General features: G+C 40.8%; 2 protein-coding genes and 1 pseudogene across 7 annotated transcripts; 2 read left to right on the top strand and 1 right to left on the bottom strand.

Moving 5' to 3' along the window:
• Positions 1-4065: 4065 nt before the first annotated feature.
• LOC116592517 lies at positions 4066-4515 on the bottom strand (annotated as a pseudogene).
• A 31839-nt stretch (positions 4516-36354) lies between these two features.
• Positions 36355-188695, top strand: LOC116593624. Its single transcript, XM_032347893.1, has 3 exons — positions 36355-36948; positions 132004-132069; positions 188303-188695. Exons 1-3 carry the CDS (start codon positions 36535-36537, stop codon positions 188693-188695), a joined length of 873 nt encoding a protein of 290 aa, XP_032203784.1. The 5' UTR covers positions 36355-36534.
• Positions 188606-262078, top strand: FAM107B (family with sequence similarity 107 member B). Of its 6 annotated transcripts, none has more exons than XM_032349467.1 (5): positions 188606-188691; positions 222665-222720; positions 250121-250304; positions 257916-258066; positions 259311-262078. In XM_032349467.1, exons 3-5 carry the CDS (start codon positions 250177-250179, stop codon positions 259425-259427), a joined length of 396 nt encoding a protein of 131 aa, XP_032205358.1. In that variant the 5' UTR covers positions 188606-188691; positions 222665-222720; positions 250121-250176; the 3' UTR covers positions 259428-262078. The 6 variants fall into 6 exon arrangements, with proteins under 6 accessions (XP_032205358.1, XP_032205355.1, XP_032205359.1 ...); XM_032349464.1 differs by having other exon boundaries at positions 222665-222808; XM_032349469.1 differs by lacking the exon at positions 188606-188691 and adding an exon at positions 203058-203075.
• Positions 262079-276177: the final 14099 nt, after the last annotated feature.

The following is a 276177-nucleotide window of genomic DNA, read 5'->3' as shown; positions in this document are numbered from 1 at the left end:
GGACCCTGGGATCATGACCTGAGCCAAAGGCAGATGCTTAACAACTGAGCCACCCACATGCCCCTTATTTAATTTTCGTCTTAAATGCTTCCTCTCTCATTGTGTGTGTGTGTGCACGCACGAACGTATGTTATTTTTGTTGTATTTTTACCCAAAATCCATACGCACACAAAATTTACAATTCAGGCATTCTGACAGACATGAGAGAACTCTGGGCCAAACACCTTCATTTAAACAGCAGCAGCTAGGGAAGACATTATTCCCGATCTATTTTATATTTCAAAAAGTCAAAGCGTAGAGGGCATGGATTGCATGGAGCACTGGGTGTGGTGAAAAAATAATGAATACTGTTTTTCTGAAAATTAATTAATTAATAAAAAAAAAGTCAAAGCGATGCTTTAATCTGGTGCCCAAATACATATGGGAGACCAGATAGAACATACTAGCCTTGAGTATGGCTATTTGTCATCCACATTCCACTAAAGAGTGTTACATTTGGAACAAATGAGCTTGGCATATAGGACAAGAAAATATTTGAATCCTTAAATAACAAGCAGAGCATTTTGTGATCCCAGAGGCTCCACCTGTGGGCTTGAGCTCTTAATAAGTGTTTTTTCTAAGCAGATAGCTGAGTTCCTACCTTCCAGACTCATCCAGAAGAAATGATTGCCGAGTGCCTATTCTTTCACTGTGTGTTTGAAATAGAATGATTCCACCAAATATAAAGTGGAAAGGGGGATGAGCAGTATATATTAAGGTTTTTGTTTGTTTGGGGGTTTCTTTTCACTGATAAAAATTTTCAGAATTTGGGATTGTGCAGGTATACCTGGTGCCGAGATTCTAAAACTCACCCGGATTTAAATGAAAATGATAATGTGTGAGACTGATAAATTAAAACTTTAAACGCGAGAGTTCATAGAGGTAAGGTTGTTAGTCGTCACTGAAGTGGATCCATTTTAGGGTAGTATTTTTTAAAGTTTCTCAGGTGATTTCTTTGTGTGTGAGGCTGTCATAGTTTACATATAATCCTGGCAGTTCCTTCCCAGCTGTGGTAGTTTCCTGGTGCGGAAAGCTCACCTTGTGCTCTTCCAAAGTCTGGTGGCTGACCTTGCAAGCTAACATACATGGTCTGGCAAACTGTGCATTTTCTGGGTATGTGTAGCTGCTTATTAAAATACTGTGGACTAGTTGCTTATACTGTGTGAGAGATGACTTAACCTGCATTTAGAAGAAAAGGACAAAAGAACACATAAAAATACATAACACAGGTCCACAATCCACTACCAAAACTCCTGGAGGTAGGTATTCTTGGAATTCACAATGTTTCAGATTTTGGAAAGACAGTATGGTGCATACACTAAATATTTCATAATCACCTAAGGGCTTGGGGCAGCACCTTCTAACACTCTCTCTTAAGTCCAGGTCAGGTTTGGTCATCAGGAGAAGCTGGATCAGGTTTTGCTTATCAGATGAATTACAAAAAAAAACCCTTTTATTTTCACAGCACTTTGCATTTCTGAATCTTGGATGAGAGACTGTGGTACTGTAATTCTGTGGTGACTCCAATCTAGGCATTATCAATCATTAATTAAGACTCTGGGTCTTCTTTGATAAAACCTCTAGCTCCCATAGACTAGTCTCTCATAGACAGAACTTGTTCTCCTAGAAAGGAGTTGAGAAGCACCTGAGTGTCTCAGAAAATTAGGACTCCGAGCCCCTCACTTCTTTCTTTTGGCCACACGCCTTTCCGAAGCATGGCACAGGGTCTGCATTAGATACCCATCGAGGAAATTTGCTCACCGTGTTGTCTTCCTTCTAAACAGGTGAGTCAGCTGTGGTTTCTCCTCCTCAGGTCATGAGAGCCAAGAAGCCAAAAGGAGGAGCTGCTCTTCTTTCGGCAGCCCCCGCCCTCAAGCCTTCTCTCTCATCAGACTGAAGGTCTGTTCAGACTTCAGAAACAACTGTCTGCTGTTCTCTCTGGTGGCAGTGTTGTGTTTACAAACGGCTGCAAAGACGTTGTTTACAGGGCTCTTGCCTTTTTCCTTTTGAATTTTTTAAAACCTATTTTGGAAAGAACAGATCAAATGTTGGAGCCTTAGTGACGGAGCAGCTATAAATACATTCCAAGGGATCTTGGGCTGTGCAGTTTCTAGCAAGCAGCAAACTTGCTCACCTGCTGGGTACTATCTAAAAATGACTATCCCAGGAATTCAGGTGCCCCCCTCATTTCTGAGTCTTCCATTGCTAGTCAAATATTTACTTCTCACATACTTCTATTCTTCCTCAATCCTAAATTGATAATTCCTTGTTTCTTTCCTAAAAAAGTCTGGAGTTTTCTCCTTTCCAGATTATATTTATATGTGTGTGTGTGTGTGTGTGTGTGTGTGTGTATGTATATGTGTGTGTGTATATATATATAAACTTTCCCCAGAAAGTTCAGTGTCATAGCTCCTTGACCTCGGGAAGAATGTTTTCAAGAGTCTGACCTAAACTTTACAAATGATCTTTGGAGTCTTCTTTGCTTTCTCTAGTAGTTTATTGGTGGTTCCTAAAAACTTCATTCTACTGGAAAATCGTATTACTGCAATAGCATCTTGACTATACAATGATAGAAGTAGAAATAAGAAGAGGGAAAGAACATTAGATTGAAATTTAAATCCTGTGTCTACCTATGGCTAGTTGTGCTGAGAAAATTAATTCACCTTTTCTGGCCCTCACTTTTTTGTCTTAGGTCGTAGTTAGTAACGTCTACCTAATTGGACTATTTCATTAAATGGAAGAATAGAAGTAAAATACCTAACAGAGTGCCCAGCTCAGGGTGGACACCTCAATAGATAAAAATCGAATCTGAATGGCATTTTTCTTCTCAAGAGTTCATTTACTGTCACAGTGTTCTACATGAAGGTATGATGATCACTGGCCCATTTTATTGATGAGGAAGTAAGGCAAAGGAAACGTTTAGTGACTTGCCCACTGAGGTCAGGAAATGTATTTAGGTCACTTGACTTCTGGAAGTAAATTTTAGGCTGAGAAATTCAGGGGTGAGTTTTATGATTTGGAGACTATGACTTTAAAATGATCTTTAGGAAGTAGGCACATTCACATGACATAGTTTGGGGTTTTAAAGACATTGCAATAAATAGTCAAATAGCAGTAACCTGAAGTGATTAGAACTTGGTAAATCATGACCATAATGTGTTCTAGAAGGTCACATGTGCTCGGTAATGGGCTTTTTTATGTGGGGTGACTTGATATTTCTGGAGCATCCTGTAATTTTACACATCTCCATAATGCTATTGCTTCATGTGAAATGCAGAATTTAGGTCAACTGTCTTGTCCAATGACAAAAAGCATGATGAGTATGTTCCTGCATCTTTTTATTGCAACCTCATATACCAGTTGTCTGGAAATGCTTGAGACATGTACTCATCAGCATGTCTCTGGAATGCCTTTAAAACTCTTGAAACTCCACAGTCTCAGACGAAGCACTTTTGAATTGTGCTTTATTTGTACTAGTTTGACTATTAGTAATTTTCCTGTCTTCCCTTTTCTATCAGACAAAAAACACAATATACTTTATTGTTCTGTTTTGAAAAGTTCCTTCTCACTTGTATCAATTGTTAGAAAATATAAGGTTGATTTCCTTTTTCTGTCTTCATAGTAGTATCAATTATTTTCATCTAACCTATGCTTATCATAAAACACTCTAATTCATGTAACTCTCTTCTGGGGGTGGGGGAAATAGGTAATATAGTGCTTGGGGAAATCAATGAATATCTATGAATGTGCTTTGGTTAAAAACCTACTTGTGCCTTAATTTTAAACCTAGACCTTCATGAGTAAATACATATTTAAAAAGACAAAGGACACTTAAATGCTTTTATTAATCATTGTAGTTTACTCAAATGGATTCCTCCCCCTGCCGGGGCTGTAAAAATGATGATGAATTGAAAATTTAATATTTTTAAAGTGACTATTATGTGTGGTTTATGTGGAAGGGTGATTGTGGCCGTGGCTTTTCATAAACTTTTCACTCCTAACATCTTGAGTCCTTTTTTTTTTTTAAACAATTGATAATTTATTAAAAAGATTGATTAAGCATCTGCAATGGTGACTTCAGCCTCAACTCCTGGCACAATACTGATGGAAGTAATCTACTTAGGAATCTCACAAGAACAGTGCCAGTTGATGAAATGCTTTTGGAGCCTCATCCAAAAATGATCCCAAGTCTTAGAACCTTCACCTCAAAGGAGTTTTTCTTGTAGTGATTTTCAGAGTCTTGGTAGGCATCCGAACTGGTCCTTTCACTTTGAGATTCTTTTCCTTTGTGCCTCTGATCAAGTCAACACGTACCTTCTTTAAAGATTTTACACTGCAGCTGGTGAGAATATTTCTAGTTCTGTGAAACACCGCCTCTGGTCCCACGGTGTCTCCTCAGTGTCTTTAAAAGCCATGGCTGTGGCAAGGCTTCCTGACCGACTTGTTCTTGGGTGAGAGCAAACAGTGATGAGTCAGGATCAGCACTCTATACAGAACCTCTGTAGCTGTGACTGCATCTTCCTCAAAGAGGCAGATCTTGAGTCTTTGGTGACCACGTCACTTCTTAGGAAATGGAAGAAAGCAGGAAGGACTCCTAGGATACCCTTTCTTTTAGCTTCACTGTCCCCACTGAACAAAATCTAAAGCCTCACAAAAATAACTACACACAAACTTATTTTCTGTTTCTGCACAGAAATTGTACCTTGTATTTCTAGCAATTCCTCAGTGTTTTGGGGGTCAGCTTTACAAGAGAATTGTCCAAGTCTTCAAATGTTTGTTCGAGGCCAACCTCTGCTTCTACTGTACTTAAGGTCCCCCCGGGATGTTGCCAGGGTGGTGGTGCTGTAGATACCTCTGATCCAGCCTCATCTTGCTTTGGGAAGTTTACATTCTTTCATGGATGCCCCTTCCACTTCCCTATTCTCATTACAGAATAATGATGTGTGCCCAGAAACTCTGTCACCCCAATGAGTACATCAAGGGAGAAGGGTTCTTTAGCAACAAACACAGAGGACAAAATGGTTTCCTCTGATTCTGTTTTTGCTGATTATCAATGTGCCTGAATAATTTCACATGTGCAGGCATTCTGGAAAATGCTTATAGCTGTAGGATAAGGGTAGAAATTGCAATGTCATTCCTAAGTAGACTGACAAAGAGGCCTCCTAAATCAAAATAAAATAGAGTTCTAAAAGCAAGTAGACTAATAGAAAAAAAGATGAAGAGACCCTTGAAAATTTGCCAGTTGCACTACTAGACAGTGGGCATGTGAGAAATTTAGGCCCGGCTGAAGAATCTTATTAATTTTACCATTGACACTAACCTTACCTTGAACTTATCATTATTTTTGGATATTTGTGTGACCCAAGTCTGAGAATTTTTCCCCCCTCTGTGACATGCAGCAGTTCACATGCTGACTTTAACCATATGATTTGGTAGTAAAACTATAAATTGAAAATAAATGTTTTAGAGGATATTAGGTAGCAACTTAAATATCTTCTGATGGGGAATTGGTTACGGGGCACCTGGGTGGCTCAGTGGGTTAAAGCCTCTGCCTTTGGCTCAGGTCATGATCTCAGGATCCTGGGATCAAGCCCCACATCGGGCTCTCTGCTCAGCGGGGAGCCTGCTTCCCCTACTCTCTCTGCCTGCCTCTCTGCCTACTTGTGATCCATCTCGCTCTCTGTTAAAAAAAAAAAAAATGATGGACTAGCAATGTAAGTCAATTCTATGCAGTAATTAAAAAGATTGAGGTAGATTTAGCTTACTGATCTGTAAAGATTTCTAAGTTATATTTTTAAGTGAAAAAAGCAAGTTGTATTTGTATAGTATGATCCTATTTTTAAAAACAGCAACAAAGCCCCTATCTATGTATAAATATTGAAAACTGTCTCAGATAATGGCTTTTTCTCCCTTCCCCCATCTCTCTGAGTCTGTCTCTCAGCATGCCTTGTTCTGTCTCTCTCTCTAGATGTGTATTATTTGTTTATTTTGCTAACCTAAAAGTTGGTATTGAGTTTTATCATATACTTTTTGGGGGAACTTTTACTTTGAAATAAATTTAAACCTACAGAAAATTTTCAATTTCAAGAGCAGAACTCAGAAGTCTTATATATCCTTCCCCAGATTCGCCAATTATTTATATTCCACTATATTTTTCATCTCTCTCTCTATACACATATTTTTTCTCAACCATTTGAAATTATGTTGCAAATGGTGCAATGTTCCATTACCTCTAAATGCTTTAGTGTGCATTTCCTTAAAACAAGAACATTCCCTACATAGTCCCAGGAGGCCCATCAAAATCAGGAAATTGACACAGATATTGTACTATCTTCTACTCTACAGATACCTGCTCAAATTTCCCTGATTATCCCAGTGTTTATACTTCCAGAATCTCACACTGCACATAGTTAGCATGTCTCATCAGTTGTCTCCAATCTGGAACAAACTAGTCTTTATCTTTCATGACCTTCATGTTTTTGAAGTGTCTAAGTCAGTTACTTTGAAGAATGTCCCTCATTTGGATTTGTCTCATGTTTTGTCATAATTAGATTCAAGTGAATCTTGAGAAATAACCACATGCTCTTCTCAGTGTATATTATCTTCTCAGTGTATATACACTGAGAAGATATATGATGTTGATTTAACCTATTACTGGTGAGACTGACTTTTTTCATTTGGTTAAAATGCTGTCTGTCAGGTTTCTCCACAGTACTGTTAATTAATGAGTACTTTGTGATGGGATATTAATAAGTATTGATAAATATTCATTGAGATGTTAATAAGTTTTTTGTGGGGAGATACTTCAAAACTATATTAGTACCTGATTCCTTATTAAAACTTTACCCATTATTTATGGCATCCACAGAAGCTATTCCTGACCCAGTTACTATTAACAAGGTGGGTAAGTAATTACATAATGTTACCATTTCTTCTACACATGTTTGCTGGCATAAGGTAGAGTTTCCTCTTCCTATTTATTTATATCAGTCTGGATCCACGGACTCCTGTTTTATTGAATGAGTTATAATCCATTACTAGCATTATTTACTACGATGCTCAAGCTGGCACAGATTTAGCCCGTGAGGGCCTTTTCAAGGTCCTGTGACTTTTGACAGTTACCATGATTCTTAGAGAACTTCCTTTTTTCTGACGTAAGAGATTCAGGCTGATCTGATACTTTCCCTGCCCTAGCCCTGGAGTCAGCTATGTCTACTAGGAGCCTTTAGATCCTTTTAGTTGAGAATGTTGTCTAGAAATTGAGGTTTAAGCATTAAAGGTGCTCAGTGCTACCAGAGTGGCATCAATTCTGGCTGGGTCCTCTCAGTGGGTAGTTATATGCTGTCTACATTGGTAGCCATAGCTCTCTATAGTTTAGATGGCCTGTGTTCAAGCCAATGCCCCTGATTACAATCCAATATCACATGAGTCTTGCCTTTTCCATGTTTGCGCCTCCCTTCTTCAACAGTGAGAAGACTGGCTTCCATTATCTTTAATGTGTGTGATTAATTCATTTGCATGTGACCAATCTCCCATTCATGCTGACTGTCTTCTTATCTCAAGTTCTTCCAACTCACAAGAGCAAAGAGATTACCCCCAGCTCTGGTGGTATGCCCATGGAGAGTTCCACATCTATATTGTTTTGAATGAATCTTGACTATTTTATTGAGGGGCTATAATCAAGTGATTAAGTGTGAGGTCTCCATAGTCAGAATGTCAGGTCTACATCATAGCTATGTCATTTGCTAGCTGTGTGATCTTGGGCAAACTAGTTAACCTCTTCTAGTCTCTAAGATTCCGGTCTTCAAAGCGAGGTCATAAACAGGAGAAAACAAGCCACCCTTCTACTTCTTGGTCACTGGGTATAGATCCTGAGTCTCAGAATAAAAGGTGCCCCCTTCTCTGGTCAAGTAGCCAGTGATCGTAGAATGAGCAGCAACCTTCAGCAGGCCACAGGGGATGGGGTGGAGAGAGTTAGAGGGCTGCAGGAGAGTGGGTGGTTCTATCAGCCATCAAAAAAGGACTTGCCTATGACATCAGCTCACTTGGGATCAGTATAGCCCAGTAAAGAATGATGAAGTTCAGGCTTCAGTTTATTTGCGAACTTAAGATGGTGATGTGTGCTAACCTACTTTAGAGTATTGTTGTGTAAAGGTCAGCTGAGCTAATATTCTCCAGTGTGTGAAGTGGGAGACATTTAGAGAACATTTTCTACCTCCTGCCCTCTTCTAAAAATAATACATACAGTGTAGAAAATTTTTTAAAATTCATGTAAGCAAAAATAAAGTACTGCTATCACTGACAATTCCATCAGGCAAAGATTAACAACTGTTTACATTTGAGGATGGGTCCCCCCAGTCTTACTTCTAGGCACCTCATGTCTAAGTCACTAACATGGAGTTTTCCTTCCCCTTCCCTTTCCCCTTCCATTTTCCCTTCACTTTTCTTTTCCCTTCCCTTCCTTTCTCCCTACATGAGATGAGGACCAGATTCTCTCCAGGTACCAATTCCTAATTCCCCTGAGCCTCTTGCTGACTGGACCCAGCAGTACAGTACTCCATAAAGCAGAGGGCAAGCAGGCCTGGGTCCGTGCGTGCCCCTGTGGACAGTGCACTACGCACTCCTCCTGGTGGGCACTTCTATCTGTGACAGCATCCTCAGATGAGGTTCTTCTTCCTTCCCAGGTGCAGAAGGCCAAGGAACAGGTTCCCTCACTCTTTCATCATAATGACTTCTCTACTGCGGATGCTGGCTGCAGTCCAGATTCTGGGGGAAACAGCAGGGCAAGCATTTTCTATTCAAGTGCTACTCCCTTGCAGGTTCTCTGGGCTGAGGTGTTTGGAGAACAAATGTGGCCCTAGAATAGATTCAGAGGACGTGGGAGATCATCTCGCCGGGAGATGTGCACACACTGACTCATAACCTTCCCACCCCTCCTGCCCTTCCTTTGATGTTGGTGTCAGCTTATCTGGCTGATCCTCTGACCATATGCTTGGCCATTTTATAAACATTTCCTCAGACATTACATAACACTATGTTTGTGCCTAGGGATAAATGGGAGGAAGAAGAATATGTAAAAGTTAGCTTTTTCCCCCCACCCCCTCAGAAATTTTATCACGTAACCAATGAAAGGATACTAGCCCGAGTTCAAGATGGCTCTATGGAACTTTTGAGTACTTCCGCTAACGACTCACTGGTGCTGTTGTGACACCGCCATCTTAATATTTTTCTGTCATTTAATACACATACTCATATATGCTAGGTATTCCACCCAAACTTTGTTCCTCGCTTCCTGCAGTGGTTTGTAATTTCACCCTTAGAGATCTGAGCCCTTTTTGTCTGGAAGATTTTATTCACTAGAAAGGAAGTGTCTGATTAAAACATAAATAACATTTCCCCTCTCAAGCTTGCTCTCTCTCTCTCTCAAATAAATAAAATCTTAAAAAAATAATAAAACATAAATACCCCTGAGCTGTTTCAGTGATGCGCTGCCGTGTGTTAGTTGATACAAGTTCTGTGAGGGAAGAGGGAGAGGAACATACCACGGGAGATGGTAACAATGGACCTAGGAGATCCTAGAGCCAAGTATCATGTCAGTATGTTTGAGGAGTTTGCTGGTTTCATCATTTAGCGAGCATCTGGATATAGCTCGTTTCTTTTCCTTTTTATTTTCTTTTTTTGACTCTCAGAGGAATGGGCTCAATCATGACATTTCGTATTAACAGCATTCACGGTATCTGTTGAAGGAGTAGTTCTGGGAGGAATGGCACATTTTGGGAATCCTGTAACAGTTGATGGTAATTTCTGAGGAAATGGATAGGTCTCTGATCCAGAGAATGAATGTGAAAAAGGCTCTCATGGTTCTTTGGCTTTTACGCTGCGTAAGCAAACTCTAAAACACGAATTCTTGGATCTACCTTCACACCCTCACAGGAGCCAGCCCCCAGCGCCATGGCAAACCCTGAGAAGACAGTAGCAGGAACTATTCCTGATAGAGTGAAATTTTATGAAACCATCTACAGAAGAACTAAGTTCAAGAAATTGTGTGTTTGATACTTTTTGATAGCAAGCAAAATTAGTTCTTGTTAAGAGGTTACAAGTGGAACCAAAACAATTAGTATGGAACTGAAAAAGAAGACAGATACTGTTCCTAAAAAAATCATTCACATTGAGTAGATAATAATTCACTTTTCTTAGTGATGATATAAATATATGCTAGTGGTACTTATTGTATATGTAAATTAGACTGGTGATACATACTGTATTTTTAAATACGCAATAATTGCAAAACACACTTTAGAAGCAACGAGTCATTGAAGAAATACAAAAGGAAAAGGAAAATGTACATTGGAGAGTTATACAAGTGAAGATTGTGCATAGGCTTATATTTTGATAAAAATTAATTCACAAAAACACTACATTTTAAAATATGTCTTTTCTACATCTGTTTGTTCTTTATTCTGTAAGTCTTAACATTATGTTGGAATTTGCTTTCTGGTCTCCACTTCTCATAACCTACATTTCACACTGTATTTCTTTGTATTTCTCTGTAGTGAGTTTTGGATAATTTCCCAAAGCTCTGTCTTTCAGTACATTCTTTCTTTCCTCAACTATATCTAACCTACCTGTTAAGTTGTTTGATCTATCAATTATGTTTTCAAATTGTAAAAACTATATATGTATTTAAATAATGACCTTACTGAGATATAACTCATCTCACAAAATATAACCTGTTAAATTATACAATTTGGTGCCTTTAGTGTATCATGGAATTAGATAATCATCACCACCACCTCATCTTTTTTTTTTTTTTAAGATTTATTTATTTATTTATTTATTTGAGAAAGAGACAGTGAGAGAGAACATGAGCGAGGAGAAGGTCAGAGGGAGAAGCAGACTCCCCGTGGAGCCGGGAGCCCTATGCGGGACTCGATCCTCGGACTCCGGGATCACAACCCGAGCGGAAGGCAGTCGTCCAACCAACTGAGCCACCCAGGCGTCCCACCACCACCTCATCGTAAAACATTTTCTCCCCCACAAAAGAAACCCTGTACCCATTAGTAGTCGTTTTCCTTCCCCTTGACTACCAACCCTAGCAAACACTAGTTTCATCTCTGTCTCTACGGATTGTCTATTCTGGAAATTTCCCTCAAATGGATTCACACCATACATGGCCTTTGGTATGACTTCTGTCATTTGACATACTGTTTTCAATGTATATTTATGTTGTAACATGAATAAGTACTTAATTCCTTTTGTAATATTCCACTCTATAGACATACCACTTTTAATCCATTCGTGAGCTGAGTACATTTGTGTTGTTACAATCTTTAGTCTCTCATGAAGAATGCTACTATGAACATCTGTGTACAGGATTTTAAAAAATCTTTTATTTAAATTCAATTTAGTTAACATAACGTGTATTAGTTTCAGGGATAGAATTTAGTGATTCATCAGTTGCATATAACACCTAGACCTCATTACATCAAGTGCCTTCCTTAATGCCCATCACCCAAGTACTCCATCTCCCCACGCACCTCCCCTCCAGCAACCCTCAGTTTATTTCCTATAGTAAAGAGTCTCTTATGGTTTGCTTCCCTCTCTGTTTCATCTTATTTTATTTTTCCTTCCCTTAGTACAGGATTTTTTGTGCATTTACTAATAATAAATATACAACGTTTGTATATAAAATTTAGGTTTGTATCCAAACTTAAATGTGGTACAGGATTGGATTTTATCCTCACCCAGAATTCTTGGCAGTGATGATTCTCTTTTGAGTTTGTAGGCCTGTGAGAGGAGTTATTCTGGGTCTCATAGAGGACACTCTTTTCAAGCTAGTCTCAGGGCTAGTCTCCTGCCTCATATGGACCAGGATACCATTCTATGCCCATGGGGTTTTAATCACGGACTCCTAGTTGCTAAAATCTTTTTAAGTCCATAGCTGTGTAAATCATTATTTACCAACACTAGATTTTATTGGACTTGAATATTTTTTTCAGTATGATTGAATGTGTTATGGACTATTATTATTAATTTGTATTTTCTACTAGGCTAAATATCTTACTGTTATGTGTCCTATTCTGTGAGTTTCTTGATTTTACCTTTTGTCTCTTTTCCTGTTTTTTCATTTCCTTAGTGATTTGGAGAGTTCTTTATTTATTTGTTAGTTGTATGCATCGCAGGTAATTTTTTCCCAGATCTGTAGCATTGCTTTTGTCTTTGTGCAGCCTTTTGCTATATAGAAAATTTTTCCTTTCAATGTAATCACATTTAGCAATGTTTTCCTTAAAGATTTATGCATTTCCTATCATGTTAAAAAAATTCTTTCCTGATCTAATATCATACAAATATTCTCCTATTATTCTTAAAGAATTAAAGTTTTCTTTTTACTTAAAATTACTTAATAAGCCAAAATTTTTGATGATGTGAGGTAGGGATTTAATTTTTATATTTTTCTCCATTATTTTCTGGACAGTTTTTTCTTTCTCTACTAATTTATAATGCTCCTTTATGATATACAACTGTCTGGGTCAATTTTTAGGCTTCTATTTTCTTCCATGGGTGAAATCCTACTATTTTATAATTGCTATTGTCCAATCACAACATCTGATATGAAAATAAACTTAGTGTTATCACTGTTACTTTAAAAAATATTTAAATGGCTTTTCTTTGTACTTTTCCATTCTATATGAATTTAAGGATCACCTCATTAAGTTTCATGGAAAAAAGCAATTGGAAGTTCTACTTGAATTGCAGTGAATTTATAGATTATATGGGAAGAATTAGCATATTGCTGTTGACTTTTCTATAGTAACATTACATTTCTCCATTTGTTTAGGTTTTCTTTTATGTCACTTAATATTTTGTTAATATTCTGCCTAAATGTTTTGCACAGCTTCTTTTAAAAAAGGTTTTATTTATTTATTTGAGAGAGAGAGAGCGAGAGCGTGAAAGAGCACAAGCAGAGGGAGCAGGAGAGGGAGAGGGAGAAGCAGGCTCCCCGCTAAGCAGGGAGCCCAAAGTGGGACTCAATCCCAGGACCCTGGGATCATGACCTGAGCCGAAGGCAGATGCTTAACCATCAGAGCCACCCAGGCACCCTAGCACAGCTTTTTTAAAATTTAATTTTATTATTTTTTGCATAGCTTTTGCTGGATTAATTCCTAGGGCTTTATCCCTTGTAATTTTTAGTCCATCTTATTTTATTATTTATTTGTTTATTTTGGTGGGTTTTGCCTGTTAATATCCTGCATTATTTTGCCCACCCCCTCAACCTTTTCCTCTGACAGGCACCAGTTTTTTCTCTTGTATTTATGAGTCTGTTTCTGTTTTGTTTTAAGAGTCCACACATAAGTGAAATCATATGAATTCTTTATATATTTGGGATATAAGTATGTTATCAGATACATGGTTTGCAAAATATTCTCTAAATCAGTAGACTGCCTTTTCATTTTGTTGGTAGTTTCCTCTGCTGTGAAGAAGCTTTTTAGTATGATGTAGTTCATTTATTTGTTTTTGCTTTTGTTGCTTTTCCTTTTGGTGTCAGAATAAAAGAATAATCGCCAAGACCTACGCCAAAGAGCTTACTGCCTATGCGTTCTCTTAGGAGTTTCAGGTCTTACTTTCAAGTATTTAATCCATTTTTAATTAATTTTTGTGTATGGTATAAAACATAAGTCAAGTTTCATTCTTTTGCATGTGGCTGTTCAGTTTTTTCAACACTATTTATTGAAGAGACTAGCCTTTCCCCACTACATATTCCTGGCTCCTTTGTTGTATGTTAATTGACCATAGATGTGTGGGTTTATTTCTAGTCTCTCTATTCTTTCTACTGATCTATATGTCTTTTAATGCCAATGTTATAGTGTTTTAATTACTATAGCTTGTAATATTGTTTGAAATCAGGGAGTATTATGTCTCCAGCTTTGTTCTTTCTCAAAATTACTTCGGTGTTTGGATTGTGTGTATGTGTGTGTGTCTGTGTGTGTATCCATACAAATTTTAGAATTATTTGCTCTATTTCTTTGAAAAATGCCACTGGAATTTAGATAGGGATTGCACTGACCCTGTAGATTGATTTGGGTAGTATGACATTTTAACAATATTATTTTTCCAATATATGAGCATAGAATGTCTTCTTATTTATTTGTGTCTTCTTTAATTTTTTTTATTACTATGTTGAAAAAAGGTGGTAAGAGTAGGTATCCTTGTCTAATTCCTGTCTTTAAAGGAAATACTTCCAGCTTCCACCATTGAGTATGATTTTGGCTCTGGGCTTGTCATATATGGCCTTTATTATGATGAGGTATATTCCCTCTACACTCAATTTGTCTAGTTTTTATTATAAATGGATGTTGAATTTTGTTAAATGCTTTTCCTGCATCTATTGAGATGTACATATGATTTTTATCCTTCATTTGGTTAGTATGATAGATCACACTGGGTGATTTGCAGATCTTTGAACCATCCTTGCATCCCTGGGATAAATCCCACTTGATCATAGTGTGTGATCCTTTTAATATATTGTTGAATTCAGTTTCTTAACATTTTGTCAATGATTTTTGCATTTATGTTCATCAAGGGTATTGGCCTATAATTTATTTCTTCTGGCATTCTTGTCTGGTTTTGGTATCCGGGTAATGCTAATCTCATAAAATAATTTTGGAAGAGTTCCTTCTTCTTCTTCCTCTTCTTTTTCCTCCTCCTCCTCCTCCTCCTCCTCCTTCTCTTCTTCTTCTTCTTCTTCTTCTTCTTCTTCTTCTTCTTCTTCTTCTTCTTCTTCTTCCTTCGCCTTCTCCTTCTCCTTCTTTTGGAAGTGATTGAGAAGGATTGGTATTAATTTTTCTTTGAATGTTTGGTAAAATTCACCAGTGAAGCTGTCTGGTCTTGGACTTTTGTTTGTTGGGAGGTTTTTTTTTTTTAAGATTTTATTTATTTATTTGACAGAGATCACAAGTAGGCAGAGAGGCAGGAGGAAGCAGGCTCCCCGCTGAGCAGAGAGTCTGTTGCGGGGCTTGATCCCAGGACCCTGAGATCATGACCTGAGCTGAAGGCAGAGGCTTAACCCACTGAGCCACCCAGGCGCCCCTGGAAGTTTTTGATTATAGATTCAATCTCCTTACTAGTATTGATATGTTCAGGTTTTCTCTTTCATCATAATTCATTCTATGTAGGTTGTATGTCTTTAGGAATTTATCATTTCTTCTACATTGTCTATTTTATTGGCATATAATTATTTCTATTTGTCTTTTATAATATTTTGTATTTTTATGGTATCAGTTAACATTGCATTTTTTATTTCTGATTTTATTTCTATGAGTCTTATTTTTTCTTAGTGAGTCTAACTAAAGGCTTACCAATTTCATTTATTTTTCCAATGAACCAGCTCTTAGTTTCATTGATCTTCTGTATCATCCTTTTAGTCTCTTATTTCATTTATTTCTACTCTGATTTTATTTCCTTCCTTCTACTAACTTTGGACTTTGCTGTCTCTTCATTTTCTATCCCTTTAACATTAGGTTGTTTATTTGAGACTTTTCTTGTTTTCTGAGGTAGGCATTTATCCCTATGAACTTCCATCCTAGAACTACTTTTGCTGCATCCCACAAATTGTGGTATGTTACATATGTATTTCCGTTTTTCTCAAGGTATTTTTAAATTTTCTCTTTTTGATTTCTTCTTTAATCCATTGGTTGGTCAGCAACCCATTGTTTAATCTCCACATATTTGTTAACTTTCCAGTTTGCTTCAAATAATTAGCTTCTACTTCCATAAATTTATGCTGGAAAAGATGCTTAATATAATTTCAATCCTTTTAAATGTATAAAGACTTAGCCTAACACATGACCTATCCTGGAAAATATTCCATGTTCATTTGAGAAGTATGTGTATTCTGTTGCTTTTGGATGGAATGTTTTGTATATTCCTGTTAAGTCCATCTGATCTAATGTGTCATGTAAGGCCAATATTTCCTTATTATTTTCTGTCTGGATGATCTATCAATTGATATAAAAGGGATATTAAAGTCTCCTACTATTATTGTAGTGCTGTTTATTTCTCCCTTTAGGTCTGTTAATATTCTTTTTATATGTATGCATGCAACCTTCTGTCTTAGCTAGGGAGTAATGTGACTACTATTAAGAAGAAATAAAATTCATCTTTCAGGAGAAGATTTAACAATTTCAAGAACCATGAAAATATTTATATTATTTGTGCTCTTCTTTTAGTAGGAAAATCTAAAACATAGAGAAAAGGCTGTATTCATGAAAATTCTCCTAGTATGTTTATTTTAGTGAAAAACAGAAAGTAGTCATTCAACATAGAAGAGATAGCTACTGGAAATAAGACATGAAGACTTCTTGGCAGTATGAAATACATATGCTATAAATAAGTGAAGAAAATAGGATTATTAAATGATATAGAGTCTATGATATAGGAAAACATATTCAAATAAAAAGACTAGACATTATATTAGTCTTAGGGTGGTCAGATCTAAAAGCTTTCAATATCTATTTTCCGAGACTGTATAACATTAAATACATAATCAGTAACTTAAAAATTTATTAGAAATAACTAATTCTTCCCACTGAGCAGGAAGTCTGCTTCTCCCTCTGCCCTCCCTCTTGTCATGCTCTCTCTTGCCTGCTCAAGCACTCACTCTTCATCTCTCTCTCAAATAAATAAATAAAATATTTTAAAAAATAGTTTAGTGTTTCAGGATCAGAGAACACAGTGCTGCTTCTTCACATTAACCTCTAAAGAGTTTAAGATTTTTTTGTGTTTTTAGTACAGTTTCTTATCATGGTTGAAAATTAAACTGGGAGTTGCCAGCCTTCCTTTGACTTGATTATTCTTTCCCTTCTCTTGGTCACAATAGGTAACATCCGAAATTAGGTCTGTTAATGTGTGAGCACAGATAAATTACTCTAACCTAGATGTAAGATGTAAGATGATGACCAAGATCTAAAAAGACTAAACTAATGGAACACTCTATGAGTGAGTTTTAGACACAAAAATTGTATATTTAAATCCTGGGTTCCCACTAGATATTTAGGCCCTTTTAGGCTAAGATTTTGAGTTCATTCACTTTGGGAATATCTTGAGAACTTTTCTTTTCTTTTCTTGTCTTCTCTTCTCTTTTCTTTTCTTTAAGCAGGCTTCATGCCAAGCATGCAGCCCAGTGCAGGGCCTGAACTCACAACCCTGAGATTAGGACCTGAGTTGATACAAAGAGTCAGATTCTTCATTGACTGAGCCACCCAAGAGCCCCAACTTGAGAGCTTTTAAATGGTGGTAGGAAATGGCCAGTGGAGGGTGAGAGGAGAGGACAGTGGAAGGGTGAAGGGAACATGGATGGAGTGATAAGTTTGAGGAGACAGAGCAGCACAGGTAGAAGCGTTTAGTGGGAGGCATCATTATATTATTAAAGAGGTAGTAAAGAAACAATGGGTAGCATTTTGATTTACTTAGTATTTAAAGGAAGTTGGTTAATTTCTGTTTCATTTTAAAGATTTTATTTATTTATTTATTTATTTTTAAATTAATTTTTTATTTTTTATAAACATATATTTTTATCCCCAGGGGTACAGGTCTGTGAATCACCAGGTTTACACACTTCACAGCACTCACCAAAGCACATACCCTCCCCAATGTCCATAATCCCACCCCCTTCTCCCAAACCCCCTCCCCCCAGCAACCCTCAGTTTGTTTTGTGTAGTTGTTTTAAATTTTTAACTTTAACATTCATGCTCATTTTTTTTTTACATTAGTGACAATTTATAACATAATGCAATGTTTGGCTATGCCCAGCAGAAATGTCTACATGAATTAGAATGTTCATAGCACAACTATTTGTAAAAACCCAAACTGGGAGCTACCCAGATTCCCAGTAGAACAGATATTTTATCGTATTGACACCATGGGGTACTCATTACATGTTAGTGAAAATGATCAACCTATAGTTACACACAACAAGATGGATGAATCCAACAGCATAATGTTGAGTGAAATAAACCAGACTATTCACTTACACTTAGCATTAAGTTTAAAAAAATAGCACTCTTATGCTGTTGGAAGTCAAACAGTGTTTATCTTTGAGGAGGTATTAAAAAGAAGGGACACAAAGAGATCTTCTGGGACATTAGTAATATTTTTTTGTTTTGTTTTGTTTTGTTTTCCTAAAGATTTTATTTATTTATTTGACAGACAGAGATCACAAGCAGGCAGAGAAACAGGTAGAGAGAGAGAGGAGGAAACAGGCTCTCTGCTGAGCAGAAAGCCCAATTCGGGGCTCAATCCCAGGACCCTGGGATCATTACCGGAGCTGAAGGCAGAGGCTTTAACCCACTGAGCCACCCAGGTGCCCCCAGTAATATTTTTTTAATCTGGATGCTAGTTACAAGGGTCCAATTTAAAAAAATAGATTAAACTGTACATTTAAGATATATACATTTTCTGTATGTATATGATGCTCCATAAAATTTTTAAAAACATTTAATTAAATAAAAAGTATTTAATTTAAAAATACTTAATTCTTATTAAAAATATTTAATTCAAGTATTGGCCAAGAGACAAAAATCTTGTCTTTATAAAATCTTTATAAAAATCTTAAGTCTTCTTGTAAAGCCTGATAAACGTTACAAGAAAAAGAGATCATAGGCCTATAGCCTTCATAAACAGAGACAAAAAACCCTGACAAAATTTTAGCGTGTCAGATTTAACAGATTATAAAATGGATAATACATCTTAACCACTTGGGATTTATTCCAGGAATGCAGGGTTAATTTTCCATTCAAAAATCAACATTATCCACCATATTAATAGAGTAGAAAAGGATGATTAGATCATTTCAATACATGCAGGAAAAAAAAAAGATTTGACAAAATTCAACACAGACAACAAAAACTCTGAGAAAACTATGAATAGAAGGGAACTTTCTCATCCTAATAGAAGCATCAATAGAAAGCTTGCAGCTAACATGATATAATATAGTACAGGTCTGGATGCACATTCCCCTGAGATCAGTAACAGGACAAGAATATCCATTTTGACACTTCCATTTAATGTTATACTATATTATACTACAGTTCCTGGCCAAATCAATAAGGAGTGAGGGGAAGGAAAAGGGATAGCAATTGGATACAAAGAAATAAAATTTTTTAATTCACAGATGACATGCTTATTTAAGTATAAAACTCTAAGGAATCAGCAAAAAAAAAAAACTATCAGAACTAATACATATGTTTATCAAGGTCACAAGGTACAAGGTTAATAGGCAAAAATGATATTGCTATGGGCTGGAAATAAACACTTGCAAGTTGTTTTTTAAAAAATATTTACAGTAGCCTAAAAAAACATGGAAATATTGGGATAAATTTAACAGAATATGTGCAAGATTGGTGCATGTAAAACTATTTTAATTTTTTTTTTGAAAATTTAAATTGAAAGAAATGAAAGAAGTTGAAAGAAATGAAAGAAGACTTACATAAAGAAGACTTAAATATTTCACCCTCATGGATCGGAAAGCTCAATTTTATTGAGACGTTGTTTTTCCCCCAGGGTCCTTGGGTGGCTCAGTGGGTTAAGCCTCTGCCTTCAGCTTAGGTCATGATCTCAGGGTCCTGGAATTGAGGCCCGCATTGGGCCCTCTGCTCAGCGGGGAGCCTTCTTCCCCCTCTCTCTCTGCCTGCCTCTCTGCCTATTTGTGATCTCTCTCTCTGTCAAATAAATAAAGAAAATCTTTAAAAAAAGATGTTAATTTTCCTTGTATTAGTTTTCTATAGCTGCTATAACAACTTGGTGGCATAAAACAAGAGAAGTTTATTCTCTCACAGTTCTGGAGGCCGTAAGCCTGAAATCCATTTCCTGGGGATGAAAGCAAGGTGTTGTCAGGGTCACACTTCTTCCAGAAGCTCCAGGGAAGATCATTATTTGCTCCTTACAGGTTCTGGTTGCTGCTGTTATCTCTGGGTTTGTGGTTCCATCACTCTAATCTCTGCCTCTCTGGTCACATAGCCTTTCTTTTCTTCTGTCTACAGTCTCCCCTTGTGTCCCTCTTATAAAGATACACCTGATCACTTTTAGGGCCCACTAAGATAATGCAGGATAATCTCTCCATCTCAAGATCCTTAATCACATGCAGTCTTTGCCATGAAAGCCAACATTCACAGGTTCCAGAGATCAGGACATGACATTTTTGGGTCATTGCCCATTGCCATTATTTAGTCTACTATATTTCCCAAGTCTATCTATGGGATTCAGTGCAATTCCAATCAGTAGAATTTTTTGGTAGAAATGGAAAAACTGATTATAAATTTATATGTAATTGTGAAGGAGCTAAAATAGACAAAACAATTTTGAAAATAAAGAACAAAGTTGGACAAGTCACTGATTCACTTAGAATCACCTTTTTCTAAGACTTACTAGAAAGTTGTAAACAGAAGAGTGTGGTATTGGCATAAATTTAGAGATATAGATCCATGGAACAGAACTGGGTCCAGAAATAGACCCAACCATGCCTAATTAACAGATTTTCCACAAAAGGACTGAAATAATTCAACGGAGAAAAAGCAGTCTTTATGAAAAACCATGATAGCACAATTAGTTATCCATGTGGAAAAAATAAACATTAACTGGTGGTATTTCCAAACAATGAAATATTACTCACCAATTAAAAGAAATTACAGAAATTAACAATATTGATGAATCTTAAAAGCTAAGCAAAAGAGGCCAAACACAAAAGACTATATTTAGATGATTCTGTTTATATGAAATTCTAGAAAAGTCCAGATTATTGTGATAGAGAGAAGATCTAGGGTTGTCGGTCTTGAAGGACAGGATGAGGACATTCACTGAAAAGGGGCATAGGGAAGTTTTAGGGACACTGGTAAAAGTTTATGTCTTGACTATGGTGCCATTTATCATCACTCAACAAAATGAATATTTGAAGTTAGCAAATTTTATGGTATATAATTTGTAACTCAAGAAATCTGATTTTTAAAAAGCTGTCACTGTTTGGATGATACATTGAATAATGTGTGTGTGTGTGTGTGTGTGTGTGTGAGAAAATGAAATCAGATGATTGATTCCTCCTTGTCACATGGGGATCCTTATTTGGAACAGATCAAAGTCTTCTGTTTATTACTATTACTCCTATTACAGCAATTTTTTAAATTTTTATTTTTTTTCAACATTCTATAATTAATTGTTTATGCACCACACCCAGTGCTCCATGCAATACCCACCACCAGGCTCTCCCAACCCCTCAACCCCCTCTCCTCCAAAACCCTCAGTTTGTTTCCCAGAGTCCACAGTCTCTCGTGGTTTACTTGAAATGGATAAGAGACCTCATTGTGAGGCAGGAATCTATCAAAGTCCTAGAGGCAGTAATGTCTTCGACATCAGCCACACAAGATATGTCTCCAAAGGCAAAGGAAACAAAAGCGAAAATGAACTTCTGGGACTTCATCCAGATCAAATCTTCTGCGCAGCAAAGGAAACAGTCAACAAAACAAAAAGGCAACCCACGGAATGGGAGAAGACATTAGAAAATGATAGTGTAGACAAAGGGCTGATATACAAGATCTATAAAGAACTCCTCAAACTCAACACACACAAAACAGATAGTCATGTCAAAAAATGGGCAGAAGACAGAAACAGACACTTCTCCAAAGAAGACATACACATGGCTAACAGACACATGAAAAAATGTTCATCTTCATTAGCCATCAGGGAGATTCAAATCAAAACCACATTGAGATACCACCTTACACCAGTTAGAATGGCCAAAATTAATAAGGCAGTAAGCAAGTGTTGGAGAAGATGTGGAGAAAGGGGAACCCTCTTACACTGTTGATCAGGACTGGAAGAGATTATGCTGAGTGAAGTAAGTCAAGCAGAGAGTCAATTATCCTATTACAGCAATTTAAAAATATTCAAGTAGTAGTCTAGGATTTGGTGACCCTTATAGAAGTAGTTAACTGGAAAGTGACTGGGGAAAACAGTTCTCAGGACTAGGCACTTACATGTCCACTTTAACCTTAAACCATCACAACCATTAGACTAGATGATAGGGCTGCCTGTTCTTCATTTCACATTTCTCTGGGCTCAGTTTTCTGACACTATGTTTGAAGCTGTCCTTATTTATTCAGTGCTTCCCTAGAGCCTTCAGGATAAGGCTCATATTTTCAGTGTGACAAAAGACCAACTTCATCTGTACACCATTTATTATTACAAAACTATTTCTCATCTCTCTCACCTTTCAGCCATTTGTAGGGCTGGCCATACCCTAAGGGAACTTTGCTTTCTCTTGCTTCCAGACCTCACCTTGTGCTTCTACTTCTACCTGGAATTTCCTTTTTTCCTTCCCCCAATTTCCCTCTTTTCCTGTATAATTCATCCTATTCATTCTTTAGGATTTAGTATAGATGTCACTTGCTCCAGGAAGCTTGACCTCTCAGGGTTTTATTAGATGCTTCTGTGACACTCTTTGTGCTCTCAAGATCTGAAAATTCTATTTTACCTCTAGGTATAGCCTTGACCAAAGCCAGTTCTACACTCCCTTAAGCGAGACAACAAAGTCTTCATTTGCTAAAACCATTTTATCTTGAGTTGTCTTTCTCTTGCTACCAAACTATGGTTATAAGAACTGATACCATGAATTTTCAATATGCAGAGGAAACACATTTACAGAGACAGTGGAGAAGGGAACTTTGAAATACAGTAATGTGAACAGGGAGGAAATTTAATAGATGCTGGTTGCATCCACTTACAGTCTCTGTTAGCTAGCCTCAGGCTAGCCTAAGAGGCTTGAAGCCTCCTGAATATGCCTCTGGTTAGGACAGTTAATTCAGGTGAAAGAAAAAAAAAAGCCAAGGATAGAAAGACTCAGACAAAGCAAAAGGGCTTTTATTACTGTGTTCTGAGTTCAACTAGTAAATGTGATATGATCTTAGAAAAGCAGATTTATCAGTTGACAGCCAGTTCCTAAAGGAACTGGCTGGGAGTGGGGGCAGGAACTGGGAACCTCCAAGGTAAAGCTTCACAAAGAAAGAGCTCCTGGACAAACTCACAACTGCCCCGACAAGATACTCTCAGTGACCCTACATCCAGAGCAAGTCTGTTGGTCCTTCCTTCTAAATCATTTCTTAAGCATCTGAATCCACACACACCGTAATTCCTTGAACTCCTCATGTGTTACAACAAATGAGGGGTGGTGTGTTTACAGATCAGAGAGTTACATATCACTTACTAATTAAAATGACCTTGCCACATTGATCTCTGACAGAGAAACCCTTCCAGAATGGTCCCATAGTAGAAGTAACTAACTCTAAATCTTAATTTTCCACCGGAAGAGAAACACTATGATTTGTTCATGGTCGCATAGCTGTGTAGTGACAGAGTTGGGATTAGAACATGAGACCTCTGACTTATAGCCCACCACCGTCTGACATGTGTCCAATCACACCTGTTTTATCCTTCACTGGAATAGTAAGAGAAAACATGTTCATACACAGATATAATCTTCCAACAGGCAGATGACAATCTGTTGAGAAATCTTAAAAACTTGGTCTCGCTCTTGATTTGCAGTTTGCTGTTCCTCAGTGCTGTTCCTCAGCCTGTTGTCTCAGTGCTCCCTCAACAGATTACTGTCTTTCAGTTATGCTTTCAGATATCATTATGATGTGTGGAATAGTAAGGTAACATCTCATCAAGTAAAGGGTGAGGATAGTCGTGATATAATAAAAATTATTAACTTCTGCTTGCAAAATTGTTTTAAAATTTTTAATTTACTGGTTGTGAGTAAATGTAAAAAGTCATTCTATTATGATCTTAGTTGTTGAAATTTTTAATGTTATCAGTCCATTTTCTATAAATGAAGAACATGAAACATAGCTTCCTTTTTGAAGCAAAGGATTTTTTAACAGTCTGTGTCAATATCAATTCTTGTCATATAGCACTGAGGAGGTACATGCAAGACTTAAGAGATAATATGGCTTAACAAGAAATTATTGAAATCATTTGTTTTTTTCAGTGTTGCAATCCAAAAGTAAAATACAAAGACTGTCAGGAAAGCTGTGAGTTTCACTAGATTGAAACTTTCCTATATGACAGAAATTAAAATTCATGATTTTCCTTCCAATTCATGTAAATATATTATATTTATTTCCTAGGGCTGATATCGCAAAGTAATACAAGCTGGTAGTTTAAATACAAACAGAAATGTGTTGTCTCACTTCTGGAGGCTGAAGTCCAAAATCAAGGTGTTGGTAGGGCCATGTTCCCTCTGAAACCTTGTGCAGAGAATCCTTTCCTTGCCTCTCCTAGCTTCTGGTATTTGCTGACAATCCTCGATGTACCTTGGTTTGAAGACAACATCACTCAATCTCTGTGGTCACATGAGTTTCCCTGTCTGTTTCTGTGTCTCTTCTCTTTTTCCCTTTTAAGGATTTTATTTATTTATTTGACAGAGAGAGACACAGCGAGAGAAGGAACACAAGCAGGGGGAGTGAGAGAGGGAAAAGCAAGCTTCCTGCCGAGCAGGGAGCCTGATGTGGGGCTCAAGCCTAGGACCTTGGGATCATGACCTGAGCTGAAGGCAGACACTTAATGACTGAGCCACTCAGGTGCCCCACTTTTTCCTTTTTAGAGACACCAGTCATATTGGATTAAGAGACAATCGTGCTCCAGTATGACCTCATCATAACTAATTACGTCTGCAGCAGCTTCATTTCCAAATCAGGTTGCATTCTGAAGTACTGGGGGTTAGGACTTCAACATATTTTTTGGGGGGACATAATTCAACCTATAAAACATATTAAGGAAATTAAAATTCATGATTTTCCCCCTGATCTCTGTAAACATACTTTCTGCTTGTCCTCCAAGAATAATTCTCTGTGCTTCTTGCTCTATCATGGGATACAGGAGGCTGAACTCTGTAAGCTGCCTGCATTTTGGCTTCTTTTGGGTTTGGTCAGTGGGAAGCACTGGAGGAGATCAGAGGGCAGAAGAGGGAGAGGCTGGGTATTAGTTTTTCCCACCTCCTGCTTGTATCACTGCAGTTTTGGCAGTGGGTTAATTTTCCCAGAACTATAAATACTGTTAGGCAACCTTGCTTCCAGGGCCTCCACTGTGGGTCTATGGGACCTTCTGCTTGACCTTCCAGATCCATGGCTTGGGATACTTTTTGCCTTTCCTTATGGGTTCCCTTAGACCAGCTCACATATCTTTACATAGTCTCTCATTTAAGCTCCCTTAAAATAAGACTTTAAGTGTTCCATCTGTTGCCTACTAATACCCTGAATGATATAATCACCAAAATATATAGCCTTAGGGAAATGCAAATGTTGTCATGGACAATCTTTTCCTTTGGCGAATTACGATCCTTGACTGGCTAGTAAATCTCAATCCAGGTGTATTTCAATAATGATTTTCTATTGCCCTCAATTCTATCTTTATTAATTTGTGTTTTTCTGAGAGTAAGAGTTGTCCCTTCTCCCTAACTTTTTCTTTTTTTTTTTTTTTCTCCCTAACTTTTTCATTCAATTGCTTATTTATATCGTATGGTCTCATGGATATTAATTTTGTTTTTGGCTTACAATCCAATACTACTGTTTTTTATTTTGCTGCTTACTTTGTTCCAGCTTTAGACACTGGAAGCTCTTTCAGGTTAGATTTTGTGTCCTTTTAAGATGCCATCATTCTTCTTAGTACATCTGTATTTTCATAAGATGCTCCAAACTAATCAGATGTTTTGTTAGTCCTAATAACTCTAAGAGCCCAGTTTCCTTTAATTGGACAATTTATTTATTTAGTATTTAGAAACCAGTATTTAGTATTTATTTAGTGTTATTATTATTTAGTGTTATTATTATTTAGTGCTTAGAAACGAGGATGTTGGAACTAGGTGTGTTTATTGCCACCAGGTGTCACTACTTCTAGGTCCTCTCTATGGAAGAGCTAAGAAATGTGTGTATTCATACTCATGTATACTATATATACATAGGGTTAATATAAACACACATATAAATTTATTTTTCTATTTGTCTGTATATTCAATACATATATGGAAAACTATGAGTTTGAATTGGAAGGAAGGGGGGTAAAGAATTAGATATTATCCTCAAATTTATTCTAGTGAAGGTAGACAAAGACATCATATGTTTAACATGGGAAGCAATTTTAATATCCAGTAAGAAAGTACTATAAGCAAGAAATATATTAAGGAACAAAGGGGGGAATGTTATATCCTGAGAAAAGGAATAAGTAGAGCAAGAAGATATAATTGTCATGAATATATATGCACCTAAAAAAATACCCTAAAAGTATAAAAAACAACTGACAGTACAGAAGGGAGAAATTTATATAAGTCAACACATGTAATTGAAGGTTTTAATATAATTATCTTAGAAACTGACAAAACAAGCAGTCTAAAAGTAAGGAAAGATATGAATGAGAATAATGCAATTAAGAAACTTAAGCTATTAAGTAGTGTTAAAATTACTACAAACCTTGAGGTATAAAACAACACAGACTCATTCTCTTACAGTTCTAGAGGCCCTAAGTTCAAGTTGAAAATGAGTTTAGGAAGTTGAAGCCAAGATGTCTTTAGTCCTCTTCCTTCTAGATTCTTGAGAGGGAGAATTGTTCCTTTGTGTCCTCCAGCCCCTGCTTCCATCATCACATGCCCTCACCCTTCTCTGGACTCAAATCTCCCGGGCATCCCTCTCAGGAAGACATTTGTGATTGGATGTAGGGCCCACCCAAACAATCAAGGATAACCTCCCCATCTCAACAAGGTCCTTAATTACACCTGCAAAGTCCCTCTTGTCATATAAGGAAATATTCACAGCTTCTGGGGATAGAATCTTTGTGTGCTGTTATTCAAACTAACATACACACAGAATTAAAACTTGACACCAAGCAGAGAATACAAAGCACACAAAGTATATACAAAATTGAACACAAACCAGGACTAAAAAGAAACCTCAATAGATTTTGAAGAACCAGTATCATATAAACCTTGTGCTCTGATTATTATGAAAAATGGTTGGAAATTAATAACAAAAAGATATTTAAGACAAGCATTCCATGTCTGGGAAATTATGAAATACTTAGGACTGAAAAAAAAACAATGGCAATACCATAAGTCAAAAAGTGTTAGGGCCACATATAAAACAATAGTTAGAATAGTGCTATCTGATAGAATTTTTGTGATGATGGAAAGATATGTAATTTGTTCAATATGGCAGCCACATACCCCATGTCACTCTCTAGTATTTGAAATGCAGTTATTGTGACAAAGAAACTGAAATTTTAAACTAAATTTAATTTTTTTTTTTTTTTTAAGAGAGGGAGAAAGCACGTGAATGAATGGAGGGGGCCTGGCAGAGGGAGAGACAGAATTTTTTTTCTTTTTAAAGATTTCATGTATTTATTTATTTGACAAAGAAAGAGCGCACAATCAGGGGGAGCAGCAGGCAGAGGGAGGGGGAGAAGCAGACTCCCTGCTGAGCCAAGAGCCCCACATCCCAGGGCCCAGGGATCATGACTTGACCTGAAATCATGAGTTGGATGCTTAACTGACTGAGCCACCCAGGTGTCCCTAAACTTAATTTTAATTAACTTCAAGTTAAGTTAAATAGTTACTTGTGGCAACTGGCTACCGTATTGCACAGCACAAAGAGTCAGAAGGAAATTTGTGTCTTTAAATTTTCTTATAAGAAAATTAAAAAGGCTGAAAGAATTGGGCTAAAGTAGAGTTGGAAGAAACACATCCCTTATCTCATAGAGGTAATGGCAAAATCAACAATAATGAGACCATTGTCAAGGTGCAGCTACTGCAAAAGGACGCAACACATGTGGTTTAGGTGAGATGCCTTTTTATTCTGAAACTTCTGGAGCAAAGCCTTATAGATATCTAGATGCTATCTATGGGTAAGACGTTCTAATGACTAGCCACTGTCATAAGAATATAATTCTATCTGCCTTTATTCAGTCACCAGCACTGTCCTCAATACCCACTGCTTGTTCTTATGGTAGCCCCCGGAGGTGGCGGGAGGAAACACCCCTGAGTGGCAGGCTGCAGAGCAGAAAGAATGAACTGGGCTGGGAAATGGGCCCACGTGGGGAATCTCTGAACCCAACCAAAGATTAGGGGCCCATTGAAGAAAGCTAATTAAGAACCTGATAAATAAGTATTACCTCAGAAGTACTGGTGGAGGCTATCAAGGTATACACAGAATCCTAAAGCTTAGAGATTTGCCAGGCAGTGAACAAAGATTGTCCGTTTTTTTGTCTACCTGACACACAGCCCTTTGAATTTCAGCTGCGCTTTTAAAAAATATATTTATTTATTAGAGAGAAAGAGAGAGAAATAGTGAGAGATAGAACGTGAGCAGCTGGGAGAGGGAGAAGCAGGCTCTCGGCTGAGCAGAGCCCGATGCCAGGCTCAATCCCAGGACCCTGAGATCATGACCAGAGCCAAAGGAAGGCTGACGCTTCACGGGCTAAGCCACCCAGGCACCCCAACAGCTGTGCTTTATTTTATTTTGTTTTATTTTTTTCAGTGTTCCAAGATTCATTGTTTATGCACCACACCCAGTGCTCCATGCAATACAGTGCGCTCTTTAATACCCACCCCCAGGATCACCCAACCCCCTCAGTTTGTTTCTCAGAGTCCACAGTCTCTCATGCTTCATCTCCCCCTCCGACATCCCCCAATTCACTTTTCCTTCTGTGCTTTGGAGTGGGAAGCAGAAATGCTTTTGCTTATGCTAAGGAAGACCACATTTAATTTGGTAATTAGGTAAGAGTTCTGTGTGAGGGTTAGAAAGAGGGGCAAAGGGAATTTTAGAAAAGTGAGGATAGGACAATCAGTTTGAGGCACATCCTCTGACAGTCAAATCTAGTTTCGTGACATTTAGAGCTGATTTTCAACCGTCTCAGAAGTGTTTGAGAAAAAAATTTTTTTTTTTTTTAAAGATTTTATTTATTTATTTGACAGAGAGAAACCACAAGCAGATGGAGAGGCAGGCAGAGAGAGAGGGAAGCAGGCTCCCTGCTGAGCAGAGAGCCCGATGCGGGACTCGATCCCAGGACCCTGAGATCATGACCTGAGCTGAAGGCAGCGGCCCAACCCACTGAGCCACCCAGGCGCCCTGTTTGAGAAAATTTTTAACAATAACTACAAGAACAACAAGGAAGTATAACCCCATTTTAATTCATTTTGAGTTTTAAAAAAAATATGAGGAAATGGGGAAATCAGACAATTACACTGTTATTAGCCTGATCCAGAACCACGGCTGTGTGAGTGGGTCTTAATACCTGCATCTTCTTGCCATTCCTCTCTTTTCCTCTTGGTTAGCTCACCTTTCTTTCTCAACACTTATAAGGAGGCTGGCCCCTGCTGCTACTTTCAAGGACTGATATTGGACCCCTGAATTCTGTTGTGATTGTTTGTGTTGCTGGGGTGTGGGTTACCGCCTAGGGGCAAGGGAAGTCTTCCCTCAGGGCAGGGGATATCCCAGTGTCAATCACGCTGGGACAGAAGTGTCTAGACTGACCCCTCTCAGGAAGGAGAGAGAGCTCCCTTCTTTCTTTTAGGATCTTGCCTTTTGAGCCTGGTCTCTAAGGTGTCTAGATGAGCATGAGGGGGTAAAATGGTCATTACTAGACAGACAGATAGACATAAGGGGAGACTTACTGTAGGAATTGGCTCACACAGTTAAGGAGGCTAATAATCTGTTATCTGCAAGGTAGGGAACTGGGAAAGCTGGTATCATATAATTCAGTCTTAGTCCCACAGTTTGAGAATCTGGGAGCTGATGTGTAAATCCCTAACTAAATCTCAAAATCAAGAGGCGGGAGCACTAGGGTAGGTGAAGATGGATGTCTCACCTCAAGCAGAGAGAGCAAATTTGCCCTTCCTCTGCCGGTTTATACTATTTTGGCTCTTAGGGGATTGGCTGATATCCACCCATTTTGGGAAAGGTCTTTACTCAGTCCTCCACTTCAAATGCTAATCTGTTCAGAGACATCCTCATAGCCACATCCAAAAATACTACATTCTAGCTACCTGGGCATCCCTTCACCCAGTCAACCTGATACATAAAGTCAACCATCACAACCACATAATAGTATCAGCTGAACAGTGGAGAAGGGACAGGTGTGGCTTCTCTTGGGCTGGATGTGTAAAGCGGAGGGCAGTGCCTTCCAAGGCTGTTGTGGCAGGACGGTGATGAGTGGAATCCCTAAGGAGAAAGTAAATGTCGGCAGATGAGGACACGGGCTGTGACCGCAGCCATCCTTCCCCCACACATTATGATTTCATTTCTGGAGGCCCGTAGGTTGCCCTTATCCTATTTAGCATACTTGCTCATACACCCCACTGGCCTCTGAGCTCTAAGAAAGCAAGAATCATGTCTTGTTTGCTCATATCCCCATAGTATCCCCTAACTCAGAATCTGCTATGTCATAGTTCTCAATTAATAGAATCTGAAAAAATGAGTTCCACTGTTAGTGTTTCATCTATGAATTTTATATGGAAATTACTAATATTCTTTTTTTAAAGTATTTTTTTTCTTTAAAAGATCTTATTTATTTATTTGACAGAGATCACAAGTAGGCAGAGAGGCAGGCAGAGAGAGGGGGCGGGAAGCAGGCTCCCTGCTGAGCTGGGAGTCCGATGTGGGGCTTGATCCCAAGACCCTGAGATCATGACTTGAGTCAAAGGCAGAGGCTTTAACCCACTGAGCCACCCAGGTGCCCCAACTACATTCACTCTTAGGTCTTAGATTGGCCTTGTTAGTCTTTGGAGAGATCATTTGAGCCAAAATTTTGACTTTTATTTGTGACCCTGCTTAGAAATAGTTATGTTGGTGCCATGTTACTTTGGAATGTTTCTATGGTAGCTTTTTTAAATTGAAAAATTAATATTTATTTATGGTTAAAAAAAAGTCACACAACAGGATGCACCATGAAAAGTGTCCCAGTCCAGATGTTTAGTGCCCCTCTCCAGAGGCAGATACTGCTTAGGCATATTTTCATAAATTTTCTATATAAGGATAAACACATACATGTATATATTTATGTAGGCATATTTATAGATGTGTACACATATTTAATACAATTTAAAGCATACCATATAACTTGTTTTCAATTTGCTTTTGCCATTTAAAACATATCTTGGAGATTTTCCATGTTAAATTATTTGCCATGTTAAATTAACCACATTCTTTCTTTTAAAAATCATATTAGAATAATATTCACATATGATTTAAGTTTAAACCGTATATAAAGATTTATAGTGGAAGAGAATCGTCTGCCTCACATCCTCACCTTGATCCCTCTTACCTTAAAGGCAACCTCTTTTACCTGTTTCAGTCTTCAGTATTCTATAGGTAGCACCGTATTATTATAAATAACATGTTTATGCTTCTGTTTCTTAATTTATTGATTTGAAATATTATCTATTGACATTCAGCTATGATTGATAATCATCTATCCTAGTAACATCATTTTGTCTGTATCAATTCTAGACATTACCATGAATTTTCTAATAAGACAGGTGAGCATTTAGCTACTTACTCTGTCCTGTATCTTCCCAGTATGGCTCCATCTCTATTTCAATTCCCCATCTGGTCACCTCTGTAGCCTCAGACACCACATATAACCATTTCTCTTTGCATCTACCATAAGGGGTCCTTCTAACTTTGAAATGTAAGAATATTAGCAAACCTATGCTTCTCTTCATGTATATCACCGCCTCACAACTTGTTCGTTTTTCAGAATCTCTCAGCTCTCCCTTCACTTTGCCATTGTCAAATTGATAATGTTTTCATCCTATTCTATAACCATAATGAAGTCATCTGTGATTTCCTGGTACCTGTGAGTCACATATTGATTGGAACTCTTTTAGTAGCAAGTGACACAAAAACTCAATTCACATAAATGAAACAGGAAAGGATATCCAGGGGAAAACACAATTTTTATGCAAAGCTTAGTATTTTCAAGACCTGGTTTCTTTCTCTCCACCTCTTAAATCCTGTCTTGTGCTAGTTCCATCCTGGGAAAGCTCTCTCCTCAAGGATACTTGTTGGCAGCTGCTCTAGCCTTATACTTTCTCAAGTTAGAATTGAGTTTCTCCAGTGGAAAGAAGAGAAAATTTCTTCCAAGCTAAATTTGGGATTTATTCTGATTGGAACAATGTGTTCTCAGGTACATCCTTGAACCCATCACTGTGATCAGGGGTTCTGGGGATGTTGATTACCTAATACCCACCTTTGGAGCAGACCAAAAGTTCTACCCAAAAGACAGAAGGAGTGCTCCAAAAGGAAATCAGGGAGCTGTTACTGAAAGAAAGGAGGAAAGGATGCTGGGCATCAACAATCACAAACACCCACCCTAAACCACAAACTCTAATGTCTGTAGTGTTCTCTTTACATACACTTATGAACTGATTCAGTGAAAGATACAGAAAGTGGTGGTTTCTGTGATCTAACAGTGATGCATTAAATTTTTTAGAATGTCATTAGCCAAACAAAACATCTTTAGGCCTAATTTTGCTTCAGAGTCACCAGTAGGCAACTCTTGTTCTATATATTAATTCTGAAAACTGAAAAAATGGGAATAGTATTTATAGTATTATAGCTATGTAAACAATCTTTATAGTAAAGCAAATTAACATTTTCAAATTATCTAGGACCCTTGTCATGACTCGTGTGGCACCCAAAGAGAATGTTCTTGGTATCAAGTTGCAAAGATTCTCCCCCCTTACTCTCCTCCCATCACTCAGAATCCATCTGTGCTGTAGTTCACTACATACTCTACCATATTTTGAATGGCAGATATAGCTGCCTATCCCATTGTTATTTCCTCATTCTTCCATTCTTCCTTGCTAGGATCTTTCCTCTTCCTTTGCTTATTGTCATTGATTTTGGCAGTTCTCAAATGTCTAGTGATGTCTTACAATCTATTTGTATTTTCACATGAGGGAAGAATTTGAAGATTTGGAGCTCTGTAAATGTTGCTGGGACTCAGTAAATTATGCGTTCACTTTAAATGGACAGGCAGAGAACTCTTAGGTATTATGTCGGGGCTGAAATAAAGAAGCAGATGGCCTTTACTCTTGGATATTGACATCCACACTAGCTACCCTTGTTAGTTCTTTAGACAGTTCATCAAACAGTTTAGGAAGAACTGATTAGACAGTTTTAAAAAATGTGTTTGACAGAGAGAGTGTGTGTGAGCATGAGCAGGAGAGGAGCAGAGGGGCAGAGAGAGAAACAGACTCCCTGTTGAGCAGGGATCCCATTGTGAGGCTCAATCCCAGGACCCTGAGATCATGACCTGAGCTGAAGGCAGATGCTTAACCCACTGAACCACCCAGGTGCCCCAAGATTAGATAGTTTTTAAAGATACATTTAAATAAGACCCTGACCCCACACTTTAACTTTTATTTTACTTATTCATGTTTACCTAATTAATTCATTCATTCATTTTATTTATTCACCCACTCACTTTGCATCCTGTGTATTGTATAGGAAACTTGACTTCCATAGTCAGACCTTCAATTAATTCCACATTTTCAGGACTTTTCTTAAATTCTGTTGTACCTGTTGCCCATGCAGTTGTATTCAACATGCTGGCTTTCTGGTTTTTGGTGTTTTTTCATTAATTAGTATTTCATCTGATTTTTGTTTTACAGGAATGTACTGAGTTTTCTTGTATGTTAACAGCCTTCTTTCTGTTCTCTTCAGTACTGTGAATTTAGGCCTTAACAAAATTCCATTACTATTATCTTAATTATGTCTTAGAAAGGGAAGGATATAAATACATGGGCTTAGTTAGCATACCATATTAAGCCTGAAGTCTCTACATCCTTCTTTTTAAAGCTGCATAGTGTTCAATTGTCTGAATTTTTAAAATATATATTAATTTATCTTCTACTGATTAACAATTAATTTTGTGATTCCAAACACTTCTGCAATGAATATTTCTGGACGTATCTCTATGCATATGTATATCTGTAGAATAAATTTCTAGAGGTAGTGTGTTGAATTGAAGGTTGTTGGAAAGTTCCTCTTTGGAGCATGTGTGTATTTTTGGAAAGTGATATTGTATAGTGATTAAATGCATGAACTCTGGGGCCAGGCTGCTGGACTCATAATCCTGGCTCTCTTCCTTAGCAATGCGGTGACCTTGGGCAAGTTACTTAAGTTTCTGTGTCTTGTTTTTCTAATGGGTAGAAATAAGAATTAATAATATCACCTTTCTCTTAAGGTTGTAAGGATTAAATGAGTTAATTTGTTGAGACTCATGACTGATAATAAGCACTCAATAACCATTATCTGTTATTGTTGTTATTTTAGCTAAGACTTAGCTACCATTAACTAAAAAGAAGCCACAATTCTGCATGGGCTGGAGTGGACACTCTGGCCAGAATTCCTGGATGTGCCCCTGAGGGAGGTGAGGTGGTCCCCATGGAAGGGCTGTAAGCTCAGGACCAAAAAGAGAGATACAACAGGTCTGGGGAGGGCTCAGAGGTTTTTTTGCCCAGGAGTCTACCAACTGTTGCCACCTGAAAGGGGCATCGTTAACTGCTGTCTCTCTAGTTCTAGATAGTGCTTGGTGTATAGTTGACTGAATAAATGAATGAGTGAATGAAACCAAGTTTAAGAATTATTTTTACTTCTGTTTAATTCCATCCTGCCATCTGCAAGCCATTTTTACTTTATTGTAAACATACTCGGTGGTGAGAGGACCAAGAAGGAGCCATGTGAGGGAAGCATCTTGGAATCACCCTGCCTGAGGGGATCATAGTGACCACGGTAGAAAAGAGAAAGAACACGGTTCCTAGGGCTCCTCAGGAAGTCTGTTAGGCTGGTTGGGGAGCCTGCTAAAAGCCTGGACTTCCTGCTATTGTGAGGAGGGGGATTTATACTGCTTATACTAAGGTATTAAAGGAGAATGATCCCTCAAGACTGGGAAGTTTGGTATACCTGGGTTAGCACAGGGCTCGTTACATGGTAACCTCTCAGTAATCGCAACTTTTATATTTTATTTCCAAATTTAAAATCTGCATTTGATGCTATAGCCACCTTCCTCAAGCTGTATCTGACTTAGCGTATGATGGCCATGACAGCCCAAAGGAATGTTCCCAGTACAGCTGTCATATCAATAAGATGATTGTCAGTTTGAGTGAGACTCAGAGGTCAGATAAAATACCAGTTATCTTGGACTTTCCACTAGCCCTTCTCAACAGCATAACCTTGTCTTAGTCTCTTGAAATTTCAAAGAATCATTTTCTATCTCTGTAAAATAGGGGATTAGTGCTATGATATCTACCACCTGTTTGGTCTTAAGAGCACATCTTGACATTAAATTAAAAGAGAGGGGAAAATGAATAAATGGGAATGGGAAATATACCCTGAAGCCTTGACCTGAAAGTCACTATTAATGGTAAAACCATTACAGTATTATCTTTCTCTAACATTTCTAGCAGTTGCTTGGCTAAGGAAAAATCTCAGTTTTGAGCATATTCTTATAATTATTATTTTTCACCATTCACATATTGATGTGTTGAAAGTAAAAGATTTATGTTCAAGGGGGGTTTATTTTTCAAAATTAAGTAATACACACAGTAAAGGAATAGATCATACATTCACACATACATACTTGCATTAATTGCTCATTTTAGCTAATTTTTTTTGTTGTTGTTTTGGTGTTGTTGAAAATTAATCATGGACTTAACATGAGTAGTGAAAAGGCAAACTAACAAAGACTCAATTATAATTACCAAAAGGAGGAATATGGATCCCGAAGCCAGGAAGCTTCTTTGAGGAAGATTCAAGAAAGATCCAGAAAAGTCCCTGTGACATCAAACCCAAACATGGATCTCTCCAGACAAAAGATTCAAATCTACCTCCTATTTTAATAATGAAACAGCTGCCAGGGTCAAGGACCCTCTAGAGGTCCTCGATCATGATGGGTAACTGGGTGGTGTTTGTTTTGTTTGGGAGAATAAATATTTGAAGGGGGTAACCAAAGAAGGTTATGCTGCTGTTATGATGTTATTGATACACAGGCTGACGCTATTATGGCGGACGCTATCAGACTACATTATCTTTATGCCTTCAAGGTAACCTGAAGCAACTGTCTTTTGACTTGGCACTGCCTAACACTGAAGCGTCTGCCCTGCCTGGGGACTGTAACCCAAGCCAACACATGCCTCACAGACAGCTTTCTTTAGCCACTGACAGCATAGAGGAATGAAGAGCGTGAAATTGCCCTGGGACAGACGCTTCCCGGAGGGGAATTGGGTGCTAAGTTTCTCTAAGAGAGGGTGGCATTGCCATCTCCTAATCTTCTATTTAAGGGTAACCACTAGAAAGTCGTTCTTTTCAGGAAAGGAAATAGTTACTGTAAGGAAACTGGAGGTGATCGAACCCCTGGAAAAGTTTCCCCCACTTTGAACTTGGCAATGTTTCACTGCAGGTCATGTCCACATGGAAAGCAAGGCTCACCAAAAGACTGAAATCTCCATCTAGAAGGATGCATCCTTTTCCATGCTCAGCTCTGCTTGCTTGTTTTGGGAATACAAGGGAGAATGCACCCTTTGATCAGCCCAGCACAGCTGATACTCATTCCACCATCTACGTTCAGCCCATGGCCAAAGCAGAGAGGCACTCATGTCACTCGAAAGGGGAAGAAGGAACTCCAGAGAAGAGGGAAGATTCCGGCATCTGTTCAGAGAAAAATGGCAGTGCAAATCTGAATTCAAGCAACCACACTTCCAATCAGCCTGCTGAGACCACTGAGGATTCACCTGGGTCACTAGAAGGTAAATTGGACTGTGAAGCAGTTACTTTCCAGACTTCTATCCCCAGACCATCAATTATTGAAATGCCAACGGTGAGTTTTCCTAATGCTGTTATAGAAGGAATGGGGTCAGAGGAGAGTTTTGATCATTCAGTGGATGCCTTCAGGAAACAAACTTGTTTAATTTTTTTTTTAAGATTTTTTTTTTTTTTTAGATTTTATTTATTTATTTGACAGACAGAGATCACAAGTAGGCAGAGAGGCAGGCAGAGAGAGAGAGGAAGGGAAGCAGGCTCCCTGCTGAGCAGAAAGCCCGATGAGGGGCTCGATCCCAGGACCCTGGGATCATGACCTGAGCTGAAGGCTCAGGCTTTAGCCCACTGAGCCACCCAGGCGCCCCAATATTTTTAGAGAATAAGACTTTGAGAGGAACTCTAACTAGTGAGAGGCAGTGTGTAAAGCCTTTTACATTCTCATAAGGTTCTCAAAGGATAGAGAAGGAGGCAATGAGAATAAGCACTGGGGCTTTAGCAATTGCCCAAACTGGCCTTTCATTAACTGTCCATGGTTTTCAGAGTAAATGTGTCTGAATAAAAGATTAGGGGTAAGATTGCCTGGGAAGGTTTTTTTTTTTTTTTAAACTGGTACATGAATTTATTTATATGAAAATCCACAATATGAAAGATTAGATTATAGAATTAAGAGACTGCCCCTACTTAAAATAAACCATGTGGAATAATAGCAGTTTGGGAAAACTTGGAAATGATGATCATTTTATGCATAGCACTAAAGAAAGGAACTGACCTGTAAAACTATTAATAATGTGGCTGTTCCTGTGATAGTTTCCCAACTTAGAGACAGGAGAAGGAAGTTACTTAAAAAAAAAAAAAAAAGTGTTGCTGCTCTCCAAAGGCATCATCTTGAGTTATTTATTTATTTAATCTGTTATTTATTTAATCTGTCTTCTTGTTGGAGACATTACTGAATTTTAATTGTTGACTATTCTGATTAGATTGGTCTACACAGCCATGTCAAAGTTCTTGGTAATCTCAAGAGGCAAGGTTTCTTGAATTTTGTTTTCCAGAGATACCCTTAGAGCATTTTTTTGGTCATATTCCTGGCCAAGTAGCTTAGGACCAGACTGAAAAAATCTGAGAAGTCTTTGGGGATCCATTACCAAGATACTCTGATTTTCAAAAATCACTGTTTTCCATATAGTTTAACAAACCATATTTTGTCTGGCTTGCTCACCATGAGGCCTCATTGGCATTGAAATCTATAAAACAGTGAATATAAGGTTAACATACATTTTTTAAAAATAGTTTCTACAGGCTTATCTTAAATTACTGAATCTTAGCTCTATTGTCTACAACTTTCTGTTCTGAGATTGGATAGAAGATTTCACTAAGCCCCCTGTTATAGCAAGAACTATAATGGTTTTGTTTTTTCCCCCTAACATCACTAAATCAAAACTTAAAACAAAGAAACAAAAGCAAAATCATGTATTGTTCAATTTTCAGTTTAAATCCATATCCAGATTAAGATATTTTTAGCAGGGGCACCTGGGTGGCTCACTTGGTTGAGCAGCTGCCTTTGGCTCAGGTCATGATCCCAGGGTCCTGAGATCGAGTCCCACATCAGGCTTCCTGCTCAGTGGACAGCCTGCTTCTCCCTCTACCACTGCCTGCTGCTCTGCCTAGTTGTGCTCTCTATCTCTCTGTCAAATAAATAAATAAATAAAATATTTTTTAAAAAAGATATTTTTAGCGGTACTATAGTTAACTGAGTGAACATCATGGCCAAGTTTTTATCTGTTGCATGTTAAAGGAACCAATGATTTATTGGTTTGATGAACTGGAAGATTCTGTTGGGTAGAGATTCCAACAACCCAGCACCCCCACCATATATTGCTAAATATGGCAACAAACACCAGGAAGATTTTATCTTCCTGTTTTAGTTGCATATTTGATACAGAGGCTCAAAGTAAATATGCATATTCATACATAACCAGTTAAACACAGTGGGTAACATCCATATTTATTGTCCACTTGTATAAGCAAAGTCACAGATAGACTACAGATGCGAGGCAGGGCTTATGATGGAATCAACACCAATGCAAGATTAAATATAAGGATCCCAAAGAAGACACACAAAAGACAGTTCAGAGGAGGTTGGAAAGGCACATTGCAGTGGAGGTGGAATTTGAGATTGGTTTAGAAGGAGGGTTAGGATTTTTAAAGGCAGAGATGAAGGGGAGGACATTGCAATAAAAGAAATTGTATGAACAAAACCATGGATGTGGGGGAATGTGGCATAGGGGTAAGTACATCAGATTGGCTAAGATGAAGAAATACCTGGAAAGGTTGATGGAAGCCAAAAATGAGATGTCTTGAATACTGTGGTCAGAAGTGAACTTAGAGGGGTAGTGGGGAAGCTTTGAGAATTTTGAGCAGAGAAAGGCCATGCTTAGGGATTTCATAAAACAGGTAAAGCTTTGTAGGATGGATTAGAGTTGAGAAGACAGAGCTGGGGTCATTGTAAAGACCCTGGCCTGGGGATATCATAAAAGGAATGGTAGAAAGTTGAGGTGGAAGGGCCAAGGAGAACGAACCCCAAGGAGTACCAAATGCAGCAGTTGTATGGGTCCCAGACTGGGTGGCGAGGGAAGTGAGACCAAACTGGGAATGATGAAATGAAAACATTGTGAAACTAAGGCCAGGCTGCATGGGAGAAGTGGGCCTTGTGGGAGTGGTAAATGGGCGTCTATTGTAGTTCAAATGCAGGGAGCTAATATTTACAGAGCAATTGCCTTATGCCAGTCATTCTTTGAAGTGCTTTATAGGGACCATGGTTGTAGTGAGGTGCATATTGTTACAATTCTCTGACACTTAAAGAAGGTAACACACTTGCTAATTTTGGCCATTCTAACTGGTGTAAGGTGATATCTCAATGTGGTTTTAATTTGAATCTCCCTGAGGGCTAGTGATGATGAACATTTTTTCATGTGTCTGATAGCCATCTGTATGTCTTCATTGGAGAAGTGTCTGTTCATATCTTCTGCCCATTTTTTGATATGATTGTCTGTTTTATGTGTGTTGAGTTTGAGGAGTTCTTTATAGATCCTGGATATCAACCTTTTGTCTGTACTGTCATTTGCAAATATCTTCTCCCATTCCGTGGGTTGCCTCTTTGTTTTCTTGACTGTTTCCTTTGCTGTGCAGAAGCTTTTGATTTTGATGAAGTCCCAAAAGTTTATTTTCGCTTTTGTTTCCTTTGCCTTTGGAGACATATCTTGAAAGAAGTTGCTGTGGCTGATATCGAAGAGATTACTGCCTATGTTCTCCTCTAGGATTCTGATGGATTCCTGTCTCACGCTGAGGTCCTTTATCCATTTTGAGTTTATCTTTGTGTACGGTGTAAGAGAATGGTCGAGTTTCATTCTCCTACATATAGCGGTCCAGCTTTCCCAGCACCATTTATTGAAGAGACTATCTTTTTTCCACTGTATATTTTTTCCTGTTTTGTCGAAGATTATTTGCCCATAGAGTTGAGGGTCCATATCTGGGCTCTCTACTCTGTTCCACTGGTCTATGTGTCTGTTTTTATTCCAGTACCATGCTGTCTTGGTGATCACAACTTTGTAGTAAAGCTTGAAATCAGGTAGCGTGATGCCCCCAGTTTTATTTTTGTTTTTCAACATTTCCTTAGTGATTCGGGGTCTCTTCTGATTCCATACAAATTTTTGGATTATTTGCTCCAGCTCTTTGAAGAATACCGGTGGAATTTTGATTGGAATGGCATTAAAAGTATACATTGCTCTAGGCAGTATAGACATTTTAACAATGTTATTCTTCCGATCCAAGAGCATGGAATGGTCTTCCATCTTTTTGTGTCTTCTTCAATTTCTTTCATGAGTGTTCTGTGGTTCCTCGAATACAGATTCTTTACCTCTTTGGTTAGGTTGATTCCCAGGTATCTTATGGTTCTTGGTGCTATAGTTAATGGAATCGATTCTCTAATTTCCCTTTCTATATTTTCATTGTTAGTGTATAAGAAAGCCACTGATTTCTGTACATTGACTTTGTATCCTGCCACCTTGCTGAATTGCTGTATGAGTTCTAGTAGTTTGGGGGTGGAGTCTTTTGGGTTTTCCATATAAAGAATCATGTTATCTGCGAAGAGAGAGAGTTTGACTTCTTCATTGCCAATTTGGATACCTTTTATTTCTCTTTGTTGTCTGATTGCTGTTGCTAGGACTTCTAATACTATGTTGAACAAGAGTGGTGAAAGTGGGCATCCTTGTCGTATTCCTGATCTTAACGGGAAGGCTGCAAGCTTTTTCCCGTTGAGGATTATATTTGCTGTGGGGCTTTCATAGTTAGAATGGCCAAAATTAGCAAGACAGGAAACAACATGTGTTGGAGGGGATGTGGAGAAAGGGGAACCCTCTTACACTGTTGGTGGGAATGCAAGTTGGTGCAGCCTCTTTGGAGAACAGTGTGGAGATTCCTCAAGAAATTAAAAATAGAACTTCCCTATGACCCTGCAATTGCACTCCTGGGTATTTACCCCAAAGATACAGATGAAGTGAAAAGAAGGGTCATCTGTACCCCAATGTTTATAGCAGCAATGGCCATGGTCGCCAAACTGTGGAAAGAACCAAGATGCCCTTCAACGGACGAATGGATAAGGAAGATGTGGTCCATATACACTACGGAGTATTATGCCTCCATCAGAAAAGATGAATACCCAACTTTTGTAGCAACATGGATGGGACTGGAAGATATTATGCTGAGTGAAATAAGTCAATCAGAGAGAGTCAATTATCATATGGTTTCACTTATTGGTGGAGCACAACAAATAGCACGGGGGACATGGGGAGTTAGAGAGGAGAAGGGAGTTGGGATAAACTGGAAGGGGAGGTGAACCATGAGAGACTATGGACTCTGAAAAACAATCTGAGGGTTTTGAAGGGGCGGGGGTTGGGAGGTTGGGATACCAGGTGGTGGGTATTAGAGAGGGCATGGATTACATGGAGCACTGGTGTGGTGCAAAAATAATGAATACTGTTATGCTGAAAATAAATAAAAAATAAATTAAAAAAAAAATAAGGTAACACACTTGCCTAAGGTCACAGCAGGAGGAAGTGGTAGAGCCAGGATTGAAACTCAGCTCCTTATTATTGCTTGGGTGATGTTTAGGGATTTACAATCAAATACGCACACATGATCTCACTTGATATGCCACCAAAGTAAAATTCTGTGTGTGTATGTGTATGCATTTATATGTAAGTGTATCTATATATATAATGATTACCATTGTTATATGCTTTTTATTAATTGGCTTAACCTTTTAAAAATCTTAGATTCATGATGTACAATACTATGGAAAGGGTCACTTCCTACTTTGTATTCTGTTGATGACAAGACTTTGTTGATGACATGGTGGGACTGTTTTGAGATCTTTTGATAAAAGTGCAATGGAACTGCCCAGATTTTTCATTACCTAGTAATTTTTGTAGTGACATGTTTCCCTCAGCAGATGATGAATGGGCTTCTTTTATTATAACCTTGCCTGGAGGCAAAAGTATTTCCCCTTTAATTCACTGATTCTCATCATTTAAACTGCCGTGGTAGAAACAACAAATAATACTCTTTTTTAGAGCTTCAGAATATAACCATAGCTAAGAAATGGGGACAGGTCCCTCTATTTTTAGTTACCTGGTGTTCAGACAAGAGGGTGATTCTTTAAAATCTGTAACAACATCTGGTCTGAGAGGAAAAGCTCAAGATAGGCCAAGTGAACTAATTAAAAAAGGTGTTTGTTTGTATAAATGTATATGCACATATCTGTATTTATGAAGTGATACCAGTTAGTCTTCAACCTTTTTGTGGCCATCTCTTCCCTCTTCCAGGCCTGAAATCTAGGTAAATTAACCCTAACACTGGAACATTTTACAACTTCTGGTATCTTCTGATTGTATTTTTTTTTTTTAGTGGTCTTGTAAATGAAATGTCTAATAATTATTGGGATTGTGGAGTTAATGAAACACAGCAGTATGCTGTTTATTTTTCTGGTCAGGAGTTTTTGTGTTCTTGTGCCAGGACAGCCCTAGCCCTGAGCTTTCATTCCAATGGGAGACAGAGTAAACAGGTGGTGTCAATGCAATATGAGAAGGCTTACAGTCCCAACAATGGACACCCATAATAGCACATGGAAGAGGCTCCCATCTTAGCCTTGGGAAGACAGGGGAGGCTGAAATACAAGGAGGAGAAGGGTTTTTACCCTTTTCTTTTAAAACTGCCTTCCTAGTTGAACAGTGCTATTTTTCTCCTCACTCTCTCACCCTTCACAATGTTGGCAGTGTAAGAAAGACACAGTGGGGGTGTCTGGGTGGCTCAGTCAGTTAAGCGTCTGCCTTTGGCTCAGGTCATGATTCCAAGGTCCTGGAATTGAGTCCCACATCCGGCTCCCTGCTCAGCTGGGAATCTGCTTTTCCCCTCTCCCTCAGCCTGCCTCTCCTCCTGCTTGTGCTCTCTCTCTAATAAATAAAGAAAATCTTAAAAAAAAAAAAAAGACACATTCCACATATGTTCCCACATGAAGCAGCTGAAGACTTTAGAATAGATTAGTAGTTTCAGAGACTTTCTACGGCAGTAGTTAAGTTTTTATCCAGTTCTTACTCCAACAAGGTAGACTGTCTAACCCAGGAAGAGAAAGTAATTGTGGTATAGGAAATCGTTCCTTGGTATGTTTTTTGTTTGTTTGTTTAAGATTTATTTATTTGAGAGAAAGCAAGAGAAAGAGTGGGAGAGACTGCATGCGCAAATGTACGAGTTGGGGAGGGACAGGGGAGAAGGGAGAGAATCTGGAGCAGACTCCCGCTGAGGGTGGAGCCTGACACAGGGCTCAGTCTCAGGACACTGAGGTCATGACCTGAGTTGAAACCAAGAGTCAGTCATGCAAGTGACTGAGCCACCCAGGTGCCCCAGTCTTGGGTATTTTTAACTTAAAGTTAGTTTTGTAATAAGGAAGGGGAAACAGGGCCTATCTTGGAGTTGACAGTTGCACTGCTTTTTATAATAGACCAGGTTTTGCTAATAGAGAAGAGGTAACCAAAACTTCCCTAGAGCCCAAGCTTAGGCAGTCACTGCTTTTTAGGGTCTGAGTTACAGTAATATCATCTAGAAATGAAGTTTTGTCAGTTATCCTTCTGTAAGATGTAGTTCCTTGATACCTACACTTCAAAGATCCTGATGTATAAATCAGAATGACTGCTGGTTGTCAGCCTTGAGGACTGTCAGGGTAGGGCTTACTAAGCCATGTATTTTCTACACAGGAAAATTATCCATAAAAAGAAATGATAACCAGAAATCTGTTGGAGAGTACAGATTTAGAGGAGGAGGGGTTACATATTTTTTTAATATTTTTATTTATTTATTTTATTTATTTATTTTTTTTTATTTATTGGACAGAGAGAGAGATCACAAGTAGGCAAAGAGGCAGGCAGAGAGAGAGGAGGAAGCAGGCTCCCTGCTGAGCAGAGAACCCGATGCGGGGCTCGATCCCAGGACCCTGAGATCATGACCCGAGCCGAAGGCAGCGGCTTAACCCACTGAGCCACCCAGGCGCCCCACATATTTTTATTATAGTAAAATATATGTAACATAAAATTTACAATTTTAATTATTTTAAAATATACAGTTCGGTGGCATTAAGTATTATCCACAGCCATGTGCAACCATCACTACCATCCATCTCCAGAACTCTTTTCATCTTCTGCAACTCAGACTCTATATTCATAAAACACTGACTCCCCATTCACCATTCACCCTTCTCCTCATCTCCTGGCAACCATCATTCTACTATCTGTCTCTATAAGTTTAATTATTCTCAGTACCTTGTATAATTGGAATCAGACTTTTGTGTCCAGCTTATTTCACTTAGCATGTCCTCAAGGTTCATCCATGTGGAAACATGTGTCAACACATCCTTCCTTGTTAAAGCTGAGTAATATTCCATCATATGTATATGCTATATTCTGTTTACACATTTATCTGTCAATGGATGTTTACATCATTTCCACCTTTTGGCAACTGAGAATAATGCTGTTATGAACACGGGTTTAGGGGCGCCTGGGTGGCTCAGTGGGTTAAGCCGCTGCCTTCGGCTCAGGTCATGATCTCAGGGTCCTGGGATCGAGTCCCGCATCGGGTTCTCTGCTCCGCGGGGAGCCTGCTTCCTCCTCTCTCTCTCTCTGCCTGCCTCTCTGCCTACTTGTGATCTCTCTGTGTCAAATGAATAAATAAAATCTTTAAAAAAAAAAAAACAAAAAAAAAACACGGGTTTACAAATATCTCTTCAAGACCCTGTTTTCAATTCTTTTGAATATATACCCAGAAGTAGAATTGCTGTATCATATGGCAATTCTATCTTTAATTTTTCTAGGGACTGATATAATGTTTTCTATAGTGATTGTACCAAATACTCCCACCAGCAGTGCACAAAGCCTCCCATTTCTCCACATTCATTCTACCATTTGTTTTTAAAGTTTTGTTTATTTGTTTTGGTAATAGTCATCATAATGAGAATGAAGTGGTATCTCATTATGGTTTTGATTTTCATTTCTCTAATGATTAGTGATACTATGCTTCTTTTCATGTGCTTATTAGCTATTTGTGATTTTTGGAGAAATGACTATTCAAGGCTTTGCCTATTTTTTAAATCAACTTATTTATTTTTTGTTGTTGAATTAGTGTCCTTTGATGTACAAATATTTCAATTTTGACAAAACCCAACTTATCTATTTTTTTTCTTTTGTTGCCTGTGCTTGTGGTGTCACATTCAAAAAAATCATGCCAAATCTAATACTATTAAGTTTTTCTCTAGGTATTCTCTAAGAGTATATGTTTAGGTCTTTGATCTATTCTGAGTTAATTTTTGTATATGGTGCAAAGTGAAGGTCCAAAAGCATTCTTTTTCATATGGATATTCAATTTTCCCAACACTATTTGTTGAAAAGACTGTCCTTTCCCCTTTAAATGGTATTGGCACCCTTGTGAAAAATCATTTCACCATATACGTGAGAGTTTATTTCTGGACTCTCTCTGGACGTTTCATTGGTTTATTTGCTTGTTTTTATGTAACACACTGTTTTGATTATTGTAGCTTTGTAGTAAGTTTTGAAACTAGTAAGCCTGAAACCTCCAATTTTGTATTTCTTTTTCAAGACTGTTTTGGCTACTTGGGATTCCTTGAGATTCCATATGAATTTCGGAATAGATTTTTTTCCTATTTTTGCAAAAAAAACCCCACAACCCATCATTTGGATTTTAATAGGTATTTCAGTGAATCTTTAGATTGCTTTGGGTAGTACTCTCGACAATACTGGGTCTTCTAATCCATGAATACAGTTTATCTTTCCACTTATTTTTGTCTTCTTTAATTACTTTCAGCAATGTTTGTAGTTTTCAGTATAAAAGTCCTTTGCTATTGTTAAATTTATCTCCGATTTTGATACCATTATAAAGTTTCTTAATTTCCTTTTCAGATTACTCATTATTGGTGTATAGAAATGCAATTGTGTTTTGTGTCCTGTAATTTTGCTGAATTCATTTATTACTTATAATAGTGTGTGTGTGCCCCTGTGTGTGTGTAATCTTTATGGTTTCTACATATAAGAGTATATCATCTGTGAAAAGGGATAATTTTAATTCTTTGTTTCCAATTTGGATGCCTTTTATTTCTGTTTTTTCTCTAATTGCTATGGCTGGAACTTCCAATGTTATTCAACAATACTTAGTTGGCTAGAGGGACAAAAGTTAACATCCTTGTCTTGTTCCTGATATTAGAGGATAAACTTTTGATTCTTTCAGCATTGGGTATGATGCTACCATTGAATACAGTGTGGGCTTTTTATATATGGCCTTTATTGTGCTGAAATACTTTCTTTTTATTCCTACACTGTTGTGTATTTTTATCATGAAAGAATGTTAAATTTAGCCAGTGCTTTTTCTGCATCAATTGATATGACTGTTTTGCTTTTATTCTGTTAATTTTGTCTGATAGTGATTGATATTTTGTACATTGAACTATCCTTGCACTCCAGGAATAAATCCCTCTTGGTCATCATGTAATCTTCTTAACATGTAGTAGAATTCTGCTCACTAGGATTTTGTTGAGGGGTTTTGCATCAATAGTTATCAGGGATGTTGGTCTCTAGTTTTCTTTTTCTTTTCCTTTTTTTTTTTTTTTAAGATTTTGTTTATTTATTTGACAGAGAGAGAAAGAGCACAGGTGGCAGGCAGAGGGAGAGGAAAAAGCAGGCTCTCTGCTGAGCAGGAAGCCCGATGCAGGTCTCATTCCCAGGACCCTGGGATCATGACCTGAGCTGAAGACAGATGCTTAACTGACTGAGCCACCCAGGCACCTCCAGTCTCTAGTTTTATTTTCTTGTTATGTCTTTATGTAACTTGGTATCAGGGTAATGCTGACCACACAGAATAATTTAGGAAATGACCCCTCCTCTCCAATTAGTTTTGGAAGAGTTTGAGAAGGATTGGCATTAATTCTTTACGTGTTTGATAGAATTCACCAGTGAAACTATCTCATCCAAGCCTTTTCTTTGTTGGGATATTTTTGGTTACTGATTTAATCTTCTTACTAGTTATTGGTCTATTCAGATATCCTATTTCTTCATAATTTACTCTTGGTGAAGAAGAGCTACTTTGATAGCTTCACTGAAGTATGGTATTTATAATCATGATTACCCATTATTAAGCACTACTAATGGACTAGGCATGACGCTAAGTGCCTTATGTGGATTAGCTAATTTGATCCTTATATTTTTTTACATTGTTAGTTCCTGATAATCTCAATCATTGCAATGGCTCCTCAGTTCTCTAATATTAAAAGCCAGGTCTTGACAGGGGCCTGCATGTCCCTATACAAAGTATACCTCTCAGAAATTATCTCCTATGGTTCACACTGATGGGGAAACTGAGACTCAGTGGAGGGAAGCATCTGAATAATTTCCATTCTAAAGGTAACCATTTCAGCAGACTAGGAAGCTCAATTCAACCACTCAAAACATGATTTCCTTGGACAGTGCAGAACTCAGCTACCAATAACTAAATACCTGCTTATTCTGCTCTCCTTGTCTAGGCTCCATGCCCATCCTTCCTCTTTTTTTGGCACAGTCTTTGTCAAGACCTGGAATGGTTAAATTAACCGGGTTTCAGCTTCCTTGGTTGGAATCATATTGCAGTCATGTTCTGTTGGAGCTACATCAAAGCCATATTAATTGGAATTTGGTGTTGGAGAGACTCCTGAATACCTATTAATAGAAAAGCACTTGGAGGTATGTGCCCCTATAGGCAACTGATCTCATTCAACAAATTTATTTTTATTTTCAATGTCTTAAAGTTGTCTTGAAGTTGAGCCTCGAGAGTACCATCTGTACTGCTTAGAAGCATATTGTAAACTTGTGTATAAACATCTATCACCCTTCATCTCACTCTGAACTCTGCATCCCCCTTATATAAGCATTATAGAGAGCAGCTCTGCTAGGCTGAATTTCCACTTTCTGTTACAAACCAGTTTTCCTGCACTTCTTTAGAATTAAATATTTCCTTCCTTTTCTTATGGGCCTAAACAAAAGACAACAGGATTTTAGGCTACTTATTAAAAAAAATCCTATCAAGGAAGATTTCTTCTAGACAGATGATTTGATATAAAAATGTTTTTAATAGAAAACAACTTATAAATCCATGGATATATTAGTTTTCTAGAGTCCCTTCATGCTCCCTACCTCCCAACAAGGGGGATATGAGCTGGTGGGAATCCCATCCCATTACTTTTAAGCCTTGACAATTTCTTATGCTAGGCTTCTACTTTCAAAAGATGTTAAACATAGTGGCATGAGAGTGAATGATATACCCAGTGTACTTAGGAATTTTCCAGTCCAGATATTCAGTTGCATCCCAACTGGAAAAGAGATAGCTTCCTGGCTTCTCTGAGAATGAAATAAAATAAATCATCCTCATAAAGCCATGCAAATTTACATTGGACAGCTTTGACTACTGGAGACTATCCATAAAAGACTACAGAGGAGGAAAAATGCAAAGTTTTCAGAAAATTGGCATATATATTCCAAGCTAAGAAATAAAAGTTGAGTGTATAATTTCATGAAATTTTAAAGCATAATTTTTCAAGAGAGGTTACTCTGGCATTAACAATTCAGATAAGAATAATAAATATTATCTAAGTAGCTGTTGATATGTTGGAAAGAGAGAAGTACAAAAGGAAGAAATCAGCCCATTTTTGAACGCATCTATTTCTAGCCCATCAGAGAAAATCTGGCAATCTGCCCATGACCTAGTTGATCCTTTGCCCTCATTTTCACAGGTGGTTAATAAAAGAGCAGGGTTTACTTTGTTCATAGTCAGTGACCTGAAGTGTCTAACCAAAGAGCACCAAGAAGATAACAATCCACTGAGCAGACCCATTTCCCCCAAATTCCTGCGTCTGTAGAGTTGGAATTTCCATTCTGTTCACTATATAACAAACAGTTGTACTTCAGTTTAAAAATTCCACTGTTCTATTCACTGGATATGCTGGAAACAAATTTCTTATGTTCTAGGACTCACAGGGGCTGGTTGAATGAATATGCTATATTAATCATGGTAAGTTAGAGGGTTTTTTTCCCCCAGCCAAGGGCAAGTGTTAACCTGATTTGAATTGCCTTTAGTTTAACACTCACAGTTCTTCCTTTCCAAAGAAAATAGAGCTCATTAATGCTTTTTCTTTATTTTATTTTTTTATTAAGATACCCTAAAAAAAGATTTTATCTATTTATTTGATGAGAGAGAGACAGCAAGAGAGGGAACACAAGCAGGGTAGTGGGAGAGGGAGAAGCAGGCTTCCCACTGAGGAGGGAGCTCAATGCAGGCCTTGAACCCAGGACCCTGGGATCATGACTCAGGCTGAAGACAAACGCTTAACAACTGAGCCCCCTGGTACCCCAGAACTTTTTCTGATATAAGGCTGACACACTTGGTTTTGTAAATCTGTACCAGGAGAGGTGAGAGTTTGGAAATTTGGGAAATTAGAGGAAGGCAGAGTCTCCATAAAGGGCACAGGACTGCTATGGGAAGTTATCTATGATTTTGTTGTGGGAAGCTGGTTTGTAGGTATCTGGTGCTCAGTTAAACAGAAAATGACAACTCAGGCAACTGTTAGAATGTAAATACATTGGCATAATTTGGTTGTCCACAGTAAAAGAGAAACTTCCCCTCAAATAGGCCACCTGCATGAGGAGAATCAGTTTCTGTAACTCAAAACACCGAATCTCAAAATGATATGCCATACACTATTTATTACTAATGGTAATTAATGTACTGCAATTTGCAAAGTGTAAGCTGACTTTGAAAATTTTATTTTTTTCCATAAAACAATGCATAGTCCTATAAAAATTCAGATATGATATACATACATTGTAACTAGAGATAATTCAAAGTTATCTCATTTCTAAAAAAAATCACCCATATATGTTCAAGTAATCTTCACCAAAGGCAGCAAGAAATACACAATGGCTAAAATGCTCTCAAACAGCACCATATGATACAGAGAAATCATTCATGAAATGATTTCAATCAATGTCAATCAGTGTGATAGACTTCATTGTTATCTTATTTTAAGAAATTGCTACATGCACCCCACTCCAATTAGCTGCCATTAGCACCGAGGCAAGACCATCCAAAAGCAAAAAGATTATGACATGATGAAAGCTCAGATGATGGTTAACTTTTTTTAGTAATATGGTATTTTTTAATGAAAGTATACACATTGGTTTTGTTAGACATAATGCCATTGGGCACTTCAAATAGACTATAGTGTAGTGTAAACATAACTTTTATATGCACTGGGAAATGAAAAATTCACTTGATTCATTTTATTGTGATATTTGCTCTATTGCAGTAGTCTGGAACTGACAAAGTATACCTGTACATAAAACTAAAAAGCTTCTGCATAGCAAAGGAAACACTCAAGAAGGTTAAGAGGCAACCTACAGACTGGGAGGAAATATTTGCAAACCATGTGTCTGATAAGGGGCTAATACCCAAAATACATAAGGAACTCAGACAAATCAATAGCAAAAACTAAATGACCCAATTAAAAGATGGGCAAATACCCTGTAAAAACATTTTTCCAAAGAAGATATAAAAAAAAAAAAAATCTGTTACTGGAAAAAAAAAAAAAAACGGCCAATGGTTATAGAAAAGATGTTCAATATTACTAATCATCAAGGAAATACAAATAAAAACTACAATGACATATCACTTCACATCTGTTAGGATGGCTATTATCAAAAAGCTGGAAGATAAGTGTTGGAAGGGATGTGGAGAAAAGGTAACACAACTTACACACTGTTGATGCGAATGTCGATTGGTACACGTTAGGAAAAGCAGTATAGTTTCTCAGAAAATTAAAAGAGAACTATTATATAATCCATATAATCTTACTTCTAGGTACATATCCAAAGGAAGTAAAATTACTTTCTTGAAGAGATATTTGCACTCTAGTGTTCACTGTGGCCTTATTCATAGTAGACAAGACATGGAAACAATCTTAAGTGTCTTTAAGTGGATAAATGGACAAATAAAATGTGATTGCACACACACATACACACACTGGAATATAACACAATGGAATCCTGTCATTTGTGATAACATGCATAAACCTGGAGGACATACATTAAGTGAAATAAGCTAGATACAGATAACCAAATACTGTATGATCTCACTATATGTGAAAGCTAAAAAAGTTGCCCTCATAGTAACAAAGTGGTTGTTGTCAAAGGCTGGGGATGGCGGGAAAAGGTAGATATTGGTCAGAGGGTGCAAACTTTCAGTTATAAAATGAATAATTCTGGAGATCTAATGAATAGTATGGTGACTACCGTTAATAACAACATATTGTATACCTGAACTTTGCTAAGAGACTAGATCTTAAGTATTCTTACCACAAAAAAAGAGGTAATGATGTGAGATATAGGATATGTTAATTAGGTAATCATTTCACAATATATACATATAACAAAACAGCACATTTTATACCTGAAAGATGCACAATTTTTATTTGTCAATCATTCTTCAGTATAGCTGGAAAACATCACTCTCACTGATCTGCTTTCTGGTATAATAATTCAAGGGGAAAGGAAGGAGGTGTTAGATCTGGGCAGTTGCTGGCCATCAGGCAGTGCTGATTGTAAATAGAGGGTGTGAGAAAACCACGCCGTAGAAGCTGGATAAAGGGCGTGTGGGATGCTATTTAAGGAAGCTCTTGAAGGGGGGAATCCACGCATATACCCTGGACCAGTAAGAAGTCCTATTCTTATCTGAGAATTGTTTTCCTTTCCATCCTTATCTGAGAATCTGACTGAGCTGGGTGTTTCAGGAGACACACGCAGGAAACAGTGATAGAGGAAAAAGACCCCTTGATTAGACTCTGGTACATAGTGAGGCAGTGGTTCTTCCAGAAGCCTCTCATTCTCAGGTCCTTTCCTAGGATCAGGAGGTCTGTCTGCAGGAAAAGATTTTTCCTTTGACTTTCTGCCAGGACTCGTCTGATCTGGATGCATAATACTTGGGTCTCTAGGAAGAAGTAACTTGGTATAGTGGTGTTGCAAATTATCCTGAGCTATTTTTACCACTCAAAATTGTCCAGTAAAGGGGCACCTGGGTGGCTCAGTGGTTTAAAGCCTCTGCCTCTGCTTGGGCATGATCCCAGGGTCCTGGGATTGAGGCCCACATCAGGCTCTCTGCTCAGCAGGGAGCCTGCTTCCCCCCACCCCGCCTGCCTCTCTGCCTACTTGGACGTCTGTCTGTCAAATAAATAAATAAAATATTTTTTAAAATGTTAAAAAATTTGTCCAGTAAACATTGGTATCCTCCAACTTTAAGAGGCAGGTGGGGGCTATATGTGTACCCACTCACAACTTGCTCCCCAGTGATATGTTGCAACAAAGAAAGCCTCACATGAATTCTGCCACAGGTACAAATATTTGTTAGCAAGCAGGCCAAAAGAGGGCTTATTCGCTGATCCTATATGCTGAAAGAAGTTCCTCAGCTTCTGTCCTTTGACATAGTAGCCCCTTGCATGAATAAAATAATGTTTAGGAATGCAACAATATTCTAATGGCGAAACCAAAAAACCTTCTATTCAGACGGGATGAAGGAGCACTCTGCTAATGAGAGTCTAGGACTCAATGGAGTTCAAGACCCAGGATGCTATTATAAAGGAGTTGGATTTTGCCACATTCTTATATTTCATTTTGCAAAGGCAAAAATGCAGAACAGTTACATACCTTGAATACCATTCATTTCTCAAGTGAAAAATGATTTCCAAAATCTCTTATCCTACTTAGTGGGTCCTCTTATTCAGATTTAGCTAATCTCATTTGAAGTAAATTTGGTGTAGCTGCCTCTGAATACAGACTCCTGATTGGAGTCCTTAAAATACTAACCACCTCGAAGCATCAACTCCAAAACTTGATTTGCTCTCAAGAAAGAACAAGGAAAAATATTCTCAGATTTGGCCTTTGGACATTGCTGGATGTGGATGTGATGCTTGGTGCTGTAACCATCTTGGGAGCAGGGAAGGACAAACCTATAAATAAAAGCAAATAATCTAGAGATGGCAGAGCAGGAAGGCAAGAAAGCATCTGGGTTCTTGAGGATGCCATGGAGTTACTCCAAGTGCAGCTAACTATAGGTACTACGGTGAGGGTATACTCAAAGTGTTTATGCTGAGGTTATTTTAAAATAATAGCAAACTGTTTCAATAAAGGTGATCAGACCTATCTACCCCCAGGAAATCTCCAGGTGGACTGACAGTCTTCTCAAATTCAATCTGTGCAAAAATGAACTATCTTTCCCCCTAAACCTCCTCTACATATTGCTTAGGATGCTTATACCTGCAAGGGATGAAAACCCTACTTAAATTTAGACAGTATGGAAATGTATTATTTCACTTAAAAACAAGCCCCAAGGTAGGGTGACATCAGGGTTGATTGATTCAGCAATTCAATGAAGCCATCAAGCATCCAGATTCTTCCATCTCTCTGCTCAGCCATCCATAATATTGGTTTCACCCTACAAGTGATTTCTTTTGTGGTTATAAAATGACTACCAGTAGCAGCTTAGATCATGTGGTTTCTCCCTCCCACCATAACCCTCCACACACTTTGGACATTTCCTGCTCATTCATTTACTGCTCTGTCCTCTTCTCTGTCCCTCTTCTCTGACACCATCCCCAACACCCTGTTGCAGGTTGGCACCCTGTCTGGGGCTAGCCTGGCACTCAGTGTTTACCTCAATTAAAGCACTTCTTAAACTGTACCATGTTTACGTGTCTGATTCTCCACTAGACTGTGAAGACATGAGGGCAGGGGCTGTATCTTCTTTTCTTTTTATCTATTATGGGTAGCCCCTAGAACAGCACTTATTACATAAAAGATGAATAAATAAAATCAAAACTAGGAGAGAGGTTTATGTTACATGAGTTCATCATATGCCTTCATCATGAGAACTTTGTTTAGTATTGCCAATATATTTGTGATCCAATTATCATTTTAGAAACTGGTAGAAATTATTTAAGACTACATCAGGGAGTAGGGTCCATGATAATGTTTCCCCTTGAAGAATGAGCTCTTTATTACTCAGGTTTGAGACAAAAGATCCAGACAAATTTATTTTGAGGTAAATATGGCCAGAGGAAGTTTCCTTTCAACTGTCCTTGTAGTCCATTTTTTGGACCTTTCAGTAAATTTCCCACATGGCAAAGAATGAGCCACTTTATGCTTCCGTTTTCCTACTTGCACAATGAGGATAATGAGAGCTTTTATGATTCCAGTAGTAGATTGGAAAGAACTTTAAGCATCACAGGAGAAAATATAGGATAGTAACAACACAAAAAATGATACCATTAAAATGGTAGCAGAGGAGAACAAAGGGATACATTCACGTCACTACTCTGTGTGACTTTAATAGCATGTGGAGAAGTATATAGATAATACTGTTCACATTAATAAGACACCAAACTCTAATAAAGACATTGCTAAGAATGGCCTAAATTTTTTTGCCCTAGGTGTGGCTTTACAATGTTTTTGGCTAAAAAGAAAAAAAAATTTTTTTTTTGCGGATTTGCAGAGAATCTAATATCTAAAGACATTTTTAGTTAATCTGGTTTAAGTATCAAGCACATTATTTTGTGCTTAATGGGTTAATTTCTGAATCTGAAATAAAAGCTCATGATTTACATGTTATTGTTGAGTTAGGGAGTGTTAAGGGAAAAAAAAGTAATTCAATTTAATGAGGAACAAATAATCTCAAATAACATTTTCAGCAGGTTATTTCTTCTGCGCTTTCAGTAATCAGTGTGAAATCTAACTTTGAAGCTTTGAAGTCTTCATTCAGTTTTCAGTTCAACAGACCTTAATGAGGGTCTGACACACACTGTGTTTGGTGCTGGGCATGCCATGAAGATCCAAGGCCTAAGCCTGCCTTTGAGCTGCTTGCCATTAAGATAGGAGTTAGGCAAATCCACAGCTGCGGAATGAAGTGGTAAATGCCAAAATGGCGTTATTAGTTATTTCTGTGGTTTATTATTAAAAACATTTATACACATTTTTTTCTTTCTCATCCAATGAAATTTCCATAAACCTTAATTTGATCATGTATCAGTTTCTCATAATCACAGGCTCATATTTTTCCCATTTTGCTCTCTCCTCACTCCCTCTTCCGTACTGTTCTTTATCATTCCCTTTCCTAACTACCAATTATGTTTCAGCATTTCTGACAGAGAATCTCTGTCTCTAAAGTCATCCATTTATTCATTCATTCATTCACCTTTGTTTTGCCAAGGGCTCCTTCAATTCTGGGGAAAAAGTGAGTAAGACTTATCCTTCTTTCTCTCTCTCTCTCTTTTAAGATTTTATTTATTAATTTGAGACAGAGAGATACAAAGAGAGAGCATGAGCAGGAGGAGAGTCAGAGGGAGAGGGAGAAGCAGACTCCCTGGTGTGGGGCTTGATTATGACCTGGAGATCATGACCTGAGCCAAAGGCAAATGCTTAACCATTTGAGCCACCCAGGCGCCCCTTACTTCCTTCTCTTAAGGGGTTGCCATCTGGCTGGCAGAGATAGAATTAACCCCTAAAAGCAGAGGGGCTATTATAGAAATCTGGAGCACTAAGAAGATAGGCAATAACTCAATGCTACACAAAAGCAGGGTCTCAAAGCTGAGAAAGTGTTCACCAGGTAAAAAGGCAGAGGCATTTTCAGCAGAAGGTGATCAAGAACCTGATTCTGTTTGGCTCAGACAGAAGGATATGCCTTAACTCACAGAACTAGAAGTGCAGAGAAAAGACAGTGTACTCTGGTGGCACATGCAAGCTCTTAAGCAGACCCTCTTTCACTGTCACAGCCCATTTAGCACCTTGGGCATATTACCCTATCTCAAAATAGACGGCTAACTTTTTTTTCAATGAAACTTTTATTAACAAGTTAAAGGAGACAGGAATCCATCAAAATCCTAAAGGAGAACATAGACAGCAACCTCTTGGACCTCAGCCACAGCAACTTCTTGCTGGACATGCCTCCAGAGGCAAGGGAAACAAAAGCAAAAATGAACTATTGGGACTTCATCAATATAAAAAGCATTTACACAGCAAAGGAAACAATTAACAAAACTAAAAAGCAACCTATGGAATGGGAGGAGATATTTGCAAATGACATATTAGATAAAGGGCTAGTATCCAGAATCTATAAAGAACTTATCAAACTCAACACCCAAAAACCAAAAAAATCCAGTCAAGAAATGGGCAGAAGACATTTCTCCACAGAAGACATATAAATGGCTAATAGACATATGAAAAAATGCTCAACATCATTCAGCATCAGAGAAATATAAATCAAAACCACAAAGACCTCACACCAGTCAGAATTGTGAAAGTAACAACTCAGGAAACAGATATTGGCGAGGATGTGGAGAAACAGGAACCCTCTTGCTGTTGGTGGGAAAGCAAATTGGTGCAGTCACTCTGGAAAACAGCATGGAGTTTCCTCAAAAATTAAAAACAGAATTACCCTACGACCCAGCAATTGCACTACCAGATATTTACCTAAAGGATACAAAAATAGTGATTTGAAGGGACACATGCACCTGAATGTCCACAGCAGCAAAATGCAGAAAGAGCCCAGATGTCCATCAGCAGACAAAGGGGTAAAGATATGCTATATACATCTCAAAAAGAGTGAAATCTTCCCATTTGCAACAACATGGATGGAACTAGAGGGTATTATGCTAAGTGAAATAAGTCAGTCAGAGAAAGACAAATACCATATGATTTCACTCATATCTGGAATTTTAGAAACAAAACAGATGAACATAGGGGAAGGGAAAGAAAAATAAGATAAAAACAGGGAGGCGGGCAAACCATATGAGACTCCTAACCTATAAGAAACAAATTGCGGGTTGCTGGAGGGGAGGTGGGTGGGGTATTGGGTACCTGGGTGATGGGTATTAAGGAGGGCACTTGTAATGAGTGAGCATTGGGTGTTGTACGCAACTGATGAGTATTAAATTCTACCCCTGAAACTAATAATACACTATATATTAACTAAATTGAATTTAAATAAAAAATAAAATTTTTTAAAAAAAAGTTAAAAAGAAGTTAAGGGAAATGAGACAAATACAGAGAGTATTGAAATGAGTGTTTAGAGAGCATATATTTTTTCTTTTTAAAATCCATTTGCTGGGACTATTTTTTGTTTTTCTTCAGCTAACCTGAGAATGCATGTCAACAGTTCCAGCATCCAAGTCCAGACTTTTAACTTTAGATGAAAGTGTTTGTATTGTTCAATTCCTCAGGGACCTGCCTGCTAGCATGTCCTACAGAGGGAGACCCCAAGCCCAGCATCTAGGGCCAGCTGTGTGTCATTCCACTCCTACTCCTCGCAGACACTCTTAGAGAGGCACCATCACTAGCCTATCTCCTAAATGTCTGCTCAACTTCAGGCCTTTGAAACAAAATATTCTTGTCTCAGATTAGTTTTAAAATCCATGTTTGCTTCTGAGAGATCTTCCAATGTGTGGCTCACTCAGAACACAGATGACTGATAACTCCCAAACTAAGGTTGACCTGCTCTCTGGAGCACAGTATTAGCACCGCTACCACTGTTTTTTAAATTGTTTTATATAGACAGGTCCCAAAAAAGACATAATTCCTATCCATTCACTCCTTTTCCCAACAAATATTTAAGCACATAAAATGTGATCAGCACTATTCTAGTAATTGGATATCCATTCAGTTGTGAAGAAGACAGTCTTTGTAGAGTTTCTAGTCTACAGAGGAAGGTAGATAATAAATTAGATTAGTTAAAAAGTTAAGAAAACGATATAAAGTGTTGGAGTAAGTGGGTGCAGAAATTTTGAAGAGTGTGGTCAGAAATTCTCTCTCTCTTACTTTGGGTTGATGCCTCTCTTAATCCTTTCAGGCTGCTATAAAAAAATGACCAGAGACTAGGTAGCTTATAAAACAAAAATGTATTTCTCACAGTTCTGGAAGCTAGAAGTTCAGGGTGCCAGTATGACCTGGTGAGGGCTCCTTCCCACCCATAGGCTTCTTGCTTTATCTTCATAAGGTAGGAGGGGCAAGGGAGCTCTCAGGAGTCTTCTTAATGAGGGCATTAATCCTATTCATAAGGGCTCCACCCTCATGGCTTAATCCACCTCCCAAAAGCCCCACCTCCAAACACTGTCATACACATTTTGAGGGTGGGGGCACACAAACATTCAGTTTATAGCAATACCCATTTTATGGTTGTTGCTTACAGTTCGTGCTCTTGTTTAATTGATGAATAGTTTGATCCATTTTTCTGTCCTAGATGTTATCAACCCTGCTTGCATCTAGAATCATTTGGGGAATTTTAAAGTTACTAATACTAATACTGATACTCTGAGAAATTTGAATTTAGTTGATCAGAGTTGGGACTATTGCATCAGTATTTAAAAAGCCCTCATTGGCAATTCTAATATGCAACTGAGTTTGAAAACAACTGTTCTACCTCATGGAGACTGAAGAATTTGTGAAAGCCAGAATCTAAGAACTGGCTGATAGCATTTCTGTGAAATAAGCAATGAAAAAAAAAAAAAAACCAATCAACATGCAACAGCTTTATGTTCTTATACTTTCAACATGTTCTAAGATCCTTAAGTAGACAATGCAAGGTTTGAAGGATTCTTGGTAATTTCTCTGTAAAGTGAATGGCAGAAGAGAACAAAGCAAGAAGGGGGGAAGGAAGTTTCTGTGATGTGTTAAGTGTTTTAAAAAGGCGAAAGATTTATGCGATCTGAAGAGAAACCAGAGTATGTGTTAAGTGTTTTAAAATGTTACACACTCAGTAAGTCATGCCTTGTCAAATCACCTTTGAAACTTAAAAATTGCCCTTTTTGCCCTTTAAGTAGACTTATTTTTCACTCTTACCCTGCAAATAGAATCAACGGCATCCTTTAAATATTAGGCTCAACAGAACAGTTATATATTGGGCAACTAACTGGAAATCTTTCAACACTTACCTACAAGTTCCACAGCTTGCCTAAGAAAGAAGGAGCCAGAGATGACAGAGCAGAAAAGCAGAAGGAATCTGGGGCCCCAGATATTACTGAATCATCCTGTGACAATTGTGCCTTTGGAGCTGATATATTCCATTTTGTTTAAGCCAGTTAGTTGAGTTAAAATAATTTTCAGCTAAAAGCATCATATCTGATCCAGAAAGACAAAATTGTTTACATTTTACAGGTATAATACAGTGGCTGAACTGGGTTAAATAACCTGCTAAAATCACAGAGAATTTTGTTTTAATGCAAAGGAATCTTAACTTACTTACTAGTGGTGTGTACATGTCTTCTTTATGAAATCTTCTCTGAGAATCCGGGCCCCTGATAATTATCTCCTTTATTAAAACCCAATGGTAGGTAGCATCTGCACTATACCTGATATCATTCAGTTCTACACTGAGTCATGTTATTCATTATTGCTTTCTAAGGTTCATCTTTGTCCCTGACTAGAAAATAAGCTCTTTGAAGGTAAGTCCATAGCTCCTGTGGCCTGGCACAGCATGGGGTATACAACAAATGCTTAATATAGACAAGAAAAAGTGATTGACACATGACCGAGTTTGGACCTTGCTGACACATTAATCATTTCATTTTATGGGACTATAAGTAATTTAAAACTCTCTGTGCAGTCTTTTTCCCTCTTAAGGGACGCTGCCATAAATTCATGCTCTATGTGATTAATAATAGAATTATAGCAACAACAACAAAAAAGAAGGAACCAAATGGTTTTGTGAACAAAATAAGGAAAAGAAGAGTGGGTGAGCTTTATCCTTTCTTCTGTGAAACTAGTTCCAACCAAATTATTTCAACTAGAAAGCTTGCTGTTTTTCCTTTATCCATAGATGTTACCAGGAAAAAAACCCTGCTTTAAGAAATCTTCAATGGTAAAATCTTTTTTTATGGTTGTGGAGATTTTCCCTTGTGGTTTTCACTCCATGACACAGAATTTTGGAAGTCTTATTTACACACCATTGTCTCTCTGCAGAGGTCACTGAACAGCAGTTTCTTACATCCCAAGGATTCTCAATTTTTTGATCTTCATGGGGGCAGTTTTGGTTTTGCCCTATCTGGCTTATTCTATAGCGTTTAAATCAGGGTTCTCCAGAGAAAGAGAACTGACAGGGGTGTGTGTGTGTGCACATGCACGTGTGCACGTGTACACGTGTGCACGAGTGCATGTGTTTTGTATTTATATATTTATATCTACCTCAATATCTATCTATTCAACCATGTACCTATGTATGTTATCTATTTATGCATCTCTCTCTCTCATATAACCATTGAACACCTATCTATATAGAGAGAAATTTTAAGGAATCAACTCACAAAGTTATGGGAATGTACAAGTCTGAAATCCACAGGACAGGCCAGTAGGGTAGAAACTCAGGTAAGACTTGCCACAGGCTTGAGGCAGAATGCCTTTTTCTTCAAGAAATCTTGGTCTTTGCTCTTAAGGCCTTTAAATGATTGGATGAGGCCTGCTCACCCTACCAGGGGTAATCTCCTTTACTTACTGTCAGCTGATTGTAGATGTCAAGTGTATCTACAAAATATCTATGCAGCAACACCTGGATTAGTGCTTGATTAAAGGGCTGGGGGCCATCTTAACCAAGTTGACAGATAAGACTATCACAAAGAGTTTGACGAAGAGGAGAACAACAAGGGGGTGCCTGGGTGGCTGAGTCAGTTAAGGTCTGCCTTCGGCTCAGGTCTTGATCCTGGGGTCTTGGAATCGAGACCCATGTTGGACTCCCTGCTCAGTAAGGAGTCCGCTTCTTCCTCTGCCCTCTGTCCCACTCCTCTGCAGCTCCAACCCACTCTCTCTTTCTCTCTCTCAAATAAATAAAATCTTTAAAAAAGAGAGAAAGGAAAACATCATGGAATGGATAGAAAAGAAATTGCTGGAATGCTTCCTGGAGAAAGCAGGAATTGATTGGACAGGTTTCCATTGAGGTTGATGCTGTAGCCCTGAGACTACAGATCCTTGCTTTGGGGATCTCTGAGTTCCTTTTATTCCATTGCTGGTAACTTTACTCTCCTAAACTCAACAATGGCCTTTTACCTAGTTTCGCCTGTTCTTGCTCAAAAGAGATTTCTCTAGGACCATTAAATCATTTTTTTAAAAGATTTTATTTACTTATTTGACAGACAGAGATCACAAGTAGGCAGAGAAGCAGGCACAGAGGAGGAAGCAGGCTCCCCGCCGAGCAGAGAGCCCGATGCGGGGCTCGATCCCAGGACCCTGGGACCATGACCTGAGCCAAAGGCAGAGGCTTTAACCCACTGAGCCATCCAGGCGCCCCAGACCACTAAATAATTTTAAACTTAATTTAGACCAAGGTTGGTGTTAAGTGCTCCTTAGAAATGTCAAGTCACCAGAGCTATATATTTGCTTACTTTGTTCAAATGGTCAGTTTCCCTGTTTCTATTCCTTTAAAATATGCTTTCTCCTGACAGTGAAAATGTTGGCAGATAAATTAAACTGTCATAAAACAGCAGAGGTGACCTCAGGCCTGTTTACTCACTACATCGTGCCATTAGGAATTAATCCAACTTTTGATGTTAAGAAATAATCTTCATATTTTTTCAGATCTGCATTTCATCTTTGACCGAGTAATACATTTAATATATTCAGTATATATTTTAATATATAATATATATATTAGTTTTATGCTCTTTATATATTTATATATTTATATAAATATTATATAAATAAATATATAGTATATAATATTTAATATCTATGTAATATATACAATATACTCAGTATATTCAGTAATATATATATAATATATTCAGTATATATTTTCAGTATATAATGGATTTTATCAATATATAATGGATCAAGGGGCACCTGGGTGGCTCAGTGGGTTAAGCCACTGCCTTCAGCAAAGGTCATGATCTCGGGGTCCTGGGATCGAGCCCCATGTCGGGCTCTCTGCTCAGCAGGGAGCCTGCTTCCTCCTCTCTTTCCACCTGCCTCTCTGCCTGCTTGTCATCTCTCTCTGTCAAATAAATAAATAAAATCTTAAAAAAAAAAATATATATATATATATGCCCTTAATATACAAAGGGCAAACTACTTGCTTAATATATATATATACACACACATATATATATATATAAAATGTATCAGTATATAATGGATTTCTATAAGAAAATAAAATATCCCACATGATTGCAGACACATAGATGTGCTGTATCTGGCATAGTGCACTTGGATCTTAGTGGAAGAGTCCCCAACACAAATGATTAAAGGAAGTACAGCTTTTAAGCCTGGAGTCAGGGCAAGCTTTGCAATGGCTTGATATAGTAGCTCAAAGGTGTACCAAAGACCAGCTCTTTGCATGTCACCTCTCTGCTTTTCATAGAGTCATTTTGTTTTAAAGGCTGTCTCCTCCGATCACCACATGGCTGCCAGGGTTTCGGGCTTCGCATCCTCGTTTAGCTAGAGGAGACAGAGAGACAGGGGGAAGGAACAGTATTTCTTTTTCACCAGGAAACAAGTCTTGGTTATCAAAATGGAAAAGCTGAATGTACATTTTTCTTCTTTGAGAAGCAGTAAAATTTCTCTTTATCATTTAAGAGTATATGTGAAGTAAAAAATTAGAATAAACTAAAAAGTCAGCCATTTAAATATTTATCCTTATCCCCTCATTCCATTCCTTTCCTCTCATTTTCCTTTCATCCATCCACACAATAAATATATACATGGAGGTGAGGAAAACTGAAAAAGGATTCTATTTTACCATTAGTAAGTACTGAATAATTACAGTGTCTCTCTATGGTAAATGCAAAAGTTCCTTCTATATGCTATGAATCTTGCCCAAGCATCAAGTCTGAGGAAGACCTACCCATCGGGAGGGAGAACTTACTTCCTAGTGGGATCCCATGTTTTCACCATAATGGGATTTTGAAATCCCATCCCCAGCTTCTGGTTTCTGACACCATCCTCATTAGGAGCAAATACTAGAGCCTGGTTTGTTAGGAAAAGGATAATCATAAAACTTCACATGTGTGTCAGTGTGCACATGTGTTTGTGTGTCTGTGTGCATGCATGCACTGACATCTATTGCCATTCTTTTCATTGCTACCCTTTTGATAATATCACAAGTAGCTTCTGAACTACAGCCAGCTCTGAACTTTGGGAGCACTGACACTTTATTAGACTTAGAAAAAACGGCCTGTTCTTAAAATTTTCTTTTATGTAATATTGTTTGAACAGCTAAGTTCGCATGAGCCTTATCCATCCCATCGTAGAATCGTCAGCAGGTACTGTCACACACAAGGAGGTCTCCCAACACATGATGAGGTTATATAACATGGCACAAATCCAGTTCCGCTGGAGTTGGATTTTTGTCTCCTATACTAAGCTCTTATTATTAACAACCAAGTTTTACTAGAAGCTATATGTCTTTGTATCTGAACTTGTCCCTGGAGAAGAAGTAATACACTTGTCTGAAATTTCTGTAAATGGAATGGGAGAGGGAAACCTTGGAGTACAAAGCTGGGTCTATTCCAGGCACTCTGTTCCTTCCAGGGGTCCAGGGCCAGGATTGTTTAGAGGGCCACCTTTGAAGAGATGAGTGGGGAGTAAAAGGAAAGAAACTGTGACGTCATGGAGACTGGATGGGTGGTAAGTTCAGTCCCTTTTTCCAGGCATCACTTTCCAGGCTGCAGCAAAAACAGGAAGGAAGGATGCCCTCTCAGACCAGAGTGAATGGGTCTGTGTCTGCAGGAGTCAACTGCATTAGCAGATGGGATATCGGGAAACCTGCAGCCTGGGAATGACATCAACCTGAAATGGAAAAATCCATCGTGGCCCTGTAAATATTAAAATAGGGAGACTTGCGGGTATTTAAAAAAACATTTGGAACCCCGAGCAAGAGATGCTGTGAATAAATCTCTCTTCTAATTCCTTTCACTGTTTTTGTAACCTCTTATTTTCCCAGCCACTGGGGGAAAGTTTTCTGGTCTTATTAACAAGTCTTTACCTTTTTTGGAGGTGGAGGTAAGAACATAGGGCAGGTACACGTAGTCTAGGTATGTTATAACCTTCTCTGAAGAACCTGGCACTTCATTGCCCTCTTGTCTCTAGAGCTCTCAGAGCCACAGACCAGGACATAGAAACACCTAGGGACAACTATGGGGTTATCTGGGATGGTCTAGAGAACTACTAATGTTCTAGGACTTTCCACAGTTTTTCAAAGGGTTAGCATATCAAGTCACTCCACTTGACTTGGATCCCTTAAGAACTTACCAATGCTTAATATCCCAGACTTGTCCAGACTTTCTTTTTCACTGGTAGTTTCCCAACCTTGTCTAGTAAGCTCTAAAAGAGATGCAGAAGACAAATTGTCTATCATAGCATGCTCAGCCCCTTACAGGACAAGTGCCATGCATCAGAAATTATATAAAAACTGAATTGTTTCCTAAAATGTCCTCTTGTTTTAATTGTAAAGAGAGTTTCTTTAAAAATCCTCATTTATGGGTTTGCTTTGAAACATCCCCTTGGGAAAACTTGGGGTTGGGGAAGTCTTTGAGTTTAAATTCAACCTTTCCCCAGAGATCATAATGAGGAAGGAAGGGAGCAGATGTGCACATCCCATCTGCCCAGCTGAGGCCAGTCATCTTCCTCTTTCTCATTACCTAGCGGATGTCCAATGGCATGGGGCCCATCCCTTAGCAGATGTGCTGACATAGAAATAATGCATTAGGCATTATTGTTCCTAAAATTTGTAGGACCAGAGCAAGACTAAAAAAGAGCCTGAGGCCAAGCTCCCTCTTTGTACCACCCCTGATTCTGCCTTCCTTGAAGGACCACTAGCACAAGTGTTTGTACTCCTCAGCCTGCAGGTCCTAATGCTGTCCCATCCTTCTTCCCCAAAGAGTCACCCTCTGAACCCTCCTCCCGACTAGAGATGCATATACTGCCATGTGGTCCTTCAGTACTACAGACTTGAGGAAAATAGTTCCACCTAGGATGGTCTAGTCAGAGAATTCCTGGGTTCCAAGAACCTGCACCATGATCTAGAAGGGGAGAGGTGCTGAGTAGGCACATCTCCTGGCCCAGGACTCCTTGAGTAGAATTCTTTAAAGCAAAGTGCTGCAGGCAGAGATCCTGGATGCCTGGGTCCAAGGGCCAGATTCAGGGTCCTCTGAATTCAGTGATTCCTCCCATGACACATTCAGTTTCATGATAAATCTGGGACAGTATCATCAAAGGTCATATGCTGTGTTTGTACTTTCCATAAACTTGAGGTTGTCATCTTTGATAGCTTTACAGAGCGATAAAAGTGCTTTTCCAGGGAATTCCATTTTCTATTAAAAAAAATTTTATGTCTTTCCATTATGACACAGTTCCCTTAATTTCCACTGTTGGTTCACAACCTTTGGAGCTCCCCAAGTGAAATCCAAAACTCCCCAAGTGAAATCCATACATGGAGAGCCAGGAGAGACTGAAGAAAGAGGCAGACCACTCTAGATTGGTAGTTGATCATTTTAATAAGCAAGGGAATGTATGTATGTGGGTTGTCTTGATGGCTGCAAGAATAGATTTCCCCACCCATAAGCCAGCATCTTCAGAGTTTATATAAAGGCCTTAATGGGGTCCAGTCACATATACAGTCCAAATAGTTTCAATAACACATTACTCTCTCAAGTTTGCATCCTTAAAGTGACTCCTAGTGTAGCAACAGTGGGTAAAATGCACACTCCAAAGAGAGGGAAGGAGTGAGTAGCCTGATTGTCCAGGTCCAGTTCTTGGGTCAACTGGTGGTCATGTTCTCTTGATGATCTCCTGCAACATCTCAGATATCCTATATCCCAAGATGTGGTTCAGGCCACAATCAGTGGTTTTCAGAGGAGGGTGCATTTAGAAGACATTTGTGAATGAGACCCATTCACTTCCATAAAAAAGGCCTTGGAGATGCTACCAATGTATTTTCATACTAGCCTTGCCTCCAAATTGTTCTCCTGGCCCCCCGTGGTTTGTCCTAGATAGTTCTCCTTATTTGAGCTGTTGACTTTCATCTTTCTGAGTTCCCCAGTACCATGGCTCTTGAGTATGATCACTGAGGTGCTTCCATGATGGGACCATGAATGGCTTCCATGATGGGATTAGACCTTTCTTTTCTTTTCTTTTCTTTTTTTTAAGGTTGTCCTCTTCACTGTCCTGGATATTATTCTCTTAAGGTCTACTACTGTGAATGTGTCAGTGGCTGTTAATGACTCCTCACATAACACATTTGCATTGTTATAAGCAATTTTGGAACTATGGGTTATCTCAAAGACTTTACTGCTGCTGATTTTAGGCACTGCAGTGTTTACTAGTAGAGAGCATATTATTCGAGAGGGTGGTCTCCTGGTACCTCTGCTACCTGGGATGAAAGAGGCCCATGATGAAAAATTATCCAGAAAAATACTGATATATTGCAACTACTGTCCTCCTGACTCATTTCATATCTCTGTAAAGACCTCACTAAAACTGGGATGAGAACTTTGGTCATCTCTCAGTTCTAATAAGGCCACTACATTATTCATTTGGCCAGGGAGTAAGGATGCTGGCACCAGGGAAAATTATTATATGATGAAGTATCTTTTTTACTTAGCAGATTAACTCTCAGTCTAGTTTTGATCTACAAATTTTAACCAGGAAGAAGGAATGAAGCCAGACTGATTGAGAGGGGAATGGGGCGGTTGTCAGAGGAATGTCAAAATGCAAGGATCTCATTGAAGTGTGCTGAGCAAACAGTGCATTAGATCATGTAAGCAAGGAAAGACTTCACTCAGCAGCCACCTCAGAGTGCCACTCATGTTCCAAGTCCTCAAACGAGCTGACTTCCAAGAGGCTGGCAGGTCACATGGTCTGTCTGGGCTTTTGTTTCTTCTTAATAGCATTGTTCCTTGGCTTGCAGACACAGCCATTCTACCTCAGAGATTCATCATTCCCAGAAAGGCTGCCTGGAACCAAACTCCAACTCTCTCGTAGCCCTTTAACAGGTCTCATCTTGTCCTGCTCCAGGCATGCCATGGAACACGCAGGCTTTGACTCTACAACAAGCATTCAGATTTTTTTTCATTCTTAAAAGAAAAGTTGCTCTAGATCCCAAAGGTATAATCAAATCTATTCTTAACCTTGCTTTGAGGAAGGACAGGGATAAAATCCAGGCCAGTTGGCACTTGAACAAGCAGGTTATGTAGTCCCATTTGGTACTGCTAAAACTCTGATGCCCCTGGAATTTTACCTGGTTTTCTTTTGCACTGCATCTTGGTTAAATGCTGTACCTTTGAAACCTCTGAGTACCAGTCAGTGTTTGTACTTGTAAGCAACAGAAAACATCTCCAGTTGATTTGAACAAAACTGACCATGGTATAGTTACACAGCCTGGAACAACATTGCAAACAAACAGTGCTGCAAAACTGGTCTTGGGAAGACAGCTCTACTGCCACTGCTAAAATAGATGCTGCTCCTGATTCTGCCAGCTCTAGACTCTAGATGCTCTAACTTGCACCACTGCTACTGTGGCCCTGGAATGCAAATTTTGCCTAATGGCCACTCTTTCCAGTTCCATCTATCTGAAGCTGCTAGTTTTCCATTCAAAGTCTTGGAGGAGAAGGTCCATTTGATTGTAGGAAGTCAGACTAGAGCCTTGGCACAGCTACAAGAGATGGAGAGAGAGCTACTGATACCTTCAGCATCAATAGTGTGAGGTAGGTCTGCCTCCCACTGAGAGTCAGAGAAATTCTCTAGACATGGAAGGAAGGTTCAGATATTGAGCAGCCAAAAAAGAATAACAGATATCCACTATCCTTTGTCAGATCTTGCCTTGACTGCCATGTATTTATTCCCAGGCTTGAAGACATTCATTCATTCAACACACATTTATCAAGCACTTGTTAAGAGGCAGGTACTGTGACTACTTTTAGGAAGGAATATATAGGTAAAAGAAAATGATGGTCTTTTCAAGTAGCCCCCAATTTAGCTGGGAAGTAGACAAAACAGAAAATAAGAAAAGAACAGTAGGTGTTTGACATAAGTAAGCGCTGGGATACCTAATCAGAGGATCTGACACATACATGAAATTTTGAAAAATAAGTGGAAATTGCCAGAGCAAAGGTGGGTAAGGGTGTTTCAGAAAGAGACACTATGGCTGTATATGGCTGCATGGAGGAACCTGGTGGGGAATAGGGGTGGCGTGACAGAACAGATCATAAAAGCTTTGCATGCCTTACTGAGGAGTTTGGATTTTATACTGAAGATCACAGAGAATTACTGGGGAATTATAGAAAAACATCCCTTCATCATGGTAAATTAATTGTTCAAGTAAGGAGGCTGCTTGGGAAGTTCCTATAGAAACCTAGGGAATATATATGATATATTCAAGAATAATGTAATTAAGGAGATGCTTTGGAGATAGAATTGATGGTACTTGATAAATGATCAAATGTGGCATTTATAAGAGAAGGAGAAGTTATAGATGATTTGTTGCTCAATGAGTTGGGCAATTATGGGGAACGTGATGTTATAGATTTGGGAGGGAGAGGATGTGTTTGAGTTTGGACACACTGAGTTTGAGGTGCCAATGAGGCACTAGTGTGGACATGGCTGGGAGGCAGAAGAACATGTAGATATGAACTTTAGGACGGTTGGCTAAGCCAGAGATAAAGTTTGGAAACCATTATTGTCTTGGTCATTGCTGAAGTTATGGAGTGGCTGGATCAGTTAGGGAGAATCTGAGCAGATGGATAAAGGGGGTACATGGATACCACAGAGGCATGGACCACCAGCACTTCAAGAACAGAGTAAAAAGACGCTGTGAAAATGAGAGGAGTCAAACTAACAGAGGAAGAAAGAAAACCCAGAGTGTGAGAGCCAAAGAAGAGATACTTTTAAGAAGGAGGGATTAGAAAGCTCAAGAGGCAGGTCTAAAAACTGTTCATTTGGTTTTGATAGAAAGAACTCTTTAGTGACTTTTAAGAGAGCTATTTCAATAGAGTGGCAGCTATGAGGACTACAGTGAATCTAGGAGAAAAGGAAGGTTAAACTGGAGATGAGAAATGTATACTATTTTTCAGCAAGTTCAATTATGAAAGAAGGGGAGAGAGAGAGAGACAGAGACAGAGAGAAAAAGCACAGGAGCTAAGTAGTGATACAGGATCCAGGGAGGAACTGCTAAAATTTGGCCATACTACCAATCCAGCATTTTATTACCAGGCCAGATACTGATCTCTGAATGCATGCAATATATTGTTCCTCCTTACTTTTTCCTCCCATGATTCAGCCAAGGGTGAAAAGAGAAACAAATCATCCACCATTTAAAAAATATTTAGTGAACACCTACCATATTGCAGGCACTGTTTTAGGTTTAGCAATGAACAAAACAGATAGTAATTTTTATTTTCATTTAGCCAAGGCAGTCCCCCTGGGAGTGCTTTAAGTAAGCAAAATTATACAGTACATTAGTAATAAAATGCTAGGGAATAAAAGAAAAAGTCAGGTAAGGGTGACATGTGTTTGACATGTTATATGGTCTGGTGAGTGTAGGCTTCACTGAGAAGTGACATTTGAGCAAAATCCTGAAGATGAATCAAGTCCAGGGAAATTTCTTAACTGTTACTGAATAGGGAGCTGAAATCAAAGAATGGATGAAAGATCACAGTGCCAGTGCTTCTACTGACTCAAAGAAGACCACCACTGACAAAGGTGCTCCTTCTGTTCCTAAATCTCAACAGCAATGTGTCTATATTCATATAATTTGTCTTTGGCAGTGACTTTCATGTCTTTTAATTTTTTTTAAAGGAAAATTAGTGAAATGTCTTCTTCAAAGGAAATTTTATTTGAAACCCAATACATAAAGCAGATAAAAACAGAGCCACTCTTGAGATTCAAAGCTCCCTTTGTTGCCCTCTCAGCCTCTCTGGGGAACTGTGTCACAATGCTAGGTCTCAAAATTTGAAGAGCTTCTCTTCAGGTCAAGCCTCCCCTTGTTGGTTAAGCTACGTCTTCACGTGGAGACATCCTGCCCACATTACTGAATCCTGTATGGTATATGTGTCTTTATATTTCATGGACTCTGTTCTTTTTGAGGAGGAAAGGAAGAGTGGTTGGTGGGCTCTTTGACCTCTCTCTAAACATGACCATCATTTTATTAAGTCAAGGTCATTAACAAAAAAGATCAGTTTGGTTGCCTACAGAGAGAGTTCTTAATTACAACAAGATCAATAATGCACTGAATTAGCATCACCTGTTGTCAAAACACACATTGAATCTGGAGCTGAGATCCAGGTTCTTTTCACTGTCCTAGGTTCTTTGGAGAAAGAGTTAAAACATTGCTCACAGATGATTCTATAGCACTTGTTAAGCCATACAAAATTTATTCAGAAAGTTGGGGAGTTATGTCTGGAAAGAGGAAGGGAAGATAATATCAACTTGTCACATGTGACATCAAAAAAGAACTAACAGTGCTGGGGTCCAGTTTTAAAGGAACTAATTAGGGGCGCCTGGGTGGCTCAATGGGTTAAAGCCTCTGCCTTCGGCTCAAGTCATGATCCCAGAGTCCTGGGATCAAGCCCCACATCAGGCTCTCTGCTCTAGCAGGGAGCCTGCTTCCTCCTCTCTCTCTGCCTGCCTCTCTGCCTACTTGTGATCTCTATCTGTCAAATAAATAAATATATAAAAAATAAAGGAACTAATTAGTGGTTTTTCAGGAATTATATTTAAAGGGAACTCTTCTCCTGGAGTCTGTGTTTGGTGAGGCAGAGAGAGGGTACCCTCTGGTTTTCCTGGAGATACAGAGATTCACATCTTTCTCCGCTCAGTTTGCTTTCCCGAACAGACGTTTTTTGTAGGCTAGTGTGGTGATCAAACTGGATGCTGTCTGGCCTAAAACACAGAGCTCCTCTCCTCCTCTGTTCCCTCCTGCCCCCTGAGGTGGGGCAGAAAATCCCCTCTTGCAGTCTCAATCTCCTTCCATCCCCAGAACAGGACCTGGCTGGAGGCATCACTACTCTGACACTCTTAAGCCTCTCCCATTTCTTGATATCCGGCTTTTGCTTTGGGGCTGATTGTCTTGACAGTCTCTTTAATACCTTGGCTCCTACCTTGATCTTTCCATTCTTTATTCTCTAGTCCAGAGTCTTACCCTTGATTGGGCACCCTGATTCTGGCTGGCATATTATCTGCTACTTCTCTAATACCAAAGCCATGGGGAGCCCCACTATAGTGCTGCCTGGTTGTTAGGAAATCCTCACATCCCATGTTGACTGCTGTTGGAGCTTGATCAAGTCTTGTCATAGTCTTCTCATGTCATTTCCAGGCCACAAACTGGCCTTCATCTCAAGACCTGCTAGAACTTCTTTTTTCTTTTCCTCTTTCTTTCTTTCTTTTCTTTATTAGAGAGAGAGAGAGAGAGAGTGAGCACAGGCAGGGAGGGGAAAAGGTAGGGAATCTTAAGCAGGCTCCACACTCAGTGCAGAGTCTGACCCAGAGCCCAACATGGCATTCCATCTCACAACCATGAGATCATGACCTGAGCCAAAATCAAGAGTTAGAAACTTAATTGACTCAGTCACCCAAGTGCCCCTCAGAACTTTATTTTATTTTTAAAGATTTTATTTATTTGACAAAAAGAGAGATAGCTAGTTGTACCATTTTGCATTCTCAGCAATGAATGGGTTCTTGTTGCTCCACACTCTTGTCAGCATTTTGTCGTGTTGGTGTTTTGGATTTTAGCTGGTTAGTTGAATAGTCTAGGGGATAGACTAACTTTAGGCACAGCTGCATGTCAAACAGTGTCATCAAGATTCTATCTTTCTCTTTTCATCTCTCAGCTTTTCTTTTCACTGGGTCAATTCCATTCTCTTGCAGGGATTTATTTTTTGGTGTCTCAATAACTTTGCATTACATGCCTAAAATTCCAAGTCCAGCATAAAGAGGATACCTCTTTCCTAATCATTCTAGAAAAAGTCCTAGAAAATGAATCGTGTACTCCTGAAATAATCCTTGTGGTCCTAGGAAAGCAATCGTTTTTTGTTTTTTTTGTGTGTTTTTTTCTCTTCTTTTCATTCATATGTGCCAGACACTGTTGCAGGCACTTATGATGTTTGAAAGACCCATGTCACACATTCAGGGGCAAAAATCGATACTCTATCCAAACCACATGAACTGAATGTTGAGGAGGTCAGGTTCTCCAAGGCACTACTGCCAGAAGAAAGGTGATTGGATCATGAATGCTAGGCAGGCAAAACTGCTAAGCATGCCACACCCAGAGGGTGGTTGTAGTTCTTTGTCCTAGATCATTCCAGTTTCTCCTGATCCAGTAGTTACATGGCTCCTTTCTGGCCAAATCTTGAAGCAGGACACTATGGCAGATTGATACTTTTGCCACTGAAAGGTTTTTCCCTTTCAGTGGCAAAAGAAGCTGTTTCCTCTCCCTGTGAATCTGGGCTACTCTATGATTACTTTGATTAATAGGATATAATAGTATCATTATTCTACTTTAGCTCATGGCCTCTAAGAGTACTAGCAGGTTTGTCTTGGTCTTTTGGAAACTACCTGCCATGTTAGAAGTATGAATAACTCAACACCACCATGCTGGAAGAAGTCTAAGCCACAGAAAGGGGCCTAGGTGGAAAGAAACTTCAGACATGTGGGTAAGAAGGCCATCTTTGAAGGATATCCTCTAGCCCTAACCACCCCAGCTGATGCATGTGGGTCAGAGTTAAACTGCCTATTCTAAATCCTTTCCAAATTTCTGACCCCACAATTGTGAGCAAAATAAATAGCTGCTTTAAGCCACTAGTTTTGGGATTGCTTGTTACACAGCAAAAATATCCAGAACAAACAGCAACTAATATAACAACACAATGAACTGAAACTTAGCACAACAACCCATTCAACCCCAATCATTTGTAGTTTTAATGTTTGGACATCCTGCAGTCACTAGTCCTACAGTGAGTCCTGTAGGTGCTGTTGACCTAATTTTGTATTTTTGCATCTAACCTCCTTTCTCAAATGGTGTGTGACGTGCTTCAGGCTACCCAGAAATAGGCTACCACTGGGAATCCTAAGGGAATGTTTTGGTGCTGAAAGGGCCCTAAGAGAACATCTCATTTTACAGATAAGATCTGAGCAGACTAAGGAGGTTAAGGGGCGTGGCTGTGGTCGGGAGAAATAACCTGGCCTGAAATCCACGAAAACCATCACTTATATCACTTTCTAGTCAACAATCAATTCTCTGTACAAGTGCATGCGTTCGGTGGTAGTGTGGATAATTCCATCTTTGCTTTGAAATATACTTTGTCTTTTCCCTAACTCTCCCCCCCAACAAACTCACTATTCTCACCACTTTATCTCATCTAATTTAAGACTGTCTTAAGACAAACCTGGGCTCTGGAGTCAGATGTAAATTCAGGTCCATTTTCAGCCATTTATTACCTTTGTAATAAGTTAATTATAATTCTTGTGTTTCAGCTCCTTCAGCTGCCGAATGGGGAAAATACCTTTCTTGGTTGTTATACATTTGTATGTAAAAATATTGTTAAATTTCAGTGAGGTTTTGTGTGTAAATTGTCTCATGATACTGGCACATAGTAAGTGTTCCATGGTGGTAGCACTCTCTGTTGCTGAATGTCAGGAGAATTAAGTTCCCAGAGATAGACCTTTTGTCCATGAACAAGTTATATTCCAAAACGTTCAGCAAGTTTTACATCACCATCAGTCAGTGGTGTAAGTTACACTTTCAGATGGAGAAAAAAGATACACTGAGGCACTGAACTGGTACCTAGTCTAAGTAAAGGCAGTGAGCTAGTTAGAGAGAGCAGCACTCCACAGGGATGGACTGACATATTGGCCTGGGGGGCATTTTCAGAGAAATCTCTTGGTTGGGGAAGATACACTCATCTTAGAACATTTCCCTGTGGAAATAAAATGCTTTTTCTGATGAAAGGAAGTGCTTCTCTTTATTCTTATTCTCTCTCCTCTTTTTCTCCTATTTCCGTTTTCCTCAGATCATCCTGACTCCAACTCTGTGATACTGAATAAAAAAGAAACCATATGAGCAAAACAAAAGGGCCTACTGTAAAGCAGAGATGAATGGAGTCTCTGCTTTTTCTCAGAGCTCTGACAAAATCTCTCTCTCCATAGTGCTCTGGGAATTCCTCCGGCTCATTTACTTTATTCCCTCCTTTATTTCTTCTTCCCTATTCTTTTGTCCTTCTGTGAGTTCACAGAACTTCAAGCTCCTCACTCTTTCTCAGGCAGTGCAGTTTTCCCTCAGCTGTCAACAGAGCTTTCTGGTGCTGCCTTCCTATTTGAGGGCTGGGGGATGACATTATCAAGGCTCCAGTGGATTCCTCTGCAGATTTAAGCCACAACATTCACTCTGTATTCTACTGCCAACATTTCCTATTGCATTCATTTAAAATCTATTTTTAGTTGATACTTTCAACATTAGAGCATTAACTATCCTGAAATAATATTGCATGCTTGCAAGTGAAAATAAACCCCAGTAATAGTTACCCCTGCCTGGCTGGAGTTAAAATAAATTTTTGGAAATGAACAGTTAATGATTTATGATGTTTGTACTTGGACTTTAGTGTATCCTGGACTTACAAAATAGCACTGATTTATAGAGCCAGTGGAGGAGAATTGAGTGATAATGGGGTCTGGGTTTTTTATTTTATAGCAGACTTACCATACTTATATAAAATATTATTCAATTAGATGGAATAGGAATAATATACAAATGGATAATCTTAATCGTGAGTCTATAAGAAAGCTATCCCAAACAGTTTGGCTTGTCCTGTAGAGTGGCTGGAAGTGGGGAGTGGGAACTATTCATATCACCAGAGACCTGGAAATATGTTGACAAATTTATGGCAAGATATTACTTCTTTTAACATCCAGAAGAAACAGTAGAACAGGAGTTCTGTATTCTATCATTCATTCATTTAGATGTTACTATCTCTTTGCTATTTTATTTATCCTTCCATTAATTATCAAGCCATTCCACAAATATTTATTGACTAGTGCCAAGTACTGACCACATAAAATAAGTTATATAGGAAGATTCAATCATGCTATCAACACTGGCAGAGCAAGTAAGTCCCAATACTTCTTCAGCTATTTTGGCCTCACTTTCTCAGTTGTCAGAAAGACAAAGATATAAATATTCTTTGGCTGTGTCAAATCTGCCCCCCACCCCGGCTAGTCTCCTCCAAATCCTATTTTCTCTCCACATAGCTTCTTCCCTTTACTATCCAACCTGGATTCTGAGGTATATAACTTCTATAACTTCTGGCATTCTCCTGCCAACACCCTCAACATCCCCATTTCCTGAACAAAGTCTGCATTCCCTGGCAGACCCACAACTTGGATTATAACAACCAATCATCCACTTTCTCTAGTTCTACATGTGAGTTTCTGAGATCTGCTGAAAGAAGTGACAACTGGATTATAGCTGTCACTGAAGTCATACATTCATTCTATAATGCCAAGCATGGTTTAAGCACCAACACGCAATGAATAAGGCAGATGAATTCCCTGTTCTTGTGGAGCACAGATTCTTGTGCAGAGATAAACACTAAAGAAAGGAATAAATAAAAATACAATAACCATTATTTCCTGCAGAGGATTTTCAATTTACAACAATTTACAATTGTTGTAAAAGCTAGTGACCAAATGGCTATCCTAAATTCAGTGTTCAGAGAAGACCTGTCAGATGTAGTGACTTTTTGGTTGAGATCCAAATGAACAGAAGGAGCTAGTCATGCAAAGATCAGGGGACTAGCATTCTCAGCTGAAGAATAGAAATGGTACCAATGTCCTGGGAATGAGCTTGGTATACTCAAAAAGGAAGTCCAGAAGCAGCTGGAACACCATGCACAAGAGATAAAGATTCAGAGGTAGGTGGTGGCCAGGTTAAAAAAAACAAAAAAAACAAAAAAAAACAGGATTGTATAAGTCAGGAAAGGAGTTTAGACTTTACCAGAAATTTGGGGGAAAAAAAAAAAGGTTTTAAGCAAGTGAATCATATGACCTGACTTACTTTTCTAAAACCTTGGCTGCTATGCAGAGATGGAATTAAGGACAGAAGTAATGGGGCTGAAGGTAAGAAAAGAGTTACATCTACGTACAATTAGGTAGGTAGCAGTGGCTTTTATGATGTGGGGAAATTCAAGAAAGATAAGGCTTAAGGGGAAATATCAAGGATCTCCCATGGCATAACAATTCCATTTGTAAGAAAATATTCAATAGAAATGAGTGCTTATAGTCACCAAGAGACATATATGAGAATGTTCATAGCAGCTTTATTCATAATACTCTAAACTGTAGTTAATTTAAATGCCCATCAACAGGAATATGGATGAACACATTGTGATATATTCATACACTGAATATATAATACATGCAGCAATGAAAAAGATTACAGAACTGATAATACGACAACCTGAAAGACTTTCATAGACATTATGTTAAGTGAAAGAAGACAGACCCAATTTGTAAGTTCAAGAACAGAAAAACTAATCAATAGTGATAGAAATCAGAAAAGTGGTTACTTCTGGAGGGGCAGAAGTACTGATTGAGGAGAAGCATGAAGGACTATTCTGGTCTGATGGAAATATCTGAATCTAGGTGGTGATAAGGGTATAATTCATTAAGTTACACACTTGATTTGTATTAACTATATAAATTTCACCTCATTTTAAAACACACTTTTTTGGGTCCATGTTAAGTTTAAGATACTTATTAGACATCCAAAGATGTCAAGCAATCGGCTGGATGTATTACTCTATTCTAGTAAGGTGTCAGTATTGGATATAAAGATTTTTTTTTCAAGTGAACTTACTGGGGTATAATTTATATATGGTAAGAGTCACCATTTAAGTGTATAATTTACTGATTTTTAATAAGTTTACTCAAGTTTCATACCAAAATCCAGTTTCAGAACACTTTCATCACCATGTGATGAAAGTAAGATCCCTCATGTGAATTTACATTAAGCTATGTTCCCACTATTAACCTCAGGCAACCACCAATCTTTCTATTCATAGATTTGTCTTTTCTGGACACTTCCATAAAATAAGTGGTTTTCTGTGTCTGGCAGCCTTCACTTAGCATGATGTTTTTGAAGTTTACTTATGTTGTAACATATAACAATAATATCAATACATCGGGGCGCCTGGGTGGCTCAGTGGGTTAAAGCCTCTGCCTTCGGCTCCAGTCATGATCCCAGGGTCCTGGGATCGAGCCCTGCATTGGGCTCTCTGCTCAGCAGGGAGCCTGCTTCCTCCTCTCTCTCTGCCTATTTGTGATCTCTGTCTGCCAAATGAATAAATAAAATCTAAAAAAAAAATCAATACTTCATTCTTTTTTATTGCTGGGTAATATTCTATTGCATTGTAATGCCACATTCTGTTTATCCATTCACCAGTTGATGGACATTTGTTTCTACTTTTTGGCTTTTATGAGTAATGCTGCTATGAACATTCACATGCAAGTCTTTGTATGAATGTATGTTTTCATTTCTTTTGGGCTGATAGCTATGAGAATTTTTGGATCATATAAACTTACTTTTAACATTTTGGGAAACTGTCAAATCATTTTTCAGTGGTTGCACCTTTTTTTTTTCACATTAGCAATGTATTAGCATTCCAACTTCTCCACACCCTTGCCAATACTTGTTAATGTACATATTTTTAATTATAGCCATCTTTCCTAGTGGGTGTGAGCTGGTATCTTATTGTGGTGTTAATTTAAACTTTTTTTTTAAATTTGTACTTTCTCAGTGCCCAATGGTATTGAGTGTATTTTCATAGGAAATAAAGATTTGAGGATCGTGAGCACAGAAATGTCATTAAATATTAAAAGTAACATTATAATATTACAAATCAAAGAGTTGGATGGGATTACCTAGGAAATGGGTAGTGACAAGGACAGAGCAATTCCCCAACATGTTAAAGGTCAGGTGGAGAAAACTGCAAAACCCACTGAAAAGGAATGGCTGAAGAATCTAGAGTACAATTTCCTTAGCCTTCTAAAAGGTCTCCAGTCGTTTAGTGCATTCTTCCCACAACACTGTATTATCCCTTGTGAAATATAAATCTGACACCTGTGAAATATAAATCTGACATCCTTAAAAGTCAACATCAATTCCTTTGTAAGGCAATGTAAGGTTTTCCATGATCTAGTTACACTTACACCTGCAGATCTATCTACTGTTACACTCACAGAAACATTCTAAGGTACAGTAACACTAAACCGCACCCAAGAGTATTTTACTCCTTTATGCTTCTGTGGTTTTGCACATGTACTTTCTCTGGTGGGACCTATCCTGTTCATCCTCATCTTTTTCCATCCCTCACACTTAACATGGTTGCTAGCAAATGGTTTGCACTCAGAAATATTTAATGACTAGCTGAATACATTTATTACTGAATAAAAACAGTGAACGTAGATGTATGACTTGCCTTCTAATTTTAAATTTTTCTTGGCTTTTTAAAAATTTTACTAGTAATCTTACTATCACTATCAATAACTATTTTTTCCTACTTACTTGTCCTTTAAAACTAACACTTAAAATTATATGTACAGGGGCGCCTGGGTGGCTCAGTGGGTTAAATCCTCTGCCTTCGGCTCAGGTCATGATCTCAGGGTCCTGGGATTAAGCCCCGCATAGGGCTCTCTGCTCAGGAGGGAGCCTGCTTCCTCCTCTCTCTGCCTGCCTCTCTGCCTACTTGTGATCTCTGTCAAATAAATAAATAAAATCTTTAAAAAAATTATATCTACACCATTTTTCATATAGGCAATAGGTTAAAATGATTTCTTGACCACTTACGATCAGTTTTATATTCAGGTTTCTGGTAAGAATCTGGTATGAAACTGAAAGACATGAGAATTATAAGGGAGACTGTGGACAAGTGGAAAGAGCAGACGGTTGGGAGTTATGAAACCTTCATTTTTGTTCAGTTATGCCTCTCTCTTGACATGTGAACTTGGAATGATCACTTTCCTTTTATGGACCCATTTCTTTACTTGAAAGTGATAGAATAAACTTGATGATCTCTCAGGTCTCTTTCAGCTTGTCCATTTTAAGGCTGGCTATCACAATATATTCTAGATGCACATACATGCTTTGCCAAAAGAGGAATTTTTTTTGAGGAGTGCCATCTTTGCTCTTTGGTCCCTCTCCATACTGCTCCCCCTCTGGGTATAATTAAAACCTCTTGTAGTATTTTATTACATTTAAACTATAATCTAAATAAATATAAATGAAATAAATATGTACCTTCCTCCTAGTTTTCCTGTAACAATAAAATATGATAATATATATAATAGTACTTTGGGAAATTATAGAGTAAAATGCAAATATTAGATGTTAACATTACTACATTTCTGAGGAAGGGATTCTAGAATACTATTAAGCTAGGTATTCACAGATCTGTGGAAGTTGAATATGAATGGCATTTCAGTCTATGCCCTGATTCAGAGAAGCTTGGCACGTCATCAGACACCCTTTTCCTTTAAACCCTTTGTAAAGGAGTCTTCCCAATCTCCTCTCCCTGAATAATACACTACAGTGTTTTACACCCTTGAAACCGGGGAATTCCTCCTATCATCATTCTTTTTTTTGAGATTTTATTTGTTTATTTGATAAAGGGAGACACAGCAAGAGAGGGAACACAAGCAGGGGGAGTGGGAGAGGGAAAAGCGGCTTCCTGACCAGCAGGAGTCCAATGTGGCGCTTGATCCCAGGACCCTGGGATCGTGACCTGAGCCAAAGGCAGACGCTTAACAACTGAGCCACCGATGCACCCCACTCCTATCATTCTAAAGCACACTGTCTCTTGCCCCAAATTTTCTTACTAATTTTTAAATGCTTTATTTCTCCTATATGGAGCTAGAATTCAAGTTCTTTTCCCTTTACTGGGCAGACAGACATCCTGAGGAGCCATTTAACCAGTCATCACCTGCTTTTAGTCAAAGCCATCCCTAAATAGCTCCAGCAGATGTGTACCAAGCCCAACATGGAAGGCCACTGGATTTAGGGGGATGAATTCCGATTATTTTTCCCACCAGCACACACAGGACTTCAGAATGACCAAACGCTGAAATATAACCCAATTCTGCAATACAAGCCTCGAGACAGCAGGTGGGTGACATCTTGCTGGACACTAGCCTGCACGACTGCCAATACTGGCTGGCTCAGGACAGAGCTGACTTGGCAGGTTAAGCTGGGACAGATGGGCTTCCATGTGCCACAGGGGGAGATGATGTATATTAATTTGTTTTCTTTGAGGGATTTGTAAAACCGTACCCACTGCATTTCACTACTAAGGTACAGGAAAATGAACTATTTAAAAGCATAGAGCTGTAAGGAACTGCCAAGAGCAGTGGTAAATCTCAGACTCAAATTGTTACTCAGCTTGAGCAATGAAGATGGAAGATGTGTCCTTAGCTTTGGAGAACAAGCCCTGCTAATTCTTAATAATCACATTTACAATCATTTAGTAGATGCTTCTAATTCCCTATTGGTCCAGAAGGACCAATGTAAGAAAAGTAACTGGGCTATAACTTGCATCTGACAACATTGGTGTCTGTGAATGCTCTGGGAACTCTTCATCTTGCCTTTCAACTCACATTTCCCCACTGCTTAATAAGCAATAAAACAATGGATCTTTGACTATGTATGGCAGGACATTTATTCTTTTTGTTATCTCAACATTTTAATCTCATTACAAATTAAATAGTGTTGTTTCCAGTGAAGAGGACTCTGTTGAAATAAGTTTAAGTGTGTGTGCCTGAATAAATGTAGTCCCAAATTTATGTGGATGTGGCTAGCAAGTCCATTTATTTGAGTCAATGGCTCAAGGGATGACAACATTGGTTTAGCACCTGCCCAAGTCCTCTATAAACACCAGGTGACCAGAAACTTTTCAGGGACTGTGATAATTTTATGTGTCAACCTGACTGAATCAGAAGATTGTCCCAATATCTGGTTAAACATTATTTCTGAGTATGTCTTTGAGGGTGTTTGTAGATGAGATTACCATTTGACTCAGTGGATTTAATAAAGTAGATTATTGCCCTCCCCAAAATGGGTGAGAATCATCCAATCTGTTGAAGACCTGAACAGAACAAAAAGTCAGAGGAAGGAGAAATTTTCCCCTCTTTCTGCCTCATTGCATGATCTGGGACATCTCATCTCATCCCCTGCTGTTGGGTGAGTATTTAAATCAACCTTGGTTCTCAGGCCTTCAGACTCATACCAGATTACACCACTGGCTTTCCTTGGTCTCCAGCTTGCAGATGACAGATTGTGGCACTTCTCAGCCTACATTATTGTGTGAATCAATTCTTCAAAATAAATTTCCTTTTATATCCTACTGATTTTGTTTCTCTAGAAAATCCTAATATAGGGACATCGACTAAAATTAATTCCAAATGGTTTATGCAGTTAATATAATTAAATTAGGTATCTACTGAAGAAGAAATTATTGACAAGCACTGTGGTTTTCTGGACAGACCATGACTCTGGAGTCAGAAAGACTTGGAGTTGAATCTTGCCTTGGCTCCCTGCTATTTGATGTTGGGTAAACTGCACTGCCTCTCTAAGTGGCAGTTTTCTCATGGTTAAATGGGAATTATAAAACCCACCTCTCAAGATAAGTGAGATAGTAGAAGCTGAATATACCATTCATATGAACGAACTTTCTCCACTGTTATGTGTACACACTGTAAAATTTCCAGAGCCCCATGATATATCATTTGCTAGCATAATTTCCTGGTCATGACAGGCAGACTGTTGTCACTATACCCTTTATTTAGGAAATAGTTTGTCAACATGTATAAAACAATACTATCTTGATAAGTATCACTTTTTTTTTTAATTTATTTATTTGACAGACAGAGATCACAAGTAGGCAGAGAGGCAGGCAGAGAGAGAGAGAGAGAGAGAAAGAGGGAAGCAGGCTTCCTGCAGAGCAGAGAGCCCGATGCGGGGCTCAATCCCAGGACCCTGAGATCATGACCCGAGCCGAAGGCAGCAGCCAAAACCACTGAGCCACCCAGGCGCCCCATTGATAAGTATCACTTTTACTTAACATATATTTTTGCTTAACTTTAGTCAGATTTGTATGAAACTTGATGGCATTTTGTTAACAAAATACCTCAGAGATCTCTGCATGGGGGTGACAAAGTTGAAAGAAAATGTGATGTCCACTGACAAAACCAAAATAGATATATTAGATGGCCTCTGGGGCTATTTTAATTCAGAAAGTTGGGTGAGCCTGACTACATGAACTATAGCTTATATTCCTTAATGTGAAAGAAGTTGGCATAATGGCTGTGTTAAGTTAGAAATTTATTCTACTTCTGGGTACCTAACATTATATATTATACAAAATATATTAAATATCAGGTTTACTGGGGCACTTGGGTGACTCATTCAGTTAAACATCGGACTCTTGATTTCGGGTCAGGTCATGGTCTCAGGGTCATGAGACTGAGCCCCTGTGGGGCTCCACACTGGGCATGGAGCATGCTTAAGGTTCTCTCTTCCCCTCTCCCTCTGCCTGTCCCTTGCCCCCTGCATGCTCACTTTCTCTCTCTCCCCCTCTCTAAAACAAAATAAATTAATACCACATTTGCTCTTAATATTGTTAAATGTTATATAAAATAATATTAGCTGTTTTAATATTATTATTATACATGCCATCAAAATATGTGTATGTTTACATAGAGACAGTGTATGTTTCTATCAGCAAGAACCATAATTTGGATTAACCATATCGATTATAATATAAAATATCAAGTGTATTCTACTTTCATATTTATAATACTTTACATGTGTATAGCACTTTACAGTTTAGAGATATTTTCACGTATATTTGCTTCTCAAACCAACCCTCTAGAACAGTCCAGGCAGGTATTATTATCCCCATTTTGAAGATAAGACCACTTATTAAGGCTCCAGCAAGTTTAATGACATCTTGTAAATGGCACAGCCATCACTGAAAACAGCACTTGGACTCTTGGTCCAATCAATATTTTCCCACTACACAGTACTGCCTACCTGACAAGTTGATTAATTGTCCATCTCTGGAAGAAACTGGTTTATAGAGTGAAGAAATATATTTGCCTCATTTCCTTGCTCTTGCTCATGGGGTGTTCAGAATGTAGTCAATACCTGCTGAACGATGAGATCTGTGTGGAGAGCTAGCTGTTGTAAGAAAATGAACACAGAAAATCAATAGTGGGATTGAGGTGGCAGAGACAGGGTAGTTATTCTTAGGTCTTCACATAATTTACCATAGAAACTGGGGCACTTTTGAGAGTGAAAGGTGTCATTATTAATAATTACATTGGGACAGCAGGAGTAAATTGGTAATGTTCCAGGGAAGCCAGATGTTTGGTCATCTTAGGTATAACAGCATTACAGGGGAGCAATGTGGTGAAAACAGAGGAGTATATGAGTTGGGAAATAATTTTTTTGTAAAATTGTTAATTTAATTCCTCTGTCCCACTGAACTGAGAGCTCCATAAGCACAGGCATCCTTGCCTTGTTTTTTTAATGCCATCTATAGGTGCTCAATAAATAAATGAATTGACTGGTATTTGGGTACCATTATCCTCAGTTTGGATTTTCTCTTGGGTACTTGAAAGTGAGCATGTTAAAAAAAACAAAAACAAAAAAACCACCACAACAACTGCAGGTGAATATAAGTAGTGTTATATGATGACTGGATACTTTAAAAAGCGTCTGTATCCTCCTCAGCTGATGGCATTGGAAGTTTGTCTGTGATTCAGAATTTTGCAAATAAATAACCATGCAATGAAAGGAAAATATGACTCCCAACCTAGTCTATATATATATATATATAGACTATAGTATGGATACATACTAGTATCCTAGTCCATGAGGATACATCAGGATGTGAAGTTGCTGACAAAGAAATATATTTCTTAAGACCCTCAATGATAGATAGCCCACATAAATTACCCCTGCTGGCCCAGCTGGGCTTCCAAACTTGGAATTGATACCCTGAGGCTGGTTCTCTTCTCCTTTCTTCTTCATCTCTATTTAGAGTGCTCTGTCAGGTATATCTCTCATTGGTTACTCTCAGGTTATGACTTCTACCACTGGCAGTTAAAAAGGAATCTCACATGCGCATATGTGCACAACCACCACGACCCCCTCCCCACACTAAAAACTATACCATCAAAGAAATAAAAAAACAAAAAGGGAGAAAGATAATTGTTGATTATTCTTTTTTTTTCAATTTATTTATTTTCAGAAAAACAGTATTCATTATTTTTTCGCCACACCCCATGCTCCATGCAATCCGTGCCCTCTATAATACCCACCACCTGGTACCCCAACCTCCCACACCCCCGCCACTTCAAACCCCTCAGATTGTTTTTCAGAGTCCATAGTCTCTCGTGATTCACCTCCCCTTCCAATTTACCCCAACTCCCTTCTCCTCTCTAACACCCCTTGTCCTCCATGATATTTGTTATGCTCTGCAAATAAGTGAAACCATATGATAACTGACTCTCTCTGCTTGACTTATTTCACTCAGCATAATCTCTTCCAGTCCCGTCCATGTTGCTACAAAAGTTGGGTATTCATCCTTTCTGATGGAGGCATAATACTCCATAGTGTATATGGACCACATCTTCCTTATCCATTCCTTCCTTATCCCGTTGAAGGGCATCTTGGTTCTTTCCATAGTTTGGTGACCGTGGCCATTGTTGCTATAAACATTGGGGTACAGATGGCCCTTCTTTTCACGACATCTGTATCCTTGGGGTAAATACCCAGGAGTGCAATTGCAGGGTCATAGGGAAGTTCTATTTTTAATTTCTTGAGGAATCTCCACACTGTTCTCCAAAGAGGCTGCACCAACTTGCATTCCCACCAACATCCTCTCCAACACATGTTGTTTCCTGTTTTGTTAATTTCGGCCATTCTAACTGGTGTAAGGTGATATCTCAATGTGGTTTTAATTTGAATCTCCCTGAGGGCTAATGATGATGAACATTTTTTCATGTGTCTGATAGCCATTTGTATGTCTTGATTGGAGAAGTGTCTGTTCATATCTTCTGCCCATTTTTTGATATGGTTGCCTGTTTCGTGTGTGTTGAGTTTGATTATTCTTTAAGAAAGTTGGTACACTGAAGTGAGTTTTGATCAATGGAAAAGCTTTGCTAAAGAAAACAGTGTAAATGCAATTGATCTTAAAGATTTAAATAATAACCCAGGCCACAGCTTTGGGCTCAAATCTCAGACCACCCAGCAGCTTGTAAGTGTTGTGTTGGCTGGACATTTCCTTTTACTTTTCGGGTTATTCAGTAAGGCTTCCTTGCTCCATAACTATAGGAGGGTGAGTGAAGAAGCAAGCAGGGGGAGAAGACACAGACATAGAGAGGGAATGATGATAGAGGTTGCCCATGCTTAGCCCAGCCTTCTTTACTTTGAAATTTAAGAGTTTGCTAGAGGGTATTTCATCTTCTTATGTCTGCTTGGAGCTTTTAGATGTACCCAAAACTTGCTGTAAGCACTTTCTAAGCCTTCTTGCTTAAAATTAGGAAGTGAGGTGGGCTGCTAAATCATGGAAATTTAGCTTAGCATTTTAGAGTCTATTTTAGTGTAGGTTTTCTCCAGAAGCCTCAGGAGGAGAGTGGGGGAGCATGGAAAGGAAGCCTAACACTAAATTAGCCACCACTGTGGACGACTGGAGTTTAATACCATGGAGAGTCTGGGAAGTGTGTAAAACACATGCCTTAGCATGATCCCACTGAGGAGTGATGGAACTGGGATATTTATTCAATATGAACTCCCAAGAGTCATCAGTTGAGAGGTGCTAATGAGTGTTGTTAACTGCCTGGTACCTATGGTATGCTGAGTCTCAGGATAGTGTTCTTTAACTCTAGAAAAAGACCCACAGCACAGAGATGTACCTACTGACAGCTGGAAGTCCAGCCTGGAACAAACTATCATAGTTAAGATTCAAGAGACATGGCTTTGGCACTGTAACCAAAGCCGCAAAGCATGTCTCTAAAATAATACCTGTTTTTGAAGATCAGAGAGTGATCAGAGTTTAAAGGACTCTTTTATGTAGGAAGGCACAAGATTGCAGCTAATAATTTGGGATGCCTAATAGTCATTTGAGCTGCACTGGTCCTTTTGGGCAGTACCTCCTGTGTAAGGTCAAGTCATTTGCAAAAAGCTGTACAGATTTCTAGCTGCCTTGCAGGTAGACAGGGTTTCTAGGGGGAAGCATGCCACTATTGTCATTAATTGTGGACTATTAACTCAAAAATATGTTCCTAAAGTTCTAACAAACAAGTGTCTTTTCAGTTTGGTTCTATGTTATCCTATGCTGTGGTTTCATTCCTTTCTTCCTTTAAGCATGGTATAGATATCCAATCCAATCCTGCTACATTTTCCTACTCAGCTCTGAGGCAGTACGCAAACAAAACCATTGTACCTGGTTTGTAACAGGAGATGCCTCCCACTGAACATTTTTCTGTGTTCGCCTTCACTTCAGATTTGACTGGGAGCTGTTATGGGCAGAAAGTTTATGTCCTCTCAGAATTCATTTGTTGAAATCTTAACTTCCAATATGATAGTATTAGGAGGTTAGTTTTGGAGGTGATTAGCCTTATAAGAGTAGAGCCCTCATAATGGGATTAGTGCTTTTATAAAAAGAGATAGGAGAGAGCCTCCACTCTCCTCTTACCCTCCCCTCCCAGACCCCAGCCATGTGAGAATACAATGAGGAAATGGCCATCCACAAACCAGGAAGCAGGTCTTCGCCAGATAGTGGATCTATGAGCACCTTGATCTTTGACTTCCCAGTCTCCAGAACTGTGAGAAAAAAAGATTTGTGTTTAAGCCACCTCATATGTGGTATATTTGTTATGGTAGCCCAAATTGATAAAGACAAGAGCATGATTGAATATAAAATCCAGAGTAAAAGATATTCTGTGGTTCATAAACCTTGCTTTTTAAGGAATAAATCTCAATCTCTCCTTCTCCACCTCTCCCACCTATATTCTTTAAGAGACCCCCTAAGTATCTCTAATTTCAAGTGAAGATTCTAGCCTCTAGAAAACCCAACCAAGCTTCATTACCCAGACCAGTGAGCCTGGCTCTGCAGGAGCTAGGATGCTGCTCAGGGCCTGAGAAACTCAACTGTTTCTGCAAGGCTTATGGGTTTACAAACACAAAGGCCCACACAAAGGCATATGGCCTTCAGGTGCTATTTCTATTCCCTCTGTGGAGCTGGGTTTATTTTTCATGGAAATCTAAATCATATGTTTGTTTCACTTATACCAGATTCATAGTGAGGTTGTTTCCTTACAACCCTTTGAAGTTATCAGAGCCCCATTCATGGATTCCACAAACATTTATTTTTGTGATTTCTTTCTCAAACTACGTTTAAAAATGTCCATGCTTCATTTTTTCAAGCAAGATGAACCTGAAATGGAAGAGACTGGAGTCTATGTGTTTGAGGTTCAAGGAATTCTCTACTCTTCAGATCTGGATGAGTTTCTGTCATCTTGTCTCCTCCTTTAGTCTTTTCCCTGTCTTCACTAATGCTGGGCTCCTGAGAATTTATGTAAAGACCATGTTGAGGGCTGATTTTTCCTTCTGGGAGGTTCTAGTCTAAGCTTCCCATTCTAGAAAATACTCTCCTACTGAAAATGAAATGTGAGCCCATGCTCCAAGCAATTTCTAGAGTTGATCCAAAATATCGAGTGGAGCTGGCATTCTGTGTCACCCTAGGAGATGAACTATCTGACTGTATGGGATGCCTGCAAAACTAGGCTCTAGATCTCTAGAAACTGAAACTAGGTCTCTGAACCCCTGGAGGCTAAGCACCACATCTTACTAATCTTTATGTTCTACCATGTCCGGATACTGCCTGGCATATTGTAGGCATTTGATGTTTAAAGAATGAACTGATGACTACCCAGAAAGTAAGAGAAATCCATATAAACATATATGACTATAAATCCATATTCATGCATGTGTTTATGCATGTTGATCTTGCAACATGTTCCAATAAGCCCCGGTTATAAAATAAATCAAGTTTCCTTCCTTCCTTCCCTCCCTCCCTCTTTATCCCCTCCTTCTCTTCCTGTCTCCTCCTTTTTTGCCTTTTTTTTTCCTTTTTCTCTTCTCTTCTCTTTTCTGTCCTTCCTTCCTTCCCTTTTCCTTCCTCCCTTCCTTCCTTCTTTCTATCCATCCATCCATCCATTTAGGAAAAAAGACTTTCTCCCCATATAATCTCTTTGGGAAGAGATTAGGTCATGCAGGTAGAACCCTACTGAATAGGATTAGTGCCCTTATAAAAGACACCCCAGGGAAGTGGCTAGATCCGTCTACCATATAAGGACAAAGCAAGGAGTCTTTGACTAAGAAGAGGGCCCTCACCCAACCTGGCACCCTGCTCTTAGACTTCCAGCCTCCAGAAGTAAATTTCTGTTGTTTATAAGCTCCTCAGTTTGTGGTATTTTGTTACAGCAGTCCAAATGAACCAAGACAAATGCTCACTGTAAAACAGCCCTGATTATATAAATATTCAGTGTTTATAAAAGTAAATTAGGATAATGCTAGCCTCTGAATAAAACACTGAACTTTCAGAAGTTTAACACAATAGAGTTTTATTTGTCACTCATAACGGTACCAATAGAAGAGGTCAGCGCAACAGTTTCCTGCCCACAGCTGCCCACAGGCATAAAGGGTGATGGAGGCTTTGCATCTTTAACTCTCTAGAGGTTATCTATATTCCAGCCAAAAAGAAATAAGAGTATGGAGAACCCTACAGAGTTTTATGAGCAGCCCATGAAGTGGCATCACTTCTGTGGACACACCATTAGCGAACTCAGTTGCATGGTGGCACCGGCTGCACAAAATGTGGTACCTGGGTGAGTAGCTACTTTCCAGTGATAAGTCTACCTTGGGACAGGGAGCATGTGTTTTGAGGGACAACTATCTGTCTCTGCAAGAAAAGCCAAGAAGAGTTCAGCCCAAATTCCCAAAAAGGATAATACGGTAAGTACCCACTTTCAGAGTTAAGAAAAACTAAGAGACAAGAGCTTGGAAATGGATTGTCCCCAGGGACAATCCCCACTCTCCCCTTCCCAGCACTCCTACACTTGCACACGCTGCGGCAATAGGAAGCACAGGGGTCCATCTTTGAGGTGATGGGGAGCGTATGTTTGTGGACAGAACGGTTCCCTCTGGGACATGCAAAGTGGCTCATGCTTAATGTTTCTGCTATTTAATAATATTGAGAAGCAATATCTATAACACATTATTTTCTTTTTGTTTCTAGAAAATGTTTTTATTTTTAAGTAAATGAGAATGCTAAGAATAAAGTAAAAATGCTATAGGCCTGAATTTTCAAAATGACTTTCAATGATTCTTTTGTGTTCGTGATCTCCAAACCCATAAACTCTGATCTAGCTGAGTATTCAATAATATGTGGTAACTGGAAGTGGTGGCTGTTGTGATGGTTATTAGATTATCAAGACTTCCTTTCTGCTTCCTCAATGACTTATTCTTCATAAACAAATGTTAAATAACCCGTGGAATGTGAAATACAGACACGGAGCTCATATATGGCTAAGTTTGGTAAGTTTGATAATAATAACAGTGATGATGATGATAGGAGCTAACTTTTATTGTGTATCTGCCAAGTGTCAGGCACTAAATTAAGTACCTCACATAGATATATGTCTCTTCATAACTTAGTTATTCAGGATCATTTTACAGATGGGGAAATTAAGGCACAGAGAGATTAAATAATTTGCTCCAGTTTACACAGGTAAGAAAGCATGACTTCAATCCCTACCCACTTCCCACAAATGATTGAGGAAGCCAAATTAATGCCAATTGCTGTGGGGTAACAGGAAGAAAAGACTCAAACAACAATAGATGATGGCATTAATAATAAATACAGATTTTGTTTTACTCCAGTATTTTTTTCTTTGCTTACATTTTAAAGCTTAGTACCATGTATGATTTATACATTATGGAACTTCTTAAAACACTTTTCTAAGTAACTTAACTGCTTTGTTCAATCTGAGGGAATAAGCCAGTTAGTGGGCAGAGATAAAATGTGGTAGTTATTTGCTATAATAGTCATGGAACTAAAATAAATTCATTTAGAATAGTAGAGGCTAAAAGATCTATGGGTTAGGGCAGGGCAAAAAAGTGTATTCCTTTAACAAAACATTGAAAAAATTTTAGGAATAAGAGGGAACTTTATCAACTTGATAAAAAATGTGAAAAATTCACAGTTAACATCATTTGTCTTTTCCTGACTGAGTTATTTCCTTACCATGATATATTCTAGTTCTATCCATGCCATTGTAAATGGCAAGATTTCTTTCTTCTTGATGGCTGAGTAATATATATATATGTTATATAATACACACACCTCATCTTTTTTATCCATTCATCAGTCAATGAACATTTGGGCTCTCAACATTAACATTTGGGTATTGTTAATAATGCTGCTATAACATCAGAGTGCATGTGCCCCTTTGAATTAAGTATTTTTGGGTAAATACCTCTTAGTATAATTGCTGGGTCACTGGATAATTATATTTTTAATTTTTGAGGAAGTTTTATACTGTTTTCCACAGTGGCTATAATCTTTTTATAAAAAAGAAGACAGCTGAAGGGCTCACACTCCCTTTTTTTTTTTTTTTTTTTGAGTATAGCTGACACACAGTGTCACATTAGTTTCAAGTGTATAACCTAGTGATTCAACAGATTTATACACTTACATGTATATTTATACGCGCTATGTTCATCACAAGTATACCTACCATCTCTCCTGATACATCACTATTACAATATTATTGACTATATTCCTTATGCTATGCCTTTTATTCTCCTGACTTAACTGGGAGCCTGTATTTTCCTTTCCCTTTCACCCATTTTACTCAACCTCCTCCCCCACTTCTCTTAAAACCATCAGTTTTTTTCTCTGTATTTATAGCTCTGATTCTTCTTTTTGTTTATTTATACATTTGTTGTTGTTACTGTTTTTTTCTAGATTCCACTTATGAGTGAAATCATATGGTGTTTATCTTTCTCAGTGTGATTTGTTTCATTTAGCATAATACCTTCTAGGTCCATCCATGTTGTCTCAAATGGCACAATCTCATCCTTTTTATGGCTACATAATATTCCACTGTATGTATATGTATGTATATACATATATGTATATATATACATACCACATTCCTTATTCACTCATCTATTTGTGGACACTTAGGTTGTTTTCATATTTTGGCTATTATAAATAATGCTACAATAAACATAAGGGTTCATGTAGCTTTTCAAATTAGTGTTTTCATTTTCTTTGGGTAAATACCCAATAGTGGAATTATTTGATCATATGGTAATTCTATTTTTAATTTTTTGAGGAGCCTCCAAACTATTCCACAGTGCCTGCACCAATTTGCATTCCCACTGATAGTGTACAAGGATTCCTTTTACTCCACATCTTCTCTACCACTGGTTGTTTCTTGTCTTTTTGATTCTAGCCATTCTGCCAGGTGTATGGTAATACCTCATTGTGGTTGAGATTTGCATTTCCCTGGCAATTAGTGAAGCTGAACATCTCTAAATGTGTCAGTTGACCACCTGAATGTCTTCTTTTTTTTTTCATTTATTTATTTTCAGCATAACAGTATCATTATTTTTTCACCACACCCAGTGCTCCATGCAATCTGTGCCCTCTATAATACCCACCACCTGGTACCCCGACCTCCCACACCCCCGCCACTTCAAACCCCTCAGATTGTTTTTCAGAGTCCACAGTCTCTCATGATTCACCTCCCCCTCCAATTAACCTCAACACACTTCTCTCTAACTCCCCATGTCTTCCATGCTTTTTGTTATGCTCCACAAATAAGTGAAACCATACGATAACTGACACTCTCTGCCTGACCCACTTCACTCAGCATAATCTCTTCCAGTCCCGTCCATGTTGCTACAAAAGTTGGGTATTCGTCCTTTCTGATGGAGGCATAATACTCCATAGTGTATATGGACCACATCTTCCTTATCCATTCATCGGTTGAAGGGCATCTTGGTTCTTTCCATAGTTTGGTGACTGTGGCCATTGCTGCTATAAACATTGGGGTACAGATGGCCCTTCTTTTCACGACATCTGTATCTTTGGGGTAAATACCCAGGAGTGCAATGGCAGGGTCATAGGGAAGTTCTATTTTTAATTTCTTGAGGAATCTCCATACTGTTCTCCAAAGAGGCTGCACCAACTTGCATTCCCACCAACAGTGTAAGAGGGTTCCCCTTTCTCCACATCCTCTCCAACACATGTTGTTTCCTGTCTTGCTAATTTTGGCCATTCTAACTGGTGTAAGGTGATATCTCAATGTAGTTTTAATTTGAATCTCCCTGAGGGCTAGTGATGATGAACATTTTTTCATGTGTCTGATAGCCATTTGTATGTCTTTATGGAGAAGTGTCTGTCCATATCTTCTGCCCATTTTTTGATATGATTGTCTGTTTTGTGTGTGTTGAGTTTGAGGAGTTCATTATAGATCCTGGATATCAACCTTTTGTCTGTACTGTCGTTGCAAATATCTTCTCCCATTCCGTGGGTTGCCTCTTTGTTTTCTTGACTGTTTCCTTTGCTGTGCAGAAGCTTTTGATTTTGATGAAGTCCCAAAGTTCATCTTCACTTTTGTTTCCTTTGCCTTTGGAGACATATCTTGAAAGAAGTTGCTGTGGCTGATATCGAAGAGATTACTGCCTATGTTCTCCTCTAGGATTCTGATGGGTTCCTATCTCACATTGAGGTCTTTTATCCATTTTGAGTTTATCTTTGCGTACGGTGTAAGAGAATGGTCGAGTTTCATTCTTCTACATATAGCTGTCCAGCTTTCCCAGCACCATTTATTGAAGAGACTGTCTTTTTTCCACTGTATATTTTTTCCTTTTTTGTCGAAGATTATTTGCCCATAGAGTTGAGGGTCCATATCTGGGCTCTCTACACTGTTCCACTGGTCTGTGTGTCTGTTTTTATGCCAGTACCATGCTGTCTTGGTGATCACAGCTTTGTAATAAAGCTTGAAATCAGGTAACATGATTCCCCCCGTTTTATTTTTGTTTTTCAACATTTCCTTAGCGATTCAGGGTCTCTTCTGATTCCATATAAATTTTAGGATTATTTGCTCCAGCTCTTTGAAGAATACCGGTGGAATTTTGATCGGAATAGCATTAAAAGTATAGATTGCTCTAGGCAGTTTTTACATTTTAACAATGTTTATTCTTCCGATCCAAGAGCATGGAATGGTCTTCCATCTTTTTGTGTCTTGTTTCCTTTGGCTTATTCAGGGTCTTTCATCGTTCCATATAAATTTTAGAATTATTTTTTTCCAGTTTTGTGAAAAATGCTGTTAGTATTTTTATAGGAATTGCACTGAACTTGTAGATTGTTTTGGGTAATATGTGTGTTTTAACAATATTAATTATTCTAATTCATGAGCATGGACTATCTTTCCATTTGTGTTATCTTCAATTTCTTTCATCATTGTTTTATACTTTTTGAAGTACAGAACTTTCACTCTTCAGTTAAATTAATTTCCAGGTATTTCATTCTTTTTGGTGCAATTATAATTGGTGTTGTTGTCTTAATTTCTCTTTCTGCTCCTTTGTTATTATTGGTGTATAGAAATACTACCAATTTCTGGGTATTAAATTTTTATTCTGCAACTTTACTGAATTCACTTATTACTTCTAGAAGCTTTTTTTTCCCCTTTTGTGGCTTTAGGATTTTCTACATACAGTAGCATGTCATCTGCAAATAGTGACATTTTCATTTCTTCTTTAGTAATATGAATTCCTCTTTCTTTTTTTTGTCTGTTTGCTGTGGCTAGAATTTCCAGTATTATGTTGAATAAAAGCAATTAAGAGTGGACATCTTTGTCTTATTCCTTATCTTAGAGGAAAAGCTTTCAGTTTTCCCCCATTGAATATGATGTTAGCTGTGGGTTTTTCATATATGGTCTTTATTGTGTTGAAGTATGTTCCCTCTGACCCCACTTTGTTAAAGGTTTTATCATGAATGGTTGTTGAATTTTGTCAAATGTTTTTTCTGCATCTATTGAGATGATCATTTGTTTTTTATCCTGTTTTGTTGATGTGGTGTATCACATTGATTGATTTGCAAATATTGACCCATCCTTTATCCCAGAAAATCCCACTTGATCATGGTAATTGGCCTTTTTAATGTATTGTTGAATTTGGATTGTTAATATTTTGTTGAGAAATTTTGCATCTCTGTTCATTAGGGGTATTGGCCTGTCACTTTCTTTATTTGTGATGTCTTTCTTAGTTTTTGTTTTTTTTTTAAGATTTTTTATTTATTTGACAGACAGAGATCACAAGTAGGCAGAGAGACAGGCAGAGAGAGAGGGGAAAGCAGGCTCCCTGCTGAGCAGAGAGCCCAATGTGGGGCTCGATCCCAGGACTCTGGGATCATGACCTGAGCCGAAGGCAGAGGCTTACCCACTGAGCCACCCAGGCGCCCCTCTTTCTCAGTTTTTGTATCATGGTAACACTGGCTTCATCAATGTATTTCGAAGCTTTGCTTCCTCTTCTATTTTTTTGGACTACTTTGAGAGGAATAAGTATTACCTCTTCTTTAATGTTTGGTAGAATTCACCAGTCAATCCACCTGGTCCCGGACATTTATTTTTTTGGTAGTTTTTTTATTACTAATTCAATTTTGTTACTTATAATCAGTCTATTCAGATTTTCTATTTCTTCCTTGTTCAGTTTTGGAAGAATTGTGTTTCTAGGAGTGTATCCATTCCTTCTAGGTTGTCCAATTTGTTGACATATAATTTCTCATAGTACTCTCTCAAAATTTTCTGCATTTCTGTGGTGTTAGTTATTTCTCCGCTCTTTTTTCTGATTTTATTTACTTAGGTCCTTTCTCTTTTTTCTTGATGAGTATGGTTATCAATTTTATCTTTTCAAAGAACCAGCTCTTAGTTTCACTGATCTCTTTTTTCTTTTCTTTCCTTTTCATTTCTTTCTCTCCCTCTCTCTTTCTTTGTCTCTATGTTATTTAAGTCTGCTCTGCTCTCTATTATTTCTTTTCTTCTACTCACCTTGAGCCTCGTTCTTCTTTTCCTAGTTCCTTTAGGTGTAAGGTTAGATTGTTTATTTGAACTTTTCCTTTTTCTTGAGTTAGACCTATATTGCTATATATTTCCCTCTTAGAATTGCTTTTGCTATGACCCTAAGATTTTGGACTATTGTGTTTTCATTTCTATTTGTTCACAAGTTTTTTTTTTTTTTAATTTGAGTGTTTTCTTAACCCACTGGTTTAGTATCATGTTGTTTAATCCCCATGTATGTGCTTTTTTCCAGTTTTTTTCCTTGTGATTTATTTCCAGTTTTATACCCTTATGATCAGAAAAGATACATGACAGGATTCCAATTTTGTTTAAAATGTACTGAGGCTTGTTTTGTGGCCTGTATGTAATCTGGAGAATATTCCATGTACATTTGAAAAGAACGTATATTCTGTTGGTTTTGGTTGGAATGTTTTGCATATATCTGTTATGTATACCTGGTCCAGTGTGTATTCAAAAACATTGTTTCCTTGTTTATTTTGTACCTGCATAATCTATCCATTAATATAAGTAAGATGTTAGGGGCCCCTACTGTTATTGTGTTACCACCAATTTGTCTTTTTCTGTCCATTAAAATTTTTTATGCATTTAGATGCTATAGTGTTGGGTCATAGATATTTACAATTGTTATATTCTCTTGTTGGACTGATCCCTTTATCATTATATAATGCCCTTCTTTGTCTCTTATTACAGTCTTTGTTTTAAGTCTATTTGTCAGGGCACCTGGGTGGCTCAGTTGATTAAGTGTCTGACTCTTGGTTTCAGCTCAGGTCAGGATCTTGTGGTTGTGGGACTGATGCCCACACTGGGCTCTGTGCAGAGTTAGCCTCAGATTCTTTCTCCTCCTCCTCTGCCCCTCCCTGCCACTTGTGCACTCTCTCACTCTTTCTCTCATAAAGAAGTAAAATCTTTAAGAAAAGGAAGTCTTTTTTGTCTGATATAAGTATTGATACCCTGGCTTTTTTCTGCCTCCATTTGTATGATAAATGTTTTTTCATCCCTTCACTTTGTCTGTGTGTGTTGTTAGGTCTGAGGTGAGTCTCTTATAGACAGCAGATAGACAGGTCTTGCTTTTTATCCATTGCTACCCTGTGTCTTTTGATTGGAGCATTTAGGCCATTTACATTTAAAGTAATTATTGGTAGGTGTGTACTTATTGTCTATCCATTAATATAAGTGAGATGTTAGAGGCCCCTACTATTATTATGTTACCATCAATTTCTCTTTTTCTGTGCATTAAAATTTTTTTATGCATTTAGGTGCTGTAGTGTTGGGTCACAGATATTTACAATTGTTATATTCTCTTGTTGGACTGATCCCTTTATCATTATATAATGCCCTTTTGTTACTTGTTTTATGGTTGTTTTTGTGTTCTTCTTTGTTCCTTTCTTCTCTTGCCCTCTTTCTTTGTGACTGACGAGTTTCTATAGTTTGGCTCTCTTTTATTTTTTTTTGTGTATCTGTCATACCTTTTGGGTTTGTGGTTACCATGAATAACCATCTTAAATAAACAAAAGTCTGTATTAATTTGATGTTCATTTCTTTTCTTTTCTTCAAGAATTTTTTTCTTTTCCTTTTTCCTTTTCTTTTCCTCTTTACTCCTTCCTCCACATTTTATACGTTGTCCCATTCTTGTTTCTTTCTTTCTGCTTTTAAGATTCTATCTTTACTCTTTGAAATTTTAATTATTATGTATCATGGTGTGGACTTCCTTGGTTGATTTGATCTGGAACTCAATGCTTCTTGGACTTGGATGTGTATTTCCTTCCCAAGGTTAGGGAGGTTTTTGCTATTACATTTTCAGTAAGTTTTCTACCCATTTCTCTCTTTCTTCTTCTTCTTCTTCTTCTGGGTCTCCTATAATGTGAAATTTTTTTTGCCTGATATTGCCCAAGAGATGCCTAAACCTATCCTCATTTTAAAAAATTCTTTTCTCTTTTTGCTGTTCAGCTTGGGTGCTTCCCATTACCCTATCTTCTAGGTCACTGATATGTTCTTCTGCTATTGATTCCATCAAGGTGTTTTTTATTTCAGTTTTGTATTCTTCAATGTTGATTGGTTCTTTTTTACATTTTCTATCCCTGATTGAAGGTATCACTGATTTCTTCCACACTTCCTTCCAACCTGGTGAGTATCTTTAAGATCATTACTTTAAATTATTTATCAGACATATTGCTTTCCTCTATTTCAGTTAGTTCTTTTTCTTAAGTTTTTTTCTTGTTCTTTCCTTTGGAGCATATTCCTCAGTCTCCCTATTTTGCTTGACCTTCTATGCTTGGTTCTATTGATTAAGCAGAACAGCTGTTTCTCCTAAACTTGAAAGAATGATCTTGTGTCTGGTTGGGCCCTATGTAAACTGTGTGTACTTGGTGACTTCTGCTGGCTGGCTGAAGCTGTGACTGTCATGGGCTGGGGATTCTGGGCTTTCCACATAGTGCATGTCCTGTCAGGACAGCTAAAACTGAACTGGGTGCAGGCCAGGTTATCCTGGGGTTCTATGCACTGAGGGCACCCTAGCAGGGCAGCTGAAGCTGAAATCGGAGCCAGCCAGGATGTTCCGGGGTGCTCTGTGCAGGGACTCACTTGATGAGGTGGCTGGAGCATATGTGGTATTTGGGCCAGAAAGTTCCTGAGCTCTCTGCACAGAGAGTGTGCTAGCAGAATAGGTGGAACTAAAGTGGATGCAAGCCAGTGAGATCCAGGGCTGTACATATAGAGGGCACCTGGCAGGACAGTCAAAGCAGAAGTGGATATAAATGAGGGTGTTCCTAAACTCTCCACACTGAGGGTGCCCTGAAGGGACTGCTGAAGCTGTGGTGGGGTTCAAGCCAGGATGTCCTAGGACAATCTGTGCAGGAATGTCCTGGCAGGACAACTAAAGCTTAAATGGTCATGGGCCAATGTGGTTCCTGGGCTCTCTGTGTAAAATGTACCCTGATAGGACAGCTGAAGCTGAATTAGGTGCACACCAGGATGTCCCAGGGTTCTTAACACTGAAGGTTACCTGGCAGAACAGATGAAGCTGACTTGGGTGTAGGCTGGAGTATCCCAAGTGGTTCAGCATAACAGGCAGCCAGGTTGTTGAAGATGAGACCAACATGGGAAGGAGTATTCTGGGGCAGTCTATGGAGGCACAGGCCTGGGGTTCCTGGGGCACTCCTCACAGAGGGAAACCTAGCAGGGTGGCTGGATCTGAAGGAGATGCCAGTTAAGTTGTTGTGGGGTTCTTTGCACTGAGAGAACCCTAGCAAGCTGTCTGAAGCCAGTGATAATGGTCTGGAGTATTCTTGGGTGTTTTGTGCCTGTGTCACCTTGGTGCAAAAGCTTGGGCTGTCGTAAGGGCTAACTAGGGGTGTCCCAGGGTATATAGATGTCCCTGTGGCCATCTTGGTGGGACAATTAGGGCTGGTGTGAGCTAAGGCCCCAGGGCTCGCTGAGATGGCAGGATGGTTAGGGTGCCCAGACTATGCACTGACCTGTGCTTTCAAGGTGGAAGGCAAACCATGTCCATTATCCCACTCCACCTAGGGAGCAAGAGAACCCAAAAAATGCAGGTAGGGCAGGAGCAGAGAGTGAATCTGAAAGTGGGCAATGACTTGTGTGGTTCTCCAAAAGAAATTACTAGTATTTTTGTATCTTTCATCCTCTACAAAATATTTATGTTAATGGAAATAATATTAATTTCTTTTAGGTTCTCAAGAGGAATAAATGCTTCATTGAAGGCAAAGTATTATTATGTCATATTAGGACATTTATAAACACATTTCTAATTTAATTAAAAAATACTTACCTCTTCCTTGAAGATAGTCTAACAAAATAGGTGAGGCTTCTTACTTTAGAGGCCAGAAACTATGGCCAAGAGAGAAATGTGTCCCTAGCTAAACTGAAGCCTAAGGCCCATGCCTGAGCGTATGTCATTGGGGCAGGCTTTGTCCAGTGAACATCAAATCAAGGGCCAGGGACCCTGTTCTGATTCCATCAGCTGATTGTGAAGGCTTGTCCCCACCTATTACTAAGTGCCATGGGATGGGAGATGATGAGTGCTGCACTGGACCCTGAGAAGAACTGAACTCTGGGTCTTAATTCTGCACAAACAATTGTGATTTCAAGAATGTTACTTTATTTTGGGTGGGTTTCAGTTTCCTCATCTGTAGAACTTGGAAAGTTAGTTTCAATTCTTCCCATTTGAAGGTTGCTGTTCAAAAACAGTAACAGTTGCATCAAGTAGGGGAGACATATACAAACCAAAGTTGGCATTATGACTAAAGTAATTCATTCACCCTAATAACCCAAACCAACATCATCACAAAAAGCTGTACTGTTTTACTGTATCCCACATCACTGATTTCATAAAAGGTAGGTAGGTTATAAAGAGAGATGCGCTTCATTTACTGAAGGGTGGATGGAGAACCAATCAGGCCTATATTTGTCAATGGATGCTAGTCTGACTGGAGAAGTTTTGACTTAAAGATGATTGATGACTTCTTGCCACTCATTAAATCATGCTGTTATTGACTCTGTTTTGAGGTTGAAGATTCAAACAATTTTTGGAAAAAGACCCCTCAATAACCAACAACCAAAACATGACCTTCACTAGCTGAAAATTTTCAACCAAATCCATACACCCATATACCAGAATATTCTTCTTATGGGCTCTAGGCAGAATTCTCGCCATTGTTCAGAAATGATAGATCAGGGCGTTCTAATTATTTAGCTGTAATTAGTGAGGGTGTCCAGAGTGGATTTTGCTGTTTTTCTGAGTTCTGGTTTGGGTTTAGTCACAACTTCAGAATAAACCATATCCTTTCTATTTTTGTCAAAGGCATCACAATATTAATAATTGGGCATCTACTATGTGCAAATCACTTTAAGTGTTTTAGTCTCAACTCATTAAATCTAGGTAGAATGGCAATATCATACCCATTTTAGAGAGGAGGGAACTAAGAGATGAATTTGCTTGAGGGGGAGCCAAGATTCAAGACTAGGACCATCTGACAATGGAACTTATGTTCTTTCCACCTCACCACACCACTGCCTAGCAAAACTGTGAATCCTCTCATTACCATTAAGCCTTTCTAGCTTTCTCTTCCTGGGTCAGAATTAGTGACTTATTTCTAGCAAGCAGAATGTGTTGGAATGATCAGTGTATTATTTCTGAAAGACACTGCAACTTCTACTTGCTCTCTCCTTTAGATTATCTGCTCCAAGGGAAGCCAGCTGCCATGTCATGAGGACAAAGTAGCTCTATGAGATGTCCACACGACAAGGGACTGGACTCCCTGCCAAGACCCGGCAAAAAACTGCCCCTGTGAGGGAGCCATCTTGCGCGTGGCCCTGCAGCCCAGTCAAGCCCTTAGGAGACCCCAGTCCTAGCCAACATCTTGACTACAACCTCAAGACAGACCCCAAGCCAGAACCACTCAGCTAATTTCTAGGTGACCTACAAACACTATGTGAGATAATAAATGTTTATTATTATTTTAAGCCACCACATGAGGGGGTAATTTGTGACATAGCCATAGATAACTAAAACAGCCTCCCTAAATTGATCTTTTTCTTATGCTTTTCTAGCCTACTGAACTTTCTCCTTCTGTTTTATTTCCTGTGAGATATCCTTGATTTTATCTTCTGGTTTCTTTTAATCTCAGCTGTTATATTTGTAATTTTGAAAGGTTCTTTCTTGAGCTCTGATTGTTCCCTTTCTGCATATCATCTGTTGTTGTTTTAAGGATCTTTCCCCTTCTCTCTGAAGAGGTTAATGATTTATTTCTCCTGTATTCTTTGTTTTATCTCTGATTCTTCTGAGTACCCTTTCCCCTTTTTTTCTCGTGTCTCTCTCATTTTGTAAGTTCTCCTCAAATGTCTGCTGAGCCTTGCTTGTCCATTCGTATTCAAGACAGAGCAGTAAAAGGGAGATCAGAAACTCTTTCTGTGAGATCTGGAGTTTGCCAATTAGTGATTTCACTACAGGACAATGAGTGGACCACCAGCATTGATTTTAAATACCCCAGCATCAATAAATGATGTTTTTCTCTGGCTTAGGTCTCTGAAGAAGGGTCCTCCAACTTCCTGCCTGGAGAGTAACTTGGCTATGTGGTAAATGCAGTGGTTTGAAAATTTAACACAGCACTACACAGATGAGCCAAGAAATGTCATTTATTTTCCATCATTGATCTAATCTGGCCTCCAAAACTATTGTAGGAAGAAAATGAAAATTCTCTCAGTTTTTTTCTGGATTAAGTAGTCCTATTCAGGTCAGTTTCTTTGAATAAATGTTCAGTTTCCAGGTTTCCTCCCTGGACCTGAGTCTGAACTTCTGGCAGGAAGGGTGAAGTGGTTGGTTTAAACCTTTGGATGCATGTGTTACTATATACACCCTCATTGCCCTCTAATGAAAATTGAAGGGTTTGATTTGTCCTGGCCCTGATATCTGTTGAGCTGTGACAGTCTCTTATGGCCTTTGGGCCTTTATGGGCTACGACTGGATTTCCTGGTACCAGCCATTTACATCTTATCTTGAAGTCCCAGGACACTATCAACTTTGTGTCCTGCACCAAAGCCACAAGCCCACCAATCCTCTGTGCTCACATTAAGGCACATAGACAGTTATAAATTCCTGGGCTAGCAGAGACTAAGGGAGTCCAGCAACATGTCTTTGGGGCATCCCAACAGCCTCCTACCACCAATGCTGAGCTGGCAACACTCCAGCCCTGTGTGGGATGTGGCTAAATAAGAACCTTCTCCCAGATGCTCTCAGGAGCCCCTAAGCCAGACAACCATGAACCCTGATGTTCTGTTCTTTCTGTTCAACCAATTTAATAAGCCCTGCATCAGAATTCTGGTGCAGAATAGGGAAAACAGAACACCCACATCTGCCTATCCCCGCTCCCCTCCCCTCCAGAGTTCCCTACTCTTTTTTCCTCTCCTCCAGAAATGGCAAATGATTTGCATTATTATATACTTCCTGCTCAAAGACTTTCCCTGTGTCACAAATTCCTCCATCTCTAGTTGGCATTCCCTCCCTCCTCTCCTCAGGACCATGAAGATGAATGGCTACAGGAAAACTTCTTGCACAGTAGTCCCCTACAAAATATCCTCAAAAATGTTTTCTGTGTAACACTATTCATGCTGTAAAAAGAACATGCTTATAGATAATGCTTTGCTGACATTTATAGAATTGCAAGGTCAAGAGACAGGAGCAATATAGAAGTTTTTGATACATACTGTCAATTATGGAGAGGGAGTAACATAATAGTCCATTATCCCCCATTATGACAATGCAGTTAACTTAATCTGATTAGCCAGAAGAGACAAAGGATTTGAGTGATATTCCAAACCTGTCTGTAGACCAAGTAGCAGCAGGGTGTCCACTTCTGGGGGAAGGTTGAGTTGGAGGGCAGGGACCCTGAGGCTCAGTAGCCAAGACCAGGGATGCCCCAGAATCCTGGAGTTTAGGAAGAGAAGTCCAAGGAGACAAGAAGCCCTAGAGTGAATAGGAGGTACATTTCTAGTTTCAGTCACCAATAAGGAAATCTCTAGAAACTGTAGCCCAAAGCAAATATGAATTTTGGACTCATGTTCTAAAACAAAGCCCTTCCTAGGAACTTCTAAGGAAAAGAAATTTAGTATAAAAGCCACTTATCATCTAAAGCTCTCTGACCATTTTGTTCCTTAAAACCTTTTCCAGCAATGATTTGGAAATGATTAAGCCTCACACTCACTGTACCAATGGTTTTGACTTCCAGTCAGTCCCCCATACTTCTGTGACTTCCTAAAGTATCAGTAAGTATGTGGACTTTTCTTAGGTGATGCTGATGGGCTAGTCTGGAAAATCATGTCTTCCTGACTTGGTAACTTGGGGGAATTTCTTGCTCTTTGGCAGGAAACTGGATTTAAGCCTAAGACTACTTTGGGGAAACCCATGTGTCAAGTCAGAATCTCTGGATTGGAGCATAGTAATCAGCATTTTTAAACATTCCCCAATATATATATTTCAATTCAATAAACTTTTTTTGGATTCGTTTTAGGTTTATAGAAAAACTGAGGGGAAAGTAGAGCACTCCCATAACTTCCCTCACTGCCAAATCCCCAGACCCTCTTACTAACATCTTGCATAAATATGGTGCTTTTTAAAAAACTGATGAGCCAGTATGGGTACATTATGTTAACTGAAGTCCACAGTTTTATATTAAGATTCACTCTCTGTGTTGTACATTTCAGGAGTTTTGACAACTATCATGATACATATCCACTATTGTAATATACAGAAACTTTTTCCTAAAAATTCCTTGTACTTCACCCTCCTTCTTTCAAAACCCTGGCAACCAGTGGTCTTTTTACTAACTTCAGAGTTTTTGCCTTTTCCAAAATGTCATGTAGTGAAACATACAATATATAATCTTTTCAGATTAGCTTCTTTCACTTAGAAATATGCATTTAAGATTCCTCCATGTCATGGCTTGGTAGTTCATTTCTTTTTATACTTCAGTAACATTCTGTTGTCTGGATGTGCCACAACTTGTTTATCCATTCACCTACTGAAAGACCTCTTGGTTGCTTGCAAGTTTTAAAATTTTGATTAAAACAACTATAAACATTCATGAGCAGGTTTCTATGCTCAAAGAAGTTTCCAGCTTATTTGTATAAAAGTTAAGGAGTACAACTGCTGGATCATGGGGTAAGAGTTTGTTTAGTTTTGTAAGAAACTGCCAAATTGTCTTCCAAAATGGCTGTAACATTTTACATTCCCTCAAGTAATGAATGAGAGTTTCCGTTGCTCCATATCCCTACCAGCATTTGGTTTTGTCAGTATTTTGGATTTTGGCCATTCTAATAGGTCTGTACTGGTATTGAACCACTGTTTTAATTTGCAATTCCCTGAAAAAATACGCTAAAATATCTTTTCATGTGCTTTTTGCCATCTGGATTTTTTTTTTTTTTTTGGAAAGGTTTCCATTCAGATCTTAAGATGTTTTGCCTATTTTTAAATTGTATTGTTTTCTTATTGTTGAACTTTAAGAATAGTTTGTGTATTCTGGGTACCAGTATGCTTTAGCAGATATGTGTTTTGCAAATATTTTCTCTCAGACTATTGCTTGTCTTTTCATTCTCTTAATCATATCTTTTGCAGACATTTTAAATTTCAATAAAGTCCAATTTACCCAATTTTTTTTTTTTTCAAATATACAGCGAGGGCTGAGATCCAGTGCCCAAAGAAAAGAATAAATATGGCCTCGCTGCCTCTTGGCTTTATCTCTGATCTGAAAGGCCGTTTCCCTGGGAAATTCAGCTCCACGGATCATGAGATAGGTGGGAATCACCCTAACTATTTCCTTACTGCAGATGTCTGTCTGAAAAAATGCCCATGAAGTCATAAGAAAGGGAAATGGTCACCCTGACCGGAGTTCAAACTCCCTAATGTGAAGAGACTAGGCAGTCATAAAAAGTGACACCAAGATGGGAAATGGAAAGGAGAGTGGGACAGAGTGGGCCTCAGCTGGAATGTTTGTCAGCAATGCCAGGAGCTGAAGGTCCTGCCATTCATAGCCATTAACATGTGCTTTGCTTTCCGCAGCCTGGTCTGAATTTGTTTTTGTTTTTGTTTTTCTCATAAGCTTGCTGTCTCCTCCACAAGATGGGATTCACTGAGAGACTTGTGAAATTTTTTTAAAAATCCAAAATGTATTAATATCTCATTATTACGGTAAAGTAACCATAGGGAGCCATGCTTAAGGATGGAAAAAGTAAAGTGATTTTAACCGAATGAAAAATGAAAAAAGAGAGGTAAAACAAATATGTGGGCCTTCTACTTACAGCAGTAATGTAGCTTCTTAATCTATCCCAGCTGCCACAGCCCAAAGAAAGGAGGGGGGTATTTGTCCTGGGAGACTGGAGTTCCCCAAGTTGCAATAGCAACCCATGGAGATCACAGCCCTGAGAGCAGAGCCTTTTCCTCTGAAGTAATGGGTTCACTTCTCTTTAATCTCAGGGACACTCTGCTGGTGATCACTGTTCTTTTTATCCTGATTCCAAGTAGAGATCTCCTGTAAGTAACCTGGAAATACAAACTCTCTGAGCTGCTCCATGTGACGAGCATCTAACCCAGAGGTCCAGTCTCTCTGTATCCTTCAGGAGGAACTCATTGTGGAACAATTAAGGGACACAGATGAAATGGTAGCTATGACAGCTTATGAACTCACTTAAGAGGTGGCTGTGGTAGGATCAGAGCAAGATGGTTTAAAATTATTTTCTTAAACTCTTTTTTTTTGTAGTAAAATAAAGCCAACTTAAAATCTACCATTTAAACTACTCTTATGTGTATAGTTCAGTGCCATTAAGTGCAATCACATTGTCTTGCAACCATAACCACCTCCAGAACTTCATCACCTTAAACTCAAATGCATTACCCATTAAACATTAACTCCCTATTTCCCCTTCCTCCTCTGTCCATAGCAACTGCCATTCTGCTCTCTAATTTTAACTATTCTAGGTATTTGTCCTTCTGTGTCTGGATCATTTCACTGAGCATAATGCCTTCAAAGTTCATCCATGCTGTAGCATATGTCAGAATTTCATTCCTTTTTAACGTTGAATAATATTCCATTGTGTGTATATACAACCTTTTGTTTATTCACTTATCCATTGATGGACATTTGGCTACTGTGATAATGTTGCTATGAACACGGGTGTACAAATATCCATTTGAGTCTCTGCTTGCACCTAGGAGTGGAATTGCTGGGGAATACAGTCATTTGGCTTTTGGGGACTCACTGTATTGTTTTTTTACAGTGACTACACCATTTTACAGTCTCACCAGTAATGTACAAATGTTCAATTTCTTTATATCAACACCAACACTTGTTTGTTTTTTTTTTATTATGGCCAGACTAATGAGTGTGAAGCAGTACCTCATTATAGTTTGATTTGCATTTCTCTAACCATTTATGATGTTGAGAATCTTTCCATGTGTTTATTGGACATTTGTATATCTTTGGGGGGAAATTTCCATTGAAGGGCTTTGTCCATTTTTGAATTGGGTTGTTAGTTTCTGGTTTTGCTGTTGTCATTGAGTTGTAGAAGTTCTTTATATGTTCTGGATATTAAGGTCTGATGAGATACATGATTTGAAAATATTTTCTCCCATTTAATGGATTGTACTGTTTTGATTTCACTTCATATATGTCCAGTTTAATTTTTAACCACCCAACTGGGTCAGGTGTCCCCTGTATTTTTTCCTGATTTTGTCAGGGAACTGACTCTACGTAAACCTAGAGTTTGAGGATGGGCTATAATGTCTCAACATTTTTTGAACAAATAGTAGAGAACCACTTGTTAGCAGATTCTCCCCTGACTTCCAACACCTCCTTAGCTGTCAGTTCAAACCTGTTATTTTGTTCGAATGGTTTATTTATTGTACTTATTTTGCACAGCAATTTACTGAAAACTTTACTATTAGTTTCTTATAATGTTTACAAATTTGGAGGAAAGAAAGTGATCAGATTTCTCCTTCTAAGCCTTAATATGTCTTAGGTCCTGATCCAGGGAGATGGACTTCATTCAATCATTTAACATTCTTTGAGGATCTACAACAGAAGTTTGATCACATGCTGAGCATAAGAGAGGGTCTTTAGATATATACATACTTACATACTTTAAACCTACATATAATATTATATACATACATAAACCACATATTTCTTTGTTCCTTAAGAATATTTTATTAGATGCACTTTCTGTAGGACCAACTGTCATAATTCTTCCATTTACTTATTCGTGTATCCTCTATTCTTCATCTGAAAAGAAGCTATAGAAGAGTTTTTATTTCTGTCACATTATTTTTCCCGTGGCCTGGTCTTGCAAGCAGCAAGAACCCCGCCCCTCTGAAAGCCTGCTTTAAAGCGCTACTGATGGTGTAAACAATTGTTTTGTTTCCTTTGCTAAGAAGTACATTTGAGTGTATTTACCTACTCCCTACAGTCCTTTAACCTTCCCTCCTTAAGGACCCGCTGCATTGTGCGTCTTGGAAGGCCACCAGAGGGACAAGTCTGTAATAGGCTAATGCTGCCGAAGGTCACCACCATGGCACCACACAACTCCCTCTTCCCTCACACATTTTGTTAGAAATAATAATAATAAAAAACTCCTTGCCTGGGTTCAACCACGCCGTCTGGTCCTGGTCGTCCTTTCCTGACAGGTAACCCAAGCTGGTGGACTGGAAGGCCTCTGCCTTCTCTGTTCGCACATTCGGTGATTCTGTGTGAGACCAAAAATACCACAGGGCTGTTGTTACCACTTAAAATGGAGGGGTCGGGACGCCTGGGTGGCTCAGTGGGTTAAGCCGCTGCCTTCGGCTCAGGTCATGATCCCAGGGTCCTGGGATCGAGTCCCACATCAAGCTCTCTGCTCAGCAGGGAGCCTGCTTCCGTCTCTCTCTCTCTCTCTGCCTGCCTCTCTGTCTACTTGTGATCTCTCTCTGTCAAATAAATAAATAAAATATTTAAAAAAAAAAAAAAAAGATGCAAACCTCTAAAAAAAAAAAAAAATGGAGGGGTTAGCCTGGCACGAAGCTCTCTGGAAGAGAATTTGTTAGTTTTACCGGATTAGCGCACTGTCAGGAAGTGGGAGGTAGGATTAAGACATTAAAGACTATTTTAATAAGCAGCGGCTTCAAATGAGAGGAACTCGGTGCTTACTTCCAGAAGAAATGAACAGCGGCGGGCAGTTTTCCATGGAAAATACAACTGGGTTCCAATCCCCGTTCTCGTCTGGCGTCGAGAGGAAGCGCTTGCTGGTTTAGAGCATGTCAGGAGCGAGGTGGGATACGGACGGGAGGGAGTACGTGCGTGGTGGATGCGTGCGTGTGTGCGTGCGTGCGTCTGCGTGCGGGCGTGGCTGCGCGCATCCCACGTGTCAGTCTCAGCCCCAGCGCGTTTCTGTAATCCAGATCAAGGTTATTAGCGCCACTGAATTTCTGTGCCCGCTCCCAGTGCGGTTTGTTTCCCTCCTGCTGGCGGCATCCAGGTGACCGGCTGGGCCTGTGGTTCTTCCAGCACTGGTGCTATTTCAGATAACTTAGGCTGTCAGAGCTGCCAGTGGAAAGTGGAGGTTATTTAGCCATTTTCAACATCTGGGAAGGAGAATGTCGTTGTTGTTTATGGCAAGAAATGGATGCCCTGGAAACTGCTGCAGATTGTGCCTGATGGATCCAGCTCAGGATACAGAGGTAAACTCAGGCTGGTTGGTTGTTTTGTTTTGTTTTGTTTTGTTTTAACTTCCACCCCCCTTCCTTACTTTCATTTTTATTGTCATTTCTGAATCGGGACATTCATCTTTTTATTGGATCTCGTCTGGTGTCAGCACTAATTACTCTCCCTACATTAAATTCTCTGCAGACACTGAAACGCCCCCCAGGCTTCCATATGGAAGAAAGCCATCCACTCCATTTTTCTGGAGTTCTGAAAGTTGCAAGTCAGGGAGCCAGGCAGCTCCTTTATCTTCCAAGGTGCCCTAGGGGACGCCAGGCTTAATGGCCATTCATTGTGGTGGTGCTTCCCCCCAGCTTCATAAATTGCTCAAAGAAATGGCTCGCCTTCAAAAAATAGTCTTTTCCACTGGGGATTATTTCTTGACTCTTGGTTGATTATCTTCTAGATTTTGCTTGACCTCTTTTAGTCTGCACTTCTCCCTGCATCACAGTTGTCAGTACTGTCTTTGTTTTTTAGTGGACTCTTCACTGCTCCTCCCCACTTACAGACTGTCCCTGTGCCAATCCAGTCTGCATAGTGTTTCCAGACTAATCTTCTGGATGGGCAATGTTTTTGCTCCGATGTGGGCCTCCCACAGCCTTGAGAATTAAATAAAAAGCCTTAGGAAGTACTCAAACACCCTACCATATGGTTCAGTCTCCCCTACAAATGCTCTATGACCAGAACCTGTGTCTTATTATTTTCATCACACGCCATAGTTTCCCCCACTTTTCCTCATGGTATCCCTTTGGTTTGCAGTGTATTAATGAATACATTGCACCTGCTCACCATGTGCCCAGTTTCCATGTTTGTTTGCAATGTATTAAATGAATACACTGTCCCTGCTCACCATGTGCCCAGTTTCCATGTTCCAGTGCAAACCTATTTCTGTCATCAAGATTTTCCTGATCTCCCCCAAAAGGTATGGTTATATCCTTTTCAAAACCTTCACAACATGTACTCATGCCACTCTAACAGTGATCACATCTGCTTTGTATCACAGTTATTTGCGTTTATGTTTTAGCCTCAAAGAGGACAGAGCAGTGCTTTCTAATCTGTAATCCCCTGAAAGCTGGCTACAAGTTTGTGTTAACAGTATGCAGAACCAAGTCAGCAGGGAGAGAGGAAATAAACCCACGCTGAAAAACAGGCAAATCTGGAGTTGAGTATTAACTCTGTAATCTTGGTCATGTCCCATAATAATGTTTTGAGCCCCAGCGTGCCCAAGTATAAAATGGGTATGATAGTATTTTTCTTGAAGGGCTGTTAACATAGGCCATGTGAGATGGTGATATGTGTGAACTTTTTTATAATTGTAAAGTATGATACACATGTAAGTGTAAACAGTAACTATTTAATGAATTAAATTTGGAAGTTGGCAGATTGTTTCCAAAATTCTGCAAGGCAGGTATTCTAATAACCCTCCAGAAATTGCATTAGCATCACCTACACCTAACATCACTTCTTTCTCCTTTCAAATAACTCAAATAACTTTGGATTGGGCCTTCGATTGCTAAATTAAAAAGACACAAGGAACAGCCCACAATAGGTTTCTGCCTCTCTCCTAGCAAATCCACCACAATTTAACTTGGCTTAAGAGTACTACCACAGGAATGACTTGTTTTCATAGATTTTTAAAATCACTATGGACATTATTTTTAATCTTGGTATTTGTGTTTCAAGAGCAAAATTTGAACTGGGGCCGGGCCAATGGGTGGCAAATGGCCGCATAGCAATAAAGGTTCAAAATTGTAGAAACAGTCTAGATGAAAGTACATTGAGATGAATGTCACAAACTCTATGTACAGTGGTTGCTCGCACTGAAGCCTACGGGCAGTTCTTTTTGCAGAGGGATGGAACAGCTTTCAATGACACTCTTACGTTTTCCCCTAGAAGTGAACACATTGGAAAGTGGCTATTTTTGTTTGTTTCTTCTCAGTTCCTCTAAAAGCTATTGTAAGAGGGAGAAAAACAGATTCTGGAGCACAGAACTTTATAAAAAATTTTTGGCCCCCAAATTCGAATTTGGCCTATGAATAATTAATGGGCAGGCATGGCAGACTTTCCAATTCCATGAGCACAGAACCCTACATTATTTAAAAAATAATAATAATAACAACCCTATGGTTCTTGCCCTGGAAATGATTCCATATTCCAGCCACAGCAAATCCGATGGAACTTCCCACCTTGATTTCTGGGACTCAGTTTGGCTTGGAAGAGACAGGGTTGGGGGGTCTAGTATGGGAAAAAGAGGAGGAAGGGAGAGGTCACAAGCAGATGAAGGAGCAGAGGGATGGAGGCAGGTTTTTCCAGTTTGTCCATTAAGTGGCTGAGGTATTATATCCTTTCTGTCTACAGTCTAGTAGAGGCCCAAGAACAGAATTAGCTCACTTTCTACGCTTTGGGCCAAATAATATGACTGGCGACTTTTCTTTCTGTACCTCGCCATGCCTTTCTCCCTCTAGAGTGATGATTGTCAGACATGAATAAAATTGTTGGGCTGGGTTGAGGAGTAGACATCAGAGATACAGTTGACTTGAGGTAAGGGTAAACAAGACAGAGGAGCAGACTGTCACAGACACTAAAGAAACAAATCCCTGGATCCAGTCATGGTGTCCCTGGTTACAGCCGACAGGCCTTTGGTGTTGTCCCCCGCCCCATCCCACCCTTTTCTGTGAAGTCTACTGATGAGTTGCAATCCCCTTTCAGAACTAACTGCTGAATCCAGGATGGACAGCTTTCTGAGGTTTGTTAACAGGGCACTGGGACCACTGGATATCTTGTTATGGTAAATGCAGGCAAGCAGACACTGACTGATCAGTAGTTAGAATTCTACTTGATAAAAGGCTTTAATCTCCAAGCCATCATCAGCTCTGCCTCAGAGACAGAGATTCTCTCCTTCTGCCCTGTCTCTGCTGGATTGAGTTGCTAGATTTCTCCAAAACAACAGAGGATCCATGGAGAAGATTAACTGCTTCATTGTGACTTTCTTATGGCTCTTCATAGGCCCTGTGTGCTAACTGATCTCTCCAGATTGTTTCTGGCTCCAAGATCTATAACTTTATGAACTATTTTGACTTGTTATTGGTCATAAAAGTCACTGGCCACATGTTTTATTCTCACTTGGCACAGAAAGGATCAGAGAGGTTAATTGAGTAACTTAGGCCCATGCAACAAGCTAACACTCATTCTGAAACCAGACGTGGGGTATTTGAAGCTCAGGGTCCCACTGCCTCCCTTTCTTTTATTGATCAGTTAAATACAACAAAGGTAGAGTGATAATTTATCATCTAAAACAATACTTTTGAGAGTGAAAGGAGACACTATTAATAATCATTCTGGGACAACAGGCATAAATCATAGTATATAGTTACTTAAGGTATAGGGGGAAGGTAAGATAGGTTTTTATAAGGGCATCAACAGGTCTTAAATTTGAATTCTTCAAAATTTATGGGTTACTTTAAATTTATAAGTGTTTGTATGGCTCACCACGCATAAAAACCCTCTTGTGTGGTTAGGTTGGCAGCCCCCATTCCCAAAGGAAGCATAGGTCAAAGCTGCTCACCCCTAGCCCCAGTGTAGTTAATCACAGGTAGAATCCAGCCTTAAATTTCAAATGTGTCCCTTACCACCCCTCCCACTGACATGCTAAATCTCTACTACCTCCACAAACTAGTAATTATTAGATAGTTCAAAGGAGGCCATCGTCTGCACAGAAGCAAATCTTGGTGTGCCCCTGGGTACAGCCTGTTTAGTTTGCCCCTTGACCTTTCTAATCCCAGAGCAAATTGTTAGCTGAGGTCTGATTCTACCATGCAGATCCAAAAGGAGATTCCTGTAACCTTGGTTCCCCAGCCCATTTCTCACTGTGCAGTTATAATAACAGAGAAGAACCCAAAATTGCAGGATAGCCCTTTGCTTTCAAACCTGTAATTGTCTTTTATTCACCAGACACCCTCTGGTCTTGGCTGTGAGTGGTCTATTCCTGGAAGAGACGATGCAGCAGAGTAATAAAGAGGAACGGGCCTTGGGTATAGACTAGGGTTTGAATCCAGATGCAAGCTGGTACTGCTAACAGCTTAGTGTTTTAAGCCCTAGCTTTCTGCAAATGAGAAAAGAAATGCCTGTTTTATAAGGGTTTCTGTGAAGAATAGACTCACTATTGTACGCAAATCTTCCGCTGTCCGGCCTGTGGTGAACCTTCATTGTCACCATCAAGGCCTTTGGCCCCAAAGCAGCAGACTCCCCTCTCAGCAGGTGAGGAAGTGTTACCCACAGCGTAACATGTAAAATGTAGATCCAGTACGTGATCATACCTTGGACTTTCTCTACTCACTTTTCTCTTTTATTGACTTGGACTTTGGAGAACTAAGCTAGACTAGGGTATAAACTCAAAGAGTACAGATTGCATTGTACTCATCTTTCCCTTGCCCATAGCTATTGAGATCCTCTTTTATGAGCTCCAAATTAAAATACATCATCTGACCACAACAAAAAAATGTTGTAACTGACACTGTCTCATAAAATACAGAAAGTGGGATTTCCTTACCCATTGTCTTTTTCACATAATTGGCCATCAATAAATGTCTGTGGAATAAATGAAGAAATCAGACTCCATCACTATCATCACTGGCATATATGTACACACACACACACAAGCACATGTGCACCCACATGCACACGTGCACACATGTTTAGATAATTTTTACATCCTGCTGTCCCTGATATATTTGCTATTTGCTCTATCCATCAAGATCCCAACAGGAAACAGATGGCCCTCCAATTAGAATAATTCAAGGACAGCTTAAGAAAGCAACTTTTGTGAAGTGTGGGTGGGAGGTAGAGGAACCACAAGGGATACTAGTATCAGTGCAGGAGCTGCTACTACTCATAAACTCAAAGGGTTGAGGGCAGAGAGGAAGCCACAACAGGAACCTAAAATAAAGAGCATTTCCTAGAGAAGACTGCCTTGATGGGAGAGTGGAATAAGAGCCTTGACCTGACTCTTCTCCCTCCCTCAGACCTCCTGCACCTCGTTCCCACAGACTGAGGCCTGTGGGAGGCCAGAGGGCAAGGGAACCCTTGATTTATCAGCAGGTGTACAGAGGATGATGGGGCAAATGGGCTATCTCTGAGATATATATATATATATATATATATATATATATATATATATGTCATACAAGATAAGATAAGGTATACATATATCCAGATATTTTTAAGAAGAGATTGAAAATAAAAAAACATCATCAGAGGGTTTTGTATCTTGAAGCAGTTCCCTATTAGGAAAACCACCATTTCCTCCTCTGGGGTATAGTGCTGTCTTCCCTGAGAAGTCTTCCTGCTCATTCACTCTTGTCACCTGCTGACTCCTGAGTCCGTCCCTTTTTACCCTCCCCCCACTTCTCCTGTTCTAAAGATTGGTTTCCTCCTCTACGGCGTCCTTGAGGGCCAAGGCTACGTGTTGGTCCTCCGTGTCTCTTCTACACTGAGCCCAACAACAAGCACACAATGGGTGCTCAGTCACTGTTTGGTGAATGACTGAATTTCCCATGAATGAAAGAAAGAAAGAATGAAAGAAAGGCAATGAAAGAACGCTTGCCTTTCAACGACAATAATTCTTCCCTCGGTTTTCTAGAGTAAAGCCCAGTATTGACCCTTCCCCAGTAAGCATGTCTCTTCTCCTGTAGAGGAGTAGGCAAGTGAAGATCCACAGAAACTGATCAGAGGGAAACTATACATCTGGAGCACGTCTGCAGCAGCTGTGGGAAGCATCCGCCAGCAGGAAGGTGGGTGGAGGGGCGCTCGGACTACGGAGCAACATCTGGAAGAAGGGAACTCTGGCTATTAATTCCTTGCAGAGGAACTTTGGGCCTGGCTTAAGTTAACACTCAAATTCCCAGTAACTCGTCTTCTCTTTCTGGAAGCTCTGACAATAGAGGTCTACCAGACAGCATAGATTTTAACACGAAGGCCAAAGGCAGGGACAGGAGGTGTGAGGAGGCTGAGCTACTGAAGCATCTCATTACCAGCCTTATTCCTTGTTATGCTGTTCTCTCTGTGTAGGTTATATGCATGTTTATGTGTGTGCGTGTGCACATATATGTATGTGTATGTTTATGTTTGTGGTATGTGTGTTTGAGTAGTATGTGTATATGTGTTTTGTGTATGTTTGTGTATGTGTGTGTTTATGTGTATGTGTGCATTTATGTTTATGTGTTTTTATATATGTATTTAAGTATATGTATGTATGGTTGTGTTCATACCTGTATGTTTGTGTACATGTGTGTTTGAGAAGTACATGTATGTGTTTGTGTATATGTTTATGTATATATGTGTGTGTATGTGTGCATTTGTGTGGTTTTGTAGATGTGTGTTTTTATATTTCTGTGTTTGTATGTGTATTTGTGTATATGTTAGTGTATGTGTGTATTTGTGTATTTAAATTTATGTATGTGTGTTTGTATGCATGTGTATATGTGTGTGTTTGAGTTGTGTGCTTATGTGTGCACTGGAGTGTATATGTTTGTATATGTGTGTTCATCTTTATGTGTGTTTGTGCATATGTATGAGTGTATAATAACCTTGAACTTTATGGTCTAGGAGTGGGTCTATCAGGCTATATCTACGAGTAAGAATTGGGCAGAGAAGCATTTACAGGCAAAGGGGTATGAAAATGGAAGAACAGAACTCTGTGCAGCATTTTTTATTATAACCTGCCCTCCCCACTACTTGTTCCTTCTCTTGCTGCATTTTCTGTGCATTCCAAGCAGACATGCAGTTGTCTGTATGGTGAGGTCAGTCCACAAACCATGAATAATTGCTGAGTAAGCATTGCGTGCAAAGTGACAGAATTCTGTCCATTTGTGTTGATTTTGTATTTACTCAGAAATGCCTGGGTTTTAATGAAGCAAAAAGCTACTGACCTTTTTAATTCTCTCTTTCCAACTAACAAGAATGTTGAGCCTTCTGTTATTTGAGAGAGCTTGGGGGGCTTTTCCTGCTGTCTCTCTTATTTGATCTGGAAGCATTGCCATGACCTGGAGGAAGGCTGCATTTCTGCCCATTTTGTTAAGGAGGAAATGAAGCCCAGGATGGCATGAACTTGGTCAGCTTCACGCAATTATGTGGGACTGCCAGGTGGCTCTTCTGACTTTCATTTCCCATCAGATGTCATTGTCTTTCTAAAATGATGTTCATGAGGACTAGTGGAAGAATACGACTTTTTTGGCCAAAATTCTCTTATTGGGAACCATAGCTGGAAAGATGAGAGGTATATATTGACCCAGGGAAATCCTCAATCCTCTCTGGCTCTGCAAGGTCTTTTATTTTCAAATGTATTAAAAATTTAATTTCAGTTAATTGACAGATAATGGATTGTTTCAGGGATACAGGTCTGTGATTCACCTGTTTTATATAATACCCAGGGCTCATTACAGTATGTACCCTCCCCAGTGTCTGTCTTCTTGAGCATAAAGCTTCTGTGAGGGAAAATGAAAAGCCATGAGTTCCATTGACACCACTATAATGAAAAGAGCTGGTGTGGGGCACCTGGGTGGTTCCATCAGTTGAGCATCCAACTCTTAATTTCGGCTCAGGTCCTGATCTCAGGGTGGTGGGATTGAGGGCCAGGTCGAGCTCCCTGTCAAGCCTCATGTCCAGCCACGCATACAGCCTCAACTGGTTTTTAAGCTCGGCACAGAGTCTGCTTGAGATCCTCTCCCTCTGCCCCTCGCCACCTCTCCACCCATGCATACAAGTACACACATGAGCATGTTCTCTCTCTTTCAGATAAATAAAAGCTTTTTAATAAAAATTTTAAAAAAAGATCTGGCACAACTATATTTTAAAAATGATGTTGTTTTAAAAGTTGTTTTAAGAGGTATGCTTTGTCAGGACCCTGCCAAGAGACAGCAGGACAGCAGGTCACTGGCTTTGTCCATCCCTCTCTCTCTTCCACTCTTTTGTTGTTGGCATCAGGCAACCCCAATTTAGCATTTTCTCCCACCCAGGATGAATCTAGATGATATTTTAAGTTCATTTGTGCAATTTATAGATCGTATTCTATGTCAATTCAAACTTTGGGAAAAGAGGTTGGGTGCCGGATGTTGAGTCTAAATTTCCTTACCACAGCTTCAGCTTCAGCTAAGACTAGAAAAATTTAGGTTTGCCCCCAAAAAAAGTCTGCCATCACATTTCTACTTATTCTGGAAGGTTCTACGGGAAATTGAATGAGTTGCTGGGTGTCACTGCCTAGGGTGTCACCTCTGCTCACAGACATAATTCCAGCTTCTACAAATGTCTCAGCTTAGAATAAGTTCTGAAAGTGAGGCTGATGAGGACATGGACTCAGGGCTCAGAAGTCACTCCAGAATTCTCAGGACAACTCTAACTAAGAACGTGTTCGTGCCAGGGCAGCATGGTTCTCTGGCAGCATTGTTTCTTCTTCTCTGCTTTTTTATTCCTACCGGGAGATCTCCTATATTCTGATATCTCTTCCTAAACTCTGAGGGATAGACAAGAGTGCTGGAAAGTGTTCCTTTAGTGACAAGCGAACCAAGTGTCTGAACTTACCTTTATAGTTGTGTGACTGTGGAGACCAAATTCCCCTGTGGAAAATGGGGGTGTTGAAATAGTAAGAAAGATACAGATAATATTGGTCTCTGCCCCCTCGTCAGTTTCCTGACATAGAGCTCCTAAAACCCTTGTAGATAGGGGTGCTAGAAGATTTTTCATTCTAGTATTTGGTCTTTTTTTTTTTTTAAGATTTTATTTATTTATGAGAGAGAGAGGTGGGGAGAGAGCAAGCACAGGCAGACAGAATGGCAGGCAGAGGCAGAGGGAGAAGCAGGCTCCCTGCCGAGCAAGGAGGCTGATGTGGGACTCCATCCCAGGACGCTGGGATCATGACCTGAGCCGAAGGCAGCTGCTTAACCCACTGAGCCACCCAGGCATCCCTAGTATTTGGTCTTTGACCGGAGTTCTTGACACAGAATTCTTATGTTCTTCTACTTTCCTAAGTGGTTGGAACATCTGGCACACAGCTCTTAAATCCCTTGGAATTTCCTGGCTGATAGGAGCACCTTTTGTTCTAATGAGGCAACACTAACTGAGGTCCTAGATGGTGACTGGTCTTCAGAAAGACCAAACAATGATTAGAAGCTTGGAAATTTCAGCTCCTCACAACCACCACCAATTCTCCAGAAAGAGGAGAGGGGCTGAAAATTGATGCCTTTATAATGTAACCCTCATAAAAACCTCCCAAGTAGAGATTTTGGAAAGCTTCTGGGTTGGTGAACACATCTACCTTTCAGGAGGATTGTACACCCCAGCTCCATTGAGACAAAAGTTCTTGTACTCAGGACCCTTCCAGACCTTGCCCTATGTACGTCTTCATCTGATTATTCATGTGTATTTTTTAAGATATCCTTTGTGATAAATTTCCACTAGTAGGTACACTGTTTTCCTGTGTTCTGGGATCTCCAGCAAATAATCAATTCCAAGGAAGGCATGGTGACAACCTCCAATTTGTCACCAAATTGGATGGAAGTTGTGGGTAACGTGGAGACCTACTAGTGGGGCCAGTCTTGGAAGTCTGAGTCCTTAGCCTGTGGGGTCTGTGCTAACCCTGGTTAGGGTTGGAAGTGATTTGTGAACACTGAGCTGGTGTCAGAGAACTACTGAGTGTGGAAGAGAACCCACACATCTGGGTCCCTCCCACACTCAGTAATGGGTTATAAGTGTTCTAACTGTGATCAGAGGAAAAAGTGCATTTTCCCTAGACAGGATGATAATGCTCTTCCCACAACATGAAGTTACTGAAGGAGTCAAATAAACCATGTACTGGACAGCTCTATAAACTGAGAGGTACCAGGTGGTATGAGATATTACTAATTTTGTGAACCAATATGGAGACAAAAAAACTCGTACCCCAATTTCCAAAAGAAACTCTCCTTCTGTCATTCACAGTATATGTATGAAATCCTTTTGGTACATTCTCTCTCAAACTTGTATCCTCTTTTATTTAGCAGTGTGCCTTCCAGGGCTTGAAACCATATGCTATCTACACATAGCTTCCTGGAGCATGATTATTACAGAGGGGAAGAAAAAAAAAGATATTTTGGAAAAACTTTTTCTTAAAAAAATTATTCATTTATTTATTCATTTGTTCAACAAGTGTTTATATAGTGTACCTATGGAGTAGAATTAGATGTTGTGAGTAGCTAAAGAGTTAGGGTTCTCGTGTCACTCATTCAAGCTCTGTAATACAAATCTCTATGTAGGATGTAGAGTAATCCTCAGCTAATCAGAGTCTCATTCTGTTCAAGCAGCTCTTGCAAACTACCATGGACTGCATGGCTTAAACAGTAACCATGTATTTTTCACATTGGAGACTGTAAGTCCAAGATCAAGTCACCAGCAGATTTGGGGTCTAGTGACAGCCTGCCTCCTGGGGGCATAGACGGCCTTCTTCTCACTATGTCCTCACAGGTGGGAAAAGCGAGGGGGCTTCTGGGGCTCCCTTTCATAAGGACACTAGTCTCTTATAAAGGTTCCACCTTCATGACCTTATCACCCCCAAAGGCCTCACCTCCAAATAGCATAATCTCGGGGGTGAGGATTTCAACATAGGGATTTGAAGGGGGCACAGACATTCAGTCCTATATCAACATGTGCAGACCACCAGTTCTATGCCTTCCATTCCCTCAGGAGTTGGACAGTTTATTTCATTTCAGCTCTTCTTGCAGTCATTATGCAACTTTAAATTTTGGACACGTGTACTAATTACGGCCGTAAAGATTGTGTCAAATTTTCTTACGCTCCCAGTTCTGAAGTTTCCTTCATGATGGCCATAAAGATTGTGTCAAATTTTCTTACGCTCCCAGTTCTAAGTTTCCATCATGTGACAAATGTTTTGTTCTGTGGTTTTCTTGGCCTGGAGCTCTCTAAACCTTGAAACATGCCATGGTGCAGCTTCGAAAGGGCCTTCCTTAACCATGGGGGAACAACTGCTCATTGCTCTGCAGTGTTCTCCCTTAAGTTCTTCCTTAGCCAAAGTTTTCTTCAGTTAGTCCTTCCACCAAGCATAGCTATTCAATAACTAGCTGTCCTTCCTATTTAAGGTTAAAATTTCTAAAAATAACAGCATCAAGAAGCAAACGTGTGGTATTGCTGAGATTTCAGGGGCTCTGACGCTGGCAGTGTGAATTCTTGCCCCCATTGGAAACATGCATCCTTAAAAAAACAAAAACAAAAACAAACCCCATGCATCTTTAGAAAAAGTCTTCAACCTTCCAGGCCTCTTCTGTATAATGGAGACACAAATATTAACATTGTAGTATCCCTGACAATGCCTTCCAGTCTTGCCTCCAGGAGTACCCCCCATATCAGGCACCCCATGTCCAAACTCTTTTGACATTCCATAGTCACACTAAATATTTATGTCTGTTCTACACACCCTTCTGCGAGGTAGTCAGATTTGGTTTAATATATAAATAATGTTTTCTCCCTCCCAAATATTTGAGTAAAATGATGGTGAAAAGAGGCTTGCATACCTCTAACATGTTACAGCATACTTCCAGGAAGTAGTTTACAAGTGTGGTTTATAAGATGATATTGAGGGCTGAAATATTCAGCAGTTATACATCAGTAAGAATATGTTGGCTGTTCAGATATTAAAACACCTTTGTATTGACTGGCATATAACTGCTCTCCAGTGGCCTCCAGGTCCCACATCCACCTCTTTCCTCAACCACTGAACTCTGCAGAGTCCAGGAACTAAAGGGTTAAGGCCTGTTCTCCAGGGACCTCCAGGACCCTCGCCATTCTGATTAGCTTGTAGCTAATCCCTGCGGTTCAATATTTTGAATATCGTCTCATATTACCCGTAATATACATGAAGCTCCTGGCGCATGCTAGGCACTAAGAAAGCAGTAGGTATTTTTAGTCCTGTGGCTTTGGAGAATTCAGCCTGGAAGTATATATTTTCAACAGCATTGTGGGCAGTATCCCTTCCTCCCCTACTTCAAGATACAGCCTGCCTTCCTTTAGGGAGCTGTGTCTTTCTGTTTTCTGAGGTTTTCAATCACAGTAACCCACCTTCCAGCAGCTTTTGGGATGGGCAATAATATGAGTCTGGAAAATCATAGTCCCCATAGTCTTCCATAGTGTGTGAACCAAGATGGACCAATTAGGGTCTTCCCCTAGAATTCTGAATGTGAATGTGGTGACTAAGACACTCCTTGCCCCCTTTGTAAAGGAGCTGAAAGATGTGGCCCCAGGGCTTCTGGTGGTCTTGGCTGTGCAATGAAGTGACTGAGAAGTGACACATGGACAGAAACGGACAAGTGGAGAGACATTAAAAGAGAGCACTACTGTGGTATTATCTGAGCACCAGGCCACAGCTCCATCCTTTACAACAGGGATTCACATTTGGGTACATATCAGCATCACCAGGAAAGCTAATAAATCCACTTATTATGATGAAAAATTAAATGATAAAAAAGACAATCTATGGAATGGGAGAAGATAGTTGCAAATGACATATCTGATAGAGGGTTAGTATCCAGAATGTATGAACACCTGCTATAACTCAACACCCAAAATACCAATGACCCAATTAAAAAATGGCAGAAGACATGCATAGACATTCCTCCAAAGAAGATACCCAGATGAACAACAGCACATGAAAAAAATACTCAACATCACTCATCATCAGGGAAATGCAAATCAAAAACTACAGTGAGATACCACTTCACACGTATCAGAACGGCTAAAATTAACAACACGGGAAACAACAGGTGGTGGTGAGGATGTGGAGAAAGGGGAACCCTCTTACACTGTTGGTGGGAATGCAAACTAGTGCAAACTAGTCTAGAAAAAAGTATGGAGGTTCCTCAAAAAGTTAAAAGTAGAACTACCCTGTAATCCAGGAATCACATGACTGGGTTTTACCTAAAAAATATAAAGACATGAATTCAAAGGGATACATGCACCCCTACATTTATTGCAGCATTATTTATAATAGCCAAATTATGGAAGCAGCCCAAGTGTCTACTGATAGATGAATGAGTAAAGAAGATGTGATATATGTGTGTGTTACATATGGAATATATGTAGGAATGGAATATTACTCAGCTATAAAAAGAATGAAATCTTGCCATTTGCAACAACATGGACATTGTATAGAGAGTATAATGCTAAGCAAAATAAGTGATTCAGAGAGAGATACTTACCATATGATTTCACTCATATGTGAAATTTAAGAAACGAAACAAGTGAGCAAAGAAAAAAAAGAGAAAGAGACAAAACAAAGAAACAGACTTAACTATAGAGACCAGATGGTTGCCAGAGAGGAGGAGGCTGGGAAATAGGTGAAGAGAATTAAGAGTGCACTTGTTGGGGCGCCAGGGTGGCTCAGTGGGTTAAAGCCTCTGCCGTAGGCTCAGGTCATGATCCCAGAGTCCTGGGATTGAGCCCCGCATTGGGCTCTCTGCTCAGCAGGGAGCCTGCTTCCTCCTCTCTCTCTCTGCCTGCCTCTCTGCCTACTTGTGATCTGTCTGTCAAATAAATAAATAAATAATCTTTTAAAAAAAAAAAAGTGCACTGGCCATGATGAGCACTGAATAAAACATAGAAATGTTGAATTACTATATGGTACACTTGAAACTAATATAACACTGTATGTTAACTATAGTGGAATTAAAATTTAAAACAATAAAAAATTTAGGATGTGTTGAACAGAATAAAATAATGAGTCATTAACATGAGAAATTTTAGTCTGATTGTTAAGGAACTTTCCAGTGAAATGAACCCAGCTGTAACCATATACCTAAAGTAAATTAATGAAAGCCCTTTGTATATGACATTTTAGAAACTGGCAAATATGCAAGGAAATGGATTCACTTGGGCATGTTCAGATGACTCCTGACATCTTTCCATCTGTGCTGTCATATTTCAGGGATCTCTTTAAGGACCACTAAAGGAGACAAAACACCAGATTTTTTAAAAGCATTTGTCAGGGGCCCCTGGGTGGCTCAGTGGGTTAAGCATTCTGACTCTTGATCTCAAGGTTGTGGGTTTAGTGTGAGTTTAAGCCCCGTGTTGGGCTCCATGGAGCTACTTAAGTAAATAAATAAATAAAATAAAAGCATATGTCAGTATTTGTCTAAACACAACTAAGCAGTTGACTATGGTCCTATTGATGGAGACAATGAATGGATAGAAGAGCTGACACAAAACTGTCCTTATGCCGTTGGTGCCTTTGCAAGAGATCACTTCCCTAAAAAAAGAAACCATCAGCAGCAAACACACTCCGGGCCCTTCTCCACTTGTCACTGGCTAGCAAATTCACCACACTACAGTCCTCTGAGGGAAGCGCCCGTGTAAGCTAACATGAGCTCACCCCTCCCACAGTAAATGCAGGCACAGGCGACTTTAGGAACTTACTAATTAATATCCCTGGCTGGTAAGTGGGAGAGCTGGAATTTGTATCTCATTCATCTGACTCTGATGTATGTGGTTTTCTACTGTGAGAAAACACTGTAAATAAAGCATTAAAAAAAAAAAAAAAAGAATCCGGAGGCCTAGTCTTATCTAAGTGGATAAGAGCTAGATCCTCCTCTGTATTTTTGCCATGACCTCCAAGTAATTTGGGTATACACCTGAGTCTGAGAACTACAGTTTTACAAGCATGAGATCTAATACTTCTCCCTTTCTTTTCTTGGGCAACTTTTCTGAAGTTTACCTCAAATTGTCTAGCTTAGGTAAACAAACATTTAAAGACAACAAAATTTAGAACTACATGATCTAAACACTATACCACCTGAAGAGGAGAGAAGGGGAGAGAAGATTGTTTATTTAAGATTATTTTTTACCTAAGAAAATTAAAATCAATGTCATCTGCCTCTCCTGTGGTTATGAGTTCCTGGAGGTCCAAGATTATGTCCTATTCACTGTCATATTCCACACATTTTCTAGCAGAATGCCATGAACATGGAAGTTCTTCAATAAATGTATATTGATTTAAGGTGAATTTTGCAAGGTTCTATATAGAGTCAGGAAAGAGTTTTTGGTGAGTATCCTCTGATCCTCTTTTTAGTGTTCCAGTAGGCAAAAAGAAAGGACATACAAACCAATTATTTGTTTACACTGAGGGAAAAGGAAAAGGTGCACAACATATCATCCCTCTGCAGCAGGCATTGAATAAATGCTTTACGTATTTAATTTTATTCTCATAACAACCCATGGACATAGATATAATTATCTCCATCTCCAGATGAAGAACTTTAGAGAGAACAAGTCATTTGGGGTGCAGTATGGAGAGATGGTTATGAGCATAGACTCAAGGTTCAACTGGGTTTTTTAAAAAGATTTTATTTATTTATTTGAGAGAGAGAAAGAGGGAGAGGACAAGCCAGAGGGTAAAGGGCCTCATGACCTGAACCAAAAGCAGACCCTTAACCGACTGAGCCACCTAGGCACCCCTCATTTGGGTTTGTCTTCAGGCTCGGTTATTAGCTCTATAATTGAGAAAATTCCTTGATTTCTCTGACCTCTTGAAGTTTTCTCATCTGTAGAATGAGGACAATAATATTTGTTAAACAGACTGTGAAGCTCTTAGAGACAGTGCCCCACATAGCTCAAAATGTTGGCTTAAAAACACTCACCCATATAGGAATCTGGGTGGCTCAAGTTGTGATCCAGCCAGGGTCCTGGGATTGAGCCCTGCATCAGGATCCCTGCTCAGTGCGGAGCCTGCCTCTCCTTCTTCCTCTGCCTCTTTCCCAGCTTGTGCTCTTTTGCTCACTCTCTCTCTCTCAAATACATAAATAAAATCTTTAAAAACACTCACCCATAACTAAGATTTCCTTTTATCATTATACCATATTTCTAAAGCATTTTCAATGCATCAGGAATATCCAGATGTTATTTAAATGCAGATAGCAGGGCCACACTCCAATTAGGGTGACCAACTCATCTCAGTGTGCCAAGACTTCCTTAGTTTTAGCACCAGAAATCCTGCATCCTGTAGAACCCTCAGTCCCAAGCAAATCAGGATGGCTGGTCATCCCAAACCTCATACTTAGCAAATCAGCATCTGGACTGGAACATGCATAGTTTTAACAAAGGAAAGGAATTAGTATTAAGGAGGGAGCTTTGTATAGTGGTTTATATCATGGGGTTTGGACACAGGTAGACCTGGGTCTGAATCCCCTTTTGACATTTCAAAGAAATGATACTTTGGTTGTGTTTGTGGGTTCCTGGGAAGCTGATTTTGAAATGCAGAGATTTATTAGGGAGTGTTTTGGGGGTCAACTCTTGCGAAAGAGAAAAGAAGAAAGCAGGATTAGGCAGAGGGGGATAAGGGACTACAGTGAAGTGTGAAGTTTCTTGATGAAAGGCTCACCAACTTCATGTGGCTCTGGAGCAAGGAGGGCCCTTCAGAGTTGTCTGGAGATGGGGTGAATGGGTTGGGCCTCTCTGCCCTCAAATCAACAAGTCCAAGTGCCACCAGTGCTGGCAGCTCTCTCCCAGCATGCTGACAGCTGAGTGCTATCTATTAACCACATTTCCTGTAGCTGTGACAATAAATCTTTCAGTCCTGAAGGGGCCTCCAAGTAGCACATCACAGTATCCACTACAGGGTGAATGAGCTTCACTGAGTTTCTGTTTCTCCATCCATAAACCAGGACTGATGACAATAATGTCATCTATCTCCAGAAGTTATTGGGGACTAATGAGGTCTACACATACAACACAGTTTGACACATTGAAAGCACTCAAGAAATGGTCATGGACTGTACATCTTAAAGTTTGAATGAGGTAGAGTTAGGGATGAAGACGGGAGGCTGCTTCAGGAAGGCCCTCTTGGAGAAACTGCCCCCTGACCTTTGTTATCAGGAGGGACAACACTTGACTTTTTATTGTGAGATGTATTACTAGGTTAGACATTAAAAAACATGTAAAGTAGGTGAACAATTGAATCCATTCAACAATTGTTTTACAAGCACCTGTTGACAAAGAGAGTAGAGTCTGAATGAAATTGTAAGAAGCATAGTTTTTGTCCTGGAAGATCCTATAATGTAGTGGGATAGACAAGGCTTAGATACTGGTTTCCATGGGAAAATAAACATATGTTTATTAGTAGCAATGTAATGCAGTAAGAAGACTCTTGGCACTAGAATATGGTGAGTGTCGGATGTCAGTTTCTAAAATTACGTCCTATAGGCTACTCTTCATATTAATCAAAATGTGGACATAGATATTGCTAAGAGAGGTTGTAACAAAATGGCCGTTAACCCTGAGATCATAGTCATTGACACATTAATTTGTCAAAATATTTTTGGGGGGATTTTTATAATCTGTACCAAGAGCCTCAAAAACTATCATGACCTTTGATCCAGAATCCTACCCTTGAAACTTTAATCCAAAATAATTTGAAATAATTAAAATCCTTTCCTTGAAAGATGTTCTTTATAGTACAGCCTATAAGAGAGAAAACTTGAAGATTCCTCAAATGTTTGGTGACACAGAAACAGTTATTTAAAATTAGAATTTAACTTCCTTGGGAAAGAACAGTTATATTTGGGATCCATTTCCCAAGTGAAGGAAGTTGAAGCCAAGAGTCAGTCACGTAATTGGTGCAACAGGTGGAGACAAATGGGACTGGATCTCCTTAATTGTTGGTCAAGAATTCTATTTTTCTCCCAAATTATCACTGTGTTTCTAAATACGCTTTCCTAGAGTGAAATGCTCGCTGCTAATGTTGCAAAACTATGAGGCAAAGTTAAAATGCCTTGAAGTATGTCAATGAGGTTATATTGTTAATATAATATATATTAATTATATTGCCAATTAATTTTTCATTGCTTGTTTTGTTTTTCAACTATGATTGCTCAAGAAATGAAGTGAATGATCAAGGCACCCCACTCTGGCTTCCCAGAGCTGAGAATCAGCATCAGCTGATAGAAATGTTGGGTTTTTTTTAAAGATTTATTTAGTTTAGAGAGAGAGAAAGAGAGAGGGCACTAGAGGGAGGGGCAGAGAGAGGGGGAGAAAGAGACTCCTAAGCACCTCCACACTGAGTACAGAGCCCAATGCAGGGCTCTATCTCATTACCCTGAGATCATGACCTGAGCCAAAACCAGGAGACCTCCCAGGCATCCCCAAATGGGTTATTTTTAAAATCAGTATATTTTTTTTTAAAAATGTATAGCTATAATAGCTGATGGGCTGAAAAAGCCAATGTTTTTTTTTTAATTTTTTCAATTTATTTATTTTCAGAAAAACAGTATTCATTATTTTTTCACCACACCCCATGCTCCATGCAATCCGTGCCCTCTATAATACCCACCACCTGGTACCCCAACCTCCCACACCCCCGCCACTTCAAACCCCTCAGATTGTTTTTCAGAGTCCATAGTCTCTCGTGATTCACCTCCCCTTCCAATTTACCCCAACTCCCTTCTCCTCTCTAACACCCCTTGTCCTCCATGATATTTGTTATGCTCCACAAATAAGTGAAACCATATGATAATTGACTCTCTCTGCTTGACTTATTTCACTCAGCATAATCTCTTCCAGTCCCGTCCATGTTGCTACAAAAGTTGGGTATTCATCCTTTCTGATGGAGGCATAATACTCCATAGTGTATATGGACCACATCTTCTTATCCATTCGTCCATTGAAGGGCATCTTGGTTCTTTCCGTAGTCTGGCGACCATGGCCATTGCTGCTATAAACATTGGGGTACAGATGACCCTTCTTTTCACGACATCTGTATCTTTGGGGTAAATACCCAGGAGTGCAATGGCAGGGTCATAGGGAAGTTCTTTTTTTAATTTCTTGAGGAATCTCCACACTGTTCTCCAAAGAGGCTGCACCAACTTGCATTCCCACCAACAGTGGAAGAGGGTTCCCCTTTCTCCACATCCTCTCCAACACATGTTGTTTCCTGTTTTGTTAATTTTGGCCATTCTAACTGGTGTAAGGTGATATCTCAATGTGGTTTTAATTTGAATCTCTCTGAGGGCTAATGATGATGAACATTTTTTCATGTGTCTGATAGCCATTTGTATGTCTTGATGGGAGAAGTGTCTGTTCATATCTTCTTCCCATTTTTTTGATATGTTTGCCTGTTTCGTGTGTGTTGAGTTTGAGGAGTTCATTATAGATCCTGGATATCAACCTTTTGTCTGTACTGTCATTTGCAAATATCTTCTCCCATTCCGTGGGCTGCCTCTTTGTTTTCCTGGCTGTTTCCTTTGCTGTGCAGAAGTTTTTGATTTTGATGAAGTCCCAAAAGTTTATTTTTGCTTTTGTTTCCTTTGCCTTTGGAGACATATCTTGAAAGAAGTTGCTGTGGCTGATATCAAAGAGATTACTGCCTATGTTCTCCTCTAGGATTCTGATGGATTCCTGTCTCACGTTGAGGTCTTTTATCCATTTTGAGTTTATCTTTTTGTATGGTGTAAGAGAATGGTCGAGTTTCATTCTTCTACATATAGCTGTCCAGTTTTCCCAGCACCATTTATTGAAGAGACTGTCTTTTTTCCACTGTATATTTTTTCCTTTTTTGTCGAAGATTATTTGCCCATAGAGTTGAGGGTCCATGACCAGGTGGGATTCATCTCTGGGCTACAAGGATGGTTCAACATTTGCAAATCAATCAATGTGATACAACAAATTAATATGAGAAGAGAGAAGAACCACATGGTCCTCTCAATTGATGCAGAAAAAGCATTTGACAAAGTCCAGCATCCGTTCCTGATTAAAACGCTTCAAAGTATAGGGATAGAGGGAACATTCCTGAACCTCATCAAATCTATCTATGAAAGACCCACAGCAAATATCATCCTCAATGGGAAAAAGCTCGCAGCCTTCCCGTTGAGATCAGGAACAAGACAAGGATGCCCACTTTCACCACTCTTGTTCAACATAGTATTAGAAGTCCTAGCAACAGCAATCAGACAACAAAGAGAAATAAAAGGTATCCAAATTGGTAATGAAGAAGTCAAACTCTCTCTCTTCGCAGATGACATGATTCTTTATATGGAAAACCCAAAAGACTCCACCCCCAAACTACTAGAACTCATACAACAATTCAGCAATGTGGCAGGATACAAAGTCAATGTGCAGAAATCGGTGGCTTTCTTATACACTAACAATGAAAATACAGAAAGGGAAATTAGAGAATTGATTCCATTTACTATAGCACCAAGAACCATAAGATACCTGGGAATAAACCTAACCAAAGAGGTAAAGGATCTGTACTCGAGGAACTACAGAACACTCATGAAAGAAATTGAAGAAGACACAAAAAGATGGAAGACCATTCCATGCTCTTGGATCGGAAGAATAAACATTGTTAAAATGTCTATACTGTCTAGAGCAATATATACTTTTAATGCCATTCCAATCAAAATTCCACCGGTATTCTTCAAAGAGTTGGAGCAAATAATCCTAAAATTTGTATGGGATCAGAAGAGACCCCGAATCGCTAAGGAAATGTTGAAAAACAAAAATAAAGCTGGGGGCTTCACGTTACCTGATTTCAAGCTTTATTACAAAGCTGTGATCACCAAGACAGCATGGTACTGGCATAAAAACAGACACATAGACCAGTGAAAAAGCCAAGGTTAAGCTTGCTTCAAGCATGCCTCGATTTGGGGCTCCACTGATATCACTAGGACTCAGTATCATCAGTCCATTTCTTGGCTCTCTTTCCCTTTGTGTGGATGGCTGTCTCAGCTGCAAGTGACAGCGGCAGCTCCAACCCTCAGAGCTGTTTCAGGTTTCAGTGGGTAAGCATAGGAGTCAAGTTCCCAGACGTCTGGAGACAATCTCTCATTAGCCCTGATTGGGTCACGTGACTACTCTGAACCAATCACAGGGAAATGTAGTGGAGGGTAGGCCTAGCCCTGGGTCATATGACCGACCACCCGTGGCAGTGGGGAGTGAGATGGCCTGGAGCACTGGGCTGGTATCATAGGAATCACAATTGGTTAAGAGTCAGAAGGGATGATTTTAAAGAGGAAATCAGGACACATTTACTAGACAGAGTGAGTGAGTGCTAGGCAGCGAAATCAACAGATGTCTACTACAGTTGGACTGTTGTCATTTTATTCTAGCTTTGCTGGGAAAAAGCCAGTAAGAACAAACTCAGCAAATCACAGACTTGCACTAAAGAGAATCATCTAAGGAGTTCGGTCTTTATTCTCTAAATAGAACATAGTTTACGCTATCAAAGACAGATGCTTGTTTACTCTGTGCTGAGAGCTCTCCAGCCAAGAGGATTCCAAATATCCTTCCATCTGTAGATCATTCCGGGGCTTTGCAATTTTTACTTTTTAAATGAGAAAATTGGAGGAGGGGCAATTTAAAATAAAATAATAAATATGTCTGGAGGAAAGCTAAAGAGCTACATTATTTCACAATTTTGGAATTCAGAGCAATAAAAAGTAAACAGTCTTATTGGCTCAAAGGAGAATGCTTTCATCTATGAAACAACTTTATTTGGTTATTTGGGCATCTCAAGAGACTTCCCCTGTGGCTGTATTATAAAATAACTCCTTATGTTTTTATTATGTACTGTCCTGTTGGGGCTTGTGGAACAAGAAATTATTTGCTGCATTTCTTTTCTGTATAATGGGGCTTTCTATCATATACATGTCCTTTGGTATCATATTAATTCACATCCTTTTTAGAAATGTAATTTTGGAAGCCATTTTCATTAAATATTTCTTACAACATATAAATTTGAGATAATTGAACTGAAGGCTTGTTTACCCAAAGTGCCCATGCCAATACTGTAATGGGTTTTAGAGGTAGGACAAATTTTTGGAACTGGTCCTTGATGAACATTTGAAGAAGATTTTTGATCTCTGGAAAAACATTTGTTCTCAACACAGGTGAAAGCAACTCCCTTATAAGTTGATACTGATGGCAATTTAAAGGAAACTATTCTTTTTAAATTAAAAAGAACACTGTATCTTACTATCCAAGCTTGAAGAGTCTGGTGGATTCTCATCTGGATGAAATAATACTTAAGGAGGTGCAAACTTAAAACAAATTGGGGAGTGCTCTACAATGGATAATATCAATTTTTTAGTTCATTTGTTCTACTTTGTTTAGAGAGTAGCCTCGTTTACCAGTTAGGGTACTCCATGCACACATGCTTTATTGTGGTCCAAAACATCTTCCATTGGGCTAAATTCTTTTGAGGAACAAAGTATGTGCAGAAAGTGTGCCAGCCTGAGAAGGAAGCTGAGTAAGCATCTGCTTGCAGTGTAATTGAAGGGATCTTGCATAAAAATTAAGGTCCCACAGAAATAGCCCCTCTGAGGCACTCAACAAATACTTGTTCAGCGAAGGAAAGACATAAATGAAAGAATCAGCATAAAGTCATCTTTCAGACAAATTCAGAAAGGCACTGTGTAGACATTCCTCTGAATTTACTTCCCCCACTTCTAGCTGCATCTACTTTATGAATACTACAGGAGTCACAGTTGTGGTTAAAGAATATCATACCAGCGCTCAGAGAAGAATGTGTTCACTCAACTTTCCAGAGATCAAAATAACTGTGAATTGTGATAGAATTTTCAAAAATACAGTGTATCAGTTCTTTGAATCATGAAAAGTAAAGCATAATTATCTCTGTTATACCATGCTGGCAGAATTTCTGTCATATGGAGGAACCCACCACCACTATGTCTAAATAATTGATGTTCCCAAACATTCAGTTACAGAGGACCTCTGGGTTGTACTGGTTCAGGGACAACACCTGTAGACACTTCCTGTGAAGGACACCCTGGAGTCTGTAACCCAGCCCTACTATAGTTATTCTACTCAACCTCTTCTGTTGAATTTGTTGCTTGTCCAAAGCCTCAGTTCATAAGGGCTTGGTCTAGTATTTTCAGATCTTGACTTCATATTGATTCAATAGGTGTTCAGAAAGTGTTGCTGTAAATTAATGCATATTTTTCCTTTCTCCCTATTTTTCTGGTTTGTGGAACTGGAACCCAGGAAGAAAAGGAATCCCTGGAAGAATCTAAATGCCTTGAGTTGGGACAGAAGATGGCACCAGGTAGAGTACATTCAGTGTGATGCATGCTTTTCTGGGCTGCTGTTGCTGACAGCAGGGCGTACAGCATCCAAAAGCTTTGTATATTGCACAAGAAAGTCTATGTGTTCCAAATGATTGGAAACACGACAAGAAATGTCACTGGTAATGGATTCCAGGCACGACATCTAGGCAATCTGGCTATGATGCAGAAACTAGCTGCTTCTCTTCTTTCTTTTATTGATTACAGTTCTTGATGAACAAATGCTTTCAATGAAGTAAATGATGATAATGATGAAGAAATTTCAAATTCGGGAATACTAAAATAAGTGTAGTTGTTTACTGAAATATTTATGATTACCTTGGAAAATGTTATTTAATAGGACTTCCTATGAGAAAACATGGAAAGAAACAGTGATGAGTAAATCTATAACTTAGTTTTTGACTATGCTCAGTAATGATAATGACATGTAATGGCCATAAAAATAAACATTAGTTGAATGGACCTAATAATAATGAAAGCGAGATCTTAATACTCTCTGCTTCTATATTCAAATGGCTTTTAGCTTGGTTTTAGATGTTAAGGAGTTAGAAGAGGGCTCCAAATGTGTTTGCTGCTGGTAGAGGCTTGTATTCTTGTAATTTAATGGAAATCAGGGAGGAGAATTGAGAAAATGGAGATAGTAATGAACAAGTGGGGAGAAAGGTGGCACCCCACTTTGATATGGATGGAGAAAGAATTAGCAATTAAACAGCTCCACTGTCTCCCTCTATAACCCTCCCAAGTGTGTACCACCGACAATAACACACATTGCTTTACTTTGGTGTCTTTCCCTAGGACACTCTCCCTTTGTAGATCCTAGCGTGGCTTGGCTCCTTCTCATCAATCAGATATCAGCTGTAATGTCCAGTCGCAGAGACTGATTTGTCATTTTTTTAAATCATTCTTCATCCCATTGCTCATTTTATTTGTTTCATAACAATTATTATGATCTAAAACCATCCTTCCATGGATTGGTTTGGTTAGTTATTGTCCCCCAGAGAGCAGAAGGCTTGCCTATCTTGTTTAATGGTACCTTAATACCTTGGACAGTGGCTGGCACCTAGTAGTCATTTAGTAAATTCTTACTGAGTCCTTTGTGTCTGCTATATGCAAGGCATTTTCTTTCTCTGTATAATAGAGATGCAGATAGGGTGGGTTTGATGTGGCCACCTCTATGACTATTTTAGATTTCTGGCCTAAAAAGAGAATAAGACAGGATCCTTGCCTTCAAGAAAATAAATGTCTAAGGTGTAGATGTGTTTGGAACACATGAAAAGATTGACATAACCCAAATACCCATGGGAGCAATGAGGAAGTAGAATCTAAGAAGTTTCCTTGAGTTGATGTTGCTCATAAGGAGATTTGGAATTTTTTGGTTTTATTTTGTTTTAAGATTTTACTTATTTGAGATGGGGTTGGTGGGAGAGAGAGAGAGAGCAGAGGAAGAGGGACTAGCAGACTGAGCATGGTACCTGATGCAGGGCTCGATATCACAACCCTTAGATATGACCTGAGCCAAAACCAAGAGTCAGGTGCTCAACCAACTGAGCCACCCAGGTGCTCTAGGAGTTTTGGAGTTTGAAAGTAGGGGCATAGGAAGGCAGAGTTGGAGCTTGCATTATACCCCTTAAAATTGTTCTGAGTGTCACTTTTGCACACTTACTCTTAATTTTCAGTTTCTCAGCTAGAGAAGTCTAGACTAATGGCTATTGCTGGGTCAATGCAAATATGGCCAAGCGATTTTGAGTTTCCCAGTTGCTGTTATAAGTAGTATCATTTGCTCTCTTGGCAGAGTGTACACTAGATTTTGAAGCCATCCAAAAGCCTTGATTATCCCACATGTTGTGAAGATACTGCTACTCACCAAGACTTTTCTAAGACACAAGTTGGCTCCAACAGGTCCTACTGTGACATCTCTGAGTGAGAAAACAAGGATCCAATTCTCAGTCTTCTAGCATCCTAGATCTTTAAGCCTTAGAAGTGTGTGACTAGAAATGTAGTGTAGTGGTAAAAAATTACCTTCGCAATACATTTGGAGTCAGAGATCCAAATGAAAATAATTCCACAGAAAGAGAGGCACCATTTAGTTAGAAATCTATAATCTTAATTTCTTTGTGTTGCTATATACTTTCCTCTCAGGGCTGCCTTTGATGTGTCCCAAAGATTTTGAACAGTTGTGTTTTCATTTTCATTTGTTTCTATGAATTTTTTAAATTCTTCTTTCATTTCCTGGTTGACCCATTCATTCTTTAGTAGGATGCTCTTTAGCCTCCATGTATTTGAGTTCTTTCCAACTTCCCTCTTGTGATTGAATTCTAGTTTCAGAGCATTATGGTCTGAAAATATGCAGGGAATGATCCCAATCTTTTGGCACTGGTTGAGACCTGATTTGTGATCCAGGATGTGATCTATTCTGGAGAATGTTCCATGTACACTAGAGAAGAATATGTATTCTGTTGCTTTGGAATGGAATGTTCTAAATATATCTGTGATGTCTATCTGGTCCTGTGTCGTTTAAAGGCTTTATTTTCTTGTTGATCTTTTGCTTAGATGATCTGTCCATTTCAGTAAGGGGGGGGGTTTAAGCCCCCTACTATTATTTTATTATTGTTGATGTGTTTCTTTGATTTTGTTATTAATTGGTTTATATAACTGGCTGCTCCCATGTTAGGGCATAGATTTTTTAAATTGTTAGATCTTCTTCTTGGACAGACCCTTTAAGTATGATATAGTGTCCTTCCTCCTCTCTTATTTGAGTCTTTATCTTAAAATCTAATTTATCTGATATAAGGATTGCCACCCAAGCTTTCTTTTGACATCCATTAGCATGGTAAATTGTTTTCTACCCCATCACTTTAAATCTGTCTTTGGGTCTAAAATGAGTTTCTTGTAGACAGCATATCAATGGATCTTATTTTTTTTTTTTTTACCCATTCTGATATCCTGTGTCTTTTGATTGGGACATTTAGCCCATTTACATTCAGGGTAACTATTGAAAGATATGAATTTAGTGCCATTGTATTGCCTGTAAGGTGACTGTTACTGTATATTGTCTCTTTTCCTTTCCAGCCTGTTACTTTTAAGGTTCTCTCTTTGCTTAGAGGACCCCTTTCAATATTTACCATCAGGCTAGTTTGGTGTTTGCAAATTCTTTTAATTTTTGTTTGTCCTGGAAGCTTTTTTTTTTTTAAGATTTTATTTATTTATTTGACAGAGAGAGATCACAAGTAGGCAGAGAGGCAGGCAGAGAGAGAGAGAGGAGGAAGCAGACTCCCCGCTGAGCAGAGAGCCCGATGCGGGACTTGATCCCAGGACCCTGAGATCACGACCTGAGCCGAAGGCAGCGGCTTAACCCACTGAGCCACCCAGGCGCCCAGTCCTGGAAGCTTTTTATCTCTCCTTCTATTTTCAATGACAGCCTAACTGGATATAGTATTCTTGGCTGCATATTTTTATCATTTAGTGCTCTAGATATATCATGACTGTCCTTTCTGGGCTACCAGGTCTCTGTGGATAGGTCTGCTGCCAATCTAATATTTCTACTATTGTATGTTATAGACCTCTTTTCCTGAGTTGCTTTCAAGATTTTCTCTTTGTCACTAAAATTTTTAAGTTTTACTATTAGATGATGGGGTATTGACCTTTTTTATTGACTTTGAGGGGGGTTCTCTGTGCCTCCTGGATTTTGATGCTTGTTCCCTTTGCCATATTAGGGAAATTCTCAACTATAATTTGCTCCAATATGCCTTCTGCCCCCCTCTCCCTTTCTTCTTCTTCTGGGATCCCAATTATTCTAATATTGTTTTGTGTTATGGTATCACTTATCTCTTTAATTCTCCCTTCATGGTTCAGTAGTTGTTTGTCTCTCTTTTGCTCAGCTTCTTTATTCTTTATCATTTGGTCTTCTATATCACTAATTCTCTCTTCTGCCTCATTTATCCTAGCCGTAAGAACTTCCATTTTATTACACCTCATTAATGGCTTTTTTAAATTTCAACGTGGTTAGATTTTAGTTCTTTTATTTCTCCAGAAAAGGATTTTATTTCTCCAGAAAGGGATTTTCTAATATCTTCCATGGTTTTTTTAAGCCCAGATACGACCTTGGTAATTGTCATTCTGAACTCTACTTCTGATATATTATTCATGTCCATATTGATTGGGTCTCTAGCCATCAGTACTGCCTCTTGTTCTTTTTTTTTTTTTGTGGTGAGTTTTTCTACCTTGTCATTTTATGCAGATAAGAATAGATTAACAGGAGAGCAAAATACCAAAAGGATAACAACAATCCCAGAAATATATACTCCCAAGTCAGAAGAGACTCAAAACCAGGGGGAGAAGGGAGGAGGAGGAGAAAAAAAAAAAAAATATATATATATATATATAACTGGTGAATAGAACAGAGCCACACATTTGATTTTGGGTGTATTTTGGTCTGTTAGAAAAAACTACCTCCCAAATTTTAAAGAAAAACTTATATATATATACAAAAATAAGGGTAAACATGATGAAGGAATGGAATATGACTATAAAGATAAAAATTTAAAAAGATTCTAAAAAATGAATTGATAAGGTAAGAAGTTCATTGAAAAAAGAAAAAAGAAGAGGAAAGAATGTCATCAGGCTGGAGACTAGAACAAAACCTTTAGCTAGATTTAGGGCATATTTTGATCTATTAGAAGAAATTGTATCCCAAAATTTTAAAGGAAAAAATAACTGTATTATACAAAAAAATAAGATTAAATACAATGAAGGAATAAAATATGAGTATTACAATGAAAATTTAAAAAGATTTTTAAAAAGATATTGTTAAGATAAAATAGTTTAAAAATGTTCAAAATAGGAAAGAGGAAAAATTTAAAAATAGAATAAGAAAAAAATGAAATTTAAAAAATTTAACTTTGAAAGACTAAAGGATCATGGGGGAAAAAGCCATGTGTTCTATGTGTTGCTTTCCCCTAGCTCTGGAGTTCCACAGTTCTCATTGATTGGTGAACTTGGTCTTGACAGGATGTTCTTGCTGATCTTCTGGGGGAGGGGCCTGTTGCCATGATTCTCAAATGTCTTTGCCCCAGGCGGAATTACACTGCCTTTGCCAGGGGCCAGGCTAAACAATCTGCTCGGGTTTGCTCTCCAGAGTTTTTGTTCCCTGAACGCTTTCCGTAGAGCTCTGGAGGATGGCAGTGAAGATGGTGGCCTCCCAATCTCCGGCCTGGAGGAGCCGAGAGCTCAGGGCCCCATTCTTCAGTGCACCATCAGAGAAAAGCAGTCAATCCCTTCTGTCTCCCTGGTCTCTGGCCACACTCCGGGCTCACCCAGCCTGTGACCCAGTGTTTCTCTCTCTGCTCCACGGTTCTGTTTGGAGTCTCCAAACCCAGCAGATTCCCACAGCGTGCTCCTGCATTATTCCTCCCAGAGGAGGAAGGAGGGGGTCTCTCCAGATCTGCCACTGTGGGATTCCTGCTTGAAGAGCAGTGGCCCAGCTGTGCCTCAGATCATGGTTTAAGGTAATCCTGAGCTGAGAGCTCACTCCTCAGCTCTGCCTCTGTAGGAGGCTTCCCCACTCTGATACCTGGGAGCTCTGCTGCACTCAGGCATCCCTGGTCTTTTTGTGTCCCCGCAGGTCCTGAGACCACACTGTCCCCGTGAGGGCTCCACCCCCCACGTAGCCTCTGGAGCAAGGTCCCTCAGTAGAGCAGATTTCTAAAAGCTCTGATTTTGTGCTCTGCTGCTCTCTCACTTGCTGGGAGCTGGCCCCTCCCCACCGCAGTCTATCTTCCCATTGCTTTGGATTCACATCTCCCCACGTCCTACCTTCTGGAAAGTGGTCGATTTTCTGTTCCTAGAATTGCTGCTCTTCTTCTCTTCTATCTCCTGTTGAGTTTTTAGGTGTTCAGAATGGTTTGATAACTGTCTAGCTGAACTCCTGAGACCTGATGATATTTTGGTCTCCTACTCTTCTGCCATCTTGCTCCTCCCTGCCCAATTTCTTTGTGATTTAATTATATGGCTTTAGATTTTGGATTATGAATAAATGACTTATTTAGTTATTTTTATTTGAAAACACCTAATAACCCCACTCTCTATAAATTTTAAACAGAAAATGCAAAATTTTTCTCAATATTTCTAAAAGTGTTTGGATGTACTAACTTTGGGACTTACTGAAAATTCCCTCTTCTATATTCAGGATTTACTCCAAACATGTCTCTATACTGTGGCATTATTGTACTTGTGTGTCTTGTTTTGGTCCATTTAATTCAGATCTACTGTGTTTACTAACCATTCTTTGAAATCCAATTATGTATTTAGTTGTGTCTGCCAGGTTATTTGAAAAGTATGAACATATAATACATTAACTAAGAAATGTTTATTGAAAACCTACCATGTGCTAGCCATTGTGCTAGGAATTATGCTATATTTAGAGTGGTAAGTAGGACAGATGTGACTCCATATATCATCGAGCTTGCGGGGGAAATGAGAAATGCAGCCATTAAACAAATAAAAGGAAAATGTAAATTATAGAGAAAGTATAGCCGTTACTTTTATAAATAAAATATAAGTTATAGAGGAAGCATGGCTCTGTGGAAGTATTGCCTTTAGAGCTTATAGTTAAATAGTGTCTCTAAAACATAGACACAGAGAACTAAGACAACAAGTAGGATACGTACATGCTGAAACACAGGCAGGAGTGGGAGGATGAGGAACCAAAGAGGCAAGAGAAACTCAATTTGGGGCATCCAGGAAGTTATCCAAGGGTTTGTGGCCTATGAGCTGGGTCTCGAAGGATAGAAAGGAAATCCTTTTCATCATTTCATGTGAAAAAAGACACATTAGCCAGGATATTTATAAATTGAAAACCAAATACTATAAATTGAATCTGAAGTGATGCCTATTTGGTATCTGGCCCTTTCTTGCTGATGATTGAATCTTTAAGCACCTCTTTCTTCATCCTGAGGCCTGTAATTTCTACTTGGAGGATCCACCCAGGAGCTATGACAGGTTACTTGGAAGTGTGTTTAACCTTTGCCACCATCATTACCTGTCCTTTGCTACCCAATAACTGAGTGTCTGTACATTTGAGGGGTTTTTTTTGTTTTTGTTTTTTTGTTTTTTTTTTTTTAGTAAGTGAGGAATGAGATAATAGACCCATGAAATATGGTAATAAGAGTAGAGGTATTGTGAATGAAGTAGAGGTATTGTGAAGGAAAGATTTCCAGACATAAGAGTTTTGAGGTGGCCATGATGTTGTCTGAGAAACAAAGAAAAAACAATGATACTTTACTAATAGTAACAAGGAGGCCATAGTTACAAACAAAAGGATCTATAGGTCAGCAGGAAGGCTTAATTAAAAGCCCGACAATATGACCCTCTGAAGATAAGCCAGTTATTGGAAGTAGCTGAGGACAAAGTAAGAGTTTATATGTTCTCACCTGGGTTTATGCCTCATTTCTCAGCAACTGCTATAGCAAAGTTGGTAGACATTTTGGTCTGTATGACTCATGGGGCTACCTGCTCCCAGATCTTTCTTTCCGTGAGTTTTCTTTCCTTTCTGCATTGCCATGGAATGTGTTCCTTTCCTCTAGCCTTTTGTGGTTGCCCTGACTTGTTTTGTGCTGAGACTTCATTTAATCTGACTTGTTCTCCACTAAAGGGCTCTTGGAATAAGCCAAGCACTACACGTACTCACAACAGCTTGTAAAATGCATCAATATTGAACAAGGTTAAAACTGAGCAGTACCTTTTTAGTACAGAGACTCAGGTTTATAAGTTGCCCTAACTAATCTTATCTCTAGCTAAATGAATAGAAATTATGGAGTACCAGTTTTGGGTGAGAGAGAGAGAAGGAAGTTAGCATATCATGTCTTCATTCATTCATTCCTTTGTGAACAGGGAGACAGATGAATGGATGAGGCAGCTATACTATATTGAGAGGATATTTTTTTTTAATGAATTGCACCCTTTCTGGTGGCTATGTTTCAAAAGGAAAGTAAAATGTGTTTTTAAAATGTTGGCTCGATCATGCCATTTTTCTTGCCCATGCATTGCTTTAGACACACGCCAAGTATTTTTGAATGCTGAAACAACTTTCAAATGTATTTAAAATTCAGGAAGACTTTGCAGAATCATTTTTATCTTTTTGCTTGTGCTTAGCCTGTGCTGTTGGGATCCCATGATTGCCACACTCTGATCGTAATGGGAGAATCTTGTAAGTCGACGCTGTTTTATGACAGTCACAATGTTTCACTGGAACACTCTCTTTTTGCTAAAGGTCACCTAAGGCTGAGTGGGGCCCAGCATGCTTTCAGAGTTGGCTGTCTGTGTCATCTGCATTCAGTCAAGTTTTCATTTCCTGTGGTTTGTGAGTTTCTTATGTGTGAAGTAAACCCCAAACGGTTAAAATTCTCCAACTAAAAATGAAAGCAATCAGGACAAAATATATGTATTTTTGTAACCTTTGTGAGGAAGTGAGACCAGGGTTCCATTGAGCCGCTTCTTAAGCAACATGATGTCGCTGTGTGTGTGTGTGTGGTTTGCAAGGCTGGCCCCCTGCGGGAAGGCAGCACTTCTGGCCAGGAGCCTTGAGGTGTGAGAAAATGACCTATTCTTTGGTAATTCAGACAAGTAGAGTGTTTGCTTTTACTTTCATGTCATAGTAGAACAGTCAAAATGAGATGTCTACCCCAGCCAACTGCATTTTGGTCATACCCCACTTTGTGCAAAAAAAGTGATTTATCTTCCTTACCAATTTTTCCAAGATCCTGGCTAAAGAATGAATAGAAAACCGTTCAGGTAAGGAAGTTGGAAAACAGAAGATGGTGGACTTCCTTTATCCTGAGTTTCCTTTCTTTCCAACCCCTTAACAGACCATCTGAAGTCCTTGGAGGCCTCTTTTTACAGAAAACGCCGCTGGGGGCTGTAGATGTCTTCCAGCAAGGACCTGATTCTTAAATTTCTATTTGGGTTTTTCCTCAGATCCCAGCCCAATGACTGGAAGACGGGAGAGCTCAAAATAAATGGTTGGTTGACTAAAATATAAACGCGTGTGTGAATGACTGAGTCTGGTCTACGGTACAACTTGTGAAATAAAAACTGTTGTTCAGTTGGGACTTTAACAGACATGAAGAGAACCATGCTAATTCCCAGGAAAGTCAAAGATGAGGGAGACAAGGTGCATGCCTTCAAGGAGCTAAATGTACTTCCTTTACCTGAGTTTACCTCCTTCTCATTCCCTTGACTATAGGATAGTCTGTGGGTTCTTGGAGGGGGACTTTTATGAGAGAACATGCTGCTGAGGTGGCAGATGACTTCCATCAAAGTCTTGATCCCCACAGTCCTGTATGGGACTTAGCAACCATGATTTTATTGTAGTCTAAGGAGTCCCGCCATTTTGTCTCCACTTCAAAGAATAGTTGACTGGATATTTACTATCATGTAAATTCATCCCAAGAAGTGAAGGTCTACCAGAGGAATACACCTGTGAAAATGATATATTCCCCATCCCAAGGATGAAAACACGACTGGATGGGAGGCTATGCATGGGCTCTAACAGGTATTCATAAAGAGGAAGATGTTTCTAGAACTTATTCATAGATCCTGCATTATGAGTGTAAGTAGGAGAAAGTCATGGGCTGGGGGAGAGCACAACTAGATTTTCTTCACTGTTAAATCAGTTGGCCTTGCCCTCAAATCCAAGCAGATGCTTAGAATGGGAGAGGGAGTAATGATCTTTGGCAGGACGAGCAACAAGGGTGTTCTCTCATTCAGGAAGGGAGACTTCCTGGCCTGCCCGCTGAAGATGTACAAATCTGCTCTTAGCTCAATATTATTTTGCATTGAAAAGGTGTCAGACTAATGAAATCCGGTTGCCAAGTTCTCAGTGCTGTCCTCGGCAACATCTATTAAGTAATATTACCACCCACAGCTCTGAAACCACAGCCTCCATCTTCCTCAGGGTCACCCAGAAAGCAGTTTCTGTTTTTTCTCCTCTCTCCAGGGGCAGAGAGCTAATCACTTCCAGATTTTTTTTATTCAGGAAATTCAATAGATCGCTTATTGTTCGTAAATGAGAAAACACAAATAAATAAAAATGAGAGTTTGATTTAGTCCTCTGTGTTCAAGGTACACCTGATGTGCTATTGACTGACCAGGCACCTGTTTCTTGAAGGGGGCGGAAACGCACCTGCGCAGCAAATGTTTGATTTAGATATTGTGCCCATGTGCCACATGCAACACCTTGGTAACCTATCCAGTACTACTCTTTATCCAATCCTAAGTCCCCTTAAGCCTTTGGAGGCACAGGGATTCCCAGAAGTTTATCCAGGTCATAAAATGAATCAGTTACTAGGAAACAAATTTTCAGTGTGGCAATAATTGGAGCAGAATTGTATAATGTGTGTGTGTGTGTGTGTGTGTGATGTTTCTATGTTATTTTATTTTCTTCCGTCATTTCCTCGTTTGTTTAAAATTTATTCTCCAGCCTTTGTAAGAATCCCTTAGAAGAGAAGGCAACACTAATACACAAAAGAAACAATGATGAAGCAGCACTTAGGTTAAATAAGTGAAACCCTAAACTGATGTTCTTCGAGTGTCTCTATCCTGGAGGAATCTCTCTACCCACTTCCACTTCTTACTTCCTGTCACCGTACGTGGGTAGAAGGCTGGAGGTTGCGCTGCATGCTGTGTATTTGGACGCCTGGGCCACTTTCTCCCTGGAGGGCGCCCTTCCTCCCGTTCTCAGGACACGGACAGTGGAAATCGTCATGTAGAGGTTCCAGCTGGTCATGGTCCCAAAGGCCCTTAGGTGGGAGGGAAAATGGGAAGTTTCTGAATCTCAGAGATAGGAGGTGGTGTTGCTCTTGTTGCTATGTACCCGTGTTTCCCTGAAAACATTTAAATGAAGTAGATTTTTGGTCCTAGGATTCCCCTGAAGTCAGCATCTTTATTCCCCTCATTCCCACACCTCAGTTCAACTTGGCTTCATGGCAGTCATAGCCTACTACCCACTTAGGTGGTTCCCAGTGGGTCAGCCCCTGCTCTAGAATTTGTAGAAAGGAAGATCCTAGCTGAAGCTATATGGTTGAAAAGACAGTACTGGACTTGTCCTCAAGTTGTTTTCAGACAGGACTTCATTGAGAAAATGTCATTGTCCAGATTATGGGAGGTCGGACCGATGAAGCTGGTGGGTGTGGCAGCCACCATACCCACCAGCTTCCACTTGTGTGGATCTGGCCCCACTTCCTATGCCTGCGGGTGTCTGCCTCAAGCTTTCTCTTCCAGAACCTGCTCTGAACCCTCTCAGGAGTAGCCCTTAAGCTGGTACTGCTGGGACCTGGTGAATAAATACCTCTGCTCATTGACCCCTTAGGCGGGGGTCAGCTGTGGGGCATGTGTTCTGTGCTGGTGCCCAGAGTTGCCTCCAAGGTTTAAGCCACAGAAGTAGCTGGCTGCTCTCCCTCCTGGCTTATCACCCCACTGCCCCCCTGCTCTTCCCCTCACCTCCTATGTAACTGCATCTAGAGGCACCCATAATCAGAGAGGATCCCCTGGCACCATCACTGCATTCAACCTGCCGTAATTTATTCAAAAGAATCAATGAGCCTGATTGGGATCTTAAAAAAAAAAAAAAAAAAAAAACCCGCACAAAACAAAAAACAAAAAACCCTTTGAAAAAAAATTTTAAAAAATGTAAATGCAAAACAGCTACTCTGATCACTACCTTATTAACTGGTCAAAATGGTGCCTTTCCTAAGCTTCTTAATTCTGGACAGCATTCCCTCCTTACCTGTTAATTGGGAGATGTTAAATAACAATTATGAAGGAACGAGACTTTTCCATCTTGACATTGACTATCACAAAGCTTATTTGCTCAGAGACCGCTATACTGTGACTCATTTTGAACTTGCTTCATATGCATCGAGGGTGAATTTGAGTCACACAATCACTTATGTTTGAGCCCCAAACATGAGCCCTAATGTTCAGCTTAGTTACTGATTGGATCTGGGTGAACTTGAATAGTCACTTACTCTATTTCAAGCCTGTTTTTAAAAACAGCTTAGAAAAGAACGCCTCTGGACTCCTTATGCTTCATCACAGAGAGGTGATGAGAAAAAGAGACCAAAAGAACACGACAGTAAAATCTTAATGAATTTTCTCTAACGTATTATGGCTGAGGATTGATACGTGATCTGTGTTCCACACAGATATTCAAAAACAATGGCTAATTCTGAAAACTTGAAAAGCGATTTTTAACATTTTCACAGTGAGTTACATACCAACAGGGCAAACAATGACGCATTTGGTTTGGCCTGCCGTCTTCAAAATTTTACAAAATTAGTTGCCCATGTTTAAAATCTGGAGAACTTCCTGTAAATAATCTAGGTTCCGATTTCTCTTGAGGAATTGTAAAAACTGGCAAACCAGGGCTACGTTCCTAAGTAATAATAAATAATTAATAAATAAATAAATAAATAAATAAATAAATAAATAAATAAAAGTCAGTTGGTGTCACAGCACTGAGAGGTTACCTCCCCATCCTGCCTGTGTCTGAGGACCTGGGGGGGGCGTTGCTGTGGAAACGGGAGGAAACACTAGCTCACATCAAGCTGGTGAGCCCTGCCCTCAGCCAGTGATCTTTACCCGGTTCTCTGAAGCTCCCTGCAGTTACATTTTCTTGTGTGTCAGAGGCTAATGCTGCACTCTTCGGAGGCTTCTCATGATTTCAGTAATGGAGACTACACACATTTTACAACTCGGAGGGGTACCACCAGGAACGGGAACCACTTAATGGATGGGTGTGACTGAACAGCGAGAAGTGTCACTCCAGCTCACACCTTAATGACACGGGACGTTGGAGGACTAGGAGCAGCAACGGGACCACAACTGCTTCTCTAGGCCTTTCCCTTTCGCAGGAACTAAGGGGTCCCTGTGTTCTCACTGAGAGGGTCGCAGGGATGGACTTCTGTCTCTGCTCTTGCTCAGCAAGACTGTTGTAAAATTTCCTTAGTGAGCATTTGCCCTTCTGGCTGTGTGCCTGGCACCTTTTAGATGGATTTTGATCAAGCATGACTCCAGTGTGTATGGTAATCATGGAAAATTTCAGCTTTCCTATCCAAGGAGAAACTGACGAAAGGGACAAACTGCCCTTGGCTTTTTCCAAGCCGTAGAAGCAGAAGCAGATCAAGGACTCGGAAAGTCAGGGCGCGTTTGGCAGAAACCCCACACCAGTCCGGCCGTCATGGTGAATACACTGTGGCATCAGATCAGTTCATCTGGCTACCTGGTTAACTTGTCCTGTTTTCGACAAGCATGTATGGAGCCTGCCGTTCTCTTCTGGGCGCTGAGATAGGGCCGCAAGTCTCGCCTTGTTGGTTTTATGCCCTCAACCCTAATAGCCATGTTTCCAGAAGTGCAGGCTCAGGCATTTTTTCTGTGCCCGCATTCTTTTCATGCCTGTCCTGCTTTAAGTGGGTTTGCTGTATATAGTTCTCTCCAGCCATTTGAAAAGTCTTAGCGAAAATGGATCATTGTTTTACTTCCGTCGGGTGACAACTTTCTCTGGTCCTTACCACTTACCACCCACTGACTAGATCCTGAGTTCATCTGGTCCAGCTGCCATTTTTGATTTGAGCATGTTTAGGATCATGTTATCTGTATTGTTCTTTTCTAACAACTGAACACAAAAAGTTTGGTGAGCATACTTGCTGGATTACGCTAGCTAATATTTAGTAAGTCCTTGCAGTGCATTAGGTGCTACACTAAGTGTTTTCTGTGAATTTCTTAGTTAATCCTCTTAACAGCCCTGTGGGGTCTGTATCATCCCCACTTAGCAAATAAAGAAACTCAACCTTAAAGAGTTAATTCATCCAAACATAGGCCCAGTTGAGTCCAATGCCCTATACTCAACCATTCCAACAACGCTGCAAATATCAGTATGTCTTCCAGAGCTGAGAATTTCTGAGCAGTCCCGTATGGAGAAGGTAGAATATATTTGCCTCTGATTTTTTGCACATGTATCAGCAGGGATCTAAGATTGGTGCCCTTTAGAAAGGCTAACCGTCCTGGTTTCCTGTAAGGAGGGCACGTGGGGGTGCGGCAAGTTCCTGGAATTTGTCCTGGGCGTATAAACTCATTGAGACGATTGAGATGAAATAAAGAAATGAGTCTTTACCCCCACCCAAGATTTGGTGAAATTTAGTATCTTTAGTTTTTAATCTGCTTTACTCTTTTAGGATATTATATTGAAATCTGGTAGAATCAAAGACAATAACAAATGCCTTCCAAACTTGTCTCTTTTTTCCAACTGTATGATTTCTGTTTATGGTGTCACCCTTCATCCTGGCCTTCAGCTTCAAGGTCATGTTGGAGTTCAACTTCCCACTTAACCTCTATATTCAGTTTCTCTGCAGTATTTCTTGTATCTATGCCAATTTTTCCAGTCCGACTGTCACACTCCAGCTTAGGTCATTATTCTTCCCCTGCCCAAACTAATTTAATAGTTTCCTAACTGGTCTTTCTGCATCTAGACCTTGCCTGCTCTTATCTATCTTACACACCCCCATTAGAGTACCTACTTGTCTGTTAAAATCGTATGTAGGCCTGAAGGTACAAGTCAAATTCTGTACTCTTGATAAACTTGTAGAGTACATATGGAGAAGTAATCTCTCTAATACTTTTCTTATGGCCCATAATTTACAGTTATGTGTGGACATGTCTTATCTCTGACAACTGTGTATCCAATATTTCTCTTCTTTAGCCACAGGATCCTGATTTTGTTGGGTACAGTTTAGGCCCCACTATAAAACAACATTTCCCAGCATCCCTTACAGATAGGGCTGGCCAATGGTATATAAGCTAAGTTGTGTCGGGGGATCGCTTAATTTGGTTTCCTCAGAGGCAGATCCTGGGACAAGTATTCTAGCACCACTTGTTTGGAGGAGGTCTCAGGAAGTACAGGTAGTGAGGAGGGCAAGTGAAATAGCATAAGGCAGGCAGGCAGTCAAAGGTTGGTTATTAAGAAAATAATCACTTTTGGTGACTGGAATTTCATCTTATCAGGGAACCATGGAATGTACCTCAGGAGCTGGCAGTTTCAAGTTGGGACAATGTGTAAGATGGTAAGAGCAAGGGCATGTGTCTGGGTTTTATTTTTAATAGACTTTTTTTTTTTTTTAGAATAGTTTCAGATTCATGACAAAATTAAGCAAAAAGTAGAGATTTGCTCCCACCCCACACATGCATAACCTTCCCCATTATCAGCATTCTCCACCAGAGGGGAACATCTGTCACAACTGATGGCCTCATACAGACCTATCATCATCACCTAAACTCCATGGTTTACATCAGGGTTCATTTTTGGTGTTGAACATTCTATGGTTTGGACAAATATATAATGACGTGAACCCATCATATAGAGTATTTTCACTCCACAGTTTTGACTTTTCCAGAGTATTATATAGTTGGAATCATACAGTAGGTAGCCTTTTCAGACTGGCTTCTTTCCCTTAGTAATATGCATTTAAGATTCCTCCCTGTCTTTCCATGGCTTGATAGCTCACTTATTTTTAGAGCTGAATAATATTTCATTGTATGGATCACAATTTATTCTGAAGGATATCTTAATTGTTTCTAAATTATAACAGTTAGGAGCAAACTGTAATAAGCATCTGTGTGATGTGAATAAAGTTGGTGGATAAGGTGTCAGCTCCTTTGGGTAAATACCAATGAGTGCAGTGGTGGACACACTTCCATAGTGGCTGAGCCACTTTGCATTCTCACCAATAATGAATGAGAGTTTTTGTCGGTCCACAACCTCACTAGCATGTGGTGTCTGTGTTCTGAATTTTGGTTACCCTTAGGTGTATAGTGGTATCTCATTTTATGGCTGGGTTTTTTTTAATAACATTTAATTTTTACTATGAGCATACTTATTAAAAATTTAGTCATGTAACAAAGTGGAAAAAAGCTAATGATTTAACATTAAGTGAAAGAAGTAGGATATCCAATTATTTACTGTGCTGACAACTACAGAACATAAGAATTGATGCATAGTTTTACAAGATGGAGAAAAAAAAATCCTGAATGCTTCTAGTAGTTATTCAATCTCACAGCCCTAGCTTCTAGTGCAATAGCATGCAATAAATATTTGTTGTTCTTCAATAAATATTGGTATTAGGGACAAATTAATTCTTTTTCCCAAAATTGCTGTAATAAGATGCCATCATTTTCATAATGAAAAAAATGTAACTAGATAAAAATAAGACTGATTTCACACCCCTCAAACAATAACCTGAGGAGGGGGGCTTTACATTTTTCATAGAAAGACATCAAATGCTGTATCTACTACTATGGGGCTTCTGGAAACCTTCCTCAAGAGAGCACACTCTTCCCCTCCTTACTTCTGGAACATTGGGAGGAGACCATGGTGTCCATCTTGGATCACAGGGTGACTTTGAAGATGAAACCATTATCTAAGGATAGTGGGGGCAAAACACAGAAACTTTGGTCTCTGGTGACCATGGGGCTCCGTACCAACTCTGGACTGCCTCCCTGCAGGCTTCTTTTATATGTAAGAACAAAAAAATAAAACTTTCTACCTTATTTACACTGCTGTTAATTGTGTTGCTGTCATTTGTAGCCAACCTTCATCCTCGCTCGTGTTTCTCTTACAAGACCAGGAAGCTTCTTGAGGGGAGGAATATATGTGTTCATTTTAGTCTGCCTCAGGGCACTCCACACAGCGCATACAGAACCACGTCCTCATTAAATCTTTGTGAAAAGAGGAGTCGAATTTAACACACACGGAGGACCGGGTGTCAGGCACTGTGTTGCGTGATGTCGGCATCTGAAAATGAATAAAATCTTGTCTCTGCCCTTAAGGAACGGATAATAAAGTTGCTGTGTGTGATCCTATGTGTGTGTGTTGTCGCTGTTTGCCACTGACACACCTGGGTAGAGACAGAGGAGAGGAGGGGGGGTCAGTCCCCTGACTGTCTGAATAAAAACAAGATGCCCATTCAATTCTTGTCCTCTCCCGGCATCCTTGGCTCTTCAGTGTCTCTGGAAAAGCCAGGCCTTGCCTGGTGTTACCATGACGTCTGAGCTCTGAGAGCTGCTTCCTTTCTTCCTAAGCCTAAGAAAGATTATTCGGTGATATCTGAATAGCTTGAGTTAGCTGTGTATGAGCACAGAGGAAGTGGTTCCCTAGCAACGGGAGCCTCTGAAAGCCTCCGAGCACTCAGTGCTTCTCCCTGCTTTTTGTTTTCTCTCCTCCATGTTGCCTGTCAGCAAAAGGCTAGAGTGATTGCACCTGCTCTGAATTAGGGCCAGTCAGTTAAACTCCAGCAGTCCGGTTTTCTAAAGTCAAGGGCTCTGTTCCTCTTTTGGTCAAGCTTCCTGGTGAGGTCTGGGGCCTCTTTTGCTCCTGGTCAGACCATACTTACTTCAGATCATACTTCCTTTTTTGCTGTTCAGATCTTGACCGGAAATGGAAAATATCAAGGTTTCTGAAGAAAATGGTAGCTGAGTTTTTTGGGGGGGAGGGGGGGCGGTAAATACTACTTTGTGTATTCTTTTTCAAATGTGCTAAATCTCTTAAGAAAAGTTTAGCGGACTTTTTCTTGCTGAAGAGCATATTCTCGCCCCTTTCTTTGTTTTTCCACAGAAGCCAAACAAATTCTTCATTCCTTACATTTGTCAGTGTCTCAGTGTTGTAGTTCAGTATGCGAGATAATCAGGGCAATAATAAAGTATGTTCTTACGACATTGCCTCAGTCTAGCAAAATACTAGGTTCTAGAAACAGATATCCTTACTGGGGGCACTAATCCTAGTTCTCCTTTCCAGCCCCAGTGCCATATTTGAGAAAGCAAATCCACACAGTCCATACCACATAGCGCTAGTGTGGAGTCAGAAGTACAGTGGGGAAAGCCTTATTTCATCTTCAAACAGCAATCTGGATGAGAGCAGTGATCTTGTATGAGGTGGTTGTACAACCTTACCTACCAATTGGCTGGTATCACTTAGCACCATTGAATATCCAGCCAAGACTGCTGATGACGCAGGACCACATACGCCCAATTATAATTGAGCCTAACAGCTCCTGGAAGGCTTGTCATCTGCACCTACTGAAATATTTTCATTCACTCATTTGTCTAATCAACAAATATTTGTAACCAAGTGTCTCCTATGTGTGTCAAGAGACTATGCTGTGTCTTGTCAGAGGGCCATGAAGGATGCTGTCTGTAAGCTTAGGGAGGTCTCAGTCTAACAGAGGAAGTTAAGATATGTACCCACGCAACAATCAAGCACAATTGTAGCCTAAACACAGATAATCCATGAAATTCTAGACATTATCTTGAATTGGCTCTTTCTAGGAGAGGTCAGAGGTTGGAGGTAGGGTGAAACCACCTTTCTGAGTAATCAAGTAGAGTGTAAGGAAGGGGAGATGAGAAGGTACATCTGTTCAGTAGATAAACAGAGGACTTGGTCTCCAAGTCTATTCATTTAGGTCTTTTATTACCCTTATGCTTATTAAAACAACAAAATGAAACAGCAAAATCCCCTCATGTTGTGATAGTCTGTTTCCATCCAAATGGTCCATTTTTAATCAATGTTAAGAGCTTGACATATGTCAGCCAAAGTGACATAAAACAGAAACCAGGAAGAGAATTTATCTGAGATCTGGGAAAAATAAAAAATAAACCCTAGCTTAGGGGAAATTTGAATTGCCACTGTTTATCTTCTTTTCCTCCCAGGCATTATTTTCCACTAGTAATTGAGAAAGGAAGAAAAATGCATCTTGGTAGCCAAACCCTCTGGGAGCCAGGCTCTCTCATTAATAGCCATATCCCCCCGACAAGCTGAGGAGTCCATCCAAGATAGTAAGCATGGTCATGGCCATGGTCACGGTTAACCAGAAAAAATGAGTTTTAAATCGCTGGAGATGTGGGGGAGGGGAAGAAAGCTCCCAAGTCAGACAGCGGTGGTGTGTTCTTTCTCAGACTGCCTTAGACTAAAGGAGGGTGGAAATCTAAAAGCCATTCCTAATATATCCAGGTGACAAGCCTTTGGGGACCATTTTAAACTTACTGAATCAAGCCACTGCCTTCTGAGGCGTTGACACCTATTGAAGAGTTATGGAGTGTGGAATGTGAAACAGGCAATAAAAGAGACTTTTGTAGCCAAATAAGTGATTTGCACCCTAGAATAGGAAGGACAGTGAGGTGCCAGCTGTGACAAGAAGTGGGTTCCCCAAGGACGTGTCCTGAATCATGAAGTTAGAGGTCTGATGAAGCTAAGTGACTCCTAGGGCATAGCTCTCCCTCTGCACCACACTCAGGATTTTCCATTTTGAACCTAACTGCTTACAGGAAGATTGTGGCTGATTATTAGTTTTAGGATGCTGCAAAGAGATTTTTCCCATAGCGCTTAGTGTGGATCAGGCTCCATTAATTACAGTCCTCTGAGAAACAGAACTGATAGGCTATATACACGTCTGTGTCTGTGTCTGTGTCTATGCCTGTGCCTATATTGAGAGACAGAGAGAAAGGGAGGAGACAGATTTAGTATAAGGAGTTGGCTCATGCAATTTTGGAGGTAAGACCCAAGATTGGAAGATCTATAGGATAAGACAGCAAACCAGAGGCCAGAAGAGCCAGTCCAAAGGCCAGCAGGCAGAAGACCAAGGAAGAGTTGACGTTTCTGTTTGAATCCAGAGGTAGGAAAAAAAAATTCTCTGTTATTCAGGGAAGGGTCAGATTTGGGGGGGCCAGTCATGTCTTCAACTGATCAGACGAGGCTCACCCACATTCCATAGGGCAACCTGCTTTGTTCTGTCTACTGATTTAAATGTTAATCTCATCTAAAAAAACCCTCACAGATTGTTGAATACCATTCACCTGAAACTAATATAACACTGTAGGTTAACTATAATGGAATTTTAAGTAAAATAAAATACTGGGAAAAAAAAGAAAAACCTGCTCTCACAGAAACACCCAGAATAACGTTTGACCAAGTATCTGGACACCCTGTGGTCCATTCAAGTTGACACATAATTAATAATTGCACAAACTTTGCCTTCTATGCTCATTCAAAGTAAGAATATTAATTATTATTGAGCTCCTTCCAGACCAGATGCTCTACATTTATTCCTTCTTATAAGTAAGGGAGAGTTTATTGCCAGCTTTGTATAGCTGGTCATGAAAATGAAGGGAGAGAAGAAATACATAAGAAAGACCTCTCCTGTCAAAGAGAGAGATAGTTTTTGTATTTTATTTTCGTATTCTGTAGTAAACATAATGCCTACATATGTACAACATTCTTCATAATGCTTTCACAATTATTTTATTGTATCTGTCATTAAAATATCTTGACAGAATGGGACAGATAGAACAGTCACTGTGCAGGTAAAGAAACTCAGTCACGGAGAAAGTAAATGACTTGCTTAAGGTGGCTTGGCAAACTTAAAACAAAACCAAGATGAGACCCTCACATTTTCTGGCTTCTAGCATAGAGGAAAACATCAGCCATATTTGCTGTATTTATGTCTGTTAATGTATATGGTGCTGATGGGCCTTCACAGTGGCAGGCAGAGTAAGTAGAACAGGTCATGAGCTCCCAGATCAGACAAGCTGGATATGGCTCAACCTCTGGTTTGTGGTTTGACTTCAGAAAACTTCCCAAGGTGTAAAATAGGAGAACTAGGACTATCTCGTTGGCTATGTATGAGGATAACACAAAGTAATACATGAAATGCACAATGCCAGGTATACAATGAAGGATTTAATAGAGAATTAAATGAGAATATAGTAAGCACATAATAAATGTTAGCTGTCATTATTACTATTGTATCATCATAGATTTCCAATCTATGTTGGCCTCTCCCTTCATGGCTCTGCCTTATTGCAGTAACAGGATTAGGTAGACAGAGGGAGAGAGAATAAGGAGACAAAGTAGAGGAGGAAATATTCTTCCTCCTTATACTTGATCTCTCCTTGTTATTGGTCATTTCCAAATAAGGAATATGACAACAGCATCAAAAAAATCTTACATTGGACTGCTGTTTTCTAATGTCTTTGCCCAAAGTGACTTTTAATTGCCCTCTGAAATGGTTTCTTGGCTGCCTGCAATGTCTGCTGATGTCCTGTACCCGAGGGTCAGTCATCTGAAACTGGCCTAACTTGGCTTTGCATCTATTTGTCTAACCCACGTGTACTGCTCAGAGCAGCAGCTGACATTGTTGGCATCGACTACCCAGGAATCTCATGCAGTAGAAGACCACAAATTCCAAAAAGGTGTTTTATTGGTTTACTTATCAAAATTAATATATATTAATGGTAGTTATTATATATAATACACAATCATTATGTATAATAATATGATTGTATAGAATAATATAATGATTATATTGAATAATATGTAATTAGTACATATGCAGTAATGTACTATATATGTATATATCTCTTATGTATTTCTTCTTACATAGGCAAATAACCAAGTTGACACTTTCTAACAACTTGGTTGTTAATTCTACCTAAGAAGAAACTACAGAGTGTGGTAGACTTTGATTGATGATCAATTATATTATTTAAGGAAGCACATTTGTTTAAAGTACATTTGCCCTTCTGCTAGAGCTGCTATAAGAAAAGCGTAGTAGTCTCTTCATTTGTGAACCAAAAGGCCATTCATCTAATAGGATATTATAGAACCACCATAAATCTTTTGGATCCAAGCCCACTTGGCCGTGGGAGCAAATTTTGCTAGGTAAATTAGACTTACCTAGTTGCAATTAGATTACAACTCCTTTAAAAAGAGTTTTCTATTTAAACAAACAAACAAAAAAGTTTGGAGAAATAATGTCAGAAGTGGGCATTTTCCTTGGAGAAAAAGCATACACCAGTAGATTTTGGAGTATTCTGTCTCCTCTGGCCTTTGGCCTGGGAATCACTAATAGCTGTGTGACCATGGGAAGTTTGATGACTGTGCTGATCTAAGCCTTGATAACCTTGTCATTAAGTTGAGGGATTGGAATGCATGATCTTTAAGGCCCTTCCACCTCTTAAATTCCATAATGCTAGCTAGGAATTATGCAAGGCGCGATTCTAAGAAATACAGCAAGCAAAAAGCAAACTCTTGAGTTTTATTTCACTTGAAGGAATGCACTTCTTTATGATCCCATGTCTGCCACCCAGCCAGGTCATAAAGGGCTCATCCGAGAGCTCTAATAGCCCAAAGTTGGTTAGTCTTCTGCTTTAGTTGGAACTAAAACAAATGAGAAATTGCCCCGAGAGATGTGGATCCAGGATGAATTCACGTAGAATGTATTAACATGAGCAATGAAGGCAAACAAGAAAGGACAGTTGATTACCTCCTATCATCCTAGAGAAACCATTCACTTGTGCACACATTGGTTTAGCCAACACTCACTGAGGGGCAGTATAGTATATGGTTAATGGTTCAGGCTCTGGAGTGAGATGCCCTGGGTTCAAACCCCGGATCCACCAATTCTGTGCCCCACGGCCTCCAGCAAACTACTAAATTCTCTGTTTCTTCACCAGCAGTCAACATCTCAGGAACTCGATGTCAGAGGTAAATGAGTTAACACAGGTAAACTATTCATAATAGTGCCTGAAATATAGAAATCCTTTAGTCAGTGCTCTATGTTATCATGGCCAAGATTTATGCTAGATAGGAAGGGGAGCACAGAGCAGATGGACGAGTGTAATAATAGAGAGGTGAGGGAGGAAGGGGGTGGCAGTCAGGGCAGATTTCATGGAGGAAGTCATGCCAGCTGAGTCTCAATGTTGAGATAAGCCTTTCTTTCTTTCTTCCTTTCTTTCTTCCTTCCTTTCTTCCTTTCTTTCAGATTTTATTTATTTATTTGACAGACAGAGATCACAAGTGGGCAGAGAGTCAGGCAGAGAGAGGAGGAAGCAGGCTCCCTGCTGAGCAGAGAACCCGATGCAGGGCTCGATCTCAGGACCCTGGGATCATGACCTGAGCCAAACGCAGAGGCTTAACCCACTGAGCCACCCAGCCGCCGCAGAGAGATACGCCTTTCTTAAACAAAGGAGACAGGTCATTCCAGGCAGTCAAAGAAGTGTCAGCTAAAGCAGGAAGGCACAAATCCTCCTCATATTCGAATGGCTATGAGTTTAGGAGAAAGGGAATGGCTGGAGTTTAGGAAAAAGGAGAAAGTTTTTGCTAGGTGAAGAGGTAAGCGTTGGCGATCTTACGGAGGACTCTATTAGAGGGGGTACTCTGTGCCGCCCTTTTAAGCTATATTCAGAGAGTCTTCTCGTTTGGAGCCATTCTGGGAGCAAGGCTGGAATCGGAAAGAGAATTAAGTCAGGAATGGGATTGGGCTTGGATCCAGAGTCTGGTGGATCTTTGAGTTAGGCTGGTGGCCATAAGAAATCTTGTTGCTTTTTGCATCTTTTGTGAATGCCGGATCCACGTGTCTTTCTACTGCTGGATTTCCTGACTCCCTTCCTACGTCTTCTGAGCCAGGGATCAGGTAGATTTTCAAATCTGAGTCACAGTCTTTTAAAGTGTATCAAACACTTACTCTCTGGAAGGCACTTTGCCAGGCGAAGACCCACAGAAGTAAAGCATGGCAGTTCCCAACCCTAAGGTTTCAGAATCTATTTGAGTGCAGAGGAGGAGATCTTGGGCTCAGGTTAGTCCCAGAAGGCTTCCTGGAGGAAGCTCTCTTTGGACTGGTTATTTAAAGAAGTAAGATACTGACAGGCTGGGCAGACTGGATGAAAGTAGCAACATGAGCCAAGGTGAGGAAATGAGAAAGCAAAGAAAATACTGCCGTCGTCTAGACATGCGATCATGGGAGCCTCCAGTAAGGGGCTGGCGATAGCCATGAAAGGAAGAAGCGGATGTGGGAAGTGTTGTAAGGATAAATAAAGAGCTCTTGGCCACCAGCTGGGTAAAGGGGGGAGTGAAAGGGCATATTGGAAGCTGATTAAGAAATAATCCATCTGAAAGACTGGTGGGAAAAAAGGGAAGTAAATTGCCTTAATGTCAAGATAAGACACTCAAGGGAAAACTATTTCTAAAAGGCAGAGGAAAATATAGATTGGGATTCTGAGGAAAAGGTTAGCATTTGAGATAAAAGTCTGAGCATCTTTCCCAGAGGGGTCATATTTGAACTTTGGAAGTCGATGCATTTTCTGTGGAAAGACTATAAAGAGAAAAGAACATGATGCTTCCAGTTTGACTGGAAACCTTGAATGAGTGCTTCCATTTCTAAATCAAGGAGGACTATAACCTCGAGCCTTCTTGCTTGAAAACAAACACAATTTTAAAAACAACCCAAATATGCTGCATCAAAGATAACAAAGATTTTATTTTGTGAATGGACAGCTAATTGTTAGAGAGTCCTAGGAGCCCAGAGCAAAGAGGCAACTGAAAATCATCATCATCTTGTAAACTGGTGTGGCTGAGGGTTTGCTGCCTGTCGCTTGCTCGGTAACAAATTACACAGACTTGGCTAAAAACAACACACATTCATTACCCCACAGCGTCTGTGGGTCAAGATCCTAAGCTGGTCATGTCGCCTGGGTGGCTCAGTGAGTTAAGCACCTGACTCTTGGTTTCAGCTCAGGTCATGATCTCAGGGTTGCGAGCTCAAGCCCTGTATCAGGCTCCATGCTCAGTGAGGAGTCTGCCAGAGATTTTTCTCTCTCTATCCCTCTTCCCCTCCTTGCTCTCTCTCAAATAAATAAATAAATTTTTTTTTTTTTTTTTTAAGAGTCTGAGCTGGTCCTCTGCACGGGGTCTTCAGTGGCTGCACACCAGGTGTCAGCTGGGCTGAGGTCTCCCCAGGGGTCTTCACAGTCAAGCCACACTTGACAGAATTAAATTCTTGCGGTTGTACAACGGCAAAGCTTCAGGTTTTTCCTGATTGTCAGCCAGAGGCTGTCTTCATCTGCCATGTGGCCTTCCTAATAGAGACAGCTTACTTACTCAAAGGAAAAGAGTGTGAGACTCCAGCAGGATGGGTACTAGAATCTTGCACGTGTAATCATGTATGTCTGATCACATACATTTAATCTTGTATGTATACCATTGTTACCAGTGGGAGATTCTGCTGCATGTGAATGGAGGTCTCGTTTCTGGGATTCCTTGCGTAAGGTTGATGTGAGGATCTGAACTTGGATAAAGACAGCCAGAGGGGAAGTAGCAAGCACAAGCAGTATATTTATTTTATGTATTTTTAATTTTTATTTTTTTATTACCATATACTATTATTAGTTTCAAAGGTAGAATTTAGGGCTTCATCAGTTGCATACAACACCCAGCATAAAGCAGTTTATCAAGGACAATAGCTCTCAAGATGGGAGAGTAGGCAGGCCCAGAGGTGAAAACTGTCCTGAGGCTACCTGGTCTTGGGTCTTGGATAAGGTGGCCTTTTTTTTTTTTTTTTTTTTTTTCAATACCAGATATTTATTGACTACTTACTCTATGACCTGAAGTCACTTTTAGCTTTTATATTTTTTAACATCTTAATTTGATTTTATTTTTTCAGTGTTCCAAGATGCATTGTTTATGCACCATACCCAGTGTTCCATGCAATACGTGCCCTCCTTAATACCCACCACCAGGCTCACCTAATCCCCCACCCCACTTCCCTCCAAAACCCTCAGTTTGTTTCTCAGAGTCTACAGTCTCTCATGCTTCCTCTCCCCCTCCGATTTACAATGGGGTGGTCTTTAATGGCGGCTGTGTCCAATCATTTGGGGGATTCCTCCCCTGGGTTAGAAGGGGGACTTTTTGACCCTGCAAGGTTTGTACCAGAACCATCATGGTGGCCTTCCCCCATTGTGGGAGGGGACCAAAACCACAATGCAAAGGCTTTATAGTGAGTCTAGGAGTTACCTTGGGGCAAAAGGGGAAGAGGAGAGCGCATGTTCTGCAACTGTGGCTCTTGGTCTGTTAGCCTCAGGGTCTTGGAACCCACAAGGGCAGGATGTCTCATCTCCAGGCTTCTAATGTGTCAGCTACTTATCACCGCCTTTGACTACAACTCACGTCTAATCAAGTCTCTCACCATCACCTTGCTGTATTCTGTTGGCCAGCAGCAGGCACATGTCCTGCCATACTCAAGGCGAAAGACAGCACACAAGGGTGTGAACCCTCAGAGGCACAGATCATGGGGGACTCCCTCAAGAATGGACTGCCACAGGGCTAGATCTGACCCTGTGAGAGGCATGCTATTGGAAATGAGACCCCTCATTAAACCAGGACCTTGAAAAACCTCACCCTCATTCAAAGGGAGACGTCAAGGAAATTTGTCTGTTCTGACCCAGACTGTGATGGGGAGGGGAAATCTCCCCCCTGGGGAATTCATGATTGCAGACAACAGGGTGCATGGGTTTGAGATGCAAGCTTACTGTGGCGTCCTGTGACTCTCCAAGTTGAAAAATGAACATACAAAATGTCCTGGATCAATAAATACCCAGGATACCTGGCAAAAGCAAATGCAAATCCTCTTTGAAGGATACCCACAGGTAAAGCTTCACTGAAGATAAAGCTTCACTGAAATTTCAAATCATAAAACTTACGAGAAGCTAATTCATTATGAGCTAGAGGTAGCAGTCTCAAGCGGCAGGGCTAGGCCTCCAAGAACTAAATAGAGAACGATATACATTGTGGGCTTAAATGTTCCCAAGCTCCTCTAACCCCTAGTACTGCAGAAATGTGACTGTATTTGGACATAGGGCCATTATAGGGGTGATTAGTTCAGAATGAAGCCCCGAGAGTGGGTCCTAATCCAATCCGAATGCGTCTTTAAAAGAAGACAAAATTAAGACACAGACACATGGAAAGGAAAGACCATGTGAAGACACAGGGAGAAGACAGCCAACTGTTAGCCAAGGAGAGAGGCTTCAGAGGAACCGTCCCCCCCACCCCCGCCCTGTCAGCACCTCGATCTCAGCCTTCTGGCCTCCAGAACAATGAGAAAATGAATTTCTGTTGTTTACACCACCCAGTCTGTGGCATTTTATTATGGCAGCCCTAGAAAAGTAATACAATATGGAAAAGGCTAAAAAAGAAGAATGTTAAAAATGATTAAGAGCATAAACAAAGGAATAAAAACATAAGAATTAGAGGAGGGAAAAAAGGAATAGACAAGTTTATTGAGGAGCCAAATAGCATTTCTAGAAATGAAACATATTGTTGCAATGGATGAGTTAACAAAACAGATTTTGTTATTAAGGAACTACTGAATAGTAAGATAAATCTGAAGAAATTACCTAGACAGTCGAGAGCACTGAGGGGTGCAGGGATGTAAAACATGAGAGAAGGGTTAAGAGCAAGTGAACAGAGCCTGAGAAGGTAGAAGATGTGTCTCACAGGCATTCTGTGCCTGGCAGTGAAGCACAGGGGAGTTAGATAGGGTGGAGAATCTTCTAGAATCACTTAAAGACATGGATCCTCAGATGCAGGAGTCAAAAGAAGTCCTAAAGCGAGGTAACTAGAAGTAAGCCCACACCTAGGCATATACTAGTACAAATGCAGAACAGAGTGCTCAGAGAGAAAGAGAAAGCAACTGTCAATCTGGAATTTGAATCTCACTACACTATTATTCAAGTGTGAGGGTAAAATGAAGAGAAAATATAGACATTTTTAGGCAAACAATGACAGCTTACTGCTAATAAACCATCACGGAAAGAGGAAGTGGAGGAGTTCCAGGAAAAAGGAGATTAAACTGGAAGGAAGATTGGTGATGTAAGAATAAAAGGAACAGGGGTGCCTGGGTGTCTCACTCCATTAAGGCCTGACTCTTGATTTCAGCTTAGGTCATGATCCTGGGATCAAGCCCCCGAGTTGTGCCTGTGCTCACTGTGGGAGAGTCTCTCTCTCCCTCTGCCCCTCCCCCCAGCACTATAAACAAATAAGTAAATAAAATCTTTAAAAAATGAATAAGAGGAACAAGGAAATTGGTAAACATGAGGGTAAATTTAAATAACACTTGACTATCTAAAGTGAAACTGATGAGTTGGGAGAGAGGTGATTGAGTTAAGCTGAGAACTTGATTTTGTAGAGTATTCAATGCTTTGCTTTTCTACGATTCTTATTTTTAAGACAGGACATGATTACTTTGAGTTATTAAATAGTTCACATACTTTTCCTCCACAAGGGCTGAAGACATGTAGAGGAAAGGCAGAATGTATTATAAGTTTAGTTCTGTGGTCATCTAATAGTACATTTCTCTCCTCTATCTCTCCATCTGAAATAGGTACTGGGGCTGTTTTCTTTTTCAGAGAATAACAGTGTGGCAAAATCCTGACAGCATAGCTACTCTATCCTGACGGGGCATGAGATGGTGCTCTTGAGTGTTTGGAATCAGAGGGAACGCCAGGTGAACTGAGAAGTTAGCTAGCTAAGCCGAAACACCATCTAATACATAGTTCTGTTGCAAGATGTGTCAAAGCGAGTTGTGTGAAATAGAACATTTTTTTAAAGTTTTTACATGGAAGTGATATTATAAGTAATGGTATTATTTCTAGTCCTGGTTTAAAGACTAACTCATTTTGCACCTACATCAGAATTAACTATCATTCATAACAATATTTCACTAGGAAAATACATGCCAAATTCTAAGTAGGGAGGTCCGAAGTTTCTCTGAATCTTAGAGTAGCACTTAGCGGGGCGACACTGATGGTTGTGTGTTAAAATATACATTACATAAAATTTACTATTTTAACCACTATTACATGTTACAGTTCAGTGACAGTAAGTACATTCATATTGCTGTGCAATTGTCACACCACCCATCTCCAGACATTTTCCCGAGCTGAAACCTTGTACCCACTAAACACTAACATCCCATTACCACCTCCTCCCATCTCCCCAAACCCACCATTCCACTTCCTGTCTCTCTAAATATGACCACTGTAGATGCCTTATGTAAATGGAATCATACAGTTTTTGTCCTTTTGTGTCTGGTTGATTTCACTCAGCATGAGATCATCAAGGTTCATCCATGTTGTAGTAGGTGCCAGAGTTTCATGACTTTAAAAGGTTGAAGAATATTCTATTGTCTGTATAGATCACATTTTGTTTATCTATTCATCCATAAATAGACACTTGAGTTGTTTCCACTATACTGTTTTTTGCAGCAGCTGCACCATTTCACATTCCCTCCAGCAAGGCACAAGAGCTCCAGTTTCTGCACATCCTCACCGACACTTGTTATTGTCAGTGTTTCTGATGATTGCCAACCTTTGGGTGTGAAGTGGTAACTGACATTTAGAAAGAAACAACATTTTTCCCTGTGGGGCTTTCTCTTACAGGGCAGGAGATAATATCCCAGCCACATCCCAGCCCACTCTCTGGAGAACCACTAGCTGAGAATATTGATATTTTGTGTTCAAAAGCATTAAGCAACAGCTTAAAATCTCTGTTTAGTTCTTTTAGCTTTGGTAGGGCTGCTTCAAGTTTAATGGTGCAGGCATATCTCAGATATCAGCTCAAAGGTTAAGGGGCAGAATTTATGTGGAGAAATTCTCTCTCCTGCTTTCCTTTCTCAGATTTCTCCCCCTCACTTTCCAGCTGCCCTGGCTCCCCCCGCTGGCTTTGTTCTCTGGTTCTTCAGGCCAGAAAGACTGCGGGTATCTGTTCAAGCTTTAGCTGACTTTCCTCTCCCCATCACCCCAAAGGCACCATCTGACTTCAGGCTAAATGCTGGAAAAGGAGGAAACTCAGCTAATGCCTTTTCTTTCCCAAACGGAGACCCTTCTCCAGGTTCTGCCTGCTTTTTGGTGGTTCACCAAGCCTTGAGGTAGTTGTTGTTTTTGAATTTTCTTTGAAGTTTATTGTTGTTTTCACTGGGAGATGTGACTCCCCCTTTCCCAGAAGCAGAGGCTTATCACGATCACCATCCACTCTCATCCTCTTGAAAAGCCTCTATTGCTATGTGAATCGTCCAGGCTTGTCTGCCTAGCATCCAAACTTTGGACACTGAAATCTTAATAGCTAGCTTGTATGATTTGAAAAATCAATAACAATGCTTTAAAGTGTAATTCAATTACAGAAATGTTTCCTTACTTACAGGCATGTGAGCTGAGGCTTCAAATCTTTGAACTCATGTCATCTCTTCCCTTTTATTTTTGTTCCACAGAGTGGCACAATGATTGGTCTAGAAAGTTTCTTGCTGTGTTGGAAGTAGAAGAAATACTAGGTTAATACTGCAAATCAATTGTCTTTTGAATCAGTATTTTCTCTGGCCGCCTTGTGAAAAACCACTGTCAGGTTTCAGACTGGAAAATTAGAATTCTGAGATTTAGGGGCTCATGGGGGATTTGTCTACATTTACCCATTTATTCATTTGCTCAACAAATATTTGCTAGAGACTTTTATATATTATTTAATTGCATTTGCTTAGTGGAAACTAATTTACTAAATTAGTTTTACTAAATTTACTAAATTAGTGGATTAGGGATTAGCTGATCAGTTCACATTTTCATTTATCAATAAATTAATCCAAAACTTTAAAAATCCATCAGTGAAAAAAATGTAATTCATCAATGATCTCCTAATGAATTCCTATTCCAAGGCACTGCAAGATCATGTCGGGACTTCTGAAATATCAAGCTGACTGTTTTGCTTGGGCTAGGTTTAGCATCATTATACCTTCCTGAATTATTGTTTGAGAACCAGGAGTCCACATGTAGTATGCATGTAGACTCTCTGACAGTATAAAGTAAAGCCTCTTTCATCTGTTGGTCAGTGTCACAGTTAAAGATCTATCTAAATTACCCGTAATCTCTTGAAGAGAGCCTTCATTCACTCAGGTGCTTTTGACTAGCGATATGATTTTACATTGGTTGTTTATTCCTAAACATGGGCTTCCAGCTCTTCTCTGAACCCCTCCCCTCTCTGGCCCTTCCTGTGCTGCACTTCCTTGTCTCTATCTTCTGTTGGCTAGGTTCTCCATCCCTCTGCAGATTCTTTATTGATCCCTGCTGTCTAGGATAGGGACCTGAACTTAGAAGGGCCCTGCACTGGGCTTCATGCGGTGTTGTGGTCCTCTTGAAATACTTCTTCATTTTTTTTTTAACAAGGGGCCATGTATTTTCATTTTGCACTGGCCTCCACAATGTATGTAGCCAGTCCTGCGTTAGAGGAGGAGCTCAGTGGGTCAGGAGTTGTGTGATTCACTGGGGAGGGAAAGGGGTCAATCAGGGGTATTTAGGATGTCAGTAGGTAGGGAAGCAGGACGTTGTGGAAGGAGGAAAAATGGGCTCTTCTGTCAGTAGTGTTCTCCTTGCCCTGGGAATCACCTTAACTCTCTAGGATGGAGTTGGAGGGCATGGTGGTAGCCCTCTTGTAAATCAGTCAGGGAACTGTTCACAAGATCATAGTCTATTCTGATCTACTTTTGAGTAATCCCTGCCAAATTCTAGAAAATATTTTTACCTTTAAAAAATGGATGGATTCTAAAAGCCCTGCCATAGAATTCACACACAGGCTCATCTCTTTCATTTAAAGAGGAAACTCAATATAAAAGACACACAAGTTTATCCCAGGAACCCCAAGTTTATCCCAGTTTTTCCCATGAGTGAAGATTTGTCCTGAAGAAATTCAAGGTGGCAGTAAGGTACTTTTTATGGATGCTGGCTATAAAGAGATGTTGTGGTGGTTCGGGAAGCAAATCCGGGGAGAGTTACCTGGGGAGGGGATCATACGTGGACCTGCTGAAGAGGTGTTGGGATGGGGGGCAGACGGAACACAAGGAAAGACGTTGAGATTTATATGGGGAAAGGAAACAAATGAATGCGTATGAGATCACTGCAAACTGTCCCAGAAAAAAATTTTTTTGTCTGTGTAGATCTAAGTAGAAAGGTCTTTGTAATGATCTCTATGACAAATAGGATGAGAGGCAGAGTTGAGATTGCAAATTCATATCTTCCAGTGTCCTTTTGCTCAGTTGTTTTGTTGGTTCTCAATAAATGTTTAATAATAATAAAAAATCCATCAGATAAACCATTTCAGACAGACTAGACTCCATTAAATTTCAGGCAATTTCAAACCAGAACATTCAAGGGCCATTTGCTGAAGTTCCTTGTTTTCTTTCTTTCCTTCTTTTCTTTTCTTTTTTTTTTAAGATTTTATTTATTTGTCAGAGAGAGAGGGAGAGAGAGCGAGCACAGGCAGACAGAATGGCAGGCAGAGGCAGAGGGAGAAGCAGGCTCCCTGCCAAGCAAGGAGCCCGATGTGGGACTCAATCCCAGGATGCTGGGATCATGACCTGAGCCGAAGGCAGCCGCTCAACCAACTGAGCCACCCAGGTGTCCCTCTTTCCTTCTTTTCGTTTTTGTTTTATTTATCCACAGAAAGTACCGCTCTTGAAGAGAGTTATTTCAAAACACACTTTTGAAAATGGGAACTGAGTAAAATATACATACGGAAAATTTAGCTCTGCTTGGGTGCATTGTTTTATTGTTTCTTTATTGGGATTCTTTGGGGGCAATGGGCATTTGTAGACAATCTTATATTTTGCTGATTACTATGGTCAGTCTTGCAATTCAGATATTTTTCTGCAAGTTTTTTTTTTTTTTTCCCCCACTGAGTCTTTTAACACTGAGGGAGAAATGATGTTGTATTGAACTTTGCATCTGGGGTATAAAGTGTTAAATTTAATACAAACTGCTGATGTGAGCAGAAGAAGTGCGTTTTGCATGTTTTCTTAAGTCTTGATCATTGCCCTGAGCTTGAGGTAGGAGAACAGGAAATTCTGCAGCCAAGGAAACCCCTATCTATAGGCAGCATCCTGCGGAAGGAGATAAAGCTCCATCAAAGAGTTTCACCATCATGCATATTGTTCATTTAGAGTGAAACCTCAAAGAATGTATCTTATGTGTTTTCATGTATCTTGGGTAGAAAGACCATTTGTGCTTTTATAATTTATGTGCTCTTTAATATTAATACTCTATTTAAAAGAGTGAATTTAGAAGTAATGATTATTCCTTGAGTTTATAGATCTTATTTTGCAATATATCATGCCGATATGTTTCTAAAGATGACTTTAAAGGCTCTCCAGTTAATCTTTGGTCTCATTTAAACCTTTTAACTTACACTTAATATTTTAAATTACACTTAAGATTACACTGTTTATGTATTTAGCTTTATTTCTCAGTCTTTCCCTTGTCTCTGTAACACCAAAATCTTCCCAAAACTTACTTACTGATGTAAATCTAATACATATAACATGATAGTATATAAATGACACAAATAATTTTAAATTCTTCTGAATTTTTTATGCTGTTCACAAACAGGGTTTTAGCTTGTCAACTTAAGAATCATAAGTCTAAATCAATCATCCATACTAATTATTCTTTTAAACAATACAAACATCTCAAATACAAGGTAAACAAAATTTAACAAAAAAATTATAAATACTATGAGTTAAACTTACATAATTATCATTAGACTTAGTTTTAAGTGGTCCTGGGGTTAAAATAAATGTATCGACCTAAGAACCTATCATAGTATCCCACATTAGTGTCATTTTTCTTTCCAAGTGTTTTTTTCAAAGTATTTTGGGGAATGTTGTTCCAAGGAAGTGAAATTTCCACTCCAGGCGCCCTGGGGTAAACTTCTCAGAGTTCATACATAAACTAGAGAGACTGGCTTGGGTGTGAAGTAAAAAATTACAGACATTCAGCATAATTTTTCTATATTGAAACTTAAAAAAAAAGAGGTGAAATTCACGTCACATAAAATTTATCATTTTAAAATAAAAAATCTGCAGCATTTAGTACATTTACACACTTGTACTTACTTTACTTGATGTACTTATTCTTTTACACTTACACTCTTGTACAACCATGTCTTTTGTTTAGTTCTAACATTTCCATCACAAAAAATAAAGCCCTGTGTTCACAAACAGTTACTCCCCATTACTCGCTATCCAGGTAACCGCCATCTGCTCTTTATTTTTATGCATTTACCTCTTCTGGATATTTCATATAAATGGAATCATACAATATGGGAATTTTTTACCTGTTTTTTTTTCACTAAACATAATGTTTTTAAAGCTCATCCATGTTGCCAGTCCTTTTTTCTTTCAATGGTTGAATAATATCCTATTGTGTGGATATACCACAGTTTGTGTATTAATTCCTCCACTGATAGCCACTTGGGTTGTTTCTGCCTTTTGACTATTGAAAGTAATGCTGCTGTGAATGTGCCTGAATGTGCATCTGTGTGGATACCTATTTTCAGTTCCTTGGGGTATATACCTAGGAGCAGAATTGCTGGGTCATGTGGTGATTCTATGTTTAGATTTTTGAAGAACCACCACTCTGTTTCCCGTGGCAGCTGAACCATGTTTCACTCCCACTGGTAACATACAAATGTCCTGATTTCTCCATATTTTCATAAGCACTTGCTAATTTCCATTTAAAATATATATATAAGCCATCCTAGTAGGTGAGATGTGGTATCTTATTATGGTTTTGGTTTGCATTTCAAATGACTAATAACATTTTAAACTTTTTTGTTGATAGCTTCTGCCACCACAGACTCCAAATTGATGTCCTACATATGCTCTAGGTCCCCTGAATTCATGCTCATTCTTTTGTAATTACTCTCAATTGTGTCCTCTGACTAAGTCCAATGATATCATGTGAAATTTCCTCCAAACCCCAATTCTGTTCCCCCTCTTTGCTTCACAACCTATTTGGATTCAACTGATCTGTTTAATGTAGTTTTATGCTCTGAATTCTTTGTGCATTCTTTCTGTCTGGCAGAGCTGCTACGTTAGGCAGATATTTGGATGACATCCTTTAGATTCTGCATGTATCTGCTGTATGTTTGGCTATATGATCAATTTCTAAAGTCATTCTAATTATAATGTTCTAAATATAGTATTAAATATATTGGGAGGTAGGAAAATTTGGACTGTGATAAAAATATTTTTGGTAGAATCATATTGCCATACTTTACATATTAATTATCATTCATTTAGGAAATTTTCCTTTTGAATCATATGACCACAATTTAGGCTACAGTGTTTGAGCAGTAACAATTTATATAAATTGCCTGGGTCATAATTGGAGACTTCTTGGTAAATTTCCTTGCTGAAGCTCACCTTCAGGCCATGGTCGTTATCTCATTAGGAGTGTCTTGTGAAAGAGAGATGCTGATGAGAACAGGGAGCATAGGCAATTGGTAGAGAAGAAAATCCGTTAAGTGAGGTTTTAAAATGTGATACTGAGAGATGGAGTGTGGTACAAACAAGTCAAAATTTGATCTGGGAGCAGAGCAAAAATGAATTCAGAGGCCAATGATCATGGGCTCTGTGGTGCTTTTTATGTACATCCCAGAGAGCTCTGTCAAGATGCACAAAGACTGACAAGACACCTAAAGCTATAGAGGGATCCATCCCAAATGCCACCATCTGTTTCCATGAAAGTCAGGTCCAATGATAGCTGTGACCCCAAACGAGAAACCAAATAGCAGAAGTGTTGGAGGAGAAGATACACTTTTGTATCAAAATTTCAAGATGACCAGCTCTTGGATAATACAATACAACTAAAAACTCCAAATTGCCATTCAAATCTAAAATAGCACTGTTTTTATTGTTCCCCTAATGAATTGTATATTGAAGACAGAGGAGAGGGGAGGGGGATCTTGGTTAATTCATGCTACAAGAAGAGTTTTGTATAAATCCAAGGCCACCCAGAGACTGGCAGTGGTCAGCAGTGGCCAGCAGTGACCAGCCCTCAGAACACTAAATAGAATCATCACCATAACAGGAGATTGCTTTTCTCTTCTTTTCTGCTTTGTCAGCTTCAAAACAACTGCTGTCTTAAAAGAGTCCCAAGTGTACTTTTGGGGACCCTGTGTCCCCAGCCTCTCCTTGGCCCTAATGAGAGAGGAGGATGTCCTTTGCTTTGATGTACAGCTGTAGGTTTTCTAATGAGGTAGGCAAGAGATCAGATTCCATTAGGACTTCTCCTTTTAAGCCCTGATTATTCAGCAGCCCTGTTGAAATTAGCTGTTCATTTATCCATGAGCAGCTGCATGCAGGGTTGGACAATTTTGCTTGTAGTGTCAAACTGAGTGGGTCTGGGCTAAAGCATTCTTGAATATTTATTTAATTCAATTATTCCTCTGTGTCAACTTTTTATTATTATTATTATTATTATTATTATTATAAGTAATAGTACTGGATCCTGAAACTAGAATTTCACCATAAAAATGACCAGGAAATTTGATCTGGATTGTAACCCACAGCTCTGTGCACATATGAAACAAATCCTTTCTGTCCCTTATGCCTGCTTCTCTTCCATGCGACATTAATGCCTATTTTGGCCCAACATGTCACAGCTGCAAAGCAGGGCTGGTCCCTCCTGTTTGCCTGTTCTGATGAGCTCCCTGCAGGGCTGCCAGAACAGTCATATTTATGACTGTCAGGCCCTGGCTGGAGTGGTTACAAAGTCCTTTTTTTTTTTTCCCCAGAACAGGGGCCAAGTTTTGCTCAGTGTCCTGGGGAGGTGTATGGCTCTCCAGGAGGCTTTGTCAGAGGGTCAAAGAAGGAATGAAGGATGACCCTGAGGCAGGGAAGAGATTTAGTGCCAAGCTGGAAAATTGGCAAGGCTGGAAGAGATTCACACACACACACACACACACACACACGGAAGTGACATTCTGATCAACAGAATTATTGTCATGCATCAAGGGCAATGGGCCACCAGGAACGAATGTTTCTTACTCTTGAATACTTACTGATCAAGATTAAGAAAAGTTTTTATGTTTTATGTGTGTGCTTTTGGACTATAAGAGCTGTGTGTTACTGATTTAATAGTTCCATCACCCTGTGCTCTTCTGCCCACATCGTCAGCTGCTTGAGTTACTTTACTACATTTGTCATACGTGCAGCTTGTCCCAGTTATGGAAAACTACTCAGGGACCCTCAAGTTCCTTGGGAATTGAGAGGGTCCTTGGGAATTTTATATATATATATATATATATATATATATTTTTTTTTTTTTTTTTTTTAACTTTGAGATTAAGTGGGCTAAACAAGTCCTTGGCCCAGCAGGAGCTGGCTCCACCATTTTTTCTCCAGTCTTCAAAAAACCATGTTGGAATTCTTCTATACTTCTCACATCTTCTGGTGGTTTCATGGTTGTATTTATTATTCTTATGACCACTAGATTTTTTGACCTTGTTGTTAGGTCTCTTTCAGCATGTCCATTGTTTGTTTGTTTTTTTTCATTTTATTTTATTTTATTTATTTGACAGAGAGAGATCACAAGTAGGCAGAAAGGCAGGCAGAGAGAGAGGAAGGGAAGCAGGTTCCCTGCTGAGCAGAGAGCCCAATGTGGGGCTCGATCCCAGGACGCTGGGATCATGACCTGAGCTGAAGGCAGAGGCTTTAACCCACTGAGCCACCCAGGTGCCCCTGTTCACTGGTTTTTTAATGATCCTCCATATGTTTTCTGAATTGGGTAATGACTTCACCAGCCTCTACATTGTTTTATGTTTGCTTGGAACCATTTGGGACTAAGGACCACAGTAGTTGATGACACGGGCAACTGACATTTTACAATACTCCATTACTCAGAAGAATGTTTTGTAACTGATGTTGGCAAGTTCATTAAAAACGCAGTGTCCTCAGCAGTCACTGTTGAGTGTTAATACTGAGAAAGGTGAGTTTGACATTTTTGTTAAACAATAGAAGTATGAATGACAATGGACTGTTTGTATGCCACTAAAATGCAAAGCCCAGTCCTGAAATATTTAATTTGAAGTCTGAACCCATCGTCATCTTTCATGTGTCTTTGTGTTGCTTTTGTGTCCCTCTCCCGATCTCTGGGCTGCTCACTCTCCTCAGGATGTCTGTGCCTTTTCTGTAGTAGATATCCTTTCAATGAATCTCTACCTAGCACCTTGTGAACGAACTGTCACTAAATTCTTCCTGTGAAATATACAGGGTCAGTCCCATGCTAGACTCTTGCAGCTGATAGTCTGTTTCCCACACTTCTGCTTCTACTAATTGAGTTATTTGCTTACTGAGAATAAGATGTGTTTGCTGCAAACTTGTTTACGCCTGACATACTTATTATAATACTGTAATATAATTAAACATGAAATAAGTCAAAAAACATGAGTGCCAAAAGATAGAGGGTTGTTATTATGAAAATCAAATCAAGTGCTTGGAAAAGAACGAAGATGAGTGGCTTAAGACAAATGGATGTCAACTTAATTGTGGGCAAGAGAATCATATAAGACAAGCAACATAGTAAAAATCAAAAGAAGGCTTCTTTATTCAGATTGCTTTGCAATTCTCTTCACATTCTTGCTCCCATTTGAAGAAACAAATTGGAAATTGTGTTGTTAATGCATTGTAGGCATAATTTGTATGTGGGGAGGTGGTGGGACAAGGGAACCCCAACTGGAAAGCTTATGTTTAGAGGAAAACTTGACCCTACAATCAAGTCAACGAGTAAGCAAATACCCGATATGTGTTTACATAATTAAAATAAGTGTGTAAGGTAAAGATTATTTTTATATGATTTCCTGCACTGATTCACTGACCATCTACCTGAACCAACAGCCTATAAGAGGCTTCCTAGTATATAAATCTTTTCACATACTTCTTATGTGCAGTATCTTTCTAGAAGCTTCCTCTGACTCTCCTTTCCAGTCTGGATTAAAAATCCCTTGTCTTAGCTCCCAGCTGTTTGTCCATCACAGCATTTTATTACTTCATAACCATTTTGCTTAATTGCCTATCTGTTCCACTGAACTGTGAGTTTGCTGTGGACTATGAACTCATTCATAATATTCTCCATATTTTTATTAAATATTATTAAAATACTCTCATTTGCATGACCTCCATGTGGATGCACACATGTCCATTGAGTGAATGTTGAAATGTAGACTTCATTACAGGTGTTCATGAAATAACCAAGATTAAAAACCAAGGTATTACTTTATGAAAAAATTCTGTGGGTAGAAGGGGACTGTTTCTCTAGTATTTAAGATGTGTTACATAATGAATATGAAAAGAAACTACCTGCAGACCACAGAGTAACTTGAATGTATTTTATTGTTAATGTGCATTGTCTTCCCACATCTCCAAACTGTAAGATATTTTTGTATATATTTTTCACCCTGCAGGATTTTTCTTCCTCTTTTTGCTCTCCCATGTGCTATATTCTTTCCAGCAGCTAACAAGCAAGTTGTAAAACAGGACTGATGTCACCTTACATCAGCTGAGAAAACCTCAAAGAATCTGAATCCTTCCATTTCAAATATTGTTTATTTTCCTTCTCTCTTCCCCAACTTCAAATCAACCTATGCTTCTAGTCTGGGAATCTAAGGGAGTTCTCAAGCCCATGTATCTGTTTCCTTTAATAGACTTGTAGCTTAATTAAGCTAAGCATTAGCTTCCTTTTTGTCCTTTACATTCCTTAATTCCTTGGTCCTGACTCTTTAATCAAATATCTTGCTTTAATTTCCCCTGGCCCTGTGGCGCTGGGCTTATGTCTAGCCACAAGTGTTCCTTTTTGTACACATTTTGAAAAGTGGCCCACAAGAGGAAATATTTCATCCAAAGGGAGCATTACAATTTGAACTCTTAAGAGCTTAGAACCAAAGAGTCTGCAGGAGTCAGTCACAACACAAATGCCACAGGCACAGTTTAACAGAAAAATTATAAAATGAATCTATGTGATATAAGGAACAGTTTAATGTGTACTTTCCAAGCATAGCGAAGTGGAATGGATTTCATTCTTCTCATTTGCCACAGGCATGTCCTTTCCCTTAGAGTCCGCTGAAAACAATTGCAAATGGAAAAACAGAGACCCTAAGAAATAAAACTCTCTTTATTGCAAATGACATGATTATCTACATTACAAATCCCAAAGCATTCTGAGAAACAGCTATGGGAACTTATATGGAAGTTTATCACTTTCATAGGATACAAGGAAATCAATTGTGTTTCTATGCACTGTCAACAAATAGCAGACAATTGAAACTGTAAATAAAATTTACAATAGCATCAAAACCGTGAAATATGTAGGGATAACTTTAACAAAATATGTGTAAGTTTTAAGTGCCAAAGAATATAAAACACTGAGGAGCGAAATCTGAAAAGACCTAAATAAATGGAAAGATATACCATGTTTAGGGTTTATAAGACTAAATATTGTGATGATGTCTGTTCTCCCCAAATTGATTTGTAGATTTAAAAATGTCAGCAAGTCTCTTGAATTAAAAAAAAAAATTAACATGTTGATTCTAAAATGCATATGGAAGAGCAAAGGACTTAGTATAACCAAAATAATTTTGAGGAAGAACAAAGCTGGATGACTCACACTGAGCGATTTTAAAACTTACTATAAAGGCAAGACAAATAAAATATGATGGTATTAATGAAAAGATTGCTATATAGACACACGGTACATAATAGAAAGTCCAGCAATAGACCACACTTATATAGTCAATTGATTTTCCACAAAGCTACCCAGGTAATTCAATGTATAAAAAATTGTCTTTTCAACAAATGAAACTGAAACAATTGAACATCCTTGTGCCAAAAAACCTGCAAAAGCCAAAACAACAACAACAACAAAAATAACAAAAAGCTCACCCTTACTTAGCACCACATGCAAAAATAGATCATAGACCTAAATGTAGAAGCAAAAACTAAAAAAAAAAAAAAAAAAATCATTTAGAAGAAAACATAAGAGAAAGTATTTGGGACTTTGGCTTGGGCAAAGGCTTTTTTAGCTAGGACACAAAAACACAAACTCCAGAAGAAAAGAAAAGAATGAATATGACAGCAACTTAAAGATTTACTTCTCCAGAAGACCCTGTTTAGAAAATAAAGAGAGGTTACAAACGGGGAGAAAATACTCGCAAGACATACACTTAATAAAGGATAAAAAAATTCTTATATCTTCACCACTAAGGAAACACACAACCAATAAAAACTGGACAGAAGATTTGAACAGATGCTCCACTAAAGTAAATATGTGGATGGCAAGCAAGCACACGAAAAGAGGTTTGACATCATAAGCCATTAGGGATATAAAAATTAAAACCACAGTGAACTATCACTGCACACCTATTAGAATGGTTAAAATAAAAAATACTGACAAGACCAAGTGCCGACGCAGTGTAGAACAACCAAAATTCCCATGCGTTGCTGGTGGGAATGTAAACACAGGACTTTGGGGGAACAGCTGGCACTCCTAGCAAACGAAGTATACACTCACCACCTGTATTGATTTCCTAGAACTGCTGTAATACTGTATCACCAACCGAGTGGTTTAAAACAACGGAAATTAATTGTCTTATTGTCTTACACTTCTGGCAGCTGGAAGGGTAAAATTAGGAGGTCAGCAGAGTCGAACTCCCTCTGAAATATAGAGAGGACCACTCTTCCTTGCATCTTCTAGCAATGGGTCCTTGCTGGTGATCCTTGGCATTCTTTGGCCTACAGACGCATCGCTGCGGTATCTGCTTCCATTGCCCTATGTCCTCAGTGGGCCTGTTTTACGTCTCCTCTTCTCTTATAAGGACACTAGTCACATCCAGATCCAATATGAGTGGGAGACATAATTCAACTCATAATACCATTCGACATGACAATCCCATCCTTAGGTTGTTTTTGTTTATGTTTTGTTTTTAAGATTTATTTATTTATTTTAGAGAGCATGCACGAGCAAGCAGGGGAGAGGGGAAGAGGGAGAGAGAGAATCCTGAAGTGAACTTCCCGCCGAGCATGGAGCCCAATGTGGGGCTCGATCCCAGGACCCTGCGACTATGACCTGAGCTGAAATCAAGAGTCAACCGCTTAACCAACTATGCCGCCCAGGCGCCCCTCCATCTTTCAGTATTCACCCAAGATAAATGAAAACTGTGTCCTCACGAGGACCTGTATGAGGGGTTTATAGCAGCTGTATTTATGATCATCCAAAATAGGAAACAACCCAAACATTCGTCAACTGTGAATGAATAAATGTACATCCCTATAGTAGAATGCCACTTGGCAATAAAAGGGTCAAACTCCTGATACATCCAAGAGCATGGGTGGATCTCAAAACATGATGTTAAGTGAAAGAAGCTGCACAGAAAAGACTGGAAACTACTGTTTACCCAACAATTTGGAAAAGGCAGAACTGTGGGTCAAAACGCAGAGGAAACAGATGTGAGAAAAGCATCCTGATCCCAGAGTTGCAAAGGGGACTTTTTCAGGTGATAAAACTATTCTCCATCATAATTGCGGTGATGGTTATATAAGAGTATACGTTTGTCAAAAGAGTGATTTTTACTGTATGTAAATTACACCTCAATAAAACTGACTTTCACAAAGAGTCTTGGGTACTGCATTGGAAAATCAAAAGTACTTAAACCCCACCCCACCCCACCCCCCCAGAACTCAGGATTCTTTGAGATCTCACTGTAGGTGATCTGTATACAAACTTTTCTAACTTGAGGATTTAAGGTTTCTAACAAAGATTGCTACACATATTAGGGTTAACTGACATTAGCAAACATCAGTATTGCTTGCCATGGCTGGAGATGAAGAAAGGATATCTCCAGAGAGCCAGAGTCTGTCCTTTGGAGGAATGGCCCTCAGATCATTACGGGGAGCAGCCCCTAAGACCATCAGAGTCAGAAAGCTGTCATGGGGAGCAGCAGCGAGGCTCCCAGCCCGAGCTCCTGTGTGCACCACTGACTCTTCCCACCTTGGCATTTTCCTGAATGTTCCCTATTACCTCTCCTGACAGCACTTCTTGGCACGTGGCTGTGTTCTGCCTTCCGTAACGTGACAACCTATTCCTAGTTTTCATCTGTCTTGCTCTGGGCTCATCGTTCTGCTTTTGTCTGCATTCAAATATGGATAAATGACTTTCATGTTTCCTACCCATTGCGAAATTATGATATGTTAAGCTTCACACAATATAATGTACAATTTTATGTTAAATCAGATTTGAAGTATACTATTTTTTTTTTTTTTAAGGCTGTGTCTCCTGCAGAGCATGACTTCTTTCTGAACAAGTCTGGGGCTCTCTCTCACTTTGTGCTTCAAGGTTAAGAGTCCTGTGTCTTCTCCAGGGGTCATAACCAGAGGAGGTCCTACCTTCTGGTGCAACCCCCTTCTCTTTACAGATACACTTCTCAACACACAACAGCTGCTTAAAAGGAACATAACAAGGGACGCTTGAGTGGCAAAGTCGGCTAAACATCCGACTCTTGGTTTCGGCTCAGGTCATGATCTTGGGGCGGTGAGATTGAGCCTCGGGTCAGGCTCCATGCTAAGTGGGGAGTCTGCTTAGGACTCTCTCTCCCGCTGCCTCTCTCTCACCCCTTTCTCGCACGTGCTGTCTCTCTCAAATAAATTTAACAAAAAAAAGGAATATAACAAGAATCACACATATGCCTCAACAGGAAGGTTTGTTTCCTGAGGCTTTAATTCACAGTGAAAACCAAGGATTGACCTTCAAAAAAAAAAAAAAAAACTCTTAAAATATCCCATGTTTTTCTCACTGCCAATTTCCTTTTCCTCCCCGCCTCTCCATTTCCTCTTCTTCCCTCCCACCCCACTCATGTGCTGGTCAGCTCTTCCCTCTTTTTGCTCCCTTTTCTCTAGCCTTCCCTCTCCCCTTACTTCTCTTTCTCCCCCTGCTCCCCTCTGCCCACCTGACTGTCTTGTATCTACTTTATATTTGTATTTTCCCTGCTCTCTTTGCTGTGAGACTGTGATGAGGGACTCAAGTATGTTTTTCATTAAAGCTGTTCTTATTTAATAAAGTTTGGTGTTCTCTGAGAAGCCTAGCTGAAAACCTCCACAAACTTGCCTACAGTATACTCACGGGGGCCTTCCACTTTTTTATGCCAGGCAGCCGTAGGCGAGGAACAATACCCTATATTTGGTTCTTGGTATGATTCCAGCTCATGCATATTCATATTTCCTACCTCATTAGTAGTCCCCTGGGCTTACTCTGTGTCATCAGGAGAGCACTGAGAATTGTGGAAATCTCAATTAAGACCATGCCCCTTGTTGTTTCATTGGCCTTGATATTTTTTGAAACACAAGTTTCCAGATGTTTCATAGAATGGCTAATCAGATTCTTTTTCTATATATAAAAGTAAGTTTTAAGAACGGTTATTCCAGCAAATGTGGAATGTGCCATAAGTTCAGCTTTATCAAAATTCCCAATAAAGACACTCAGTTCTGCATTCCATAAGCAGATTAAAATCATTATTTAAAAATAATGTCTCTGAGGACCTTTGCATAACACAGCAGGGAAATACCTAACCTCTTTTAGAAAGATTTAAAAATAATGACTATAAAAATGTTTGGGGGTTCGCCTAGATGGCTCAGTCCGTCAAGTGTCTGACTCTTGATTTTGTCTAAGGTCATGATCTCAGAGTGGTGAGATCGAATGCCCTGCTGGGCTCCACACTCAGCCAGAGTCTGCTTAAGATTTTCTCCCTCTCCCTCTGCCCCTCCTCTCTGCACCATCCTCCTTGCTCTCTCTCTCTCTCTCTAAAAAAATAAAAATTAAGAAAATTAAAATATCTGAAGAAATAAGCTGTTAAGCTTAGTATTTTTTGTGATTATATCACATAATTGGGAAGTGATAGAATAATATTTTAAGTAATTTTATCATTGTGATTTTCAATATAATTCAACAAATATCTATAGCTCCTCATATACAAAGTATATAGTATATATACTACATACATATACATGTATACAAGTATATATACTAAATACATAGTATCTAAACCCCGAGGGAATGAAAACGCTCCCTGCCCTCATGATTTACAAAGGAATTAGGGAGAAAAGAGATGCACGAGAAATCGTAATGTACAACAAATAACAAGTTTATTATCTTCTTGAGTGTAGATACCGTGCCTTTCATTTAACTTATTCTCCTCTCAAATCTAGCTCAGTCCTTTACATACAGAGATTCTTAGTGTATTAGAAAAACTAAGTGTTATAAAAAAGAAATAATGCAAGCAATTCATGCAGATTACAAAAGTTAGGGAAGGTCTCATGGAAGTAGGACTTGCGCTGAAACTTACAATATGGGTAGAATTTGGATCTGTTCAAAGGGAGAGGCCGACCATTCCTGCCAGGGAAAAAGAGCATGAATGAGATTCAGAGGTGGGAGCAAGTGTGCGGAGCAGGTGTGAGGAAAACGGCTGGAGCAGAGCGTTCCCTCAGGGTTTAATGTTTAGAAGGCCAATAAAGATAATCACTAGTGCTCTCGACACAGGATCACTCCCATCAGCTTAGGAAGAGCATACCAAGAATTACACACAGGCCTCAATATGCCACTCACTTCTTCCATTTTAAAACCAAAACCAAACAGAATCTTTCTTGGCTCTGTATTTCCTTCTCTAAAAAAAGTTGCCTGTACTAGCTGCCTCTAATTCCTCTCTTTGAGTCTCTCTTGAAGTCACCCTACTAAGGCTCCCATGCCCACAGCTCCACCAGTGATCTCTGGGTGGGTAAATCCATCTGTCAGGTCCCAGCCCCCACCCCTCTGGACATGGACCTGCCAACCATATTTGAAACAGGTGACCACTCTCTCCTCCTCAAACCACTGGCCTCCCTGGTCCACCAGGACCCATACTGTCCTGGTTTTCATTCATTCATTGGCCATTCCTTCTCTGTCTCTTGTGCTAGTGTCCATGCAACCCCCTGAGCCTGAAATGTGAGGGCGGCCCAGAGCCCACACCTCAGTCATTTCCTAGACGATATACTCAGTCTCGTGTCCAGTATCAAATGCCCACTGATGACTTTTAAATTTATAACTCTAGCCTGGCCTTTCCCTCTTAGCTGTAACCTCATATCCAACTACTCGCTGGTATCTTTGGATTACTAAGGGTGTATCCCAAACTGAACTCCTGATACTCTCTCCCAAAGTGGTTCCTCTCAATAGCCTTCTCTTCTCAGAGAAAGGGAATTCCATCCTTTCATAGCGTCAGGCCAAAACCTTGGGCATCACCCTTGACTGTGCCCCCGACCCCCACTTCCACATCTAGTCAATTAGCAAATCCTGTTGACTCTGCCTTCCACATATTCATAACGGGGCCGTTTCTCATCACTGGTTCAAAGCACCACTGTCTCTCTCCTGGATTAATAATACAAAAGACTTCTCAAAAAAAAAAAAAGATTATTTATTTATTTGACATAGAGAGAGAGCGAGTGAGCACATGCCTGTGGCTCACATGGTGGGAGGGGCAGAGAGACAGAATCCCCAAGTGGTCTCCCTGCTGATGGCAGAGCCAGATGCACGCAGGACTCCATCCTAGGACCCATGAGATCACGACCTGAGCCAAAACCAAGAGCCGGACGCCCAACTGACTGAACCACCTAGATGCTCCCCAAGACTTCTAAGCACTCTTCTACCTTTGGTCTTCTGCATTCTGTTTTCAACCCAGCAGCCTGGTGATCCCTTTGAAATGTGCATCAGGTCAGGTCTCTCCTCTGCTCCGAACCTCCCAGTGGCTTTCCAGCTTACTCAGAGAAAAGGCCAGGCTCTACCTGTGCTGGCCTATGGGGCCTTATGTCAACTGTCCCTCCCAACCTCCCACCTCTCCTTACCTCTCTGACCTCATCCTCCATCATCCCTCCTTGCTCAGCTCTCCAGCCACACTGGCTTCCTGATGTGCCTGGAATTTGCCTTGTGTGCTCCAGCCTCAAGATCTCTGTACCCGCTATTTAGTTACCCGGAGAGCTGGTTCTCCAGATGCCTGCACAAGGAACTGCCTCATGTCTTTCAGATATTTGCTTAAATGTCAGCATCTCAGGAAAACTTGCTATCCTGTTTAACATTACACATTCCCACTACTGCCTCCATTTCTACCCTCTTCTCAGCTTTATTATGTGTTTCTATAGCATAGCAATAAGGACATAGCAATAGTGACTTACTAAATGATTTTCTACTCTTCTTTTTCCTTCCTTCCTTTCTACCTTTCCTGTTTGATTTCTTCTTCTAGAATATACATCCCATAATGGCAGGGATTTTTTCCGTTTTGCTTGCTATCGTATTCTCAGGGAGGAGAACAGTGTCTGGCACAAAGAATGTGCTTGAGAAATATTGGATAAATTAATAAACTTCACTTTACTAATGAGAAAATGGGTTTTAGAAAAGTGAGTAATTTAGCCAAAGTCACTCAGCTGGTGAGCAGGGGATATAAGACACAAAATCACATCTATTGGATGTGATGGACCTAATCGCTGTAATATTTGGTTCTCTTTAGGTGAAGCAAGCCTCTTTATCTTCTACAAACCATGGTACTCTTCGCCAAAGCGTTTTGTATTATCTTATTTGATGACTTCTCTATCGCAATGAAAAATTTTATTTTTTCCCATTGTTGGAAGTTACAGCTTGCTCAAAAGTAAATAAAGACAACAAAAGAAAATACAAGTTCCAAATCTGTATGATGATATATAACTAAAAGTTTTGTTTTGTGATTTAGTTCTATTCTGATAAGATAGGAAGAATCAGGAATTATATTAAATTTATCATCCAAAGTGGTACAACAGATCAGAAAAATTTCACGACAGAAGAAATATCATGAGTAATGCTGCAGTGAATGCGGAAAACATATATCTCTTCAAGGTACTCATTTCATTTCCTTTGCCGATATACCCAGAAGAGGGATTGCTGGATCATATGGTAGTTATATTTTTAAGAAAACCATATCTCAAAGAAAGAAGTAACTGAATTTTAATAAAAGAAAAGCCAATGGCCTTGATCAGAGGGTGGAAGTGTTGTATAATTTGTTACACTGGATTCATCTGGTGGATGTGGCTTGCTGGAGCTATGGCTTGGGCAGTAGTGTCTATTGTGTGGGGAAAATGGAAGGAGAACAGTATTGGGGGTGTCCATTCAGTGAGTATTAAGTATCTATGGCCTGGGCAAAATTTGATAGAAATGAAAAGGAAAATGGGGATTTGAGAGAAATGATAGAGAAAGCAATGGCTTTGTTTTGTGACCTAAATGGATGTGGGGCTTGAGAGAAGAAATGAAGATATCCTGAAGTCTGTGGGTGCAAGACTATCAAGGGTCCTTTTGGTAGGGGGGCAGGCAAATGGTAAATTGGGAAGTTAGGAGTGAGAGGAGAAGTTCTGCTTCTCATTAGTTCCACTGATAAACTGTCTCTCAAAGAAATTAAGAAGATCTCTAACCAAGCTAAGAATTGCCATTAGCAAATAATTCTTCTTTTTAAAAAAGATTTTATTTATTCATCTGAGAGAGAAAGAGAATGAGAAAGAGCATGAGAGAGGAGAAGGTCAGAGGGAGAAGCAGTCTCCCTGTGGAGCCAGGAGCCCAATATGGGAGTCGATCCCAGGACCCCAGGACCATGACCCAAGCTGAAGGCAGTTGCCCAACTAAGCCACCAAGCCACCCAAGTCATTAGTAAATAATTCTTAAAATTAATTACCATGTCCTAGATTCCTCCCATTCTGTGAGAAAATTCTAAGTGCTGATTCAATTCATTACAAGTTCATGGGACTCTCCATGTTTCCTATTTAATCTTTGGTTGGTTGTATTTTTGTAAGAAGGTTTCCATTTCATCTCATAGTGTTTCTGTATTCACTTTTTAGCCTTTGATTGTTATGTGTCCATTGATAGTTATGTGTCCATTTTCATTCCTAATGTATTTTTTACTTGTTTTCTGGGTGTCTTTCTCTGTCTCTCATCATTTTGGACAGATATTTGTCAATTGTGTTGGTCTTTTAAATATTTTTTTAAAAGAGAAGCAGGCAGAGAGAGAGGAGGAAGCAGGCTCCCTGCTGAGCAGAGAGCCCGATGAGGGGCTTGATCCCAGGACCCTGAGATCATGACCTGAGCTGAAGGCAGAGGCTTTAACCCACTGAGCCACCCAGGCACTCCCGTATTGGTCTTTTAAAGAGAAAGATAGTTTCTTACATTTTTGCAATTCATTCATTCATTCTTTCTTTCTTTTTTCCTCTTAAGTAGATGTTTATGCTCTGATGTGGATGATAGCAGATGGCACAGAGCAGTTGTTGTAGAGAGAAATGACCTGGAGAAAGCAAGTGCATGTCAAAGTACTGTTTCCTGCCATGTGTCTCAGCTGTTGACTTGCAAAAGGGTGGTCATTAGGGCAAAGCTGGAACCAGGACAGAGCAGGTTGTCCTGAGCAATGAGGGTGACTGTCTGAGAAGTGAACAGACAGAATTACAAAATACTTTCAGAAATTGCTTTCAGTTGCCCGAGAAGGACTCTGTCCTGTTATTCATTCTTCTTTTTTCCTTATAAAGTTTAACTCTTTATCAACATTATCCAGCAAAAGCTAACATTAGTTAGAATTTCAGTTCATGTTAAATTGTGGTGAGATGACTAAAAGAATGTTATCACTCAAAGAGTGTTTTTTCAAGCCCAGTAATCCTTAGTATTTCTAACATGTGGGGGATACAATTCTCTAAGCAGAGTTAATAAGCAAACTTTCTCTGGCAAGATTTAACATTAGCTGCAGTTTGGACTTTAGCTGTAAGTTCAGAGTGGATGGAGCAGTCCCTCCTATTTAGTCAAGCCTGGACAGCAACAGAGATACTATTAATGCTGTAATTTCCATTTAGAAGAAATATATATATATGCCATAATTTTTTTCCCAAGTTTTTATTTAAATTCTAGTTGGTTAATGTTTAGTGTAATATTATTTTCAGGTGTCAAATTTAGTGATTCAACACTTATATTTAACACCTGGTGCTCATCACAATAAGGGTACTCCTTAATCATCATCACTTATCTAACCCATACCCCTGCCCACCTCACCTCTGGTAACCATCAAGTTACAGAAGATATAGATAGATATAGGTATGGATATAGATTGCTATAAAATCACTGAGCCTTAAATCCAGAGGAGACAGTCTGCAGTGATTTGAATATTTTGTCCAAAGTCACAAAGGTCACAAAGCTAGTTGGTAGCAGAGCCATGATTGAAATCTCTTCTGTCCTAGCCTAGTCTTTATTCTATTACTCTATGAGCTTAGGTTACTGCATCACTTAAAAGGTAGATGAGGATATATAAGGGGCATTCAACTGGTTATTACCAATGCAAGAGTTTTAAGGCATACTTTCTGCTAATAGAAATCTGTATCTGGAATGCATATCAGAAAGAAGAAAAGAAAGTTAAAGTGAAATATAGAATGTTCTCAGTGAATTGTCCATTTGTTTTACATGTTAGTTATTTGAATTAGGAAACATATAGGAACTGTGCTCAAATATGAGATGGTTTGTTTACTCAGTAATATCTGCTATTACAATATCTTAATATTTTTGACAGAATTAGAGTTTGAGAGGTTTTCTCCCTCTCTTTGCCTTTTAGAGATTTTTGTTTTAGTATACAGGAAGACTCGCAGGAAATCCTCTTTTCTGGTGCTGGATTCATGTGGAAAAAAAAAAGACATAAAACTCAGATCTTCACACCATTCAGGAGTTGTTTATGTGGCTAACAGCTGTTTCTCTTGATTCTTAGGTGGTATTTAACTAGATTTTAATCACTATTTTATAGAGACCCTTTGATTTTAAAATTATTAATAACAAATAGCAAGTGTTTTATAAAAACAAAATTAAGCATTTTAGGCAACATGTTTATTAGAAATTTTGCAATTAAATCTCTTAAACTTTAAACTCCTTAGAAATGGCAGAGGGTTCAGTAACATTATGAATTATAGCGCTGTTGTCGAGTTTGCAAAAAGCTTTGTAGCAGATTAAGTACTGAAGGGGAGAAAACTCCTTTTTATTATTGTGCTGTTAGCATATTTAATGAAGTGGTTCCACTCTTTTCCTCACAGATGCTCGTGCAAAGGGACTATTTTAATATAAGATCTCATGATGTTGCTTTTAGCACATTCTTTTTGATTTGGGTTTATCTTCCCATCCTTTCTAGATACTACTAATTTTATTTTATTTTAATTATTATTTTTTAAATATTTATTTATTTGTCTGAGAGAGAAAAAGAGAGAGCACAAGAAGAGGGTGTGGCTGGCAGAGGGAGAAGCAGGCTCCCCACTGAGCAAGGAGCCCAAGAGGGGGGGTTCCATCCCAGGACCCTGGGATCATGCATGACTTGAGCCAGAAGGCAGATGCTTAGCCCACTGAACCACCCAGGCATCCCAATACTATTTATTTTAAAAGGTGCATACATCTAGGCATGCTGAGAAGAGATTTTGCAGAGGTAAGGAAGAGGTTTTGCAGAGGTCAAATCAGTTGACCTTAAGATAGTGAGGTGATCTGGGCCAGGCCTGGCCTAATGACACTAGCACTGTAAATGAGTCTAGAGGCAGAGATAGAGGGAGATAGAAGGGGAGGGAGGCAGAGATAGGAAGCAGGAGAAGGATTTGATGTGCCTTTGCTGACTTGATAATGGAAAGAGCCACCTGGGAAGGCATGTGTGCAGCTTTTAGAATCTGAGAGAAGCTCCTACTTGACAGCCAACAAGGAAACGGGGACCTTAACCTTAATCTTAAAGACTGGACAAACTGGACCAACAAGGAACTGCAAACGTTCTGCCAACGTGACCTTCGTGCTCCAGATGAGATGAGCCATAGGCTCTGCCAAGCTCTTGATCTTGGCTGTGGGGGACCTTGAGCACAGAACACAGTCAGGCCAGGCCTGAGTAAAGCAAAGATGAGCTGATACATGGGTATTGCCTGAAGTTGTTAAGTCTGTAATAATTGCTTATGCGGCAATAGACAATTAATAAATACATTGCTTTGGAATTTGGTCAAGCTTAGTTTCTTTAGAGAACTAAAGCCATTTTTCCCTCCAGTGTCCTTCTTTTTTGAAAGCACAAATGAATAAGCAGAAATCACATCTTTACTTTGGTCTATCAATTCAGGACATGAGGCCATTACCAATTTAGAGAATTTTTTGTCATGAGCTTTATGTTCCACTGCAGGTGGCTTTTGCTTGTTTTGTTTATAAATCAGAATGATTTCCCTTGAGACTATTGTTCTCAACTGTCACAGTTACCCTTCACTGTGTAGTTCCTCAACTCCAATTCAAGGGAAGATTATTTCAGTGATGACTGCCAGGACTCCTCCTATCCTAGGATCCTGGCTCAGGTCCCTTTGTAATGTGACCATTGCTTTTACCATCAAGGGGTGGAGGCTGTTTCCCTGAACCTCAGATTAGGGCTGGCTCTGTGCTATTTTTGAATGATAGAATGTCACAGAATGACCTGGAACGTAGACCTCCTGGGGCCTTACTGCTTCCTCTTTCACCCCTTTGGACACAGCTGCCCCGTGAGGAAGTCCTAGCGATCGTGCTGAGGGGCTATGTGGAGGACATCTGAGGAACCCAAGCAGACAGCTCCCAACAGTATCTGGACTTTGAGGTCACCCAGAGCAAGCTGGTCCCTGGCAGACTTCCCAGCTGAGGGCAAACACATGACAGAGCCTCGCTAAGGTCAAACGGAGCTCATCTCAGCTGAGCGTGGCCCCCATTGCCAGCCATAGCACTGTGAGCAAATCACTCGTTCTTAGGTTAAGCTACTAAGTTTTGAGGTAATTTATCAGATAGTGATAGTTAACTGATACAGATATTAGAGAACAGGACTTTTAAATGCTATTTTAAAATTAAAATTTTCTTTTTTCTTTTTTTTTTTTTAAGATCTGTTTATTTCAGAGAGAGAGAGGGAGAGAGAGAGGCAGAGGGAGAAGCAGACTCCCCACTGAGCAGGGAGCCTGATGAGGACTCTGTCACCTGATGGGGAGATCATGACCTGAGCTGAAACAAAAGAGTCGGATGCTTCACCGACTGAGCCACACAGGCGCCCCTAAAATTTTATTTCTTTTTGAATGGATGATCTATTCTGATGTCCATGTACACAGCACAAAACTTAGGATACAAGAGAATATACACATAAAAATGAATTTCCTACCTCCAGGGTGCCGTGAAACCTTTCTCATCTCTTTGGAGCCCTTCAGGAAGGATAACAGGGCATAACGTAACAATTTCAAGATTATGCATAGAGAAAAGTGACCAGCGAAGGAGATAACAGCATATCTCAATCCACATTGATTTGTTTTGCTCTACTTTATGTCCCCAGATGTACCTCTCTGCTTTCTTCAGTTTTCCTTAGGAGTATCTTTAAAAGGCCTCAAGAGGTCAGAGCAACAATGACATTAAAGTTGAGTGTACCAGTGATGTTGTAGGTGAGTGTGATAGAATAGGAAATTATCAATCATGTTTTCCAGGAATGTCAGGTTAGGGATTCTATCACCAATAGATTAAGTGACTCAAAACCTTTCAGAGGAGTATTTTCTTTGTATTGTATTTGGAGAAAGCCAGTGAGGAAAGGCCCCTGATGCCACTGGATAATCCATGTGGGCCCAGGAACAGAAACCCAACCAGAGCACAGGAGGTGTCTATGCCACTGACCTTTCCTGGAGTCCTGTTCACATCCAGAATGTGGAATCTACAGCAGACTCGGGCAGAGAGTTTGCTGTTACTGGACCTAACCCTGGGAAGTCTACTCGTGCCCTGAAAATCTAAGCATGTTCATTCTACAAACATCTCCCATGCACCTACTATATTCCAGGCACTGTTGGTAGATGGTATGGATACAAATATAAATACTACTCTTGTCTATAACCTTAAAGTTCTTCTGGGCTCTACCCACAGTAATTCCAGGAGCCCCAAACCAAATGAGATACTTGATCCTACCTGAATCAAAACTCCCCCTAAGATTCCCAGAATGTGAAATACTCAGCCTCAAATAGTGGACTCAGTAAATGGGTGTGGGTGTCTTTTCTTTTAAGAAGGCTTTGACTCAAGAACTTCAAAGAAAAGATTTGATCTCCTCTTACTGGTTATGTTTAAATTATGTTTCCTGATACCAGGGCAGGGTAATGACAATGAAACTGTGTACATACCCCAGGCTATGGGATGAGATACATATTTCCATTCCTCTCAGAAGGCAGGGGAAATGCTGTGTGGTCACTTATCACATTCAGACACTCTGCCCACTGTCCTGGCATCACAGAAGTTTGTCACAGGTTGTTTTAAGGGGACATTCAGGCTCCCTGGTGGGTTAGTGGTTTTTCAAGTTTAGAATCTAGAATTTAATGCATACTTCTTGTATTAGTTTGCTCAGGGTGCCATAACAGTGGCTTAAGCAACAGACATTTATATTCTCACAGTTCTGGAGGCTGGAAGTCCAAGTTTAAGATGCTGGTAGGGTTGGTTTCTGGTGACGCCTCTTCCTGGCTTGCATATGGCTGCTTTTTGGCTATGTCCTCACATGACCTCTTTTCTGAGTGTCTTAGAGAGAGAGAGAGTGAGAGCGAGAAAGAGAAGTCTCTGGTGTCTCTTCCTCTTCTTTAAGGTCACCAGTCTTACCAAATTGTGTCCCCACCTTTATGACTTCATTTAACCTTAATTACTTCCCTAAAGGCCCTATCTCCAAATACAGTCACATTGAGGTTTAGGGGTTCGACATATGAACTTGGGGGAAGGATGCAATTCAGTTCCCAACACTTTTTATCTGGAAGATACTATGTTAAGCATGAGAGTGTATATCTTTACATAAAGATAAACATATCAAGTGTAAACTCTGTTCAAGGAGGACATATATTTACAGTACAGTGCAATAATTACCAGGCTACCCTAGGCAAAAGAGGGGCAGAAAATGTCCATCCAGTCTGAGCAAGTCAGGGAAGTCTTCTCAGAGGAAGGGATCTCAGAGAGGAGAGGAACCCTTGTGGGGGTAGAGTGTAGTGAAGGTATGCTAGGCCCAGGGGAGACATGTAGAAGAACAAACAAGTGACAGATTCTTTCCTCCAGGCTTTGTATTCACAGAGCAGGCCCATTCAGCAAATACAGCACTCCGGCTGAGTGAAGTTCTGGGTGTCTGGGGATATTGGAAGAATACAGGGAAGAGGTCAAGGTGATAGCAAAAAGTGTACTGTAGTAAGGAGCTTGGACTTGATCATGTAGTAGGAATTGGGCACTTGCTAAAGGTGTTTAACTTGAGCAGATTTGTACTTGGAGTTCCCTGAGAAGTTTGGAGGAAGACAGTATGTGATTAGAAGCTGGGGACAGTTGGGAGACCACAACGTGATGACAGACACCAAAGGCCAACTGTGGCAATGTTGGGGGAATGGGGAGGTGGGTATCCCGGTCTTCTGTAGGATTTCTAGAACTTTGGATTGGCTCCATGTGGGGAGTGAAGGTAAAATCTAGGCTGGATCCCAGGTTCTGGTCTGGGGACTGGCAGACCCTCAGTTAATTACAGAAACAACACAGTGCAGGGACAGGGAGAGAAGAAAGATGTGTAGGAAACACTATGGATAAAATTCACACAGGTCAGTTTCTTGGGCTGAAAAGGAGCTTCTTTCTCTCTAAATCCTGTGGCAAGTGATTCCTCCCCTCAGTGGGCTTCAGGGACCTGGAGATGGTCAGGCCCTTGATGGGCTGTGGCTTTATACCACCTTTGGAGTAAGTCATTTGTTAACAAAAATCATAATTGATGACTGTTGTGTGTGATCATGACCCAAGCTGTTTTAGTCAGAAAAACTTCCCGGCAAATAAACCCTTATTCATCTCTTGCCAAGAAAATTAAGAAGCTTTTGATCTAAAATCCGCCAAACTGCTGTCCTCCTTTGCTACTCTGAATTAGATATTTCTCATTTTTGTTCGATGTCGTGATTCAGGTACGTGGTAATCTGAGTCTTAGGGTTGGGCAAGAAGCAATTTGCTGTAAGACAGCTGTAAAAAAATGAAAACCAGAGAAGGGGAAAAGAGGAGGTGAAACAAACCTTCCCTCTTTGCGCACAAAATTAAATCTCCAGTTACTCTTTGATGAATGGGGACAGGGAAGGAATATGAGTAAATTTCCAGGTCACTGGGTTTCAAGTCCTGGTTTGACAGTAAATTCATACAATTCCAACAAACCTGTTTCCTTTTCCTCCCTGATTCCTTTTGAGTTTTCTTCTGTGACGTATTTGCAGGATTTCAAGGGGGACAGTCTCGCTAAGGCTCACAAGCATGGAGTGGAGTTGGAGGCCAGACGCCCACCAGCGAGTACGTGAGGGAGAGAGAGAGAGAGATGCGGAGAGGGAGGGAGAGAAAGATCTTTAATTGTGGCCCTCGTGATCCTACTCCTGGCACCTTCGATTCCCCATTTCTCTCTCTCATCTGGTGACACTTTGTATTTTTCTTCCAACCTTCCCTCTCTTCTTTCCAAGTTTCTGAAGCCAACCAAACTCAAACAGAAGGAAAACCTCCCGGAACCAAAACCTCAGACTTTGTCCGAGCTCCCGCCTGACCTGGCGCACTCCCTTCGGGGCAGCCGCGATCCCGAGCGCAGAGCCCGCAGCCAGCGCGGCGGGGCGGGGCTTGGGCGGGGCTTCCGCAGTCGCACCCCGCCCCCAGCCCTGCCCCGCTGCTTAATTCGGAGGCGCGGGGCCGCGGGGTGTGAAAGAGCCGCCCTGTGCTGGACCCGCCGCCGCAGCCGTCAGAGCCGCCGCCCGCGCCGCCTCGGGGCCGCCCTGAGCAGCCGGGCCGCTGGGCGCCGCCGCGGCCGCCCGGAGCGAGCGCCGGGGAGGGAGCCGCGCGCCTTTGTGAGCGCGCCGAGGTAGGTTCGTCTCCCGCACTTACTTTGCACACAAAGACTGGGAGCTCGGGGTAGGCGGGTAGCCGCCGGGGAGACTGCGCGGCCGCCGGCTCAACCCCGACCCCCGGCCCGAGGGACCCCAGGGCGGAAAGGGCCGCCGGCTTTCCCTCCCCCCGGCCGGCCGTCAGCGCGGCGCGGGCGGTGGGGCGGGGGTCCCTACGTGCGCTAGAGGAAGACGCGCAGGGCGGTGGGCGTGTGGGAGCCCCGGCCACCCCGCGCTGTGCCCCGGGAGGGTCTGGGGTGCCGGGGCGTGGTGGGGCCCGGCGCGGTGGCCCCCAGCCCGAGGGGCTCTGGGGAGGCGGGTGCCGCCGCGAGGAAGGGGAGCCCAGGAGGCCGCTCCGCTCGGCTTATTGTTGCTTCCTCGGCCCTGAAAATGGAGAGACCCTCTCTGGAGCTGGATGCGCTGCCCACCGGGAGCGCCGCGCGCGGCCAGCTGCCGAGCCCTAGGCGCCCGGTTCGCCCCTCGCTGCGCGGCCGCGCTCGGGGTGGTCGGAGCTGGCTCCGGGGCCGGAGCGAGCCTGTGCCTGGGCAGACAAAGGAGGGGCCGCGGGGGGCTTGTCCCCCTGGTTTAAAGGTGACCGTCGCAGTGTTTCCAAACAGTCTGCAAGTAACTTTTCCATTTTTTATTCCTTTACGTACCCACTCTTCCAGTAAACCCAGCATGTTGGGTGGCGTCTGCAACCCGAGAAGTTCTAAAAATTGGGTTCCCATAATTTCTCTCCAAGCATCTTTGGGTCCCTTGGGGATGGCACAGCTATGTATGGCCAAGTTTTGACGTGCTGCATAGGGGATGGTAACAGACCCTTCTGAAATGTGGAGAGAAATCCTGTTGAGACGGTAAATTGCAAATCTTAATCTCTGCATCAAGATACCATACCCTTCCTTCCTCAAAAATACACAAAAACCAAAAACCATCAAAAAACACTTCAGTCAACAATAGTAGAGCTAACTTATTTGTAGAATGTGTATGGTATTAAAGAGAAATACAAAAAACGAGATGAGGCTTGTTAGGCTTTCCATTCTTTAACTTGAGGGTTTCTTGCTAACAGGTATGTTGGTTTTTGCCTCCGACTACGTTTGCCTGGCCATTACTTTGGAGTTGCTTTAAGTTGAAATAGTACCTGAGGTGCCTGTCTGGAGATTCCTTAGGGTTCGTAGTTTCAAGTTGAAAACTTTTAGTATAGAATGATGTATGTTTATTATAAAATGGAAAAAAATACAGAAAAGAAGGTCACTTACGCCTACCACCCAAACACACCCTAAGGATGAAGGCATCTTAGCTTGATTTATGGCTTGGCAGCCATGGTGGGATTGTTTGAGAGAGAATGTGTGTGTGTGAATAAAGGAAGGAGTTACTGATTCTTGATCTTTACCAGTCGCATCAGACTAAAATATATTGAATAACCATAGTCTACAGTAGTGGTGACACTTTCACATAGGATTAATACCAACAAGTTGCCTGAAGTGTATCTCCTTATAGCCTTAAAATAACTACTTCTACAAAAGGGGGAAGGGAAGAAATAGGGAAAACAAGGTACCTTCCACATAATTTGGAAGAATGAAGCGACAGAAAAGTTTTAGGGATTGTGTTCTTTAGATTTCAAGAGTAGTTTTGGATTGACTATTTAAAAAAAAAATAAATACTTCAGCTTTTAAAATATTTAAAAAGCAAAATTCTGCGACTGAGGAGACGTATGTGATGCAAAGACACTCTTTTTGTAGAACAAGGAATGACCGAGGTTTTATAGCTAGATGTTTACTTCTGAAAGTAGAAAAAAAGGATTTCCCCATGAGTAGTGAGTGGTTTGGAGTGCGTGTGTTCTGTAAAAAAAGCCAAAAAACAACACATTGTTCAACCGTAGATTTGGCCCTGAATGCTTTAGTTATTGCATACACTTACTTTCCACTTGTAAAGTTTTTGGACGTTTCATTTCTCCAATTTCCACTTGTAAAAGTTTTGGACATCTTCATTACTCCATGCAAAATAAAAAGATGTTGGAGACAACTGTGTAGAAGTGGATGGAGCATGAGGATGATGCAATACTTTTGGAAGTCAGAAGAATTTACAAGAAGGAAGTTGTAGCTTTGTACTATCAGGTGCAGTCTTTGTTCCTGTTCCTAATTTGGGGCTCCTTAATCTGCATACAGGCTTATAGGGAGCTTTTGCGATACAGTGGTGACTTGTTAGTCTGTGTGTGAAGTATGTGGTGCAAAGAGTTTCGTCCGCTGTAATGATCAGCGTTCCTTCAGAAATAAGAGGACCCTGGCACATAAGTCAAAAGAAACTCAAATAGGAAATATCAGAATTTTTGGATATTGTCCTTCAACCCTCTTATGGCCTTGGACACCGGAAACACTGGAAGCAAAATGTATGCCCCTCTGGAATAGAGGTCAGAGTTAAGTAGCTTTGCCTTTTTTTTATAATGTTGCTTCGTGGGGAGGAGAGGAGACTTTGGGGTTGGTCCTGTGTCGTGGACTTAATACGGCTGTTTGTGACAGGCAGCCTCTTGTCCCCGTGGACTGCAGGATCCATTCTTGGGGTATTTCAAAGGAGACTTGGTTTGTGTTTTAGAGAAGGGCTATGAGAAATCCTGTTCCGAACTGTGGTAGGGTGGGTGCATTTATTAATTCAATTTTTTTCTTTTTCTTTTTCTTTTTTAAGATTTTATTTATTTATTTGACAGAGAGAGAGAGAGGTCACAAGTAGGCAGAGAGGCAGGTATAGAGAGAGGGGCAGAGAGCCCGACGTGGGGCTTGATCCCAGGACCCTAAGATCATGACCTGAGCCGAAGGCAGAGGTTTAACCCACTGAGCCACCCAGGCGCCCTCTTTGTTTTCTTAATTGTTTTTATCGCTTCTCGGCCTTTTGGCTAAGATCAAGTGTTTTCTTAATTGTTTAAAATGTCAGAAGATAGGGGGAAAAGGTTTATACTGATTTTCTTTGGGAGTGGTTGAGGGGTAGAAGACATTTTTCTCTGGAAAAAAGGACCCTAGTATATTAGTAATGTGGCTTTAGTGTTATTCATGATAACACTTGTCTGTACCTTCTTCTCTGCAGGATTCTGTGTGCAGAATGTGTTTTAAAATGGGTCAGGAAAATTGATTCAGTAAGACCTAGATTTCAGGCATTGGTAGAAGCCCCCAGATAATGTTGGGGACTTCGACAGATATGTTACTCTTTAAGTCTCAAGAAAGTAGCTGTGGATGTTGGCCCATTTTGCAACTTACTTCGGGCATATGTGTGGGGACAGCACGGGTGTCAACCATGTCAACCAGAAGTCTGTGCACAGCCCAGGCCACGTAGTGCTGGGTTGACCTGAGGAGGCTTCATTTTCTTGTATAATTTCCTTGTCTTGGCCTATTTTTGCTTTTCCTTTGTGAAAGCAAGTCATTTTTCTCCCCCCTTTCGTTGCTAGTGCAGAAAGTGCTGGGCCTGATCCATTTTCCTTAGGCTCAATATTTAGGGAGCTCAGCTGAAAAGGAACTGAGGCTTTTACCCTTTTACCCATCTGGTATTACTGATTTCATTTTGCATCAGTAAAATAAATAATTTGGTAAGCTGGTAGAAGTTGCCATTTAGCCATGGTAAATAGGGGCTATTTCCAAGACGGGTAGGGGAAACTTGGGCTTTTCATTCACTTCTTCATTTAACAGACATTCACTTAGAGCCCCTTCCATGCCAGCAGTGGCCTAACGTGGGGTGGATTGCAGTTGACAAGACTGATGGGGTGGGACCCTGTCCTTAGGGCAGGGCAGGCAAGAATGATATTTAAAGAACTTCTCGGGTCGCCTGGGTGGCTCAGTTGGTAAAGCAGCTGTCTTCGGCTCCGGTCATGATCCCAGCGTCCTGGGTTCGAGTCCCACATCAGGCTCCTTGCTCCGCAGGGAGCCTGCTTCTCACTGTGACTCTGCCTGCCACTCTGTCTGCCTGTGCTCGCTCTCACTCTATCTCTCTCTCTCTCTGACAAATAAATAAAATCTTTAAAAAAAAAAAAAAGAACTTCTCAAAATTACACAAAGTTTTTAAATGAGTGGGGCACCTGGGTGGCTCAGTGGCTCAATCATCTGCTTTTGGCTCAGGTCATGATCTCAGGGTCCTGGAATTGAGCCTCGCCTCAGATTCCCTGGGGAGTCTGCTTCTCCCTCTCCCTCTGCACCCCCCCCACCACAACCTGCCTGTGCCTTCTCTCTCTCTCTCTCTTTCTCTAAAATAAATAAATAAAATCTTTGAAAAACATTTTTTAAAAAGTTGTTTAAGGACAGTCCCGATAAGAGCTATGAATTAAGGTATCTCTGAAAGAATGACGGAAATCACAGCTAAAGCTGAGGGGTTGGGTTTCTGACTGAAATTAAAGGCTGTGAAGAGGCTTGGGAGGGAAATGTGCCTACTTGCTCAGGGCTGATCAGTTTGAGAGCCTGGTGGTAGGGGTGTGGCTGAACACAGGGAGAGGACTGTTTATTTTATTTTATTTTTTAAGATTTTATCCATTTATTTGACAGAGATCACAAGTAGGCAGAGAGGCAGGCGGTGGGGTCGGGGGAGGGGGGAGCAGGCCCCCCGCCGAGCAGAGAGCCCGATGTGGGGCTCCAGGACCCTGAGACCATGACCTGAGACAAAGGCAGAGGCCCAACCCACTGAGCCACTCAGGTGCCCCAGGACTGTTCATTTTTGTCTAGAGTATGGCTGAGGGGTTGGGACACTTTCTATAGCGTGGAGTCTGAGAGACACAGGGAAACTATGGTATTGTTAAACCTCAAGGGTAGGGGCCCTTGGAAGTTAGTTGTGGTGGGGACATGGGGTCCTGAGCTGTCCTGAAGGCTTCCCAGGAGCTGAGGGCTGGTGTCACGTGGTGGGGACGGGTAACTGACCTCAACTGTGCCCACCGGAAGTTCTGTTACAAATGAGAATATAAGACAGTTTTTGTGGGGAACTTGTAGAAAGACTTACTTGATGTTTTTCAAACTCTGGTGAACTGTAGGAAGGAAAATAGAGGGAAGAGGTTCAGAAAAAAGGGAGGAATGTTGCTTTAACACAAGGTGGATGCTTTAGTCCTTCTGCCGAAGATTTCACTGGAGGGGAAGCCATGGGCTCCAAGCCTTAAAAAGCAGTAGCCACAGTCTGTGCTCTGTGGTGCTGTGTGCATGGGGAAGTGGGAGGGAGTCATGGTTTGGTGACAGCCATGTTCCCCACACACAGCGAAGTCTCGGGGTTCTGCCGTGTGAAGAAAACGCCCATTAAAAAAAAAAAAAGAACTCTCCCGCCCTTTAGAGGCCATGAAACATCAAGGGTCTCTGGGGTGTCCACAGTGCTTTTCCAGCTTATGCTGCTGAATCATAAATTCAGTCATTAGACCCAGAAGTTTTAAATGGGGGCGGGGGGGCAATACCCAACCTACGCAACCTTCTGGGTTCAGTCTGTGTTGTGAAGTCTCCTCCAAAAACAGGATTGAGAAAATGTGGGTTAGGGTCCAGCCATCTGCTTCCTGACTGATTGTAGGTAGATGTAGTTTGGAGGGTTCTTGATCATCCTTGTTGTCCACGCTGACTTGTGTTGTCCTGGCGTGTCTATGGGGTACTGCCCTGCTCAGTACCAGTCCTGGACTAGAGGGTGTGATTGGGGAATGGGATGCGTTTCTTTCTTTTCTTTTTTTTCCCTTTAAGATTTTATTTATTTATTTGACAGATCACAAGTAGGTGGGGGTAGGGGAGGGGACGGGAGAAGCAGGCTCCCCGCTGAGCATAGAGCCCGATGCGGGGATTGATCCCAGGACCCTGAGATCATGACCTGAGCCAAAGGCAGAGGCTTAACCCACTGAGCCACTCAGGCACATCAATGCAAGTGTGTTTCTGCTCGGAAACTGGGATGCATTTCTTAATGTGGTTCAGGGAAAGCCAGGTCCCTGTGAATCAGAATCCAGGCCCCAGCTCTGTGACCTGCAGCAAGTCGCAGAACCCCTGGGAGCTACGGTTTTCTCATGTGGGAGGTGAACTTAGTAAGATGTACCTTCCAGCACGGCAAGGGCAAATGCAAGGTCGCAAAGCCCCAAACACACGTTTCCTGAGACATGGGCATTAGGCTGTTGTACCATTGCCCACAGTCTTATAGCTCCAGTTTCTAGTAACTCAATGGCAGTGGTGCCAAGGTGCTGATAAGAGACATGTAGGGAAGGGTGGGGGGGGAGTCCCTCTTTTCCCCTGGCTCCTTAGGACGCCATCATATCTCAGGAGTGTTGTAAAGATAACCTGGTTTTGATAGTAGAAGTGACACGTTCTGTTATATTCTTGGACACAAGGTTTGTCATAATAAAGTGTATAGGAGAGAGGGCTGTGACTCTGAGGTAAACTTTTCTGTGTCATTACTAACACTTAAAACTCAGCACACTCCATGAGAGTTAAGGTTGAAACTCACATTGTATCTGGGTTTTTCAGGCATCTGGGCCTGTTGCATGCTAATGAGTTTATGAAACTCTACAGTCACCTTATAAACTCCTGCAGTATGAATAGTCAGAAGTTGTCTCTGAGTGTCTAATGTGGATGAATTCAAATTTCCATGTCCCAGAGGAAGTTAAGAATGTCATTGTGGATATGTGTTTGTAGAAAGACTTTCTTCATAACATCCTTTTCCCTAATAACTTAGTGTCATTTAAAAGCTAAAGCTGTGGTCAGGGTTCTTATTTTTCTTGCTGTTTTTAATGGATGCACAGAGTAGTGGAGTGTGTGTGGGAGAGAGATCTAGATTTTTAAGATTTTCAGAATCTTCAATGCAAGCTCCGCATTAATAAGTATGATTTTTGAGCAGGTTATTTATGTCTGTTTTTCTCCTTCCTCATCTGTAAACTGGCGTAATCAGCCTCTTAGAGCTGTCATGAGGGTGAAGTGAAGCTTGCACACTTCATAGCTGATGGAGTGCCTCCTTACTAGAAGTTGTCATCCAAGGGATTTCCCTGTGGTTCTGTGGCACCCGGGCCACACTTTTAGGACAGGGGTGGATCTTTGAGGGCAGAGGAAGCAGAGAACAGACAGAGAAAATCAGCTGCACGATCCTTTAGGCTCCTGCTGGAGTGAGAACATGTTACTATGTGGTCGTGGCAAGGAGGCTTCTTGAAGTACTAAAGGGTCACACTTAGAGTTCCCCCTGGGTTAGCCTGTTGACCTAGGAGGGCTTCCATATTCTTATCTGTGAAATATAATAACAGTAAGTGTAATAATATTATTTTTATTATTACCAACGTACAGTTCTCGAGGACTTCTTACGTGGCAGGCATTATGCTAAGTGATTTATGAGATTCCTTCATTCAGCAGGTATTTAAGGAATTTTCCTGTGCGCGAGGCTCTGGGCCAGACCCTGGGGGACGTGGCAGGGACAGTGGGCAGGACAGATGAAATCCCTGCCTGCGTGGAGTTTTCATTCTGGTGGCAAGACAGACAGTATGTGATTCCAGGGAGTGTCAGAGCTATAAAGGAACCAGTCAGGTGAAAGGGCTGGAGTGTGGTGGGGGGTCAAAGTGGTGTTTTTCAAAGGCGAGGCCCATCTTGGGGGGAGAATTTGAGATCTCAAGGAAGAAAGGGATGAGCCTCACCCCCATCCGTCTGTACAGGGGCAGGTGCAAATAATAGCCTAGAAGCAAGAGGACTCTGCTCTTGGGGAACGGCAAGAGGGCCCCAGGTGGATGGAGCTGGTTGTAGGGGTGGGGCAGGATATGAGGTGAGGTCTGGGTGAGCACCGGCTCATGTGGGGCCCGCAGGCCATGGTCCAGACAGTCATGGGAGGGCTCCGAACAGGCTCTGAACAAGGCTCTGGCCTTGTGTTTTCTACATACCCCTTTGGCCTGCAGCGCAGTGGTAATTCCGGAGGGGCCAGAATGGAAGTCCAGAGACTCCAGAGGGGGAGGCTTTTGTGATTCCCCAGGGATGTTGTAAGAACTAGGATGGGACTGGTGAGAAGTGGTTGGGTGCCTGATACGGTCTGAAGGTGGAGCCATCAGGACTCGCTAATGGATTGGAGCCAATATTCCAGAGGTAGAGGAGCCATGGATGACATCCACACTTTTGGCCCCAGCAACTGCATGAAGGGGGTGGCGCCATTTATTGATGTGGGGAACCCAGAGGGTCCAAGGGGGGATGACATAACTCTCACAGTAGCCTCTGAAAGTAATAGTGTTACGATTCCCCTTTCACAGATAGGGCAACTGACGCTGAGAGGAGTGAAGAGTTTGCCTTGAAATGAAGGAAGCTGGGTCAGGATTGGGATCCGGGTGTGATCCTTGACCTGCTCGCATCCTCTACCATTTCTGCTGTACTCTATAAAATATCCGAATTCGCTATAATCATGGAGTGGTATGAAAATGCCTGTGCAAACACTTTGGAAACACATCTCTCGTTTATGTCAAGGTGGCTTTATTGAGGTATAATTTATATCCCTACAACTCTCCCGTTTAGCGTGCGGCTCTGTAGTCTTCAGTAGGTTCATGCAGTTGAACGACCATCACCCCAGTCCTGTTGGGGATTTTGCGGCCGATTCCTGTTCCCATCCCCAGTCTTGGGCAACTACTTACCTTTCTTCTGTTTCTAGAAGAAGCAGCTTTTTCTAGAAATTTCATCCACTGAGAATCCTACAAGATGTGGCCTCTGGTGTCTGGCTTTGTTTGTTTTCACAGAACGTGTTGCAGCGCACCTCCTCTCATGCCATGCGTCTGCTTTTGAGGAATGTGTTTTTCCTTTTGTCAGAGAGAGGTGCTCTGTCCTGATGACAATGGTTTCCACCGAGGTGGGTCCATAGTATTAGCTGGCATTTACTGAGCATTTACTATGACGCCAGACGTGGTGGTGTTCGTGGTCTTCTTTCATCTTCCGAGTGATTCTTTGAGGCAGGTAGCATTATTAGTGTTTGACAAATGAGACACTAAAGCACAGAGAGATTAAAAAGCTTGCCCAAGGTTATGAGGAAAGCCAGGATCACACTCGCCCTTCTCTCTCAGAACCGTGTCTGTGTTCCCTGTGTTGATAACGCGTTTGACTTCCTAACTTCAGAAGGGGTTTGGGATCCTGGTGAGAGTAATGCAATTGCCAGGTAAATCCAAAATTACAGTTTTAAGGAAAATATTTGTACTACATTTCTATTTTTGGCATTACTGTATGGAAATTATAGTGTCTTAAAATGGTTCATTTGTAGCTTTCTTTTTGGCATCATATAAGGATAGCGCCAAATTAAAAACACGTAATTATGTCATGAGACCAAGCTTGTGTATTTGAGTAGTGTTTTAAATGTTGTGTTTACCAGAAATGCCATTTTTGTACAAACTAGCCCCAGGCCTACTGCCTTATTAATGGATGGAATTTAATTAGGCATGATGCATTTTTCAAGATGTTTATATAATTATACAGTAATACATTTTTTCCCCTCTTTGTAACAATTCTGTATTCAAACAGTACTTTATTCCTATTCACATAAAATCCGTATTGGAAAATTTCATATTCCCTATTGAAGAGGAATTCTTTGTGTCTCCCGATGTTCTGAAAATTTTCAAAACATTTTAAACACCTCCTTTGTGTCTGTTTACCTTTTTTTTTTTTTTTTTTTAAAGATTATCAGGTAGCTTGGTAAGAGCTGGTTGTGTAATTTCAGCCATCATGAGTGATAGCCTCTTTGGAATCAGGACTAACAGAACACCAAGATTCTGCCCTTGGTTTCTCATGAGACACTTTACTGGTGTTGCAACTTCCTGTCTTTCTGAAACGGAATTATGGCATCATTAAAGTAACTCTGTAAGTGTGGTACATCTTTCATTTTTTAGGGACTTTTAATTATGGTCCCAGTTTACTACTTCAAGATACCAAACAAAAAAAGCCACTCTTTATTTTAGAATACCTGGTTTGAAGAGTGAAAAAATTAACAAGTTTGTGTTATGATCTTAAAAGGTCTCCTTCAGATCTTTAAAAAGTCTCTATATGGTTAGAACCGCAGGGGAGTCTGCCGTATTTTAAAAGATTAACCAGTGAAATGGCAGGTCTTCGAAACTGGTGAAAGGGGGCAAACACTATTCCACAGCCATTGCGACAGTTTGTGGAGCAGCAAGTGAAAAGTCCCATGACTTGAGCTAGAAGCTGTGGCAAAGTCCAATTTGGGGACGGAGTGAGAGGCAAACAAGGTGCAGTACAAGAGCCGTATCTTCAATCGCCATCACCCTCTATTCACATTAACTGTTTGCACGTGGGTTGGACAGCATGTTTCAGCTGCAGAGGCCACCAGCGTGTGGAGCGTGGACATTGCAAACATGCCCCAACCTGTTCCTTTTTCCATTCCAGGTGTGCTTCTGACTGGCCCTACTCGCCTTGAGGAGTGGGGCTGTCAGATTGGAAAGACAAATCAAATCAAATTAAAATGGCAGGGAGTGAAAAGTGATGGACGCTGTACGTGTGAGTTGTGTGCCCTTTACATTGTGTACGTTATTACCTCCATTAGATATATTTAAAAAAAAGAAAGACAGGAAACAAAAGGAAACACAACCAAATTCTCCAGGGAATAAAGGCAGGAGGTGGAGCGTCGCTCGAGAAGGCAAAAGCAAAGTTGCCACTTGGGTGTTGCTCGACTCTTTTCCCCTGTTGCACACGTAACTTGCTTGCTTCGGATGCTGATTTTCCTGCTCGGAGCAGCGATTTTTATGCTTTTTGCATGAATGGGTTTCAGATGAAGCTGGGGGCTGCTGGAAACCTGTTGGCAAAAATTGTTAACAGAGGAACCTGTAGATTTCCTCTCTAGGTCTCCCCAGGAGCTATCTGTTTCTTTCTTATACCAGCTGTGAATCTTCTGAGTCTTCTTACTTGAGAGTTTCTCCTTTCTGGGTGGGGCTGGGTGGGGCCCAGCCATCCGGACCCCAGTTTCTACTGATGGGCCCTGCCCTTTCGTTGTGGGGTGGCTGAAGGCGAGGTTCCAGAACATGGGCCAGCGAGGTCTGGCAGAGGGCAGGGATCTGTAGAACTCCCATCTCCCCACCCCCACCGATGACGTCACTCCCATGCGGTTTCTTCAGACTGGCATCGGAACAGAGCCCATACTTACCATCTGATTGTTACGCTTCCTGAACCCTTTTAACTCTGGATTAGCTCTTCTTCCCCATCCTTTTCCTAGAGCTGTTAATTTGTGGAAGAATCAGGTCCGTTGTCTTGGAGAGTGGCCCACCTTCTGGTCTTGGCAGATAGTTTAAACCTGTTCCACTAGTCTCTGAACGTCTGTACACTGGAAGTTAGCCCTAAAGCTTGATTAGCTTCACATCCAGCTGTTTGGGTGAGATCATTCTGTTGGTGGTGGTGTGTACTTCACCTTGCATCATCTGAGGCAAAGGTCTGGGTGTCTCCCTTGTGGTAATATAGAGGCAACTCTCCTCCAAGTTCACGGTGCGAGGTTTGAGCCTTTTATTGTGAATTTCCTCACCCTCCTTCCCCTAATGTCTGTTGGCGTCCCCTGAGCACTATTACCCAGACTGAAGGCCTCATGAGAGATTGGTGATTCTTCTTTCTTCATGAGCATGGTTAGTGAGAGTGAGGTGAAGTTTAAACTGGCCAGGGGTTGGGGAAAACCAGCGATGCTGATGTAGCTTAGGGACATCTAGAGTGTTAGTAGAGAAGTCAGGATTGGTCTGGCTTTCTCCAGGTGTTGCAAATGCTTCCTATCATTAGAGCTAATTACCATTTGCACAATCTTTTATGACTGATACTGCACTGGATTAATTTTACTGTAAGTCTGGCTTAGCAGCAGCATTAAATTCTCTCCTGTTGTTTACATAACTTGGGTGCCTGGCCACCACCTAAATTAGGAGATTATGACGTGGGTTTATGAGCTGGAGTCCGGTGTGATGGGGCACACCATGACAGATGATCTTTGTCAATAATCATTTAAAATCTGACACGTAAGTAAGGACATTAAAGCTCCGTCTTTCCTTAGAAAAGGTGTCACTGATGAGTTTAAAACAATGGGAGGAGAATGATCAATCTGAAATAGTTTCTGTTCTGCCAGGATCTAGGAGCAAGGGACCTTTAGTAGCAGCTTTTTGACTTGATTGTGTAGCTCAGAAAGGATAGATTCTTATAGTGTTTCCAGCAGGAAGTAGTTGAGAGCTCCTTTTATAAAGAAGGGTGGTTATAGTAAATGAATTTAATTTCCATATGCTCCTTCCCTGCCAGACCGCATGAGGACATACTACACCAGCATCCTGATTTAGGGACAGCCTCAACCTTTGAAAGCCACTGCAATGGAAATATATGGATTCCTCTTCTCACAGGCAGGCCTTTCTTTTGCCACCGTGTGTCCCTGGAAACCACTTGTGAGAGGGGTCATCACAAAGCAGGTTCTAGATTCCCTTAAGCACAGTTTTACGATGAGCAGTTGTGTTTGTGAGCACACACTTGGTATCAAATCATGGCTCTGACCAATAAATCCTAGAAGAAAGGTGAGTACTAGAAGCCTTAAGGTGTTTGAAATTGTAAACCGTATCATGTTGTCAGAGAGGGTCTGAGCTTAGAGAAGCCACAGAGATCCAGAGGTCAGTTAACCCAGAATCCTTATTTTTTAGTGAATAATCGGACACTCAGACCTGGCAGCTAGCTGGGCTCAGACCACATGCTAATCACTGGTGGAGTTGGAACTGAACTTGGTCCAGAATGTGGGTCACAAATACTTACTGTTTTTCTTGTGCACGTGTAAATGCTTTATGTGTGTTATTTTTTTGATCTTCATATGATCACATGACTGTATTTTACCAAAGAGGACACTGGTTTATAGAGACCTCCAATAACTAATCCAAGGTCATACAGAATTCACGTTTGCTACAGAGAACATGTGCTTGTCCACCTTGGAGCGCTGCCTTTCTCTTCACCCCTTCTTTCTTTTCCTCCTTCCTTCCATTTTATTATTTTTTAAACTTTGTTATTCTTTTTTTTTTTTTTTTTAAAGATTTTATTTATTCATTTGACAGAGAGAAATCACAAGTAGGCAGAGAGGCAGGCAGAGAGAGAGGAAGGGAAGCAGGCCCCCTGCTGAGCAGAGAGCCCGATGTGGGACTCGATCCCAGGACCCTGGAATCATGACCTGAGCCGAAGGCAGCGGCCCAACCCACTGAGCCACCCAGGCGTCCCTAAACTTTGTTATTCTTTACTAAAGGGATGCCCTGGTTCCTTATGGCCCATAAACATGGCCATTCTAGGACCTTCCATATACTCTAAAAATCTGTATTAAAAATCTGTTTTTTATTTATTGTAAATTTATTGTACATTTATTTATTGTAAATTACAATAAATTTGGAAATGGAAAATGAAACACTCACCGTAAGAAGTATTTAAATAATTAATGTGCTTATTTAACAAGTAATTCTACTTGGCTTCTTAGCATGTTGAGCTCTTAGATGATAGCTGGTTCAGGACTCTTAAAAGAGAGACATCTAGGTAAGTTTGAACAGATGGTCTTTTTCTTTTGCTAAATACCTTGTGCCCAGCCAAAGCTTGAAAGACATAATTCCTTTGATCACTACTTAAAACAAATTGCCCCTCATCCTTTAATTACTGGGAAACATGCCCGAGGCACTGTCTGGTGGTGGGGTCTGGGAAGCAGAAGTTTCTGGGATGCGCTCCTCGTCCTTGTCTGCTCCTCCTGTCTATTTCTCTTTTCCTTCAGTCACACCCTGGGAGTCCTATAGCACAGATGTCATCAAGGGCCAGTCTTGTGGGAGCTGGGGGGCAAGGGGAGGCGGGCGGAGGGCAGTGTGGGTGAGTCGTCAGCCCTCTGGAAGTGGGAGATATTGGTTTTCTGAGCGTTAGCCTCTTTCTTCTTAGGACTGGAAGACTTCCCTTTTTCTCTGTCCATGCTGTCCCCAGAGTGTGGTTTGGGTGCCACAGAGGCATTTATTAGGCCAGTCTGAGTCAAGGGAGTACACAGGGAGGGGAAATGTGGAGACCTGGGAATGTCCCGGAAGTGTCCACTTGGAGGTCTCTTGTATTCTGCTCTGTTGGGGACTTTAAACAATTTGTGGTAAAACAAAACATAGTCAGCTTTGCAGCTGTCCCTAAAGATGCCCAAACTAGGTCTTTTTTTTTGGTTTAGTTTTGTTTGATTTAAATGCTTCTAAATTGCATTTTTCATGAGCTTCCTGTTTGATTTGTATAGCTGAAATCTGTAGTGATTGGATCTACCAAGACTGGTTTTTGATTTTTTTTTTTTTTCCCTTTTTCCATTTGCGGTAGAAACAAAACAGCTCATAAAGAGAGTCTGGAACATGCTGCATCCATGTGCATCTCCACGAGCCCCAGCACATAGCTGATGAGCTTCATACACTCCTATTTATAGCCTCTTTAGAGTAAGTGTAAAACGTTAGATGTTCCCTCTACAAACCTCATGTCAATGAACATGACTCTTTAAATGGAAATAAACGAGTTTTTACTCACGGATGAGTCACTTGATAATCTCCTTTAAATACACACCCGCTGTTTCTCAGGAGAGTGTCGCTGCAGTCACGAGCCTGTGCTGTCACACGAGTGATGGCGGGGTGGGGGTGAGGCCTCCAGTGTGGAGCTCTCACAGGGAAGCCGATGCTCGGGAGTGCTGACTAGACCAGCGTCTCCCAGCTCCTTGCTGCATGTGTAGGACTAGAGTTTTCTTCCCTCCATCCCTAATTCAGTACGGGTTCCTTTGCCCTCACCCTGCCTTCTCTGTGTCCTAGTGGTGGCTGCCACAGCAACATATAAACAAACCCCAAAATCAAAACTTCTGAGTTACAGGGATGATGGTGACAATTTCACTGCAGTAAAAGAATAATGTTAGAGAAAAAGCAATGCACATCATTCTGTCATCCTAAAAACTGCCTTTTTTTTTTTTTTTTGCATGTGTACATTCTTGGTTCTTGTTCATACTAATATAAAGTCTTTAAAACCTTAAAAGTAGTTGACTTATAACACCAACGAAAAGCCTAGGGGTTCATATGAATGTGTGAGAACTATCTTTGCTGTCTTCTGTTCACACTTTGACTTTTAGTGCAAGCAGCTTCCTACAAAGAATGCATATGTGATTTCTTTCCAAATAAATAAATACATAAGAATGTATTTTTGTAAACAATTATATGAGCACATAGTTTTCTAAGAACAAGTGTGTGAGTTTTTTCCATGGTTGTGGAAGGATGCTCTCTACATTACCATTCCCCGCAAGGCTTTTTAAAGCATTGGCTGTCACTTATTCCAATGCTGGCACACTTGAAAGAACGTGCACTTATTTTAGGTCGCCCTCGTGGTGGGTAGAAAGTTCTTTTACCTCTGTGAGCTCCAGTTTTCTCATCTCTGCGATGTGAATATTAAGCAGGTAATGCAGGTAAAGCCCTGGACACCATGCCTGGTGTGTAGGTGTTAGTGTTGTTCCTTTGCATGCCCCCTCCCACTTTGGTGTCTGGATGTGACATTGTATATGATTGTTTTCACTCACCCAGTGGAATAAAACTGTTCACCTTCACTGGACGCAGTTAGAGTCTGCCTAAAGTTTGGGATGAGTGCCCACTTCACGTGTCTTGTGCTGTGGTCCATCTGTACCTGAAGTGCTGAGCCAGTTTTACAAATGGTAGAAGAAAGGCATCGGTTAGGAAGCTCTGGATGAGGGACCAAAGGTGGGGCTCTGGGGCCCAGTGGGAGAGTGGAAGAGAGGGCACTGGACCTCACAGAATGGATATGGACATCTTAGCCCAGGGGCTACCACAAATACCATAGGCTGGGTGGCATATACAATGGACATTTATTTCTCACAGTTCTAGAGGCTGGAAGTCCAAGATCAAGGATTTGACAGAGTTGGTGTCTGGTGGGGGCTGTCTTCATGGTTTGTAGATGGTGGTCTTGCTGTGTCCTCACATGGAGGAGAGAGACATCATCTCTCTTGTGTCACTTTTTCTAGGGGCACTAATCCCATTCATGAGGGCTCTACCCTTGTGACCTAATCACCTCCCAAAGGCCCCACTTCCCATCACATTGGGCATTAATAAGGCTTCAATGTAAGAATGCTGGGGAGATGTAAACAGGCAGCCCATACCAATGGCCAGTGTGAACAGAGGTTTAAAATATGTGGATAGGCAAGGTTCTTAGAAACAGGGACATGTTCTTCAGAGAAGGTCGGATTTCAGTGGTCCTGTTTGGAAGTAGAAGTAAGGAGTATATGGTGAGTGAGTCAGGAATCTCAGCCAGAGGAGAAAATCAGGTCAGTAGGTCACCAGTAGCCTGGAGTTGCAGGGATGGCAAGTAAGTAAGGGTTCTTACCCGATTCATTTGTGGGTCATGGGCTCCTGTAAATGCAGGGATGGACTGAGTCATCCAGGGTCCATGGTTAATGGCAAGAGAGCAGCCCACCAAGGACCTCATGCACGGGGATGATATGCCTTCTGTTTAGTCTGGGATAAGCTTGGTTTGTGTCTTTTATGTCATGTGTGATTAGTAGTGGGACCTTCATCTAGACTCCACAGGGACCTAGTATCACTGACAAATAATTTAGCTTTCCTAGGTACATACCCCTGGTTGCAGATACCTGTTTCTTGGGTGTTTGAATAAAGATCCTTGATTAAAGATTTGACTGACATGAGGTTCTCTGGGAAGCCCCAGACTTCCTGCCTGAATGAGGGGAGCTTGGCTACCATCTCTTTGCCTGCTTATTATTTGGATTCTGAAGAACATTCTGCATTGTGTTTTTCAGTGTTCTTTTCTCTCTGGGTGTATGTTTTCAGAGACTCTTGGTTTTGGCCATGATCCCCTAGTTCTCCACCCTCTAATACCGTCACACCTGGCAATCCCCTATTTGTGGCCCCTCACCTGGACCTCTTCAGGGGGCGGTGCTTTCCCTGGGGCTCCCTGCAGGGCGTAAGCTCCACCTAAGGCCATGGCAGGACTAGTGAGAGGCGGAAAGGAGGAAGAGGAGGGAGAGGACACTTGGCCTCCTTTTACTAGTCAGCCTGATGAGAAGGGCTTTGGGAAGCCTTGAATGCCTGGCAGTTGGGGTGTGAGGCAATGTTGGGAGTGGGTGGGAGAAGCGGGACCCACTTGGTCCCATCTTGGTGCCATCTTGGTGCTGTTGGTAATGCACCCTGTGTGTGTGTCCTGTTCCCCTTGGTGTGGGGAGCTTCCCTTCTGGTGTGAGCTTCATTCCCCAGAAGAAGAGCTCATGTTCTTCTTTGAAGTCCCACGATCACCAGGAGATGGGGACAACCACCTCACACAATCGACTGTCCTGTCCGGAGACGGCTGTGTTTATGGTGAAGTGGAGCGAAAGGCTCCGTGCCCTTGGGCGCCCTGGGATGAGACAGCAGAACTCACCTGCACATCCTCCTCCCCCGCAGGGAAGTGCTTCTCCTCCTTTGGGTTCTCTGTGGCCTCTTGATCTTGGGTTACATTTTTCTGTCTGAAACTCTGAGGATGGAGGTCTTGGCCTCCAGAGCGGTTCTTCCTGCATTCTGCTGCCACTCCGGGTCGTCCAATGGACGGGGTTCAGACTGTGTGGAGGCTGGGCTGGCTTCAGTCCTGCCGTTCATAAAGCCCACAGAGAGCGAGCGGCCTCATTGTTCAGCCTGTTTCAGACTCACTGTGTGTCATTTGAGATCTGCATGAGGGCTAGGAGTTCCTTTTCAAAGGCGTCTGTTTACATTCAGTTTTGTGTCATTTTAGTCCCCTATTTCCTGAACTTAAAACTGTCTCTTCTAGGGACTTGCCTTAAAACCCACCTCTAACACCCCCAACAACCCCAACACCACCACCAACACCAACACCTCCACAGATCTTTTTAGGGGAAAGCACTGTCCCTACTTTAGGATGTGTCCCCAGGCCTCGGATCTCAAGAAGTGGCCTTGGAATACCCTGGAGGGTCCCAACCACCCTCCGAATGAGGAAATGATTGGTTTCTCTCTGTTTGCCTTCCCTTTGCTTCAGTTGCTTGCTTCCATTATGAATCTCCCCCTCCTTCATGGCAGCTGGTGTTGGCAACTGAGTGTGCTGGTTGGCCAGGCTGAGCGTTTCCTACTTCACCCATCCCCCGCTTACCCTAGCTTTGTGATTCGGGGTGGGGTGATATGTCAGGCCCCAACTTCCGGGCCGCCTTGTGAAAAGAAATAAGCGGAGAGCTAACAACAAGCTTGTGGGTGGGAGGCCGCGTGCCCAGGAAGGTGAGCGTGCTTCCTGCTCTCGGAGGCCTGTGGTCCGTACTGTGGTTCTGCATTTCGTGTTACTTGTCATTAGTGAGCAGTAGATTGTTTCTCTGTAGTTTGTTTCGCTGTGGGTCGCATAGATCTCCCTAAAGAGTCCTGACTCTGGATCTTAAATAAGATAGGGACTGTCTTTTTTAGCTGAATGGAAAAGGATACCTCCTCCCCTCTCTCCCTGGGTAGCTTCTGCCCAGTGAGTAATTTTTCGTGATATAGTTTCTTCGAGAGAAGCAGTGTAAGATTTGCCCCCCCCCCCCCACTTTGGGATCAGACTGCTTGGGCCCACCCTCTGTGTCTTTAGTTTGTTAGCTTTGTCGTAAAGTAGGGATAATAATATTATACACTTGACAGATTTGCACAGAAATAAAACCAGTGCATGAGCCGTGTGCCTACATGTAGTAAGCACTCAGGCAAATGTGAGAAGACATGGATATGTTAATAATGCACACCTCAACATTCTGGTGTCCTCCAGGTAGGGCCACTGCCTGTTCTGTCATCATGACCAGAGTAGATGGTCTTGAGACAAGGCATGCCTTTCTGGGGGTGATGGGGAAGAGTGTTTGAGGTTGGGAGTATCCCAGAAAATCCCAGCTCTTTGGGATGCAGGTGGATGATGATGTACTTTATGACCAAGGACTGAGTTTTATTCTAATGCCCCATAAGGCGGGGTTCTGGCTGCTGTCCCGTAGAGCATGTAGAGAGGATGCCCGCTCTGAAACTCTCCACCCAAGCCAGGAGCCTATACGGTCTCCAGCATTAATCCTGAGCACCCTACTCGTGTCTGCTCCCGGGAACTGGGCTCCCGCTGGTGTGGACACCCACAGGTGAAGCCACAGTGACATGGTCCCTGGAGGTCTCCCTGTGTCCTTATAAGGCTGGGATAGGGCATTGCTTTAAGCTTCGGCTAGTTGATTTCCACTGCTTTCGGTGGCGTAGGACCCTGATGCCTGAATCAGCCATTTCTTCAAGTGCAATCCGAAGCTGGTCTGGCCCCTGCCCCCTCCCTGACCTAGTTTCCAGCCACTTTCGTCTTTCCCTTGCTCCAGCCACACTGGCCTTTTTTCTATTTTTCCTCAACAAGCCAAGCACAAGCTTGGCCAGGGTCTGTGGGGCTCTCCAGATCCACTCTCTGGAAAGTTCATCTCAAATATTCACAGGCCTCTCTGTCGCCCCTTTTAAAATCAGCTCCCTGACCTTCTGCACCCTCTTACCCTGCTTTATTTGTCTTTCTAACATCACCAGACCTGGCAGATAACCTCGGAGGCTCGTTTTTTCTTGCCTCTCTTCCCCTCCCCTTGCACTACCAGTAGAACTTAAAGTCTGTGAACCTTGAGTGTTTCCAGCAACAGAGACTCTGCTTTGTTCTTGGTTTGCTGTAACCCCAGGTGTCCTTCCACTGGATGCAAGGCCTTCGAGACCGTCCCAGACTGTCCAAGCAATACAGGATAAGAGGTCCTCAGGTTTTAATCACTGAGTATAACTGAGTCATTTGTCTTCTCAGCAAAGAAGGAAATATTTGGGAGGAGAATTCTGCAGAATACATTACTTTAAGTTTCATCTTGGTATGAAGTCAGGATCATGGGAGGCCAAGTATGAGGATCACGTTAGCATTTCCTCTCGGTAAATTAAAATGAATTAAAGGCCAGTGAATTAAAGGCCAGGCATAATCCTATGCCTTTGGCCTTTAACAGCTTGTGTGTTTTTTTTTTTTTTTTTAAAATAGAAAATAACCATGTGTTTCATGTGCTTTTTTCTTTCTTTCTTTTTTTTTTTTTTTTTTTTGGTGGGTAAATGAATGAGGGATATTGTTGACACTGCTGTTCATGGTTCATACTTTACTGTTTCTTCTGTAGTGTGGCCTTAACTTTTAAATTCTATGGATTTAGTTGCATGGAGGATTTATTTTGAGGTACCCCCATGTTTCTGGAAGGAACTAGGGGATGCCAAAACAATTTTACCCACGCCTTACCTCCTAATGAGCGGTACTGAGTAGCCAACTTGGGTCTGATTTTCACTCGGGCAATGCTGCTGACTGAAATTTCTGTGCTTGCTTAGGTAGTTTCCGTTTCTTTGGCTGATAAGCTCAGGGAAGCAATTTTAGGGCCGTGGCCAGCTAGGTAGGGAGGTGTAGGAACTTGTAAATAATCAGAGTAGGGTTTTGAGGTGAATTTCTCCCTGGTTTTATCTGGTTTATTCCAGTTGCAAGATCCTGGCTACTTTGCAGTTAGGAAGGCTTAAAAGGAATTTACACTGTGATAGGGAAAACAGGTAACTGGCTTCTGAATGTTAAAATATGATTTCTTAAGCATTGCTGTTTCCAAAGAACTTGAATCCTGTTATTCACTAACTTTGTGTCTTGTGTGTTCGAAGATTTACACTAGTCGCGGTGGCTGTTTATAAGTGATGCTTAATAGCAGAACCCACTTTTGAGAAGCGTACATCCTATTAAATTAGTTTTCAAAATTGGTGTATCAAATTGGTAACAATTTCATAAGCAATTAAGGAAATATCTTCCCTCTTAGAAAATCAATTTGTTTACTGACTTGAGCTTTATGAATAATATAAAGAGTGAGGTTTTGCCTGGTGTTTGGTACAAGTGTTTTTCTGAGACGCCTAATAGAAATTTATAGAAAGTGAATGTGTTTTTTTGTATGGTTGTGTTTGCTTTGTTATAATTTTGGTAAAGTCCTAAAATTTGTGAACGAGGTTGTCCTTTTTAACACCATCTGAGGAAAAATATCTTCACCTTTGTGGAGTGTGTGACTGGGAGAGGCGCCTAGGATGGTGATAAATCACAGGTGAATTAAATTCCTGTATTCTTGGAGTTATCGTGTGATTCTGTCAATGTGAGTTATCCTCACTGATTTGGCAATTTGTCCCTCTCTCATTCGAACCTCTTCTAAGATGGTCATGTTTGTCTTGTGCTCAGTGGGAATTTCCAGTACTTGGTTCTGGTGACTGAGGTGCAATTTGTGTTTTCTTGCCGTATCAATGGCCCTTCGTTGCTTCCTGACAATGGGATATTGATTCGAAATGAAGAACTCTATTATTTATAGCATGGACCAAAAAGTGAACATTTTGGCAAGATCCCCTCTCTTGTCATGTTTGAGGTGGAGTCTTTTTCCTTCAAGTAAAGACCAGTCATATTTATAAACTGGTGGTATTTGTTCAGAATCTCCAAAGGAAATGTGTAATCATCTTAGTGAAGAACTTGTTTATTCTAGATTTTTTTCTTCTGTATATTTCTAACCTTGAGAAAAATCACTTAGATTTGGCAAAACAGGAAGAGATGAGTAAAAATGGATTGTTTGTGGAGTGTGTTAATTTAACTTATCTTTATTAAACTCCTAATGGAAGACCCAGTATCCTGGGCACAGATAAGTACACAGGATATTTACCTGTGGGGAGTTTATATCTAGTTAAGGCCTGTACTCAAGGTTAACAAACAAATGTTATACAAGGTAGTTGCTCCTTCTGTTGGAAGTGAACTTGGTACCATTTTGCTTATTGAACTTTCCTGATCAGAAGAGGGCTTTGTATGTATGTGCCCTTGGCCTAAAGATGAAGAGCCCTATGAAGCCTTATTTAAACGTAAAAACAGGGCCGGTTCACTTGAGAAGAACTCAGGAAAGGAGCCACCATTCTTGAGTATTAATGATAGTACCTTTAATAAAACTTGTTTTATCTTGTTTTATCATTGTATCTCATGGCCCAATGCATCTATCAAAATATTAGTCACCCAAAAATGCTTATTTGGAGGGGAAAAAAAGGCTTTAATCTTGGAGTCATATGTGAATAGAAAACTGTAGATTATAAGTACATATGTTTATTTACATTTGTGGGAAAAACAGAGGGGCTACTTATCCAGAGTTCCCTCTGTGGACATGTGTTGTTGTGTTATAAATGTAGTTGTATAGATCTGATTATAAAGGGTGTGGCATTTGAGGACACTGGATGTGAAATTAGGGTAAGAGAACAAGGTGCCTCCTACCATTTTTGAGAGCTGAAATCCTCAGCTCTCAACTTAAAAAGCAAGGGTAAACACTGTGATGGTAATCATTGTGTCTTTGAAATAAAAGGAGCTTTTAAAAAGAAACAGTCTTTTGATCAAAAAAACCTTGCAATGATTATACTCCTTTTGAACTTGAAATCGGTGTTTATTCTTTTTCCTGCTTTTTAATAGAAGTGACATACTATTAATCTCAAAATACTTTGGGAAGATTTAGTCTAATAAAGTACCCTTTCTCTATTCAGTGATATTATAATTTCTATTCTTAACTAAATTTTCATAGTGTTCGTAGTGTTCTCAACTTTTCATAACAAACTTTTTATTTTTTTTTAAGCATCTTGACTCTTTAATTTAGTAGTAAACATCCTTATTCCTCTTTTATAGTTAGGAGAAACTCAGGCTTAATAGTGTAAGTGGAATAAAGTGTTAGGATTCTAGCTGTTTTAGAAAAAGAGCCCAGCCTCTCCTCCTTTGGTTCTCCTTTCTTCTGATGCCCTACTGGTGCTCAATACCTTTGATACCAGGCCTATGGGGTTTGTCCCTACCAAGTATTTCTCGGTGACACCAGCTGGGTGCCCTGTAACTCAATTCTGATACTCTCTACATGGATGTAGTCTCATGGGACTGCCAGCTCCCTGCTTTAGACACCAGCAGGTTCTCACGCTGCCCCCAACTCCTGTCCTAGTGGTACCCTTGACCTCTCATCCTTGGATTTGATCACTTGTTAGAATGACTCACAGAACTTGGGCAAACAGTTTTTGCCAGTTGATTGAAGGATATGGTGAAGGATGCAGATGACAACCCAGATGAAGAAATATATAGGGCAAGGTCTGGGAGGGTCCTGAGTGCAGGAGCTTCAGTCTCCGTGGATTGGGGTGCACCGCCTCCCCCCCTCCCCAGTATATTGATGTGTTCACCAGCTCAGAAACTCTCTGAACCCTGTGTGCTGGGGATTTTTATGGAGGTTTCCTCATAGAGGCATGATCAATTATTAACTTTCTAAGAAGTGAGGAGTGGGGCTGAAAATTGCCAGGCTTCTAATCATGGCTTGGTCTTTCTGGTGACCATCTCTCATCCAGGAGCCCACCCCATAGTCGCCTCATTAGAACGAAAGCCAAATGCTCTAACCACTTTAGGAATTTACAAGGGTTCCGGGAGCCCTGTTCAGGATGGGGTCAAAGACCAACTATGAGAACGAGAGATGCTCCTAGGGTTCCTTTTTAGGAACGCTGGGTCAGGAGCCAGAGGCAGAGACCTGTATTTTATTATCTCACACGAAATTCTCCTGAATACTGCTGGAAGTATGATTTCCCAGTTGTGCCATTTTCATTAATACCACATAGCAGAGAAGGCTTTCATTCTTTAGGGGAGTTTCTCAGTTGGACTGCTTCCTAACCCAGTGTTTTTTTATGTTTTGGGGTTTTTTTTCTTTCTTTTGTGGTAAAATATACATAACAATTTGCCATTTTTAAAATTGTTTTTTCATTGCGAATATAGTTGACACACAACAGTTTTAACCATTTTTTAAGCATAGGTCAGTGGCATCAAACACATCACAATGTCATGCCACCGTCACCACCGTTCATCACCAGAACTTTCTCATCTTCCCAGATGGGAATGCTGTCCTCATAAAACACTTAATTCCCCATTCTTTCCAACCCCCCCCCCAGCCCTGGCAGCCCCCATTCTATCCTCTGTTTCTCTAAATTCAAGTATTGTAGGTACGTCATGTAAGTGGAATGATATGGCATTCATCTTTCTATGTCTGGCTGATTGCACTCAGCGTAACGTCATCAAGGTTCAGCCATGTTATAGCAAGTGTCAGGGTTTCCTTCCTTTTAAAGCCTGAGTAATATTCCACTGTATGTTTATGCTACATTTTGCATACACATCCATCCTTTGATGGATCTAACTCTGTTTTATACTGTGGGTGACAGTTAGTACTTTTATAACATAAAACACAATAGAAAATGTGTGCCATATTAGGTATCATTACAATTTTGTGAAATGTGTGTGAGTGTGTGTGTGTGTGTGTGTGTGTGTGTGTGTGTTATTCTACACCTTGTTGGAGTTCCATGTTTTTCACAGGTGGACTGGAGCTGAACTTTTAAGTGTCTACCAGGTCTTACTGCACTTTTCATTTGGGCAGAGGTGTGTGCAGTGTTTCCCATGTTATGGGCAGGGCAGATAGAAAGAAGGAGCAAGAAGAGCAAACTGACTCATGAGGTCCACAATGATACACTTGGAAGGAATTCTAGTGAATCACATCTGAGCCAAGCAGCATGGTTTGTAAACAGTTTTCAGGGTTGTCCATGGAGCCTGTCTCTGGACTGCCTCTCGGGTTCTTTTTGTTTGACTGTTGTGTGTCGAGCTTGGTGCGGGAGCAAGTGCACTGTGGGCCAGTGGTGACGTTAGCTCACTACATAAGCCCTGCGTGTGCCTCTGCAATTTTAGTTGCGCAGGCTGTGTCTAGATTGGTATTTTCTAACAAATTAATAACAATCTAGACCTAGAAGGAAACTTCTTTGATTTAGAGAGGTGAGCCCTTCCCAGACCAGAGTTTATTGCAGGTAGTTGGACAGAATTGGGACCAGAGCTCAAGACCCTTCTTCCCCTGGTTGTGGTTTTCCCATTATATGAAACACTTCCTCCCACACCTCCCAAATAGAAAGTTCCCAGCATATTTTATAAGTGGACCAAAATGTCCTGAATTATGATCTTAAGGAGTGCAAGTTTTAGTTGTCCTAAAGCGTCTATGCTGTAAGTATGGCGATGACATCTTACTGATGTTAGAACCCAAGCTCTTATAGTTGGAGAGGGTATTTATAAGCCTTTGGAAAGATGACTTGAGCATGATTTAGGTGTGTGAGTGCTGGGAATGGTGCACAGGCACGGACTTGTTTATATATGTGTATTGTCACAGCACTCAGGACACTGATTTGTAGGTGGAAGTGTTTGCTTTTGTTATTCGATTTCAGTGAACTGGAATACAGGGTATTTGCCTTCAAGCAGAGGAGCTGATGTTTTATGCACATTCTGCTTGTGCTGCCAGAGACAGCATGTTCCATTGGTCTGGAAGGTCAGTAACTGGTACCAGAGTTGGAACAGTTTGTTTTGCATTATTTGCCCTTGTTTCTATGCCTCATGAGGTCATTCATTTGCACACAGAGATGGATATGCCAACTTTCCTGCTTTCTGGTTTTACTACAACATCTCTCTTTGAAGTTGAACTTTGTCTTTTTTGAGTTCCAGAAAGAGAGCTTCTTGGTAGGGGAGCGGGTGGTAGTGGTAAAGTCTTGTTTGGGAGGCTTTTCTTCCCCTCTCCAAGGCACTACTGCTGTGGGGAGGTGCCTTCTTACTGAGATTTTTTTTTTTTATTTGTTGCCTTGAGTGAAGAGCCTGCAAATATCCAGAGTTAGCATTCATTCTCAATAACCTTTTGTCGCTTATGCCTTGAATCAGATGACAAGTGTGGGGCAATTTCCTGGGCAAACTTTGTCTTAATAGAGGTTGATTTTTCAAAGCTTTGAATGATCATGAGGAAAGCATAAACAAGAAAATGTATATCTGAGGTAATAATAAACCTTGAGATCTCTCCATGGACCATTCAACAATCTAAGTCCTTCAACTATATGAATTTGAACTTGAACTTGCAGGTTAACAGAACAGCAGACCTGTATGATACAAGGTTAAATAAAAAAAAAAATCACATCTTGTTACAGTTTTGGACATGTCTTTGCCAGGGGGAGAGCTCTGTAAGAGGCTCTCTCTCCTATAGTCATAAACTTTTCCCCCTAAGATTTCTTCAGATGTCCATCTGTCTCATACTCTGGTGGAGTTGTACTTTGCTTACCTTTTCAGAATACCTTTTTTGTATCCCAGTAAGTTTTATCTTCATCTATTTATCCATCCTCTCTTCTACATTTGGGATCCCGATGATTAAACCATGCAGTTTCTTTGAAGATACACGCTTCTAGTAAAAATGTGATCATCCATTGAAAATTACAGAACTGATAAGCATTTTGAAGTACTTCATTTGAGCAGAATAGCACTTGATTTGTCTCGCTCATTGCCTTCACCTTCTCCCTAGTAGTTGTGGATATAAAAAACACAAGTGCGTGAAAACAAAACATGCTGATATGCTCTGAATTTGATTTGCTTCTTATTCCCTGGTTGGGATCAGGAAAGATGATTTCTTGGGTGTCTATTATGAAACTGTATTATAAGAAAAAGGATGTAAATGCTCTCTTTCATTGTGGTGTAATTTTCACAGTGGCTTTGACTTGCCTTGCTACCTGCTACTTTGCCACACTTGTGTCTGGGATAGGTGTGCACAAACATTTGGTGACAATGTAAGGTTGGTATAGACCCATGGATCGATCTCTCTCTCTCTCTCTCAAACACACACACACACACACACACACACACACACACACGTTTTTTTCTATTTGTTTTTGTCTTTCTTGGGTAGGAACATTTGCAGTGTCTTTTCATTTGAGAAAACATAGGGGCCACCCTAATTAACATAGGACTGTCATCTGCCCTAGGCACATTCATATTTATTTATATATAAGTTAAATTTTGAAAGCAGAGACAAATTCCAGCCTAAGCAATACTGACTTAACTTTTGAAAGCTTTAATTTATAAAAGAATCCTCATTCTGTAGCTAAACAAAATGATTTAGAAGTATTTATTTACTGGTAATTGCATTTGTAGGCAATGGACCTTGTTGGTGGGGGGTTTTTGCTCCATTGTCTGTGCCTTGGTTATTGATGAACTCTGGCTTGTGCTTTGGCTTGGGCTGAGGCTGTCTTGGGAAACTGTAGAAGTACCCTCGTGAGGCAAGAGAGTTGAGTTCCGCTTTCCTTCCTGAAGCCTGGCCTTCAATCAACAGAGAGAGCGAACTCGTTTGTGGGCTGTGTGAGGGAGGAGGCAAAGGATCCTTGGTTTCCTTCCCAGCCCTACCTATTGAGTAACCATCATATCTCCTGGCACCTGTGAGCTCACTGTACTTTTTTGTTTGATTAGTACCTCCCCCAAGGCCTGGATGAACTCTGTCTTGCCCAGAACTTGAGAGCAAGCTTAGACTGAACAGAAGTACTTGCGCTGTTCCTGAGTTGAGGACATTTTCCTGCATATATATTTTTTATAATTAATGCTAAAACCTTTTCGCTGAAATGGTGTTTTATTGTTGAGTCTTTCTAAACTTCCGTAGGACTTAGATCTCCAGGTGGTATACTCTTAACACAGACGTGTGCATGGCTGGGCACATACACACACATACACACACTCACTGAAAAACACAACTCCCATGACACAACACAACACAGTGCAGCACGTACCCTCTCCTTCATTCCATGGTAATAACTTTGGCACTTGATTGTCAAGAAATGTATTCTTCACTCTATTTCTGTATGAATTATTGGCAGCTATATCTGTTAAATCCGTGACGATTTTCTGGATTCGGGTAAAACACAGAAGTTATTAGTGAAGTGTGAGAGATGTGAGGAGAATCTCAGGGTTGGGTGAAGGTTTGAATATCGAACAAAGATGATTATTTGTGAAACAGACATCAGAGAATTGAGTCCCAAGAGGAAAGGACTTTCAGACAAGGACCAGAGGAACCCATTCTGAAGCTTCGAAAATTCCTGATCTCTTTTCTTCAGGATAAATGTGTATCTTTACAAAACATAGCAGCCTCCTTGTGTTAAAGTATACCTGTGCTTGGGACGCCAGGGCCTTGTTGTGCCATTCACTATGCCACCAGCCAGCCCACAGCCCACGTGGGGTCACCTCCCATCCCATTCCCTTTCTCCCTGCAGTTAGCTCTGTGGGCTCCTGCAGCCCTGGGCCTCCAGCGAATTGCCTCGGAGGACTGCTCTGTGCTCCCCCTTCTGACCTAAATTCTACACTTTCCACATGCTGTGCTTTTGCCTGGTCATCAGCCAGTTTCTCCTCCAGAAGTCTTCACCTCCTGGTCCTTGGTGAACTGCGCTCTTTGAGTTTGCTGCTGCCTCCTGGGAGATGGCACCTTCTTGCACACCCCAGGATGGGGCCCCTGCTCCTCGTGGCTCCCCGCCTATCCTTGCTCTTTGACTCCTTGTCCTTTTAGGCTCCTGACAGTCATGGTCTCCTGCTCTCTGTGCTATCATTCGCTAGTTACAGCTCCTCATCCACGGAAAATTTTGGCACCTGGGTGGCAATCTTCGCTCTAGGCTTCAGGAGTTCTTGGAGCTCACCAGGTGATCCCAGTGGCAGCCAACGTGGGGGAGCAGCAGGCCTGCTTTGCCTGGGCCTGGGCCTGGGCCTTTCTCCTGCAATGGACACTCAGTTTTAGAACCATTCCGGTTTCTCCAGATGCAGGACTTTCAGTGCTTAAACTGGAACAAGTGGGTCACCCTCGAAGAGTCACTGTCCTACATCTTGATAATACTGAGAGCTGCTTCTGCTCTGGAACTCGCAGGTTCCATTTCCTGGCCAGGAATTCCTATCCAGTTCATCTGACAGACTGTCCCAGGTAACATCAGAGATTCACCTTCCAGGCCTGTTTCCAGCTCCTCACTCCCGTTTACGTCTTGAGAGTCTGTCGCAGCATCTCTGCTGTTTGATTCCGTGGCCAGCATTTTACTGTGCACTTCTCAGTATGCCAGATTCCCTTCTGCCTGTTGTGTTGGCACATCCCAACCCTGGTGGATCAGGCAGCCTGCTGGACTGGGTCTGGACTGCCAGATTCTTCAGAACAGGTCACAGATGCCACTGTAAGATGCTGGTCCCCACCTTCAGCAGAGACTCAGCAGCACTGCCAGGAAGTTAAACTCTCACTCTCCACAGTGACTATATTCAACCTTCTCAACATGTAAATCTCCAGCTTTAAAGTCAGCCACATCTCTCCTACTTGGCCTTCACTCTCAGCAGATCATCTTCCTACCACTAAGAAAATAGTCATGTGAAGGCCATGTTCTCTTCTTCCTTCTGCCCCTCTGCACAGCAGCTCCGTCCTGTATCCTTTTTTTTTTTTTTTTCTCCTGTTCATAATGCATGAAATATCCCCCTGACTTTCTGGAAATCAGTTTCTCTACCACCACTCTCTCCCACCTTCTGTTTCAACCTCCCTTCTGGTGTCTCTTTCTCAAAAAGATTTGTGAATACTCAAGTCTTCCATCTTAAAAGCAAAACAGAGGGGCACCTGAGTAGTTCAGTCAGTTAAGTGCCTGCCTTTGCCTCAGGTTATGATCCCGGAATTCTGGGGTTGGATCCCCATGTCATGGTCCCTGATCTGTGGGGAGTCTGCTTCTCCCACTCCCTCTGTCTCTACCTTCGCTTGAGCTGTCTGTCTGTTTCTCTCAAATAAATAACTAGAATCTCAAAACAAAACAAAACAAAACCAGAAAGAACAAACACCATGAAACCCATGCCTTCCCTGGTGCCCTCCTCTTTTGACTACTTCTTTATCTCTCCTTCTCTTTGATGAAACTTCTTGAGAGGATATTCACCTTTCTGGTTTGTACTAATTATCTATCTACTGTTGCCTAACAAATTATCATAAATTTTAGTGGCTTAAAATGACATGCAGTTCTTATCTCACCATTTCTGTGGGTCAGGAATCCAGGCACAGCTTATCTGGCTTCTGTGCTTCAGGCTCTCCCAGGCTGTGGTCCATGTGTGCACAGGGCTGTGGTGTCATCAGAGGCTCAGGTGGGGAGGGATTGCTTCTAAACTCACTGAGGTTATTGGCAGAATTCATTTCCTTGCAGTTGTGGGACTTAAGTTGCCCTTTGTTCCGAGGTCTTTTGCCCTTGCATGTTACATTAGGTTCCACTGACTTCATGACAGCACCTCACAGCTGGCAAGAGAGAGACTCCAGGAAGTTGTAATTATAGGGGTGATACCCCATCACCTTTGCCCTATTCTGTTGGTTAGAGGTGAGTCTCAGTTCCTGTCCCCACTCAGAGACAGGATATTATTAGAAGGGATGAGAGGTGGGAGATGAGGTTTGTCTGTCCACCATATAGTTCATGTCTCACTGCCCAGGTAAGTTTTGATTTCAGTACAACCCTGCTCTCGAGCCCCTTCTTGATTAATCTAAAACTTCTGCTCAAGATCTGTACTGGCACATGTCCACCCAGGGCTGGTTGCTGGGCCCATATTTCATCCCGAAGACCGTCCCGATGGATGTCTGCAACCTGGTCTCGGGGGTTCCCGGCCTGCTTCTTTCAAAACCCAATGGACTGCACTGCTGCTGCTTCGTTAGTTGGCGTATTAACCTCATGACCGCAGGTGCTTCGTTTTGTCCAGTTTATCCTGGGTGTTGAAGTGTGATGGGCATCTTCTACAGCCTCGATAAATATATAGTCTAATGAAAGACTTTTTTATATTCAACCCAGTTTTTTTTTTTTAAGATTTTATTTATTTATTTGACAGACAGAGATCACAAGTAGGCAGAGCAGCAGGCATAGAGAGAGGGGGAAGCAGGCTCCCTGCTGAGCAGAGAGCTCAATGTGGTGCTCAATCCCAGGACCCTGGGATCATGACCTGGGCCAAAGGCAGAGCCTTAACCCACTGAGCCACCCAGGCACCCCTCAGCCCAGTTTTTTAAAGTGTGATTGTTTTGTTTCTTTGTAGAAACTATGAAGATCAGGACAATGGCATTGAGTATTACCGTTCTCGAGGTACTAGGAATGTCTGTAATGCTGTAATAGTTTTGGGGCTTTGGATTGTTGTTGATTAGAAGGTAACATTGTAACATGAACTAAGTGGATGTTTTCTTATTTCCGTGGAGTTCTGGGCGCTTTTGATTGGAAGGGTGTACGTGTGTATAATTTGGTCTGTAGGATTCACAGAATTGCCTTTGTAATTTTGGTAAGAGGAAGTAAAAACAGATGATAACAGTGTGTTATCAGGTACCATCATCTGAATCATTCTGTTCTTACCCCAGATGTATTTTGATAATTTTTTTGTTTTGTTTTACGTGTGTTTAACCAGTAAGTAGAAGGTAATTGTCTTTAGAGATCTACATCTTTGCTTTCTGAGGTCCTGTTTTCTTTGTACTATCTGCTTTAAGAAAGTGTTTGGCACTAAAATGCTGAAATAGATTAGGTATTTGAGAGCCTATTTATTTAAAGTCTCAGTGTGGGCCAGAAGAGGAAGGATTCCACCAAATGCAGACACGATGAATCTCTCAGAAGCCTTGGAGCAATCTCATTTAAGGCAGAAATCAGTCACAAGCAAACAATAATACATGGGCTTATTTGTTAAAGAGATCCTTCATTCTACAGCTCAGAATTCTTCAACTTTTTTATCTCAGGTCCCTTTTACTCTGCTAAAAGGTGTTTGAGGACCCCCAAATAACTTCTTCTGTTGTAATGTATCTTGATATTTACTGTGTTAGAACTTAAAACTTAAAAAAATGAAAAAGTACTTAAAAATGACAAAGAACAATACACCCATTACATTAAACAAAAAGACCATTTGTAATGAAAATAACTTCTGAAACAAAAGGAGTGACATGAATGACATTGTTTGACGTTTGTGTAAGTCTCTTTAATGATTATTTTTAATGAAAAATAACTATTTTCCAACACCTCCCCCTCCCCAGAAACATTTAATGAGAAGAGTGGTAGTGTTTCCCATGTCTGCGATCTGTTTCATAACCAGCTTTAATAGAAAGTAGTTGAGTTCTCTTGTCTGCTTCGCCCTGCAGTGTGTTGACAGGTTGGGTGGAAGTGTGCAGAAACTCTAGTCTTGCACAGATGTGCCATTGCGAAAGGGAGGAGCATTGAAATAACCTTTTTGGATAATTGTGGGTATTCTTCTTTGATACTACATTAAAACATGACTAGTGGTAGTTTTTTAGAGGTTATGCACAATATAGATTCTGCAGCCATAACATGGGTCTCAACAGAGTCTGTTACTTTAAAATTCATTAATGTATCTTGCATTCTCAATAGGACAGAAGAGGGATGGTTAAGTCAGTTACCAGACATCTGTGTAGTGGAATATTATGCAGCCATATTTAAACAGTGTTTTATCACAGATGAAGTGCTTACCATTGTAATAAATTATCTAATGATCCTTACTTTGCTAAAGAATGAAGAGGAGTATGTATTAATTGAAAGGAAAATATCGCAAAATATAGGTATGTTTAGTGATGGATGTCATGGATGACATTTCATTTTTCTTTTTTTTTTACGTTTATTTATTTATTTATTTGACAGATAGAAATTACAAGTAGGCAGAGAAGCAGGCAGGGAGAGAGAGGAGACAGCAGGTTCCCTGCTGAGCAGAGAGCCCAATGCGGGGTTAGATCCCAGGACCCTGGGATCATGACCTGAGCCGAAGGCAGAGGCTTTAGCCCACTGAGCCACCCAGGCGCCCTGATATTTCATTTTCTTTATATATTTATATATTTTCCAAGTTTTCTACAATCTGCACATTGCTTCTAAAAATAAATTGTTGGAAGGAAAAATAAGTTGTTGTTGCTGTTGTTTTTAGAGAATAAATGTATCTGTTAAACTGTTTCCCTTATCCCAAAGCCAACTTTTACAAGAAGAACCCCAATATTTCCAGTTGGGAGTAGTAGCAAGATCCATTTCTTCCCTCTTAAATTTTTGTTAATTTAACAGACTAAAATAACCTTTCTTTGGCTGTTTTAAGCCTCAGAACTTTGCCTTTTTATTTCAGTGGCAGTTAATTGGTTTATTAGAGAAACTTTATTCAGGAATTACTCAAGAAAAGTATTGGTCGTTGAACTATATAGCAGAGACATAATTTGCCTTTTCTCATTTCTGTTACACTTCAGGCGAACACTATTTCTTATCTTGTAGAATGGCAAAAGGATCTTGTCCTAGGTGATTGAGCTACTCTCACAGTTTAGAAATATCCTGGAAATCAGCATGTAATTAACCTCTCATTTACTGCCTTGGAGTAGTTTGTCAGTGTTGGTGTTTGTCGCATTTTTGTCTTTATGGTTTTATGGCTAGAAGTTGAAGCGGCTTCAGAGAAATAGAGGGCAGCCCACCTCTGGGGATTAGTTCCCTGCGTGCCCCTGGATTTAGAAAGGATGTTTGCTCACTATTATGTCCCTGACACTGTATTGTCCTAAAATATTGCTGCTTTAAGGCTTTTTGTCCTCAGTCTGTGGACAGCAATCCAAATCTGCTGACGGTCTGTTTTTCTGAAAATGGAGGACCTCATCCTGTTGGCATTTTTTGTTTTATGTCTCTTATGATATAATTAAGTGATTATTAAGATGTCTCCAGAAGCTACAATACATCCATAAAGCAGGAAATTAGCAGTTTTGCATTCTCCACTTATCATCTTAAATATGAGAACATCCCTTTGATATTTCCAGCTGAGCGTACAGTTCTGTGGCTTTAGTTAATATGTTTCTGACGTGCAGTGTTTGCATTCTCTCCCAAGACTATTTACTAAGGCACAGCTCGCTTTGAAGTGTAAACTGTGATGGGAAACTACTTAATTGCATATTCTAATACTGTTTTACATTAAAAGACCATCCTATCCTCTGCGTAAAATGGTTAAGAATATTCTATTTGGGGGCATCCCTAATGGTTAAAGCCATCATTAAGTTTGGAAATACTCTGATTTCCATCAGATTTTTGGAGTTGAATATTTTGGAGGGCAGGGAATGCTCTCCAAATATATAGGGTGCTTTCTTCACCTTAATATCAAAACCTCTCTTTCCACTGAATTTATTTTTCAGATCTGACCTCATCTTTTGTGTAATAGACCAGACTTGGAAGGATCTGCAGATTCCAAGTAAGGAAGGAGGACTGTTATTATCACTGTGTTACCAAAACCATCAGCTTTGTAACCTGCAGGGGCGCTTTACCCCCGCCTACCTGTGGTATGTCCCATACTCTTGTTCCTGACTGCTTTCCCATCTCACCTGGCACCTGCTCCCGCTCCCCAGCTCTGTTGTTCCCCAGGCTTCCTGGCTGTCTAGTCTCAGCTTCTGCCCCTGCCTGTGCCTTCACCTGGAGTGGAACTCTTCCCCACATAGCAGCCTGGCTGGCTCCCTCACTTCATTCAGCTCTTTGCTCAAATACCACTCAGGTGTCTGCTCTCAGTCTGCAGTCTTCCCCAAACACCGAAAATGGCACCGCCTGTTTCCTTACCTGTGTGTGTTTACCATGGTACTTCCTTCCTGTCTGATAAATCCATACCTTCCTGTTCGCTTGCCCACTGCTTGCCTGCCCCCCCCACCCCCCATATAGGCTTCATCAGGGCAGGGGCTTTGTTTCCTTTGCTGCTCCTTCCACACAGTTTGGGATAGTGTCTGGCGCTTAATACGTGAAATAAATACTTGATGAATTAACGGATGAATGAACTCACCAGCTTCTCTTTTGGGGGCTGCTATGAACAGATTGTATTTGCTTTCCAGGTGTCATAGCTCCTTTGAAAGACAGGGAATGAAAGGCTTGCTGTGTTATACCTTGATTCAAACTGCCAAACACCGTGCCTGACAAACAGTTGACAGTCACGTGTCATGGAACAAAAGGACACATGGACGGCCAGATAGTTGTTTGTTTATGCTCCTGTCTATCCGTGGCTCCCAGCACACCAGTGTGCTTGGCAGATGGTGAAGATGGAGCTTGAGAAAGCCCAGAAAGTTGGTGGGAGGCATTTTTGATTTTCAAATTTGTAAATATTTGCACTCTGGCATACTTCGACTTGATTTTTTAATGGTCGGAATGGTAGGATTAGGAACCACTTTGATGAGGTTCTTGTTGAAAATAACTGTGTGTCAGATATTTATGATAGGCTGAATCAGAGTTAATGACAGTGGTTTCCTCTGTGTGCCTGAAAGAGTTTGCATCTGTGCCTTACTCCTTCTCAGAGTCATGCCACACCTGTCTTCCAGTGTCCTGGGTAAACCACACCTGGTTGCAGAGCTCCGTGTTGAGCTGTTCCTCCCGCCTTCTTTCCTGCCACTTGCCTGATGAGTCCTCCTGGTTTCAGTCAGGCCGGTGTCTTCATTACTTCTCCCCTGTCTGGGCCCTTGGTGCTCCTTCAAACATCCTGCTTGGTCATTGCTGACTCTGCCTGGCCAAACCCTTTGCTCAGGGCTTGCTTCTGAGGTGCTCACACTGACTAGTCTCTGTCCCTTCCTTCTGTACAGTTTAGCTCCGAATCAGTGTGTGATATTAATATGTTCTGTATCTTGCTAATTTTTTATCTTGCTAATTTTTTACAAAAAAGACGAAGGGGACTCCTGTCGATCTTTTATATCCCCCAAGCGTAGGATAGGCAATGAAAAAAAGAGAAAATATGAGACCTAGGATATTGATGGGAGAAGCTTGACTTGGACCATTCCAGTCACCCTGTCTGAGGATGTGGGGGCACATCAGCGCACAGAGGAAATCAGGTTTGAGTGTCTGGATCCAGGCTTTGAACAGAGCCATGTGGGGGGTGGGGCCTGGCCTGCCATTGAAGCGCAGCACGACGCGATGGACACGTATCCGAGGATGGAACAAGGAGCTGGGGGCTCAAAGGACTTGAGGTCAGGAAGACTGATGGAAATTGCTTGGGGGAATCTTTTTTAGCTGCCCTCCTTTTTTTTAATACCGTAACTTAGATCTCTTCCATGTGACTTTACCAGAATGGAAGCTCCTTGAGGGCCAGTCTGCCATGTGGTCTGCCCTGTGTCTCTGGCACTCAGGGCTGAGACCAGAGGTAGTCAGGGAAGAAGAGATAAATGGATGATCAGTAAAGGTGGTTGCTCTTGGAGATGGGACGGAGAGGAGACGTGTGGGCTCACTGGTTCTTGCACTCCCGACCAGCATTTCCTCTTTACGTGGTTATGTTGTGTCCCAGACCCTGTTGTAGGTGTCGCTGACCATGGTGGGTTCCCCTTTCAGTTCTCTACTGGAGCTAGACGCTGGTGTTTTGTTTTGTTTTGTTTTAAGATTTTTTATTTTATTTGACACAGAGAGAGAGATCACAAGTAGGTAGAGAGGCAGGCAGAGAGAGAGGAAGAAGCAGGCTCCCCACCAAGCAGAGAGCCCGACTCGGGGCTCTGTCCCAGGACCCTGAGATCATGACCTGAGCCGAAGGCAGAAGCTTAAACCCACCGAGCCATCCAGGCGCCCCTGGTGTTGTGTTTTGAAGTTCCACAGGTGGTTCGGATGTGCAAGCCAGGGGCATAAACCACAGCTGTGGAGCGTTTGAAGGAAGATGGAGGTTCACGCAGCCCAAGTGGTTCTCATGTAAATAACCAGCATCAGTGTGGCCTGTTGGGGGATGTGTTCTTTTCTTGGAGCCATACAACTCAGTAGTTGAAGGGATTTCCTCCCCCTCCCCTCGCTCATCTTCCTCTGCTGCTTTGGGCTTCCTTTCACATTTAGTTCCTAGCAGCTTAAGAATTCAAGCTCCTTGGGCACACTTTTATTATACCTGGCAGAACATATTATTAAGGTGTTGAAGTGTTTTTAAAAATTCAGCACCAACGTGTAGGTGGCCTCCAGCTGCAAACACTGGATTTAGCATCTCCCTGCTCAGTGCCCCTCCTGTAGCCCAGTTTTCCAGTTCTCCCTGTAGCTCGCCCCAGAAGTACAGCTGTGAGCAGCCTGGACTCTGAGTTCAGAAACGGAGGACGATAGATAGGAAAACTGCCATCAGGTGAGTGGTTGCTGGTTGGCCGGCTTGATTTCATTATCATCCTGGACACGTGTCGACATTTTCACCTAATTTTGGTCATTTTCAAGCTGTGTAATAATTCAAACTGTACTTTGTGAGCAAGTAACCTTTTATGCTATGCATTTGAGCATCTCTAGGAAGGTCAAGGGAGTTATTTGCCTCTTCTTACACCTCAGGATGAAATAGTTTAGGTGACTTATTTACCGTCTGACTTGAAAAAGCTAGAGAGAGCGAACTGGAGTTTGGAAAGGGATTATTTGCATGTTTGCATGTGATTGTGTGCTCAACACTCATATGCGTGCACAGGCTGGGGCAGAAAGGAGTTACGGACTGTGTGATGAATTCCAAAGCATGGAGATGCATAAAGCGGAGGTTCAGGGAAGTAGGAGGCGCTGGCAACGGGGAAGGCAAGCTGGAGGAATTAGGATAGAATTAGCTGGACTGACGCCGGGTGGGTCAAAAGATGACTTGTCTTTTTTCCCTTAAAAACTTAATAAAGAAATAATGGCCTGGTTCCAAAAGGAGAAGAGACAGCTCTGCCTTGTCTCCCTTTCTTTCCCGTGGGGGTGGACTGCTCTAGGGAGGGACAGAAGATGGAGCAGTAGGGAGGAGGCCAAGTTCCGGCAGCACTCCACCCAGCTGACCCACCTTTTCTTGTTATATGACCTTGAGCTAGTTACCAGGTCACGGTGCATCAGCTCCTGCTCTGTCAGGAGGCATGAGAAGACCTCTCTCATGGAACTGCCATGAAGGTTACACGAGATGAAATACAGTGTTTCACTGGTGCCTGGAACATTTATTCAGTAGCTCATAGGAGGAGGAGTATTTCTGTGGATTACCTGAGATTCAACCATCACTGATAATACCGTTTCTATTACAGATTTCAAATGCTTTTTTTATTCCCATTTAAATCAGAAGATTGCAGGAGAGCACAGACCCGACCAAGGGTGGGTGTTTAGTAGGGAGAAATTCATTTAGCCCAGTGAATTGTTTTATTTTATTTTTGCACCATGACCAATTTAGGACAAATAAAAATGTTTATGGGCTCCATCTCTTCTCGATGCAAAATTTATTGAGATATTGAATCACTTTAACAAATGATAATTGAGCATTTAGTATATTCTAAGCCCTGGAGTTAGAGTGGTGTACAAGAGAAATGGCCCCAGGCCCTCAGGTAGCTCCGTATCTAGAAGGGATTATCATCGAATAACATGTATCCAGCAATAAATGAGGAGTTCCAGACTGTGAGAGTGGGACACAAGCTCAGGACAGAGACTGAGAGTGGAGGGACCCCGGTTCAATGGGGTGCTCTGGAAAGATGATGTCTGGGTAGAGATGAAAAGGGCGAGGATGAGCCATTGTAGGGAGAGGCTAGGGATGGGTTGGGAGGGAGTGCTCTGGGGTGTGAAGCCCCGCCAGGTGAGACACCCAGGATGGCCAGTGTGGCTGGAGTGTGAGGAGTTGGCCGGGGTCCACTCAGGTAGGGAGTTAGGGCCGCTGCCAGGGGTTCAGAGAAGGTATTGTGCCAGGGACCTGACCTAATTTACATTTTAAGATAATTTCCCGGGAAGAAAGTCCATTCTTAGTGCAGGTGTCCTGCTTTGATGTTCGTCTTCTTAATAAAGAAAATGCTGGTACTGCCTTTTTTTAGCCACGGAACTGTTAGTATGTGGGTATTCTGCAAAGTGGCAGGGCCAGCCAGGCCAGTGGCTGTGGCCCAGACACAGCCTACAGAGTCCTTTGGAGAAGGACTCACGGTAGTTTGCTAATTAAGCTGGGGGTTCTGTATGGCTTTGTTGTGTCAAGAGCTAGAGCTCTCCCAGTCAGGGCTGCGACTGAGGAGAATGTTGTGACCTGGCTGGTATCTGGCTTGCTGAGCGCTGACTGGTGTATTTCCTTCTTCAGTCCCAGCGTCCTGTTTGAGCCAAGAACAATGCAGAAACTCTGTGATCAGCACTTGGAGATCTGTGCTTGGGGAGGAGTAATCAGGGACTCCTTGATTGTAGATCTCTGATATCAAATTACCACTTTCAAATCAGTCAGTTCTGATGACACACCAGGACTCTCAGGAAGGCCATTTTAAGTCATTGTTATTAATCAAAGAGTGTTCTTGTTGTTGTTTGTTTACGCTGAGAATTGAGAAAGGCACGTAAAGGTCTGTTACCTCAGTTTGCTTTCTCTTGCTGCCTAATCACCTATGACTGTTGAAAGCCCCAAGGAGGCAACGAAGGGCTCCCTCCTGCCTTCATACTCAAGCTTTAATAACCATTCCTATGGGTCAGAGATATTAAAATATCTCTAATAAGGGTCACCCTACTAGTTGTATTATAGCTGCAGATGGGTAAAGAAACGATTTCTCTTGTTTCCCATTTTTGTGGATGGGCCAGTGTGTGTGGCTTTGAAAGACCTGTGTCATGGAGCCTGTGTTACCCAGTGCAGTGTGTGTGTGTGCACATGTGTGCATATGCATGCAAGGGAGTCTCAGGTTTAGTTCAGACTGTCCTGACTAATGAGAACCTCCGATCTCCTGGTTGGGGCTCACAGGTGAGGAAACTCATCCCAAGAGGCATGGTCATTTTCTGAATGCACAGAGCCTGTGAGGTGACAGGGAATAGGACCTGGCATTTCTTAGGCTTGGGCCTGTGCCCTCTGACAAAGCATGTTTAGTTAATTGTAAAGGAAAGGGTCAGTAACAGATGCAATGAGGAAATAATGTCCAGTAATCCCAAGTCACAGTCGAATCTCTCTATCTCTGCCGTGAACCATTTTAAGAGAAAACAAAATTTGTTTTTTACTAGTGAGGTGGAAATAAAATTTATTTTAAAACAAGCATGAAAGGCAAAATAAAAACTAGATTAAAGACAAAGTCTAGGATACTTTGTGTGTTTATTTTATAATCAGGCATTTAATTATAACCAGTAGGAATGACATTAATGATTCTAAGCTGACAGTGTCATTCAGTACTTCATTTAATTAAAATAGTAGATGTATTTGTAAACTACTTTTATTAGATAATATTATTTAATCTGGCAGTTAGTCCCATAGTTAATTTTTTTCCAGTCTAAAAATAAACATTGTATCTCTAGAGATTATGAAATAGCTTATAGTAACAATGTCTTGTTTTCTAAACATTCATAAGTTCAATTTATGGTATTCATGCTTCTCGGTGCATGCTTCTCGGTGTAAGTCAGACTTACTGGTTGTATTCTTCCTTGGTTTGGCAAGCTAATGATATCTTAATACTTGGAAGGTGGTTTTTATAATAAGTAGTGATAGATGTATAATGGGAAACAAAGAGGTAAATTGCTAACCACCAATCTGAGCAAGTCTTGTTGTCTGCTGTTGCTACAACAACTAACAGTTGTGTCTGACACTGGTAGCTAACTTGTTCTACCATAGAAGCATATACTCACATTGTTACTCTTGGTTGTAAAAAAAAAAAAAAAGAAAAAAGAAAAAAAGGCCTGATTCAGTAATTGGGTGCTGGTGTATTATTGGCATGTCTTTCAACAACTTGGTTCAGTTAACTTGATTGCTGTGTTTTGGTTAGGTCCATTAAACAGCCTGGGAGTGCCTCTGTTTACCCACGTTTTGTGTGTGAGGAAGTGAAGGGGATGGCATTTGCCAACTAATGTGAACAGGAAAGAAAGGGAGAATGTAACCCTATTTTGAAAAATTCTGTCAACACTTATTAGCTACTACTTGGTACTGGTACTTCCTGTTTCCAAAACTGATGTTAATGCAATCCAGCTTTGCATTGTGAGGTGGTTTATTGCCCTCAGCAGAATTCCTGGCATATTTGAGGCCCTGCCCTCTAATTTCTGCCAGATCCCCGAGCCACAACTGGCCCAGTCCGTCCCACTCCAGCACTGCCCGCCGAGGCTCCCTCCTGCCTTCATTCTCTTGCTGGTAGAGATCTTCCTTGCGTAACCCCCAAGATCATTCCAGCACGCTCCTGCTGCGCCGAGTTCCAGCCTCTGTGGCTCTCTGCCTGTCATGGTCTTGGCTTTGAATTAAGCCTGACAACTTCGCCCTCTTACAAACATGAGCTACCTCCCTTCCTTCCTTCAGTAAATATACTCATGATAGGGCTTATATTACTCTCCCCTTCTTCAGTACATATTTCCTTAGGTCAGTGAAAGGTATGTGTGTGGGAGGTGTGTCTAAGGGGTGGGGCAGAGAGAGGGTAGAAGAAAAAAAGATAAAGTTTGTGACTCTGAACAGGTGAAGTTGGCTTACCTGAGACACTGTGCCCTGTGGGGGTGGCAGCTGTGTCACTGGATCTGGGAGGTGATGAGTCCCTATCTTACAGGCCAGAGGTTTTAATTCACATAGCAGCCCTTATAGGGAAGGACAAGGAAACCAGGGCTCAGAAGGCAACCCCTGCAAAGGTTTTGGGATTCCTTGGGCAGAGTTTGAATTCTGGCCTTCCTGTGACTAATTGTATGAAATTGGACAAGCTTCCTAGTCTCTCTCTGGCCCTCAGAACCTACCTCAGAGTGTTGTGAAAATTCAGTGAGTTGGTGGGTGCGCACATTTAGGACTGTGCCCTGCCCACAGCTAATATTTATTGAATGATTATTTTAAGTGCTGTTATTGTTGAACTAAGGTCAGATGGCTAATGTGTGGTAGAGCTGGGTTTCAGTTTCTCAGACGATAAAGCTTAAGCCCCACTACTGTTCCATACTGCCCTTATGTTACCCTCTCTCTGTTGACCAGGAAGAAAAATAGATCAATTTTAATTTCTCCCATATATTTTTCTGCCCAGTTTTCTGTGTGTTGGGGCTAAATGGCCTTTGTCTGGTTCCAGGTACCTGAGACTAGAGCCCTTCCTCTTATTCATTGTTGACTTTAGCTCCCTGGGTGGAATTTTTGTTCTGCTTCTTAAAAGATTATGCAAATAGAATGATTATTTTGGAATTAAGAACATTATCTGAGTTACACTGTCATTTCTTTAAAAAAAAATAGGCAAATGCCATTCAAGTTGGTTTTAAATATTGATGTTTTGTATCTATAATTTTGTGGATAGAGAAATTACAGAAACTGCTTTTTAAAAAATACTTTAAGAAGAGGAGGGGCACCTGGGTGGCTCAGTTGGTTAAGCATCTGCCTTTGGCTTAGGTCATGATCTCAGGGTCCTGGGATCGAGCCCCCAGGTCTGGCTGTGTGCTTAACGGAGCCTGCTTCCCTCTCCCCCCGCCCCCGCCCCCATTCATGTTCTCCCTCTCTCAAATAAATAAAATCTTTAAAAAATAATGAAGTCTATAAAAATATTTTAAGAAGGGAAAAATGCAGTACTTCCTAGGTCACCTCTTTCCCCACATTCTGTCATAAGTGTGGAAAAAGACCTAGCAACAGAATTCTCTAGGTAATCTTTAATTTGTATTCCTTTACTCATTCACACACAGAAGGATTTGAGGTTATTCTTCAGTGACTGGAGTAAGAATAGTTTAAAGATTAGGTGGAAGAGAGGTGATGACTTTAGTATCAGCAATACTAGCCCAAATAACACTTTTTAAAAGGTAATGGATTTTAAGTGTTTTCTATTTGGAAGGGATGATGACAGTTGGCATACAGCAGATCATCCAATTTACATTTCTGTTGCAAATTTTCAGGTGCTTTCCCATCTTCAGAGTGCTGCTAAGTTATTGTGGCAAGTTTAAATAAATGAATCAGAGCAGGATTTCTCAGGCTGCATCCATTAGTGGGTCATGAAATCAATTCAGTGGGTCACAGCCAGCATTACAAAAAAAAAAAAAAAAAGAAACAAAGCAAATATCACAGTGTACAGCATATAGTAAAGATGGCTTCTTCTGGAAACTTCTGCTTTAGCTAATTTTAGTGCGGGTGCTTATTGGGTCACTGAGTGTAAAGAGGATTACAGACAGAAGTTTGAAAGCCATTGATCCGAGGTATTTTAGAAAGTTTATCAACTTTAGAGCAAGTCTGAGGGTGCATAGAAGGAAAGTGTTTATAATTATCTTTAACATTGATTTTTGTATATTACTGGATATAAGGAAATTTAAGAATGGTAACAGATCTTTTCTAGAACTATTATATTGTATAAAGTGGAAAGAAGGTTTAGAACTTTAATTCTGAAGATTCACAGATGAAATTAGGAAAATAAAGTTGTTAGTGTCCTTCCTAATTACTATGTCACATTTACCATTGTGTGTGTGTAGATTTTGTACTATAAACTGAATTTTTAAATCTGAGGTAAATTTCACTCTCAAATACTTGGGATCTTGTTCAATTTGACATTTGTAAGATTATAAACTAAAGAGTATTTATTTCTAGATTTTCTTCTTTGAGTCCTGAATTGCCTTGAAAATTTTTTTTTAAAGAATCATTTCATTTTTCATAGCCCTTTGGCCACATTTAACTTTGAATACTTAATCTAAGTAGGTAACACTGTCCTATCCTTATTAAGCTTTTCAGATTAGCTTTTTTTAAAGGCATAAAGGAAGTAGTTAGCTGTCATGGTACATCTGTAATTTCTTGTTAGGGAATGATTTTATGATTGTTTTTCTGGAAGCAATTAATATTTCCTTTATAACCAGCTGTAAGTAAAAGACAACTTTTCATTATGAATGTGTTGACATGTCATTTGTCCTTGCCCTTTTCATTTAATTAAATTACAGTAGCTGCTATTTGTGTGGATTTTAAAACAGATATTGTTAAAGTTCTGAACTTTTTGACAGGAGCTGTGAGAGAAGTCAAAGCTGATGGGAAGTTTCTGGATGTTGAGTTCTTGAGAATGAACCCTCTTGCAACAAGAGAAATGAAAACATTTAAAACTTGAGTAACTGCAGGGAGAGAGAAGCAGAGTTCTCCCATTTTATATGGAACTAGTGTTGGGCTGAGTGTTTACTGTTACTGACCTGCCCTGTTCTTTTACTTAATCACTTTTGCTGCTATAGAATTTAAGTGTCCTAATGGTGGCAAGATTGGGGAAACCATCATTTGACTGTAGTATTATTGGGTAGTAATAGATTGGATTGAAATGCCAGAATGACTAGCCTGAGGGAGGGTATGTTGGGACTTGGGGCACAAGTCCTCACCCCTGGTGGCTGAGGCCATGAGGGTTGTAGACAAAGTGGTAGGTGGTTTGCATTCTTGCATAGGGGGAAGAAGGAGTGATTCACTTTGAGATAGAATTTATCTGAGGGTGAAAGCTACAAAGTAAGTAGGAGGCTATTGGAGTAGTTACAAATTGCTCTTGAGAGCATCCTGTTTGAATGAGAATGAATGAAATCTCTCAACTTCTATAGGATTTGGATTATGAATTGCCTATCTATTCCTCACTACTAAAATTTAAGTGCATATCTCTCTAAGACCTCTATTCCAGAAATACATGTATTTTTGAAATCTTGAATATTTTCTAAAACAGTGAGTATTCTTCCTATTCCAGTAAGAATGAAGGCATTTACACTTTTTAGACGTCGTGGCACCTCAGGTCTGCTCCTTTAAATGTGGGCTACTTGTTTTTAAGCTTTCATTTTCCTGTGTTGCTGGTTTGCCAAATGAGTGGCTGTTGTTTTTTCCCATTCTCATTTTGAAAGTTTCCCTCGGCCTGTTACTGTACATAGAGATAGACAAAGCTTCAGTGTAGCCCTGCGGGAGGCTGAGTGTGCCTCTGAGATGGGTGACTGCAGTAATGTCTTGTGGGAACTAAGATGCTTCCTGAAGCTGGGGACACCATGTTTTGTTTGTCTGTGACTCCGCACACCACAGCTGTGGAAATAGCAAGGTCTGGTTTCTTAGAATGACAGGTATCTGGAGGGATCTGCTTTAATGTGCAGAGTTCAAGCAGAGAAAGGTACCAGTCAGAGTAGTTGACTCCCTTGTTCCAGGGTCCACACCCACTACAGACATGTTTACATTTGAACTCCCAAACTGGCCCTCACCCCCCACCCACCGTTTGAAAAGCGAAGTTATGTGAGATGGAAAAACTAAGGATAAAAGCGTTTCCATTAAAAAGTCTCCTATCTTTGGTTGTTGCAGCTCTTACTGCCTATGCTGTGAGGGCTACACACTTCCAAGAAATGATTGTTGCTAGGGTTTCCCTTTCAGATTTGGAGCCAAGGTCGGAAAGTAGCTAAATGACCTCACCCAGAGGGGTCCAGCGAGCCTCTTGTCAGGAGTTTGGAGTGCCTTTGAAGACAGTTGCATTGAGGATATGTCTTAACTCGGCTGCCATAATGAAATACTTAAAACATAATGGAATAGTTGGTGCCTTTTTGAGACAGAGCACAGTGAGCAGGGGGAGGGACAGAAAGAGAGGAGGGGGAGGTGGGAGAGAGCCCCCAGCAAGCTCTGCATGGGGCTCAATCCCACAACCCTGAGATCATGACTTGAGCCAAAATCAAGAATCTGATGCCTAACCAACTGAGCCACCCAGGAGCCCCCATAGTTGCGGGGGGTGGGGGGGTGGGGGGGGTGGGCATTGTGTGGCTATTCAACAGTAGACATTTTTCTCCTATAGCTGGCAGTCCAACATCAGGATGCTGGCTGATTTGGTTTCTGGTGAGGACTGTCTTCCTGCCTTGCTGCCTTCTTACTGCCCTTACATGGTGGGGGAAAGGAGAGCTCTGTTGTCTCTTGGTCTTTCAAGGACACTAATCTCACCATGGGGTCTCACCCTTATGACCTCATGTAATCACCTCACAAAGGTGCCATTACACTGGGAGATAGGACTTTACCATTATGAATGGGGATGGGGGAGAGTCAGCCCATAACAGTCTGAGTGTGACAAAAGTGACAGAATTGAGTGTCCCCTCGAAAGCCCCTACTCTCAGCTCCTCGTTGCTGGAGTGCCTGTTTCCATTTTCCCAGCTTCCTTTGTGTCTCTGGCGATCACATGACACGGTTCTGGCCAATCAGACGCAAGCAGCCCCCCCCCCATCACCTGGGGCTTCTGGGAGTGACTTCCCCCAGACAGAGGGAGAGACGACTTAGTCGGGGGCGACCTGTCCAGCTGCCTTTCCTATGGGAGCTGCTGTATGGGGCTGCTGAGGCAGGGCACGACAGCAAGAGCCAAGGGCCCTGGTAACACCGCGGAGCTCTGAAGCAGCCCGGGAACATCTGACGCCAGGTTCTTGTGTGAGTTACAAACGAGCGCCTGCCGTTTCAGCTGCATCTAGTCAGGTGCCATCATATGTGTCCCAGAGCGTCCTCACTGATGTGTGGAGTCGACATGGAGAACCTGGAGTCGGAGGGAGGCAGTCTTGAGAGGAACCCAGCTCTGAGACTTGCCTGTGCTTCTCACCCTCCAGACGTGATACCACATTGTATTTACCATGTGTACTTGTGTCCCCCACCGGCTGTGAGCTCGGGCATCCGGGACCGCGCCACTCCTCTCTGGATCTTTGGGGCCTAAGCTGAGGGAGGGACATGGCCACTGTTGAAGTCCACGGGCGAAAACGCCTGGCTGTGGTCTTGCTGGCTGCAGTGGGCTTAATATTCCCATCTTGGTTTTGGTGACTTCCAAAACAAGACCAGCTTAATGCTGCTGTTCACCGAAAGCCCATGAGGTAACCTGAAAAGTGAGTGGGGAAAACAGACTTTAATTAAAAGTACCTGGGCTGTGTAAATAGCTGCTCTCTGGGGTTTAGTTAGAGCCAGACAGTCCTCTGAAGAACCAGACGGAGACATAGCGCCATTTTTATCATGGAAGCAAAAATCAAATAAAAGTCAACTTATATTCTTATAATTATGAAGCATTTTAGCCATTTAGAAAATACACATAATTGTAACCATCGTTTTTGGCATGAAGTTCTCCTTCCTTTTTTTTCTGAGAGTGAAAAATGAAATTTTCCGGACAAACTGTATCTGTGAAAGGGTAAGTTGAGTGAGTGGAAGCCAGAGCACGTTCTTTCATAGAAACAGATCTGTTTGACACACAATATGGCTGAAATTGAGCAGATTTGTGAGGAAAATGATAAGATTACTGGCTGTCATTTTATCAGTAAGGAAGCAGACCAAGAAAAGTGATGTTAGTTTGTGGGCTTTTTATTTGAGGTTCTTGCTACCCTACAAGATGTTACTGGTAACTTATTAAGACAAAAGTGTGTTGCATCCCATCAGCCAGCAACAACCAGGAGCAGGTGGAGTCAGACCCAGTGTGGTTCATTTGGTTTGCTGTCATAGGTGAACATAGCTCAGAAGAACGTTGAGATTCTGTTGGAAAGCAGAGTCGGGATGGTGCTTGAGCTGGGTGTTCCGAAGGTGGGATTGGAGGAGTGGGGACCTGGGTTGGATGTGGTCCGGAAGCAGGCACAGTTCAGTGATGGGGAATACTAACAATATTTATCTAGGAGGCAAGAGATGAATGGGACGTTAGAGCTGTCATTTAGTAAAAAGTTAGCAGTCACACCTTTTAGTGCAATCATTTTCTTGGTGGCATTGTGGGCTCGTCTGTATCCATTCTGAGCATTCTTTATGTTCTGGTGGCAGTATTGGGGACGTCTAGGAAAGTTGGTCTTTACTTCTCTAGTTGCCAGTAGGACTGATTTTCACTTTTCCAGTAGTTTTTTTAAATTTAATTTTATCCTGCATCCTGATGCTTGAAGAGGGGCAGTTTGGGAATAAAGGCTGGTAGCGTTCTTTTTTGAACTTGAATTTTATTGAATATGAAATGGTGTAATATAAAAATGTGTTACATGCAGATTTTGAAGTAATATAGAATCTGGAAGAGTAAAAGAAATTGATCAAGAGTTACATCATTTCAAAAATGGTAAGCCATTGTAAATGTACAATGTTTTATGAAGTATGTGTCTGGGCCTGCCATGTGACAGCTCACCAAGAAGTTTGTCAATGGTGGTGCCAGTGATAGTTCCCAAACACCCCGTCCCAACTGGTAGCTTTGTAACAGAAGTGCTGAAACCAAACGAAGAAGACAGACCAGTAGGTGGGACGTATCACACTGTTCATTTAGGGGAAAGAGCATGGAGTATACTTCCAAACATGAGTTCATCTGGAGAGGTTCTAGAGCAAAATGGTTAAGAGTGTGGACTTGAGCTACCTGGATGATGCTGCCCACTTAATTAGCCTTTTAACCCTAGGTGAATTACCCACCTTCTCTAGGCCTCAGTGTCTCTGGCCCTCCAATGGGGTGAATTTCAATATCTTAACCTCAGAGGCAGTGTGGCATACAGTGAGCATGAGAACAGGCTGCTGGGCCTGACCCCCGGCCATTCTGATTCAGGAGCTCTCAGGCTGGGCATTTGCATTTAGCAAGTTCCATGGTGGTACTGATGGAGCTGGGCCTTGCACAGCATTTTGAATAGCTTTTGTACGTGCAGACACCCGTACTAGAACATAGGGGGCATACTGTTTTGATAGGATACTGGTATTTTTCTCCTATTTGGTGCATGGTGAGTACTTCCCTTTTTATTGTTTAAAAAATCATGTTTAAGCCACATTGTAACCCAGTATTAGATATTTAAGTGGTTTCCTTTTTTTTTTTTTCCACCATCATAGGTTGTAGATAAATGTTCTTATACAATATATTCTTGTCTGCATCTCTGATTATCATCTTGGAGTAAATTCCTAGAAGTGAATTTATTATGTTTTGCCACAGACTGCTAGCAAATTCTTCAGAAAGAATGCAGCAAAATTTTATCTTCTGACAAGTGGCCCATGAGAGTAGATACTGATTTTCTAAATAAAAGGGAATGAGGAGAAAAAACTGTCATTAACATCATAAAACTCTTAGGTATTTGAGATTTGGTGGGAATAAGCAAGAAGAATACCTATGGATTTATAAAGACAAAGATGTATAAAGAGAAACTAGGTGGGGAGTAAGAGGGTTAACTGTGCCATGATTCTAAGGTCGTTTTAGGTTTATAGGATTCAGATGAATTTATTCAATTATGGTGCGATATATATTTGATATAGGAGACTGTGCAAGGAGGAATAAATAGTTTTTTATTTACCCTATATGGTACATGTGTGTTTCTTCACTATGATTATCTAGGAGCGCCCCCCCTGGATTTGGAGTTTGGGTTTAATAAAGTCTGGTCCATGCTCCATTCCTAGGTACATGTCTCTAGCTGTGGGCCAAGCAGTTGAGATTCTTTTAGGGGGACTTGGAGTGAAGGTGGCTGCATCTGGAGGTATTCAGTATCACTACCAGAAAACCTATTCACTATAGATTTCATTTGGAGAAGTCCATGGTTCTTGGGAACAGGGGTGAGTTGGAATGGAGACCAAGGTGGGGGATATGTGGGGAATATCAGAGGAACACCTTCCCCAGTCCATCTGGCTCTAATGATGGAGCCAAGCTCTGCATCCCTTGGCTGTAAGCCCCTGTGGTTGGGAGCAACAGATAAGCTGGACTCTTCTGTATTATCAGAATGTTAGAACTAGTAAGGGATCTCAAGGGTCATCTGGTCCAGCCTTCTCTTTTTACAGATAAGGAAGTTAAATAATTTATTATTTTCAATTAAACTTCACCTCATAAGTTTTTAAAATCAGATAGTCAACCCTGGAACAGAATTGGCTGGTTATTCTTTCCTTGTTCTGGAAGATGTAAGCTTTTGAGAACTGAAGCCACCAAATGATAGACAATAAAGCCAATGACAGGGGCGACTTTGGTCCTGTGGCTCAGTCATGGGACGCTGAACTGATTGAAAGTCAAACCTGTGCTACCCCTAAGTCACAGGAGCATCACTTGTGCCTCTCTTCAGATCCGTACACTCTTGTATGGTCCCCAAGGGCTTCAAAGTAACCGTGGCTATAGGGTAGCTCTCTTTAGTACCGGCCCCATGTAGTCCAGAATTGACACGTACTGGTTTTCTTTGTACAGTTCAGAAAAGCGTTTTTTTCCTTCCCTTTTAGTAAACACGTGTGACAAGTCCTTCTTTTTAAAAACAACAGCTGCTCTGAACACAAACCATGCCTACTACCACTGGGTGACACTGTTAGACCACAGAACAGTCTTTGGGAAAAGCAGGGTCCTTGAACTTCAGATCTCATCAGGGTACTTTATGTATGAGAAAGAAGCTCAGAGTCACTTAAATGGTCCTGTATCAAATGCTATTTGATGAGTGTAATTTATCTGTCTAAGGCAATTTTAAGGCCGTTGACTTTAAAGTAATCAATTATTAAAGAAATCTGTTAATTGACAGCATTTCAGTTGCTTAGAGGTTTATGCAAATTAATTGACTGCATATTAATGAAATGCTAATTACCTTATGGGAATTTTAATGTAAGCCAACGTACTAATATTTATTTCTCACCAGACAGCATTTTGAGTTATCTCTTTGTGGCAAAAGACTCATTGCTTACACATAACATTTAATGTTAGGGACGTCAAGTGAATGTTTTATTGGGTCATGTTGTTCAAGAAGGAGCATAATCTGCTGGTTTAGAAAAATGGACATTTGGTTCTCTGATACGTATCAAGAGAAGATACTTGCCTAGAACTCATTCTGGGCTCCTTCAAAATCAAATGGGGGTGGAGAATGTGTTCAAAGCAAAGGTTGGCCTCCCCACCTGCACCTCCCCTGTTTGCCCCCTTTTGTAAATCTGAGCTCTATACTTCACTTGACCTGTGTATCACATGGCCAGTTTTAGTTAAACAATATGTGGAAAGCACGTGGAGATGTTTCTGGGGATGAGAATTAAGAGTCAGGCTTTTCCTTTGTGAGCTTAATGTGATGAATAAGAAAACTTCAAATATGGGTTTGCTTGTTTGTTTTTAAATATTTTATTTATTTGACAGAGAGGGACACAGCAAGAGAGGGAACACAAGCAAGGGGAATGAGAGAGGAAAAAGCAGGCTCTCTGCCAAGCAGGGAGCCCAATGCAGGGCTTGAACCCAGGACCCTGGGATCATGACCCGAGCTGAAGGCAGACGCTTAATGACGGAGCATGGGATTTGGCTGGGGTGCAGCTAGATTAGAGAGAAGAGTGAGGGGGAGGAGTAGAGGACAGTGACGAGACAGCTGCTCAGTCCTGAGTCTGAAGAATGAAAGTGTGGACTAGGATTATAGCAATGGCAGTGGGTGATGGTCTCAAGGACATTTATCATGAGAAAGAAGGGCTGACTGTTCGATTACGCATCAAGGCTGAGGCTGGGGACATTGCAGAGATAGTATTAGTTTGCAGAGATAGTATTAGTATTAGTATTAGCATGGCCGATGGCAAATAAGGAGGTTAAGGGAAGGCTACAGGATTATTTCTACAGTGGAAGAATGGTGTGTGTGGTGTCCTCTCTGTTGGTATTGAAAAACAATGATTTCAACTTAAATTTGCCTGCGGTCGTTCCCACTAGAATATAAAGGGTCCGCTCTCTCCTTTTTAGTGTTCTATCCTTATCTGGCCCATAGGGGGCACTCAGTGAACAAACCAGTGAGGTTGAGCTCAACTTTAAACACGTTGCTTCAGTCGGCACTTGGAGTTTTTGACCTGGAACTTGGGAAGAAAGGAACAATCTTCATGTACACCTTAGAAATGGCTCATATAGCAGAAAGGCCAAAGGGCATGTGGGGGTCACCAAAGGCAAGAGGATAGGGCTAGGGACCCGTTTCTGGAGAACAGGGAGAGAGAGTGGGAGGGAAGAAGATGCCTGGGCAGACAGGTAAGGGAGAAGCAGGAGAGTATTGTCCAAGGGGCTGGCTCTCACACTGAGGAGAAGATGGGCAATGGCTTTGAATTCCAGGGAGAGGCCGAGGAGTAGAAGCCGTCTACTGCACAGGCAGTAGATGATCACTGCACAGAATTTGTTTTCTGTGATCTGTTAGTGAGTGGTGGCTTTTTGTCCTTGGCTGCTCCACAGATCACCGTCCTCATGAACAGACCTCAGGGCCAGAGCACAGGACCTCTTACCTGAAAGAACATCGGATTGGCCCTGTGGCACAGTCAGCCCAGTGGATAGCAGCTGATGAGGCAAATTTCTCAGGTTGAAATATCTCTGGATTAGAACTTGAGCCCAACCATTTTCTTTTACTTACTTGGTTGAGAAAGCACTCTGTGCTTTTGTGCTTCAGGTAGGACTAAGTTACTGGGACATGCAGAGCCCAGAAACATGGCAGGCTCTGACCTGCTCTGTGGTATGTGCTATGTGTCACCCTTGGCGGTGACGCCAATCATTTGGTTGTCCCTTTCCTTTCAGGTGCATGCTGCTCTTGGCCAGGGCTGAGCAGCATTCCCCTCCCCACCCCCAAACATTCACTGCTCACTGAAGTAGGGTAGTACTGCAGGCCACCAGGGAATTCTAGAATCTGCCCTGGAGGTACAGGGAGGGAATGTGCAGAATTCAGGTCTTACCTGAAGGGCTTATCGGAGGTTAAGCAAATTGCGAACGTCACTAAGGTTGTCTTGATGTTTGGAGAGTTTAACTCTTTATATTGGCCAATTAGGAGATGTTATGTTTTTATAAATCCCTTATTTTTATATAATTGCTCTGTGCTCAGAATAGTTATTTGCAACAGATTACTGAGAAATTAGGGAGAAATGACCACCCAATTCTATAGATAAGAAGACTGAGGCATAGAGGTTGGGAAATTATCATGCTGCAAGCTCCATTCTGTGCTTTGGCGTTGTCTATCAGGGATTTTCATCACTCCCCTCCATCCTCTCCCCCCTCCCTTGTCCCTCTCTGTCACCTAAATCCAAATTGTAAAGTCGGGCAGAGTTGAGACCATGACTGGGTTTATCCATTAAACTTCGTCTAAACTAGTGTACTTGTAGCACATGGCCATCCATTTTCACTTTGAGAGGATGTTAGTTAATGGAGAGGTAGATAGATGAACTCATTTGTTGGAACTATTTCACTGTCTATTGAGTGACTGCTGCAGGGGCAGGTACAGTGTATGGTGGATGTTTTCCCTAAGTTTTCTTTTATGCTTCCAACCACTCTGCAAATGTAGACATGTGCACTCTGATTCACAATTGAGGACATTAAGACCCAGGTTAAATAATTAATACAAAATCACATAACCGCTGAATGACATAACCAGGATTCTAATCCAGGACAGGTGGTCTTCAAGTCTGGTCTTCTTTTCCATTATACTGTATTACTTCTCATGGACTGAATGAACAAAGTTTAAAGTGGATAAAATAACAGAAGTCTAATAATGTAGCAGCAACCAAATGATCTCTAGATAGTAATTTTAATAGCTATTTAATCTGTACCATATTTAACCCAGTATACCATAGATACAAGGAAGGGTATTAAGCCAAAAAACTGTACCGATTGGTGGACTTGTAGTGAACAAGTCTGTATAAACAGAACCTATATCAGGAAACAGAACATTATCAGCACCTGAAAAGTTTCCTTTATCCCCTTCCTCTCCCAGCCCACTCCCAAGATGCCCTTTATCCTGACTTCTAACACAAAAATTGGTTTCACCTGTTTTTGAACATTGTTTATGTGGAATCATCCAGTATGGACTCTTGTGTCTGGCTTCCCTTGCTCAGTACTGTATTTGTGAGATTCAGCCTTGCAGTTGCTGTCCTTTCATTCCCATTTCTGCACAGTATTCCGGTGTCAGTGTACCGCAATGTATTTATCCAGCCTTCTGATAATGGACATTTGGGTCACTTCCAACACGGAGCTATTAAGAATAGCACTACTGTGAACAAGCTTATAAAAACCTTTGTGTGTTTTCAGGAAAATGTGTCTGTCCTGCCTTCTATCCTCGCTTTAATGTGATCTTCTCCAAGATGTTTTTAGTTTGGTGTTCTAAAGCTTTGATGTTAGAAAGCTTCTAAAATCTTTTCAAGACAGAGAAAATCACCCTGTTAAAGTGAAATGCAGTTCTTCCCCCCCCTTATCCCAGTCCAGAAGAATGGAGTGCTCAAAGAGCATCCCTTTGGAATCAGACCCAAGTTCAAATTTTAGTCCTGTTCTTTAGTAGCTGTATGACCCAGTACAGCAGTAACAGGGTTATTGTTACTAATTGTTATTTATTGCCAGTGACGGTGCAAATAACAGATGACATCTACCAAAAGGTCATGATTTCTAGTCACTGTCTTTGGTATACATTTCACATATACTCTTCCTAACCACCTAAGAGATAATCTGCCATTCTTTTTTTTTTTTTTTTTTAAACTAGTGTGTTAACTTGCTCAAAGACAGACTTAAAGAATTTAGACCCAGTCCATGTGATCTGGAATCCCTGTTCTTGAAGCTGAGCCTCCTTTGTAGGCCACAGGGAAAAATAACCACCCACCTCCTAGGGCCTCATCGAGGTTTAAATGATGGGGAGAAGCTTAGGTACACCTTCTACGGCAGATACATAGGGACTCCAAAACAGATTTCTTTCGTGGCATATCTGTGCTTTCAGTGTGTACTTCTGCGAACAGTGCTGAGGGCCAGGGTGAGGCAACCCTGCTCTTCTGGTGGTGGTTGTGAAAATGGGCACCTAGTTGTTTGTGGGACTGTCGCCACCTTCTGGTTGGTCTTGCCTCAGCCAGGCCAGCTTAGCTTTGATAACGCTCTGTGCTATCTTCCTGACGTTTCTTGCCTCCTTTCCCATGTTCTAAATATAAAATATGTGCCTTTTTTATATAAAAATACATTTTTAGGGAATGAAGAAACCGATGAGAAAATGAGTTTGGTATTTTCCCAAGGGTGTCACCGTTTGGCATTTGTACAGCAGCATGTTTGCAGCCAGTTTATTGAGAGCCTGAAGCGGCGGCCGTAGTGGAGCGGGCAGAGCGGAAAAAGCAGTGCTTCTGTGCTTGTGCAGATGGCTCTGGGGGCCACCATTTCTAAGCCTTAGTTTAACTTTGTGGCCACAGAGCTCCTCTGGGCTCTCCTCTAATGCCTTTGGTTACTGGATGGCATCACTGGCCCTAATGAATCTGTAGGTTCACCTCAGGGCTAGGCAATTCAGGGGTATGTCAGTGAAATCCTTGGCTGTTGGGGAACAATTCTTGTCTTAACTCACACTCTACTCTTTCAGCTTTCTCCTCACGGCTCGCTGCCCATCTGGGAATGGTGGCTGCTGAGGGCAGGCTTGACCCAGGTCTAGAGTTGGCCTGCTGGCAATCTCAAGTGATTGGGCTCTTGCAGAGTATTGTCAGAGGGTAGCTAGAATCTCTTGGAGCCAGCCTGGGAAGAACCGCTCCTAAAGAATGCTTTGGAGGGGCACCTGAGTGGCTCAGTGGGTTAAGCCTCTGCATTCGGCTCAGATCATGATTCCCGGGTCCTGGGATCGAGCCCCGCATCAGGTTCTCTGCTCAGCAGGGAGCTTGCTTCCTCCTCTCTCTCTGCCTGCCTCTCTGCCTACTTGTGATTTCTGTCTGTCAAATAAATAAATAAATAAAATCTTAAAAAAAAAAAAAAAAAGAATGCTTTGAAATTACTTTTAACTTGCCAGAAGTATTTGTAGCACTTCAGAAGTTTAATTGTTTCACTTTGATTGGTTATAGTACACCCATAACCTATAGGACACATGTATACATTGCCATATTTGAGGTATTGTTTAAACAGCTTCAATTATTAGTGCTGCTAGGTGGAATTGGATTTTAGGCAAACATTAAACTCAGCATAATCTCTAAATTTGATTTTTAAATCTCATAGGATTAGGTTTTAAATTTTATCTTTCTGATATAGAAACATGTACATGAAATATTGGTGCCCAAAACAGTATGATGAGGAAACTGCAATATGATGCAAGAAATATTTGTTTTATTAGTCTTGTTGTGAGATGTTTCTGTGGGAATAGTTATTTACCTCTGGAAAGCAATCAACACAGGTTGCCTGGAATAGGCATGGAGTAGGCCTGAAATCTATCTTTGATAGGGAAAACAATGAAAAGCAAGGACTCCAAATCCATGATGTTAGAATTTCTTGTCCTCTGGGATAGCGGAGTTTAATGATGATTTATGTTGATTTGCAGACATTAAAGGCAGAATTCTCATCAGGTGATCTTTTTCAGTGCATGCTGTTTGGACTTGTGGCCTCAAAGGTTCTTCGGGCTCTTATCTAATGCCTTTGGTACCAGATTGTGTCACTGTCTGGTACCAAAGATTGAGTTTTTACTAAGATGTATTTAGTATTAGTATATGTCTAAGATGCAATTCTGTGTTATTTTTCAAATTCTTAAACTATTTTAATGCGTTCCCTCCTCAGAGCAGCAAAAAAGTCCCCTTGCTGTCTGGCTATTTCTTGCTATCCCCTACACTCTGACTAAGCCATTCAGAACTCCATGTAGCACCTTAAAGGTGTGATAGACCTTTTTACACTTTTCAAAAGGTTCTTAATAATTGTAGCTTGAATGGGTCTTAGAACCATTGGATGTTACCAGTGAGAAGGGCTGTGGGTCATTTAGTTGTACTCCTATGTTTTTGAAGAAATCGAGGCTTAGAGAGGCGAACTTTTTGTATGTCAGGTTTCTCAGACCTCTAAATAAACTCTGTAATGGTGTTGGTCACATAGTTCATCTAATAATAGCTTTGATTTATTGAGTTCCCACAGACATGCCAGAAATTGTAGAGAGTACTGAAATCTACATTTCAACCAGTTTTTTAACATTCAGTTTAACAGAGGGGAGAATAGGGAGTTAGGGAACTTAAGCTTTATCCAAGATGTCAAGCCAGTTTTATTTCTCCTTTATCGACGTGAAACTTTAAAAAAATTACTAGTTTATTTAATCGGGGGAATGAATATGACACAAATGTCTTCATGTTTATTTCTGGAAGAATGTTTCATGTAGTAATAATAATACCCATATGCTAAGAACTTTTCCTGCCAGACAGTCTGTCTCGTGTGTTCTGTCAGGCTTCTGGATTACCTGATGCTCAGAGAGGAAACCCTGACCTCCCAATTCCCACTTTCAGCTTGGTACACACACTTTGTTGCTAGGACTTCAGATAGCTCAAGGGCTCCCTCTGCTGGTAGCTAACCCAGGACTCTCTTTATTAATTTGAGTACTAATTATTGACCCAGTCCAGGGAGTCTGAGGAATGAGAATATAGAACAGATAAGTTCTTTGCAGTGAAGATATGACGATTTACATACATATTGCTGGAACAGAAGGTGGGGTTAGGTGAGTACTAGGAAAAGGGGAACAGAGAAAATTCTTCTGTTGTTGAGAAGTCAGAGAGTTCAGTCACAACTGGGAAATTAGGAAAGGTGGCGTGGAAGATTTGACATTTCTCTGGATCTGAAAGGATGAGTGAAATCTAGCTTTGTAGCAATCCAGGGATAGGGTAGGAAGAGGATAAGCATCTTGGCTAGAGGGAATGGTGTTGGCAAAGGCATGCTGGAGAGGAAGGTAGGGAAATGTGAAAATCTGGGGAAGCAGTGAGTATTCATTTCAATTTAATTGGAGGATAGGATCTATGAAATGGAAAAGTTCCCTTCGGATCAGGATGGCATTTTCCAGCCTTGGTAATGATGAGGAAGATGGTTGGCAGAGCGAAGGAAGTTGAATAAGAAGGTTATTTAGGTTCCTTACGTTGGTCATGCCTCCAGGGTGGAAAGTCACTGAGAAAGTGGCCAGAATACAGATTCCAGATCCTTCAGCAGCCACTGCCACGAGTACTGGAGATTCACAGAGATTGCTCCTTGCCAGTTCACCCCCTTCATCCTAAGTGATCTTTTCCCAGGCTCCAGCATGGTCTACTTCATGAGGAGCTACATAGACTCATTTAGTCTGGTTCACAGGCAAGTGTCAGAGTTCCACTTGACTCAGGCTGAGGGCCTTCCGTGCCCCTTCTCCCAGCCCCAGTTGTGAAGAAGGGCAAACCAGTGAGAAAGAATTGAAGGGAAGTGTTTGCACCTTCCTCTGCAGCACAACTCCTCCTGCCCCCACCCTCCTGCTCTGGTGTCTGCCTCAGTCCAGCAGGAGACACACGACCACCTGACTGCGCTGGTCGTCTGGGAGAAGACGCACTTCCCAGATACTAAATCTGAAGAGAAATCAGGAAAGAAGAGGATGAGGGGGTGGCGGCGTGGAGGGGAGTGGCTGAAGTGAGAGACTGTGGAGACCATGACACAAAGGAAAGAGTCACCCAGGGTTTGAGCACTAACTGCCTTCGCCTTCTTACTGTCACCACTTAGATGTCTGTCTGGCGAGTACCTCAAACTCTGTGTGTCCCAGCAGAACTCCTGGTCTCATCTCCTGTCCAGGCAGCTCACCTCATAGCCTCCGTGCCTGGCCAAACAGTGCTGACCTTCTCATTGCTCGGGCCAGGAACCTTGGAGTCAGCCTTGGTTCTCCCATGCCTTTCCCACCTCATACCCAGTTCTTCAGGAAATCCCAGAGGCTTTCGAGTCAAAATCTATCCTGACCGATCTGTCCCCCGACCTGCGCTGCAACTATCCTGGTCTACACCATCTGTCACCCGCATCACAGCAGTAGCTCCCTGCCCAGTTCTTTCCTTGCCTGCTGCTGCTATTCTAAACTGAGTAACTAAGAGTGGTCTTCCAAAAATAGGAGTCAGATCTTGTCACTTCTCTGCTTCAAACCATGAATGGCTGAATGGCTTTTCTACTGTCTCCAGAGTCAAGGCCAATGTCCTTACAATGGCCCCTACACTGTGGCCACAGTATCCGGGCTTGCTCAGCTGTTCCCCCTCTGTCTTCACCGATCCTTGCCACACTGGTTTCTTTGCTACTTCTCATAGCCATCAGGCACGCTCCTGCCTTGTGGCCTTTGCTCGAACTCTTCCCTCCATCTGGAGTGCTCTTCTTCCACGTATCCGCAGGGCTTACCCCCTCTGTAATATTGACCTTAGGAGGCTGTAATCTGTTTTGATATGGTGTCATGGAGATTATCCATGGTTTAGAGCAGAGAAATAGATCCTTTTATGGAATCCTATAGGCTTTCTTGTCTACTGATTAACGAAAGTGAAACTGCTATTGGCTTTTAAAGACAACTGGGACTGCACAGAGGTGTGTGTGGCGCATTTCACATTTCCACCAAGAAGCACATTTTTGTGGGGGGCAGCACGTGAAGGTCAGGCTGGCTGTGATGGGATCACTGATTCGCCATGTGCAAGGTTTGTCATTCTCCATTCAGTGACGGTTGCAGGCATTGTTATTTAAAAGATCAATGCAAGTTGTGTTCAAGGAATATTTGGTGTCATTTGTTATCCATGTCTTAAAGTTCTATAATTTTGAGCTTCAGTTATGCCATTTAACCTAAAATATATAGAGGAAGAATGCATCTATAGTTTTTCTATTTTAGCTGATTTATTTATTCTTTGGGTTTTTAACCTCTTTATTTTTACATTAATCTTCGAAAGACTTCGCTATAAAAATAACAGATTTGGTAGACAAAACATGGGTTTTGAGACAAGAGGACATTCATTTTAGTTTGAGGTTTACCTTACTGGTGATTATTAGAACGGAGAAGTTGTTTAATGTTTGTTTCTCCATTTTATTATCTGCAAAGTGAAAATCCTAGTTCTTCTGCAATCAGGTTGTTGCTAGAATGAGATGTAGTCATGTACTGGGTCTGGGTAGTTGCTGGCTGCCACTTCGAGTGTCATTTCCCGTTGGACACAGAAGAGTACACCAGTGTTTTGGGATCGTTTATGGCTCAGGAAAACATCTTTAATGGCTTTGAAAGCAAAACTCCTGCTTGTAGCTGACTGCCACTGGACCCATTTTTTTTTTTGTTTTGAAAATTTTGGTTGAAAACACATCTCTATTCTTTCCACTGTCCACCCTGCACCCCCATGCCCAGAGTCAATGGAAACACACTGTGTGTTCTCTCCTCCCTCTGTCCAGCCCCCATGTGTAAATATGCACACATTTACTTAGATGTTTGCTCAGTGCGTTGAAGTCAGGGACAGAAATAAAGATGGAACTTGTCTTCCGTTGGCTTATTTCTGGAGGACATCTCCACGTTTTCAGTTTAGACCAGATTTGATTGAGTTCAACATTTATTCAGCTTCTACCATGTGCCAGTCACTTTGCTGGACTTGGGGATATGAAACTGTAAAGTAGTAGGTCTAGCTCTTGGAGAGAATAGATAGAAAGCTGTGGTTACTCCGTGTTAGGATGTGTTTCGCGACAGGAATACATGTATGCCACTGCTGGGCTATGAGGGCACGGCGGTGATTATTATCTTGATGTCCTTGTGGACAGTGCTTGGTGTGAGCCCACTCACACGTGGGTCTCCCTCCCTACCTTGCCCTGTTCTGTGATCACTGTTCTTTTTAGGGACATAAAACTGGCCAGAGAATTAGTAAGCGTGTTCTCTGGACTTTGAGAGGAAAGCTCAGGGTCAGATACTCTGCCACAGTCAGGCTCTGCATCTCATTTTTGCTTTGGGAAATAGTCATCATACAGGGATAGGGAAGCATGAAATGGCATGTAATTATCTTGAAATATTGGTCACATTGGTTTTGGGGGCAGGGGAACAGGATGAAGGTCATCTGCAAGAAAAGAGCCTAGGGGGTCTGCAGCAGTTGGGTGCCAGCCAGATGGACCTGCGGGTGGTTTCCAGCACAATGCTTAGTCAGCCTGCTTCCTCCCAGCTCTGGCCCTCACTGAGTGTGTTCTTCTTTCTGATTAAATATTACATATATTCACGATGTGCCCACTGTGCTGCATACTGCCCCTTGATAGTTACAGGGCTGGTGCGCTGCTGTCCAGGTGCATCTTTGGTGGGGAGGACACCTGCACTTGAATTATATAATCAACAACTAGAATTGAACATGGGGGAGGGGACCATAGAGATTGTCATCTGTTTGTTTCACTTTACTGATCCGGAGTCTGGGCCCAGAAAGGCTATGGGACTCTGCTCGGGCACTGCATCGTTTTCTCCTGCTGGGCTCCAGTGACTGCCTGTCCTCCCTGCTAAAATCCTTGTGCGGTTAGGCTCTTGTTACAAGGTATCCCCCCACCCTCCTCCCTCTTTCTTCCCTCCCTGGAACTTCCTTCCTTCTTGACACTGTTCCAGGGCAGCTGGAGAAGGGGTAGGATGAAAGTCTTGCCCTCAGGAGCGTGTGCTTTACGGAGCCAGTAGCAAATAAGCAACATCAGCAGTCAAGATAAAGCAGGGAAGGGCAGGGGGTGGGTTTGCAGGTGTAAGCAAGGTGGTGAGAGGTCAGACCTCTCTGAGGAGCGGACGTTTGGAGAGGGAGCTGGGGAGATGTGAGCCGGGTGCTCACGTAGGGGGAGGGAGACTCCAGCCAGAGGCTGTGCTCCAGAAGCCTCCCGATGCTGAGGGAGGTCAGGGCGCTGCACACTGCCAGTGCGTATTCATTTGCGGGGGGGCAGGGAGCTGGAAGAAGCAGTGAAGGACCTCGGTCTGGTGCCTGAGATGCTTGTAATGAGCTTAAGTTGGTCTTTAGACATGGTGGGCCGCACCGTGTGTGACCTGAAGCGCAAGGTGTGAGGAGTAGTGACCAGAGTCCGGTTATGGGACCCCTTTGCTTTAGTTATAGGCTGCCCAGAACAAGACCATTCTTCTCTCTCTTGGACTCTCCCCACAAAGCTTTTCAGTGAAGTAGTGAAGTGGGCCCAGGAGGACTGCATGTCGTTGCGCGCCCTACTGTGCGAGACGTGTCCACAGAAAAGCCTGTAGATGTTCTCACCTTTCCATTTCAGACGGCCCATCTGAGGATACTGAATTTAAGGACGCATATCTCATTCCAAGAAACATCATGGCTGAGCCAGACTACATAGAAGATGACAATCCTGAACTAATTAGGCCTCAGAAACTGGTCAATCCTGTCAAAACGTCCCGCAACCATCAGGATCTTCACAGAGAACTTCTCATGAATCAAAAAAGGTACAGTGGTTTCTTGAGCAAAGTTTTCCTTTGGGGACTTTGACTTAAGAGATTTTTTTCTTTTCTTGACTGTATTTAAGGCTGCCTTATTCCTTCTAGTATGAGCCAGCCGTCCCTCCATGAAGTCCGGTCATGCAGGCACAGCCGCCACTACCGCTCTTATGCTGTGGGCAGTAGAGCCTGTCGCCTTCTCAAGTGGACACGAATTATGGAATTTGGTTGGAAGGGCGTCGATTAAGGATGAATGAGAGTATCCTAAGTTGAAAAGAAATACATTCTTTCTTGAATTTGTAAAAAATTTGGATTTTCCTCTTATGTTTGGGGAATTGTGGAAATCCAAGGTAAATACAGCCTGCGTTTGTGAGTGGCAGGAAGAAGTCTCTATAACTACTGCAACTAATAATAATAACAAAAGCCCTCTTTTTTTTTTTTAAGTAACATTTAAAATTATTACTATGATCATTTTTATTATTTTTTCGGAGGGGAGAAAACATTTCCCTTTTTATCTTCTTCTTTTTTTTTTTTTTTTAGATTTGATTTATTTATTTGACAGGGAGAGACAGAGACACAGCAAGAGAAGAAACACAGCAGAAGGAGTGGGAGAGGGAGAAGCAGGCTTTCTGCTGAGCAGGGAGCCTGATGCGGGGCTCAATCCCAGGACCCTAGAATCATGACCCAAGCCAAAGGCAGATGCTTAGTGACTAAGCCACCCAGGCACCCTACCTTTTTATCTTCTTTGTAAACTATTTGTTAGCTCCATAGGTACCATAAAAATTTTTGGATGTTGGGTTGATGTAGTCTGCTTTTTAAGTGATTTTGGGCAGGGCCAGGTGACTAGGAGAGCTGAGGATACAAAGCTACTTTGATTCATTAGGACACAAAGTTATTTATATTATTTAAAGACCTAGTAAGCTTCCCTTAGAACTATCCCCAGTTCTACAGAATGAAACTGTTGATCTGAATTGTGGGGCCACAGTTTGGTCATCACCCAACTCCTTACCAAGACCTTGTTAGCCCTCATTACACTGAAGGATAAATAGACCAAGTTAAACAGTAAGTTCATGTTTTTCAAGGGAAGGCCTAATTTTAGAGGTGATGTGGAGGCAGTCCTTCTTCCCCAGTGCACCCCTGCCAGAACTCATAACTCCTGTTGAGGAATTCAGTGGGACTCCACCCTGCCTCCAGGCTAGGAATGTGCCTTCCTCCCTTCTTGTTACCAGCATGCACTAGTATACCATTGGATTCATGCTGCTTAAATTGAATGCAAGTTTGATCCCTTCTGGGTAAGTGCTTAGTTTCTAACTGTCTTTGTCACATAAAAGAAATATATAGATTTGGTATTACTGTGACCAAAGCAAAACAGGAACATGTACATTCCTAAACAGGGCCACAGAATTTGGAGGCAGTCTTGGCTGGGAAATGATGCCTGCATTTTGGTAGGAAGATCAAAAGTTTGATATAGGGATGCCTGGGTGGCTCAGTCAGTTAAGTATCTCCTTTGGCTCAGGTGTGATCCTAGGGTCCTGGGATCGAGTCCCACATCAGGCTCTTTCCTCAGCAGGGAGCCTGCTTCTCCCTCTGCCTGCCACTCCCCCTGCTTGTGTGCTCATTCTCTCTCACTCTGACAAATAAATAAGATCTTTAAAAAAAAAAGAAGAAGAAAAAGAAGAAGAAGAAGTTTGATGCACTCCTAAAGAGTAGCAGTCACCACTAACTAGTTTCCTGATTGTCTTTTCATTCATGGACCTCCGTTCCCTTATCTGTAAAATGGGAGTAGGGGACATCTCTGAAGGACATTCTAGCTCAAACTGGATTTTGTTGTGTGTTTTCCTATTATATCTGTGAAAAGGCTCCAAGTCCGAATAGAAGCGAAGGTAAAACCAAAATTGGGAGAACAACTGTTCTCTGAATTACAGGCTACAAAAATATATTTGGCACCCCGGGTTATAGCTCTCTAAAACATAAAGGTTTGTATGATTGAATCTGTTGCCAGATTTTCTAGAATAGGCACTCTCTGTGAAAATGGACCCCCTTCTGTCTGATTTTCTCTGGTCCATGATTTCTTTTCTTTCTTTATTACACAGTTGACTCCTTAGTTAGCCCAGCTCAAGTAATTTTAGAGAACGCTCTGTTCCCTTGAGTACTATAGTGTAGAGAGGATGTCCTTTGAGATTAGAGGAAATCATGTAAATCCACATTTGCCATTTAACTTGACCTATCTTTCTGACCTGGGACAAGTTCCCCCTTCCTGAGATATGTGTCTTCATCTATAAAGTGGAAGATAAAGATATGTTTCTTCTAAAACTTAAATAATAACATATATGAATACCTACTAAAATGACTGCTGTATAATAAATGCTAATTAGCCCATGTTCCACTTTCCATGGAGCGTTGTCAGGAACTCCCCATTGCTTTTCCCTCTTTTTCCCTAAAGGGCAAAAGAAGGAAAAGGCAGGAAGAAGGAAGGTTTCAAAAAATCAAATGAATATATCTCATCCTACGTTTTCGGGTCTTTCAAGATAAGGTCTTAATTTGGTACAGTCCTGTCGTTAGAAATACACCTGGTTTGTGAAGTGAAACCTCTCCAACAGTTTTTTTCTTTTATTTGTTTTCCATTAAATATACTTGCTAGGGACTGTGGGGTTTTTATTTCTAAATTTTTGTGCCAAATGACAGGAAGTTTCACATGGATAATATGTTTGGTTAAAGGATAATTGTACTTGATTACTGGTTTGTATCGTAACAAAAGTCTGCTTGCTTTTCTACAATTTGTAAAGGGCCTTCTCTATTTTATCTTATCCAGTGATCTTTCCAGTAACCCAGTGTGTGTTATCTTGGGGTCACCCTTATTTGACATGGTAAATAAGAGAAAACTCAGAGAATAAACATAAAATGAAAGGTAGTTCATACAGATAAGTCAAGTAGAGTAATAATATTGGTCAGAAAAAAAAGAAGAGAAGAGAAAAGCGAGGGAGACAGCAGTGAGATCCACACGACGCGAGTGTTCTGTGGAGCCCTGTACCTTTGCTCTTTAGAGACACAAATTTGGCTCAAAGCCCTGGAGCAGTTGTTTCACAGAACTTTTGAGGTTACGTTTTATTTTTATTATTTTTTTAAATTATGTTCAATTAGCCAACATATAATACATCATTAGTTTTTGACGTAGTGTTTAATGATTCGTTAGTTGCATATAACACCCAGCGCTCATCACCACATGTGCCCTTCCCCCACCCCCTGTTACTCCCCACCCCCCTCCTTCTGTAACCCTCAGTTTGGTTCCGGACTCCAGAGTCTCTCGTGATTTGTCTCCCTCTCTGATTTCTTCCCATTCAGTTTTCCCTCCCTGTGCTATTTAGAGATCATAAGATAAAAGCAGTCACTGGTTAGTTTCAGATTAAAAGTCTTTACATTTTGAGCTGGTTGCAGTCTGCCATTAGGTCTAATTATGAGGATCCTTGGTCAGGTTCTTCGGTTCTGTAGGTGTTCCCAGTGACATTATTTTAAGAGGCATTATTTCAAGATGAGCATTCAGGAAGTCTTAAAAATATAGGGGTATTCCTATATAACTTACAGGGATTCCGTCTTCTCTACAATGAGTACTTTTGGCCACACCTAGAGAATACCCAGTCACTTAAACACATCCCTAAAATTGGTTCTTTGGCTTGTATCCTCCAGTCAGTGGTTTCTACTTCCCTGCGTTTTTAGTCCATCTTCATCTTACGTGCTTTGCTAAACATAGAGTTCCTCAGTAGATACTTGCTGCTGTATCAGGTGGGGAAAAAACACGGGAAACTGAGTTAGAAGTCTTTGCATTTAGAATGCCTGCAGGTAGAAATGGCTCAAAGCAAAAATGTAGATAAGACAGGCCATAGCAGAGGATTCCAAGATTAAAGGTGAAGGGCTTGAAATCCAAAACAACCCTCCCTTTCCATCCTAAATAAAAAATTGGGCCAGGAGATGTTTGGCTGTGTGGGTAGGGGAGCTGTTCTGTTAGGGTCTGAGCCAGCCCTTGCCTCTGGCTCCACATGCTCCCAGGTGAGGAGGGAATTTCCCCTTTAGGGGCTTTATGCCTCTGGGGTAGAGGTGGAGTGAGTGTAGACCCTTCCAGTCTGCCCCTGGATGTACTCAGTGGTTTATGTGAAATATAAAACACAACTTTAAAAGTTGTCTGTACATTTCATCACTGATGGTGGAAATATAAATTGTTGCAGCCTTTTTTGGAGGGCAGTTTGGCAATACCCATCAAAATATAAAATGTGTAGAAGCTTAGCCAGTGGTTCTACGTCTGTGAATCTGGCCAACAGAAATATTTACATAAGAGTGTAAGTGTACATGTATACGGAAGTTCATTGCCTCACTGTTTTTAACAGGGAACAATGGGAAACAACCTAAATGTCTGTCAGGGAAGTGGGAAAATTTGGGGACCTCTGTACTGTGAGGTCTTGGGCAGATGTTGGGAAGAATGAGGACATGATCTGCAAGGCTGTAGAAAGTATGGAAGAACGCAGACCAGACTCTCAGTTATCTCTGGGTGTGGGAATGGGAACCATCATGGGGCCAGGGCCTCTACCTTGTACAATTCTGACCACACAGAATACAAGGTAAGTGGTGCTCCCAAGATTTGTTTAACAGGAGGAGTTTGGGTGTGCTTTTACTTTTTATTTTACATGTATATATTACCTAACCCATTATTTTGTAAAGAACACATATTAATTTTTTAAATTAATTTATTTTAGAGATGGGGGAGGGGCAAGGGAGAAGGAAAGAGAAACTTAAATGGACTCCATGCTGAGTGGGGATCCTGACATGGGACTCGATCCCACAACCTTGAGATCACAATCTGAGCCAAAACTGAGAGTAAGATGCTAGACCTAACTGCACCACTCAGGTGCCCCTAGGGCACGTATTCTAAAAAATTGTCTTGGCCTTCTGTCACATCACAGCCACAGGAAGCAGACTCAGAAATAACTGTTGGTGTTGAGCTGTTCAAAGCCACCAGGACTTGAGTACCTATCAGTCATAAAGGAATTGCAAGTACTTGTTAATTATATGTCACAATTAATTAAAGCAAATCAACTATTAACCGTGCACAGAATGACACTGTAGTCTTTAGGAGATTTAGAGAGGCTCGTTTCTGTCTTTGGACACTCTCTCTGTAATCTGGTCCAGTTTTTGACTCAGAATCATATGGGCAGTGCTTGACTTTTTCCATTCAGCACAGAAAGTGAAGTGATCTGCTGTGATAAAATATTAACTAAATTTGTATGACTTTTTGACTGCTGTAAGTGCAGAGCATTTATCAGATAAGCACCATTTTCCTGAGCCTTCTGTGACTAAGTATTTTATCTTACTGCCACCATTGTGTGAAATCTTTGACTAGAAAATGAATACTGGATATTACTTAAACCCATTCATAGGCTGCAACAGAATGTCAGCTTAGTGTTCATACATCAAAGTTTGTTCAACAGCCTTTGCATAATCCGGGAGAATTTAATAACCGTTGAGGTTAATTTTGTCAGTGAAATAAAGGGAAAGGAAAATGTTTGAAATTTAAATGAATGCAGATAGCTAAATTCTTAATCCTCAAATTTAAATCCCTTAATTCTGTCTGTTGTATCATACTGAGGCATTTTAATAATCATGAAACTAAGCAGGTCTTCACTGAGATTATTTACAAACAAATTTTCCTCTATTTGTTGTGAGCAAAGTACCATAAGCAGTTTTTATTGCACGTAATATTTAATTTCCAGAATCGTCTGTCCATACTTCTGTCGACATCATTAAGATCTTAGTAACTGCAAAACAAACTGTAAATAAATTATAAAAGTTACACATGTCTTTTGCCTCCTTTTTTGGAATGAATTTTAGTATTTTTCTCCTTTTTTATCAAAAGTTCTGCTTTTGTATAAAATTGGGAAAGTGGAGACATGGTATGTTATTTTGACTATCCTTTATCTGTAGTGATGGAATATACTGATCTTTAGTCTGTAAACCACAACTCTGAAAAACTGGTGATTTAGATAGAAGAGATGCCAAATTTCTAAAAATTATAGTTAGATAAATGAAGAAGTGTGAAATTGAGAATTCATTCACAGATATGATAGTGTGAGCTCGAAAGAACATTGAGATGAGCGTGTTGCTGAGAGCATACACCTCGGAAATTGTTAGATTTAATGGTTACTCAGATGACTCCTAGATGCTGAGACACATTGGTTGATTGACATAGTTTAGAGAACAACCATTCAGGTAGACATTCCTGATTTACAGACTAGCAGTCACCATCAGCAGGACCATGGGAGAGTGCCTGGACCCATCTCAGTTCAGTGGATTCATCAGGGCCCCTCTTGCTGCCCAGAAAAGCCTGAGTCCCTGTTGGGTCAAGTGTGCACGTGCGTGGATGCATGCGAGTGACTACGCACACTGTCACTTAAGCCCTGTGCTGTCGGAAACTGACAGTGTTCTTCCTATTTTGTGGTTTCATTTTTATTTTAAAGGCTGTTAGTAAATGTTAATATCAAGTTGAGATGACTTAGAGCTAGTGGAGACTTGCTACAGAGAAAGGAAAGATAGGAGAAGGTAGGCTGGCGAAGCCAGCACCTTGAAAGCCTGGATGGAGAAGTCTTGAGGAAGTGGTAGAAAACTAGAGACAAGGAGTGTCCTGCCTAACATTCCATCTAGACATTCCAAAAGATATTTCATCTAAGGAGATGCCCTTGAATTACCCCAGAGATTCTGGGTGGAGGGTTGCTAGTGAATGGTCTAAGTTTTGGTTTTGTTTCTGCCTATCTGAAGAGATGGCAGCCTTATTTCTCTGTCAGAAATGTAGACCTTCCCTGCAGCCTGATGTCCGTCCATTATCAGTGGTAAACTACACATCCAAAGTGGTCTGCAAGGAGCACTGGGAGTCTTGGGAGCAGAGATCCCCGTGGCAATGCGACCCCGGGAGCTGACGACATCTCAGATGTACCTGCACATATTCAAGAGCTCTCTGACAAATCTGAGAATTTTGGAAGAGGAGTCCAGGGCCATTTTGCTGTTTAAATTTCTGTGCTAGCCTGTCTCTGGCTACTTTCAGTACATGGGATCGGGGGCTCCATCTTGGGAAGCCTCCCCTAAAACTTCATGTGGACGCACTTCATATTCTGGGCATCTCCATCATCACCATCTCCACCATCTCTGGCCTCTCCATCTCCGCCATCTTCTCCATCTCCATCGTCATCATGAGGGATCATAACCCCCACTGAATGAGCATGCCGTTCCAGCCTTCCCCGTCCCAAACCATTCTCACTAACCTTTGCATAGGCTAGTATCTGGCACACAGTAGGTACTCAATACATTTTTATTGAATGAGTGGATTATGCTTACTCTTGGAAGTTGTTCTTGCCCTTTCTTTCATGCTCATGAATTTCTGGTACCACCAGTGTTGACTAACTGGTAGTAGGCATCACAGTAATGCTAATTTAGTAGACTCGTTTTCTGTGGCTGATACCTTAATCTAAATTTCTATTTATGAAGGATGTGTCCATTGGATTAAAACTTTGTTTTCTTCTCTTTTCTTTTTTTAGATTAAGACTTTCTAATTTTGTTCTTTCTTTCTTTCTTTTTTTGCAGGGGTCTTGCCCCTCAAAACAAGCCAGAATTGCAGAAAGTTATGGAAAAGAGAAAACGAGATCAAGTAATAAAGCAGAAAGAAGAAGAAGCACAAAAGAAGAAATCTGACTTGGAAATAGAGCTATTAAAACGGCAACAGAAGCTGGAGCAGGTAAGAGTAATGGGGATGAAAAGTTGTTTTTTCCTTTATTGAGAGAATTCTGACAGTATTGTGTAACTTTAAGACACATAGCGTGTTGACCTGGTACATTTTTACGGAGGTATGTTTAGCACTTCTGTCACATCGCAGAGCTGCATTTCTCCTGGTGCTGGGAACAGTGAAGATCTAGTTACTCAGCAAGTTGGATGTCCATAGTAGTCTTGTTGACTGTAATCACTGTTCTGTGTGTTGGGTCTCCAGGACTTCCGCATCTACCGGCTGCAAGTACATTCCCTTAAACAGCATCTCTCCCACCTCCCCAGCCCCTGGGAGCCACCGTTTTACTCTCTGCTTTTATTTTTTTTTTATTTATTTTTTTTTTTTTTAAATCTTTTTTTTTTTTTTTTAAAGATTTTTTTTTTTTTAATTTTTATTTATTTGACAGAGAGAGATCACAAGTAGGCAGAGAGGCAGGCAGAGGGAGAGAGAGGAGGAAGCAGGCTCCCTGCCGAGCAGAGAGCCCGATGCGGGACTCGATCCCAGGACCCTGAGATCATGACCTGAGCTGAAGGCAGCGGCTTAACCCACTGAGCCACCCAGGCGCCCTACTCTCTGCTTTTATAATTTTGGGGTTTTTTTAGATTCCACATATGAGAGAGATAATGCAGTGTTTGTCTTTCTCTGTTTGACTCACCTCCAAAGTTATCTTTTCTGTTCTGAGAAATAAGGCTGTTGGAACGAGCAGAATTTGCCAGACCTATTAGATGTAAATGTATTGCACAAAAGGAAAATATGAGACAGAATGTCAGCAAATGGGCTAACATACATTCAAAGTAAAGACAAGGATTCTACTGAGGACTTAGAAGAGATTCAGGAGGCAAAAGCCCAAACTGGGGAATATCCCTGAACTCATAGCAGAGTGTCGGGAGCGCAAGCAATTGAGTGAAATTCAACTTCTCCGAAACTGCGCGCAGAGCCGACTGTGCCCTGGTCTCAGGAGCTTGTTTGCTTAGCTTTGATTTCGGGTTCTCGTCGTCTCTTGTATTGCTGGTGGTACCAACCAGGGGGTTGCTGCTCCCACACAGGATGAGCCCAGGGCCCGTGTGCAGACGAGCGTATATCCATGTAAGATGGAGACCAGGAGAGAATGTCTTCCACTGGGAAACAGAAGGTGTTAGGGACTTTGGAAAGTGAAGGAATGTTTTGGAAAGGCTCTTAGTATGTAAATAATTTTCCTATTTCTGAATTTCATTTAGCTTGAACTTGAGAAGCAGAAATTACAAGAAGAACAAGAAAATGCCCCAGAGTTTGTGAAGGTTAAAGGCAATCTCAGGAGAACAGGCCAAGAAGTGGCCCAAGTGCAGGAGTCGTAGGCCCCAGCGACGGAGACGGCGCGCCTGGGCCATCACGCGGGGAAGCTGTGAGCACGCGCCTCCTCAACACTTAATCTCAGGGCCGAAGCCCCTGGCGAGAAGCCCAGCCAGCAGAGAGCTGTTATTTTAAGAAGGATTTGGTTTTGGTTTTCCTACAATCTGGGTGGATAAATGATCTGTGACCGTTGCGATTCCTATTCGCCAAACGAAGGATGCTGACCAGCACTTAAGTTGGGATAAGTGAACCTGTGTTCAAAGACTTAAACAAAAACAAAAACCCCACAACAGCAAAAAAGAAAGAGGACACTGGAATAAATTCTAGAAAGTTGCACTACTTGGTTTTTCCTTCTAATCCAAGTTTAATGGGGGCATAGAGCCTTTTTTCTTCTAAAACCTAAAGAAAATGTGTTTTGTTTTTTCCTTTAGTTTTCTGTTAGATAATTTAGATCAGATAGGACGGTATTTGACCTGTTACACCCAACATGTCTAAAGTCCCTTTTGAGACTCCAGAGCTGTCCCATTTCGTTACACTTGGACCTGTGTTATATTGAGACCCGAGAGTATTAATATTGAGCACAGCTTTTACCCTCGTTGACATTCAGATTCAGAAATAGGTTGAGAAGGTTAAAAATATGGGAAAAAAATCATAAAAATATGGAAACAAATACATATAAAAGATACAGAAAAACACATAAATGTTCATCTTGATCTTATTTTAATTCCTTTGCGTTCTCTGATACTAGAATGTTCCATGATGACATTCCAGTTTGGAGAAGGAACATCACATAAATCCACCTATTGCTTTGATAACTGTTAGAATTCTGTTTCGTTTTGTTTTGTTTCGCTTTTGAATTTCTTGCTGAGCTAGTCCTTGTATATGAAACAGTCTCCCAGTTCATTGAAGAAGAAAAACTAGTCCATATTGCCCAACTTCAGTGTCAAAAGTAGAGGGTACAAATCTTTGAGAGCACTGTGAGGGGCGCTCCCACTGGGAGCTGGGCGAGGAGGAGTTCTTTGGGTATTTTAATGTGAAACAAATGTAGGTTGGTCTCTAGGAGGCCTAGGTGGAAGGTTGGTAGCATTTGTACATTTTGAGTATCATTAAATCCAAGTTTTGAAAATTTCAGATCAAAGATCACATATTGCTTTGCCTTTTTTTTTTTTTTTCTTGTGAAGATTGTTCCACTGCCCTGTTGGCGGTGATGACTACTGTCCTGCCTCTCAGGAAGCACTGAGGTGAGGGGAGAGGCTGTCCAGCTTCCGCATGCTAGCCAGCTTGCTACTCCAAGTGAAGTCCCAGGCGAGCAGCAAAATCCTGACGCAAAATGCATTTTATTACTGCTGGTATGGGCAGGGGTATATTCTACTTGGGGTGATCTGGAGGAATTTATATGGATTGTAACATCCATCGAGATGATCCAGCCAATCATTTCTATAGTGAAGAGTCATCTTAAACTTCTTTTAAAACTGGATCCCAAGCTTTTAATCCTAATAAGCATAGTAGAAATTAGCTTTCTGTGGGAATGCTTTAGTTTTCATAGCTGACAGGTTCATATTCAACCCTCTTGTGAACAAGATAAAGGTAACCACGATGACAATATACAGCTAGTCAGAGGACATGTCAGTTACACCTGAAGCGGGTGATTTCTTGTCAGCAAGTATTAATGAAAAACATGAGATGCTTAAGATAAAATATTGCTCTCTAATAGTTTGCTTTCGGAGGATGGAGTGGTAACTTTTTTTTCCATCCCTCTAAGCTTTGAGAGAAGAAAGTATGCTAAATGATCATCTTCTAAGTACCTTTCTGATCACACGTTGATTGGAGTGCTTTCTTTGTGTATTTGGGCTGATGATGAGATTTGCAAAATGAAGATTCAGGACTGGCGCATAGCTTTTCACCTAACTGGATGTTGGATCTTAAGTCCTGTGCCCTTAAAGCAGTCCTGCCACTTGATAAAATTCTCAAGGGCCCTGAGCGGCCCCGTTAGCAGGACCGATTCTCTTCCTAGAACTTACCCAGAATTCATTCCTCACTGGGAAGAAGAATTACAAAAACATGTCCCTCCCAGTCTCGCTCACCAGTCTGCACACTGACGTGTGGTGAGTAGTACAAAGTCTGGCCAAAAGACTTGTAAATAGTGTGAAGTGATGTCTTATGACCAAACAGTGGGATGTACAGGTGAGAAGCTCTCTGAAGTTGTCAGATCAGCTAGGCTCACAAGCCTGAGTTTCAGAGCGTGCCCGTCTCTCCTCCACGCATTCATACTGGACAGTCCAAACTCCTAGGACTCGTGAACATACAAGCAGTTTTGTGCTTTGAGCCACTTTTTGACCAAAATGGCTCCATTTTTCCACTCTATGGTTTTCTTAAACTAGTTCGGTGTTTTCTAGTCTCCTGGTAGTAAAGTAGTGTTGCTTTCTAAGCTACAACAAACAGTTGACTTTATTCTTCTACTCTGAAAAATCTTGACTTGTTTGAGTGTATATAATATATATAAAGGGAGCCTTAATGGATTTGTTTTCATAATTTAATATTTTTTGTATTTGCTCTTGTACAATTGTTTTTAATGGAAAGTATTACAGAATTGAGGGTGGAATTCTTAGAACCAAAGTTATTCTTAATAAAAATCACCACATGCTTGGACCATGAAGCTGTGTTTGTCTCTTCTGTTGGAGATGGATGTCTGGCACTGAGGGTGGGGGTGCTGCATTCAGCTCAAGGGGTGGAAGGGGGTTTTAGGTCTCTCTTTGGTGACCGTCCTCTTGAGAGCGCTCTCCCTCCTGCCCCAAATCAGTTATGTCCTCTGGAGCCTTTTGTCAGTCAGTCTGACAGTTCACTGTGTCGAACAAATTCATGCTAAGGGATCATGCTACTTTTTGTATAAAACTTCTATTAGTAGCTGCAGTCAGCCCTTCAGATCGAAGTATTCTGAATTTTAAGTGGCTTGGTAGGACCGTGTAGATATATGTTGGTAAGGGCTATCTATTAATGCTGTGAGCTCGTACCTATGACATATCTGATGTGTGACCATGAAGTTATTCTGCTTTTTCAGCTAAATTTACATTATCCTCAAAAAGTTACTTTGAGAAACACTACACTTGATGACTTTGTACTATTAGTTAAAATAGTTGGGAGATTCTGGCCTCTCTGTGCCTTTATTTTCCAGCCCCCAATCATTACTCACCTTGATGACCGAACTGCTAGTGTCTTTGGACTCTATTTTGAAAATCAGATATACTCAGGGCAGTGTAGCTGTCCCACCTCTAAGGGTATACTGTGAGCCCTAAAGACCAGTGCAGCAGAGGGGCTCCAAAGTGATTTGTGCCATAGCTTCATTCTTGGAGTGCAAGCAGGCAGTTTCCCATGGGGGCAGTTCTGAGGCTGTTACTGCGTTAACTAGAGCCACTCTATGCTAGCTTGTTTCTTAGAGTAAGAGTTATAGATTTGAAAAACGGGCAGTTAAAGTGTTTGATAACATTTGAAATGCCAAGGGCAGCCAAAAAGTATTAGAATAAAACTGGCAGGCTTACATTTACTAGCAGAATGAGAAATGGAGTGTTTTCTTTCTAAGATCTTAGGGTAAATAAAATCTTTATGAGGTAGCCTCACAATTACAATTTCTTCCTTTTTGTTTCCTCTTAAGAAGATGCAGTCTGACTATCAACTAGGGATGTTTTCAACATCTTTCCACTTGTTTCTAGATATCCTGCAAGATGGTAATTGCCAACCAGAGTCCAGTACAAAGGACACTTGGTTATTTATTGAGGGTGTGCTGATTGCTGCTTGGGTTTTGTTGCTCCCAGGCCCCTTGAGGTTGGGGAATCTATTTGTGTGTGTCAGTGTGAATATATAGTTACACATCTGCACTGATATTTATTTTTATGTTTCTAGTTATTGAAAATCATGAGTTTATATTAATACTCTCAAATCTAACCTAGTACTACCTTCTAGCTTTCCTCTTTCCGTATGTGTAGCTTCTTTCTCTAACAGTGAACGCCTCCTCCATGTACTTACTCATTTTCACACACCCCACCCCACCCCATACCTAATCTATCTCCTGCCTTCACTCAGCACTGTCCCCACTCCGGCCCTGCCTATAAGCTTTGTGGCTGAATTATCAAGGAAGGAAAGAAGCAAACAGGTTTTTCTTGGACATTTTAAGCATTGATTGTGAATTTAAACTAAATTACCTCAAATCTCTTGAACTGCAGATTTAGTATGCCTATTTTGTACCTTTCAAAACTCAAACAATATGTGAACCGTGCTGGATGTGGCAACTTGGGTTCCCTAGAGAAACAGAGCCAAGAAGAAATAAGAAAGAGTTAGGGAAAGATATGATTGATTGGTAGGTAGGTAGATAGACTCGCGAGGAGTGGGCTCACACAATTATGGAGGCTGAGAATACCACCATCTGCTGTCTGCATCCTGGAGACCAGGAGAGCCAGCCAGTGATGTGATTAATTAAGCTTGAATCTGAAGGTGTAACTCACAGTCTGAGAGCAGGTAACCCTGTTGCAGCTCGGAAGTCAGGCAAAGGGAGAGAGAGGGAGTGAAACCTCTTTGCATCCCCTTATGTTCTGTTCTCACAGGCCCTCCGTGCGTTGGTTGGGGGGCAGGCTGCCTACTGGGCCCACTGATCCAAACATCAGTCTCCTCTGGAAACACTCTCAGGGACGCACCCAGAAATAATGTTTAATCTGGGTACCCTGTGGCCCAGGCAGGTTGACACAAAATTAGCCATCATACTTGAATACAGTGTTAACACAGTATTAAAAAGAACATACAAAAACCTATTTACAAATCAACTTATGAGCTTAATGCCCTAAAATTTTTTACTTTAAGAATAGTCTCCTACTATTATGGCTATATTTATTTTCATATTGTCCTAGGGATTCAGTCATATCTTGCTCTATTTACTGGGCTTATAGTAATCTTATACCAAGCCTTAAAGAAAAGGAATTCTCCAGACTAACTGAGAGCACCAGCTAAGGACAAGGAGCCTGGCCACACAGTGTAAAGCCAATTGAACCATGAGCCACAGGCCTTGGATCAATTCATTTTATAATTCATTCATACTTACTTTGTCATAGGATTTTTAATATCTGGAATTTTTTGGAACTTGGTGTCTTTCCCAGAAATGAAGTATTTAATTTTGCGTGGCCAGGATTGCTTTATTTGTCCTAACTTTATGATACATTGATCTTGTCTATTAGCATTATTGAAAATTAGAAACTCCTTATCGATATCCTATAGGATCAGTAGGATTATATTGAGGTTAGTTGGTAGGATCATGTTGAGATTTTTGTCTATAAAGAATCATCAATTCTGCGTGGCGAATTCTTTGAGACATCTGGCTATTATCTTGGGCATACTGTTCTGTCCATTTAAATTTGTTACTGTGTCTCATCAGTGACCCCTTTTCTACTTGGTTATTGTATGTGACATATGACCACTAATGACGATCAGTCTTCTTTCTAGTTATACTACTTTTTTGAGTTTCCTTCATTTATTCCTTCCTGCATGGATAGCTAGAAATAAGCACTTGCCCATGCTCTATAAAAATATATATTCTTAGAACAAAAATACTCCCATATAGAAACAATTCTTTAAGCATATCCATCCTTAGTTTGTATTAAAATTCATTTTTCTCTTTTGGGTATCATGAATCTGGCCTTTTGTAGATTTAGCTTCTTAGAATTTTTATCTCCCTTTTTTTTTTGATGCTCAGTATTTTGTAACTTGGCTAGTGGCAACCCCTGAAGGTTATTCCTATGTCTTCGGAGTTTTATAAAATATTGCTTCTAACAGGAAAGTATCCTTACTCTGTTACAACGGTAAGATGTTTCAGATCAGCCTAATTTTTTTTTTCCCGACATAAGACATATACTTGCCTTTCAAGGAGTCCTGATTCCTCTTGATGCAGAATGGAAATGGGGACCACTGTTTGGCATGAGGAGTGCACAGGAGAGTTGTTAGTGGAGAAAGTGCTCCTGCACTTTTACTAGTGATAGATCTAGGGGACATGAAGTCACCCTAGATTTTCCATTTTAACCCTTTAGGTGAGTCTTACTGAACCAGAAACCTTTCCATTACACTTAGATTTACAGACATATTTTCCTTTAAGAATTATGAAGCAAGGGGTTGAGGGGCACCTGGGTGGCTAAGTCGGTTAAGCATCTGCCTTGGGCTTAGGTCATGATCCTAGGGTCCTGAGATGGAGCCTCGAGTCTGGCTCCGTGCTCCCTCTGTGCAGAGGAAGTCAGCTTCTCCATCTGCCCTTTGCCCCTTCCCCCCACCTGCTCGTGTGCTCTCTCTCTCTCTCTTAAATAAATAAACCTAAAAAAAAAAAAAAAGAAAAATCTTTTCTAAAAAAAGAATTATGAAAGGGAAGGACTTGCCTGCCTGTATATCAAAACACACTTTTAAGCAGCAGTAATTTAACTGGGTGGATACTGGCCCACAGTAGACAAATAGATCAATAGAACAGAATAGAAATTTTACATTTTGAAATTTACTTTTTGATTAAGGCAGAATCTTATTTCAAATCAGTTAAGAAAAGATAAACAATCCAGTGAAAAGTTTTGGGGCCATTAGAACCAAACAAATATGTATTCCTCTTTCTAACACCATATCTTTCTAAGACTTTTCTAAGTCTTTTCTTTCTTTCTAGGTCTTTCTAAGACTGACTGCCAGTTATTAAAGTGTTCACATAAAAATAAAACTATAATTCTGGGAATAGGAGGGGCTTTCCTAAGCAAGACATTTAAGACATTATCTAAGCAAGCCTGGCAAATACAGCTAGTGAAAATGAAACATTTTTGTACAAAAAAAAAATTTTAAGGGTCAAAAGGCAAGTAACTAAGATATACTACATGTACAGCAGCAAATGAATAACACATTACATACGTGTCTATTACATGTCTACATACAGAATGTCTGCAAATGTCAATCCAATAAAATGAACAACTATGTAACAGGCAGTTGACAGAAGAAATGTGAATGGTTCATTAACGTATGGAGAGATGCTCAGTGTCACTAGTGTCAGCAAAAGGCAATTAAAATGAGACATTTTAGCACAAATAGTCACAGAGCACAACTTAAATAGAATGATAATAGCTATTATTGGTGAGGATGTGGAAAATAGGTACCATTAAGTAGACAACTTTGGTGGGAGCATAAATTGGTAAGCCAACTTTAAGACACACGTAACTTCACACTCTCTGGAATGAAGATAATCAAAAAGATAGGTGTTGACTAGGATACTGGTGAGAATATAACATGGTGCAGCCACTTTGGAAAAGTCTAGGAATTTCCTAGAATGTCAAACATAGATCTATCGTGACTCAGCAGTTCTGCTTCTAAGTATATACACCCCAAAAACAAAGTCTCGCACACAGATGTTTACAGCAGCATTATTTACAGTGGCCAAAATGTGGAAATGATCCAAATGTCCATCAGTCAGTTGGTGGATAAGCAACTGGTTGGTGTATCCCTACAGTGGAATACTATTGAGCAAGAAAAAGGAACACAGTACTGATACATGGATAAACCTCAAAAACATTGTGCTAAGTGAAAAAAGGCAAACACTAAGGACGACAAGGTGTATGGTTGCATTTTTATGCAATGTCCAGAACAGACAGATGAAGTACTGTAGTGGCTGCCTAGGGCAGGGGGCGGTTAGGATGGGAATGGGGAGCAACTGCAAATGGGCATAAGGTGTCTTTTGGGGGGTGATGGAAATCATTTAAAATCATGGTGATGGTGGCATATTTCTTTATACTAATAATCATATTAATAAAAATATACTGATACCTACCTACCTAAAATTTCTATGGTTTGTGAGTAATACATCAGTAAAGCTTTCTAACACACACATATCCTGCGACACACCATTACATGTCTAGGAAATTGGCCTTTGGGAATATCCATGTGCACAAAGGTCATAGGTCAAAGATACAGCTGCAGCATTTCTCAGGAGAACCCAACTACGTAATAGTAGCTTACTAGGTTAAGTAGATCACACCCCTATTTGCTATTATAGTCTATTATATTACCTGTTATATAAGAAGCAAGCTTACAGAACAATACATAGCATAATGTCATTGACATGAAAAGAATAAAAAAGTACATATATATAGCCATATAGCTATATGAATGCTTACAAATAGGACTGGACTGGAAGTTTATTGATCATGTCAAAGTGAGAAAGGAAGGGAGTTGGGGTCAGAAATAAAAGAGGGCTGCCGTGTTTTATCTGTATATTTTTATATTTAAAAATTTTATACAATAAGAACATGTTCATGAATCACTGGAGTATAAAAGGGCATAAGAAGCAGAGGCACCTGGGTGCTGCAATCTATTAAGTGTCCAACTTTTGGTTTCGGGTCACATTGCCCATGACCTCAGGGTTGTGAGATCGAGCGCTGCTCTGGGCTCCAAGCTTAGCGCAGAGTCTGCTTGAGATTCTGTCTCCCTCTCCCTGTGCCCCTCCTGCTCGTACTCTCTCTCTCTCTCTCAAATAAATAAATAAATAAATCTTTAAAAAAATAAAAAGGCATAAGAAGCAAAGAAACAAGTTGGAAAATATGTCTGCTTCATACAGAATTATCTCATATTTAAACGCTTTTCATTTCATGATTATTTGCATGTAGAGTGCAGGTACGGTGAGAAATCACAACAGAATGATTTCAGGGTTCCAAACTAGCAGAGAAAAAGTGAGTCCATTGTAAGAAATGGTCAAGAATCCAATTTTTTTTTAAGATTTTATTTATTTATTTGAGAGAGAGCATGAGAGAGAAGGTCAGAGGGAGAAGCAGACTCCCCATGGAGCTGGGAGCCCGATGCGGAACTCGATCCTGGGACTCCAGGATCATGACCTGAGCTGGAGGCAGTCGCCCAACCGAGCCACCCAGGTGCCCAAGAATCCAATTATTTTAAGCACACAGACTTCTAGTTGATGCCAGTCAAAGGAAAAAGGGTCCAGGGAGGGAATAAAGGGAAGCTTGGGCTCCAGAATGGCAGTGAGGAAGGTTTTAGCGCTCTGTCGGCTGTGTAATGGTGGCACAGAGACCTAGACCTGGGCTCCCCCCCTTTAAATTTATGCCTTGCTGCCAGAATTTAAGGTGAAGTGGTTACAGGTCTAACTACATTTTCCCCTCCTATTATTTTTATTGGCCGAGGCCAAGGTACCTGGCAGTGTGAGGAAATGCAGTTCAGTGGTGAACTTTTGGCCTGTGCACACGGGGACCTTGGGGGAAATCCCGGGGAACCAGTCCCGGTCTTCCTGGCACACGTTCTCTCTCGGATGATGGCGAAAATTGTGCTCACCTTCTTCCTTGCTTCCAGATGGGGGCTTCATCGTATTGCTAAGAATATTTTCATTTCTCCTTCTGCTCCTGGATGATGCTTAAGATTTAAGCTTGGAAAAGGAGCTAGCCAAGCACCGAGGAATGATGACTCTTGGCCTTTGATGAAGGCCTAGTAGAGGCTGGCCGAGAGTGAGAATGGGCCTCAGCACAGAGAACATAAGTGACAGCATTCCCCGCTCTGACATCACCATTGAGGCTTGAGGTGCCCTCCCCTGGGTACCTCCCTGGTCAACTGCCGATGGCTATTCATTCGAGAGATTCCAGGAAATACCTGCCCCTGTGTCAGCCAAGTGCCAGCAGGGGAGGGAAGTAGCATGACTAAAACATGTGCTGCTAACCGACAGACCAGAATCTTACACGAGGAACTGCAAGCCAGTATCAGGCTTCAGAAGGAGACTCTCTGGAGGTAACAGCCATCCCAGGACCTTAACAAGGAGAACATTCACTGTAAACTCAAATGAGCGAAGGTGATTTTCTGGCTACTATAAATGGGCTTCAATTTGATGACTCGGTGCCTTTGTTATCTGGAGAGGGCTGTTCCTGTGTGTGCTCTTTCTTTTCATGCCCCTTTCCTTCCCGAATGATCTCCACATTTCCCAAAGATAAGCAGCCAGATCAATCAACTAAAATTACTTACCAAAACCGCTTACCAGCTACCTCGAGAGGAGCTGGTTCCAGCCCTGGAGGTGTTTGTAATCAGAGGTAAGGCATCGCGTAAGACGTAATAAATAATAACGAGTACTAAACAAAACGCCACATCGACACCTATAAGATGCGAACCACAGGAGCAAATTAAGAAAAGAAAATAAACACACTAAATCCAATGGTTTCAGGGCTGTGTTAGATGGTCTCATCAACGTTCTCTGAGGGAGGCTGCGGAAATTAACAGTTCGGATAATGTTTGGAATTAAATGTGAATCTTATTTATCCTTGATCTTCCTCTCTGCTTCACAGACTCTTTCTTCCAAAACTAAGACTGGACAGTTTGAAACCCCAGTTTCTTGTGAGATCAGCAATGGGAGAGACGTTGTGTGTTGGAGGGGGAGTGGCCGGGGTGGGGTGGGGGAGATGGTGATCAGCCCACAGTACCCTCCCACCCCCATGACCATAGTGTTGTCAGGAAACATCTGTCCTTATTGATTTCCATAGACCTTCCTGGGTGCATCAGGTTAGGCTGTGGGTGAGTTGGGGTTTGCTTGTCCCCCCCCTTCCTGAAGTGGGCGGGTACACGGGCATGAATGGGGCTCTGGCCAAGTGGGCATTTCCTCTCTGAGTTGTTGGTCCACTTTTTTTTTTTTTAAGATTTTATTTATTTATTTGACAGATCACAAGTAGGCAGAGAGGCAGGCAGAGAGAGATGGGGAAGCAGGCTCCCTGCTGAGCAGAGAGCCCGATGTGGGGCTCAATCCCAGGACCCTGAGATCATGACCTGAGCCGAAGGCAGAGGCTTAACCCACTGAGCCACCTAGGCGCCCTTTGGTCCACTTTTTATCACAGTGCTCAGTGCTGGGGATACAGTGCTGAGCAAAATCATGTTTGGTCCCTGCCTTTTTGGAGCTTAAAATCGAGTGACGAGGTTAAGTGTTTCTCAAAGAATCACACAAACGAATAGAAATGCCAGCCATGGTGAGTGCTCTGCAGCGCCCCCAGAGAAGCCAGAGCCCAGAAAGTGCGAGTGAATCCACAGGGTGTGTCATGCCAACAGAGCCCGCTAGAGACGCGGGGCCATCAGGAAGGCCACCAGCGGTCTGACCGGTTCCAGTTGGAATGCAGTGGTCTCCCTTGCTCTTCCACATTCTATTTTTTAGACAAGGGGATGGAATCTATAACCAAGACTTGAATAAACTCAAATGGAAGCGAATGGTTTACCCTTATGGATACGCTCTGAGTCTTCACAAAGCAGTCTCCTCCCTTCTTTCTCTAGACAACTCATTGTCCTTCCCACTCTCTTTCCAGACTCTCCCTTCAATCTGTCCTTCGTTCTTACATAGCGAGACCAAAGCGGTATCGTAACGGCTGATCACACATTATGTAGCCAGGCGAGTACTTTTTTTTTGCAAACTTGGAACCTCAAGCCTCTAATGAATCAATATTTCTTACCTAATTTTCTATAATGGCTTCTATTTCCTGCACAAGATCTGGAGGCTTCTTGCCAGCGTCACATTTATCCAAGCTGTGCTGGCTGTTTCTGTGGTGCTGTTTAATTTTCGTCCTATCTCTTCATACACGGTGGCTTTGTGCCTGTGCTATGCCTGCTTACGCTCCCCACGCCCTGTTCTGTGCCTGAGCAGTGAGAGGCTCTCCCAGGGAGCCGTAGAGATGCCGGGCGAGGGAATGGTGGGGTTGAAGGGCGGTCAGCCCAGGCAGTGAAATTGATGGGAATCCAAAGAAGACTCATTCTTTCCTGAGCCCACTCTGTCCTCTCCCTACTGTGTGCTCACACTTTTTTTTGAGTCGATTAACATGTGGTGAGCACCCACTGTGTGTGCCAGTCAGCATGAAGATAAAAGGGGACTAGAACAGGGTCCCATTCTTGAGCTTATACTCTTTGGAAGACTCTGCCAGTAAACAAGCATCCCCCACACTCAAGGAGCCTCCCACATGTTGACCTTGACAAAGGTGGATGTGGAAAGTGTAGGAGCTATGAAAGTATGTACATATTTTTCTATGTATGAAGCAAGTTCAAGTTCAGGTGTTACGAGGAAGCAGCATGGTCTTGTCTGTGTCCCCATATGAACACGATTATAGGCTCACACACTTTTTTTTTTTTTTTAAAGACTTATTTATTTACTTGAGAGCTCCAAAGAAGAGGGAGGGGCAGAGGGAGAGGCTGACACCCTGCTGAGCAAGGAGCCGGACCTGGGGCTCCATCTCAGGACCCTGGGATCATGACCTGAGCCAAAGGCAGAGGCTTAACCGACTTAGCCACCCAGGCAACTGAACGTTTATATAAGAGCAAAATGCCCTGAACCAAAAAGGCAGCAGCCAAGTCCTGTGTGTGTGTGTGTGTGTGTGTACACACGGGTGTGTGCCAAATGAAACCCCTTTCTATGCCCGGGGTTGGCAATAGGGATATTGGTGACATTAGGCTTCTGCAACTGGGATTAGCTCTTTTTTGTCAGAATATTTTTTTTTTTTTTAAAGATTTTATTTAATTGACAGGGAGAGAGATCATAAGCAGGCAGAAAGGCTGGCAGAGAGAGAGGGGAAGCAGGCTCCCCACTAAGCGGAGAGCCTGACGCGGAGCTCAATCCCAGGACCCTGGGATCATGACCCAAGCCGCAGGCAGAGGCTTTAACCCACCGAGCCACCCAGGCACCCCTGTCAGGATATTTTAATCTTTAGCTCCTCCAGGGAGCCTGCAGTTGTTGCTTTTACCGTCCTGGAAATGATGCAAGATGCTGCCACCTAGTGTGCATTAGCGGGACTTTCAAAACTTTTTAATTAGAATTGTAATTCATTAATTACATCGTCATTATTATCATCGTTTCCTCTGTTGGATTTAGAATTTTTTTTCTCGGAACCCTAATCTTCCGTTCTTGGTCCCAGGTGAACTAGTGTAAACCAAACCTCCCCTGCCCCCATTTGCTTTGCCAGGTTCTCTGACTCCAGGGCTGCCTCTTCCTGTGGGGCGGTGGGCAGGTCACGGAGCCGCCTGACGATCAGTTTTCCTCATCCGGGAACTGGGCAAACCGTCCCTCGCCTGCGTTGTGAGGATCACAGCTCCACCCTGTCATTCATGCAGCCATCAATCACGTGTGTGTGTGTGTGTGTGTGTGTGTGCGCGCACACAGTTTTTTCCCACTCATACCTACCTGTGATAAAGTTTAATTCATAAAGCGGTTAACAACAATAGTAACAAAATACAATAACAAAATACAACAATTATAACAATATACTGTAACAAAAGTTATATGAATGGGGTCTCTCTCAAAATATCCTCTTGGGCCTGCTGACCCTTCTTCTTGTGGTATGTGTGATGACCAAAGGCCAGTGTGACGGCATGAAGTGAGGTGAGTGTCCTAGGCGCTGAGACATTGCCTGATGCTATGTCAGAAGGGAGAATCTGCTTTTGGACCACGTTGACCTGAGGTAACGGAAGCTGCAGAAAGCGAAACCATCAGGGGCCAACTGTATGATCAGGTACCATGTGCCCATCACAGAGGCTGGGACTCCAGTCAACCTGGCTGGCTTCAGTAGGCTGTTGATGGCTTTCTGAAATAGCAGCCGCTGATCTTTACCACGTACCCCGTATTCTGCTAAGTGTTTTATCCACTAACTTTCACAGCAACCTTATTATTACCTCTTGTTCCCCTGTGGGTAAACTGAGGCAGAGAGCAGGGAACGCACATGCCTAAGGTCCCGCAGCCACTAAACAGCAGCCCTGGAAGTGAAAGCCAATTCCTCCTGCCATAGAGCCCAAGCCCTAACTAAGCCCGGTGTCACACCGACTTGTTCCTTCCGGTTTCTGTGCCTCTGCCCATTCTCTCCATCACACGTGGAGCACGTGCCTTCCTTCTGCCTCCTACTGAAGGATCACTGACTGCTCACGACTGGGCTCCTAACAGCCACACTCTGCCCCTGCTCTGGCACCCCCAGCTCCAGAGGAGGCCCGCGTGTGTCAGGCTCTGTCATGCATGATAAAGGTTGTACCTGTGTTTGCTTCCCTTGGCACAGTGCAAGCATCTCGAAGACAGTGTCAGCAATCCCAACTCAAGGAAGTTTTGCTGGGTTGGAGTAAGTGAACAGCACAGGAGGATGTGTTCTATAGACTGGGAAATGCCACAGAAACGTGAGTCTGCTGATGATCTGAAAATGTCTTTATAAAATACAAATGGATTTAGAATATATAATATTCATTTGTTTCTGAGCTTTTTGATTTTAGCCCACTTTCTATACCAACAAGGGATTACTTGTACCCTTTTAACCAGGGGTTACTACTTGGGGAAATAGTCCCATTACTTCCTGAGAAAGAGATTTGAAGTGGTCCCTATACAGACTTGACACAAAAGCAAGCCTGGGGGCGCCTGGGGGGCTCAGTCGGTTAAGCGTCTGACTCTTGGTTTCAGCTCAGTTCTTGATCTCAGGATCCTGAGATGGAGCCCCCACGTTGGGCTCTGCATTCAACAGAGAGTTGGCTGGAGATTCTCTCTCTCTCTCTCTCTCTCTCTTTTTCTCTGCCCCTCCCCCATGCTCTCGTTCTCAAATAAAATAAATAAATAAAATCTTAAAACAAACAAAAAAAAAGCGAGCCTGACCTTCCCTGCAGAGCTTCAAGAAAAGTGACTTCACTGAAGTGACTCCAACTGGGGGAGAACCTTGGCAGGAAATGGAAGGGACCTGATCTTGGCTCAGGTACTTGGTTCTGTCTGGGGCTCTGCCTCTCACTAAGGCAGAATTTCATTAACCTTCTCAGCAGAACTAAGGAGTCTCATAATTATTTCTGAAGTCCCTTCCAGTCCTCAAGTTCTTAGATTCAGATCTTGGCTCTGCAGCCTCATTACTGAGAGTTTCTTAATTGATTTGGGAAATCAGTTTCCTTGCCTATAAATTAGAGCTGGTCTAACTCATTGGAAAATTGCGGGCAGTGCAGAGAAATATGAATGTGAATTGCTCGTGCAATTTAAAATCTTATAAATGCAGGGAAGAATGGAGGAGCACGGTGTTGCCAGAGATAAGTCAAAAGAAATGGCTCCCTGCAGTGGCCTGTTTTCTCTTTTTGGAAGATGAATTAGGTAAATGAAAGCCGAAATTTTTTTTCTTTGGAATGATAAACAGATAGACATAGTCTGGGACATCGGAAACTAAGTCTCTTGTTCTCTAAAAAAGAATGTCTTCCTCCCTCTGTTTTCACCTTGGAGACTCCTCTGCCCTTCCTGTGCAAACCATTCCAGACTTAAAGATGATCAAGCTCAAGGCCTTCTTCTGTCTGTGTTTTTGGATGCTAATAAAAAATGCTTTGTGTGAAATAATTTGCAAGTGGGGGAAATATTATATTAAAAGACCAAAATACTATTAAGTAATTTATGCACTTTAAAAACACTGAACAGTGATCGAAGAATTGTAAAAGTACCTAGATAGTTTCAATGGCAGGTTTCACCAGATAGTTAAGAAAAAATAATTCCAATTTTACAGAAATAATGCCTCAGCACAATAAAGGAGGAAACACTCTCCAACTCAATTAACAAGACTTCCAAAATGTTGATACCAGAACAAGGGCTAGTAGGAAAATTACTGGTCAGTAATACTTGTGATCATGGATGCAAAAATTCTAACAATGTGTTGGCAGACTAACTCCAGCAATATTCAAAAGGGTAAGATGTCAGAACCAAGTTTCTTCCTTGGGGAGATGCAAGACTGGTTAAACTTTTATATTAGGTAATGTAATTTACCAAATTATCACCTGAAGGGAGAGAAATCACAATTATTTCAATGGGTAGAGAAATATATATATATATATATATATATATATATATATATATATATATATATAATCTGTATACCCAACCTGGGGATGAACTCACAACCCTGAGATCGAAAGTCAGGCACCCCTAGAATAGCAGAAACATTTAAAAAATTCTAAGTATTTATTGAAAAATATGGAAGAAGTTGCATCAATGGAGAAATATACTAGGCTCATGTATTAGAAGGTACTCTTTCCAAACTGATTTATATTCTCAAAGCAATCTCAGTAGTTTTGTATGTGTGTGTGTGTGTGTGCAGGTACATGTGTGTGTTTGTATAATTCAATATGCAGATTCCAAATTTATAAGGAAGTATAAAGGACCAAGTATAACCAAGGGGAAGAGATCAGCCTAAGAAGGCTAGACCTACCAAATATCAAGACAGTATAAACTAGATAACTGCCCCTTGAACAACACAGGTTTGAACTGTGCAGGTTCACTTATATGTGGATTTTTTTCAATAAATATAGTACAGAATTGTAAATGTATTTTCTCTTCCTAATATTTTCTTTTTTTTTTCCTTTTTTTTTAAAATTTTTTATTTTTTATAAACATATATTTATATCCCAGGGGTACAGGTCTGTGAATCACCAGGTTTACACACTTCACAGCACTCACCAAAGCACATACCCTCCCCAATGTCCATAATCCCACCCCCTTCTCCCAACCCCCCTCCCCCCAGCAACCCTCAGTTTGTTTTGTGAGATTAAGAGTCACTTATGGTTTGTCTCCCTCCCAATTCCATCTTGTTTCATTGATTCTTCTTCTATCCACTTAAGCCCCCATGTTGCATCACCACTTCCTCATATCAGGGAGATCATATGATAGTTGTCTTTCTCTGCTTGACTTATTTCGCTAAGCATGATACGCTCTAGTTCCATCCATGTTGTCGCAAATGGCAAGATTTCATTTCTTTT

Source organism: Mustela erminea, chromosome 6 (assembly GCF_009829155.1).
Source record: "Mustela erminea isolate mMusErm1 chromosome 6, mMusErm1.Pri, whole genome shotgun sequence".
In the NCBI taxonomy this organism is placed as follows: domain Eukaryota; kingdom Metazoa; phylum Chordata; class Mammalia; order Carnivora; family Mustelidae; genus Mustela; species Mustela erminea.
This window is presented reverse-complemented; position numbering and strand designations above follow the sequence as displayed.

Coding starts and splice junctions, on each gene's coding strand:
- FAM107B (XM_032349467.1), top strand. CDS start 250,177: ATGGCTGAGCCAGACTACATAGAAGATGACAATCCTGAACTAATTAGG. Junction 250,305..257,915: donor CTTCTCATGAATCAAAAAAG/GTACAGTGGTTT, acceptor CTTTTTTTGCAG/GGGTCTTGCCCCTCAAAACA. Junction 258,067..259,310: donor GGCAACAGAAGCTGGAGCAG/GTAAGAGTAATG, acceptor AATTTCATTTAG/CTTGAACTTGAGAAGCAGAA.
- LOC116593624 (XM_032347893.1), top strand. CDS start 36,535: ATGTCCACATGGAAAGCAAGGCTCACCAAAAGACTGAAATCTCCATCT. Junction 36,949..132,003: donor CAATTATTGAAATGCCAACG/GTGAGTTTTCCT, acceptor ACTGGAACCCAG/GAAGAAAAGGAATCCCTGGA. Junction 132,070..188,302: donor AGAAGATGGCACCAGGTAGA/GTACATTCAGTG, acceptor CTTCTTTCCAAG/TTTCTGAAGCCAACCAAACT.